This window comes from Paramormyrops kingsleyae, chromosome 3 (assembly GCF_048594095.1).
Source record: "Paramormyrops kingsleyae isolate MSU_618 chromosome 3, PKINGS_0.4, whole genome shotgun sequence".
Taxonomy (NCBI): Eukaryota; Metazoa; Chordata; class Actinopteri; order Osteoglossiformes; family Mormyridae; genus Paramormyrops; species Paramormyrops kingsleyae.
The window spans coordinates 11673295-11961652 of NC_132799.1; the positions used below are offsets into that span (position 1 = coordinate 11673295).

At 39.5% G+C, this 288358-nt stretch overlaps 7 protein-coding genes and 2 long non-coding RNA genes across 21 annotated transcripts; 6 read left to right on the forward strand and 3 right to left on the reverse strand.

The window, feature by feature from the left end:
• The first annotated feature begins 6736 nt into the window (after positions 1–6736).
• On the forward strand, positions 6737–122997 carry adgra1b (adhesion G protein-coupled receptor A1b). Of its 5 annotated transcripts, XM_023841769.2 has the most exons (20): positions 6737–7447; positions 20106–20177; positions 34304–34375; positions 37201–37272; positions 37429–37500; positions 37808–37971; positions 48503–48716; positions 53789–53953; positions 54483–54669; positions 54879–55028; positions 56171–56332; positions 57311–57529; positions 89594–89633; positions 89730–89801; positions 90646–90854; positions 104056–104183; positions 107402–107525; positions 113351–113496; positions 120153–120248; positions 120627–122997. In XM_023841769.2, the coding sequence occupies exons 1-20, from the start codon at positions 7230–7232 to the stop codon at positions 121816–121818; spliced, it is 3774 nt and encodes a 1257-aa protein (XP_023697537.1). In that variant the 5' UTR covers positions 6737–7229; the 3' UTR covers positions 121819–122997. The 5 variants fall into 5 exon arrangements, with proteins under 5 accessions (XP_023697537.1, XP_023697522.1, XP_023697527.1 ...); XM_023841754.2 differs by having other exon boundaries at positions 89594–89801; XM_023841759.2 differs by having other exon boundaries at positions 54486–54669; positions 89594–89801.
• Positions 122998–133834: 10837 nt separating this feature from the next.
• On the forward strand, positions 133835–173723 carry kndc1 (kinase non-catalytic C-lobe domain containing 1). 6 transcript variants are annotated; one of them, XM_072709608.1, is made up of 32 exons: positions 133835–133957; positions 134564–134745; positions 138682–138880; positions 141809–141867; positions 152677–152823; positions 155364–155481; positions 155665–156353; positions 156641–156755; positions 157175–157246; positions 157506–157567; positions 157682–157840; positions 158227–158304; positions 158730–158820; positions 159230–159419; positions 159794–160518; positions 160836–160974; positions 162328–162587; positions 163143–163540; positions 163765–163797; positions 164912–165005; positions 165081–165178; positions 165526–165734; positions 167264–167374; positions 167454–167595; positions 168039–168218; positions 168519–168734; positions 169111–169193; positions 169390–169543; positions 169628–169750; positions 169904–169963; positions 170729–170886; positions 172279–173723. In XM_072709608.1, exons 2-32 carry the CDS (start codon positions 134641–134643, stop codon positions 172508–172510), a joined length of 5499 nt encoding a protein of 1832 aa, XP_072565709.1. In that variant the 5' UTR covers positions 133835–133957; positions 134564–134640; the 3' UTR covers positions 172511–173723. The 6 variants fall into 6 exon arrangements, 4 of the variants coding, with proteins under 4 accessions (XP_072565709.1, XP_023696695.1, XP_072565708.1 ...); XM_072709607.1 differs by lacking the exon at positions 133835–133957 and adding an exon at positions 134018–134304; XM_072709609.1 differs by lacking the exons at positions 133835–133957; positions 163765–163797 and having other exon boundaries at positions 134175–134745.
• On the reverse strand, positions 160368–175417 carry LOC111858817 (uncharacterized). Of its 2 annotated transcripts, XR_002841692.2 has the most exons (5): positions 175291–175417; positions 172385–172460; positions 168073–168207; positions 166795–167152; positions 160368–160487 (listed from the first exon to the last, which is right to left on the reverse strand). It is a non-coding gene; the product is annotated as an uncharacterized lncRNA (long non-coding RNA). The 2 variants fall into 2 exon arrangements; XR_011989477.1 differs by lacking the exon at positions 160368–160487 and having other exon boundaries at positions 166385–167152.
• Positions 175418–180289: 4872 nt separating this feature from the next.
• LOC111859083 (uncharacterized) lies at positions 180290–184672 on the forward strand. The gene is made up of 2 exons (XR_011989478.1): positions 180290–180996; positions 182918–184672. It is a non-coding gene; the product is annotated as an uncharacterized lncRNA (long non-coding RNA).
• A 10162-nt stretch (positions 184673–194834) lies between these two features.
• LOC111859077 (uncharacterized) lies at positions 194835–197252 on the reverse strand. The gene is made up of 2 exons (XM_023841443.2): positions 196661–197252; positions 194835–196434 (listed from the first exon to the last, which is right to left on the reverse strand). The coding sequence occupies exons 1-2, from the start codon at positions 197157–197159 to the stop codon at positions 195929–195931; spliced, it is 1005 nt and encodes a 334-aa protein (XP_023697211.2). The 5' UTR covers positions 197160–197252; the 3' UTR covers positions 194835–195928.
• A 5473-nt stretch (positions 197253–202725) lies between these two features.
• On the forward strand, positions 202726–207008 carry LOC111859069 (uncharacterized). Its single transcript, XM_023841430.2, has 2 exons — positions 202726–202832; positions 204181–207008. Exon 2 carries the CDS (start codon positions 204192–204194, stop codon positions 206055–206057), a length of 1866 nt encoding a protein of 621 aa, XP_023697198.2. The 5' UTR covers positions 202726–202832; positions 204181–204191; the 3' UTR covers positions 206058–207008.
• A 2443-nt stretch (positions 207009–209451) lies between these two features.
• LOC111850326 (homeobox protein vent1-like) lies at positions 209452–220739 on the forward strand. 3 transcript variants are annotated; one of them, XM_072709610.1, is made up of 8 exons: positions 209452–209493; positions 211934–211966; positions 213997–214079; positions 214276–214429; positions 214514–214636; positions 216626–219815; positions 220013–220245; positions 220357–220739. In XM_072709610.1, the coding sequence occupies exons 6-8, from the start codon at positions 219542–219544 to the stop codon at positions 220648–220650; spliced, it is 801 nt and encodes a 266-aa protein (XP_072565711.1). In that variant the 5' UTR covers positions 209452–209493; positions 211934–211966; positions 213997–214079; positions 214276–214429; positions 214514–214636; positions 216626–219541; the 3' UTR covers positions 220651–220739. The 3 variants fall into 3 exon arrangements, with proteins under 3 accessions (XP_072565711.1, XP_072565712.1, XP_023679860.1); XM_072709611.1 differs by lacking the exons at positions 209452–209493; positions 211934–211966 and adding an exon at positions 215356–215410 and having other exon boundaries at positions 213874–214079; XM_023824092.2 differs by lacking the exons at positions 209452–209493; positions 211934–211966 and having other exon boundaries at positions 213874–214079.
• Positions 220740–223245: 2506 nt separating this feature from the next.
• Positions 223246–224522, forward strand: LOC111850327 (uncharacterized). The gene is made up of 3 exons (XM_023824094.2): positions 223246–223667; positions 223794–223993; positions 224103–224522. Exons 1-3 carry the CDS (start codon positions 223325–223327, stop codon positions 224361–224363), a joined length of 804 nt encoding a protein of 267 aa, XP_023679862.2. The 5' UTR covers positions 223246–223324; the 3' UTR covers positions 224364–224522.
• A 27811-nt stretch (positions 224523–252333) lies between these two features.
• On the reverse strand, positions 252334–273398 carry hs3st1l1 (heparan sulfate (glucosamine) 3-O-sulfotransferase 1-like1). The gene is made up of 2 exons (XM_023824223.2): positions 273150–273398; positions 252334–253787 (listed from the first exon to the last, which is right to left on the reverse strand). The coding sequence occupies exon 2, from the start codon at positions 253597–253599 to the stop codon at positions 252670–252672; it is 930 nt and encodes a 309-aa protein (XP_023679991.1). The 5' UTR covers positions 253600–253787; positions 273150–273398; the 3' UTR covers positions 252334–252669.
• Between the last annotated feature and the right edge of the window lie 14960 nt (positions 273399–288358).

A 288358-nucleotide genomic window follows, 5' to 3' on the forward strand; every position in this document is an offset into this window, starting at 1 on the left:
TGTCTGCGGTCCCCAAAGAGCTTATGAAGTAAAACGCAGTTGTCAAGATTATGACATTGATATACAAATGATATACAAGACAAATGTAACATTTTTATTCTATTATCACTATCATTATCATGTCTTTATTAGTTGTGCCTGAAGGAGGCATATAAATTTGACTGGAGTTACTGGGAGGAATTGTGTGGTTCACTGCTCTGTGCCGCTGGTGTTGATTCAGCTGGAGTCCACACAGCCCTGACAGGCAATTGACAGCCTCTGTCAGTAACTGCAGGGTTATAATCATGACTCAATAAAGCCAGGAAATCGGTTGAAACAGAAAACACACATTCTGCCTGAATGACACTGAGTGGAGCAGAGTTAGACCTTGGGAGGCTTGCCTAGAAGCTGATTTATGGTTAAGGAGTCCAGTCACTCCAGGCATTAAAGAGAAATGTGCAAATGCATTTGGAGTGTGTTAACTGGAAACAGAAGCTCCACATGCAGACATGTTGGGAGCAAGAGGGGCAGATAAAGTATTAGAACGCCGTCAAAGCGTTCACTTTCTCATTATGCCGGAGAAGCCGAGGGAGGATTGTGTGAAAAGAACCTGTTGGTTTTTTTTTTGCCCAGACTTCTGTACTAAGCCTGGCGTTTTTGCATCTGTACGAGCTGAACTCTTCCAGGTTGTTGAGGGCCGCAAGGACCTCGTTAAGGAAGAAAGTGGCGCGGTGCGAGGCTCCTTCCAGCCCTCGCACGCTACTTCAAGCCCCCTCCAGCGTGTCCCACATTTGTTGTTCACTTTGTACAGCAGGAAAAAGTACATCAGATGCAAAATATTTCTGAAGTTTCTATCATCATAAAACATTATCAAATAAAAAAAAAATTGTTTAATGGGAAAAAACAGCATTGCACAGCAATGTCCTGTAATTACAGAAAAGAGGGCTAGTAAAAACAACCATGCATAGAACCCAAAGTATATGCCCCAATCTGGAAACAAAAAAAGTACACAATGCGCTCTGTACAAAGGTTATGTGTCGGCAAGTTAGCTGTATGTGAGAAAAGCAACTGCACAATTTTATTTGAACTTTAGGTCATAAACTTGTTTGACTCTATGTGTAAAATCCAAAATAATTCCAGATGTATTTCTCAGAAATAGGAAGCGAAAAGAATGAACATTCTAAATGTTCATGTTCTCTACTTATTTACCTTGTTGTAAATATCAGATTAGCTAAGTGACATTTATGTATGAGGCTTTATTTGTGGCCTGGAATCCCAGCAGTGAGATACTATAAAAATATGCTTGATGAAAAAAGAGCATACAGTAATGCATCATTGTTCATGTCCTGGCGGTCACAGTCTGAGAGAATGCGGTGCGTGTATCCATGGCTGAAACCAGTCATGGGGGGCCTTTCTCTGGGCCCTGCCCTTTCCCAGCCCTTCTCAACAGCAGGAGCGAGTGAGAAGCTGGGGTTAGGAGGCCACAGACTGGCTGGGAGGGGGCTCAAATGACAACTCATAGGACAGATATAGGACAGCAGGAAAACGCTCTTCTGCCATGGAAAACAAACCTTCCCTTGGGCACCAGTACTCCCTTCAATTGGAAATTCTCTTGCAATCTGGATTCAGTCCATGAGACATGAATGGCCTCAATTGTGAATGATTACAATGCTGAACTTAATAACGATTGTCAAGCTAAAAATGAGATTAATTTTTGCAGGTTGAAACTGAAAAACACAAGAATCTGCACAAATCTTACATGTCAGGTTAGTAAGGAAAGAATGCTGTTATAATAGCAATAATGATACAGCTAATATAATTTCCCATAAATCCTAAATAATGCAATGAAACATAAATATTCCCCAAGATATATGAATAGAATGAATAATATGGAAAAGCAGTTTTTCAGCATAAGTCATTATGACCTAGAGCAGGGGTGCCCAACTCCAGTCCTGGGGGGCCGGAGCCCTGTGTAGCTTAGTTCTTTCCCTGTTCCACCATAAATGATTCAGCTCAAGAGCTGTGTGGTAATTAGCACAAGGAGTTGAATCAGGTGTGTTAAATGAGGGGAAACCCAAAAATGTGCAGGGCGGCTCTAGCCCTCCAGGACTGGAGTTGGGCACCCCTGGTCTAGATGTATAATGATAAATTGAATGGTGGGTTAATCTTTTTTGAAGAAACATATAAATACATATATCATATGAAAGATTTGCACTGATGGGTCTCCATTATGGGTATCTTTTAAACTCTATAAGAAGTATGTGTTGGTTAATAATTACTTCTTATGTTTAGCTGGTTTAAAATTCTAATAATGACATGGCCTTAACAGTATATAACATGGTCAGAGTTTGAAATGTCAATCAGTGGATTTCCAGATGCTGACTGATGGCAAACAAGCTTCTGTGTTTCAATATAGGGCCCTAACAGAGTGTGGATCACAAGATGACTGTTAAGGGCCAAACTGCAATCCTACTTAATGTGAACATCGCAGCATTACAGGTCTAAATGATTCCTTACTGAGCAATTACTCTTCTAACATCAGTAACTGTATGGACCATTACCAGAAAGGACTATTAGGTTTTCATTGCAATAATATTTCTGGGGATGATACAATCATCAATACAATGACTGTGTTCCTGTGTGTGACAAAGTATAACATGACAAATTTGTACCTGCTTGAATAAGTGTTAATTCCACTAATACAACTATCTTCCAGTGATTCCAGTGGCCCCCGTGGAACCTTGTATCCTCTGTCTGTCATGCTTCCCCTCTCCAGTGTCAGTCCTGGCACCCAGCTCTCCTCCTATGGACGTGTTAAACAGAAACACTCAGGCTCCTCTTGGCACTTGCCGCCTCATTCCCTCCTCTCCAGTGTTCGGCCTTATCAGTGACACTCTCAGCTCAAGCCTCTCCAGTTATTCTGAAACGTGGTATTTATGTAGCAGAGCTCCTGGTGTTACTTCATGCCAGACCCACCTGAAACCACTATGGTCAGCCTCTGGATGATGCTCTGCACACAAAAAAAGATATTTTAAAAACGGTCATGCATTTTAGTTCAGAAATCAGCTCAGCACAAATTAGAAAACAAGAACCAACCTGACCAGCAAAGGGTTCCAAAGTCAGTAACAAAATTTTTCCAAAATAGGGCCTTTACCATACAGTTATTTATTTATTTTTTGGCTATGATGGCTATTTTGTATCTAATGCAAACCCTTCCTAAGACATTATGTTCCAATAAGCTGTAGTTCAGTGGCCTTGTGGTTAAAGGGTCCACCCTGACACCAGAAAGCTGCGGGTTCAATTTCAGGCCAAGTAAAACCATAGACTTTAAAAGCAGTACCCATTTACCTCCCTTTGGCACTAACCAGCATGGATTAAGGAGATGGCATGGCAATGAACAGCTTCTTTTTTACTTCAAATTAAACCATTTCACACCACAGAAATCAGGTTTGGACTCAATGAGACACACAGTTGGTCAAAGATTCCATGTTTCTATTTTGTCTTTAAAGTCCATATTGCTGGCTTAGAGATGAAACTGTAGTCTGTAGAGCTTTAAATATTATTTATTGGAATATGTTTTATACTGTATAGTCTAGCACTGTAAGCCTGTACTGACAGCCCATTCTTTGAGATGTAGAATATAGCATAAGTAAATAAAGGAAAAATCTGTTTAAACTGTGGGAATAACAGTCTTTAATTATGCAATTTTTATGCAATAAAAAGTTTTCTGTATTTTACAGACTGTATATAGGGATGCAAATGGGAAAGGAATCAGTGGGAGAAAGAAGTATTGAGACACTAGTTACTGCTGATACATCATAATGAGGGTGCAGACCTCAGGGTGCAGACCTCAGTGGTAATTTATTTATCGGCTTTAAAAAAGGGAAAAGCTCAAAGGAACTGTTGCTCTCTGCCCTTCTGAGTGCACACATATAAATATTTTTCAGAAATAATGGTCTCCCTGCAGCTATGGTATATTAATCTGTATTATGAAAGAATTGTGCTGTTATGCACATTACAGTATATGAGCATGGGGCTGACATGCAAGTGACTGGAGAGACTTACAGAAGAGTTTGTATCATACATGCATCATACACAAAAATTTTTAGACAAATAACTGCTTTTCACAATGCATTTGTTTGTGCATAAATACAACAAACCAGTTTATTTTAAACATACATGTGTGTTTATTTCAAATGCATATTCTAGAAGTGGTATGTAAAAAAAGGGTGTTATGTAGGGCAGTTATCTGTGTAAATGGCAGTTGCAGGAGTTGCTACTAAAATTAAACCATGTTAAACATGTTTTATTGCATCTCACTATGTCTAAATGTGAAAATCTGGTTCTTTGCCACTAAAAAAATGACTAAATATGGAGTCTGCGAGAGCTCTGTTTTCCATTAGGGTGATGTAAGTAGCCAAGTCAGCCTCCACAGCCAGAATCCAAAAACATCCCTGTCTCTGGCCTAATTGAAGATTTATCGTTTCTGATGATGAAGTCAACTAACCAAGCTTATTTCTTAAGTGACTAAGGAGCTGGTTCCCAGAACGATAACCCCCTTTTTTTTAAAATAAATGTTAAGTACTGTACATCTGTGTAAACCCCCAAAAAAAAAAAGATTACATGTATGAAAACATGGGGTCTGGGTATGTTTGTTTAGCTCTTCTTAAAGAAAAATGAAAAGATGTGTTTGGCCATATGGTCCTGTGTTTGCCATGTTTGCCTGTAACAGTTACGAATGATAAACACTGCATATTTGGCAGGTCGAGAAGCAGCGTTAAATTCTCTTTTGTGCTCCAGCTCCCTTCTGAGACGGAGCAGTTAATAAGAATGGAATTCAACATGGGAAGCACGGTGAAAAGGGAGCCTGGGCCTTTTTCCAGAGCTGCCTGCTGCCATTACTTGTGCGGCTGAAGCTGCTGTTACAACCACATGGCCTGTCTTTGTCTTAAACATGCACAGAAAATATCATACATATGTACAGTACACCTGTACATACATATATGTGTCCAAGTGCTCATATTTGATTGCCTTACAAATGCTTTGAGTCATATTACAGTATCTCTCTTTTTTCTCCCAGCTGGCCGTATTTCCCCCTGATAGTATCTATCCAATTAGGCTCATCTGGTCTAAGTTCAATAAGGCAAAGTCTGCAGACGGCTGGCTTTGCTATAACGGCATAACCCCCCCTTAGTTCCCACCCCAGGTAAAGTACATTATATAAAACAAGAGCGTTAACACCTCATTTTGGAAAACCTCAACCTGAGCAGCCTCGTGTATATGGTATGTTTTATTCTCTGACTGCTTTAGATCTTTAATTGCATGCATTTTAATCCACTTTCAAACCTGGAATTTGAGGCAACAGTTTTCCCCAATGAGTCACTGTGTTGCTCCAATATAATGATGCTAATAAAATGTGCAGAAAATGACATAAAAAAGGTACGTTTCAGGAGTTATTCATTTAAAGAGTTATATGCTCTGTAATCTTTAAAATGTTTATGAATATAAAATAAATTAGAGGCTAATGGCAGGAGTACATTTATAAATCCAGGGTGACACAAAAAAGCAGGGGAAAAAAAGAAAAAATGCTGGCACCTTGCGCGGAAACATTCCGTATGCTGGTGATTAGGCCGGGAATGTCAAGAAAATTATTTGCCACTTTATAACTTTTTAGGCTAACCATGAGATCACTACAAGTTAAAGACACTTGTTTCAGAAAATTGCCAATAATAATATTTGTTTAAGCCTTGATCAAGCAGCATAATAGCTCAACAGAAGGCCAGCCTCAGTAGTGAAATCAACATCAAATTCATTTCCACATTTGACAATGGTTTCTACCAAAAAGGAACACTTCACACCAAATACAGTATTGCTGCCATGACTCTTACAGCACTTTATATAAAAAGCAATATTCTGATTCTGTGTCAGAGGTAAATGAGTTTTTATCAATATCATGCTTATTAATATGCTTTAATTAGTTTGTAATGCAATTAACAATCAATACCCATCAATAGCTAGTCTAAATCATTCTATAAATTTATCTAAAAGACCATTTGTTGTCCCATTTCGCCCAAATTTACATTTTTTCTTTTTTGCGTAATTCCATACAAAGGTTCATTTCATGTCACACATCAACGTTGTTAAAATGCTGTGTATTCCTAACATGTAAAATAATGCATGACTTCTGAGGATTTGTCTATATTCATCCCAAGAGGTTACATAAAAGACATGCAAATAGACTTATTGATATTAAGCTCGTCCATGCTCTGAGGCATTTTGTTTATTATTGATTCTTGAAAATGTCAAATCCATATAACGCTGGAATTGCCCGTACACTATTCCGTACCTTGTGCACATTATCCAGACATTTTCATATCGTTTTCAGTGTTACATAATGCAAACCTGGAAAAAAAATGTGACTTTGCCTGGAGTCTATGAGTAACAGTAGCATTCTAAACTAATTCTAAAAATCAACTGAATTTATTTCGGCGTGAATTGACCGTGGCAAACGTCAAATAATTGCTTATAGTATAAACTATACTAAGGATAGTGAATTACACATATAACTTCCCCTTACAATTTACACACCAATAGACAGATGTTTAAAAATACCACGTACGTCCGATTTGGCTCATCAGCCCAATTTTACGACAACCAATTCACAAGACACGTGGGTAGATTTAAACCAATCAAAATGAGCAGCGCGCTTGGAGGGGCGTGGCGGAGAAAGCCGCATCTGCTCGACCTGCCACTGCTTGAACTTGAGTGCGCTTTGGTACACGCGCCGTGTCACGCGTAACCTGTTGCATTCCTATCTGTACATAGTCAGCTCTTGGTTACAGATAACAGAGAAAATACACTTCTCTCCTCTGAGAAGTGCGAAGAAACAAAAACGACTGAGAGGACTCTTTGAATTAGTATATTTAGAGACACTGGAGAACAAAAGTGTTTTGCCGTTTGAAAACTATTTAAAGCATAGAGATAGCGACAGAATGCTTTGGAGAGTGTACGCGTTTGATACCTTGCGTTGATATACATATTTATTTTTGTCGTTTAATATTAAGTACATGGTGCTACTAAAAGTACGATAAGATAAAAGTCCGACGACAGAGTTAACTGGCTGGGAGGTCCCTGTCCACATCTTACTTCACCTGAGGAGAGTACCTTTGTTAACCTACGTAACATTCATGTGAGATGGTATTTTCCTGTTTTTCGTGTTGGGAAGGCATCACTTAGGCAAAAGTCGTTTCATGATGAGGCTGCCAGTTTTGCTGTGCGTGGCCGGCTTGTGGAGGATGCTTTTAGCGAACAGGAGCTGTCCGGACCTCATCATTGACAGTTGTCGCTGCACGTCGGAGAGATCTAAAGAGCTGACTTGGCAGCACGTCCGTGTCAAGGTGGCGTGCAACGGCGTGGAGCTGCTGGAGACCCTGCAGCCGAGCTTCCTTCCAAACCGGACCGTATCGCTGTGAGTAATGCGCCGTATCCGGGCTCAGTACGCAAAGTGACAGGTGGCATTTCTGGAGCTGCTGATCGCAAAATAAAAACATTATTAAAGCATGCTGAATTTATGCAGAATTTTCACTTTCCTAATTGTAAAGTCGCTGCAGAGTTAGAAGTATTTCCAGGACTAAAGAAGTGAAAAAGTGCTTTTAGTATATACTTTACGTATCAATATATTATGTTTTGGCTGTGTGTTCTTTTCAGGTTATGAACTATATTAACTTATTACATTTTCGTCCTTAATTGTGTCCCTTCGGGTAGCAGTAAAGTAAAATCTGTTCCTAGAATCTGACAAAATTTGTAATGCATATTGATGTGGAAAAACATGCTTCTTAAGACTTAATAACAATGTTGTGATGTATTCATTAGTATGACAGGGTATTCATTAATATGACAGGGTTTAGTGTGGTCTGGCATTGCACTGGTGTTATTTGTGATTCACTGCATTTTATTTAAATATGCACATTAGGGATGACATGCAATTTCTACAATATGTGTTGATATCATCTTAAAATAGTGTATACCTGCCACATTATTTCAAGAAGCTCATGCATACCTTATATGAGTGATTCTCATCCCATGGGTCACAACCCAAATTTGGGTCACAGCAAGTTCTGAAAGGGTTGTGAGGCAGGTTTGGAAATGTAAGCATTTTAGAACCAGCAAGCTCATGTGCTGATCCACGATCAGATTTCCCAGCCACAATCCTAGAATTAGCCTATATAAACAGGTTTTGGTTCTGTAGATGCTAAGTGCAAAACTAGTGAACACTCAACCAATCCAGGGATGCTTAATTTAAAATTCACTGGCACATCAAATCAGATTTGTATGATAGGCATTGATTGCCATGGCAGAGTTCACTGCGTGCTTGATCATAGTGTTAATTTAACCTTATATTTGATATACGGTAGTGACTGAGCTGGCATAGTAAAAAATTGGGTCGCGAACCACCGGCTTATATCATATATTCAGTTTTAACAGCTGCCCCTGTAGTTAGGGCTACAGGTTGTAAGCATGCACCATGGCTGCCTTGGAAACAGGTATATACTCACACGACAGCGGGGAGCAACATGACCCAGAATGCAGGCCGATTCTGGGAAACCCCGTAGTTGGAGGTGTTTATTGAGCAGTTTAGACACAAGCAGAACCGAGAACAGCAAAACAATGACAGAACTAAGGACTACACAGCTACAAGGAACTTAAATACTATCACTAATAAGCTAACAACACATAGCTGGGAGCAATAAACATGGAGGCTGGAATGAGAGATAAGGTTCACAAGTTTTGGGAGGGGCTTGTTTGAGGCCACGCCCCAGGGGAAACAGGAGGGTCGAACAGGTGAAGCGGGTAGGGACGTGACAATATACTAACAGGTATAAATTAGCGTAAATCTAGATGAACATGGACCCACATAGCCAAATTTGAACCTGCATGATATGTAGCCATATATTTTTACAAATGTGAAATATTTACACAGTCATGCAATTGTGCACTTGGACATGGTACATAAACTGCTCTATTAACAAAATATTCAGTATTCTGGGTAGCGGGGGGGGGGGGGGGGGGTGGTGTTCCTTTTCAAAATTACTCTTTTTCATATGCAATGCATATACGTTATGTAATGCATTTACTTAATCATTAATCCCTTCTTTTCCACCATAACGATAAATTTTATAACGATAAAATATATCTAAGGTAAAACACATGTTTGTGCATGATTTTTTAAATTAATTGCAGTAACAATAAGGGTAATATTTCTATATGCTTATTTGTGAAATTTGTGAAGTGATGCTGACAAAATATATCCTGAATATTTTGATATATAGAGGGGGTTTGCAGTGTCTTTATCATCTATGATATTGTAGCAACTACACTTAAACTGCAGCCTATAAAGCCACATCCTGATCCTCAGTTGCATAATAGTTTAACCACTGTTCATAGTTCAATCAGATATGTATAATATGGAATAATATGGAATAATAAAGAACTTTGAGGTTTTCTGCAAACTATTCAGTGTTAAGCTGATTTAAATGCATTATAGTAACAGGTATACAGAAATCTGTGTCAAATATGTGTGGTAAGAGTTTCAAGGTATTGCAGAATCATGACTAATGATTGTAATTATGACATATTCATAAGTAATAGAATTTTCCTGTTTTGTGTCTTCTGGTAAGATGCAAATTTTGGGTTGGCCACTCCTTTTACTCTGTGTGATGAAGTGGTTAAATTGAGCGTAAATTTATGTTAGGTTCTCAAAATTTCTGTTCATCACCTTCGGGGCTGTCAAGAAATTATTCATTTACAAAAATTATATGGTTACTTTTCAATGAAATAAAACTATGAAGTGGACTTCTTGAATGCCAGGACATTGGAAATATGCAGTCTATGCTTCCTTCAAAGGGCATGATTGACTGGATTTCAATGTTACAGAATGCTACATAGCCGATACACATTTAGATAAGTGGTGATACATACAGTAGTGAATGGGATAACAAAGCATCAAGATAACATTGTATTCAAATATGGAATTTAAATGAGCACTACTGAGGCATAGTAATATTCCTGCCTTTTTAGTGAAGTTAAACTTCCAATCCAGGTTATGATTGATGCATTTAATAAGTAGGTTCTGTGACTTCTATGTCGAATATTGCGTTTCTTTTACGGGGGCAGCACTTTAAGATTTTGTGCATCTTTTGTGGGTGTGTTATGAAATGAATTGAATTCTTTCATCTTCCTACTTCAGCCTTCAGAACTGTGAAGGAAACATGAGCTTTACCAAAAAGAATGCCCATAGAGAGACATGCCTTGCTATTAAAATGTTTGTCATATTTAAATTTATACAACTCAGATCTTGCTTAAGAATACATTGTTTTGTTTCAGACTCCAGCAGTAACTGTGTCCACAATCTCTTTCCCCGGCCATTCAAAAGTTCTGAATTTTGCTTTGTTGCTGGAAGTCTTATTTGGCAACGAGTCTTTCCTGCATTAGGAAATGTGACCTTTAGCAGCCTGAAGTGTCTTTCCTCTTCTCACTTTTGTTTTCATATGCAATGAAAATAAACTGATTAGAAGAAAGCGTATTAGTGTGTAATTATACAAAGTGTGTTTCAAGAGGATTTGCTTAACATTTCCCCTTGGACTATGTATGTGTATGTGTGTGCCTGTGTGTATTTTTGTGTGTGTGTGTGCGTGTGTGTGTTTTCTTTAATATATTCAGCTATATATTGTGTGACTTCTCTTTATGGTATTTTAGTTGGAACCAGATTTCGATTCAAATCTAGTGTAGCGTGTTTTTAATAGAGATAAAATCAGATATGTGAAGGTGAAAAACAAGTGATTTTTTGAGAATAAGGGTATAGGTTTTAGTTACAGAATATAGACTTTTCTGTCAAAAAGTACCAGGCATATTTTGTTACTTCTCTAGTAGATATCAAGGCAGCCTTTGTCAAAACTGATTTATTTTGCTTTTTCGATACATCAGCAGCCCGCTAGACAATGACCTTCCCATAGATTTTGTTTGCTTCAGTTTGCCCTGGTGCTGTCCTGGGATGCGTTTTTGGTGTTTTAGTACAGTATGCTCTCTTTTTTGCAATGAGCAGCAGCAGTGATGATTGTCCCTGACACCTGTGGTGGTCGGTGTTGAGGGGCGAATGTAATTTAGTGTGGTTGGAGGGACCCCATGGCATTGTGTCCAAGAATGAGCTGGCCTTCTGTCAGTGCAGTTTAAACGACTTAGCAGAAAAGGAACGTTCAGCTTAAATATATTTCTTGCAGCAGGAACCATGCTCTTCACATAATGGAATGTGAATACTAATGGCGGTGTTCTAGTGCAGTGCTTCTCAGGGTGTTAAAATAATTAGCAAATTACTTATATATTTTAGTGTAAAGCATATAGCATGAGGTGCAATGAATATTAATATGGTCCTAAAATTAATAAAGCAGATTTTAAAAAGATGCCAATAAAACATTGAATGCATCATGAAATAAAAAAGTGGGACTGCCATCTTTCATAGTTTGGACTTTGAACTACAGCATAATGTCATCATAAAACTAGTGTATTTTTTTTATTAAAAGCTTACCAGACAGTGGCATCCTGTCCAGGGTACCTCCGACCTTGTTTTTGTTATATTGTACTAACAGTTATGGAAGATAGATGGAAAGCTGTATTTAATCTCAGATTTATGTTTTCTCATGGTGGCTGCACTGTCACCTTACACCTCCAGGTCTAAGTATGTGTGAGTGTGGAGCTTGCATGTTCTCAGCCCGCCGCCCAGGGTTTCCTGCTGGTACTCTGGTTTCCAAAGACGTGGGGGTAGGCCAGTCTGTCTGCACGTTCTCCCTGGGTTCTGCAGGTTTCCCCCAGGCAATAAGCTTTCTTCCTGCAGTCTAAAAGCATGCAGTTAGGGAAACTCTGTATTGTCCGTAGGATATAATTGTACATGTACCCTGTGATGGAGTGCCATCCTTGCCCCAGCCTTGTTCCCTGTGCTGCATGGGATAAACTCCTGGCCCCAGGATGATCCTGACCAGGATGAGTGGCCAAATGATGGATGGATGCTCTTTCAAATTTTATAAAAGAAACTCTTGTAGCTCATAAAAATAGCACTAGTCTAAATGTTATCACACATTTTCTAATGATACTTCAGGAAATACTAGATTTTTCATTCCAAGGAACTTTACGCTCTAGTCGGTATAAATCATAACAGCTTAAATGCTGCTTTTGCATTATGTGAAATATTAATAATAATAAAAAATGTTATTGCTCTGCCTTTCTTGTCAGTGACACTGTCTCCAGTGTCTTTCACTGCTTGCTTTTCCAGTGCTGCAGCAGCACATGCATCTTTCAGAGCCATATTGATGTGACTGGTGGCTCTTCACAGTGCATTATCACACTGAAGGGCCTGCGTGGAGGAGAGGGACGGCTTACTGTGAGAAATGGACTCTTAGGTCACGAACACTGGTGCCTTTTTCGTCTGAAATAAACAAAAACAAATCAACTAAATTTGTAATTTATTAGCATGTTCAGTAAAGAGTAAGCGGCAATCAAAATGTGTTTGTTCATAAAACAATACTTATTAATCTTATGTGCATCTTAGAATTAACCCTGAAATCTTGTAAGTGATCCCTGAAAATCATGGTCAGCCTTGTTTAAACACAGAACATGTATCATTTGCCCACCATGTCTGTCAGTTTTTTTACTAATATACAAGAAAATGTTGGACTTTAAGATTTTAAAAAGGAAAAGATTATTTCAAAAGTCATCTGATCTTTCAGTTTAATCGCTTGTTAATGACTATCAACAGAATCAAATATTGACTGGATCTGTCAGACCATTGTATTGATTAATTATTTACTCCAACCTGGTAATGTAGATGTATTAATCCATTGCAGTAATAGATGTAAACATATTATTACCTCTTGGTGTCTTTTAAAAGAAATGTGTCACTTGTAGAATTTAGCTACAGTATTTTGATTTATTACATTCAGAACTAACAAGAACACATCTATGGACTGAATGCATATAAGCTAATGAAACAACATTTTTTAAAAGTCTTTAGCAGCTCTATTAGGAAACTGAATAATAAGTAAACAAGACAGAATTCCAGTCAATAACAGAATAGATAACAGCCTGTATTAATTTCTTTTTGTTTTCATATTTTGAAGTATTTTTATTGTCTCTGAAATGTTTCCAGAATCCTACAATGAAACCACCAATTAATGTATGATCAGTTGTATATCATTCTTGCCTTACAAAACCCAAGAATGCATCCGAATATGTTCCAACATCTGCCATCTAAAAATATTAAGAAAGACAAACACGATGAGAACCAAGGATCCTTTTCCGGTCTGTCGTTCCTGCCTCCCCTCCTGAACAAATACAGGGGTTATTTAAGCTGTCATAAGTCTGGTGTCGTACCAGAAGCGTTCGTGTTTTCTTTTTCTAAACCATTATAATACAGGATAATAAAAACCCGTCACATGTTTTTTTCTCCTTACGGGTATTAATGTGAATGGCAGACTTCATTTTGTGTGCTACTAAAACTCCTGGGTGCCAAAGGATATCAGCAGTTAGACTTGTATATTTTTTAATTGATCATGATCATTTTCACATAAATGACACATATGTGCTTTATGATTTTTTATCAGCTTTTGTATATATTTGGAATATATATCTTACTCTTACCCTGTTATTCCCGGTCAGATTTGAGACTCATTGCATGAGTAGCCTAGATGTGTCTTTCCAGCTTGTGTGTCTTGTCTATATAAACATACTATAGAGAGCAATACAGTACATACCATGTTGGCTTCAACTTCTTTGTGTATGAATGCTGTTTATAAAATAACTTAACTGAAGAACTCGTTAACATTTGTAAAGCGCACCATGCCGGAGAAGCCAAGTGCTTCTCCATGGCTAACTTGCACTCATGCCTTGTCCAGTCAGGTAGTGGGATATGCACAGCTGCCCACACTCATTGCTGAGGCCTAATTGAAGCCCTTCTAATACCAACCTGAACTCCAGCGTTCCCTCTGTTTTGTGTCCAAGGTCAATGTTAGTCGATATGAAATATGTTATTTTGGTTAGCTGAGCCTAGCAACCTGATATTATAGAATAACAGAGTTTGGACATGTGAAGGGAAAGTGGCTAGAAACTTTTTGGATGTTTGCAATAGTTATAATTGTAATCTTTACCCTATTTGGTCTCAGACACTGGTGTCTTTGCATATGGCTGTTGGAGTTATTTCTGTTCCTGCTATTTTATAATAATAATGTTGAAAGCGGTGATAAAAATTGCTTTTCTGAATGTGGACCTCAGAGGAAACCCAGCTGTGCTGAGAGCAAAATGAAAGAAAGAGAAGAATGAGGACAGAGTTGTTGATGTTGTCTGACATCTTGAGCTTATGTCATTTGTCTTCAGTCCATTGAGAGGGGGAGAGAGAAAAACAGTAATCATAACAGTACTGTATACCAGTAGCTGATGCTAACTAAGAAATCTAGTTGTAGTTCTGATTTAAGTTTTCATCCTGTTCCCCCAAAGTTTTCCTTCATATAATAGGTTTATTACACTGTTTTTTGAAGCTTCTGTGTATATTTGCCCATAAATGTATATACATCTACTTCTTTAATCTCACCCCTCCCACTTTGGACTAATCAGAAGAACACAATGCAGTAATATGGAACATTCGCTGGTCCCCCACGAGACGGTATTTAATTTGTTCGTTTTTACTGGGAGCCGCTTATCCTTGGAGAACATAATTGATATTGTAAATAGAAAGTTGGAAGGACAGTCTAGAATTTAGTTATGCGTTGTTTACATAATGTACAATTATGTTTGGCTTCAGACTTCCTGGAGGTTGCGCAGAAGCATGAAGTGGGCTGAAAAAACACGCCCGGGTTGTGAAGCAACTGCTTTCTGTTACATAAACAGCACGGGCACGGCTGAGTTTGTACAAACAGAGGCTGCCTTTCTTTCAGAGGTCACTTGTGCTCAGGGAGAATTAGTCCACCAAGAGAAACTTTGGGGGCTTGTGGGGGCTGGGCATCTAGACCAGATGAACCACGCTAATGCAGCACATGTAATATTCCGGTAATGTAGCAAAAATACAATCAATTTCTGTTCGAGCAGGATGATTAATATAGTAGTGGGGCACAAAAACATGTTTATACAGTCATCTGCGCCATGTAAAACTACTCTCCAGAACACACTGTAAAATATTTAAAAGGAAAACATTGGTTAAGTATTTTTGTTTGTGTGTTTTCTAATTCAGGAAATGTTGTTGTTACTAAAGTCACCCTTTTGTGGTGATGGTAGCATAGCAACAGCTGTTTTAAATGAAGGTTATGCCTTTCATAACAGATATGTTTTATCCACTACAGATTGTTACATGCAACTGATTTCTACATGCGATAGTAGCTCTCAGTAGAGTATTAGCCAAACATGCTCAGCCAAACAGTTTACACTAATGAAATAATATACTTTTTCAACTCTTCTACTGATTTTTTTTCTTGTTTGGCTCTTCGTTTCATTCATCCTTGTATAATTATAATTGATCCTTAAATATACTTTAATGGTTTTCTTTTATAGACAGTATATAGCTGAATAACACGTTTGTGTATACACCTCATTTTATATAAAGATACGTATATAAACATATGGTGTAGTTTTGTATATTTATGGTTTAATCTTTCTGCATTTTTCAACACTACTGGAATATGTTGTGCATAAAGATGTGCATTATGCAAGAACTGGCTGCTTATTACTTTCATAATGACAAATGACAGTGAAAAGTGAACAAATCAGGTCTCCTGTGTAGACCTGTCTAACACAAATCTTTGTTTCAGCCATGGAAAGTATTTGCTCCCAAGTGTTAAGTCCACTGGGTCTGACTTCATTACGGCTTTCTTTTCCCTGACACACACACATGCACGCACATTTCAATTGAACTACCTTAACTTTTTTCATGTTCACATATTTTCTGTCATAGCACCTTGGTGTATATAAAGAAGGTTTCTTACTTTTTTATACTTTTCAAGTTTGTTTCACGTATGTTTTTGAATGATGACATTAGTGGGAAACTCATGCAATTGAGTTGTTGGGGACTACAAAAACAGACCATAAGTGGGATTATGTGGAAAACATTTGTTTGGGATGGTGCCTGGCTCTCAGGGTTACGACTCGGTGCTCATGATCAGAAAGCCTGAGGATAGCCGAGTGATGTCACTGTTAGGCCCTTGAGCAAGGCCCCAAACCCCCTCTAGGGACAGACTAACTGCTTTTTCAATTGTACATCACTTTTGATAAAAGTGTCTGAAATACATACATTTAAAAGTATATGTGTATGCATTTTTTCACTCCTGTGTGTCTGTATCATGTAAAGAAATATTTAGTGGGATGGTTATAGCCCTAAGCCTGGATTCAAATTAGACCCATCACATCCAAACTGTGCCACATCCGAACTGATCCCGCTGTTGTTGTTGATGGGCTGAGCATGACAGGGCTTGAATGATGTACAGATACCTTCCCAGCCAAAGAGACATTTGACAGATGTGGCTCAGATTCAGACTTTGATGATCCATTAATAGGATGTTTGTTGTTTTAAGCAACAGTACTGTTGAGCCAGTGACATATTATTGGGGAATATTGCTTTGTCGCAATTTATTTTATTTTATTGTAACATCAACAACACTTTTAGATTTAATTCTCACTCCGGAATTTGCATGTGCTGCTTGTGTTTGTGCAGACGTCCTATCACAGTAGATAAGCTTGTGGTTTGGTGAATTGGTGCTTAGCCCTTTGGATGTGTGATATATGTGACTGACTGGCATCCTGTCTAAGGTGCCTTATGCTTCCTGTGTCTAGACTCACCTCGAACCTGTACTGGATAAGCTCTTAGGAAAGATGCATGTATAGTGAAACATACATGTTCATAAAATGGTAACGAAAAAGACAGTTTATTGTATTCCACAGCCTTTGGGGAATACATATGGTTTTAACACCAGTCCATCATTGCCTCTGTCTCCACCGCTGCTACAGACGGTTTGGTATGTGAGCCAAAAGCTTAAAAACAGTTTGCCAGATTGTTTTCAAAACCGTGCACAGGAATTACGTTGAGGATCAACCTCAAATTGAAGCAGCGCCGCATAGTGATAACAAAAAAAACTTTTGACACTTCATCCTGTTAAGATAATGACTTAACCAAAATTGAAATCTGTAATTTTCATTTTTGAATTTGGGGGTGGGGGACAAAATATTTCAAGTACTGTTCAAATATACTTTATTTGTTGTTTTTATCAAACTTTTGTTTATATTTGCGAGTGAATAGAAAGTTACCTTAAAATTTCACTGATTAAAAGAATAACAGGCTACTATGCCTTATCTGGCTTTTGCACAGCCAGCCTGTCCTGGAACTTTCGGAAGGACGTTAGCAATTTAAAAGTCCCTCGTGAGAGCCTGGCTAATGGTGGCAGAGTGGCATGAAAATCTTTAATGCCCGAGGATGTGCCAGCTTCAGGAAAGGCGACCGTAAAACTATATAAGTACTTAATGTCAAACTAAGTAAAGGGAAATCTGATATCTGGCAGTCCTTTTTATAGTAAGTGACCACAAAGTGAACCACTTGCCATTTGCTCGTTGTGACAAATGCAGCAAAGTGCTATCAAAGTGCTCACACTGGGCATAAGTCTGGCACTTCGGGGACACGTGTGTTCAGTTTCCAGGGGCCAGACTGCAGTGACATTCACTGCAAATGCAAGCAAATCAGACGTGATAACTGCACTAAAAACTGAAACAACGCAAAAAATGTGTGGATTTTGTCTGTGTAGATCTATGACCTGTTTTTGCTAATGTTGTAGGTGAAATGTGCCTACAGTATATGTATGAGGGAGAAATGGGAGTACCTGGAGGAAATCCCACAACAACATGGGGGAACATGCAAACTCCACACACATGGAACCCTGGCTGAGACTCAAACCCAGATCCCAGAGGTGTGAGGCAACAGCGCTCATGCCACCCTCATTTAAGGATATAAAACATATAAATAATATAATAAATGGCATTTTCAAACCTGGGCATTAAAATATACACAAAGCAATACAAGTAACCACCTAATTGGTGGGGAAATATTCTGTAAATTATCATAGTAGAATGTGCGATACATGAATAAGTATACTTTCAGGCCTACATGTATATCACAACAAGAACTCACAGCATTCAGGTAAAAACACATTTATTTAGTTTTACATTCCCAGGTGATCCATCCAGTTATTCTAGACATTGCACTTCACTTTCACATTTCGACCTGATCCATCCAATACTCATACAAATTGTACAAGCTGATGAGTGTGGGACTAGTATGGCTTAGATATCTGAAACAAATGACAGGGCACTTCTGGGAATACAGTACAATGCTGCTGTTTAAAAATCTAGTTTAAAAATATTTTTTTTTGCATCGAGTCAAAGCATGTGTATCTCAGTTATGCCCAGATTACACAACATAGTAGCATATGTTTCTTAATTATTGCATGGTGTTCAAAACATGACAGTTACAATGCAATATGCATTTGCTTACCATAATGCTTACATAGCCAGTGACCCTTGGGAGCTGACCAGGTGGCATTATTATAAGATGCCCGAGCTACCTCAGCTGACCTTCCTCAATCTGATGGAGGAGCAGCTTTGTTACTAGGTTGTTTCAGATCTACATACTCCTCACCTTTACCACAGTTCATGTCCATAGGTGACAATAGGGATGTAAATTGGCTGGTATGATGATTTAACTCCTGCTTCACCATTACGTACCTCCACAGTGCTTGCAAAACTGCTGTGTCTGAACTGGTCTCTAGATCAACATCATTTTCTGTCCGACCATCACTTGTGCACAAGATCTCAAGGTACTTGAACTGCATCATTAAGGGGAAACTCCCCCCCCCCCCCCCCCCACAACTGAAAGGAGCAATCCACTCCTTTCTGAGCAAGTACCAAAGATTTGGATTTGGAGCTGGAGGCGGTGATTGGCTAAAAGGCATGACATCATCTGCAGATATTGGGTATTTCTAGAATCCCCATATTGGACGATCTTTCAGCTACGGCTGCCCTTTAATATCCTGTCTATGAAAATCACAAACGGGCTTGGAGAATTGACACTCCCTGGTCCACATTTTAATGCAGTTTATATTTTATTTTATCTTCCGGCTAGTTGTTCTAAATTAGCATTTTTTTCTTGCATTTAGGTTAAACTGTAATTTTGCAAGGTTTTACAATGATGGCAGTGTGCTAACTCACCAAAGCCTTCGTTGCGTTACAGAGCACATCATAGGTTTTCTCACAACTTGAGATCAGTCCCACAAGTGAAAGTTTTGACCTTGTTAAGGAAAAAACGGCAGAGGGGGGAATCTGACCTTCAGCACCTTGGGAATAGCGCGGCAGAAGAGAGGATGTGTAGGCCTCTGCATGTAAAGCGGGTTTCCACACTCATTCACCTGCTGCAGCTGCTCTTGAGACTGTAGTCCTTCTGCAGACAGAATGATATAATGTCTCGTATGAGAGATCGATATTTCAACAAATATGAAATCCAGAAATGTCATTTTGAAAAGCATTTCAAATAATGCAGAGCTTGCCAAGAATGAATGCCTTATTAATCACTGGCAGTTTGTACCTTTTAACTCACAGTTCTGTGGTCCAGGAAAGACAGCACTTCCTTTTCAGTTAAAATAAATAAATAACTATAATAATTGGTTATTCAATCACTTATGGAATCAATGGCTGAGTTTTTCTCATTCAAAGCCTCACCCACTGTTAAGCTTCTGCCAAATATGTCCCATTTGATTGAAAGTGGAGAGTCCTGCAATATCCTGTTTAGAATCCATACATGAAATGAGTAATATTTTACTACAGTCTGAATATGGTCTTTTCCAGTACTGGTATTGGCTAGTCCAGTTTGGACTTGGTTTGTCTGGAACAGTGAAAGTCCTTAAGGGTTTCCCCTCAAGTATTTTGTTTGTGTGTGACATGTCTAAATCATGTATTAATGGGTCTTCAGACAAATAACTTTTTTCTATATTTGTGTAATCTTTAAAATGTATTTTCGCTTGTGGCTCAGTATCTTTCTCTGCTTTTTCTCTCCACAGGATCCTCAGTAATAACAAGATCTCCATATTGAAAAATGACTCTTTCTTTGGTCTTTCACATCTTGAGAGACTGTGAGTAATTGATCGTTTCTTCTTAATTGTGTTGCGCACACCGTCTACCTCTTGCATTTATCTGAAGAAAAAAAGTAATTCCATCTGTTACATATACAGCTGCAGTAATAATTACTGATCCTTCCATGGGGGTTGGTGGGAGATCAATAACATCAGATCTGATGAGCATGATGCAGTGATGGCCTGCCTTAATTCAAAAACATATTACATTTTGTCCTGCATTTAAACAAACTAGTCATGTCTTTCATTTTAGTCACATTCACTGATTCAAAGCCCTTATCGATTGATCCATCCATCCATCCATCCATCCATCCATCCATTCATCCATCCACCTTCTAACCACTTATCCTGGGCATTTTGGATCTCCTGTTAAAACTTCTCTGAAAAACCTTGTAAAAATTATTATTATGTCACATGACCGGAAGCAAAGCACTTTCCCTTTATATGGTGCAACATGTAAGACATTATAGCGTTACAAATGTTAAAATATGATAAATACATGAGTCAGTGATTCGTATTTGTGTATTAGGTCATGATGTACCATCATTTTCAGCTGTTTTCGGCTATTTTTTCTCCCCAGATTATTTTTAGGATAGCAAAGTCTTCACAGTAAATTTTATTGTACAATTTTGAGTTTTAAGATGTCTGTAAATTGTTCATAGAGCATGATTGTGTTTGAGTGCACAGCCTTGTGCCCTGTGATGGACTGGCATCCCATCTGGGGTATACAGCAGCCTTGTGCCCTGTGATGGACTGGCATCCCATCTGGGGTATACAGCAGCCTTATGCCCTGTGATGGACTGGCATTCCCTCTGGGGTATACCACAGCCTTGTGCCCTGTGATGGACTGGCATCCCATCTGGGGTATACAACAGTCTTGTGCCCTGTGATGGACTGGCATTCCCTCTTGGGTATACCACAGCCTTGTGCCCTGTGATGGACTGGCATTCCATCTGGGGTATACAACAGCCTTGTGCCCTGTGATGGACTGGCATTCCCTCTTGGGTATACCACAGCCTTGTGCCCTGTGATGGACTGGCATTCCCTCTGGGGTATACAACAGCCTTGTGCCCTGTGATGGACTGGCATTCCCTCTTGGGTATACCACAGCCTTGTGCCCTGTGATGGACTGGCATTCCCTCTGGGGTATACAACAGCCTTGTGCCCTGTGATGGATTGGCATTCCCTCTGGGGTATACAACAGCCTTGTGCCCTGTGATGGATTGGCATTCCCTCTGGGGTATACCACAGCCTTGTGCCCTGTGATGGATTGGCATTCCCTCTGGGGTATACCACAGCCTTGTGCCCTGTGATGGACTGGCATTCCCTCTGGGGTATACAACAGCCTTGTGCCCTGTGATGGATTGGCATTCCCTCTGGGGTATACCACAGCCTTGTGCCCTGTGATGGACTGGCATTCCCTCTGGGGTATACCACAGCCTTGTGCCCTGTGATGGACTGGCATCCCATCTGGGGTATACAACAGCCTTGTGCCCTGTGATGGACTGGCATTCCCTCTGGGGTATACAACAGCCTTGTGCCCTGTGATGGATTGGCATTCCCTCTGGGGTATACCACAGCCTTGTGCCCTGTGATGGATTGGCATTCCCTCTGGGGTATACCACAGCCTTGTGTCCTGTGATGGATTGGCATTCCCTCTGGGGTATACAGCAGCCTTGTGCCCTGTGATGGATTGGCATTCCCTCTGGGGTGTACCACAGCCTTGTGCCCTGTGCTGCTTCATCCCCCTACACCATCTCCCGGTGATCCTAACCAGGATATTCAGTTAGAAGAAAGATAGAAGGATGGATGACTTTTAAAGGCTACATATTCTGCCCTCCATATAGTAATGTGTGTAAAAACATATTTCATTTAAAAATGCTACTGTTATACAGTCTATGGTTTTCATTGCAAAAGATACAACTGTTGGAAACAACTACAAAGCAGACTTCAGCCTCTGCTGACATTTCAGGACCTCTGCTCGTGTACCATATGAGTACCTCGGTTAGCATATTTATGACTATATGTAAAATACTATGTTATATAAACTCTTCTGTAACAAAGGAGGCATGCTTTGGAGAAGGCTGGTGGTTTGTCTAGGCTAGTACCGACGAATGAATGTAACATGCCTATAGTTGTCATTGCCTTTTCTATCACGTATCAAGGGCTTTGTATGTCAGAATGGAAATGTGTGGAAAACCAGGTTCTTCATGGTGGTGAACGGATTCACAAGGGGGACTGAATCGGACGACTTTATTGGCACCCTTGGGATGACACAGTCAGGCGAACTGAGCAACTTACAAAATGCTGTTTGACTCTAACTTAAATGAGCCGACTTGTGAAGCCGCAGAAACACGCCAGTGCTGCCGGCCTCACTGTTTCTCTAACACCCAGCACACTTGCTTCACACATTTACTACACTTAATTAAAAATGAGTAGAAGGGCTTGACTACAAACCTCGGCCCATCCTCACACTCTCCTCATGATTCCCAGTCTCTTGTCAGTTTGTACTATTATAATTTATTCATCAACTGATAAGTATCATTTTTACCTCTTTGCTTGTGCTTTGTGCCAGCTGCTCATATGTAAAACCTGCTAGTTCTCCTATTCTACTGTTTCCCAGCTCGGGCCTTGGGGACCCATAAACAGTCCACATTTTGCTTCCTCCTAGCTCCCGGAACTGTGGATTCCTGAGGACGGGATTGGGAAACACTGGCATTTGTGGGTCATGCCAGCCCCCTTCAGAAGCACAACTGATAGAGGATGGGCTTTTAGCCACCACTTAATGACATAAACTCTATTGAGGGGTCAGGCATGAGTATGACCTCTTGCTGCATATATTATGTGTGTGATTGCACACAAACCATCTGCTCAAGCCTAATTTTTGCAGTTGCTGTTTAAGGAAAGTCTTTCTGATTACCTGAAAAAAAACTATATGAAAAATGTATGGAAAGTCAGCTGGTTATATGCCTATTATCTCAAACTTCAGATCTTGTCCCGTGGTAATGGACGTCAGTGAAACAGAGAGTCCCATCATGAATACATTTAATTTATAGATTTAGCAGATGCTTTTATCCAAAGCAGCGCACAATTCAGAAAGCAAGACCAGACATTCCCCGGGGTGATTGGGGGTTAAGGGCCTTGCCCAAGGGGCCCAAGGTAAAATCACTCTGTCAGCCACAGGATTTGAACCGGCACCCGATCACAGCCACAGCCACACACCATCAAAAACCAAAGAAAGAACTAGCTTTGAAATCTAAATTGCTTTTTTTTGTACAGTAAGAACTTTACCCAGAAGCAACTGATGAATCTGGAGTTCCTCCATGCTTCTGTTAATGTTTGTGCATGAGTATTTGTGGATAAAAAGAAAATGGTATAATCGCAGGATCACAGGGTAGTTTGTACATGAAGCAGGAATAGAGGAGAGGTTATGTAAAAAGAGTCATCTAAGCATCTCGATTATGCAACACTGAGACACACGTCAGATTAAGGAGATGATTTGTCAACTTGTCAGCCTTGAACTTCCACCTAACCTGTCCATATTTTCCATTGGTGGTTTATGTAAAAAAGTATTATTTTACTTAGTCTTGTACTCTTGTTAATAGAGTGCTAAAAGTTAGTTCCAGTTAATTTACGTCAAATTAATATTAAGCCCTTTCTGACATTTAGCATATTTTCTTAATTTTCAGTCTTAATATAGTCAAGTCAGTCTTAGCAATCTAAATATCTTCCAATCACTGATCAGCATGATAGAGGGGCTGTAGCCTATCCAAGTTAGCATAGAGCAGGAAGCTGGGTTATACTCTGGACAGAGAGCTAGTGCAATGCAAGGCACACTCAATTACCCACAAACACAAACACAGGGCTTGTAGCAATATATAAAAAATGAGTTTGGTGTTTTGTTTTTTAATAAACAGGTGTGAGAAAGTTATTGAACCCCCTAATTAACTTAACCCAAAAAAGATAATTAGGGGCAGATGTTTGAAACCTAGTTAAAAAAAAAAAGCCAACTGCTATCCAATTTTAAAGTAATTAACTTTGCCCATTACATTGGAATGAAGTTGTCACATGTTCTAGACTCACAACTTGTGATAATCAAAATAAAATCCTGAGGACTTGTGGGAAAAAGCTGTTAGTAAGAGTTAAGGGATACAAAGTCATTTGAGAAATGTAGTGGCTCCATAAATCTATAGCCAGAGCAAATGGATAAAGTTTTGGAAAGTATTTAATCTACCCATGAATGTCTGTCCAAAATATTTTCAAAACAAGGTGTGAAATTACACAGGGAACTGCAGAGAGTAGCATCCGGGAAGCTACAGTACGCTACTCTTACCTCTGCTGTTGTCAGTGTTCATGACACCACAATTATAAGAATTTCCTCCAGGACACCTGACAGAGTAGCAAAGAGCCAACGACTACTCCCACTAAGAAGAACACAAATGCCCACTGCATGTTAGCCAAAAACCAAACCACCTCTATGATCCTCTGATGATGTATGATGAGTTCTAGAACAGTGCTCTATGACCAGATAAACGAAATGTGGAACTTTTTTAGCTATCAAAGGCTTTGTTATGTCTGGCCAAGTACTACATTGCATTCCACACCAAGAAAATCATACCATCAGTCAACCCTAGTGGTACTGTCATGGGTTGAGTATGCTTTGCAACAGCAGGACCAGGACAACTTGCCATTGAAGGGACCATAAACAAAAAATTCTGTACCAATTTTACAATGGAATGTTATGCCATTTTAAGCTGAAACACTATTACTATTACTTACTCAGCAAGACAAAGATCTCAAACAACTACACCAGCCCAATTGAGGAAACAGGGAAGTTAATAGTTTGGATTTTGTGGTAAAACCTCAAATAAATAGCTCATGCTTATAAGCTTGAATGTAAACGGCTTTCATAGAAGAGTAGATCAAAATTCCCTAACATTTGGGTACAGCTCTAACTGCTAAATGTGTCATAAGCAATTACTAAATGAGACCGCACATATATAAACAGTAGCCTGCCTATGACCCCCTTTTGAATACAGAACAGCCTGAATTCTTCAAAGCAGTGATTCAAGATGCTGGCAGCTATGGAGTTTGGTCTATGACATGTTTGCCCTTCCTGTTGACTTTAACAAGTCTAGCCATTCCCCTCTGACCATTGTCAATAATAAGTTGTTTTTGCTGTCAAAATTGCCACTGTATGGATCTTTTTTGTTTATTGCACCATCGTATGTAGAAACTGTACTTTGTGAAAATCCTTCAATGGCGGCTATTTCTTAGATGTTGGATCTACTATGTCTGGCACCATGAAGTATAAATCAAGTGAGTGTGTGGGTGTACACATATTGTGTGTGTGTGTGTGTGTGTGTACAGTATATATATATACAGTACACACATACATATATGTGTGTGTGTATTCTGTATATAGAGATATATCTTTTTAAGTTTGTTAACATTTTGTGTCAGATATATACATTTTCCTGTTTTTTTTTATTCGTCCTATGTGGTGTATAGAAATATCTTCCTATTTAGTTTAACCTATATATGGAATTGGAAAGTGTTCCTTTAAAATTGTATAGTGCCATGTGTTTCATTCAATGGAATCAATTACATTTCATTTAGTATTTCCATCCATCTATCCATCCATTATCTGCCGCTTGTGCGGGGTTCGGGTCGTAGGGGTAGCAGCTTCAGGAGAGATACCCAGACCTCCCTCTCCCCAGGTACCTCTACCAGCTCCTCGGGGGGGACACCGAGGCGTTCCCAGGCCAGCTGAGAGATATAATCCCTCCAGCGAGTCCTGGGTCTGCCCCGGGGCCTCCTCCCTGTAGGACATGCACGGAAAACCTCTCCGGGTAGCCGCCCAGGAGGCATCCGCACCAGGTGTCCAAACCACCTCAACTGGCTCCTTTCGACGTGAAGAAGCAGCGGTTCTACTCTGACACCCTCACGGATATCCAAACTTCTCACCCTATCCCTAAGGGAGAGCCCAGGCACCCTGCGGAGAAACCTCATTTCGGCCACCTGTATTCGCGATCTCATTCTTTCGGTCATTACCCATAGCTCATGACCATAGGTGAGGGTAGGGACATTTGGTATTTCACAAGCAAGCAAGTTTATGACAACTTCGCAGAGGAAATATAAAAGCTAACAGGTCTGTATTGGAGAAGCCAGTGAAAGAAACTCCCCCTTGCATCTCACGGATGGCCATGAAGGACATAGTGGGGCCACTTAAATTCAGCAAGAAGTCGATCAGATGATTATTGGAAGCTGAGAGTCAATGCAAATGAATGTGCAAATATTTAATGCAAATTTTTTTATTTTTAATTTTAAAATGTTTTAATTATGAAAATGGGACATAGCATGATCTGGTGATCCAGCTTCAGTACAGGGCTTTTCCTTAAAAACAATGATTTCAGTTTTAGCAATGCATACACCTGGGAGAATTTCTGGAAGTACTGTATATCAGATCTTTACATTCCTTATGCTGTATTAACAGTGGTGTAGGAGAGGAACAGTAAGCAAAATAACGATTTGTGGAAATGATGTCTAGTACGTAGTAACCAGAGTTGCATTTGGGGTATTTTATATCAAGCATGCACTGAAGCCATACATTTTATAAATGTATTATTTTCACTCCAACAATGATGCAACATGTTTTTGATATTTTTGATAGATTTTCAGTGCAATCAGTCCATTTTAAGGATAGGCTGTTAAAATGACATATTAAACGTTTTTTCTTGAGTCTTTTTCTTTTAGTTTTTTAGAGGTTTATAATTTCTGAAAATCAGGTGGGAGTTTTATTTGGTCAGTTAGTTTAGAAAATGTACAATCATGTTTAATCAACAGCTGCTCATTTAAGTATAACGAGCATCTGTTGAAAAGCCCATTCTAATTTATCTTGCTGTGGTCCTTCAACAAAAAATAAAAGGATGCCGTCAAGTTCATGTGGATGTGTTTAATTTAAAACATGGAAGGGAATAAAAATTCTTTGCTTCTTTCATAACCATTATTGTGCCGGCAATGAGGGTATTAATCAGCAAGTCGTATTTCTTGTCAAGTGGCTGTTATTCAAGTATGACTGCTGGTTGTGGTGTACATTTTTTTCTGATGCGTAAATATTCTTGATAAAACTCCAGTGTAGTCTGTTGCCGTGATAATGGTTTTGACTTACCTCAGTTTCAGAATTGTGTTGGAAACTTTGCATCAGCAGCATAGTAGGGTTGATACTAAGGGATTGTCATCTATAGGTACATAATATCATGGAATGCCACGGTTATACTGTATTACTGCAACACTATAGTTTCATGAATTTACTGTGCCACTATTTCCATGTACAGGTAGTTCTTGGTCAGCTCAAGACCTTTCTTAGATTATCAAAAACTAAAGAACAATAAAATGATGAAAAACTGACAACAGCTGTTCCCTTGAAGTAAATTCAGTTTTTATTCCAACCACCTGACCACACTGAAAACATACTTTAAGGATCTGTTGGAAAGAGTCGTGTAAAACCATTGCTGAGTGTTTTGGGAATGTAATATCATTATTCTTCCAAGGAAACCATAATATTTCATACGAGATAGTTATTGGGTTTAACATTCTGCGATTGAGGTTTTCAGCTTGGATGACCTCTAAGTTTGGAATGTATTCATGTATGATTATATTACAATATAATGTTGAATGAGAAATAATTTTTGAATTGATATATTCACTGTGAATTTACAATAGACTGAGCCTGAAACAGTCAACCAAAACTATGGAGAATTGTACATCATAACAATTTTATGTAGTATCTCTTGGTAGTACTTGGCCAGACATAACAAAGCCTTTGATAGCTAAAAAAGTTCCACATTTCGTTTATCTGGTCATAGAGCACTGTTCTAGAACTCATCATACATCATCAGAGGATCATAGAGGTGGTTTGGTTTTTGGCTAACATGCAGTGGGCATTTGTGTTCTTCTTAGTGGGAGTAGTCGTTGGCTCTTTGCTACTCTGTCAGGTGTCCTGGAGGAAATTCTTATAATTGTGGTGTCATGAACACTGACAACAGCGGAGGTAAGAGTAGCGTACTGTATAGCTTCCCGGATGCTATCCGTTGACGGATTGATCTGTTATATGGTGTTTCTGCCATTACAAGTTCTGTGCTCATATATTTTCTTTCTAAAAGTCTTTAATCACAAAACAGTGTGGGATATTTAAAACAAAGCTAGTGTTAGCCCAGGTCATAGTGTAGTAATTTTGGATCTGGACTCATTACTCCTAAAATCATGGTTTTTCTTTTGATCACTGAAAATATGCTAAAAGAAGAAATGTAATAATCATAATGAAGTTAGCACAAACATGCTTTTTTGAGATACTACTGTTGTAGTCAGTAGTATTCATAACTGGCCGATTGCAGAAAACGCTTAATGTAATGATTACATTTGAATCATTTTGAATAATTGCTTTATTTGAATAATAAAATGACTGTATTTGACCTATAGGTTGCTGCAAATCTGTAGGCCAAGCTGGCTGCAGCTGCTGCCTTTTGGGTGGCTTTCACGCCGTCGTCACTCCCTCCAGTGACTCACAAAGCCAGTTAGTGTTCTTTTCCCTTTATCCCAGGAGAAGCATGACTCAGTCAACATTAAAATGCGGGCTCAGTTAGGGCGGCCCACACTGCCCATTTCATTTGCTCCTTCTACTGCTCCGCTTCCTCTGTCTGGAGCATCAGTGGCTTGTGGAGGCAACATGAAACGCTGAATATGAAACGTCGGTTTTAGAAAAGGCAAATGGAGCCAAAAGGTTAGATGAGTTATTTACATGTGAGCAACACCATTTAGGGGACTGGGGGGGGGGGGGGGGGCTGCTATGGCCCCCATATAATCTCTATTACCTCCACAAAGGCTAACAGTCAGCCACAGCTGGAGAGGAGCCCAGGAAAAGCACTACAGCTTTAGCGATACAACATTTTTGATACATGTCATGCGGCTTTAAGAATAGTCAAAATAAAGCAAAGATTTTTTTTTTTAACTGGGTAATTTGTTGTAACTAAGGACTTTAAAACAAATTCAATTGTCTCTGTATCTGACATGCTTTTCTTTTGACATGTTTGTGAAGTTTTTATTTTACTTATTTCTTAAACACTGCTGTACAATTTTGGGGTACTGTGCAGAAAATATATGTGAAAATATAAAAATGTTACAGCTTTGCCATAGCTCTCTCTGCTCTCAAGGAAATCAGTCCTTGTGTAGAATTTTAGCTTTCCACATTCGGCTAATCAATACCTTAAAATTATTTTACTCATAAACTTAAAAGTTAGCTGGTGGTGAAATGTAATAAATGCGTGGAAGGGCTGGCATGCCTCTGATGAGGGGTTTGAGACCTGAGGCAGTGTTCTAACCATCCAACAAGATATTAGTAACTTTTTGAAAAATGGAAGAAATTCTTGCACTGCTTTATGTTTCATTTGCCTATATTTTAACGTTAAATTGTGTTTCTAGTCGGATAAAATGCTTTATTGTGTTGATTTTGCCAGTTGGGGGGGTGGGTTGGTTTAGTTTTTTATGCATATATTGTAGTATATTTTTTTAATGTGCAAATCACTTTTTGCACTTGCTGGTTTTTTTTTTTTGCTTGTTTGTGCTTTCCATACCCCCCCCCCATCCTCTCTATCTTGTCTACCAGCTACCTAGTGAGCATCCAACCAGCAATGGAAGAAATATGACAAAAGCTCCCAAATGTCTTTATACGCATATGACTAATATTTCCACAATTTCACGTACAGGTCGGGTTCGGATTTTAGATTTGCTAGTACTACTTGGCCTGGGTCGGGTTTTGGCTCGCAGTGACTTTGCTGCAGGCCGCGGGCTCAGGCTTTCATTTCAGGCCATTACAGAATATCCCATCAGGCACCGTTGTAAAATATGTCGTGAAATGCAATGCTGTATGAGGTGCAAGTAGGGCACTTGAATTTGGTTCAGATGCGGAAGATGATGATGAGAATGATGATCATTGAGAAGATGGTGATCACTGAACGTGGGCCAGTCAAACATTACACGCTAGAAAATGACATGGGAACACCAACAGAAATATGACATTTTTGATTCATTCAGCTGTGATGGGTTGGCGCCCCATCCTGAGTTGTTCCCTTCCTTGTGCCCGTAGCCTCCGGGAGAGTCTCTGGATCCCCCCCCCCCATCCTGAATAGGACAAGCGGTTTCGGAAAATTTATGGCTGAATGTTTCATTCAGATTATTTTATACAGGTGAATGGAAATGATTAGTGTTCATGCAAAATGTCGTGGTCAGTTCAAATAATTGTGATAAGGCGATTATGTAATATGAATATTCACCTACTGCATTTAAACATTTACAGCTTTGGGGGTAGTCCTTCTTGACCTTTATTTTGTAAAAAAAAATCATACAGCAGAGAGCTTGCTGTAATTCATGGGTCTAGCCCTGGATGAGGCTATAGCTGATGATGATATATATATATATATATATATATATATATATATATATATATAGAGGAAATCAACCTGTCCATCAGAAAACCTCTCTGCAGTTCTCACCTGTGAGTTTTTTGGTATGTGATTTCATTTATTTAATTTTATTTTGCATTTGGTGCTTTAGCTGCAGGCTACACTGACTAATAGCCTTGTCTTCATTTTCAACTTTCATTCGGTATCTATTTGACTCTCTATTTGTTCTTTGCTGAATTCATGCTCTGCTATCGGATCCAGGGTCTTAGCCTTTTGGAGTAGCACCAAATTGTCTGTCTCAAGCTCTTGATGGCGGTGTGGTGTCTGAAGCTTAACTGGCTGTAGCCCCTTATTTTCATAGACAAAACACTGTCATGTGCAGACCAATGTTATACTGTTACAGCTCCCAGAACACCCCCCCCCCATTGCAAATGGATGTCAGAGTGTCTACTGATATATTCAGATTTTGTTCTGGTGGGTAGTGATTAATGGGAATCTGTGTTTCTTTTTTGTTCTCAAAAAAGCCCATTACAGTTCCCCACTGCACTTACAATTGATGTGACTGTAGCTATTTCTTTAGTTATCAACATTGATGTGCTGAAAATCACTATCCAAAAAGTTAACTCCTGTGTCAGAATGACATTACGTTTTCCCCATTAAATTTTAATGTAAACCATATGTTTTTTTTTCTTGGGCCTTCCAGCTCAAAGCAACACTGGTTTCGGAGCTGAGTGCGGCAGCCCTTGTATGGGCCTGCCCAGATCATAGCTGGCAGTGCAACTCTTTTCATCATCATCTTTTCATTACAGGCTTGTCCAACATGCTGGATCATTCACTGATTTTGAAATCTGTTTTATGGTCTTAGCGGCTTGTGAAAAGGCAAGGCACGAGGAACCAGATGGCGCATGAAAAACAAGCGGAAAAGAACCGCATCTCTCCATATTCATCCTATTCATTCCGACTAAGAAATGTTTGTTATGCTTACTTATGTCTTTCTATTAGTGATGTCGACTAAAAATGTTAAATACAGATGGAATTCAGGCAGCAGTTGTAGGAGGACATACAGGGCAGAATTACAAGTTGCCTCAGTAGCACAGAAATATTAACTGAAAACTTTTGAATTTATGTCAAGACTTTGCAGGAAGTGGGAGCAGTAGTGTAACCCTTCACATTAAGCATTTGGGATGGGGGGGGAATGCTTGTTTTTTAAACATTCATCTCCTTGAGTTTATCCAGCTGGACGTTTTCACCCTTGGCAATTATTCCCCTTTTGTACATTTTAAGTGTGTGATTGGCGGTTTTTTTCCAGTGGCCTGTTTGACCTGAGCAGCACACTGGCTGTACTTTCAGGAAACAGGGACAATTATTTATTTTACTTTGCTTCCATTCTGTCAAAACACCGTATTTTTCTTCCTGTCAGTCACTTCACAATAATACAGAGAAATCTTTATTTTAACAGGATATTGGCTAATATGTGTACTGTGTAAAATTTAATATAAGGCAATCAAATTCAAATTTGTATGATTAAATAGGCGACACATTTGTCCAGTGGATGTTATTGCTGCCTTTATACATGAAGGATCTTGTGAGCGATTTTGGCAATTCTCTTTTTCACTCACGTTTCTTTTTGTAAGCGATTGTAGAGTTTGCGGGGGAAAGGATGAGTGATAACCTATGAGACAAGTGAAACACATCAGAGACTTTCAACTGCGTAAATCTAGACTATGAGTTTAATGACTACGGCGGAGAGACATTATGAAATAAAACCCAAAGTACTGGCAGTAACCGCGTGACAGAATAAAACAACAGCTTACCTGTGTTGTGTTGGAAATATGAGCAAACTGAACTAAGGGCATGGTGAACATAGAAAGGTTACTGTGAGTTATTACCGCTGTATGTCTGATTAGCCAAGCCATATAGCTATACATCATTTGTGGATGTGTATGTCTTTGTTTGGAAAAAAGTTCATGTACATACAGTAGTCCTTATAAGGAAATCTCATTCCTCCTTCGGCTGAGGTAATGTAGTAAAAGTACATTGTAACATTGTAACTGATTTCATACAGTTGTACATGAGTTACAGACCGTTGTAAATCGGGAATCATCAGTCACTGTTTCATAATGATGTCTTTTGGAGTTGGAAAACCTTTAATAATTACTCTTTGGAGGTCATGGGTCATACACACAAAAGTTATAGTACATATTACCACCAGCAATAAAATAACTGTGGCAGAATGCCATTGTGTGAAACCATTTAAGGGAAAAAAACCTAAAATCCAGTCTTACATACACATATATGTTTAGAATGTATAATGGCTTTTCCTAATTTTGGAATAGACTGGGAATAACAGCAGATGTTAAATGTTTTCTTGCTGTGTGAAAAAAAAGTTCCCTCATATTGCATCTGTAGGCCACAGAACTGCCCAGTAATTCTGATTCCCATCGCTTGCAGCGGATGGGAGCAAGGGGAAACGGGGATACAATTTCAGGAAGTTTGCATTGGCTGGGAAGAAGAGGGAATGCTTTTGAATGAAATTCATTTTTAGTAAGTTGAAATCTGAAAGGAAGGGGGGGGGGGTGTCTGCATCAATAAGTCTGTTCATGCTCAGGCCAGCATTGAGCGGAGAACAGTATAGCATGGGGCCATATAGTCACTATGCAAAAGTGAAACATTCTGAAAACATGGCAACATGCTTATTGTTACAATGTAAATGACTTTAGACTATAGAAGTATTCTTTGTTAGGAGGATATGAAGGCTTCTAACAAAATACATTATGCTGAAAATACCAACAGCGTTGTGAAGCTGTATCTCACAAGATTCATTACCCGGAGGGAACTTGTGTGTGAATATGGTCTCGCTCAGATAAAGTCTCCAGATCAGCACCTGTGACAAGCAGTTAATAACTCTATGTCTGTAAACGATAAATTAATGTGTGACATAACTGCAATTATATATATACATATATAATTATATGTATATATATAAAAATGTTACAACAGCTGGTCTTGAATCTGGCCTGCAGCCCCTGTACTCTATGGACTTTCTGTGTTGTTGTAAGTCTGTTGGGCTGGGTGCTGAGTTAGAGAAAACACATGTGTGACATAACTGCAATATCATGACGTGTGCAAGACATTATTCAGGTTACCTGTGATTGACCTTTTGGCTTAGCAAATGTCAGGTAGACATCTGAAAAGGTCAAAAAGAACAAAAATGGTTATTATGCTATTCCATTTCTCTAAAGTAATTTATTTATTGGAAATACTGTAGTGTTGCTCAGCTTGCCTTCTTTAATAACTCGGTTATGGGTACAATTCAAATGAGTACGCACCACATTACGCCCATACCTATTATATTATTTGCTGAAGCTCTCGGGCCTACTTTTGACATTTAAATTCACTAGAAACATTCAAATGTCTTTTTAAAATAAATTGGATATATGTCTACTGTATTAGTGCAAAATGGATTACCTCATTTGCTGAGCTCATTTCATAATTGTCATAAGCTCTGATCTGATATGATCGGAGGTCATTATATTCTTTGGGGACAGTAAATTAGGTAAAGTTTTTTTTTTTACAAAGTCTTCCTTTCTTAGTGCTAATGATGCATTTCATGAAGGCATTATGACATGATATGTAACTAACTTTCTCCTTACCTTTTTATTACAGAGACTTGAAGAATAATTTAATTAGCACTATAGAGCCTGGCGCATTCCATGGACTTACTTCACTACGGCGACTGTGAGTATGAAAAGTACACAGCATGGTGGGGGGTGGGGGGGTCACTCCCTAGAGAGCCTTGGGCCTGGGGGAGGAAAGCCGGAATCATGCGTGACTGAGGCATTCGGGATTTACAGTGACCAACCCATATGTTCCCTGAAATATAATCAGTGGGAGATGGGTTTGCAAGCAGCAACAGATGCTTCCAGGTTCTTGAATTATGTTGATTGCTTCTTGGATGTAAAATGCTAATCAGGTTGACTAATTAAGGGAATCCATTGCATTCAGTCAGAAACTGGTTCCTTTAAATTTCCTTTTATTCACCTCTGTATTTATGATTCCTGTATGAATGTACTTCTGTGTTGATGTAAGCATGTCACTCTCATCTAAGGAGACCACGCATATATACTGCAAGCAAATGTTGTTTGGTTTTAATTCTGGTCAGTTGGCTACCGTCTTCTGTGAGCCTTAGTTAATTTAAAAAGAATTTTAGCTGGCGCAAAAGATGCTTGGGGCTTCAGATCACAAGATTGATGGAGACAAATTTAACATTATTGTCACCATAATATCACTTAACTTTTGCCTTAATCATTTGATCATTTTTTTTTGTTCTATTATTGCGTAAACTGCCATCACATGGCATGAGAAGTAGAACTGGCCAATCATGATTTTTTATGTGCATTTTTAAAAATTATATAAATCCCGCTAAGTGATCCAACTACAATTGAATTAATTATTTTTCAATATTGTAGTATTATTTTAGTGTATTAGTTCTTTTTATGTGCCCAGCATTAAAATTCAGAAAAAAATTTAAAGCATTTTTTCTTTATTAAATCTCAAATGATGCTGAGAGCTATTAAATTAAGAAATGGAATGAATTCGATGCAAAATTAGCAGTTTAGCACAGCAGGAAATACACATTTTGAACATTGCTCTGGAAAATTTGTTTGTAAGCTTAAGATTTAGTCATCCAGATATATTAAGCGTTTATTTATAAAGGCAGTAAAATGTTAATTACTATTATTATTGCTAAAACAGATAAATTAAATAACAGTTCATAACTTTCTCACATTATTGCATAGCATTAACCTAAGTGCATGTTGTATTGCAATGTTGATGTGTTCTGGTCAATATATTAAATGTAAAAAATTTGGTTTTTTTTCTTAAAGATACTTACTTATTTGAATTACGCAGCTGATACTAATGGCCAATTATACCATTGGCCATTAGTATGTGTGATTAGTAGACAAAATACAGAACACGCACAATATTACTGTATTTGTCAGTATTACAATTATAAGTATCGGGGCATTCATTCCCAAACCTACTGTATGTGCCATGTGTTGTCAGTTGCCTTTTAAAGTAGGTCTTTAACCAAGTTTTCATTTGTTGCATCTAGGCTTAGTCATTTAAAACATTAACTTAGTCAAGAAATCTAGTTAAATCCCTGTGAATCCAGAGAACTGCAGGATAAAGATTCTTAATCTGATTTAATTGTTATTACAGTATTGGTCTCTTAACCACCGTCGCCAATAACCTCACACCAGCCTCAAGCCTCAAGTCACATACTGTATCAGTTTTTGTTTCTGTCGTCAGACCCCTGTGTGTGTAGTATCATGCTGAATGGTGTCATCTCTGGTTTCCCTTTAGCAGAAAAGGAGATGGGACATACAGGGCATGTGGGCATTCTGACACGTGGGAAAAATCTATTACAGCATCCGCTGGCCCCTTGACAAGAAACACATAGACGGCTGGTACTATTAATATTAGTACTAAAACTGCTATTACAACACGTAGGCCGACATGCACGCACAAATGGGCATATGCTGTGGAAATGATGTCAGTGTTGCCAGACAGAGAGGAAATTTTTTCCTCACTTGAATGTCATATCCGCAGTTGACTTGCTGAATATGTGCCCGGTCTTAGAGGGGTGCCATGTTAATTGAAGTACTCCCTGACTGGTGATTATGACACGTCTTTCTTACCCCTGCACAGCTGCTCTAGAAAAGCAGGATGCTAATTAAAATCTGGCGAAGGGAGACGAGCCACATTTCTGACACAAGAAGCCTGTTAAGAGTGGAGGGAAATTAAGAGAAAGAGCCAAGTCTTACCACCTTGACCTGTCAGGATTTATGGAAATTTACTAAGTGAAAGAGGTCAAGTGCTCTTGAGTGTTGATGACTGAACCAATGTATGTGGGCTTAGCTTCCTGGCACTCTGAACTTCAGAACACTCATGCTGTTAGCTGTTGGAAGGAGGTCATGCAGAAGTGGGTATACCACTGTTTGTGGAGACTTCCTGTTAATTCACGTTTTATTGGTGCTCTCAGCAGACTTTTAAACATCCCAAACAGCATAAATAAATAAGCTAGAAAAAGTCACTGCAACTCTGACCAGGAAAAGATATTAGAAGATGGATGGATGTATGTATGTATGTATGGATAGATGGATGAAGGTATGGATGCATGGAATCATGGATGCAGAAATGGACTCAATCACTACGATCACAAAAAAGGTTAAAAAGACAACACAAAGATTAAAACACATTTAACTATTAAAATACAATGGTTAACCACTGAAATTCAAAAAGAAATTTAAAGTGATAAACATAAAGCTTAGGCAAGGAAGGTATTAAGAAAGATCCCGGGGGGAGGGGGGGGGGGAGTTCGTGTCACGGTGTTTATGTTTTCAAATTTCAATTTCTCTAAGTGTAGCGAGATACCCACATGGCATGTCCTCATACAGAAACACATCTGCCTCCCTACTTCTGTTCCTCAAAGATCTTTTGCATCAAATTAAATTCAGTCTTTTAGATGAAAAAATGTAATCAATCTTGTTTTCTTTTAGGGATCTGTCCAACAACAGAATTGGTTGCTTCTCTCCCGCAATTTTCACTGACCTTGGAAATCTTCTAAAGTTGTGAGTATATTCATATATTTTTAGAATATTAATGAGGCAAATTTTTCTGCAAGAATGTTTATAAATAGATAAGCTATTTTGTATTTTAATAGATTTCTTACTGTTCTGTAAAATATTAAAACTGTTGTTGTCCCCCCCCCCCTTTTTTTTTTTTAGAAATATTTCAGGGAATATTTTCTCCTCTCTTCCCGAGGGATTGTTTACTCACCTGATGTCTCTGAAAATATTGTAAGAATCCCGGATTCCTCTTTTTCAATTGATGAAATACACGTGTGGACATTTAGAATGATTCCATTGGCCCCTGAGTGACAGGGGCCCTAAACAACTTGGAACACAATTGGATTGGTCTGGGTTGGGATATGTTCTCATGGGGCCCAAAATCTTTAGCTGCACCCTTGCACGTGCATGGCCACTAACGGACACTGTTATTAAATAATGCATACTGTAAGTGCAGCTATGTCTTCAAACACTGACCACAGATTATTGTGCCAGATGATAGGTATTTACATGTGAAAGCTTTGATGTATCCTGACAGGCACTTCAGCTCAGAGACTCTTTTCTGTGACTGTCACCTGGGCTGGCTTCTCCTCTGGACACGGGCAAACTCAGTCCATGTAGGCAATGGCACATGCTGTATATACCCCACTCACCTCCATGGCCTGGACTTTCGCCAGCTGAAGGAGAGCCAGCTGAAATGTGGTAGGTTATTGAAACTCTCCGCTGTCTATACCGTGAGCGGTCATTTCTTTATTGCATCCACGGGTGTTTATGCACGTGTTTTTGTTTGCAGTTAAGTTTTTGTGTCGGAAATGGCAGCATTGTGATTGTGCAGTTTTGTTGTTATACCTGAATTTTTCAGGTTTTTTGGATGACAGTTTCTAAATTTAAAGGACAAAAGTCAAAGAGTGTCTGTTAAATGGTGTTATTATTTAACTGTGAAATTATTTACTAAATTAGTATTAAACTATTATTAACTAAATCAGGTGGTTAGCACTGTTGTTTCACATCTCTGGGACCAGGGTTTGGGCATCCGCCATGACTCCATGTGTGTGGAGATTGCATGTTTTCCCCATGTCATCGTGGGGTTTCCTCTTGGTACTCCAGCAGCCCAAAAACATGCTGAGGTTAATTGGAGTTTCTTGTAGGGGTGCACATGGGGGGGGGGAATGGTGTGTAAGTTGGCGCCCCATCCTGGGTTATTCCCTGCCTTACACCCGTAGACCCTTAACAGAACAAGCAGTTAGCGAAAATGGATGGATGGATGGCTTATTAACTAAATCACCTTTATGGATGAGCTACATTGGTTAAGTTCTCAATATTATGCTATGGAAAGTAGTTACTTTAATCCAGCTGTAAGTTTTTGAGAGTCTCTCAACATTCACACGTTCTGCAAGCTCTATTTTTCTATTTTCATGTTTAGTTAGGTGTTCCCAATAATATGGCCAATGATTGTGTATAAATTGCTTAACATTTTATCAAGTGTCTTTTTTTTTAGTAAATACTAATAATGTGTACCTACGATATAAACCAGATTTTACTGTATAAAACGTTGGATAACTGTATTCAAATCATATTGTTTATGGCTTATTTCTGTATTCCTTCTCATTTATGTATTCTAATCCAGTGATTCTCAACCCGTGGGTTGCAACCCATATTTGGTTTGCGGCAAGTTAGGTAAGGGTCACAAAGCAGAGTTGTAAATGTAAGCATTTTAAAAGCAGCAAGCTCCTATGCTGATCTATGATCAGATTTCCCAGCCCCAATCCTAGAATTAATCAATATAAACGGGTCTTGGGTCCGCAAATGCTTAGTGCGAACTCTAGTGAACACTCAACCAATCCAACCACAGATGCTTAATTTACAATTCACTTGCACATCCAATCAGATTTGTGCGATAGACATTGATTGGCACAAATTGTAAAGTGCACTGCGTGCTTGATCATATCGTTAATTCAAACCTATACTTGATATAGGGTTGCAACTGAGCTGACATGGTAAAAATTAAACAATAGGTTGAGAACCACTGATCCAATCAACCAATCCTGTGGCAGCACCCACATTGCATAATATCATGCCGACATAGTTAATTGTCAGATTAAACCCCAGAAACCTCACTAAGTTACTTTCACCACTAGTTGGTGTCAGATTTGTTGGTTTTTGCTGGTGGGGGTGGATTTTGTACTTCAGAAACTTCTAGGATTTTTATGTACAACAGTCTATAAAGTTTATAAACACCTTGTTGATGGCAGAGGTCAGAGGTGAATGGGCAGACTGGATTGAGCTGACAGGAAGGCTGCAGTGGCTGAAACAGCGGTGAGCAGAAAAGCATCTCTGAATTCACCTTGAGATGGATGGGCTACAAGAGCAGAAGGCCACACTGGTTTCCACCCCTGTTGGCTAAGAACAGGAAACTGAGGCTATAGTGAACACAGGCTCAATGAAACTGGACTGTTTAAGATGAAAAAAAAGTGTTGCCTTTTCTAATGATCCCTTTTTCTGCTGAGACATGCAGATGGTTGGGTCAGACTTTGGCGAAAACAGCATGAATCCATGTCCCCAACCTGTCTTGTGTCAAAAGGTCAGTTTGGTGCTGGTGGTGTAATGATGCAGAGAATGTTGTCTTCACACACATTGGGCCCCCTGAGACCTATCAAGTATCATTTACATCTGAGTATGTTACTGACCATGTCCGTGCCTTTATGGGCTCAGTTTACCACTTCCAGCACAATAATACACCATGTCGCAAGCCACAAGTAATTTCAAACTGGTTTCATAAATATGACAATGTGTTCAGTGTTCTTCATTGGCCTCCTCAGTCACTAGACCCGAGTCCAATGGAGAATCTTTGGATTGTAGTGGAAGGAGCGATTTGCAGCTTGAATGTGCAGCTGACAAGTCTGCAGCAATTACATGATGTAATCATGTCAACATGGAGCAGAATCACTGAGGAATGTTTCCAGCACCTTGTTGGGTGGATGCCAGTAAGAATTCATGCTGTTCTGAGAGCAAACCAGTGGTGTTCCAACTAAAGCGATGAAGTGAATGGTGGGTGTATTTTGCAATTAACGTATAGCCTGTATCTGGGGAAGTGTGTTTTAAAGAGACATTTTAGTTGACAATGACAATTTCAGTTTATAATGACTAGAATGGACAGGTACTTCTTTGAACATCAGAACAAGTTAACTTCATCACGTCAAACAATTGTACCGCCTTGCAGCATGTCCTTGACTACCATTCACAATATACTTTTGAAGTAACTAGCTACAGTAAATAACAGACAGTGATTCTTTTTGTTTTCAAAGGAAATTGTATAATGTTATTTTACTGTGTTTCTCTACAATTTAGATTCTGTTTATTTATAGTCTTCTGAAACAACAGATGTTAATGACATTACGCTTATGTCCTGCCAAATACTGAAACAGTGAAATGCAGGTTATTTTAATTGAACACTTGGAATGGGGAATTCCTCTTTTTTATAAGGCATTGATGAGAAACAGACGGCCCAATACACATCTTTAAGCAATTACCCTTACACTGCTCTAACATAATTTGCCCCAGGATGGCTGACATTCAGTTGGACTCCTCGGAATATTTAAATTGTTTTTTTTTCCAATATTGGCAGAAGAAGGGAAACAGCCAACCATTTCCTGCAGAAGTCAGGTGGGTGCCTCAGATTAGGAGAAATTCTGCTGAGTCCACCTGTTTTCACCTCTCTAGTTTTCTTGGGTTGCTTTATTTTTCTAAGTAGTAGAAGGTCCTCTCACAGACAGCATATAAATCACATTTTTAAAGGAGTCATACATACAGCAGCAGTCCAGCATTATATTTTCAGCATGTGAAGATGAAAGTAAAATGATGGTATCTGTTTCACTATTTTTCTATGAATTGATTCTGTAGGTCATGTAATGAGGCTTGCTTGAAGTCTCACTGTGTTGATGCTAATTTATATACAGAATGCAGAAACATACAGTTTAGGTGGTGCTAGTGTTTCTATATTGCCCAGTGTGTGTGTGTGTGTGTGTAGATTATGTTTATATTACATTGTGGGGACCAAATATTTCATTTTTCAGGTCCCCACTAAGATCTGTGAATGCAATCAAAAAACTGAAAATGCCAAAAGTCTCATATCTTGTTTGGTATCTTATGGGTAAGGTTAGGGCTGGGTAGGGGTTAAGGTCATCATGTTGGGATTAGAGTTTTCCCCATAGAAATGAATGGAGAGTCCCCACAAAGATATAATTACAAACCTGCGTGTGTGTCTGGGTGTGTCCGTGTGTGTGTCTGTGTGTCATGGGATAAATTGGCAACCTCTCCATGGTGCATCATGCTTCCCAGCCAAAAAGGTTCTCTGTGATTCAATATTGGAAAAGCAGTCTTCTGAAAATGAATGAATCGTTGTGGTGTCTAAACAATATTAATAAATAATGTTATCTTTTAAAATATTAGTCATACCAGAGTACCATCTCTGTAATGTTCCTGCAATATATTATATGAATGTCTAGTGTAAATGAGATCACGCAGTGGCTTTAATGTTGAATAATTTCCCTGGCTATTCAATGGTTCCCTCCCTGAAAGGACATGTGTCATCAGTAAAATTAGGCTCGGCATGCAGTGGCAGATGCTTAGGGTTTCCCGTGCCAGACCACAGGGCCAGTTTGGTTAATTTGCTAACTGCCGCAGTGTGAGATCGCCACGTTTTTACTGGAGCAGTGCAGCTCTCGGCGGTCTGCTGGAGGGAACTCTCCGCTCGCTTAATCTTACCCTGGCAGTGGGAGTGACATGTGAGGGGCCCGCTGAGCCAAAGTAGGCCAGGACACAGACTGTGCATCTAATTACCTGGGCGCAACCGAGAAGCACACCTGCTTCTACAGGACACAGTGGATTGAGACATGCTCAGAAGCATCGAGAAAGGCGGCTTGGTCCAGAGTGATTGCAATGTATCTGGAGTATGAGATACAAAATATGCATTAGTTCATATAGGAAAGCTATAAGACGTACAATTACATTTGATGTAGTTCTCCCTTTAAAAGTAATTAACGAAGTTGGCATGGCTGTTAACACCTCGTGTTATTCATTGTTATAAATTAGCACTTTTTGAGACACCCTGCAAGCTGATAATGCCAGTGATTATATATCAGCGCTAGCAGTATGTCAGACCCTACCTATTTCAGCACAAAGGTCTCATGATAATAAGAAACTATGGGGTAAAGCAGCTTGATACGTACATTTTGTGTACCTCAGGGCACTATCAGCTGATATTAGTAATGCAGAAGGAGGAAATTAATAAGGTTTTAATGAGTGTGTGGTACATTTTGATCGAGCTGCGGATTGAAACCACAACATGCTTGCAGGGTGGATGTTTTAACAACTATACCACTTAAGCCCTTCAGGCTGGCGAGGATCTCACTGACACCGCGGGGAAGGCTTATTGTTTTGTATTTTATGTATATATTTGAATTTCAAAGCCACCGTCACTACAAACGAAATCCCGCCGCTGTCATGCTTCTACATTGATGCTAATTATGGATTTTGTCAGTTATACTATAACTATTTTTATTGATTATATTAATATTTGAGTAGTCTATTGATTAGTATGATGACAAATCAAGTAATCATTTATAAAATATATGCAGCAATTGATGCAACATATGGCCAATTTCGGCACTCCAGTTCACTTAAGCTGAATGTTTTTTGATTGTGGGAGGATCGGGTGCAAACCCAGGCACACAAAGGGTGAACATGCAAAATGCACACGCAGGAAGCAGTGCGACCCACTGCGACCCACTGCGACACTGCGCCGCCTAACCGGCCTGCACGATGCACAATGTTAACATCAACGTTAGCAACATGCAATTGTCTTATCAGCTTGGTTAAGATAATGAGTTATGCTAAAACATTTTACTATCATACAGGAAATAAAACTTAGCAACCGCTACAATTTCAAGGTCAGTTCCTTTTCAAGATTACTTAGGATATGTTAGCAAAAACTGATGCTCCTTTTACATGAGCTCTGCATGCACTGTCTGAACCAATCATAATCATCCTGGCTTTATGGAAATATTTTGGATTCCACAGAGATGATATTGAACAAAAGCAACTTATAGAAATCCGGTTTATATTGTAGGTACACATTATTAGTATTTACTAAAAAAATTAATAAACAAATAAATAAATAAGACACGACAAAATGTTCTATTTGGGTAGTTGGGTATATTTTCAACTTATTTTTTGCTTTATAAATATCACAAGATGTATTGGAACAATTTCGAATATTGCTATATGAACTTTTCCTAATATTTGCTATCCCTACACAATACGGTCACTGCGCTTGGTGTTTCCGGGACAGTTCATGCACACCCCTCAGACGCTCCCAGGACAGTACAGCTACTCCATATCCGGCTTCTTAGGTCCAATCACCAGGTCCGGTAGCGTGCGCAGCTCCCTCCCAGAACATCAGCCCGGCCGGCATGCACTGGCTGCTGTGTGCACCGCCACTCAGTATGCCCACAGGACCACAGGACCAGGGGCAGGACCAGGGGCAGGACCTGGGGCAGGACCAGGGGCAGGACCTGGGGCAGGACCAGGGGCAGGTGGCGGTCCCAGTCACTCTGCTGTTTGGTGACAAGGATGGTGAGCTGCGTGGTGAGGGCACTGTTAACCCGCTCCACCAGCCCATCACCCTGAGGATCTTAGCGATGCCCAGCCACTTGCAGCCCTCTCCATATACCTGCAGCTCCTCCAGCGCCTGAAAGCAGCAGATGAACTCCTCCATGAGCTTTTTGGCTGTAGTCGGTGTAGTCTGGTTGGGACCTGTAAATCCTTGGGCAACTTGGTAAAGTAATCAGGAGCATGTAGCAGCATCACTGTGAGAGAAAGGGCCCAAACGTCTACCCTGACTCTCTCCATGGGTGCCCCCACATTGTACTGCTGCCTGGGCACTAGGGACTGGCAGCGTGGGCCTTTGAGGGCAGTGCACACATCACAGCAGTGCAGGAACAGTGCTGTGTCATGGCTGCAGCTGGCCCAGTACAAACGGCTCCGCAGCTTCCCCAGCATCTTAGTCGCTACTCCAAAGCACCTGGCTCCCGTCATGCACCACCATCAGAACCATGATATGGAGCCTCTGGGGCCCCAGCGGCTGCAACAGGTGGCTCTCCATCCAGGGACATCCAGGACCAGTACAGCAGACCATCATGCTCCGCGAGGATCCCCCCGCCCAGTGAGAGTATATGGCCTCGGTCCCCGGGTCGATGTGGAGACCTCTCTCCACTCCAGATGCCTCCCTGCCCGTGACCAGCACCCCTGGCTGCACTCATTGGCAAGGTGGCAGTGAAGCCAGTTATCTGTCTTGCAGGGACAGTGAAAAAGAGCATGTGCATTTCCGAGGAACCTGTACCTGTCCAGCCAGTTCTGGCCCACAAAGCTATACCCCTGCAGCACCTGCAGCCAAAGCCCCAGCTGTCCCTTGTGGTTATAGTTGCTAAAGCTGAGTGACCAGGTGAGGGATGCATGGATGGTGCCCACCTGGAAGCACTGTCCGCAGGGGGCGGGAATCAAAAATGGCAGCAGGCTTGGATGACGAATAGGAGCTTGTGGCATGTGATGCAGTAGTTCCTTTAGTGGTGGATCAGCATGTGGCTGAATTAGACTGCCACTCTCTTGCACTCAGATCCTGCCTGAGATAACATGGTGCCAAGCCCCTCGTTGCTGGGAGCACCAAGTTGGGGTTCACCAGTACTGAGGCCTCTGTGAGCACTGCCTTCAGCTGGTTGAAGGCCCAGTAGAAACAGCTTATGCTGCACTGGGGAGGTTCGTTGCATGTTGGCGGGGGGACTGGAACAGTTGGGGGTGAGGTGTCCCTGTCGCCACAGCCTGCTGCTGTGCCCATCATCTCCACATGCAACTAATTTCTATTTGGAGGGCTGCTGAGTCTGTACTGAGGTGGTGTGTGACTATGGGCACAGCTGTGTGAGCCCCCAGATGGCACAGCAGATCCATACCATGCAGGGATCACGGTTGTTGATCAGCCACACCTCTTGCTCCGTAGTTTGTTCTGCCAGCATGATGTTGAGCCTCTGCTTCCCATTCATCGCCGCACATGTGCTAATGATGGAAGTGAACCAGATTTCCGTCACTTCCCATCCCAGCTGAGCCGGCTGATTGGTGCCTTTGCGGATGAGGGTGACTATGGACCACTAAGGTTTGGCATTGGGTGCCCTCCACAAGCCAGTCCATGTAAAGGCCCAGCCAGCCCTTTTAATTAGACAGACGTGAGGGCTCTATGGTAAGAGCGAACTCTTTCCTGGCGCGCCTCACTCTGATCTTCCTCTCAGGATTCTCGGGGTTGGAGGCGAGCACAGTCTCACAGTGGGCGGTATGGTGTGGCTGGCGGACGACAGGGTGTTGCTGGTGGAGACAGGATCACTTCTGCTCTCTCTGCTTCCAACAATGCATCAGCCAGCATGGCTGGTACTCACAGCTGAAGGTGTTGCTGGAGCTGCATCGGTGTCAATGCCTTGACAACGGCATGGAGGGCCAGCTCTTCCTGCACATCATGGGGTAAACGTGGGTATCCCCACCATGCATAGCTGCAGAGATTGGCAGCAAATACCCCAGAGTCTCACTCTCCTCCTCAATCTCCACTGACCCTCCCGCTTCCTCCTCGTGGTCTCTTCTGACGGCCGCTGGTGGAAACACTACACCAGCATGGCGACCAGAGCGGCGTAGTCCCTGCTGATCCTCTGGGGTACGGCTGAGGAGGACCTGTAGTGCCTCCTTTTGCAGTGCTAGTGCCAGGGGGGTCGCGGCCTCTGCTGGTTGCCAGCAGGCGCATTTGGGGGGAGATAGGGTTCCAGAAGCCCCTCTCCGCTCTAGCAAGAAGAGTTCCACCACGATCTTTGTCCTGCTCCCTGCCGAGCTCAGATTTGATGGTGCATCTCGCCATGCTGCCAGCTTTGTTCTGCTGTCTGGAGCTGGGGTGCAGCGTACTGGCTCCGTTGGGTCTCCCCGGCACGATGCTCGGTTCCCAGGATCCCCCTCTGGTTCGCCACTGCTGTCTCCCTGCACCGTCCAAAAGCTTTGACTTGTAAAGTTTCCAGAATATGTTGTCAATATATCCCACTCCTGACACCAGTGTTGACAATTGCTCTTTTAAAAGTGATTTTTTTCTCTCTTTACTCATAGCCTCCAATGGTTAGACTAGTAGTAGCACAGACATGGAAACCACCAATTAACGTGACATTCGTGACGGCCACATTCATGTGAACGCGAACAAACCACACATATTACATGGTTAAAAATGACATGGTAATATTTACTATTTACAACATAAATATACAAATACACATATTGATTTACACTGTTTACAGATATGCACGGTGTGGTGCAAGGCATTACAATGAAGTACATAGCTGGTCCTGCGACACAGTTTACTGTTGTGCAGTGCTCTCACAGAACTGAGGTGTTTCGCAAATTTTAATCAATGCTTTTTATAATTAAGTTTAATCAAGTAATTGTGGCAGCTGTATCGTCAGTTATATCGATATTGTAATCAGTCTCTTTTCTAAGCGTTTCACTTATTAGTTTCAGTCTCCCAAAGAATATCAGGAAACTAGGTTGTTTCCCACTGAAAGCATGACATGTTACACAATTTGTGCACTATAATAAAAGCTATAGATGCTCATAAACAAGTTTGTGAAATTAGTTTTGTCTTTTACTGTAAATATGCAGTACTGAGCCAATCTGTTTGGTTTAAATTTGAAGCCTGTTGAATTCTCTTGTAGGCAATGGGAAGTATTTTCTAAATGGTTTTTTTATAAAGCTGATAATTGGACTTTAATAAAATTAGGATTTTTTAATACAGCTGTGGTAAGAACATTATGCTCACTGGGGCTGATTCACAAGCAGTGCATGGACTTTCGGTCTTATACATGGAGGCTCTAGCTAGCGGGGGTATGCAGTGAGGGGTCATGGTAGTGGGGGGGGGGGGGGTTGGGGGTCAAACAATTGCCTCACTGTACAGAGTCAGGGTGGAAACATAAATATCACCAGCTTCGGCTCATGAAACGTTTAGCAAATGTGGCGCGGTAATAAAAGGGGGGGCAGACCCCAGTGCACAGCCTGACAGCACGCGCCCTGCAGGGAGGCTGGCCTCCAGCACGTCCTCATTAACTCCTGACTTATCGCTCTTTTTAACCTCTACAGCGGCTTCAATTCCACAGACAAGGAAAACAAAGATAATAACACGGTACTCGGTCCTTTTCCTCTGTATCCTCAAAATGTGACTTTGAGGTCATACAACTCATTTTAAAAATGAATCTCCGTATCCATATTTTAGCAATTAATGGTCAGTCTTCACATTTATTTATACTTTGCTATGTATGTCATCGTTGCAATTCAGCAATTCAATTGGTGTGTGGTAGGTTATGGTGAGTAACTATTGTAGAAACTTCTGTTGAGTGATGTATGGATTGAATGGTGTCTGTCAAGACCTACTATGTATGTTGCAGTTCTTATTTTCTGCCGTTTTCATTTTTTAAATCTGACTCTGGCATCTTTCTCTGTACTTAGTTTTGAGCAGTATTGCGACCTGGAATCCAAAGATAAATTTATGTCATGTCAAAACAGGATGTGATGTTATCTCCACATCTCATGGTTCCAGAACCACATGCTAATTCAAGGTGTTCATCTCCAAGAAAATCAAAACAAGTGCATCCTTTGGATACATCTTGGTTATTTTAAACCAACTACACAATTATGATACCAAAAGAGTTGATTTGTCCCTTTCTTCGTTTTTATTTTCCTTCAGTATTCTTCCCATTTAACAAACTGGCTCAACCACATTGGTCAACTCTGTTTAGAACTATCAGTTAGGCCACCGATCTTCTGACCGAAAATTTGTATTCCAATTTTCCTTTTTTTCTTTTTTTTATGCAGCATATTTCAGTTGAAAGCAGGGCATCACCATATTTAAGATTAAGATTATAATTCTGGGGGAAAATTCTGGTGTATACAGCACCAAGGACATAATGCACAGATGAACATACATAAATTGTCAAACAAACAAGACATTTGCTGATTCCTCCTGGATGACAGCCAAATAGAAAATAATAATAATAATTGATAGGCTCTACGCCTCGCTCTTGACTCAAAGGACACCAGACAGGTCTACAACTGTTCTGCCCTTGATATTAATTGCTGTGTTGTTGACTAGGTAACCGGTGTCTTTCAGATGGACCCCTAGAGCTACCACTGTTCCAGCTCATCCCATCCCAGAGGCAGCTGGTGTTCCCAGGCGACCGGCTGCCCTTGCAGTGCACGGCCTCCTACCTGGACTCCTCGGTGACACTGCAGTGGAGCCATAATAGGCAGGTCGTGCACACGCAAGAGGAGAATGGCATTTTCATAGAGGAGAGCATCATTCATGACTGCTGCCTGATTACCAGGTGGGAACCATACCACACATGCAATCCTTCACAAAGCACACAAAAGACATAAGCTCTTTTGTAGTCGCACACATACATGCAGAAGCACCTACATTCATACAGATTCCTCATTTATGTTAGTTTGGTCCAGAGCCACACTTTTGATTACTTGTTTTTCTCATCAAAAATGAACCCAGCAATTTGGTCTCTCATACTTCTTGAAATACTTCACACACTTCTATTGGCGGACTGCCAGAGATGCAGTGACCCATTCTGGGAATTTGATGAGTGCCTCAAAAAATGGCTGAGGCTAAGTGGTCACATGGTAGCCAGAGCAGATGCTGCCATTTAATTACAACGATAATGTGAAAAGGAGACATTCTGTTGCCACTACTCGGGCTATTCTGTATATTTTTCCTTCTTTTATTTCACTCTTCTGTACCTTCTGACTTGGCCTTGGCTTCAGGTAGAAGCAAACACTAGTAATGATGGTCTGTATGACCTTTTGCTTTGAGACCTTTGTAAATATTGTCCAACTACTAACAGAAATATGTTTCCCTAAGTCAACAGTCTTGTGGGCGTTATGGGCAATTTATATAGCATGAGGTATGTCGGTTTCATCTGTTCTTCTGCTACATAAAAGGATGTGGGCCCTTCTATGGTGCTTTATGAGTGCTTACTGTTTTTTATGATGTAGACATTGGCTATTAATGATGTTTTTATCTACTGTATTGCCGAGGTGACATCACAGTGCTTTGATGAACAATATTTACAGAATTCTGACTGTCTATAATGACATGTGATTTGTCATATGAAAATAAGCCATATTTACATATAAATACCATTTCAAAAAATGGAAAAACCAAACCATAAATATATCAGTGTCTTTGCTTGTTTCTGTGTTATTAAAATGGGTATTTTGGATGTCTTTAAAGTTGGATGTTCCAGCTCTGAAGTTTAGAAATGTTTCCTTTTACAGTTCTTTCCATCCGTTAAACCTAACTTTATATCAGACTGGGTTTAGATAGTTTACGTAGGTTAGTTGTCAAGCTGCACAATGTACAGTTCACTTGCATCACATTATGGTGCAGAATTCCTGCTAGCAGGCCAACAGCACGTCCCTGTAGAGGGAGATTTAGTACTTAGTATAATTCCAGTTTTGAGTCACGCAATTAGCACCTGCTTCCGCTACATATACTAATTATGTGTGTTCTTGCAATAAAAATCATATACGGTAATGTTTATTTTGGCAGTGTTTCCTCACCCGCAGAGGGTGGCACTGTGCTCATTTACATGGAAAACAACCTAACCTATAAATCCTTCAGCCAAGAAAAACAGTTCCTTTGTATCCAGACCAACTCTGCCTTCTACCTTTTCATATCATAAGCATAGGTGTTGAAAGAATAGCAAAGGTAAAATCTTCCTCAAGTACAGCATCCTCACCATGGATTTTAAAGTAATACCAAGAATTGGGATGTTCACTTCTTTACATGCCTGCCAACATGCAGAACATTACTTGTTATGGACCATTTGCTGTCTGCCAATTTTAGAACTAACTTTTGAAGGTCTCTCCCCTGCACGGAATTTCTGTTCTTACTGGAATGTTCTAATTTGGCGTGATTGCCTTGATGCCATTTAGTAATGTCTGCTTAAGTTCTGCACCTTTCTAAATGCAGATGAGCATCAGAAACCCTGATTGACCTGTGCTTGAGGTTATACTCTTCTGAGTAGTTTGGGTTTTGGGTTTTCAAAAACAAACAAACAAAAAAATAAATGATTCTTTTTCACAATACGAAACCTTAATAAATTAACAGTATTCAGAGGGTATAACATCATGGAATTCATCCTGTTTTTTCAAGACAACAGTTAAATTCCATTTAATGGGTACTTTTAACTGTTGTACAGTGTGTCTGATGTAGGGCAATTCAAGCTAATTTAATAAAATCTGCATACTACGTTGTATAAAATATGTGACTACCTTCCTATTATGTTTTTCAACACCGTATCTTATATGGAATTAGCCCAAAAATAATTGAAGAGAAGGACTAATTATGATATGCTTTGAGGCCTCATCCCTGCTGAGTAGAGGTGCTCAGCTAAAGACACAATAAATGATGTTAAGAGAGAGTCGGAACGTGAGTCATACACCATTAATCAAATTCTTTAATGCCTGCAGCTGTCCTCTACTTCAGGTATCTTTCTTAATCCCCTCCATTTTTAATCAACCTGATCTGTTTCAGGAAAAAAAAACAACAGAATAAATTAAAAGAGAAAAGGAAAAGTTCTCCCTTCTTTATCATGCTCTCAAACACCCTCACACACACATAGACACAGCCAGCTGATTGGCTTTACCGCTTTTCTTCTTACGCCGCTCTTGGCAGACTTCAGTCACCATGGAAACGGATTTAATTGGCCTATTACTTTCTTCATCTGATCACAGTCACATGACATGGGGATGGGTTTGGAGAAGACGGGAAGAGAAATTGTGAGCTATTCCATGAACCTCACACAAAGCGTGCATCCTAATGCTCCCTCCTTGTGATAGAGCCAGCCCTAATCAATAGCCCCGTCACAGAGAAGACTGTACATAGCTTCAGACAATCCCAGAAGGTTGTCATCTGTGAAGCAGCGTGGCAACTGTGAAAGAGACATTTGGTGGTAAACAGTGGATTAAAGGAAAATGGTCACGGCTAATTGGAAAAGAGTCAACTACATCACCTGAGATACTGTCCCTAATGAAATGGCAGGCGGATTCTGGAGAGCAAAGGTTTCAGCATGAACCTAAATATGTGAGAGAATAATAGGGGTGTAGTGAGAGGAAGATATTTATACCAAATTCACTCTACAAAGCTTTCAACCTAAGGTAGTTCAAGTCCTTTTATGCAATTCTTATTATTGCTTACCATTATCTAACAGCCACAAAGTTCTGCCACCAACTGCCTGTTACCCTCTAAAGAAAGGGGCAGGTATGTACATGCATCTGTAGTTTTTATCATTCACACCCACACTCATATACACAGACATAAGGATCCTTCCATATGTGTGGGAAAACCAAATAATTGGGGAAGGGCTGGTACCATGGTTTATGTCTGGAATGTGATCTGGAAGTGCCGGGTTCTGAAGTTTACAGCCTCATAAGCAGCATTACACAAACAAATCATTAAATATCATCAGAGGACTATAAACGCCCCTAATGAGTCCATTGGGAAGAATTCCGGGCAGACGGCTTTACAATAGTTGAGTGTTTATATGAATTTAGGTCAACACTTTGTGCTTGCCTCTCTGTATTTGTCCCCCAGTGGCCTCTCACTGTTACAATGGCACTTTAACGGATGTCTTGTGCTGAGCGATAAAGTTTGTGGGATGAGGTGGGGGTATTGCTGTCCAATAAACTCCTGTTTTCTTGACATCTTGACAGCTTGTTTAATCCTATCTTGTTTGATGATTTTCTTTGGGTTGAGGGCTTACAGAGATGTCCATCTGATCCGCTGTTACTGTATGCCCAGTGCATCTTAGAATTCCTTCAAACATAGAACGTTATGAAAGCCTTTAGCTGGTCAAGGGCACATATCAGGCAGCAGAAGAGACGTTTTTCAGAGTAAAGAGATGTAGCTTTTCAACTGTTTAGTTGTCTTTCATTTGTCCGTTAGCTGTTTAGTGCATGGAGTAAAGACCAAGGAAATGTTTGATAGCAGATATCTTGATGATCACAATACTAGTGATGTGAAAGCAGAGGCTCTGCTATTATTTCACGTATACGTATATCACGTATTTCAGTGTATGAACATCACAAAGCTTGATGCCGGTTTATGCTCAAAATGTTGCTATTTCGGGCTTGTTGGAGAGTTGATATGGCATTTTGTGGTTTCATTTATTTGAGGGAAGGCCTTGAGCAGAAGCGGCTGTGTTATTTCTGGACTGTGGCTTTGTGGGAGAACTGGGAGTAGTGTGTCTGCTGAGCTCTGAACCCTGGCAAGAGATATCAGAGGATTTACCCTAAACTTAAAATGTCATAAGTGGGTCCACAACTAATTAGGAACCACTGAAATTATGAGTGTGATACAACAGAAGATGACTGATTTAAGGGTAAGTGGATTCTCGTAACTGAAAGGTTAACTGAATGTTTCAGTGTAATTAGCAACGGGACAAGTACGGCTTGTGCAGCTGTTGTTCACATTTTTTTTTTTTATTCCCCTTTTGAAATCCTGCCTGCATGTAAATGTTTTAGGCTGTAGTATATGAGAATATGATCTGCAACATATTTCCTTCCTTTCCGTCATCTCTCATTAGACGCTGCATTCTATCCCAAAGCCATTCACCTGAGTTTGTGTTGGAAAATCTCAGGGCAAAATGTCATTTAAATCAGTCGCTCACATTTCCTGTTTTCAAGCACATCCTGTGCTTTAGAAAGTGCAGGAATTTGGGAATATTTTAATAAACATTGTTGTGGTGAATACCTCAAATGCATTACTTCCTGAAAGTTAAAAGGAAATGTTAGTGTGAGGTTCTGAGCACAAGGCAGGTATGTAAATTAATGCTTTATTATTTATGAGAAATCACAAAATGTTCATATCGAGAAGAAATGGCTCAGGCACTGCGTGTTGGGAGATCTCCAAAATGTTAAAAAGTTGAAAAGGGAGTGCTTTTCATTTCTCCAAATAATGGGGGAAAGAGACGTCCTTACCATTCCTCGTTATCTGAAGTGGCAGAGCACAGAGCAATACTTTAGACATTGAAAGCCATCGTTTTGCTGGGAGAGATTTGAGTGCTATCAATTCAGTGTCACTTGTAATTTAAATGTCAAGTAAAGCTATGCAAACATGAACATTCAGGATTTGAGGAATCAAATGCGTTTGAAGCAAGCCACTGCTGCTAGCTGAAATGGGAATCTACTGAATACTCTTACAAATTATGTTTCTGTAACATCTTTATCCAGAAAAATATTACCATTGAAATTGCATAAGTGTATGTGTGTTGCTTTGCATCTTATTTGAAGTTTCTTTATTATTTCTTTAAATTAAAGGTCATTGTCGAATTCTCTCTTTGTTCTACATTCTACTCCCTAAATTATACTTTTTTTCTGCTTTAATTAGTGAGCTCATCCTTAGCAACATTGATATGGGTGCGTCGGGTGACTGGGCATGCCTGGTGACCAGTATCCGGGGAAACAGCTCTAGAAGTATGGAGATAGTGGTGCTGGAGACGTCCACGCTCTACTGCCCTGCAGAGAGGGTCACCAACAACAAGGGTCAATTCAGGTGGGAACTTGATGGAAACTGCGTCTGATTGACTCTTGGGGTTATTAGTGATGCATGTGGCAATAATTTTCATCGCCCTGGTGTGTGAGGATGCATGAGCTCATATGCTTTTCACCCAGGGTGTTTTTTTATAATGCATTGCAGAACTACTTTGTTTTCGCAGAGCAGTAATGGTGTGGAAAATGAGACCTTTTTGTTCAACAGAATTAGTGCCATTTATTACTAAGTAGCCAGTGCTGAAGCTGACAGTGGAGAATGCTGCCTAGATAGAAATGGAAGGTAGTGAAGTAGAGCAGACAGGCCTTAACGACTTCCCTCCTCGTCAGGTGCACTGCCTTCATTTCCTTTTTGAAACACTCATTCCTTCTTCCTTCTGTTTTGAAGGAACTATTTTGAACTGAGCTACGGCACTAGGTTGTGTTAATAGAAATGTTACTTATAAACATGAACAGAAAGATGAGATTAAGATATTCAAGCAGAGGAGTGTGCTGGTTTGGTCAATCAAAACATGATAACCGCTGTGTCATAGCAGGTGGCTAAAGACTTTGGCTGGAGTGTTGGCCTTTCAACCCTGCAAATCTTACAAACAAAACCCCACTTCTCGGGGGAAAAAGGCTTGGAGAAGGTGTGACCGGGCGGGCAACTGGGCAGAAGAGGACTACAGCCAGTGCCCATACACCAGTGAAGTGACTCGTGTTCTGCATGAGCTCAGCCAGGTATTCTAACCTCCTCACATCATTCCTCCCCATTGACAGGTATAGTGCTTGTTCTGCAGGGAGGATCTACATCTATAAAAATTTCCATGAAAGCTGTGGTAGAACAGAAGATTTAGCCATGAAGTTTAGAGCTTCTCAGAAACTATGTTGTTATGTTACTTTTTATTTTGCTTGCAAACTTTAAATAAGATTGCTCTGTTCCATTCTAGATGGCTGTCAACGTCACCAATGCACAGACCCTGGCTCAGCAGCTCTCAGCCTTCACCAGCAGAGCAGCGCACTTCAACGATATGATGGATGTCATCTATGTGACTCACATCCTGGAGAGACTCATACGCTACATGGATCAAATTCAAGATGTACAGCATTTTATTTTGTGTTGTAAGGTCATTGCTGCTGGCTGCACTAATGCCTGGTCTTCCTTCTTTAGTGTTGTACTACATTTGATACAGATGTGTGAAACAGGTAATGGTAACTCTTTCCCTTGGCGTCCCCTGTCTAAGTCCCCGGACGGGCGAAGGGAACCACATGGATAATGTTGTCTCCTGATTCCTCTGGTGCCCCCTAGTGAGGCCCCAGAGAAAAGCCTCCATGGGCAGCAGCTGCGATCTCGGCACTGGTGGATAGTGGACTAACTGCTTTAATTGCCAGGCTTTTGGGGCTGAGTTTTAGACCTGGCATCAGTGCAGTAACGTGGTAACATGCAATTTAAGGAGACTGTACATATTGTTAGGTGGCGTTTTTTGGTCTGGCCTCGTTTGTTCCTGAATTCATTAGACATTTTTAGACTGGAAATGCTATATTGGCAGAATGGAGGCAGAAAATGTCAAAAAATAATTTAGCCACTAGAGATATTCCTGCTTCCTGTAGGATTTTTTTTAAAAAGTCAACATATTTAAAAAGGAAAAAATAAAACAAGTTCTTATACATAATACGGCAAATCTCATTGTCCTAATAAAGAAACGCAGTACTTTTCAGTGAGATCATAAATTCTAGTTTTGCTCTTTTATGCTCAAAACTGAGTGTCATTGTCTTCTGTCCTTGTTAGTGTCATAACTGCATGAACTAAATGATGAATATCACTTTGCAAGGCACACCGCATAAAACAGGAAAAAGGGAGGTGATCTTCATAACATATGATTCATTTTGTATAAGACAGGACAAAAGAGAAGAACAGATCACACTCTTCTTTCTGTTCATTTGGTGTCTTTAGCAAACGTCTTATGCAAATTATGGTGCTCTGCTGTAGAGTTAAATAAGAAGTTTGGATCAGTGCTCGGGCTGTTATTACTGGCTATCTCATTCACATTCCTCAGAAAGAGAGCATTTTTACAGTGACATTTATGTAAATATTTTAATAATCTCCTTCAGAAAATAATTGTCTGGTCTAAAGAGCATGCCTAAATTTTGCATTTAAAAAATGATTGTCTGCTGCATTGTTTTTTTAATACGGCAGAAAAGATTCCTGACATTCCAGTCACAGACATCTTTCTTCCCTCAGCTTGCCGACTACATCGCAGACGTAGCCAGCAACATGATGCAGATTGAGGAGCATGTGCTGTGGATGGCGCAGAATGAAGCTCGGGCCTGCACCCGCATCGTGCAGTGCGTGGAGCGCATCGCTGACGTGCTCCTTTCCAGCCACACTCAGGCCGTATCAAAGGTACCGTTTCCATTTCTCTGCCTTCTCCTTCTTCATTGCTCTTTTAATCCATGCCTCATCTTCCTTGGTCCTTCTGTCGGTCGATCCCCATACATCACACTGTACTGAAAAGATAAGTAACGATTTAATTGGTAGCAGAATTAGCAGACTGTTTGTCCGTCTGCCTGTTTTGGTGGAGGTGGGGGGGTGGGGGGTGGGGGGTCTAGGCACCTGAGTGAGCCACTGGGTATGTTGTTCACCTGTTATTAGGATTTCACATTTTCACTTTTGGCGATACAACTGTGCACATTCTTGGACAAAAACATGCATTTGCTGAAATAATGGGCACCTGGAATTTTCATAGGCAGTTACATGGAAAAAATAAAAAAGAAAGTCATTACTGTAAGTATGAATCAGGGAAGATAAGGTTTAATCATCTGCCACCATCATCAGTTTAAGACAGTCATGCATTCGATAATACACTAAATCATACAGGAAAACTTGTAACTCCTTGTAATAAGATTTTGTTATTTACTGTTCAAAATGCAATATTTGTATATATGAATATTTATAAAAAGGTACACAGGTGAAAGACAAATCTGTGTTCACAGGTAACTGACTAAATACATACTTGTCTTATTTCAGTGGCATTTGTATAACTTTAATTCAAAATAAATTACTTATGCTGTTTGTTTTTATTATTACTGCATCAATACTTCATTAAAAAATCTATATGGTTATAATAACGTTATAACAAATTGGTGCACTTTTGGTTTGCTGTTTTTCTCATTTTATTAGACAATCACAATGAGGAATGTTTGCACACAGTAATTACTAACAAAACAAACTGGGTCATTTCACTTAGGGAATTTTACAAAGTCCTGACACAGTGGTTCATTGGTGGGTCAGCTATCTTATTGGATCGAAAAACAAAGCTCTACGTTTTGTTTTTTTTTTCTCTCAGTGGGTCAAGTGTTTCCTGGTGCTGTTTTCTGTCAGGCTTCTCCCAATATCGCCCTGAAGGCCTTCATGATTAAGCCATCAGACTTCGTGGGATTGTCCTGTGCAGCACTCCAGCAAGCTCCGCTGGCCCCTGACTGGGGGGGGCTGAGCCACGGAGGAGGTGACAGGCCCCCTGGAACCCCTGGGGAGTCACTGCTCAATTTCACGTGCAACAGCGTCAACCTCAGTAGCCCCCTGGACGGACTTCTCGGCAAGGTAAGGGTTAACTGGCACCAGCAACCAGAAATGCGACTACAGAAAAGAAATTGCTTCCGAACGGGCAGAAGGGCAACTGCAGTTAGCCCATGAAGGCTTCTGTTCCTTGCCTTCTCTGATTATAAACCGCTGACATAATAATAAAAAAACTCCGATGCCTATAATTTGTCATTTATGACAGGGAGACATTTTATTAACATTTTTCTCCCCCCAAAAACATTCTACTGTTCTTTATTTCCATAGACTCAGATTACAAAAAAATGTACCCCATTTATAAAGCATTCTTTGCTATCATAGATTCATGTTTTACATTTTACCCTTAAAAGTTTTCAAAGTCAATTTAAATGCAAAGCAGCTGCTGATGTAACACTGCTCCTGAAATGTGCAGTTTACTTTATGACATTGAATGATTACTAATAAGTAACACAAGAAAACCCTTATTTGTATCTCTGCTCGTTGTAGGTATGAACTGTAACCCTAGAAGTCATTTCTCTCATTTTCCCTTTCTTTTTTTCTGTAAAGCATTCCGAGGGATTTTCCAAGTAAGAAATGCCTATTTAATTATCATCATAGACTATTTTTAACAGAAAGTGGGTACTTTCCATATTATTCACTATTGTATGTCTTAATGATGTCACAGTGGTGAAAAAGCTGTGTGGGTGGTAGTGGGGGGGAGGGGGTGGGGGAATGGGGCGGGGATTGAAATAAATAACTATTTATAAGGATCTGATTGGTGCAATGACCTTGCATCCCTTCCACAATAAATCCTAAGTCCTCATGCTGCTCCTTTAGATTCCCTGAACTGAATGACAAACGAAAAGCACATTGTAATTGCATAATGAGAAAAAGTGTCCAGGTCCTCATCCCTCTGGCAGTATTGTAGCATGCTGTAACATTTACTGCCCTTACATCCCTCTGTGGACAATGTGCTGATCCTCTGCTCGGGCCGGCCAGCTGAAAGTGCTGCCGTTCGCTCTTCTGTGCTCTACTGACCCGGCTGGAGAACACAGAGGCATTAATGTGCCTGCATGCGATGACTGAAATTTGCCAGTGCACAGGACAAGCTGCAGTCCACCACTTTCTACAGCAGCGGGAGCTGTAGATCAAACAGCCAGTGCTCGTTTTACTGCACTCTAACTAGTCCTCTGTCAATGTATTCTTATTTTGGGAGTGGTGAAAATAAAACGTTATGGGTAAACATTTTGAACAGGCATTGCAATTACTGTTTATGTAGTATACTGTACTGTATATTTCCTTGTTCAAACACTTTCTGCTCCACTAATCAACTTAAATTGCCGTTCTCTTTTTTACGCCTCTGGGTTTTTGTTTTGTATATCACTATGTTAATGTATTTTTTTCTACTTTTGCTTTAGTATACAAGTGCATAATAAGAACCCCCATGTTGTTCTTGGTTTTTAGATGAAAATTTTCTGGTTGTATAAAAAGATTTTGGTTTTAGTCAGGTGGGCAATCTTGTCTAGAAAGGGTCGTTTTGTATGTAGGTTTTCGCTGCAACTCCCTAATTAGGTCACTAATTAGAGGACTGATTGGCTGAAGAGTCATCACACCTGGGTTTGAACAGCTGACCTAAAGGTTATCTGAAGACCTGCATACACACCGGCCCTTTGCAGATAAGATTGCCCACCCCTGCTATAAGAAGCGCATACTACAGGTCCTGTGATGGGCTTTTGTTGTTCTGTGAGGTATCATGTTTTACCGAATGGCTCCCAGCTTATGCATAAGTCCCCCATTTAAATATATTCTATGGTCTGTCATGCTGGCAGTACTTTTGCTGCCACATCACTACAGTTTAGAATGGACACTGTGCATTAGCCGTGAGACACAATCCGACCCTTGGGTCTGTAACAGAGGAAGTGCATTTGTGACCCAGGCGTGGTACTGTAACTGTCTTGAGTCCGAAGGAATAAAACAATTAAATATGCAAATGTTCCTCCTCACAACACTGATAATTCGTGTAGCAGACTGACCCATTTTCAAAACACTCTCTCTGATGCCTTTGTTGGTTCCTCCGCCAGACTGGGAGCTAACAGCTTCAGAAAAGCAGAGAGGCTTTCAGCCACATTTTCTTGCAAATGTTTTGCAAAAGTGGGGATGGGTGAGCAGAATGTATTTTCCCTCTAGGTAGTGGAGAAAATCAAGATGTACCGCATACGACTTTCACTTTGTAGTTTTAGCAAATGCACTCTGCTTACATCTCAAACATAAAATTACGCTTTATTATCCCTCTGCCTACTCAGTGTTACAGGTCCTGCCATCTATTCCTCCCCCCTCCATCTCTTTGGCTCTCGCTGACGCGTGCAGCCAGCCCTGCCAGGTGAAACTTAAATGGGTATATAACAGCCTGCTCAGCAGTAAGAGTCTGGCTTCAGCTGAGGATGCAGTTAAAACAACAACAAACCACCACAGACTGGAGAACGTGAGGTTATAGCCATCTGCACGCTTACAAGGAGCAGATTTAATGCTCTAAAACAGTGAGACTGAGACCATCAAGCAGATAAACTCACTTAATGTGTTTTACCCCAAGACAGTAAAAAGGTCAAACTGTTATGGTCTCCCTCTAAGTTTAAATTTAATAGGAATCCGCTGCTTCTGCTTTGTCTTACTGAGTGAATCAACCGAGGTTCACAAGCTAGGCCGTTTCATTTTCTGTACACATTGTCATTGGCGTTTTTTGCTCCTAAAATCCATGTCATCCATAACTTACCTTAATGGTACATAGTATCTGATAGGGAAAATGAATGTATTTCCCTTTGATTCATAGCCTTGCAGCATGCCGCTCTCTTTACACTCCGCAAATTAAATGGCATTAATGCTGCAGACCTCTGGTGCAGCAAAGCATTGTGGTCTTCCCACTCGCGACCTCCAGCTCAGAGTCGGCTAACAAGCTGGATGGGCGGCTCGGTTTTACACAGCCAAGAAACCCAGCTGATCTTACAGTTACATTGTCCGCAACAAAATAATGTATTTTTTACATTATTATGGAAATAACTGTGCCTATACTTAATCTCTTCTGCTGGACACACACAAGGAGAATGCAAAAGTATTGAAGCACCTCAAAATGATCAGATTTGCCTGAATTATAAATGATAAATACATATATTCTTCCTGACGGTATTTGCCAACTCATAGTCTCTCACAGTAAAGTCAAAATTGTCTGCAAATAATTCAAAAATAATCAAAAAACGAAATATGCTGCCCGCATAAATATTTGCCTCCTACACATTGGTATTTGGTAGAGATACCCATTATTGCAATAACAGCTCTATGTATTTTGGGGTAAGTAGCTACCAGCTTTCTTCCAGTGCTCAGGGGTGATTTTTGCCCATTCGTCATGGTGGACTTGCTCCTGGTCTTTCATGTTGATTGGATGTTGCTTGTTGACTGCAATTTTCAAAGAAAGCCGCAGATTCCCTATGGGGTTCAAATCTGCACTTTGACTTGGCCACTGTAAAACATGCTTTAATCGCTCCTGGGTTGCATTGACCTTGTGCTTGGGATCATTGTCATGCTGAACAGAATTTTGCTCCATCCATTCTCCTTTCAGTTTTGACAAGATGCCCAGTTCCTGAAGATGAAAAGTGCAGGATCTGGTTATGTGTCCCATTAATATATTAAACTTTTTCACTTGGTACTTCACATAGGATTTTAGCACTTTCCAACCTACCACTAGTGCCCAGTAAGCTAAACGTCTTGCACAATAGCTTTAACAAAGGCAAAGTTACTGTAGGTTGACATTATTTACAGAGGAAGCAAAGGTTTACCGCATTACTGTTGCTTCAAGGTCACACTGTCACTTGATAATTTTGCATAGTGTTAACACTGACTTTCAAATCACCAGCTTCCAAACATGTGAGATAGCATCTGAGATATGCATGTGTGACAGCTTTAACAATGTAAGGCAAACGAGAAGTGCCCTTTTGTCGTTGTGCTGCAGAGAACTGGAGAGTGTGCGTGTCTGCACATCAAGGTACCGAGAAGCTCATTTGGAAAGGCAAGTAAATCTGATATAATTCCCAGAGACCTCACTGCAGATCTCAGGACGTGTTGGAGTATCTGCTTATGCCGTGGCTCAAAGTGACAGTCTTGCGAATTGTTTTCATTTGTCCTTCCGACACAGTACTACTCTTGAGGGACACGTGTGTGTGTGTGTGTTTTTTTTAATGGGACAGGTCACGTACTGGGTTGTAGGCAGGGGAAGCTATTGTGTCCATGTTGTATCCACTCGAAGGAAGGGGCTTTATACTGTAGCCATTGAATACTCTGCTGTAGTCGAGGGAAAAGCTTGTTTCTGTCATGTTGCCAGTAGTAGGGGCGGTATCTTGTGTTATAGCAAGTATATAAGATTTCCCATGTGTTAGCCAGCAGTAGGAGCAAAGTCCTTGAGCTATATGGTGTTCTCAGCTTAGTAATGCCTTAACAGCAGGGTTAGTCTTTGGGGACTTATAGTAGGGTGTGTTTTCGTTACTCAAGGGGATTAAAGAAACCTAAGTGCAAGCTGATGTAATGTAGCCCAACACGTAGCATCATTCTAAATTATGACAGCTATAAGAAATGGGACATAACTGTCTCCCTTCAGGCTATTGCCAGAGCTGGAAGCCGTTGCTTCTGTTGCTTCTGACTGCAAAGTAAGAAAAAAGTAGTGAACACCTGAAGCCCAAAACAATTACAGTCAAACTGCTCCAGAGTGAGTCACTGACACCTTAATCCAATATTGCATGTAAGCTTTGAGCTAGAAAGGAGTATCCTGGGTATACCGAAAATCACTTCCCCAAGTTGACTTAAAATTTTAAGGGAACTTTCATGGTATTTATGGAAACTTTACTGTTGAAAAGGAATTTTAACATTCATTTGTGGGTTGTGATTCTGTTTTACATCCATTATTTACATGGAGTTCTCGCAAAGTGGATGAATGTATTTAAGATAATACAAAGAGAGTCGTTTTTAAAAATAATTTCTTTACAAGTCAGTTACCTCAAGTAGCTGTCTTTGAAGTGAGCATGACCAAATCCCTGCAGAGTCTGCCCTTTATGGAGGCGGCGGCCGTCCGCTGAATGCTAAGCACAGTGCAAAATGCGGCTCCTCTTCTGTGTTTGATAAGGATGGGGGAGTGTTTTCCAGACAGAGGGAGCCCTGGGGGAGCCTTTTCAACTTGGGGAGATTGGGGCCTTTTGCAGCCAGTCAGTCAGCTTGGCCTAAATGGGTAAGGTTTCAACCACGGTATTTCTCTATTTTTTTTTTTTGGACACTCCTGAGAGAGCCATTCTACCCTTCAAAAAAGCAAAGCCCACCACAGTGTGTGTGTGTGTGTGTGTGTGTGTGTGTGTGTGTGTGTGTGTGTGTGTTTTGATACTTCTGCATGATTGTCATTGTAACCTCAGTAAGTACAATAACTGACTGTTAAGTTTATGTCGGAACCATTTAGATTGTCGTTAATTTACTGGTGATATGATTTCACGTGGGAGTTTTCCAGATGGACAGTTATTTGATTTTACTGAAATGTATGACATCAGTCAATGAATGTGAGACAGAGAGTAATATTCTATCACGTCCTTTACAAAGTCATTTTATACATATTCCTCTGAAATGATGTCAGGTCTTGAATCACTTACTTCATGGAATCTGATTAAACAAGTTGAATAAAAAAACACTTTGATGCTCTTGGTCAGTTTTCCCAGCTGTCTGAGTGTCCCTGAGGACCATGTTGGGAGTCACTGCTCTAGGTGATACAGTGGCTCACTGGGTCGCACTGCTGCATTACACCATTGCAGCTGGGGATTGAATCTCACCTCTGCTGTGTCTCTCTGTGGAGTTTGCGTTGTCTGGTTCTCCCCCCAGGTATGCCAGTGTCCTGCTGGAGTGCAGTTAGGCTAACTGGCATTGCTGATTTGCCCACAGTTTGTGAATGTGTGAGTACGTGTTCCCTGTGATGGACTTTCACAGTCCACGATGTCTTCTGTCACATATGTAGGAAAAAGAGGGTTCTGAGCCTGCTGATCAGCAATGGTCATATGGGGACCTGCTATTGTGCCTTATCAAAAACAAAAGTACTTACCACTGTTTTGGCATCTACTTCTCTCTTCCTTTGTCCATTTCTCTTTTCACCTAATTCACCTTGGCTGTTTTGGTCTCTTTTTTTCTTTTTCCTTTGTATTGTTCTCATTTTCCTATCGTCCTTCATTCTGTCTCAGATCACTAAAAACACCTCGTCTCACCATGGCCGCCACTGTGCACTAGTTAATCTGCTCCGTCCAGTTTTATCTGCCTCCTTTTTGCTTCTGGCCTACAAATCACTGTTCCATTGACCTGCCAGGCTTCCTCCTCCAGCCCCCCTCCCCCCCCCCCCCCCCACACACACACACACACACACATAAACACAGGCGCCTGCCTGAGTCTGCCTGCCCTTCATTTTATCTCTGTCTCTCTGCATCTCTCATCCATTTCCTTCTAGCATGCTTTCTTCTCCTTATTCAAGCAGTAAGCAGGAATTGTTCCTTCGAGGCTAATTATCAGGACATGAAGATGAAGAATACCCCACTGAAGGTCATTGAAACACATATTTGCTCATGTGCAGGCCTCTGCAGACCTCATGTGGTACTGTTTTACCAGGCCTCTGCAAAACATACGTCTCATGTCATTTCCTTTTATTTCAAATCATCTCCAAAATCAATTACGCCTGTCTACAAGATGCATTTTATATTCAGTGTGATGAAAAAGGAAATGCCGTAATTATTATGCATAGTGTGCATGTGGTATGTGTAATGTGGTGTGTGTAATGTGGTGTGTGTAATGTGGTGTGTGTAATGTGGTGTGTGTAATGTGGTGTGTGTAATGTGGTGTGTGTAATGTGGTATGTGTAATGTGGTGTGTGTAATGTGGTGTGTGTAATGTGGTGTGTGTGTGTACCGTCTGTGGACTTTGTGGCTCCCCCAATAAAATTTTTTTAATTAGTCAGAAACTAATTAGTCATTAGTCAGAGAGGTATGTTACACTGTGATCTCTATAGCTACTGCTAGTATTTCTTATAGAGGTGATAATCTCAGTAACAGCATTTTACTTTTTCGAATGGCTCACTCAGAGTGGGTGATTGTTACTATTTCTCTGCTTGAAATTGTTAGTGCTGCTTGTCTCTCTCTCTCTCTCTCTGTCTCTCTCTCTCTCTGTCTGTCTCTCTCTCTCTCTCTCTCTCTCTACAGTTTTGCTAAACTTTGTCCTAGCATTCATGGAAACACAAGGCCTGTAAAGCCAAAATGTGTAACCTAAGAAATAGCAGTCATTGTAGTCATCGCGCTTTACTCAGTTTGGCTCAAAAGACACCTGATATTTCATCAGTCAAAAGACTAGAGCAAAGCTTTGATGAAATGGACCTTATTCAAAATTCAAACACAATCTGCCTTCATATCATGCAGTAAAATATAGACTTAGTACTTAAAGCTGAAAGCTTACTGAAAGTGTGTAAGTTAAGGCTCCAGCAAATATATTTGTGCTGCACACTTGAGAGGACCTGTTCCAATAAATATCAAAAGCTTTGTTGCCTGGATTGGATGAAATTGTCTAATAAATAACTGCTGTAATACTGGCCATGTGGAAGCATCATGCCAAACAGTAGCTGGCAGATGCCTAAGGATGATGGAGAGCAGGACTTTCTGCTTCTTCCAACCCTGTGATCATTTGGCTGTGCAGTAATGTCCCCTAGGAACTTTTCATGGTTTCCTCCTTGAAGACAGAAACTTCTCTTATGCTTATCTATTTATTGTACATTAGGCTTCTTCTTTAGTCAATCATTTGTGTTTTGTTCTTTGCAATAATGAATGGCTGCAGTTCTGTGTTGTGCCATAATGCTTAATGACTTTGACTTATTTACTTTTTTAATTTTACCTATTAATTGCCCAAATTTCTCTTTATCCTGATATTTCAAGTTCTCAGTGATCGTATTTTAACCCAAATAGTGGCTCAGTCTAATTAGAATCTGTTCCTTGGAGAGGAAAACACTGGAGAAATTTAATTGCTCATAAATTTTGAAACATAGGGTGTTTGCTATGCCGAGCAATTGATTTTTCGCACGCACACACACACACACACACACAAATATATATATATATATATATATATATATATATATATATATATATATATATATATATATATATATATATATATATAGATAAACCTTTAGTAATCCCACAGTTGGAAAATTAGCATTGTTAAGAGCAGCCAAGGACAGTACAGGAGGAGTAAATGTAGCATGACTATACAATCTTATTTATAATAAAAACTGCACAATAATCAAAGAATATAAAAATAAACATATGTGAATTTCATATATGTACAAAACTGGAAATCTACAGATGCCTTGAAGCAGCAGAAATCATATGATTGAAAATAAATAGCAGCAGGAATTGAATATTTGTATATGTTCTATGCTTTTTTTTTTTTTTACCAGTGCTTTGCAGTAATTATATAATTTTGGCTGTTTTGATGCTGGATCGTAATGTTAATGTTATCAGCTTGCAGACAGTCGTGTTCCCAACAGCATCCTGCAAGCTGGCGCCCAGATTGACAGCGTAAATAAAAATGCAAGCTTTATAAGCTCTTTAGAAAAATGGAGTTATTCTTAAGTGAATTGTTCCTCTGCAAGGCCGGACTGGGATTAAAGTTCTGCTCTGGACTTTGGGGTTTCCCATGCCCCCCAACTATACGTTTTGCTGACTGGGTGGGTTCTGGGGGTCACATACCATTTGGCCCTCTGGGAAAATGCCCGGTTTGCCAGATGAACAGTCCAACCCAGTTCCTGTGTTGTACAAACTTTTTATTTTCTTGTTACTATTCATTTCTTATTTGTGAGTCAGTTTGTCAGTGGAGGTATTTGTGATTAAATTTTCCCAACACGTATGTAAAGTTATATTACAATTTTCTGTTAAATGTAGCAAAGCAGTGTATTTACAATTTGCAGGCATATATTTCGTTTGGCTGCCAATTTTCCATTAAATGCTGGAGAGACACTGCAGAAATAATGTTGGTAAAACATTTTAACAGTTAATAAAATTATAAAATTGTCAGATACCATTGTCCCCTTAATTTGTTGTTCTAACTCATGTGTCTGATAAGAAATATCAGATTTGATGACAATAACCATTTGTTGAGGTGATGATGAATATAACCATTCTGTTGTTTATTATGTGCAAAAATCTGTTTATCTGGAGCAGCTGTAGGTGACAGGATTGGAGTGCCAAAAAGTATGCTGGTGAAATATTGTCTTGCAAATTACAAACTTGCATTAGTTATTTTACTGTAGTGGAAGGATTTGTCTCTTGGTTTTTTTTGTTTTTTTTTTGCAGAAGCATTTGACAGTCTTATGAAGCCAAATGTTAAAGTAAAAGTAAAATCTCATATGGATCCTTCCTCATCCTTGAGTTTCTCGTTTTCCAGTTGCAGTGGCTATTGCTTTTCAATTTTGAGGCCAAAAAATATACAACCGTTGAACTAAACAAGGTTACAAAGGGCAAAGTACTGAAGGCAGTGAAGCGTTTGAAACCATGAATGATGAATCATGCCATGCCAGGATGCATGAGTTAGCAAAGGTTTGGGTGAAGGAAAAGCCAAAAGGTAAAGGTATTTAGAGCGGCATTCAGGGAGAACAGCGCTCACACGGTTCAGGGAAAAGGCATGCTGGATTTTCCAATTTTCCAGTCAAAAAACAGTGGAACATTCAATAAACCTTGCTGTGCAGTTACCCGCCAAAAGTCTCTCTGAATAAGGAAAGGCTTTGCTCACACAGTAGCTCAGAAATGCAATTATGCTCATTGACTGTCATTTTAAGCACGAATATATATTGAGTAGATTGATTATTCATGAAGACCACTGCCCTTAAAAGGCACATGGTACGGAAGCCGTAGGTGTGGAATAAAAGGATAACACCCACAAACTAAACTTCACTGAACTGAAGGAAGCAGACATTTACACAAGCCATAATGGAAGGAATGGGCACGATGTCGTGTTCAGGCACTCAGAAGTCCAGCAAGCAGAGGTAGTAAAAGCAGCCATTCATGCATTTTTAAGAACCTGAATACCAGCGACATTGGAGATATTTTTAAACACACAATACTTAATATGTATGGTTAGAATTTTGGACAACTGCAGTCTCCTGGTCATTAGCCTATTGGTAGGCTGTCATTACTTTTTATTTATTTCTATTTCACTGTTTGTCATAGCTTAATAGTATTACAAGAATGCGCTCAATCTAAGTTTATAGTTTATGCACAAAAATGACATGTTGCTGCAATATGTGCTATTATGATGCTGCCTGTTTCAATGCATTGAATGCATGAGCCTAGAATCGCTACATACTGTAGCATTATAAAGAAGGGAAGGCAAAGAGGGCTTGGTTGATGGTTATTGCATAGTTACTAAGTATACACTCAAACATGGTCATTATTTTTAAATAGTGAGTAATTGTACTTAAAATGGAAGTGTAAGAGTACATTGAAATAATACAGTATAGTCATGACATTTAGCATTAAATGAACACAGATGTGTGTAGTTTTATATTCATTTATTTGATTGTTTGTTTTTGCATGCCATGGCAGTAGGGCTGCATGATTAATCATCTTTTAATCACAATCTTGATTCATACCCTGATCTCATTCTTACATGACACCGATGGTACCGGTGGTGATATTTGCCAAGCTTGCTGGTGCAAATTAGTGAAATGATATTACATCATTTTTATATTCTGTGGAAAACAAAAGATCAAACTGCAGGCCAGATTTAATGATGAATTATAAACATGTCGCGGGCTAGTACTTTGAGAGCTCATAAATGGTGAAAGAGCTGATGAAATCCCACATTCTATGGAAAATCGTCCAATGCAATCATCTCCATAATTATTAGTTGTGTCTTTAACTCTGGTTCTTCCAGCTTTGAATATTGATAAAGCTTAATTAAATATCGGCCAGCAACATTGGCCATGATTTTTAATTAATACAGAGGTCAACAAAGATTTAGTCACAGAACAACCAAGTTCAATGCTGATTTCAGAAATGCGATCAGAATTTTGCAATCACTCAATTTTTTATTGATGCCATTTTTAAGCTACACTGATAGTATAATTCCTTGCTAAGAATTTGTGGGGATATTAAAGTTTAATGTAGGAGAAATTATTTTATTTCTTGTGAACATTTGTGACGTTTACAGGATGCAACATGAACATGTTGAGACAGGATTCTGCTCTCTCTCTGATATGGAAATGCGATATCAAGGCAAGTGGAGTCCCAGTATGCTTGCTAGCTTCTATTGGACCATTAAAAGGGATGTTCCTGAGGTCAAGTACAGCAGAAAATCATACACTTTTAGATAAGTCATCAAGCACATACAGTATACTATAAATATATGTATATTATGAAGTTTAACTGTGTCACTCAAAATCCTTGCATGATAGGGAAATCCCAATTATATATTTGAATTTGGTGCCAAATACTTTATGATTTACCTGTTTTCATTCACGTGACAGAAAGAAAGTAAAAATTATTGACCAGTAATGTCGACCGATTCCAATATGTTAACTGATAAGTCTTACCAGGGTTGGTCCAATCTGTAGGCGATCACCCTGGGCAGTATTTTCTCAATCCAGTCCTTGGGGACCCACAGACAACCATTTTTTTGCAGCAAAAAATATGGACTGTTTGGCAGGGATTTTGGAGAAAGCAAAAATGTGGACCATCTGTTGATGGTTTGTTCCATCTTCATAAGAACAAAATGTAATGCTAGTAATAATAATAATAATAAAATAGGCAGCCATGACTGTGTATGAATGAGTGCTGTAGTGTAATGCACCCTTCTTCAGACTTTCTTCTGGCAGATCTCTCCAGACATTGTGACAACCCTGAAACTAATGTCAGCATTTAAGTATAGTCAGATTTAATTGGCTCATGAGTGATACATTGTAAATGTTTGCATTGTTACTCGTCAAGAATATGATTTTTGGTAACCAGTGCAAATACTTTGTATCAGTCAGCAAAAGTGAATTACAGTTATACAGTACAGGCGTCCCTCGCCATTTCGCACTTCAACTTTCGCGGCTCCACTCTATCGCGTTTTTTTCAAATATATTTATCATTAAAAAGTTGATGGACAGTGAAAATAATACAGCGCGTGCTCGGTTGTCTGAGTCAATTATACACCTCTGTATTACAATTAAAATTAAAATGACTGTACGTATGGACTGTAGGCCTATGTATTCGGGCACCCCCGCAAATCCTTCAACGCCAGGTGCAGCCGAATAATAAAGAAATAAAGAATCCTACTTCGCGGAAATTCATTTAACGCGGTAGAGTCTGGAACGGATTAACCGCGATAAATGAGGGACGACTATATCATTCCATCAATGGTATAATGTATAAGTTAAATGTTAATCTTAACCAAAGGTGGAAATTGTGTCTTCCTGTGTGGTTATTTCACTGTTCAATTATTAAACAGTCATTAAAATCACACACTTTCCACCAATGGATTTTTTGAAGCTATGCCCACAGTATCATTTTATACATACATCCATAAATTATCAAAGCAGTTTTCAGATTCATCATTTAGCTCTAAATTGTCTGTGTGTAAGTAGCTCAGTTTCTGTATGAATACTTGTAGATTGGTGTTTTTATTGTAAGCACAGATACCTGAACACTGTCATATAATCAGCTAGAGTTAATTTACTTTTGAATAGTGGGTAGCACTAATGTCTCTCACCTTCATGGCTGGGATTTGAAATCTTGCCTCTACTCTAGTTTGTGTTGAGATTGCATGTGCTCCACTCTCACATAGGTTTCCTCCTGCAGATCAGAGACACGCAGTTATGCTAATTGGCATCTCTAAATTGTTCATACCTGGGAGGTTTCCCAGTGGCCGGCCCTCCATTCAGAGCCCAAACTAGCACAGTGAGCCATTGGGCTAAAACTAGATGTTTTAGTGCAGAATGCACATGCAGTGTGGTACGGCCCATGCCTCTCAGTCTGTGGTATGATATCTCTGTCAGGATTTCAGCTTAATGGCTGACCCTCCCACCCAGATAACTTTATTTACAGTGGATTCTAAATGAAAAACAAATCAGCTGGTCCAAAGAACACATGTTCATTTCAGTGAATAGGAAAGATGAATTCCATGCCGTTTGCACACTTTACCGATGTGATGTGGATATAAGCAGCAATGGAAAGGGATCAGGTATCACTAGCTGGAATGTTTATGTGAGTCTTAATTTACCATATTTATTGGTTTATAAACACCTTAAATTAATCTCAGCTTCGTAACATTCATTTTGTTTAATTCTGTGTCTTATGGGATAATCTCATAGTAAAAAGCTGTGTCCCGTTTTGAACCAACATCATATCGTGTCCCCGCCCCCCGAAATTCTGTGATGGCTTGGCTTAGAGGTAGGATTCCTGGCCTCCCAGTCTGTCCCGGGGAAAGGAGATATACCTCATGGTTATAAATTATCCATTTTCCAAACATTTACCCTGGTCAGAGGTGCCTGGAATCTCACTCGGGCAGCACAGGACACAAGGCAGAGATACACCTTGGATGGCATTCCAGTTTATCGTAGGGCAAACTCATATACTGCATGCAATTTAGAGGTGCCATTTACCCTGACTGCATGTCTTTGGGATGAAACCTGTATGAATATGCTCCACAAAAACAGAGCAGTGGTGGGATTCAAACAACTGCTGCACAGTGAGCCATTGGGCTGGCCTTTTAGGCTATAATGTTTTCAGTATATGCTACGATAAGGCTTACAAATGATGGACTATTGCCAGAGTTTCTGGCTTTCTCTCTGTGCGTGTGTGTGTGTGTGTGTGTGGATTATGTTTATATTACACTGTGGGGACCAAATGTTCCCCATGATGTAATAATAACCTGTTATTTTGTTGTTGTGGGGACCATTTTTTTAGTCCCCACAAAAGATCTGTGAATGCAATCAAAAAACTAAAAATGCCAAAAGGCCTCTATTTTGTTTGGTTACAGATGGTTAAGGTTAAGGCTGGGTGGGGGTTAAGGTCATAATGTTAGGATTAGACATAGAAATGATGTATGCATAGAAATGAATGGGAAAGTCCCCACAAAGATATAATTACAAACATCTGTTTGTGTGTGTGTGTGTGTGTGTGTGTGTGGAGTTTGCATGTTTTCTATATTGTCCATAGTATACAGTTTAAGGGAAATTGGATGATTGGAAATCAGTATTTGTTTCTTTTTTAATTGTAAAAAGTAATACGGCTTCTGTTTAATAGCGCAGCGGAATTACAAGCCGTGCAAAAGGGAGCAACTGCTGCTCTGGCTGTGAATTATTTATCACCCTATAGCACGCCACATTCTGTCAATACAGCAGATTAACAAATAAACTAATTAATATGAAGCCATTCATGAGGTATGCCGCCTCAGGAGAGCTATAGCTTGGGGTCAGCAGGGACTGGGATGTGCTTGCACACTTCCTGGCTTGCAGGACTATGATCTGTGAAGAATTGCTCAACAGTAACCTTTTGTCCTTTGCTGAAGACCGACCTGAGTAAACAGACTCGCTTGTGGCTATGAGGCACGTCTCAGAGGCCTGGATTATTGGCCATTTGTTGAAGCTGAGAGAGCACCGTTTCTTTGCTTGTCTCAGTGGCTGAAAGAGCTGAAAGATAAAGAACCCATTCTTCCATAATTGTTGTGCTTGGCTGTTAACCTTCCATAAAAGGTTTATTCATTTAAGCATTGAGAGTACATTACCATTTTTGTTTTTATGACATGTTTGGAAAGCGTTGCGGATAGCAAGTCAGATTGCTCTTGAGGTTATTCTTTGAAAAAGTATGTTAATATACAGAGAAAGAAAGTTTTCCAGGTTTCTGGTTGGTTCTAAATTCCATTATACAGGATTTTTTTTGACTGATTTTTTTTCCCAGAGTATGGCGGTATGGTGCGGTTAAGCAGTAGTGTCCATTGGTGGTCCATGGCATGTGCATGTACATGGGCTGGTGTCCTGTCCATGGGTTCCTCTGTCGTTTTCACTGTGGTTCCTGGGACAGGCCCTAGGCACATTATGATCCTATACTGGATTATCAATGGCTCAGAGTATGTATTACAACCAAAAGCCTCCTGGTATCCTGAATTCATTCATTCATTGATTCATTCATTTTCTTATGTGCTTCCTTACTTACCGTGTGGTTTCCATTAAAATGATTTTGAAGCTGTAATTGGCCTGATTAATGCATAATCTTGTTCCTTGTTACAATTCAATTTGAAACAGACACAAAGGACCATAAACAGAGTAAATTAACCTTTGGATTTGCAGTTATTGTACTGTTCTGAGTGCAATATTGCATTGACATGCAGACAAAACGCTGTTACCACTGATGTGCGTAGCTGAAATGTTAGCAAATACCTCTATAAAATCTCAAGAGAAGCTGCGGCACTAAGCAATATGCAGACTCCGTCTGAAGAATATCTCACATTGATGTATTTTACTTCCTGTAATTAGTGTACCTCGTGTTCTTCACCAGGACAAGAAATTAGAGGATGGATGGATGGATGTAATGAGTGTAAATCCAGAGTAGCCTCTTACATCCCTCTTACTCATGTGCCCAAGCCACTTACCATTTGAAATCTTTCCTTAATTTGTTTTCTGCTGTTTCCCAGTCTCCTTTTACCTTTATTTCTGTATATAGTTTTTGGTATTTGTTTTTTTACCTGCTGCCGGACTTTGAAACAATAATTAAAGTATTACAGCTGTAAAAACTTCATGGCATCAATTGCTGATTTTATATCAGCTTTTTTCATTGACCGTGTCTTGTTTAGTTGCTGGGCTATCCTATCCTGCCTTTGACAGCAGTCCCCACATACGGAACAGCCGTACGCCCAACGGACTCACATACCCTAACTCTCCTGAAGGTTTCCTGGGGGGTTTCCTGGTTTTCTCTGCACTATAATTCCTATGTCTCACCTCAGCCTAACTGCCAAGCATGAGAGTGATCGCTTTGCGGAACCCTATCCTGCATCAAGTTAGATTCTTTTGGCACAGGAACAGGCCTTTACTTGACGCCCAGGGTGTGCACTACAGCTGGTAAAGGCAGTGTTTATCAGTCACACATATGGCACAATGGCCAAGTGATGATTTATAAAAAACATGCACATGAGCTGTTAGTCACAGAACAAGCTCATAATTTGGCCTTTAACATCTCCATGTTGCCAGCCTTTTGGCCTGTCTGCAGAAACCCTTTAAGTGATTAACAGATTTTTTATAGCGACATTGGTGAGACTCATTAAAGGTTTGTTGCACAAATAAAGGCCCCTATGAATCAGAGGCATAGAATAACAGAACATTTCTGAGGTGCTTACCATTCCAGTTTATTTAGCATTTAATGTTTCTTTTCATAATGTGTACAACATTATTATTAGACACAAGGTGTATATAGGGTATATATTGTGTATTAGCTAGAAACTGTGCTAAACAGTTCATCAGGTTGGAGATGCTGGACTGGGGTCTTTTATTGCAATTTGATGAAGCTCCTCTGGTAAATTTATTGTTGTAACCTATTTACATGTATATATTAGATAGCAGCATTTACCTGTGGTTTGCAGAGGGACATATGGGAACCCAGAGGAGAATTGGAGTGGAGAGTAAACTTTGGTGGATTAAAATGATGGAAGTATAAGGCAGGACAATGAAAAGTGATCTAGAGGCCTGGGGTATGGGGTGAGATTTAGAGAATAAAATAGAAAGGCAATAGGAGAGGTATTATTGAGAGACTAGAGGAGATGTCAAAGTATCCACCTTTCCATCATCGCCAAGCTGTAGGGAGAGAGTGAATTTAGAGATCAGCAGCTGGGATGTCATGGAGATAAGCTGGAATAGTGTTCAGTGCTGTGGAGAGCCAGTCTGCTCCATTTATAAAGGTAGCAATAAAAATGTTTGCAAATAACGATGCTGATGTAAATCCATTATTTCAGGAAGTGCAGTTTACATCTATGTAGACAATGGATTTCTGTCATTATCTCCTAATCTATAAAACGGCCTAGCACCAGCCAGATTCTTCTTGCTGTACCTGACCGGCTTGAGTTTATTTAATGTCCATTTAAGCCAGAAGATGGTTGCTTTTATATGATCCAGTATAGCTTAATATGTACAGTATATCCTGTTATGTCAAGCACATGTGATATTGGTTATAATGTTAAGTGCTTTAGTTTTAATATCTGCTTATATATTTTCTATACAGCACACTGGCTGATTCTGCACTCCAGCCCTCAGACTTGCACTGCACACTGGCTGATTCTGCACTCCAGCCCTCAGACGTGTACTGCACACTGGCTGATTCAGCACTCCAACCCTCAGACTTGCACTGCACACTGACTGATTCTGCACTCCAGCCCTCAAACTTGCATTGCAGACTGGCTGATTCAGCACCCAACCCTCAGACTTGCACTGCACACTGGCTGTTTCTGTACTCCAGCCCTCAGACTTGCATTGCACACTGGCTGATTCTGCATTCCAACCCTCAGACTTGCACTGCACACTGGCTGATTCTGCACTCCAGCCCTCAGACGTGCACTGCACACTGGCTGATTCAGCACTCCAACCCTCAGACTTGCACTGCACACTGACTGATTCTGCACTCCAGCCCTCAAACTTGCATTGCAGACTGGCTGATTCAGCACTCCAACCCTCAGACGTGCACTGCACACTGGCTGATTCAGCACTCCAACCCTCAGACTTGCACTGCACACTGACTGATTCTGCACTCCAGCCCTCAAACTTGCATTGCAGACTGGCTGATTCAGCACTCCAACCCTCAGACTTGCACTGCACACTGGCTGTTTCTGTACTCCAGCCCTCAGACATGCATTGCACACTGGCTGATTCTGCATTCCAACCCTCAGACTTGCACTGCACACTGGCTGATTCTGCACTCCAGCCCTCAGACGTGCACTGCACACTGGCTGATTCAGCACTCCAACCCTCAGACTTGCACTGCACACTGACTGATTCTGCACTCCAGCCCTCAAACCTGCATTGCAGACTGGCTGATTCAGCACTCCAACCCTCAGACTTGCACTGCACACTGGCTGTTTCTGCACTCCAGCCCTCAGACATGCATCGCACACTGGCTGATTCTGCATTCCAACCCTCAGACTTGCTCTCATCTGTATGTAAATGTGTGCTGCCATATTCTACCATCTGAATGAACTATTTAGTATTTTTTGTGCTCTACCTTGATTCCCGTGGGCATCAACTGGTTTCTGTTTTTAGCAACTTAGTATGTTGCATTTATGTAAATATATCCTATCCATCCATTCATCTGCCCATCCATCCATCAATCCATCTTTTAATTCAGTGCAGTGTAGCTGTGAGCCTAGAGTCTATTCCAGTAAGCAGAAGTTGCCTCATATTAAATGACATTAAGATTTGTATATGCCAAGGAATTATGTTTAATAGATGCAGAGCTGTTGAGTCTGAAAATAATTAAAACGTTATACATTTATTTCCAACAGAAGAAAAAAACACATCTGCATTAAAATATGGAAAAATATGCATATAAATATATTTGCATGTATTTTCCCAAACTGCTTTTCTTTCTAACTTTCCTCTAAGTTGGGTGATCAGTTCGGCTTGTAATAGAAATCAATGAAAAGCAGAGCTATGCTTATTAGAGCATATAAGGGTTATTCTTATTAAACATTAGCACAATCCTGAAGCATCTCATTTGTTTTACCAGCCCTAACCTGCATAGTAGGAGGTATGCATCGCATGAACTGCTTTCTCATAATTCACTTATCTATTAAAATATTCACTAGGGAAATGTCTCATCTGAGTGGATCATGATATGACAGGGCTGCAAAAGATCTACCTAATATGCTAATGACAAACCTGCTTCCCATTTTATTCAGGAACTGTGTAAACAATGTCAACCATCTTGGATTTAAGGTTCATAAGAATTTGGATCCTGCTTTTAAATCCTAAACATTGCTGAACAACAGTAAATAGGGTTTTTTTTATATATATATATATATATATATATATATATAGCTTTTTTGTATAAAGACCCTCTTGTGAATTTTTAACTACACTACTAGAACTTTCCAACCTTTTTAATTTAGGCTATTTTTACTATTATTATTATTATTATTATTATGTATCATTATGAAGCTAAAAATTTTATAAAAAGCATGGGTCCAGTGTTTGGACTTAAATGATTAGATATGCTCAGTCGGTTACTTTATAAATTGACCTTGTGTAGAACATTGGTTTAAAGATTTGCAGTGACAGTTCAAACAAGAACAGTATATTCCATTCGGGTCACAATTAAGCCAAGGGGACACTAAACAAAACATGCACAGAGGTGACAACACCTGTCATTGGAAATGTGTCCCCATGCACAGGGCTGTATGGACAGCACCTGACAGTAGGATACGGTGGTAGCCAGTTGAGTACTGTTGCTGTGTCGGCATCCTTCTGCCACTGTTGAGAGGTACTCTGGTTCAGAGTAACTGTAGATGATGGTAGCTGAAGTTTGGCCTTGGGGCATTGTGACTCCTGCAGTACTCGGGGCATTATAGGAACGTTAGTGGCGTGTAAAAATATGAAGTAGCATACCTGCAAAGTTCTGATTTTGTACTCAAAAGTTGTATATACCTTCTGGAGTCTTCAATGTTGACCACGGGGTCAAACAGAAATCTCGCCAAACCGTTTTTTTGCTCATGAATGTTCTATGAATGCATTATAAAGACATTATGAAGGTGCAGTTAATGTTTTATCTAATAATAATTTATTAAATCATTTTATTTCATCTGAATGTGTTATTTTGGCTAAATATGGGTACATTGGTAATACACTTACAGTAATCTAAATTCTATTTTAGGATTACATAACTTGCATGGTCACACTACAGTTTGGATGTGGCTTCGACCTCCGAATAAGTTGGCTCGCACTCTGCCCTGCCCCTAAGTCGAGATGGCCTGGTTTTATACATATTCTGTGGCTACAGAAACTATTTCAAATGCATTCAGCAGGATGAGCTCATGTTACAGTGTAATTAATACAGTAATTGGTATAGGATTCAATGGAGGGTGTTTCTGTTAGCTTTGTGTTTGACATATCCTTTATTTCTTAGTTCAAAATATTTCTTACTTGGTGGTCATTTTAATTAAAGTATTTAAATAATAAAAAATGTAGGTATTTGTTTAGTTTTCAATTTATAGTTTTAAATTCAGATGTATAGTCTAGAACTAAACTTGTGTTTTTCTGCATATGGATTCAGGCTTGGCTGCCCAGCTCTCGTCTCGGACTCTCTCCATTTTTCGACTTGGTCTTATGTCAGAGTTGCTCCTCTGTTGGACTTGATTTGTCTTTACTCGGACTCCACCAGGGCTACTCAGACACAACACTGGTTTATTTATTAAGAATAATGTATTGTGAATTATACAACAAGCTTTAGGGATACATTCAAAATGCAGCAATTTCCAGAGCAGAATTGTTTCTTATTACTGTGGCATTATTATGTTATTATTGTATCTTCTGCATTTTGAAACAACATAATTATCACAGCAGCTTTGGGGGCTGTACAACAAATATTCATCTCAGTAATATCAGTTTACATGCAATTCACAAATGTACGAATCTTTGGACTGTTTTCTCAGCCCCTTATGACCCTTGAAATTGAACCAGTTCTATGCAGATTGCTGAGAGTTTATTTGATTAGCATTCAACCAAGCCAGTGGGAATGCCTTTGAATATCCCTTCAATGAAACTTTCCTTAAATTTGATTTTGCTCTAGAGATTTACTATCCCTTTCCATACAATTGTCTGTAGGGGCCATAATTCAGGAGTTTGCCAACCTGTTCCTGGCAGATACCTACACAAGGCAGAGCTTATGTATTCTCTATTACTCATGAAATATTAGGTGTTCAACTACAGGCAATGACTGGGGGGTAACACATTTAATCTGCCTATCAATGACGTTTGATGTGATGTTTAAGTATAGTACCTGCTATCATGTTTTTAAAAGTATTTGGATGTTCATAATGGTTTATTATTTTAATTTGAAAGTGAAAGTTTGGAAAATTAAATAAATAATCATAGGGAGTTTCACATGAGCTTGTATAATATTGAAAGTAATCTGAATCACTTGCTATAATTGTTTTGATTGAAGCCTTGAGCTTTAGTCCGAGGTCTTTATCATTTTCAGTTTTGAAGATCATTTCTTCAAATGATTATTTTGCAACAGATATTAAAATTCATAGTTTAAATTCAAACTTCATCTGAATCATACTGCTTTTCCTATTGAGGTGGCAGCTCACCACGCAGGTTTGACCAGACCTCCTTTACCAAGGCCACAGGCTCTAGCTTGTTCTGGGGGATCTGCAGATGTTCCAAAGCCAAATGGGAGGTAAAGTCTCTCCCACAGCTTGACAATATTCCCAGAATTGGTCAGCATGTCCCCACTTCTGCTAAACCCAGCCTGTGTGGGGTTCCACCTCCCACTTGAGCAGACATCAAACAGTTTGCCAAAACATTCTTTGGCCCAATCTCTCTATGGCCTCTCTGAACTCCTCACATTCACAAGATATGGCCTGGTGGTACCGACCAACTATCTCTGGGAACCTCCAAGCAAACACTAAAAGCCTCCTTCATCAGATTGACAGCTTCCCATTCTTCTTGAATTCATCTTTATCTTCAGCTAGATGTTCTCAGCAAACCTTGACTGTTCTTCTGCGTCATCCTGGGCCATCTGGCGTCCTCTTTAAACAATGACTCCAACTCATTTGACAGTTGTTCCCCTCTCTCACTTAAGGTGTCCAAAGTACCTGCCCTCAAGTCAGCTCATTGGCCTGAGGTGCTCTGGTGCCATGTATAAGTTATGACTACATGGTATTTGTTATGGAAAATCCATGCCTTGCAGGGAAGTCCAATAACAATTCACTACTAGATTTTAGATCTGGAAGGCCATTCTTCTCAATCACAACCCTCTGGACACACTAAAGTCTAGGAAAAGCACCATGGAGTCTACAGAGGGGGACTTTTTCAAGTACCTCACCCACTTCAAGAAGGCTTTGTGGTGTGACCTGCTGTTCAGTGCATTCACACAAAAATACAGTGAAGAGTTTTTCTCTCTTGTACATTGGGAAAAAGTCCAGCTGCACAGCCTGGAATTTTGTGAGCATCCCTAGACCCACCTGAGGTCTTTCACCATGGGGAACTCCAGATTAGAAAACACTTCATCCTCGATTGAGAAGTTTGGTTCCAGAGCCTGTACTATGTGTGGAGGCAAGGCTGATTATATCTACCAAAAACCTTTCCAACTCCTACACTATCTCAAGCTCCTTTCTCATCAGAGATAACATTCCAGTGCCCTTTGCCCAAGTGTGGGTCCCTCCTGCTAATGCATGCTGCACAAAGAGCACTGCATCTCACCCGCAACCATCACATTGTAGGTGGTGAGCCCACAAGATCACTCCCTATAGCCATTTTGAACTGAATCAGGTCAGGTTACTTGGGTGGCCGTAACACCAGGCACTTGCCATCAAATGCTACCCTTCGGCCTGGCTCCAGGGGTGGGTCCCAGTAACCCTATACTCTGTTTTTATTGCTACCTTTCATGGAGGTCTTTATTGGATCATAGTTCCAAGTTTCTTCCCACTATTTGGTGGGAGGCCCTACTAGGAGATCAAGCATCATGTCATAAAAGTATGCAAACTCAGCAATGTTAGTATTAAGACCATCCGGGGGTTAAATTCAAACAACACTGAACGTTTTAACAAAAACATTTAAAGTAAAGTTTTTGGTCAGTGGTTAATGTCTGCTCATACGAATATCTAATTCAGCATAATAGCTATAATCACTTGCAAGAGGTTGATTATGTATTTATTTGGCTTTTTATCTATTTATTTATTTGTTCATTCATTCATTCATTCATCCATCCATTCATTTGTCTGTTTGTTGCTGGAAAATCAATCGTTTCCTGTCCCAGCAGTGCCATTTTCTAGGGCCTTATAATTTTGCATTTTCTTCATTTTTGAAGTTACGTATTTACTGCCCCAAAATCTTGCCAACTGCTCCTCTCTGTGTTTCTTGGCTTGTATTCACTTGGGTGAATGGCGTGAGAAGGAACGGAGTAGCTACATCACCATTTCCATTACACTTTTGTCAGATCATATCATATGAGGTCAAGGGTTTTTGTCAGCTTCTCTCCGAATGCCTTGAGGTACATTATTGCTGTGTTGAAGGCTCTTCAATGTATAGAATTTCAAGAATCTTGGTTCCATTAAGGCACCCTCATATATAACTCATATGAACACAATATTGCTTCTCTAACACTTATTTAATAAGTGTTATTTAATAGCCAATTCTGAAAAGGCCAAAATAAACCCATCCATCTATCCGTCTCCCAACCACTTATTCAGTACGGAGTTGTAGAGAGCCTGATGTCTATTTCACAAGCACAGGGAACAGGGCTGTGGAGGCCTGTCCAAGCCAGAATAATTTAATTTCCAAACAGTTCTTTTATTATTATTATTATTATTATTATTATTATTGCTGCTGTTGTTGTTTATAGGTCCATTAAGCCCCTAAAATGGCAGCACTACTGCCATTATATTCACTTAATGATGTAAAAGTGAAAATACAGGGTTTGTCTTGAAAATGTTAACTTTCATAACAGTGTTACCATGGAAACAGTATGGCCATTTGCAAATGCCTCATAAATTGTGAAATGTGAGCCAACAATGAACAGTGGTTATTTCTCTAATGAAATTCAGATTATACGTGAAAAAACAGGGGATTACCAGAGATCAAATGGGCACTTCACACTATGTTTTAAAATAATATTATTATGGTATGTAGAAATAACTATTTACAATTTTTTTTCACTTTTTCAAAAATATTACACAGTGGTGCTGTGAATGTTCATTCTTTTGCTACTTTGGTTCCAAACTACTTTGAGCTTTTCTGAATTGTAATACTTTTCTTCTTGCATTTAATGATGTCTTTAAAGTGTAGTATTTTAAGCCTGCAGTGGGCTGATTGCATGTCATTTAGAGACTGAATAGAAGAGTGGCTGTCTGTGTTCCTGAGAGTTAGAGTTGTACTATAGAGATACATCCATTTTCTGTGACTGCATGTCCGATTCTGGGTTGTGGGGAGTTCTGAGGTTCAAGGGAACAACCCAGGATGGGGCATCAACCCATTGTAGGGTACACTCACACCTATGGGCAGTTTGGTAACTCCAATTGATCTCAGCATGTTTTCAGACAGTGGGGGGGGGGGGGAAACAGAGCACCCCAGGGAGACCCCACAACAACCCATGGAGAACATGCAGACTCCATGCATATGGAGCCATGGCAAAGACTTGAACCCAAGTCCCACAAGCGTGAGGGGATATTGCTAACCACTGCACCACCATGCCGCCCTTGAGTGGCACATCATACTCTATAAATAAGATAAACAAGCACTTGAGGCCAAGTTCAGCTGCCATTACGGTTCCTTATGCTGAATCTCCAATGTTATATTTGATGGACAAAATTATTCTAGCCTAATTTTTCTGCTATTAATAAACTTCTTAGGTTGGAGGGCAATTATAATTAAATGTGCTACAATCATTAATTACAGTTGTAGTGAATGTGACCTTTATCCTCTTAAAGAACTTAGGCAGATTTCCTAAGACATGCATGAAAATGTGGTTGTGGACCGAACTAAAGCCAATAAACATGACTAAAGAAAAGATTAATTAATTAGTAATTAATTATCCCTAGTAAGTTATCATTATTAGGGAATGGCAAATATATCAAAATGACTGTTTCTGTTGCTTGAACATGCTTATTTCTTACACTGTACTTCAGGATTCAGTGTCTTAGTAGAAAATAACATCAGGCCATCTCCATCGGTACTTATTTCCAGTACTGTAGGGTGAAATGGAGGCCCAGCGAGTGACGTTGTGTACTTGCTGGTGGCTTGTTCTCCCCATATTGTGTGGCTTCCCTCCTGCAGACATGCAGTTAGGCTGACTGTAAGCTCTAAGTTGTTTTTCATGTATGGTTGTATGTGACCTGCAGTGGACAGGAAGTCACATCCAGGGTGCATCTGCCCCCCCCCCGCGACCCTGCTCAGGATATGCAGTTAGATATATATATATATATATATATATTTGTGTGTGTGTGTGTGTATAAATTATTGTTATAGCATACCCATTTCATTGCATTTCCTAACACTTCAGGACCATTTACACTTATTTTTAATTATTAAATTAAATGAAAACATGATTTACTGTTTCTCATGATACTGAAGAAACATTAATTGCAGAATATTTCTGCCTCTATTATAGCAATATATTCCCCTTGCCTGAGGTAGAGCTGCCTGGTGCCTTCAATATACATCAAATGTTACAGCAAATATATTCATCTGATGGATACTAAAGACCTTCTCTGCAACTGCATTTCATTTTGATGAATGTAATACTATGTTGCAGGAACCTCGCATTTTACAGAATGCTGAATTTGCCGCTAACACAAGTAGAGAATATTTAAATAACTAGACCCAGGGCTGACTACACAATTGAATTGAAAGGATATACTTGGGCAGCCTGATTGGAATTGCATATACGGTGACAAGGGTGGGTTAGAATTTCTCTTTCTGGCGAGATGTATTACAAACCTTTTATATCCTTAACAGCAATGCTGGAATCCTACTGAAGGTCCTCTGTGGGCACCATTTTAGTCACGTACTCTGGTTTGATATGTCAAAGAAATTTAAAAATTACACATTACCAAGAGTGGCTTTAACAATAATACTATAGGTATGATTTTATAACCTGATCTTAATTTGATTAATTTGTGGAACTTCCTCAAGGACAGGGTGATATTCTGATCATCATATTTAAGATTACTCATTTGTTCAAAAGTATAAACTGGACAAACATATTGGGACACACCTCTTAATCATCAGATTCAGGTGTTTCATTCAGACCCATTGTCAAACTCCTAGCCATGCAGTTAGGTTTACGTACATTTGTGACAGAATGGGTCATTCTGAAGAGCTCAATGAATTCAAGCGTGGTGCTGTTATAGGATGCCACCTTTGCAATAAGTCAGTTTGTGAAATTTCTTTCATGCTAGATATTCCACGGTCAACTGTAAGTTATTACTATTATTATTATTGCGAAGTGGAAGTGTTTAGGAACAACAGAAACAATTCAATTCAATTTTATTTGTATAGCATGTTTTCACAGCATTACATTGTCTGAAAGCGCTTTACAGCATCCCCACCCAAAGCCCCCAGTGAGAAAGCCGGAGGCGACAGTGGCAAGGGAAAATTCCCTAGAAGGAAGAAACCTTAGGAGGAACAAGACTCAGAGGGGGAGCCCATCCTCCTGGGTCTGGCAGGGAAAGTCAATTGATCAAGAGTGGCAGAGTGCGGTCACCAAATGCTGAAGTGCATAGTGCGTAAAAGTTGCCATGCAACGCTCTGTTGATTCAATAACTACAAAGTTGCAAACTTCCTCTGGCATTAACCCCAGTACATAAGAACATAAGAACTATACAAACGAGAGGAGGCCATTCGGCCCATCAAGCTTGCTTGGGGAGAACTTAACTATTAGCTCAGAGTTGTTAAAATCTTATCTAGCTCTAATTTAAAGGAACCCAAGGATTCAGCTTGCTGTACGTTATCAGGAAGACTATTCCATACTCTGACTCCACGCTGTGTAAAGAAGTGCTTCCTTAAATCCAGTTTGAAATGTTCTCCCGCTAATTTCCACCTAGAAAAACTGTGCACTGGGAGCTTCATGGAATGGGCTTCCATGGCTGAGCAGCTGCATGCAAGCCTCACAGCACCAAGCGCAATGTCAAGCAGCGGATGGAGTGGTGTAAAACTCGCCACCACTGGACTGATGGATGAGTCTGAGTTTGGCAGATGCCAGAAGAATATTACCTGCCTGGCTGCATTGTGTCAACTGTAAAGTTTGGTGGAGGAAGGACAACGGTATGGGGTTGTTTTTCAGGGGTTGGGCTAGGCCCCTTAGTTCCAATAAAGGCAACTCTTAATGCTTGAGCATACCAAGACATTTTGGACAATTTTATGCTTCCAACTTTGTGGGAACTGTGGCTGTGCCCCAGTGCACAAAGCAAGGATCATAAGGAAATTATTAGGTGAGTTTGGTGTGGGAGAACTTGACTGGGCCACACAGAGTCCTAACTTCAACCCCATCAAACACCTTTGGAATGAATTAGGATGGAGATTGCCAGACCGCCTCATCCAGTATCAGTGTCTGACCTCAAAATGTTCTTCTGGATGAATGGGCAAAAATTCCCACAGACACACCAAAATCTTGTGGAAAGCCTTCCCAGAAGAGTGGAAGCTGTTATAGCTGTCCATGGTGTCCATATTGTGTATGCAATGGACTGCATCAGACATACTTGGCATAAAATTATTCGATTGAGTCCAGAGGATTTTTCTTAATTCTTACCACACTTCGGAGACTATGGACAATTTAAAAATATCGAGATGAGTCAAAATACAACCAGAACCTAATCAACAGCAATGAATTTTATAGTTCAACAAAAATAAAACATGGAATAGCAAATTGTCCACAGGAACCAGAAATGATATCTTCTACTTTTCATGGTTTATTTGAGAAAGTACTACAATAAGAAAATCAATCCTTGTTGCAAAATTTCCCTTTCAACTATCTACATCTGACACCCGCTTTATTGCCGCTAACACACTTTTTGTTACTTGAACCAATAAAAGTGGAATATGGCAACTCAGACTTCATACTATAAGTATTAATGCAATTTAGCTGCCAGTTACAGTCTGCATCTTGTTTTTGGTGTTTTTTTTTTTTTTGGTGTATTCTTTATTGTAGCTGGTTTTACAATGCATTGTTATTGTTTCTGACAGCAAGTTCAAAAGAAACACAAGCTGTAGCTGAAATTTTTTTAATTCCCATCAATTACGTTTAGCAGCTAAGACACATTTCATATCTGAAACAATACAATGGCAAATCGGATGCTTTTTAAGTAGGCCTGTGTGGAACAATGAACATGACTTATTTTATTGTAACGACTAATCCTGATCAGGGTTACAGGTGAGGCTATCGCACACAGTACAAGCAATTTAGAGACTGAGCCATGTAATGGCAGCTCCATCTTAAACATTAATTTGCATTCCTCTATTATGTTGATTATATGCCCAGACAAAAAATATATATATATATATCAAATTGAAGTATAAAGTCTTACGCTGATTTTTTTTCTTCGCTTTTGAATTTAATAAAATTTGTTGTTTTAGGAAATTGTTTTGTATTTTTTTGGTAAAATATGCTTTGTAACTGTTATACAGAAACATACTGGATGCAGAGGTTGGCATGGTAACTGTATTCCACTCAATGTGTAATCAAGTAACAGAAGTGCTCAGTACCTCTAGGATTTTAATGGTAATCACAAATATTAAATGATTATTTATATATTAAAAAAGAAACTCATATTGTGCTGTGCTAACGTTTGCCTCTGTTTCTTTGTTGTAGAGATCAAAGGGTCTAATGTTGTTACTCATTTTTGTACTGAAAATTGAAAACTATTAAACTGAATGGCAATATTTCTCTTGCTTTGTGCTACCTAGCTACACCACAATATGACAAGGCACGTAAGATTTGTTTTTATATCGTGTTGAAATATGTTTAGACGTTTTTCCCATCCTTATGCACCTACATTTTGATGTTTTTACATATGTTAAGTTTTAGCGTGAGCTCCTTTTAGCTGTATGCAGGTATGGTCATGTGCGTTGTGCTTCTTGGTAGTTGTGAAGTTGACAGTTATACTTACACTACTTCAGATTAGGTGAGCGTTGTGTTTTTCTTTTTCCCCCAGAGTACCTTTCACAGTGTTCATCTTTGCAGTTTTGGGCCATAGACTGAAAGCAGAAGGTGTTGTATTTTTTACCCCTGCCTACACATGGCAACTGGAATCAAACAAAAATTCAGTGAACTATCAGAGAAGTATATGTGGACAGGATGATGATGGACTGTATATGCAGCAGACATCAATACAGGCATCTCCTCACTAGACAGAAGGGCCTGGAGTCAGATATGAATTCAGACAGCTATATATTCAGCCTGCTGTTTTCGACACAAGCAACGACTTACTGGGGTAATTCAGAAAGAAGAGGTGATTATTGTTACTAAGGCTACAGCATGCCAAACTTTCAGTGTTTTTGAAGGATGGGGCAGGAATTACCGTGACAACAACACAGATTCTGAAGCAGATGTGACATGTGGCCCAAAAAAAGTCTGGAAAATAATTACCTATATGTTGATCTGTCCTAAACAACACTTCTAGCATTTTTTGTAGTACCCATAGTGCCAATTACAATTCAGTGTGCTCTTGAATTTACATTTTTACGTTTTTTTATTTCTGTAATTTAAAGATAACTTGTGATGTGAATACATGGTGAAAAATATGAATAATTGTGTTTTTTTAATATACAGTTTCCCATATTTATTACATAGTATTTAGGAAAGGAACAACAAAAAATATGGAATTTGGTCAGTGTCCTTAATATAACATAATCAGTTAATCACTTTTACAAAAACTGTGGCATTACAGTTTTTGTAAAATTGCCAATAATTATTAATTGGACAGTACGATGGTTACTGTAAATTTGGAGTTTTTGTAGGTTGAAGAATCTTTTCATTCTTCTGGCATTGTAGAAATTTAAAACAAATCAGGAAAAATCACTTTCAGCTAAGACTTAAAGCTTTGCAAAATGATGGTGACATCACTTCTGTGGAAAAAAAAGTTTTCCAAAAAACAAGGCATGATTCCAAGTGCCTTCGAAAAGCGAGGAGTTCATTAAGATACAATAGTGGCTGACAGGGGCGTTGCTAGAGATTTTGGGCCCCATGAAAGTATATCATATTAGGCCCCCCAGTCCAAACCAATCCAGTTATTTTCCTAATTTTTTAGGGCCCCTGTCACTCAGGGGCCCTTGGAATCGTCCTAGCTTTCCTCCCCCTTACGGCGCCCCTGGTGGCTGACATGGAAAATGCAGAATACAATACCATTGTGCTGTATGCATGTTAAGAAAAGCATGCAAAGTGCATCTGAGAAATATACGAAAATTCGAGTGTATAACAAACTTTTCTGAAATTAGAAGAACATCCATCCATCCGAATTCCAATTCACCTTAGCGTTGGACAAAACGGGACAAAGGTACTCAAACCCCTGGCGTGAGGCTACAGTGCTAACCACTGCTCCACTGCGCCCCCCTCCATGCGCACAATTTATTTTACTATATTCTTTATGTATTTAACATAACGACATTATAATTATTTGAGCAATTTAAGTATATCGGGTGTTTCTTATATTAGTACGAGGAAGTCAGTGAAAGTCTTCATTTTTCCTTTTTGAAGTGCCCTTTGAATCCTCTTCCCATTTTGGCTCTGATATTGTGCTGTCACGAAAGCCAAGAGCGTCCAGTTTAATTCTCAAAGCAGAAATGTGCTATAAAGATTTTGGTACTTAGCTGTGAAAAAGAACAATGCACGTGAAAGACAGATGCTGGTAGAATTACTTCCCATTGTCACTGTGAATGATGGTTCACTCCATGGTAGTTAGCTCAAAGTTTCTCCAACAAGTTACTTGAGTTCAAGACAACAAGTGTGTTGCCTAATGAATATTTTAAGGACATTAACAAAGAAAAAAGTATGAGTATTTAATCCACAGTATAAAACCCCTTTCGGGTAGTCTCTTTAATGACATATGATCCAATTGCTTTAAATTAGTATCTGAAACGTCGTCAAGTTTATAGTTTTTAATCTCGTTTAGCAAGAAATGTATACAATTCTTCTGTGGAAAATATGCATGAAAGGGCCTTTGGTAGACTATCTCCAGGGTGTAAAAGCATACTATAACTGGTTTATCCATCTTATTCAAGTCTGTCATAATCCCACACAGAAGGCGTATTTTGCTGCTCCTTTAAACATGACGTGCATGAACTATATAGTGTACAAATAGGCTACTACATGTAAACCAGCTAACTTCCTCCACCATAAGACGTTGTTAAACAACTAATATATTAAGAGTTACAAAGCTTAACATATCCTGCGGCTTTAAAAGGCTGAATTACGACATAGGCGTGTGTATCAATAAAATATAGTTGATGTTGTAAGCCGAATATAAAAGCATATTGTATAATGCATGACTCTGATTTTCTGTAACTGGTGTTATGAAAGTAATATGGATCAGCAAACTTACGGTGGTTCTTTTTAGATATAACTTTTTGATCTTAATTGAATTTAGTCAAGGGCGTAGATGTGCATATGGACGGTAGGGACACGTCCGCACCAATATTGTGGGAGCATCGTGTGTTTCGGGGGGGGCGGGGAGTTTGGGGCTGATTTTCTCCCGACCAATGTTGAAACCAAACCTTCACCGATAAATTTAGTACATTACAGCATAGCATTGTGTACATGCATGTTACCGATGACATTACAAAACGCGACACAATTTAGCAGTTATTAAATCAATATAGCCTAATATTTCATATTCCAGTAAAATGCTTCCTGTGTTTAACCTGCCTTTAAAATGATCAGACAGACTTTGGGTTCTTTCTTAATAACTTACATAATTTAATCGTATTACTGATTTTATTTCTTTTGTAGTTCTGATGGTTTATTTGGAAATGCTTTTTTTTTCCTGGGTGGCTTTGTGGGATATGTCGGTAATGCGCGGTGGTTTATTGCGCTATACAGAAGCATAGGAGCTGGTAGGTTGTCTCTTTAAATCACCGCTGCAGTGCTGATGTGCCTTCGAGCAGAAATGGTAAGAACCATTTCAACCTCTGCAGCAGGGAGCCTGACCGAATACACCGGGGAGCGTCTCACAGAGCCGAATTAAACACCTTTCCATTGCTACTCATATACTGTTTCGGTAGCTTCTAGCGCGTGGAGAGTGAGTTAACTTTTAAATCCTTATTTTGTGTGAGTTAGCAGTTTGTACACAGTTTCTTAATCCCTCTTTCCCCCTTTTTCATTCTGTCCACAGAACACAGTGGCAGTCGTCTCTATCCAATTACCCCTGGCTGGTACTCCTAGATCCCCTGCGTTGCAATCTGTTGATAACTCGACTTGCAAGCTGCACTTTATTGTCTTTCGAAATGGGAAACTCTTTCCTTGCACAGGGAATTCATCAAATCTTGCAGATGATGGAAAACGCAGGAGTGTTTCAACACCAGTTGCTTTCACAAAATTAGGTAAGAGAAGGACCCTTTTTCCAGACTGGATAACGAGTTGCATTTAACTTGGTGAACAACATGATCTAAACATATGCCTGTAAAATGTAATAATTCTGAATGTTTTTTTTTCTTTTAGTAAAGTACTTGGAGCCACCGTTTTTGTAGGAAATGTTCTATTTTAATGTTAGTACATGTAATTTTAAACAGGAATATTGCAATTATAGTAAGGTCATGGAAATGGAATTTTATACAAGGAATTTCTACGGATCATTCTAAACGTCTAACGCATTTAAATCTATTTTTTGCCGCTGACGTGACTGTGCTTTTCTATCTTTTCGGTGTTGCTTGTTCAGTCGGGTTTTAGCGTTTACAAAGGACGTCATTGTGCTGTTAGTCGGATAAATGTGGTAGTCAAGGTTACTGTGCGTATAATATTTAGCGTTGTATACCGGTAGGTGCTAAGGTTGTATTGGAACCGTATCCCACCAAGAAAAAAACAAGGAATCACATGCCATTTGTATGACACAACTGAATGAAGTATATGGTTTAAGCCTATGCACTTACCAGCACTCTATCAATTATCATTACTTGCTATTTAACTGTAATGCCATACACAAGGATATGTGTAAACAGACAACAAACGTGTGTGATCATAGACTGCGCACAAAGGTATGTGTGTGTGTGTGTGTGTGTGTGTGTGTGTGTGTGTGTGTGTGTGTGTGTACACACTGATATACATACACACATATATACATGTATACATACATGCATACTGTACATACACGATACAGTTTAACATTGAGTATTTCGCAGGCAGGGATTTTCCACTTGGTCTCCCTGATTCCGTTTGTTCCTCCTGCAGATGGGTGCCGCCTCGGGAGCCTCTCCCAGTCCATCACCATCGCTCTGAGGCACTTCGCGCTGGGTGTAGACCCAACTGCAGCCTACTGGGATTTTGACCTTCTAGATGGACACGGGGGCTGGAGGGCAGAGGGCTGCCACATAACGGGCTCTGCTGGAAACACCACCGTCATTCATTGTACACGCAACGATAACTTCGCAGTGCTGATGGTGAGTACCTGGAGAGTCATGCCTCTGAAAGTATAGCACTTCTCTCCCTTCCTTCACGGCTGTTCTTTTTTTCATGTGGCTTATAGCCCTGGACTACACAAAGAACCCCCAGTTCCATTTGGATTTTCTTAAATGCTAATTAATTGTACATAAAGTTTACGAAAATCAGATTTTTTTTTGTAACTGAAAAACATGTGAAGGACTGCTGATCACTTGTGTCGCCTGTTGTTTTGGCTGTATGCGCTGTATCGGTGGTCTCTTAATCGGCTTCTTGCTCGTTTATTACAACGATGCTGTTTAAGCTATTGAAGTACAAGCAGTGATCGCCCATTCAGCGTCTACTTTCGAGTGCAACGTCCGTGGTATACTAATTTGCCATTATACCGCAATATGCTCAACAAGAGCGATGCCCTGTTTATTGCTTAAAGCAAGATGTGTATTTATATTGCATAGCATGGGACTGTTGTTTGCATGTTTGCTGCCGACGTGCCTTATCAAAACTGTAAGGATGAAACTAATCGAAGAAGAGCATCATTCCCTATGTTTCCATAGCAGGACTAAGCGACCAGAAATGCGCTGCATGTTATGCCAAACTGGGGGGCGTGTTCGGATTGCAAATTATTTGGCGTCGTAGTCGCATTGGTTGATTTCTTCTGTTGCACTTTTGTGGTTCTTTGAAACATTTCAGTGTTTCATTGTCAAAGTACAGTGCAATTTTAACTATCAGGATAAGGGATGTGCGAGGGAAGGACACTGATACAGGCAGCTGTTGAAGTGAGAGCAAGGCGTGCACGGAATACCGATCAGGTGCTGTCCGATGGGGCGCAGATGTCGGACAATCATAGCGTGAGACTGTAGTAATATGCATATTAAATACACAACAAAACAGCAAGTGTGGGACAGGAGGCTGATTGTCCGAAAATGAGAAAAAGTGAGGTTGCCGGATGGTGTTAGTGAATGGAAGTGACTATAGATCAGCTTAGAAGCCATACCTTTCGGGTCTTTAGTAGAGTATAGCGAATAAAATCGAGATTAATTTACGTTTATTTATGCAGTCACCACACACCCGCAGTTTCCTCTGCAGCGCCCGATACGAAGAGTCGTCATTTACTGATTTGTGACATCATATTTCCCTGGACAGTGTCTAGGAGGCCTGTGTTATTAACTCGCCATGTGTCTTCTGTACCTGTTGCGTGATGTTCTGACTGAGTTTAATCAGTTTAATTGATGTACTTCGTTGGTCATATTGTTATAATACTTTATACAATGTGATGGAAAGGTATAACTTCTTCTTCTTCTTCTTCTTCTTCTTATTATTATTATTATTATTATTATTATTATTATTATTATTAGTAGTAGTAGTAGTAGTATTACATTGTTGTAATTCACTGTAATAATTCATTTTAGGTATTACTCAAAATTTGTCTAAGAAGATACAGTTTAGATACAGAGTATTTTAAAAGTGTATGAATGAATTATAGCTCCCTTAATCTACTACTGATGTATTTTTAATTCCAGTAAGTATTAACTTTTAAACAGTACATTGGGTTATTTATTTTTTTTCTTCAGTGAACAAGATTAGGTTGTGCCTGCCTTTAGAAGGCATCATTCTGTTGTAGCATTGAGCAATTGCAGTTATATTAAATATATGGTAACAAGGAACTTTAATTCTAGCATACAGTATAGCATTGTAATATGCCTTTACTGACGGTTTCTGAAACCGAGCAATGATCCTCTCTGGATGAGAAATGTGCAGAGTATCATTTAATAATGTTACAGCTTTGAATTGAGCTAACTACAGAGCTTTGATTTGTAAGATACGGTAACATGAATGAAAAGTCTTCAAGGCATGTTGCAGCCATCCCTTGTAGTGATTAAGCCCTTGTAATGATTAAGGTTTGGTCTGCATGTGCCTTACCATGAGATGGCATCCAGCTCAGTTCAGGGATTGGGAATGCCCATGCCATGAGCCTTGTGCTGGAGAAGCGACTGCATGCGCAGGTGGTTCTGGGGGCAGAGGATCTCCAGGGCTTAGTCTGTGTATCGGAACACGATGATACTGATTTAAAAGTGATTGTAAAAAGAACAAGAACTGGCACTTTGTTAAGAACATTTGGGGCTAAAGCCCTCTAAACCTAGCCCTGGCTGGATGGATGGATGGATAATTGGTCTGCAAATAGAACTACAGACCAGTAGGCTTGTGCCGAGAGATTTGTGTGGAGTCGTTTATGGAGTATGTACATGTGGCAAGGTTTTTGAGACTGTAGCTGAGATCTGGATGAATTTCAGTGTAAGAGATGGGATTGGTAATATTTGTTGTTTCATGACGACACTGCTAAAGAGCTAGCTTTAGCTCAGAGTTAACGTAATTTCTTCTCAAACATCTCTTCATCACATTCATTTGTTTACCATGTCACTTTACTGAGCAGTGGTGAAATAACTCATATAATGAACATGTTTGCATATTGTATTTAAAAATACAATTACAGATTAAAGTACAGCTTCATATTGCCTGACATCCTAAAGGATTAATAATGGTCTTTACTTTGCGTGGCTGAACAGGTAGCTGTCTGTCTCTAGTTGGGCATCTAGTTTGGTTGACTTTTGTTGTGCCTCATAGAAACTGAGTGGGGATAATTACATTCTGTAGTTTCAGTGATTGGTTGTTCCAAATCTTTAAAAACGAATAACATGGACAAAGGTTCCCACACTTTGCATCAGGGATATGAATGTCACCCACTTTGCTAATATAAGACCTTTGCATTTCATTAAAAGTAATTGTATGAAACTCCATCCATTAGAGTTACATTGTGCTTGTCACTGTATAATTAAGGTCAATCAGACCTGAACCATCCATGAAATTATAGTCTATGTTCATCATTTTTTAAGTGTCTCACAAGTTCATATTGCTAAACTCATTAAGATAGGGTAAACTGTTTTTCTTTCATGCATCAGTGTTTTTTTATTCTCTGTGGTCATTTCTAAAGTCAAATTCTAGTGCTAGCACTTTCCTTTGGGGGAAATTTACATTTAAGCTTAAACGTCGTTTTAAATTAGCTGTGTCATATATGTAAAGGTCTGTAGTATGGCTTTGTTACTGCAGATTAAGATTTGCATGCATTTCCCTTGCAAACAGCATCATGTTAGGCATGAATACTAAATAGATTTTGTCTCAGTTCATTTTTATATCGTACATTTGAAAGCATTGATGTTATCGCTAATTATTAGTTATATATCAGTGTACAGTCGCCCCTCCGGATTCACAAATTTGAATTCACGGTTTTGGCTACGTGCAAGTTGCCCGTGGACGATTAAATGGAGCTGTGGGATGTATGCATCTCGCCTTGAGTATGTCATGCGCCTTTGTCTCCATAACCAGCCTGACGTGTCAGCTGTCTCTGTGACTGTGGAATCTTGCATTTCTCGCAGCAACTTTTCATTGCCATTAATTTGACATTTTTATTAATGGACCCAAGTATTATTCGCCAATTTTCACATTTGCGGGGATCTTCTGCCCCCTAACCCTTGCGAATGCAAAAGGGTGAATATAATGTGTCATTTTGCTACCTAGCATAACATCAGTGTTAGATTTAAACAAGTTTTTTGGTTTAATAAATTTGATTAAAAAAAGACACTGAGAACCTGCCTTATCATTGTCAGAAGGATGCATGTTGTTGTATCAGCACCATGGACAGATCCAGTAGGAAGACTCACCCATCATCATGGACCTTTCAAAATGTAGATCTCACAAAAAAAAACCCCAAAAAACATGGTGGTGGCCTTGGAGACGTCTGCTGAGCCAAATATACAGTGATTGAGTTCTCCAGCTTCCCCAGAAAAAAAAACAATTCCTGATGACAAATGCACCCATTTTTGTTACAGTGAATGAAGTCAGATCCCATCCAGTTTGTGGTAAAACCAATAAAGGATCCCAAACCTGTGAATTGGCTGCATGTTTGCTTAGATCTACATAGGAGTGAGAAGATTATATAGAACGATTTGTGTGAGGATTTTCATTTGCTGGAGAAAATTAAGCAGATTACACTTTATTATTATTATTATTATTATTATTAATAATAATAATAATAATAATAATTAGCAGGAACCTTTGTTCAAGTGAGGAATAGAGAGAAGGGTCAGATCCTTAGAGCATTTGGGTTTAAAGGCCTTCTTCAGGGGGCCAATGGTGACATCACTCTTCTAGCCACAGGATTTGAACCTTCCAGTAATGATCACAGAGTCCAAACCCAAAAAGCCGAACAACGCACCTATCATTACTGCTAAACCTAATCCTTAAGAGCTTGATTCCTCTTATTTGAATAGATTTAAAAGTGTGCTTGCATGAACAGTACTACAGCAAGAACTTTGCAAACCCTGTAACACTAAAGGACCAGAATTTTCATCAGTGTGTTTTTTTTTGTTTCACAGAGTGTGTCTACTGTTTAAGTATTTCGTCCTGTTATAAATTTTAATTTAACTGTTCCATTTGAACTATATTGAGCAAAGGACACTGTAATGAGCACTACAATACGATTGAAACTTTTCATAATGAAATTTTATGTGATTGATGTGTTCTGCCCATAAAGACTAAATAATCATATACTAGGTTGTGTTGCTCACCCCCTGACCCTGTCTAGGATAAGGAGATCATGGATGGATGGATGGATGGCTGTGTTGTTTGTGTAATTTAACTATGTTATTTTTATGATGTAATACTGATAGCATGAGTCATAATAATGATTTATTGGCTGTGCTGAAATTATTGATCATAAATGTGACTTTTTTGTAGACATAATATGTATGAGGAGTAATGTAATAATAGTCAGCACCAGCTTTTGAATTCTGAATTCCATAGATATATAAATATATACATTTATATTTCATCTTCATCCCAGATTAATTTTTGCTAGTAAGCCAGTTTCATTGTACCATTGATTGTCATGTACTGGTGTTGCATCTAATATGTACCACTGGGTTGCCATGACAATAACTCAATAAACATGTTGGGTACTACCTACTAATAATACATTTATTATTTACCAGCATTACTCTTTATTTACCTGCATCCAGCCTATTTTTACTAGCTTTGTTTTTATTAATGAACAGGGCAGTGCTCACTGTCTAGTATTACAGTTCCTCTCAGTGTTGCAGTTATTTAAATTTCAGATGTTCCAGCAGGGCTGCATGGTGGCTAAGTGGCCTCACATCTCCCTTGCGCTGGATTGATGTCTAGTTCAGGGTGTCCCTTGCTGTGGTCCCAGTGCTTTCTGGGCTGCCAGTGCCTAAAGGCTCACTGCAATCCTGTAATGCATAAGTGGCAGGAAAATTGGCTGCATGACCATCCTATGTAATGTAAAGAATACATTTAAATGAACACTGCTTTTCAGAATAATTTATTAATTGCCTGCATATACCACACTTTCAGTAAACAGAGGAATTTAAGTTATTGTTGATGCTGGATTCGCATGGTAAACACTTTGTGATATAATAAAATGGCTCTTTGTTGCAAAGTTCAAATTATGCTGCCAGAATATATTTGCATAATTACATTTTGACTGGTTCTCCTTTTATTTCCCATTTATTACATTTTTAACCGAATAATACATTATTAGACTAACTTGAATGAGACTTATTTGAACTCATTTGGATGAATTCATCTTTACATAATTATTCTGAAAGGCATGCAGTATAGCTGGATCAAGATATAATTTTATACCAGGACAGATGTTGTCAGAAAGGTAATCACCCAAAAAGTTCATAAATATCTTTTTTTGTGTTTTATGTGGGTTTCATGTTGTGATTAAGCCCTTGAACACACCTTTGAACATTTTGCATTTCCAATAACAGCAGAAGTGGTAATGTTTGGGTATTTGTTTATTACCGTGAGTTAATTGGAGTCCTTTAGGAATTAGACTCTGTGTTAAATTAGTCCTGCACATGTAAATGCCTTTTTTTCTTCTTCCTCAAACATAAATGTCTCCTTCCATTATTGTGCCACTGACAATATAAATGATTTTGTAGTGACAATAGTAAGAAACTGACAAGTTGTTTCTATTAAAGAGTCATCAGAGCACATACAGTTACTATATACTCAGGACTCAAATTGAATGGGTCAGGTTACGAATTTTTATTGCTGCCTTTACTTTTAGTGCATTTTACTAACTGGTATATTAAACATTTATTTAAAAATGAATAGGTTTTGTCTTAAGTATATGTATGAGCAAATGCCACAGTATTAAAATGAAACATTACGGAAATTCAGAATTCTGCCGTAATGTAGCATAATCATTACAGTCATTTTTTTGTGTGAATGAATCATTTGGCAAAATGATGCTGTTATGATCTATTGTATAGTTGGTTCCATTTGATACACTGCACATTCACAATCTTCCCAGTGCACGAAATTGGTTATGGTTGGTTTTGTAACTGTGGTTTTGTTTTAGTTTGGGGGAATAACACTCCTTAGGTAATTCAAAGTAATTGTGTTGTAATTGGCTGTGTATTTTGAGAGAAAAAGCGGCAGAAGCCAGAAGGTCAATGCAACTATTGTGCTTAATAATATATTATTTTTATTTTCATTGATCTCTGGGAATTTGGGACTCTCTTTCTGGTGCATGCAGTGTGCAACAGATGCATAAATTCATTTCTTGACATTTGAACTCTTGACTTTATTATAACAGCTCCTAAACATCTTTATTATCCACCTGACTGTGTGGAGCCCAGAAAATGTATTTCCCTCCTTTTTAATACAATGCTGCAATGATACTTTTGTTCGGAATTGGCATGAAGCCAAAATAATCTTTTCGTTTGTGACAGTATGATTTCTGTGGTCCTTTAGGTGCAATCTGAATGTATTTCCCAAAACGGGAATGCAGATGTTTGGTTTGTGATGACACAATGTATGTTCTTCATATTTGCCCTGCATGTATTTCCAAAGCTACTTGTGCATTGTGGGATATCTTTTAAAAAAATTAGAGTGGACAAAACAACTTGATAAGATTGTAACTGACTGCCTTTAGGTAAAGCAAGATCTGCAGCAGCAATGGCTATTAGATGATCTAATACCACCACTGGCCTCCAGATTAATAGGGTAAAAATACAGAAGTAATTTATTTATTTGGCTTTTTATTGATAGATTTTTCTCAGGTATATGTTGTGCAGTTGAGGAGACCGTGCTGGCACCCCTCGTTGATAGTTAATCTAATATCAAATTCAACTGATTTATGTAGAAAGTCAATGCCAGTGCATTTCAGAAATTGTAACAATGTTGTCCTTCCCTGTTTAAATCACATAAGTGAATCCAGAGGACATAGGCTTTATATTGTTGGAGCATATCAGTGAAAATTTTCATAATTGTTTTGTGGTTCGATTTCAAATAATGTGCGATTCCACACAATTTAACTGGTCAGACCTTATCAGAGACTCCCCTTGCTGTCAGGACTGTAAGGCAGCCTTTATAGTAGGAGATAAACAAGCCAGCTATACAAGAATGAATAGGTAGGACAATTTCGTTTATAGGGGGCAGATGGACTAAGCATCGGTGTATGCAAAATTGGAATTGAGTCTCGTAATGAAATCCCCAGCTGAAGGAGTAGAATTATCACTGTTCTGCAGAAGGTTGGACCTGGAAGCCCATCAGAGAAGAAGAGATCCAAAATCAAAAACTCAGGCATCATTTAAATACCCTGTGACATATGAAAACACATAAAAACAAACACACATACCTCGTACAAGCAGGGATACAAATGTGTCCATGGTAACATTTGTTTATATCCATTGCAAAATGTAGGCTAAAAAGAAAAGAAAAAAAACTATGTAGGCTACATTTTTAAATACCTTGTCCGTGGTATAGATTGCATTTTGACAAAAATTTCTTTCAGCATTGATCTTAGTGTTTAAGTTTAAGGGAAATGTATGACTGGAAGTTGGACATGGTCATGTTTTAGCGAGATAATGTGTTGCTTTTTTGTATTGATGGTATTATCATCTAAATGGTACATCTTCTTTTTTAATATAAAATCAATTTAATATATTTCATGCATATGTAGACCTTATATATAAGTAGCTGATAAAAATAAGCAGGAAATAAATTCTGTAAATGCTGTCTTATGCTGCAGTGTTTTTAGGTAGAGGTTTGGCTTAAGGGTACACTACCACGCCATCCTGAAGATTCAGGATGACCCAGAAAAGCATTTAAACAATGGGCCTGCCAGATATGGGCATCATTATGCTCGCGGCTCAGAAGCACATGACAGCTTTGGAGTTTGCAAAGTTCAATGACAGCGTTCCCCTTTTCAAGGCTGACTGGAGTAAGGAGAAAAGGCCTAACACATACACGCCCACAAAGCACTAAACATGCATGTAAGGAGGATGGTGACCTCATTAATCGGAATATAATACCAGCAATTCACCTTCCCTTCTCTCAGATCTCAAAGAAGGCAGAGTAATGTGGATACGAAGTGCAGTGTGCACTCAGTGTGTCTTGCGTGCGCTACAGAAAAGGCATGCCAGCCTAAAACATTACCATCTGTTTTAGGGACCACCTGAATTAAACAGAAATGCAGGGTGGTGACAGGTATGCAGGTATAGTTTTTCATGGGGAGGTATGTGTTATTTCTGGAATGATTCATTTTTTCAGTCTAAATCACTCAGTGTTCATGATGGATGAAAGTTATAATCTGACATTGATTGTAACATTTTTAGGCCAATGGCTGATGTTATTATTGGGATTGGGTGCTAGAAATCTGATTTTGTTGTCTGGGGGCACTGCAACAACAAATCCAGCTGCTTAACCTTGTCAAGGACCATGGGACATACAATTTGCTCAAAACGAACCAGTTTACAAACTGAACAGAAGACAAAGGGATTTATTTGTTTTTCCTAGGTAAAGATAACATATCAGCACTTCAGTTGAAAATTAAAATGTTTTAAGTGCTTGATGCGAGGTTTCCATTAGGGATTTAATTGGCAGGGTTATACAGAACAGTCATACTGAGTGAATGTTTGTGCAATATTTATTCTACAGAAAATTGTAAATACCAGATTTGCATATAAAATAATTGTGTTGCACTGAGGTCACTGTTAAATCGTTCCATGATCTGGCCTACTTCACTGCGTTTTCAAATAAAATAGAAGGTCAATAAAAACAGTGTGGTTTTTACTGGCTAAAGCTCTACAAGCATTTGGGGAATTTTAAGAAGTTCCTAAGCAGAAAGAGTTTGTTTCATATTGCCCATCCGTCTTCCAGCCACCCATTCAGTACAGGGTCACCAACGGCTGTCCCAGCCAGCACATGGCATAAGGCAGCGATGCAGCGGTGCAGCGGTGCAGCCACAGCCGCATTGTAGGAGCCATGGACACACGCAGCTACTGCGGGCGTGTTAAGAGTGCCACAAGGAAACACACACAAATTCCACCATACAGAACAGAAGTGGGATTCAAACCCTTGGTTCTGGAGGTACAGGGGTATATTTGTGTGAAATGTATACATTTAGCACAAATTACATTATAGTGAAAATTCCATTTACGAAAAAAAAATTCACAATATGAATAACTCCAGCATTACGCAGCTGCTCCTGTTCTATTTTGGTACATTATGTAAATCAAATTGCTAGTCTTCTAAGCTCTTTTGTGTGTTTTTGTGTATTTGGGTGTCTGCATGTGGTGGGGAAGCAGACAGGACGGTTTTTCCTTTTTGGGTAAATGGATAACAGTGTGCTGACAGTGTCTCACTGCGGAGATTGTAGAGTACAGGAGAGGCTTTAGGCAGGCCTGCCGTGCCACAGCAGCTGTGAATAAGCACTGCAGGTGCTTGTGCTTGTGTCTGTGTATGTGTATTGTGCTGTATATAACTGCTTCTATAGCAGTGGATACTAGTTCCAACCTTTTGAAGTCCAGATCGTGGATGCGTGACAGTGCTGTCATTGTGGTCAAGCAATCTTTACATCCACATCTTTGAAGTCTTGCCAGTCGCCTTTCACTTCTGGGCTTCTGCATGTATCATCATTTAGGAGTAATCTGAGCCTGTATGCAGAAGTATATTAACTTCATTTAATTACTCAGCCTCCCTGGCTTTTAGGTGAGATGTGTAGTAACAATATCAACGTGGCGTGTCCATGCTTTGTAAAACGATCTCGTCTAATTAACGTCACCTTTTTGCATCCAGAAAGGAAGGGTAGCTGGGTTGCGTTTAATTTGCAGACGAAGGGTGAAGAGGATGGATATAAAATCCCACTTTAAACATTACTGAGAGAGAACAATAAAGTACGCTGTGAGAGAATGGTCTGATGATTATTCAGGCTTTTTATGCTTTATGTACAGAGAAACTGCTGTAATGGATTCTACTGTTAGATGGGACAATGGCTGGGAGAGGAATAAGTGCCATGCTACCTATTACTGTAATAATAATAATAATAGTAATAATAATAAGTACAATATTTTGATCCAAGGCTGCAAGGCTGTGTGAAACAGCTCTAATTAAACAGGCTTGTCTCTTAAGTAACATGTACTGTCACACTTTAGACTGGTACATTTTATAGTTAGGACTTAGGAGCAATGGCTTCTTAGTTTTCTAGCTAATATACAGAATGTCTACATTAAATTGTCATCACAATATTCTACATAAATGCGACTGCATGAAAGTGCTGTAGAAGACGATTCATATATACTGTACATAATATTATGGGTGAGTATTTGCATTTTTGAAGTCAACACCTGGAAGCTCTGTATTATAAGCTTCTCCTCCTCCTGCTCCTACAACCAATACTAATATTAATCTGCACTGTTATTACGCTCCCACTGCCAATGTGACATTTGCATGTTTGCCCCATTTTACGCAGATTACGTCCAGATAGCCCTCCTGCAGTACAAAGGCACCTGTATTGCCCGTGGTGCATGACTAAAGTACAGTATGTATGCTTGCCCTGCAGTAGACTGGCATCGTTGAGCCTTTGTTGGCTGGGATACCCCCCTCTCCCCTCCCATTAACCCGGTACTGGATACATGGGATCTGTAGTCTTACATGAGAATTCTGATTTTTAAAGGTGCAGGTTAAACCTGTTGCACCAGATGTTACTTTCAGGAAGATCAGCTGACCTCTTGCGCTGTACCTGTAATCTTGACTGAAGAGCATGTGGATCATATTAACAGTATTACAAGAGCATCAAAAATTAGGCATACATTTGCCGTACAAGCAGATAGTAAATGCAGTCTGTTTAATATTGCTCCATATCAGAGACATACTGTAAATACTGATCACCGGTATTTATCGGTCTTCAACACAGGTATAGCCAGATGTGGAGATTTCAGGTCCAGAGAGTACAAATCCAGACCAAGATTTTAGAGATTTTAGAGAAGAGTACTCAACTCACAGTCACAGTCACAGAGTACTCAAGTCACAGTCACAGAGTACTCAAGTGGTTGGTTGAAACAAAATCTTGGTCTGGATTTGTACTCTCTGGGCCTGAAATCTCCAGCCCTGGGTATAGCAGCAGTCCTGTCTGAGTCATTGTTCAGCACTTACTCTAGTCTCATAATTACTCCACCCTCACCCTGTTGGGTACTATGCAGCCATTGTGTGATGCATTACAGTTACACTTCTTACTATGCAACTGGATATATCATAATTTCTGTAATGCTGCTCTGTGTTTCAGCAAAATCATTTGCCCTAATTGCTGTGTGGCATTTCATAATCGCTCCAGGGTCACTTAAAAATTGGATTAATTAGAGTCGGTGGTTAGACTGTTTACTATATGTATTTAGGTTGGGTATAGAAAATGGACAGTCCTGCATCTGCAGAATGGAAGGCCTGTGACCAGTAGAATTTCCACTTGAATTATTTTTTTTTTGGCGAGGGAGGTAGGATCATTTTTACAAATATAAATAATTTTTAGGCCTTCAGTTACTATGCCCACACATGGCTCTGTATGACCCCGGAGAGAGTCCCAGTGTATAGATGAAGGCGGACAGCTGTATGTATGGCACTCCAGTGGCTGTGCTCCGGAAGTGTGCTGGGGGAGAGACGGAGCCCAGAGCCCTGCTGCCACTGTCCTTCCTAAACGTGGAGCTTCATCATGCCAGGGACACGCCAGACAGCAGGTTTCGGCTCAGGTCTCCAAGTGCAAGAGCAGTTTAGATTCACAGTGTTACACCCTCAGGTCGTTTCCCTGATAACTAGGTCAGGGCAGGCACCAAATATAGGCAGCTTGGGGTCGATTGTTGGGGGAAACACAGTTTTTATCACAGGTTCAAAGGAGGAAGGTCTCCTGTGGATTAAACGGTCCCCATCTGTCAGTATTCTTGTATTGCATACCTGTTCAGTGCTTTGATATCTGTTTTGTAAGCGGCTCAACACGTCCATGACACCAGAAGCCTTTGTGTGTAATTGGTAGAACAGAGTAGCTGTGTTTCATTTATTTACGCACCTTTAAAGAGGATTTCCAACAAATTGCACAATCTTAGGTTGTTTAGTACAGATGGATTCAGAATCTATAGAGTCTGTTTAGTTTAGTAAAGCAAGTATTTAAAGGCCTAAGTACCTTTTCTGTTTTGGCTTCAGGTTTGGGGATCACACTTGTTACCAAGATAATTCCTAGGAAGCGTTTTGTTATCATCGTGTCTCGTGTACTTTACTGTTTTGTAGCAATAAAGACACCGTAACCTAAAAAGTGGGGTGGGTTGTACTTAAATATAACAATAGAATAATGTTGTTTTATAACATTAAACACATTTGTAAAGCATTGAGAATTAGCAATACGTGAGGCAGGAATTAATACCAATATTAGAAGAACATAGCTATTTTTTTTATATAGAAAATAAAATGCAAGGTCTCTTTTTATAGTGCAATAATGCAGTTTTATTTGGATAAACGGGACATTATCAGGTGATTAATAAGCTTGACAGTGATTTTTAGTAGCCTTCCCTTAATACGCTCACCCTTATGTGACAGTTTTTTGATACAGGATAGGCTGCTGTACTTTATTCTGATACAATAATTGCATCGTGCCCATGTGAGTGTGTGTGAGTGTGTGTGTCCTAGTGCACGTGCGTACATGTGTGTCCCACGAGGTTAGCTTTGGCTAGCATGGCTTGTCTCTCCATGTCTGCAGACAAAACCCGATGAATGCCAAATGGATTCAGCCAACGCCTGCCTGTCCCACTGCCCCATGTCTAAGGGGGCTTTCCGTCCTTCTCTCTCCCACAGGATCTGAAGAAGGTGCTGTCCTTCCCCCATTACCCTGGCGAGTTCCTGCATCCGGTTGTGTATGCCTGTACAGCTGTCATGTTGCTGTGCCTGTTTGCTTCCATCATTACCTACATCGTGCACCACAGGTAAAGCTCCAGGCGTTAATGCACTTTTCTCTGTTTATGTGTGTGTGTGTGTGTGTGTTTGTGGATTATGTTTATATTGCATTGTGGGGACCAAATGTTCCCCACAGTGCAATAAAAACCTGTTATTTTGACGTTATTTTTTTTAAGTCCCTGCAAAGATGCAGTTTTTTGACTGTGAATGCAGTCAAAAAACTAAAAATTCCAAAAGTCTCGTATTTTGTTTGGTTACTTATGGTTAAGGTTAGGGCTGGGTAGGGGTTAAGGTCATCATGTTGGGATTACAGTTTTTCCCATAGAAATGAATGGAGATGTAATTACAAACCTGTTTGTGTATGTGCGTGTGTGTGTGTGGTAAATAAAACCTGTTATTTTCACCTTGTTTTTTCAGTCGTCCCAAGGAGGAAACTCAATTATATAAAAATCTTTGCCTGCAATCAAAGGCTAGGGGTTAAGGTTGTCATCGTTAGGATTAGGGTTATGCCCATAGAGATGAATGGAGAGTCCCCACAGAGATATAGATATTGAATCTGTTTGCGTGCTTGCCTCTCTGGCTTAAGTGAGCATCTCGTTTTTTTTACACTGTTAATGTCTCTGTGGTGCACAGATGACTGAGCAGGGCCTCATTTGTTCAGTGGAGCCTTGATGGGTGATCGGTGATTGACTAGTTTTGACAATCCAAGAGCTTTGCTCTCCAAAGAGTAACGTTTTGATTGATACGTTGTTAGCAATAAAGTCTGTCCAATTACTACTTTATCTTGTCATTCATTTTTATCGATTCCTTATTAAAGTCCTCATAATATACGAGGCCAGGAATAATGTTAGGAAAAGGTGCTTTGTACGAACATAAATGATTAAAAGCTGTAACAAGTGGGTCTGAGCTAAGCAGCACGGCAGTATCCTCACTGTGCTTTGTGGATGTTTTTCTGTTGGTGCCGGTTGAGAGGAGATGTCATATGTCCCTATCTATCACATCAGAGTATACACCATGAGGCATGAAGAGAGCAAAAGTAATAAACGCTATGAGATTTTATTAAATGTTATATTTATGGTGTACTTTGGCGCCACAGGTATTGTAGAATTGACAGGAATATTAAGAGCAGGTATTGAAATTCTTTTTCAGAAGAATGGTGGTAAAAATCTATAAAGTTTCCCCCAAAATGTGTAGAGGGATGGTCAATGAACAGCTATTTTTTAAGCTATTTTGAACAGTGAATTATTCACTGTTTTGTGGCGTTTTCGAATAGTTGTATTACATCTTTGTTAAATTCGCCATTGAAATATTATGAGATATTTTGCAAAGTACTACATAAATTATGAAGGCATTATTAAACAGAAAAAACTGTTAGTGTGGAAATAAGAGGTCTTGTTGTGAGAAGTTTCTTCAACCCCATTCATTTTACAAAGCTATCATGGAAAATAAAGTGCTGTTTGAAAGTACAGAATTACCTGAAAACAAATTAAAATGAGGCGATTGATTTAAAATTTAATACATTTATAATGTTACTCCCAAAATGTCAGCTATTTTATGTATTAATAATATGTTAAGTAAACTCCAAATTTTTAAAAATGCTTTTCCAATACACATGACCTTTTCTGTTTTACTAGAGTGATTCCACTTAAGTGCCTAGCTAAAGGGTACTAAAGCAATGTCCCTCCTGGGATTTGAAACTGCAACATTCAACATTCGAGTTGGGAACCCTTGTCCAATATATTACATTCTGCTCTGCATGTATTCAGGCTGCTAGCATGAAGACATAAAAGTGCACGATTACTGTAACAACATCTAGAGTTTAAATGTCTTGGTTATTTGATCATTAGCCCTTCTGTCACAGATTCCCACAAAAGATAAATAGCCGTCACAGCAAAAGAACACATTTACATATTTAGTGGACGCTTTTGTAAAAGCAAAAGTGAGGATCAGAAGGTAGGATCAGACAGTGTCTGTTGGGAAACTGGGGTTGAGGGCCTTGTGCCAAGCGCCCAGTGGTGACATCACTTACGGATTTGATCCAGCAGCCTTCAGCTCCTGGGCATGGATTCCTAACCCACTGAGCCACACATACTCCACTCTCAGATCACACACAGGTTGAGATCAGTTGCATTTTAGCCCCATCCATTTGTTTCCCCTTTGCCTTTAAACCAGATTTGAAGCCTGAAAATTAGTTCTGTGTTTTCATTGTGTCCATTTGGGAGCTGCTGTTGGCAGTTGAGAACGGGAAACTGGAAGGAATCTGTGTCCTCCACCAATCATATGCTTCAGCCAAATAAACCGTGGCACCACACAATAACGTGTCTGTGAATATGCATGTTTTTCTTCCACCTCAATTAAATGAAAATGTTTCAGATATCGTTAGGAAGGTTAGCCAGTAGGTCCACCAGCAGGCATATTTGGTTATGCCGCATATTGTCTCTCTCATAACAGTTTCCGTCTGCCAAGGACAATTACGAAAAGGAGACCAGCGTCAATTTAGGGGTAGGACATTTTCAGGATATTAGCAGGTCGACCGTGAGTCATAGTTTCTGGGCTGGAAAGTCACCGGGGACGGTCACCCTCTGAGAGGGCAGGACTCATCTCTGGTTTGACCATGCCTGTCAGGTGCAGGTTAATGCACCTGAACCAGTCCATCCTAAACCAGCTCTCCACCCAAGCGGCTTCCAGTTGGCTGTTAGGTGATTTACAGCTTCCTTTGCCATGCTTCAACAGAGATGGAACTCTTTAGCTCCATGGCTGGGTGTCTTCAGAATGGTCTCATTTATAAAGGGACGAGAAACCCCTGTCCTTCATGAATGACTGAATATTGGGAGCACTATGGATCTTTATCTTCTCCTTTATTTACTGACTTCTTTATCCTAGGGCAACTCGCTCATACAATGATTTATGAAAATGGATGTTCTCCGGTGCAATTCAAGTTAATTACCCCATTCAACCGAACAAATGATTACCCCACCTGGGATTTAAACCCATAAACACATGGTCGCAAATTTATTTGCAAGTAATACACCTTGCCCTTTAGCTGCTAATAATTAAGTGAAACTAAGGAAGCAGTCAGTATGAAGGAATTTGTTTAAAGTTATGGCTAATTAATGTTTACCTTACTTACTGTGCCATCTGTAGTTTGTAGTAATAAAACAAACTATGGGTTTGTATATCATCTTTGTGGTCTTTCATTTGACAGATTTGCATTTATTCTGTTAATTTCTTCATTTCTTTTTGGTAGCACAATCCGCATCAGCAGGAAGGGATGGCATATGCTCCTCAACTTCAGCTTCCATACGGCACTGACCTTCGCTGTGTTCGCTGGCGGCATCAATCGAATCAAAAATCGCATCATTTGTCAAGCGGTAAGTTCACTGCCCATGATATATGTACCCGTATGTGGTATAAGAAACATTTGGTGCAAGGCTCATGCCTTTATGTACATGGTGTAAATGCTGCAGCTTTGCGCTCACATGCCAGCAGTAGGGCATCTGCAGCTCAGGGTGTGTAATCACATCAGTAGCTGCTGGTTTGAAGTAATGTCACTGAACCTAGAGGGGCTTCATCAAAGTCCCCAACATATGACGTCTTAAACACTAATGTCTGTTTCACACCATGCAGCTCCAGACGTGACAATGTGCTTAAACAAGTGAACAAATGGGATTAACCAGCTTTTTTTTAGGGGTTAGTGATACATTATAGCGGAGTATCCAGTCATGAAGGCTCCGGTTCACATCTTCTAAAATGGACAGGGGGTCTTTCAGGATACCATTGTCAATTTTGATAAGCATCTGATTTAAATCCAGCTCTTGAGTTCTGATTTTGATAGTCTTCACTGTAAGCATTTGAGCTGAACAAAATTGGCAGTGAACTGTTCCTGAAATTGAACGCATATTGCATATTACATCACTGCACAGCCTGTGACCTGTTGCATGAAAAGGATTCTCAGACTTCTTCTCTGCTCAGGTATCCCAGGTACAGCAAGGAGCGTGCTGTGATGATGATGTGCTTTTAAGGAATCCGATCTCTTGCTATGTGCTTCCACCCTGTTATGTAGCTATGACTGTACCCCAGGAGTTAGTGCCAGAGGGTATTATTAGGTATGGTAGTACTATGGCTTGGGCACACTTGCAAACAGGCAACACAGAAAAGCAAGTTCATAATGAGACACTTACTTGGAAAAAGTTCAAACAAAACACACTTCGACTGGAGAGACCAAAGAATAAGCAATGACAAAAGTTTCAAAGTATATAATCATTAAGGCTGGGAGACTCGCTTGTGTCAAACCAAGCTGGTTCAAGACTGAGAACAGATTGAAGAGCAAAGAGAGCTTCTACAGAAACACAAGATACAGATGAAATCGGTGACACGATGAGGGGCAGGAAACAGAACAGAAACAGGAGCTGGTCAGATGTGATTGTTTAGAACATTCTGGAAAGCTTGTGAACCTTCTACAGAAATCAAGGTGTTCTCACTGCAGCCCTCTGGTGGTCACCCTGAGAATTGCCTGGAGCTGTAATATTGGGTTTCTCAGAAGCTATACACCAACAAGCCATAACATTACATCCACTGGTAGGTGAAGTGGATAACACTGATTATCTCACCTGTCAAGGGTGCCATTATATATTATGCAAGTGAACAGTCAGTTCCTGAAGTTGATGTGTTGGAAGCAGGAATAATGGGCAAGTATAAGGATCAGAGTGGCTTTGACAAGGGCCAAATAGTGATGGCAAGACTGTGTCAGAGCTTCTCCAAATCAGCAGGACTAGTGGAGTGTTCCCCGTATGCAGTGGTCAGTACCTACCGAAAGTGGCCCAAGGAAGGTCAAGCGATGACCTGGTGACGGGGTCATGGGCGCCCAAGGCTCATTGATGCACGTGGGGAGCAAAGGCTAACCTGTCAGGTCCAGAAGGACAGGCGCGCTACTGTATCACAAATTGCTAAAAAAAAAGTTCATTCTGGCTATGGCAGAAGGGCGTCAGAACACACAATGCATTGCAGCTTGCTGCATATGGGGCTGCATAAGACCGGTCAGAGTGCCCATGCTGACCCCTGTTCACCGCCAAGAGCGCCTACAATGGGAATGTGAGTGTCAGAACTGGACCAATGGAGCAATGGAAGAAGGTGGCCAGGTCTGATGAGTCACATTTTCTGTTACATCATGTGGACGGCTGCCTATGTGTGCGTCATTTAGCTGGGGAAGAGATGGCACCAGGATGCTCTAATGGGAAGACAGCAAGTCGGCAGACGCAGAGTGATGCTCTGGGCGATGTTCTGCAAGGAAACCCTGGGCCTTGGCATTCATGTGGATGTTACTTCGATGCAGGCCACTTACCTAATCATTGCTGCAGACCAAGTACACCCCGTCATGGCAACGGTATTCCCTGATGGCGGTGGCCTCTTTCAGCAGGAAAATGAGTCCTGCCACACTGCAAAAATTGTTCAGTAATGGTTTGAGGAACATGAAAAAGAGTTCAAGGTGTTGACTTGGACAAAGAAGTCCAATCCATGAAGGCACCACCTCACAATTTACAGGACTTATAGGATTTGCTGCTAATTTCTTGGTGCCAGATATCACAGGACACCTTCAGAGGTCTTGTGCCGTCCATGCCTTGAGCAGTCAGAGCTGTTTTGGTGGCACAAGGGGGACCTACACAGTATTAGGCAGGTGGTTTTGATGTTATGGCTGATCAGTGTATAAGTACAGTGGTACCTCGGTTCCCGAACTCATTAGAACTCAAATTCCTTAAAAGTCGAACCAACCAGTTTGAAAAAAAATTACCTAGAACTCGATCTGAATCTCAGAAGTCAAACCATGAACGCCGACCTAAGATAACTTGTATGCGCAGGGAAATGAGTCACGCGGCACGTCTCTCAGCGGAGACAAAGGGTACCGCATTTGCTGTGATAGCATCGTGCATGTTTACACTAGCTGAATACATATATTTAGACAATAAAAATACATTTAGACAATGATAGACAATAACAATGATTATTATTATATAATAATAAAATACATTTAAAAATAAAGATTTCTTATTCATAATTTAATATTAATAATAAACCATTAATACATTTAATTATAATAATATTGTCGTACTGAGCGGAGACAAAGGCGCAGATGTCAGGGTATCGGAGAATACGGGGTTTAATTACAGGTAAGGCAGGCAAAACGCAGACGGACAATACAATGACCGGACTGGGGAAACAAACTGAAACGTGGACTAAATACAGAGGGCTAATGAAAACAACCAGAAACAGCTGATCACAAGGGGATTCCACACGGGGTTAACGAGGGGGCGTGACACATGGAAGGAGCGGACGATCAGGGCAGGACACATTGTTTTTCTTAACTTTACACATTGTTTGGATATATTTATTTTCTTACTTTACAAATTACTGTTTTGATAAATGTGCTTAGATGTGTTTAGTACAGTATATGCTCTTCTTGTTTTATCCGGTTCATTTTGTGTTTAAATGCTAGAAAAAAACATATTTAGGTGTAATTTTTTGCGGCCGTGAACCAATTAATTGGTTTTCGATTAATTCTTATGGGGAAAATTCGATCAGATCTCAAACTTTTTAGGATTCGATCCGGAGTTCTGAACGGATTAAGTTCGAGTTTTGAGGTACCACTGTATTAGAATAGTAATTGTGCTACACACAAACATATACAGGCCCAGAGCATAAAGAATTTTGACAAGGACCAGTATTCTGACATTCTAACTCATTGTCCTTTTGACAGATATATAAATAACTGCCTTTCCACACATATGCAAACATACTCGTATAACACTGGTTTACAAGGGTTTTGTTTCCTTTAGACTTTAGACTTTGTGATGATGATCAGAAATACCTTCAAAATTTTCATATCACATAAGGTTTTTCAGAAATGGTTAATTTTGTTATAATTACTGTAAAATGTTTTAAACACTGGTATTTCACATAACACTGGTCAACAAAGAAGTTTTTCACAGAACAACTAAGGGATGTCTTACGTGCTTTTTAATGCTGATTTAAGAAATGCGCTCAGAATTTTGCTCTAACCAATAGTTTGTCAACAGTGATGTCATTTTAGGCTATATTGGCAGTATATCCTTATTATGAATGTATGGGCATATTCAAGAGTAATTTAGAAAAAAATATTTTATTTCTATTTCTGAGCATTAAGGGACTTTACAGAAGGGGGTAAGTCTGTTTTGCCAGAGTTTACAGGCTGTAACACGTTTGGACATGTTGAGACAGGATCCTGTTCTCTCTCTGATATGGAAAAACGATGTCAAGGCAGATGGAGTCCCAATATGCTGCCCGACGACTTCTGGACCCTTAAAAAGGATGTTCCAGAAAAAAAAATTCACTATTACTTTTTAGATGAGTCACTGCCACCATGCACATATACTGTAAATATAGGTATAGTGTACCAAACTATATAACTCAAAATCATTACGTGGTTGGTACATTCTGATTAGATATTTGAATTCAGCACAATCAATACGGTAGGATTAACCTTTGATTTGTGTAACAAAAAGACAGCAAAAATTTGTTGGCCACTGATGAGCTTTTTTCAGTTAAAGTATTACTGGATGGTAGCAATCAAGATGAACAGTAGGAAAAGGCAACAGAAAAAGGAAAAAAATCCAGGATTTGTTTGGTCTGCATTGCTTCCTGTTGCATTCGGTACATTTGAATAACACTGACTATGGTGCATCAAATAATGATGGCATCATTTTTCAAACCTTCTTTAGGGGAATTCTACACCCCCCCCCCCCCCAAAAACACCCCCATTCTCGAATCAGGGATGCAGAGCACAGCTTCTGCAGAACTGCAGTGCACCACCTGCCAGGGAAACTTCAAGGACTTTCAGACTATCTGCGGGAAAAGGGGGCTTTCATCAAATACCTCTCCCCCCTCACGGCAACTCGCACAGCCTCGGCAGTCCTTGTGTATCACTGTGTGTATAGAAACCTCCCATCAGCTCTGAGTGTATGATAAAAACCACTATCAACCCAAATGCCAAACCTGTCCACTAACTGCAAGAAAATCTGTAACCTGGTGTCATCCTTTCACTATTGAATGACGTAAATATGGACCCTGCCTTTCTTAAGCTGCCTGCTTTGTGCCGGCATTCAATTTATACCTTACATTAAGCAGTACAAAAACATTCTCATTTCTGTCGAGCCGCTTGTTGATTCCTCCTGCTGTGGATCTCTAACCTTACTCTAATCTTATTATGCCAAAGAGTGAAATACGTATGTCATTTAAGAAATTTCTGAAGTTTGCACATGCTAGTTTACAAGACTAAGATCATAGGTACACTATATTAATCCCACAGTATAAAAAATATATTTTTAGGTTACTTGTTTATGTATATTGGGTCCAGTGTGAAACTGTCCAGTTAGATGGATGGATGGATGGATTACAGTAATATTTAAACCATTTGCAGATGCTGGAGACATGTTTTGATTTTTATGAGGTTATTTTGTTTTATCACACAATTCACCATAAAAGTTAATGTCAAAAAGACAGTTTTCATGCACCTGTGTAATGATCCAGAGCCTTCTTGTTGATTATAAACGGTAGATTTTGATTTTAACAAAAAGTTCTGTCTAAAAACCTGCCTTGTCTCTGAAACTTGTCTGTCACGGCTGCAATGTAAGAGCACAAGGTTAACAGCTGTCCTGCCCTCTTCTGACCCACACTAACCCCACTGTTCAGCACTGACCCAAATTACTGTAGCTACATCCCTATTCACTGCCTTCCTCATTCTATCCAGTAACGCTTCTCCCTGACATACAGACCTTCTCTCTGTTCATTTAAACCACTATATTGTACCTCATACTGATCCTACTATCCCAGCACTACCTCATACTGAATTAAGTGCCCTAACAATAGCATAATTAAATAAAATATTTTACAGTGTCAAGTGTCTTTTTAGGAATAGCTGATGTATTTCAATGCTCCTCCATGTACCCAGGCTTTACTATATATATATTATTTATTATTTTTTTTTTTTGACAGACTTTTGAAGCAGGAGAAATGGACAATCAGACCATGCTAGTGCTCTGACAGTTACATTGGTCCTGTCTTTGTTTTACGTGCATATACTGTACGTGTTATTGAGATACGGCGTGTTACTCTGGGTGTACACGCACCTGTAATTCACCTAAGCATGCGACTCTCCCCGGTGCAGGTCGGCATCGTGCTCCACTACTCCACACTGTCCACCATGCTGTGGCTTGGTGTCACCGCACGGAATATTTACAAACAGGTGACCAAGACGTCCCACCAGACACAGGACGGAGACCCACCCCCGAACCCCAAGCAGCCCATGCTGAGGTGAGCAAAGGTCTTCCTGAGTCGAAGTTTCTGACGAGCAGCAAATCACATGTTACTCAAGCACAGGATTGAACACGTCTGTGCAAGCTGGAGCACATGTGTGCTTATGTGCCTCTTAAGCATGTGATTAACAGTGTTAGGGCATAGCTAACTACAATTAACGACGGTACCAACTTTACTTTTAGTTTTAAAACACTGTAGCTTTTTTTTTTTTTAACAAATAACGTTGTAGCGTGGGAAAGCGCTACATTGTTAAAAAAAACTCGTTGACTTAAGACCTATGCAACTTATGACTGATCGATTTTACCACCGTTCCGCGACTGGCAGCACGGGTGCTGCCCCGCATGAATGTACAGTATGACAGCTTCCGTCCCAACTGCTGACAGCACGAGGGTCCACGCGAGACGCTCCAGGCTACTGTTCGCAGCGCTCACAGTACAGAATACATCGTATCCGTTTCTGTGTTAGCAGCTTAAATGGTGATAAAAAGGTTATAACAACAATGAACTCAGAAAATTGCGATAAAAAGGTTAAAAGCACCAAACAATTGACTTAAAGATGATATAATTTTAATATACAGTACACTATACATTTTTGTTTATGAAATTACACCAAATAAGCTTTTTTGAAACCTTATAATGATTTGACCTTACATTGTTTAAAAATATAGATTTTCATATTACTTTTAACACCATGTTTCACATGTTTTAAAATTAATTTGCTTTGTCCTACAGCACAGATATTATTACCCGATGAAATAGCTTCAGTGTAATTAGCTACTTTTTCCCTGTAGCTTGTAGTGTAGCTAACTACTATATTAAAACAGTAGCTTGGCTGTAGCTTAGCTACTTTTAATCATACTGTAAGTAGCTTGTAGCTTGAAAAGCTTCTATTTAAAAGTAGCATCCTCAACACTGGTGATTAATAAGTCTGTGAATGCGGCATTATTAAGGGTAACATTAGCTGAGTGATTTCTCCTAAGATGGAATTTATTGAGCAGCCGGGGGGATATCTGAAGTTTGCATTCAAGTACTAACCTGGGATGAAAATTTGTCTGACTACCCAAACCACTTTCCCCGATATATAATTACCATTTTCCTTACCTTGCTGAATCAAACCTGATGAGGTATGCAGTGTTTATCGATTCACTATACAGTACACTATGTATGCATGTAAATTTTAGCAATGCAAAGATTCAGCTATGATAATGATATCCTCTACCTGGCTGTGCTGTTTTCTAATTTAAAAAACCGACGATTGTTCAGTGGGGATCTTTTACCGAACTGTAGTGAAATGGGAATGACGTTCTTGAATTCGAGAGCTATTTCAGCACTGCGGCAGAATATTTCATAGCTTTTTTTGCCATAGACTTGCAAACCTTATTAAGGAATAAATGTTATTAGATACGTAATGCTGACAAATTTCATGGATCTTGCATGATGATTAATTTAATCCAGTTATTAGGATAACTGTTAAGGCTTTAATTGCATTTCCTGGAAACATCTATTTGACTGCTGTCTTAACATGTTTAATATTTAAAAGGAATTTGGAAGCAGATTTTTAGTATGTTCTCTGTTTGCAGATTAAGTACATTTTGATCATCCACCTAAAGAAAATTATATCGGTGCCACATGTTTCTTTTTCTCTTATGGAGGATTGTTTAATCTTCCACATGATTGAAAAACCGTGAATGTTCCTCCCTGATTTGAATAGGAATTCAATTAAGTTTCTTATTTATCATTTCAGCTGCATCAGATTATAGCTGTGAGTTCACTTTTGAGAATTCCACAATGGTTTAATCAGCCATATTAAGCATGGGAGATATACATATGGTGGTGCAGTGGTTAGCGCTGTTGCCTCACACCTCTGGGACCAGGGTTCTAGTCTCTGCCTGGGTTCCATGTGTGTGGAGTTTGCATGTTCTCCCCGTGTCGTCGTGGGGCTTGTTCCGGGTACTCCGGTTTCCCCCCACAGTCCAAAGACATGCTGAGGATAATTGGAGTTACTAAATTGCCCATAGGTGTGAATGGTATGTGAGTGTGCCCTGCGATGGGCTGGCCCCCCACCCTGGGTTGTTCCCTGCCTTGTGCCCATCGCTTCCAGGATAGGCTCCAGACCCCCTGTGACCTCAAAGGATAAGCAGTTTGGAAAATGGATGGATAGTGAGAGCACTGCCTCATACAGATGACTGCGGGTTCAAATACCAGCTTTACTCTGTACAGTATGTGGAGTCTGTATGTTCTCCACTATTTGTGTTGGTTTCTTTTTGTTGTCCAAAGACATAGGTAGGGGCACTGGTGTCCGGATTTTCATTAAGAATTGTGTGAAGGGGTGCAGTAAAGCTGTGTGCTGTAGAGTACAGGGAGCTGGGAAGGTGCAAAAATGTGGAGTGTATTGGGGTCCCTGAGGGCCGGTTTCAGAAAACACTGCCCTAGAGAGCAACAGTGATATTCCAGTGGAAATAGCTAGTAGTGCATGTATTTGCTCATTAATCACTCCTTCCTACTGTTCAACTTGTACGTGCGTACAGTGATTTATTGATAATGTGTTATTATTGTCCTCATCCTGAACATGAAGGTCATCAATCTAATATGATGTGATGCTTCAGTGTATAATGCATTTATTCTTGGTCTTCCATCCATTGACTAATCAGACCTTTATTCTAGATCTAATTTCTTTTTGTGTGGATTTGATGCATTAGAATATATTACGAGGCTTTTTTTTTGCACGAGTGTCTCAAAGTGTTATTGTACTAATTGGGGTGTTTTGCTGTATTACAGAACAGGTCAGAGTGTAATCAAGGCATAGTACAAGATCAATACGATGGTTCATAAAATCCTGTGGTCCTGTGTGGTTGTTTTAAAGTGCTTTATGAATAAAGTTGGTATGGTATGGTATAAAGTCAGATTGTCACAGCATGGCCAGGCAGGCACAGGTGAAGGGAAAACAGGATGTATATGTACAAATGGTTTCTTGGGCAATACAAGTACAAGTACAGCTGAGGGACCCACAGACATGACAGCAGCGACTCGCACAGAGACTGGCGCAGTGACACGTGACAAATGCACAACCTGGCAACCCCGGCCTAAGACCTTACATACAAAGGGGAAGACACAGGTGCAACACATCAGGGCAACCAGGGCAACATAACTGACAACTACCAGACGCGCTAAGGTACAACCTAGGTAAACGTGACACAATTAGTGCTGGTGTGTCTGGGGGCTTTGTAGATTGTGCCAGCAATGCAAAGGTGTGGCAATATTGGTGCAGTAGTATGATAAGTTTAAAATACAATATTTAAGCAAGATGGAAAGGAAAGTTGGTCTTTTTGAGTCATAGAAACCTGTTCCTAAACCAAGGGACTTAAACTCTGAGGTACTGTACTTTCAGAGAGAAGCTATTGTTTTTCTGCTTATTTATTTAATATAAAACCTAATATAAAAGTCTATAACTGATGCTGATATTCAATATATTTGAACATGTGTCTTTTTCTGTACACATTTGTCTGCATTCCTCCTCTCAGTGGCAAAATTTGACAAAAAAATACCCTCACACTAAAGATTAATATTTTATGTACTGAACTTTTTTTACACATTATGTTCTGAAAAAGACTCTCAGCATGTCTGTTTGAAGACTGTTCAACTGACCTGTACAAAATCTGGGATTTAAGAAGAAAGTCCTTATACTAAAAGTCAACATGTGGAGCTCTATAGCAATACTAACATTAAAGCTATAATGTTTCAGTTGAAAGAACTCTTGCAGTGTTTCACCTAATGTACTAGCATTAAAGAATTAATTTGATTCAAGGAGCCATATCCTTCACTATATTGGATTTCTTCTGTTTTTGAATTTTCAGGTTTATTCAAAAACACTTTCAGTGTGAAATCGTACGGCTGCACAATCAGATTTCAGCATTTACACTTTTCGGAAGCATTTCCCTTTCGCAATTTTTCCTATTAGGTTTACTTCATTGTACCTTTTATTTAAGTATGACTTTTCTTTGTTTATTGTATGTGATGTGCTAATCTGAGAAGATCATTGCTAGACTCCACAATTTTCCTCGCTAGAGGAAGGTACTGTGCAGGTGCTTTTTGGTTTATTGCCAATTCAAGTAATTTGATTTTCGAAAGCCATTTGTGGAAGCTTGTCAAAAACTGCGTGGCGAGCACATCGCTAACGCTACAAAACCACAGTGTGAGGCACATTTAATTTCTTAATGTCTACGCCTGTCAGTGGCTTTCTTTTTTTTTTTTACATACTGAGTGACTCAGCATCATTTTCCTCCATTTAACTGTTGATGGTGGCGGTGATTCTTCCCCTCACATGTGACACAGCAAGTGCCCGAAGGAGCGATGGCTTACAGGCATATTCTGGTCTACCCTGTGGGGTCCTCTGCAGGGAAGTGCCACAGGCCCATCTCATTATCTGCACACTACACTTTTTAAAATGAGATAACGCGGCTCCTGACAGAGCACTGATATGCCGTGATAGACTCTAATGCTTGTGGCTGAGGGACCCTGGCCAGGGCTTAGCTGTTAGTGGCAAATCAATTTCAGTCGCTGTGTGACGCACCCTCATTGGCCACCTCAGCCAGCCTCGCCCCTGGCACTGCTACAAGAGTGCTTGTTCGATGACGGCCCATAGTTCTGAAGACTCTGAAGACCTTCAGTTTATGCAGCGGTGTTACTCAGAGTTAAACTATTCGAGATGAATGGCACGGTGTTCTGTCAAATTTTTTTTTAAAGCTTTGCTGGAGGCTTTCAGATCGGTTATATTAGTACACTATATTAGACAAGCTAATGGTTTTATAAAGTGTTCATGATATGTTTCTGCATTAGAATGTACTTATTAGTCTGCGATTTTGCTTCTATTATTTACAGACATGCAGGCAGGACTTGAGTCTCATAGTTGAGGCAATAAAGAAAGGAGGATTTTTAATTGATCTTCCCAACGGACTTTATTTAATGCTGTTAACTAGTTCCTTTTGGTGTAATAGTGGCTGAACTCACAAATTGAAAGAAATAAAGGTTTGCCATTCTGTAGTTATTTGTTCCTTTTTGGCCATTGGAATTTTTTGTATTCAGTCAGCATTTTTTCTTACTCAGTAGCTTTTTATTTTGCAGGAGGGAAAAAACAATTTAGTCGCTATTCATGGAGCATCTGTGCTGTTTATGAATAATTTTTTGATTTTTTTTTTAACTCTTTTGAAATGTCATAGACATAAACAGCTTAAAAAGGCATCTGATTAAGAGATCATATGGAAAATCATCAAGGGTTTATCCTGAGCCACATAATCAGTAAAGGTCAGGTGATCACTTGAGGTCTTTCAATAATCTAAAGTCAAAAGTAGGGGAAAAAAAAAGATCTTTTTCTAAGGCTCAGCGAAGACCTATTTTTTATATCCGTCTGTGAGATTCTGAAGGATTTCTTGCAAAAAATTGGCAAATATGAGACAAAAGCAGAATGTCTCTGGGGGTGCGTGTAGTAATTTTGTTTTCCTGGAGATGCTGAAAAGAAATGCCAGAGATGAGGCTACGGCTCTTTATTTTGGTCTGAGTTGACCTTTCCATTTTCCTCCCCACATTCAAATGTTTGTGTTTTTTATACGTTTGTGCAACTACATTTGCTTGTAGTTAATCCTGTATGCAGTGAATAATAGGAAAATTAAATTAGTAAGGTTGGTATACGCAGCCAAACGCCAGCGATTTCTTTAACTGAATATAGTGAGGGTAAGATGCTATATGATTGACCACTGACAGTGTGATCACTCCGCTTGGATTTGGCACACTAGCAGAAGCCTTCTTTTGGGATGAGCGGGTGCCAGCTCAGTTAATGTTATTGTCCGAATTTAAAAGCAACCTAATTTTACTGTTCTTTGTTTCAGAAGTTCTGTTTAATACTTTGTGAATTTTAATGTTGAAGAAAGATATTGTGTAAGACATCATACACTGCTATTGAAACCTGAGTTATTGTAGTTATCCTAAGTTATCCTAAGGTCTTATTTATGGCTTTCCTGCTGACACGAGAGGAGAATCTCCCCACAAGCGACAAGATTGTTAATAGCTGTTTTCCCACCCAGAAGAACATCTTAATAGTAATTGAATTTTGCAACATGGAGTGAGAGATGTGCCAATGCAGCTTTCACAGGGCATGCTGGGAAATGCCAACAATGCCGCTGCTCAGCTGATTGAAACACTTGTCTGTAAAGAGCGATTCACCCAGGGGTTGTTTGTATGATGTTTCTTGTGGTGATATGGGGGTTACTTATCCTAAATGGCGGTCAAAGATGGCAGATGGCACACATCCAGCGAGATGTTTCTGTGAACAGCGGCAATCCAGAGTACACACACAAACTGAGGCACAGATAGACACAGGCAAATTATCAAATTAACTTATTTCAACTAAACAAGCTCACATGCACAACAAACTGGTTTAATGTACTGTCACTGGTAGCAGTTACTCGATTATGTAGTTATGGGATTGTGAACTAGGGTTTTGTATAAGAAAAAGGCCATTCTGTCCTAACATCGTGCAGCATTGATAGCCAATAAGATCTAATCCCTATTAAGTCCCCATCTTGATATTAATTACATGTACGAACCACTTAATTCCCAACCACTGTCTCTTTGTCTATCCCTTCTTTCTCCTTCCTGTAGATTTTATTTAGTCAGTGGGGGAGTACCCTTCATCATCTGCGGAATCACAGCGGCCACAAATATCGACAACTATGACAGCGGAGAGGAAGCGCCTTAGTAAGTCTTTGCTCAGACACATAATTCAAGGTCATTTCGTTATCATTCACAATAAATACCACACTTTAACTCATCTTTTTGACTCTCAAGTAACATTTGCAGTCTCTGTGTGAAAATTGGCGTGTTTTGAGTAGCAGTCACATTTAGTAGCAGATGGGACTTCTGTGTACTGTTGCTCCAGTTTCTTATTTAGTCGTCCAATGTATGATATTTGTAACATTCTTTGATTGTTTAAAAACATTACTGCCAGTATTCGTATAGTTATTTTTAAAACGTAATGCCAAAAATGCTGAGTGTTTCCACAATTTTGGCTGCTAGTATACATGTGTGGACCTCAGCATATGACTGGGACTGACTGGAGCGCCTTACTCTGCACAGCTGCTGGATGGTGTGGGAACCCAGCCTGGGAGCTTTCTACGGACCCGTGGCCTTCATTGTTCTGGTGACCTGCGTCTACTTCCTGTGCACCTTCCTTCAGCTAAAACGGCACCCGGAGCGCAAGTATGAACTGAGGGTCATGACAGTGGAGCAGCAGCGGCTGGCCACGGCTGAGGTGGGTCACTGCCACGGCGGGGAGCCGGGGGCCACGTGCCCCGCAGGCCACCACCACACCTGCCCCAACGCCTCCATGCTGGCCAATGAGCACTCTTTCAAGGCCCAGCTGCGGGCCGCTGCGTTTACGCTCTTCCTCTTCCTCGCCACTTGGACCTTTGGCGCGTTGGCGGTCTCCCAGGGCTATATCCTGGACTTAGTATTCAGCTGCCTGTATGGGGCCTTCTCCGTCACCTTGGGGCTCTTCGTGCTCATCCACCACTGTGCCAAGCGTGATGACGTGTGGCACTGCTGGTGCTCCTGCTGCCCATCCAGACGAAACGCCAACACCTGCGGAAGTCTGGGCCGCGGCCGGCCCAAGGTCAACATCAATGGGGACACCCAGGCTCACTGCCACCTAGACCCTCCCTGCCTGGGTCACGTCCACGGCCACGCGGCCTCCTCACACTGCAAACTCACCAACCTACAGAGCCCCGTGGCTTGTCTGTCGCCGGCAGCGCCCTGCTGCTCCGTCCTGCACAGCCAGCAGCTCCTGGAGGACGAGCCGCACGTCCACCTGCATCGCTGCCTAAGGGGCAGGACTAAGCCGCGGCACTTCTCCCGCCACCGGGGTGGCGCTGGCGAGCGCGAGTACGCCTACCACATCTCATCCAGCGTGGACGGCGGCAGCGTACACAGCTCACACTCGGACAGCCCCCGCAGCAGCCATGAGCGCCCCCGCTGCCACACCTGCCACCGGCACATGTGCTGTGCCAAGGCGGACCTCTTCCCCACCTTGTGCCAGCCAGAGGGCGGCGATGCCGGGACCCCAGGGATTTACGCCTGCGGCAAGATGGCCGACGACGACCTCGTGCACCAAGCCCATATGGAGATGCACTCGCGCAGACAATCATACCCACAGAACCCACCCAATCAGAACGGGATTCTCAAAAGCAGCTTGCATGAGGGCTTCCTGTACTCCTCTGACAGTACAGGTAATATACGCACTGGGCCTTGGAAAAATGAAACTACCGTGTAGTTGACGGACTATCAGTCCCTGGGTCCTTTAGGACAAAATTGCATTATAATGCTTTTCCTTTTTATATTACATTTCTCTCTGTTGAAATATTTTTTACTTCACAGGTATTTCCATGTCTCTTCGTTTCAAAATATTTGAGAAAGGTCGGGGGGGGGGGGGGGGGGGTGTCGTTTTTCTGTAAAAATTGATTAATGAGTGAAAGAAAACACGAAGGAGCCAAAATCTTTTCTTTAAAGTATTTTTATAACTGTTAAGGAGCAAGCGTGCGTTGTGTTACGTGTGTTGTGCGTGTGCCGATGCATGAAAGTGGATGCATTCGTGGCCGTGTGTGTAAATTATTCCGCATAGAAGAAGCTATTTAGAGTTTTCATTTTCTCCTGAGAGTATATTGAGTGGGCCTCGGTTGGCGTCAGTTTCCAACTGAAACTGCAGCACTCGGAGAAAACATCGGGATCCGTATATGACAAACACACCAGCAAATTAGCAACGTATGTATTTCACTATTCAAACGAGCATACAATATACTGTGAACAGTAACTAGATATGTCTTAGTAATTATATCAAATGAATCTGCTTCCATGGAAGTGTTATGGTGGCCAATAAGATGTGCAAAACTAAACAGAGAAGCTGCCTGTTTAAAAAGCTGCCACACTGCTTTTTCTATTACAGGTTAATATCGAATTATCCTGTCAATAAGATGTCTTCATATCCTTTCATCAGAGAGACACGTGTTTATCAGAATCACCTTAAAGCCTGGTGTTTGAATGATGGTCGTCTGCATGGCAAATGTCCTTCCACGGCACCTCACGGCAGTCAGGTCCTGCATCTTGCATGAACTGCAGCGTTGGGAGGTGGGGGGGGGGGGAGGGGGAGGGGGACACACACGCTGGCGGAGAATATCAAGTAGCACCCTAACTCCCTTCCACGACTGAGTGACACGACACCACTGTGTAAACAATTCCAACGAGCGGCAGAGGAGCTCTGCAGGAAGCCAGGGCACCCTCCGCTGTCTGTTTATTTTTCTATACCAGCGCATGCAGTGCTTGTTGTCTGTGAATCTGTGCAGTGTGCCTCGCAGTTGCGGCCAGTTAAACACAAGCGCCACGCTAGTTGCGTCAGTTACGTCTTTGGAGCAAAGCGAATTTTCAAAAAAAAAAAAAAAAAAAAAAAAACAATAAAGATGCCTAAACTCATTTCACTCAAAACCACATTCGGTTTGATTTTTATTTAATTTATTATTTCTTGCCATTGCAGTATTTTTGAAGCCTTATTTATGAAACGTTTTAGGCAGAAAGATACGTGCAGGAGCTAGCTTCTTCCCCACCGGGCATTTTCCCTTGGAATTTCTTTAACATCACAGCGACGTCACCGGAAAGCCAGAACATAAAAGTGTGCGATGAGAGGTGACAGAGTGACACAAAGGGAAAGGGAAAGATTACAGTCTGCTGTTGGGTATGTGCTCGCACTGAGGGTAATTGTTTTCCAATGAATGACAGAGAGAGACCACAAAAACCAATTTCTTACATACGACGATTCTTGTATAAACAAAGGATGGAATTGCACTCAAAACCTGAGGAATCTTGACTGCTTAGAGAATTTTGCAGTAGAGTCACATTAGGATTATGGATATAACTTGGTAACAAACATTTAGTCAGGGATTTATACTATACTGCATGGAAATGGGATGCAGAGAATACAGAAAGGAGCATCAACTCTCGCATAAAATCGGGACATGCATGATATTCCAACTCTACATTCTTTAACACGTGTATATAGAATCAGTTCTAATAATTTTATTTTGTATAACAGTGACCAAGATATTTAAGAAAAATTATATATCTAGATTAAAAATAACAAATTAAATAGGCCTGAAACCTACAAATATTACTGCTCAGTATCTGAGTTGAAATGTGTTTCCGTTCTCGTTCTGCCATTTCTTCCTTGCTCTAGGTATGTGAACGTGCCATAAATTGTGAGAAGTCTGGTCATTTCTGGTAGCGAAGGCATCACAGAGGATGTTGCCACATAAGAAAAAAGAACAAAACAGCTTGCTTAAGAGATACCCTTGCAAGAGTCGTTTGCTTTCTTCTATTGTACATTTGACTCTGTCCTTGAAGAAAAATGAGAATTCCGTATTTGTCTGTTTCAGTGTTTGGTACCATTCCACATGTCATCAGTGCAGTTACCGCTGATTTCAGACTGCTGAATTAGCTTGTCAAATCTCTGTCAGCCTATGTCAGTGGTACTTTATCTGAACCCAAAGCCAGTTTTCACCTTTTCTACATCACCACAGATTCCAATAAATGTATTTTTTCACCATAAGAATGATTTGGGCTATTTGTTTGGTTGTGTGTATGTTTGTGTGACTTTATAAAATGTTCTGAAGTCGGCAGGCAAGACTGCAATAATGCATGTTGCCAGATTGCGTACTTTATTCATCTCTGCTTCCTGCTCTACTCTGCCTTTCACTTAATGCTTTTTTATTCTCTAATTTGTGATTATTCTATAAGCAGAAAAAAATAGATTTCGGGTTTTATTTTAAAAGAAATTAAAAGAGTGGTTTAAGCTTAGCATTGTGACCTTGTGTCTGGAGAAACTTGATGTGTGTGTAATTGACTTTTATTTGATTAGGGCAGTACAATGTACCGTGAACGTGAATTATCACAGAATGGGCAGGCTGCTGGTGTGTTACCAAAATGCAGTGGCAAAATGTTTGGATAGTATTTCCTCATGCTGCTCCCAGAGTGTTTCTGGTAGAATTATTCCCAAGGTGACCAATTACCAAGCTGATCTAATGGGAACCACACATACCATGTTGACAGCTCTCAGTTTTTAGTTAAACCGCACTATCACTGTTTCATGAAAAGAAGAACCAAGGCACCTGTGGTTTTTACAGTACAATTTTGGCTCCAGGACTTGTTTCACTCTGCTGTAGCAATTGCCAGGATCTGATTCAGCAACTCATCTTAGGTCAGTGAAATCAGTCCTTCGATTTGTAAAGAGTGGCATTAGAACATGATAAAAAGGGTCAGTCACTTCGCGATGGACTTCAAAGAATCTGAGATTCTTCTAGAAGAAAGCCTCGGGGCAGTTGTCTGATAAAGCATAGACTAAGGACAGAAGGTAAGACCATGGATTGTTTGAATGGGATGATAATAATACCACATTGATTTCATTATTTTTATAATGATTTGTGTTATTGCAAAATTATGAATAAGTGAGTTTCCATCTCCGGTATGAATGATATTGTAACAATATGTGAAATATGGTGCCCCCATCAAACATGGATGCCAAAAGTGAAAAGCAGGCATCTGTCCTTGTCACATAATAGGGTCAGCATCGCAGGGGGGCCTTTCAAATGAGCCATAATGGCCCCCAAACGCCACCCACCAAGGACACAATCTTTTGTTTTATTTTGATTTTATTTTTTTAATAAAGTCATTCATCCTAAAACAAATAAGCCTGGTCTCTCCCAGGGGTGTTCCAGCTCCCCTGCATGCCAGCACCGTCACGTGATTCTGAATGGCACATGCTGACCGGTGGCACAAGGAGAGAGGAAGGGGAGTGTTTAGGAGTCCAGAGGTATCTTCACAAATAGTGTGACAAATACACAAACCCAGAAACACAACGCTTTCATGATGATTATTACCAGCCACCCTAAATGACAGCCAGAAAATGTAGGTACGTTTTATTACTGAATAACGCAACAGTAAAAAATGTTAGAGTGAAGTAAAAAAGAGGATCACTCCAGGGCTTTTAAGGAAGTTACATAGCCTGTGCCATACTCTGTCTTATCAGTCTACTGTGCAATTTTTCATCATATTGATTTGAAGGACAATGGATTGGCAGCCTTGTGCAACTGGGGAGTGGGGGAGGGGGGCAACGACTGGGTTACCCATAAAACAATTTGTGTGTGTGTGTGTTTTTTGTGTTTTTTTATTATTATTATTTTATTGTTATTTACTGGGCAACAAAAGCAACAAATGAGCATCTGTTTAAATGTCCTTTCGGTAGCATGATTGCCAATCATTCAAGCAGCACTTGATTCAGTTGTATTAAGCGTTAGCCACCTTTCTCCACCTTAGTCCAGCAATTTAATTAGTTGATTAGTTGCCTATGAGAAAAAGAATGCTCTCTGAAGCTCTCATCTGTAATGGACTAGAAATACCTTCAAACGAATTATGGTGGCTAATACTGTACATTATATTGCATTATGAAGGTATCTATAGTGCGTTATAGATGAGAGCTTCATAGAGCTTTCATAATGCATAATACACATGGCTATAATGTGTTATTCCTGTCTATCAATATTTTTAGGCATGCTTATAATACTTCATGAATGCATTCTCAAGCATTATGAAGGTATCCACAATGCATTATGATGACTGCTTTATGTAAAGTGTTACTGCCATTTTCACCAAATATACACATATAGAGATATCCTTCACTTAACATCGGAATTTATTTATATTTCAAGGTTGATGCTATGTGAGTAGTATGGAAAAAAGAGAAGATCGCCATAAAGGAGGCAATGAAAAGCTGCTGTCCTTGCCAGCGTAATGGAGAGACCGCTGGGATCAGAGCTATCGTTGACTGTGGATTCAGTTTTAGATGCCCCATGTTTAAATTCACATTAAAATTCTGGATCCTTCTTTACATTGCTCATTCTGATGGGAAAGGTCAAGGAATTTGTCAAGGAGCAATAATAATAATACGTAAATCAATAAAGAATTTAAGTAGTGCACAAAGGAGGTGCACTAAACCTGAAAAATGAAGTGTATGTCAGATTTCAAACAGAAGAGGTCACTCAACAGATACCACATTTATAAATTAACCCAAGAATAGCAGCACATAGCTAGAACCTAGTCGGTAGCAAATTGCTAATACAGAAATTAGTAGACAATATGGATGGCAAAAACCAAAAATAAATGCACTCGTCCTAACTTCAGCAAGCATAATGATGGAAGACAACCACAGCAGGAAGCAAATTAATGAAATGCTCCATCTGGACAAGCAGTTCAATGCAAGACACTGCCATCTGGTGGTGTCATTGAATAAATGCAATTCTATGCCCAGCAATTCCCAGCTTGAATGCAGAGGTTTAATGTTCTTCAAGATAAACATTATGAGGTGAGGCATCCAGATTGCAGGGTTAGTCATCTAATATTGGCTCTTTAAATCACTCATTGGGTCTCCCTTGAATTTTACATTTCAGTTTTAATTCAAATATTACCTCTGCAGTAAAATTGTGGTCTTAGGAAAACTGAGTGTTGTCAACCATGCAGATTTTCCTACTGCCCTAGAGCTTATAAATGACCTTGCTCTCGCTCTGAAGGCACTTTATGGAATGCTGTTTATTTGAACGATCCTCCAGAAAGAACTCTCCTTACTAAGCTGTTTTGCTTTACTTATTATGTTACTCTGTCTTAAATGTGGTTTGGAGGCCTCACTGGCTGCTCAGGCATTCTGGCTGCATGTTTAGCCTGCATGCTTGATTAGGATTCTCCTCTGACACAAGTAGTCTTCTGAAGATAAACCAGCACGTAGCATTGCAGAAGCCTGCTAATGTATTGATGCTGCTGTATATGGCCAGCCATTTTCATTTAAGTCCCATAATGAACACTGCACTCAGTCAAAATTCAGTACTTAATTTCATAAGTGAAATTAAATGTTAGAACCACTTAGCATAGAGAAATACGTATGTGGCATTTCCCTTAAAGTATGGATCTTAGGAGATGGATTATGTAGGTAGACTAAAAAGCTTGCAACAGCAGCATTTTTAATAAATGGTGACACTATGGCTCAGTGGGTAAAGATGATTGCTATTTGAAGCTTTCCTGGTGCTCATACTGGTTTCTTCTCGGTATTCTGGCTACCCTCAGTCTGTGTCTCAGGTGAAATGAGTTTTAACTGTGTTTGGTGTGCAAATGTGAGCGATCGACTGACATAGTGTCAAGGGCCACGATGGATTTTCGGTTCAAAGACTGCTCTGACGTAATAATGCTTAACCAATGAGTACAGGAACTGAGTCATTGTCTGGGTGACAGGGGTGCACAGAAATTGGTTTTACAGCTTAAAATAATATTGAAGGAATATCCCAGCTCCTAGTATACGGTCTACACCTCACAGTAGGGACATGTAGGGGATGTGTAAATGCTTTAAACCACTGTGGGTGTGCTGTATTGGGTCAGGATGCTGTAGTTGTGTTTGGAAGGTTGCTGGTTTAAATCCCAGGGTCAGCAATGTGATTTCACCAGTGGGCCCCTGAGCGAGGCCCTTAGCTTCCAGCTTCACATGGCAACAAAAAAACCTTTTAATGTGATACAGAATAGGGCTGCGCAATCAATGTTTAGAAACCTCTTCCTTAAAATAATATTTAAGTTTGTACTGCTACATAATTAAGCCTCAAAACACTCCGTAAGTCCAAATAAACTGTATTTGTGAAACTGCAGGTGCTCTGATTCAGACACTGAGAAGTGGACAAAGAGAGTGTCATCTGAGCGAGTGTGTTCATCTGCATCAATGGACACATGCACTCACTCTTCCAGCACTTTCCCTGACAGCAGTGCTGATGAATCAAAATAACTACATTAGTGACTACACTAATGGAGCGACGGTTTCTACTGGGACGAGGAGTTCAATATTACTCTAAAACCATAATTACCAACTGAGCCCTTAAACTTCTGTGTCGTTGCTTTCAAAGGTCATTTGAGTCTCTATTTACATAAATCCCTTAAGAGAAGCAGTACTGGAGGTTTAAGAGTTGTCATTTCATTAATGCCTGGTTTACACCTGAAACAAAAGGTGTGATGACTTATTTTCCAAATAATTGCTGAGTGCTGGGATTAAATGCACACCAGTACACCTTCCAGGCCTCAAGGGCTGTATTGGGTCACCCTCGATCCAGATCATTATCCCTATAGACAGTCTCATTATACTGGGCAAGTGTTCTCGCTTACCCACCTACTTGCATTACATTTTATTTAGCAGATACTGATATCCAAACCGATGTACATTTTTTTTTTTGGAAAGCCGGGTCAGACAGTCCCTGGAGGAACTGGAGGTAAAGGGCAGGGGAGATGCTAGGATTTGACCCTAAGGGGGGCTGCCGCTTTCAGTTTGATGATAAAATTTGCCAGGGAGGTTAGAAAAATAATACACTAGAAATAGGGCACAGAAGCCTCCATAAGTGGGGTCTGGATTTGCTTGTGATCGAAGGTCTATCTCAAGGGCCCAATAGTGAAATCACTGCCGACCCTGAGACCTGAACCAGTGACCTGCTGCTCACAGGCACACTGCCCACTGCTAAATTTCACTTATAAGTGGTGTGGTATTTCAGTATAAGTGCAGTCGACCCTCCATATCCACGGATTCCACATCCGCAGATTCAACCAACCACCGAACAAAAAAAACAAAAAAAGTCACAAAGACTTGACTTTGACAGACACCGAGCACTATGTTAAATCCACGTGAATGATGTGATGTGTACTCATAGCCTGCCATTAAACAAAAGCAGTCTAAGTTTTGAAAGAAAAAAAGTCATGTTGTTGCTGACATGTACTATGTAATTAGTATACAATACAACAACTATTGATATAGCATTTACATCATATTGGGTATTATAAGTCATTCAGAGATGATTTAAAGTATAAGGGAGGATGTGCGTAGGTTATATGCAAACACTTTGCCAATTTAATATAAGGTGCTTGAGCTTTTGGTATCCGCACGAGGTCCTGAAACCAATCCCCACGACAACTGTATATAAAACTGTCATTTGGGGTCTGAGGAGCAAGCAAATATGGTTTCTTTGTGAGGCTTGATGGAAGGCAAACTTTGCTGAACCTCCCAAAAAGGGTCCAAGTACAACAATGTACTTCCGAAGCAGCTGTTCTCTTTACAGAACCAAAGAGAAGCCAAGGCTGTTACCATGGGAGCTGGGAGACTTCTGGTGAGATTAAGAGTGTGAAATCATGTAAAGATGTGAGAATGCATTTCTGTCACGATTCCTCCTACACTAGCAACAGTACACGGCTCTAGTGCAAAGTAAAGCATTTTTACACTCTCCTGCATACATTCACACATTAAATGACTGTCACGGTACATACAAATTTGGCAGATTCTAGTTTCATCTATAAAGATATGTGTAACAGTCTTGCTAGAAAGACACTGACTGAAGGTAGGTAGGACAAGGGTGGCCTTTTTTTACTTTTAACTTTATCTTACAAAAAGCTTTTTACTTAGTTATTCAGTGGTGTAATGACTATCTGTGCTGTGTGTTTCAGAACATGCCAGATCTGTAAAAAAAAAACGCAGGATGTCAAGAGCAAGTCAGAGTATCAGGAAACACAAAATAGAATCGCACAGTGATTAATGCATACTTTTTGGTGTGATGCAGCAGACATAAAATTCTAGAGCGGACACCAGGGAACTCATAGACAAACAAGGGCTGTATGAGTCATCCAGGCTTTGGAAAAGCGGGTTTGGATCAGTGACATGAAAATCCAGAGAGTAGGGCTGTCTCTGGTCCACCCGCTCCCTCATACTCTGGGAACGTTCTCACCTCTGAGCTGTGATTGCAGCACATCTGGTTCCTGTCACCCTAGATGTTGATTGTTTTCAGGCTGTCTGGCTTCAGTGCTGTACAGTACAATCCTCCAGATGACCTTATTGAACTATTGATTGTAAATCAGCTTCACCTCTAATCACTTCCTATGACGTCTGCACAGGTACATCCATGTCTGTATCTCTGTCTGTGTGCACATTTGTGCATTTTAATGTACACTGCTGTTTTTAAAATATTTCCTTTGGTACATGGGGCATAACATCCTGTCATTTCCCACAGAATAGCCCAGAATAACCCCTTGTAGATCTAAACTGGAAGGAAGAAGCAAATGAAGAGGTGCATAACATTAACTCAAGCCGTCTGAGGGAGGCCAATTCTCTGTCGATAAAGACTGCAGGGTGGCTATTAGTAATCCTCAGCCTCCTTCCTTCTGCAAAATTTTTCTGCAAGAATGCAGAAAAAACACTAATTCAGTACATCTCAGCAGTAACAGAAATCATTCTGATAGTCTGTTAATTAATCGGTTTCTGTTTCATCATTGTGTCGTCCAGAAACCCCGCCCCTTCTTACATAACCCTCCATGCTGAGCATTAAAACCAATTCTAGAGAAGGCCTGACTATATTCTGTATCACATTAATCCCTTCAATGATGTAACGGTGTCCAATATATCATGGCTAATCTTATCTGTTGCTCTAATAGATGGCATTCATTGTGTAAGATGCAATGAATCAGCAATGAAAGGGATTTTTATAATAAAGGGTGAATGCAATGTTATACTTAAAATTTGTTTTTGCCAGCAACACCAGTGTGCATATGCTTTGCTACATAAACCTTGGATAATCGTATATGATGTTATAAGTATTATTTTGGTGATTTTTATTTCTGACTCCCAATTAAATGTGAAATGATGTCAACATAATTTCAAATGCAAGAATAGATCTATGATGATAGGTTATTTATCTCAGGGACAAAACTGATGTAAAAGTAAAATTAAATCAGTATAAAATGTGCTTCATTTCTTTGGTGTTTCAGTGAGACAAAACTGAAATGAAGATACTGATTACATTACTAGTAATAATAACACCCACAGAAATGATCTGTTATGTGTATCTCAGATGTTATTCCTGTTGGGAGCACAATTAAGGGTGCATTGTGCCATTAGTCATTTCTGCAACAGTAGTTTTCAGCTGACATCAGATAACACTAGTAGCATATATACTTTTCTGCATGAATGACTCCATACTCTTCCTTTCTGAATGTGTAACAGGGAGCATAGGACAGCAAGTGACCTAGTAGCTAAGAAGATGGGTCATAATTTAATGGTTATTGGTTCTTAAAAGGTCCTTGCTCTAGTAGCCTTGAGCAAGTTATTTAACCTGAATTGCACCTGTAAAATATTACATCCATCCATCTATCACCCATCTATCCATTTTACAACTGCTTATTCTGCTCAGGGTCATGGGGAGGAGGGGGGGCTGGAGCATACCCAGGGGGCACAAAGCTAGGAACACTCTGAATTGGATGCTGCTACCTGTACATTTTTCAGTTATATAAATGGGGGGGATGCCCAATTGCTATTCCAGAGCTAAAATTTAAAAAGGACATCTCATTTATTTAGGCCTAACACAAGACCGCATGCCAAATAATCAGAACACTAGACATATCTATCCTTTGACTGTACATACTGCTCACCGACATTCTCACAGAATGCCACCACACCTTTGTCACTTTCTTCTTATACCACACTGGACTCGATCACTGTAAGACTATGTAATGAACACTGTATAAATATAACTGCTTTATATGCTGGAGTAATTACTGGCTAAGCATATGGCTGTCTTCCAGTCTAGAGCATCATGTTCCCTGTGAAGCTGTGAAACACCCGTACAGTTTAAACAAGTTAAAGTACAAAATGCCCTTCTGTCAAAGTTAGCTCCAAATCCCCTAATGAAAAATGTACCATACATTATTTAACTTGCTGAACTATATACTGTATCATCTGAAATGTAATAACTGAACAATAAACAGGTGGTATTGTATACATTCAAAGACTTCCTATACCTTAAGTGAAAAAAAAAACCTTGACTGGTATAGTATTTTCTGATGGCACTGATTTTCATCATGTAAATCCATGAATTAATTAAACTCAATGGGTGTAAGAAGTCCAGCAATTTTACTATATCCCAGAGCTACTCAGAGCATGGCTAAGTACTTTAAATAAATGATCAGACAGATTCAGCAGAAAGATCTATTAAATCAAAACTACTTCTAATGTATTATTTAACTGTGTAGAAATTATCAGTAACTAATAAAAGTACTTTCAACACTGCTGCATGTTCTTGTTAATTTTCCCAGTTAGAATAGAATTTTAAGTTAAATTGAATTAAATGGTACTCAGAGTTTCAATAAAATTGAATTGAGTGTTAAGTCACCTTTAACATAGTTCCTGAATATATTGTGACACTCCTGGTTTGCCGTGAATCTGGTAATTCTGCACCTTTAACAGATTCCTCATGCCTTGTTCCATATAGCCTGTTTCCCTGGTCATAAACTGAGCCTCGCTGGCCTGTTAACATGAAATCAAAGTCAAATCTATGACCCAGTTCAAAAATAATTTTAGAACAGCTTTAATATATTTATGTATTGTGCATGAGAAACAAATCTTAGTGCATTGAAGAAAATCAGCTGGCAAAAAAATGAAAAGAGAAAGAAAAATGCATTAATTGAGTAAAACAAAATAATTAGTTATTGTTGCCAGACACACACAATATGGAAACATGTTCAGTTCACTTATGGGTTTCATGTCCACCGCGGATATTTTTTATATAAAATACTGCTTATGACTACATAGCATGCATATCATTAGATCTGATACAGCCCCGAGTATTTTAAGCCTAGCCCTGAGTACTTTACCACCGATGTCAATCTACCTTAAAAAAAAAAATAAAAAAAAAAGTCAAAGCCCAGGTTAACTATAGACTTACTGATTTTTTTTACAATAGGTAGAATGCTCTCCAGATACATAGAATAAACTAACTATAACTTATATAATGTGAAATGGATTTAACAAGTGCTGCAACGGGTTGGCATCCCATCCTGGGTTGTTCCCTGAGTGCCAAGCCCTAATTATAGATCATTTATACAAAATGGTGCATGAAACAGGAAAAAGAGGGAAAGAAAGAATGCCAGAAGACAGCGGAAGAGAGGAATTAGTTGATTGATAAACTTTTGCATCACCTGTTAAAATATCATACAGTAATGGTATATATTACATAATTACATAATTCAATTTACTAAACGGTTTGTATCATTTTTGTCAGAAGGATAAAGGAACGCTCACGATTCTTCCTAAATTTTGACAGCGCAGCTTTGTCAGTCTTCAAAATTCACTGCAGAGGTAAAGTGATTGCACGGCCACGACAGTGTTAATCTTCAGCAAAAAAAAAAGAAAAAAAAAAGACGGACTACAAGCTGATGGCATGTACAGTGTGTCAGATCTTGGGTAATACATTTTGTATCGTGGATAACGGCTCGCATAGCTGTACACAACGACACATTCATCCTCGTCACCAGAGGTAGGCGCTATTTTCGGCCACAATGGAAAAAGAGAAACATTTTATATTTGCCAACAGGCAGGATTGTGCTATATTTCTGCATCTCTCTATGCAACATGAGCGAAGGGGTCTTCGTTGGACTGCTAAAAAATGCGCTAGTGATTTTAAAACCAAGGACAAATCTTAGCCTTCTCTCTCGTGAAGAAACAGAGAACAAATGATAGTTGTTTTGTTGTCTAAGTTTGTCGGCTGTGGGGAGGAGTTGCTAACTGCAGTTATGTATCACGACTCCGCTGTCTCTGTGGAGGCGCGGCCAGTGTTGCCATGACAACATACAGTTAGCAAACTCTCCGTCTGTCTTATAAAAGGTACGTTACACTGATGGCAGTTTGTTTCATATCGTTCAGTTCCGCATTATGAATTCGAATATAACGTTTATTTTGTATGTGAGAAGTACTGCAGGGCTACTAGTTAATGTCACATAATTAAGCGAAGAAGTAGAGAGAATGTTCTGAGAAAAAGTGCTCAGTATCGGGTGTCGGTTTTCGGTTCGTCGTCTGAGCCACATTTCTAGCGTCGCTCGGGAAAAACGACAAGAGGGCGAAAGTGTCTCCTTCGTTTGCGCAGAGACGGCGACGCTGCGCCATGGCACCGTTATCGTGATGTTGCTGATGGCGAGGAAATAGTGCGTGAATGTGGATGCCATGGGTACTTTTGAAACTGCTGTGGCTGCGTATTATGAAGACGATGAAGAGGAGGAAGAGCGGTGTTTTGAATTTGAACCTCTTCCCACGCTCTTAGAAGACGAGGTAAGAGCCGTACGAGATTATAGACAAACGTCTATAATCATGTAAATAATTATTCATGTAAATAAGGTTAAATAATAATAATCGTATCCGTTTTGTTGTACTATCACAAACTTTGTATCTTAAATTGTCGTTTTAAAATATAGCTGACCAATTTTTCTGTGCAGTTCATGAACTTACATAATAACTTCTACAATACATTCATCTATACTAAGCGAGGTACACAGTAACACGTTCGTTTTGTGGCAACTGGGAAAGTTGTGCTGTAATTAAATGTGCATGTTGATGGGTGTGTGTGTATAATGATGAGTGGGTGGGGGCTTATGTGAGAGTGCCCTCTGTTGACTCCATTGTGTTTGATTGTAGGACATATGTTCTTGTTTATTGGGTCATGGAATGTTCAGAAAATCAACCAAAGCTGACCATAGATATGCCTGCTGGGAATTATTTTTGGCATGATTGCTTAGAGATATTTTTTTTTTTTTTACTTTTCTTCCTCTGTCGTTTGTTTAAATGTACCACCAGCTGTAATGTAATGTAAGTGTTCATTCTAAGCAAATTTATGGGCAACAAACACTTAAATCACTGGGGGGCAACAACGGTAGAACTTAGGAGGTAAACTGTCGGGTTTCCCACTGTGATACCATTTAAACCCCACTTAAATATAAAATGCAGCACAATATACATAGGTTCAAAAGACATGTTACATTGTATTAAAAGGAAATACATGTATTAAAGGAATAAATGATAGCACATATCCTGAGAGTTTACTCTTAATTGTATAAACAGATATGTTAGAATGCCAGCAGGCTCTCTCCTGGTATATGACACTTGTCAAAACTTTTGTTCAAGTTATTAACTGGTATATTACCTTCTGTGTGTGTTGTAAGTTGTTTTCTGTGAATACTGTTGTCTTCAAAATGCAGCAGGAGTGTCAATTTTCTTTTCTTTTCTTTTTTTTATACCTACATTCACATGACAGTAACAAGTCGCCCACTTACTCATTTGCTCTCTTACTTTCCCTCTTAATCTTTCGCCAAAATCTTCACTCCTACTCATATCGTTCTCTTTTCACCCATTTACACTTTACCTTGTCCACACTTTCATGTAGTGAATCACTGGTTCAGTGGCTCTCACTGTCTCTGCTTAGGTATTTTTTTTTCTTGGAGAAATTGCACTTATTAGGGGCCATGGAAGCAAAAGCAATGTTATATAGGCCAACATTTTCTTTCAGAGAGAGAGAGGCTCCCTCTTTTTTGTTTTTGGCTCTCAGGGGAATATGTCAGTCTATTTGTGGATCAGCACAGCTGCTTTAAGTAAGTATGCTTGATCTGGAGATTGGACTGAATAAGTGCAATGCTGCTTTGTGTGCCCTAGGACTGCGGCCTGTGTTGGGTGCAAAAGCAAAGCCCACAAACAGGAAGTGACAGGCGGATTGCAAGTGTTCTGGACAAGTGTGACTGGCCTTTTCTGTTCAGGGAACAGTGTGCCTCTGTTTAGACACACCCACTGACCAAGAGACCAGCAGCACTTTCAAACAAGGCACAATTGACTCGTGTGGGGGTCATGAAGAGCATCCATGGCCAGACTAAAGTCTCTGAGGGATCTGTGATGCCTTGGAGTAAACCGAACCAAACTTTATGGGTGTGTTATGGATAGGTCACAGTTTAACCCAAGTCAGTTGCGATTGTGATATGCAAAATGTCTTTGCATGATTTTTGAGTCATCAATCAGTACTTATTCATGCACAGGAAAAGACCAGACAATCAATGGACTGATGAGGAGATAGATAAAGTTAGCTGCAGAGGGTGTTGAAATGCAAAGTAAAAGGGATAGATAAGTATACAAGAGAAAATGGGGTTTAAATGTGTGTCAGAGGAGCTAGTGGAGCAAACAAAGGAACAAAAGTTCCCGATGAAATATGCACTGCAGTTGTACATCATGTCATAAATTACGGTCTTTCAACGAGAGAGGCTCGACATCAGTTCAAACAACTTTGTAGGTCAAGTGTGGCCTCAGTAAAAACTAAATGTAAAAACGAACAGGTAATGCATGGTCATGGAATAGCTTCCCTTACTATATTTAAAGCTGTAGTGGGTTTATAGTATTGAAAAATGAGTTCACTCTGGAGCAGAGAACAAATATTTACAGCTGAGTAGAAGGCAGCCATTGTGGATGTGAACTAGCTAACAGTGCAGCATGTTTGACAGAATTTGAAAAGGCATATGAAAGAATGTAGTGTGTGTTTTGGAACAATAAGCTGATTTCCAAACATAAAAACAAATGAATGGTTGCAACACAAAGGTTTGCATGCAGGGGCACCTTAGCATTTCATTGCAACCCATTGTGACAGTTACCATTTTATATGTCATTTTTCGCCATCGCCATTTGTAAATGTTGCAAATATAGTTATCATTGAGTTTTCAAGTTTGATCATTTGATCATTTTTCTCAGTGAAAGTTCAGTGATTTATAGTAGACTAGCTTTGTAATAAGTTCGCTAATTAAGCTGCCTGAATGTTGAAAGTGGTCAACTCTTGAGAAGGAACAATGCTGGTAAGGGAGGGTAATAGATAATTTCTTACAAAAAGAAAGGAGAGGAGAATTTACATGTAAGCAGCTGAGTAAAACAAGAAAAAAAGACAATTTTTTTGGTTATACTGCCACCTGTTGCACATGCTTTCCTGATTTAAAAAAAATCACCATCTGCCACGTCTTCACGTCTGTCTCCAAGTTATCACTGAAATGCATGAAAGATGTAAAGAAAATGTTACAGTTGTGTTAACTGTTTTGTGGCTGAAGTACTTACATTTGTCAGTTCATTTATTTACTTGGAGGTGGACACTTGTTGTGGGAAAAGCTGGCATTTGGAATCAAATTCCTGTCTGTTGACTATGTCAGAACAAAGGAGTAACTATGATTCTCTATGCCATCAAATGCCAGCAGTTGAGATGCTAAGCTGCAAGACTTGGTGCTGTATGTATTTAAATATTGAATACAAAGACCCTCACTTAGACTGACTATTCAAAAATGAGCTCAGCTTCATTTTTGCCATATCCATAATCAAGCATTTTATTTATTTATTTATTTATTTATTTTCTAATGGCTGCCATGTGGAGGCATTCATGCAGCATATAAGGGTGCTCTAAACCAGTGTTTCCCCATCAAGTTCTCGGGGACTCACAGCCGGCCCACGTTTTTATTTCCTTCAAGCTCCCTCCCTCCCTACCAGGAGCTGGGAGGGAACAAAAACTTGGACTGTCTGTGGGTCCTCAAGAACTGGATTGGGAAACACTACTCTAAACCAGTCTGACTGCATGAGGAATATGCTGTTCCTTCACGTATCTTTGGTCACCTAACAGAAGTGATTATGTAAAAATTAAATGCTTTTTATTTTTTTAAATGTATGAGAAGTCGGTTTCCATCGGAATACACAATGACCAGTTGGTCTTGCTTCATATGAGCAGGCTTCCTTTTAAGAACATGCTGCTTTTATTTATTCCTTAGGTTGACACTATTATCTGAAACCACTTTGAAACAGTTGGGTTGTACATTTAAAGGTCTGATATTCACTGTAGCAGTTTAGGTTGAGTGTGTAGCTGAGGGGTTCATTCAGACACATGTTGGATCATCGATCACCTCACCACACTCTGTCCCAGATAAGCCCCTACGCAGTACAGATTCATTTACATTGCCCGTGGGAAGTTAATGTACGTACTGCATGGCAAACCTGAAAAACCATTACGTTATTCTGGGATAGATGAGGCATAATGCTGTGTGTGTGTATGTGTGTGTGTGTACTACAATATGTTTTTCTGCACAACAGGTACCTATGAGTGTTGGGTTTTAAATGCAATGACATTGTGTGTTTTAATGCAGTACATAATGCAGATACAATGTATTCAGGCATGATAATTTGTGTGTATATGTGTGTTGACAGGAGAATGTCTCTCTCGCGGACATCCTTTCTCTGCGGGACAGCTGCCTGTCGGAACAGGAAGTGTGGGCAGTGTGCTTGGAGTGTGTCCTCTCCTTGCGTAGCATTGCCCATTCACCACTCTTCCACACCCTCTGTATCACCCCAGACACTCTGGCCTTCAATGCCCACGGCAACGTCTGCTTCATGGAACATCTTAGCGGTGAGTTCTCTGTCTCGGTCTCTCTTTCAAGCAATGTTCTCCTTTCTCTGTTCTCACTCTCACCTTGCTGTTGATTTGTCAGTGACATACAATCCTCTTCCCTGTGTCTATATTGCATTGATCAATGTACCGTCATTCTCTCTTCTCTCTGACTCATGAAGGAGCCCTATTCTCCCACTCGACCCTTTGGTGAATCACCCCTGAATTTACTCCCAGTGCATTACTGTGCTTCTTTACCAGCCAGAAACCATTCTCTTGCCCCCACCCCACTTCTTCATCAACAAGTCAACATTTCTTCTTGTAAATGCTGTTACACTTTTGGTGCATCATGCAAGGGTCATAGATTTCTTACTTATATACTATGAATCCTGTAATTTTCAATGTGGTTTTAAGTTTATTCCTCAACAACAGAAACCGGAGTGTCATATTGGCTCAGTAAAATTTTATCAAGTCCTCGTTCATTGGTCAGAATGAGTAAATACATGAAGTTTAGATAAGTTTAGGAGGCCGTTTCAAACTGGTAGCCCTTCGTATGGCTCAGTACCCGTGAAGTAGCTCTGTTTCAAAAAGGTTGGTGACCCCTGCTCTAAAGAATATTGCTATTTGATAATCTGTAAGTGTTAAGATATTATATTTGTAATAAAGATAAAAGAAGATAGTATTCATTTGCCTTTTGTTTATGAGCATTGTGTATTTGTTAATGGCACATCTGTATAATCTTATAGTAAAAGAGGTTTTAATACATATAAATGCCATCACCGTATCTCGTTCAGCCTCATTAGATCGAAAACCCTAACTAAGTTTATACATGCAATCAGCTGGACACCCTGTGTTTTGTTCTTTTCACTGTTTTCTTATGAAAAGGCCATGTACCCATTAAAAATTCATCACCACAGAGGCATATTAATGAGTAATTTGCTGAAGTGAGTAGTTGATTTAATGAGACAAAACAAGCAAATCATCACAACACAGAACATTGTCTTCCTTTTAATTCTGTGTAATTGCTGCTTTTTAGCTACCTCTCAACTTTTACAACCTGTTAGTTGTTATTGTAATATCCAGCTATTGTCATGAAATTGCTAGATGAATGCTGTCTCAGAAAACCATGTCTTTCTGCTCTTACTGTAGACTTCAACGTCTCTGCTAATGACACTTTTATTCTTGCCCATAATAACCTTCAGAAGATTTGCCAGCCTGAACAGAGAGGACACAATAAATCCCGCACAGACAGACCAGACTATAGCCTGACCTGTTTTATTTAGAAAATATTTTGTTAACAGTGCATCAAGAAGGAGGGATGGCCTAAATAAAAACCAGCACTGCAGCATGAGATTTTATTTTTTGTAGTTCTCTGGAACTGTAGTTTTATGAAGGGTTAATTATACAATCAGATTAGGTGCCTTTATTTGTCTTAGGTTTTTTAATCTTATCTTGATTGTTCTAGAAAGAAGTAATATGATGTACCTAGACTGGCCTGTATTTCACTTTGGGGGGGGGGGGTTCAAATTTGTTATTTTATTAGCAGTTCATGTTGTATATGTATATCTGCGTATTTGATGATCTGACTGAAAATTCCATTGCAGTCAACACAGGGAAACATAGGATAACAATATAGGATATAGGTTAACAAAATAACAAGATAACAAAGCAGGTCAATAACAAATAACATGGGAAAATATTGAAAAAATAAATAAATGTGCAACCAACAACAACAACAACAATAATAATAATAATAATAGGAAATCCACAGCACTGTGTAAAAGCAGAAAGTTGTTTGTCAGGGTAATAAGATAAGAAAAAAATATTGTTTAACATTATAGTGTAATCCTAATAAACAGTAACTCAATTAACAAGAATTTATGTTCTTCAAAAAGTTACTGGAATCTCATTGGATGGCTTGATGAATACCGCTTCTATTCCCAAACCTCTCCTCAGGGGCACCCCAGCTATTCTATGTCAAGTCAACAAGTACATGGGTATATTGCACAGGTCCTGCAAATAGTAGGGTAACTTTCAGAGAGGTTTTGAAATTGCTAATCTAATACACTTTGTCAGACATAATCTTACATCAACATAAAGCACCTGCACAGCACTACGTATTTCTAGTAAACTGCATAAATATAAATACATAATAATTTGTTCTACCGCATCCAACCTGTTATAAAATAACATATTTACTCCATGACAGACCATTGTAGAAATAAGCATCACTTTTTTTCAGAAGAGCCCTGACATGTGGCTCTGCCGTGTTACATCTCAGCCTGATGCTCTGCAGTGGACACCTTGTGTAACAGTATTTGAAATTTCCAGATAATGGAACTGTCCATGAAACATTAAAAAGACAGACTCTTTGAAGTCAGTTGCAGCCATTTAGCAGGCATTCACCAAGTAGTAAAGGTTTCTTACGGAACTTTGAAACCATTTATTTTCATTCAGCTATTTCTTTCTTTTAATGTGTCTTGGCTGTATTGGCTATACATATCCCAGGGTATTTTTAGGTCAGGTCAGTGAGTAGAGGATAGCTCTGAAAGTGGCTGTATTGAACTTTCCAGAAAGTGTATTCAGTTGTAGTCATGTCTTCTGAATTTTTATAGCATATAGGCATTTTGACCTGTACTAATTAAATGTAAATAAATTTTAAATTATTTTTAAAAAGTAAAAAACAGATGATGACTTAACTGAGCTGTACTATATGTAAAATTAACCTGAATGGATGATTACTTATAAGGAAAGCATCAGTTTTGATATTGCTACTGTTTTGTCAAATTCCCAACTGAATTATCATTAAAATAATTTTTTAAATTGTACTTAAGTTTTAACTGCATTCACATTCTTAGTGTCTGGGTTTGAAAATATATGATTCTGGCTGTGTTTTATTAGGTCTATTTATTTGCATTAAGCTAATGTTCTGACTGTTCCGTTTTATAGATGATCCTGAGGGCTCATTCACACCGCCAGAGTTTGATAGGACTGGTAACACCTTTGAGGTAAGTTATCAAGGATAATAGCGCCGAACAACGTGAAACAGCATATCTAGTATTGTCATGACATATATCTTAGGACAAAACATTAATACCTTTCTGCCTAGTTACCATATTAAAGCAATTCTGAATTAATAACTTTAACCACCAGTTCACACAATCAAAAGTCTTTGCTGGATTTTCTAAATGTATGCATTTGTAATCAGCCTTGATTAATCAACGCTACAGTAAGATTGAGATTACATCATGGCCTAAAAAGAACTAAGGAAAGACATTAAGTGTAAATTACAAATTCCTTTTTAAATGTATTTATTGGAAAATTGCTGTTCTGATTCCTCCCATAGACACAGAAAATGTTATGTCTGAACTCAGCTTGAAGCAATTGATTACTGTAAAATTGCTCAAACGTTTCAGGCCATTGCAAAGCAGGATTTGTCAGAATATGTGTGACATCTCAAATTATTGACTTTTTGTATTATGAACATACCGCCTACCACATCTAATTAGTCTGCATTTCATTTCGCAGAAATCAATAACAAATGAACTTCATTTCAAAATGTGGTGAAAAATCCATAGTCTAAATCCTCTTTAGGGCAGCACAGTGACAGAGTCAGTAAGATGAGCTTCTGAAGGAAGGATTTCCTTCTGTATCCCTTTTCTCTGTTTACCAGTTTTGCCAGACGTATAGCATGATGGATTAAAAGATTGATTTCCTAGTTTCTACAAATAATACACAGTTTACTACAAACAGCATTCAGAGTTAAAGTTCTGTTTTTGTACCAGTGAACTATTGTGTTTGTGCATTTGCTGTTGTTTTTTTCTGGTTCTAAAAGCAACAAATTAAACTCCATATATGTTCCTGTTTCTTCTGGGACAAATTTTTGTAGTTCTTCTGGAAGACTTGGCCATGAGAGCCAGTTTCCAACCACATAGAAAAATAGATGACATATTAAGTTGAAATTATGAGACACCACGTCATAATTGTGAGATACCAAGTTGAAATGATTAGACAACCTAAACCAATCACATTCCTTCTTAAACACAGCTCACATCATGATAAAGTAAGTTTTCCAAATATCTTATGTAATATCTTTTAACAAAAGCAATCCAGGTGGTTTTTAATCAGACTTGTCCAGTAAACAGGCAGCCATGCACAGTCATTTTTGCAGTACAAGCCCTTTCACTATCTGTGCTAAATCTTATTAGCAGCTGTATTGAGAGACGACTCTTGCACACCTCTTGGTTTCTCGATTTCTGTACGGACAAATTTTAAGTAATATTTGAATGTTTTCATGTGCTTTTCATGCTTATTTGCAGTCACTAGTGCCCCAAGTATCCATTCATGGCTCAGATTGTAGAATAAATGGTCTATACATGTATGTCTATAAATGTTTATTATTTTTTACACTGCAATTATTAATGTGCAATGGAGTACATAAATAAAAGGTCTAATAACTCTAAAACTAAAATAGACAGACACATCTAGCAAAGTGTGCTTTGAGCGGTGGACTATGCACACCCCTTGATTTTCAGATTATGTAATTCCATACATATTTTTATGAATATTTATATTTTGTCCATTCACTGTGCAATGGGGAGAATAAATGGACTAATAAGTCCAACACTAAATGAGGCAAGCATCTAGCACAGCATGCTTTGCACAGTTCACTCTGGGGGACAGTACACACCCTTTAACCCTTTTGATTTTTAGATTTTCATTTTTGTAACACTCAGTATTAATTAATATATACAATAATGTCTGGGTTATCAAGCATGGAAAACCTGAAAATCCATCTACATTGCTTACTAGGCCTCATGACACCGAAGATACAACATTCCCAGCTCCATCTCAGTTCCCCTGAAATTATTGGGTCACTTGTACATGGAGTCATACTGTATCTACTTTTGAGTTTGGTAGCAATACCAGTTAATAACAACACATTACACAGTATTTGGCGCATGCAAACATTGTAGCAATAAGTCCACAGATAGCGGTTGGACAGTACTGTGTGTATGACTGATTTAATGAGACAAAAATAATACATGTGCCAGTTAACAGTATATAACTACGGCTTTCCCTTCCATTGATGAAGGGTGCAACCATCCTGAATTCTGAGATCGGGGTTGCAGATGGTGTGTTCATTTGAAGGTGGAATTTCCGAATCCCTAGTCAAAAAGTTCAACTGGAACACCCCCTGAAGTTGAAAATTCCAACTCAGAATGTCGGAGCAAACTCTACGACCTCAGAATTCAAGATGGTTATCATAAAGGTTATCATAAAACATAACATTCTGCTAAAATATTTTTGAAAAGAAAATCTACTTTAAAATAGTGGTTTATAATCATATCAAACGATTTACAACCTTTTGAATGCACACCTACAGTACTTACTCTGAACAACACTTTGTGTATTAAACATTTATTTTTTAATTTTTTTGTAGTATTTACCATCCATAGCTGTATGTCTCAGTTTGTTCAAAGTAGGTTAAGAAAAAGTAACAAACTTTGTGTCCTACATTTCTCTTCATTAAAGCAATATTTTCTGGGTTATCAAAAGTGTGGGAGCTGAGAAGGGGTGATAATTGTGCAACACTGTCTCTCATATTAATGAAAAAATCTGTAGGTGCCATTTAATTTTTGGATCAGGACTCCCACTGTAAATTGTGAAATTGTTTTATTAATGGTGGAAGTGAATTGCGGTGGTTTGTACACTGAAAAATGTTGTAGACATTCTTATTTGTTTATCTTTTCAAAGGGATTCATCAACTGCAGTAGTGTAACACATCACATCAAAAATAGTTATTTTGGTTAGCAATTTTCTGTTTAGCTGCTTAAATAAAAGGGAGATTCATTATTAATATGTATGTTACATACATGCTACCTAGTGCAAAATATGACATATGAAAGTGGCTGTAATAAACTTCAAGAAACTAGGCATACATGACTTAGAAAATACTACCCAGAATGAGATAATAATAGATCTTTATAACTTTATCACTGATTCGGCTTATAGCAATGGAGAATCTTGAAGCAGAACCTTGTGATCTTTGTGTTTTCATATTTATTGTCTTCGGTGTTTTGTATCACAATCAGAATACTGAGAACATGTGGGTATTAACACTCTCCTGAATACTTTATGAAGGCATTGCTATCCTGTCTCCATTGATTATTGTTATCATGGTGACTTGAATGAAATAACACCAACTGCTAGAAGAAACAGATAGATAGAAGAATAATTATTCATTTGTTAGATGGTACCTAGAATGGATTGCATGTCAGAGCTGATGAATTTAGGTCTCATGGTTGAAAGGGATCACTGCTTCTCCATTGACTTGTCCTGGTATTGGTTTATTGACTACTTAATGGCTTGATAAATAGCATTTATTCTGAAAGGTGTTATAATGACTTTGAGCAAGAATTCACCTAAACCTACAAAGCATATATATGTCAGTAGCCATAGTATTACTCCTGTAAAGCATATTTGTATTATTCATTATTAAATGGAATTTAATGTTTTATATGTATAAAATAATACACAAGTTATTCTATAATACAGTTCATGTTTTCTGTGTGTGCAGTTGTAACTACCGTTACCTAACAACTTCTGGATTGTGTGTTCAATTCCTGACTTTATATCAGTAAAATCGGCCTGTATTGAAGTTCCACAATTTTATTGGTATTGGCTGAAATAGCACCGATAAAGAACCATTAATATCTCTTTAAACATTTATGATGAGGAAAAGAAGCTCTCACCAGAGAAGATGTTGAGAAGTAGTGTTGGATGACATGACCTCAAAACACGATTAATTGATTTTACCTCAATTACTATAAATGAACAATTATTTCTTGTTTTGTTTTTTTTTTGCCCTCATATTTCGTTGACAAGGTTTGTACCGTAAATATGCTCAACTATTAAAGCGTATTTTTTCTAATGAAAGTATATCTTTATGATTTTAAAATAACTGAAGAAAACACGCAGATGAATTATATAAGAACATAAGAACATAAGAAATTTACAAACGAGAGGAGGCCATTCGGCCCATCAAGCTCATTTGGGGAGAACTTAGCTAATAGCTCAGAGTTGTTAAAATCTTATCTAGCTCTGATTTAAAGGAACCCATGGTTTTAGCTTCCACTACAATAGCAGGAAGACTATTCCATACTCTGACTACACGCTGTGTAAAGAAGTGCTTCCTCAAATTTGTTTTAAAATGTTCTCCCGCTAATTTCCACTTATGGCCACGAGTTCTAGTATTTAGACTAATATTGAAATAGTCATTTGGCTGAACAGCATCCAGACCCGTTAGAATCTTATAGACCTGAATCATATCCCCCTTTAGTCTCCTTTGCTCAAGGCTGAACAGATTCAGTTCCGTTAACCTCTCCTCGTAAGACATTCCTCTAAGACCAGGAATTATTCTCGTAGCTCTTCGTTGCACCTTTTCTAAGGCAGCAATGTCCTTCTTGAGGTATGGTGACCAAACCTGCACACAGTATTCTAGGTGGGGTCTTACCAAGGAATTATATAAGTGTAACATCACCTCCCTTGACTTAAACTCCACACATCTAGAGATACTGTATAACCCAACATTCTGTTCGCCTTTTTTATTGCTTCCCCACATTGGCGAGAGTGGGACATGGAAGCATCAACATACATACCGAGATCTTTCTCGTAATCAGCTACCTTTATTTCAGTGGAACCCATAAAATAACTGTACTGTATATTTCTGCTCCCTGCATGGATTACCTTACATTTATCTGTGTTAAATTTCATCTGCCAGGTATCAGCCCATTCGCATTCAATATATTGAATATTTTGAACAACTAAAATCAAAACACAAATTGCGTAAAATCAAAATGTCTTATAAAAATATTTTAGTTTTAATGTAAAAAGCAAGTTCCCTAAAAAGTAGAAAATAAATCGTTTGTGTTTCTTGCGAACTCTTTATAGTAATCACCTCACTGGGTGAAATTGATCACTATAAGTGGATGATCATTATAACCAATTTTTCTTTTTCTTTATGTCTCCGGCAGATGTCAATTTTAAAAATGGTAATTTGTATATTTACTACCTGAATATAAGATAATAAAACAGACAGCATCGCTATTCACTGAATTTTATTGACTCTTTCAATATACAGGATAGCTGATTCAAACGCTTTTCAAATTACAGTACTGCACAAATTAAATAACTGAACTGTGTATAATTCAAATATGCTATAATACAGTACGGTACTGTACATAAAATATACCTTATTGTAGTTTGACTACTGCATCTCCTTGGCACATTTTTGGCAGTTTATCATAAACTTTGATAAGTCTATATTCGTGATTGAGAGAAAATGGACTTCCTTTTTTCCATCTTATTTTCTGTGCATGCAACATTAGCTTCAAGTAGCTAGTTAGAAGCAGATGAGTTACCGCAAGGCAAATTAGGCAAGTAAAAAAAAAAAGAATTATTGTAATAAAAATTTTTTTCATATGTTGTTATGTATAAAAAGACCCTAAATGAATTCTGCAAGCTGACTGCTTGATTACTTTAAGCAAATCATTTAAACCGTATTTTAACAGGAATAATTCTGTCCGAAGTTGTTTGATCCATAGATCAAAATTGTTGATCACTATAACCGTAATCATTATAAGCGATTTCCACTGTGTTTCAAATATTACTAGTGTTGAAACCAACTGGTGGTATTACCTTTGGTAGATGAAACTGTTTTTCCGCAGTGTTTACATCTGATTTGTTTTTGTTTGGTGTTGTCTTCACTAAAGCCACAATTTGCCCACACAACAGACACGGCATTTTTCTTTGGTACAAGTTGCTCAGTCGGCTCGGTGTTTGAGCTCTCCTCCATGCTGCTTCACAGACTGTCACAGACTGGACGGGGTGGAGTCACATGACAACACATGCAATACAATATTTTAAGTGGACAGTACATGAACACACACTAGGGAAAGTATGAACAGTATCAAATAAAAAAAAAAAAAAAAAGTAGTAACTGACATGGGGAAGATTACGTCGATTAGAGGTTCTGATTAATTTTCGATTAATTGCCCAGCCCTACTGAGAAGCTGCACTGCCTGCATTGTGTCTTACCAACTCCTAACCCTGGATTATTATGAATGCTGCAGTTCAGTCTAGGCTTTGGAAGTGACACAATGTGTGTGTAATTCATGTTTAGCAAAGACCAAGGGAAATTCTTTCTGCTGTAAAGTTTATTTACAGTCGTTATACATCACAGAACCAGTGTCGGATGTGGTTTTTGCTGAAACAACAAGCAAAAGCCCACATCTTTCTAAAGATGCAAACTCTATAACTTTCCTATTCAGAATAAAATGTGTGTGTGTGTGTGTCAGGGGGATACAGTACCCATAACCCACTACATTCAGCAGGGGAGAAGCCACATACACAATACTGTGACAAGGCTAGGCATACTCACTGTAAGCCTACACAAAGTAATACATTATATTAAATATTAGTTTGTGATAAACTAATAATGGAAATATGACCTTTCTGCTTTATGTTTGAGCCTGGAAATTGTTATCTCACTCAATAAAGCACTGTATAACTAAAACTATTGGTCACTGTTTAATTTTTGACCATTTAAAATTATGAGCCAATATTACTTAATGGAATTTTTGCTCCTTAATTTGCTGCCAGTTTCATTTCATTTGGGGCCTTTTGCTGACCCATTACTTTGTGTGGCTATGGAGGATCCCTGTTCTCCCTGTCTTTTACCATGTACTTCTGTAGTCTATGAAGCAGTCTGCCCTGCACTGGAACGGAATTCTACCTGCTTCATTTTCTGAGATTGGCTGTAGGCTCATCTTGATCCTGTACTGAATAAGCAGTTTAGGAAAATGAATGGATATTTGCAGGAGCTGCTCTTGCAAAGCTGACGCCTGTGGTAATGTCCTTCTATAGGGATAGATATACCAGGCTAATTGAATTGTATTTAAATCAGCTGATTGAACCTATGTAATATTGAACCTCCTTTGCTGTGTAGATTGTGTAGGAAACAATGAAGTGCCATAAAGTGCTTCCTGAACAAACATAACTTATATATACATATATATTGTGTGTGTGTGTGTGTGTGTATATATATATATATATATATATATATATATACACACACACAAAATGCAATTTTGGTATGGCCATTAACTCAGTATTTGCTGATATACTGTTTTGTTTTGTGCCCTTTAATAAGTTGATTTTCTCTATTCTGCCATCTCTTGGCTCATCTTACTTTAGATTCTGTCATTCTCATAATTTACCAGCACATAAAGTTCATAAGGTTGCAAAATAACATAAATAAGGATTATTTTTATTTTATAAAAAATTGGAAGGAAATCTATTAAACATAACTTTAATATACTTGATGTTTATTTTATTAAAGTATTTTTATAATAAAATGTATTATAAAATAAACTTTCCCCTTTATTTCATCATTTTGAATTTGATATCATTCTCTGACGTCCACCACATGCATATTCAGCATGTATTTCTGCCTAGAGATGGGTGCAGTCCTTGATGCACTTTGTGAATATTATAGTTAGGAATGGTTACAATCTCACTAATGAGGTGATTTTGCATTGGCTACCCAAGATATCTTAAAAAGCTATCCTATCAGCTGCAGAATTGTGATACTTTTTACATAATCAGTATACAGTCTGAACACTTAACTGCTTTTAACACATTTTTCTCTATTTTATCTGTGTTTTAGGCCACAGGGCATTGAAGTAATGTATATGAAATACTGCAACGACACAGCAAAGTATTCAACATAAAATTTTCTCTGACCTTAAAATAGACCCCTTTTGCTTCGATGACAGCATTGCAGACTCTTGGCATTCTTTCAGCCAGCTTCCAGATGTAGCCACCTGGAATGCTTCTCCAACAGTCCTGCAGGAGTTTCCTCAAGTTCTGGGCACAAGTTGGCTACTTTGCTCTTACTATTCAATCCAACTCATCCCAAACCAGCTCTATAGAAAAACAAATGACTTTCAGTAGGTCTGTCTAGACTTCTGAGTAATACTGTATGTTTGGTAAATTATATGAAAAGATTAACTTGATCTTTGGTTTTGGCCTTGAACTCAGCATAAAAGTCAGCATTCTGTTTTCTGAACCACTTAGGGAGTTTTTAATGCTCTCTTTCATTTGTTAGGCAATTATAAGTTTTTTCCATTAAGTGAGGGATCATTTCTGGTTCAGAGCAATAAATAAACTGCAGAACTGTTGCAGAACAAAGTAGTGATAAATGTCAGGGGAAGCAATCAATTACTGTTTACATTATAAAGGTTGAGGCATGCAGATTATTCTTAAGACTTAAGGTTATTCCTTCCATATGTTCCATCATGCAGCAGTGATGTGGGATACTGTTGATTTCATATTGACCAAACATGCTATGGTTGAGTTCAACTATGGAATAAAGTTAAATATACTTTCCCGTTTAAGCTTCTGACTTCTTGTGTATTTTTCATTGTAAAAGCCGAGATGTTCAAGGAGATTTTGAAGCTTGTTCAATTAATGCTGCCATACATCGTTGTTGAAAAGCCCAGCTAGCTTGCCAAATAGAACATTTTGTTTAGAATGCATTGTAATGAAATTACATGCAGTGAGTGCATTTTTGGGATCTCATTATTATGTAGAGTATCAGAATATTCTTGGCATAGGTGGTTCAGTGTTGGAAAAGGTCTGTGCCATGTTTCATTGCCATAAAACGCCCTGGCATGTTTGTAGTCATTGGCAGAGTTGGGAGGATAGGAAACACAGATCGACGGGTGATACAGTCATGGTTTTATTGTTCCTTGGCACAGGACATCTTTACCGAACTCAGTAAATCCAAGCATGGACCAGTTCCACTGACTTTCTTGACACAACATTTAAACATTACAATAAATACAAAGAAATACATTCACTTTAGCTGGGAGAAAACACTGAACTTTTGTTCTGGGCATCTTACGAAATATTTTAAGGAAATAAGCTTTTCTAAATGTGGCCATAACCCTCCAAACATCCCCCATCACATCTCCAAACCTTATTATAGTGTCCTGCAAGTGAAATTCAAAAATAATAATAATAAAACAAGTGCCCCAGTTATGTGAACTATATATTAAAATAATTTGCAGGTAAACAGTCATCTGCATTTAAATGTATTCTTTGTCAAATTATTATTATCCATCTATCTATCTTCAAACAGCTTATTCAGTACAGGGTCACAGTGGACCTGGAGCCTATCCCGGGAACCTGAACCTTGCTAAAAAACACTGTTCTAAAGCAGCATCTTGCACACATCTCACCAGAGACATTTTTATTGGGTACTGGCTCCCCAGCAGCTTGCTGCCCCAGTTTGGTGCATGTGCTGTTCAAAATAGTGTAGCATAATGTTACAGGTTATTTTTTGAGCGGTGCTCATTTTTTCTTCTTGTATATTGTCATATGGTTCCTTGAAGATGCAGTACTCCTTGAGTATATGAAACCATAATCGTAGAATTAATACTGAAGCTGTGAAAAGTTGCTGCTCTGTTACAGAAACCTTGAAGAAGTGTAGTGCTTTGAATGAGCTAGTCTATATACTGTTTTGGTTCTGTATCACTAACAGATACCCTTCAGGAGGGTTTTGTCCTCGTACTTGCTCTCAGTATTCTAGATGGTGGCTCAGTGGATAGCTTTCAGGCCTCAGGGATTTGGTTCCCATCCCGTGTTTCTGTGTTTTGAGGTTCCTTTGATGTGTGTTTAGGCTTCCTCCTGGTTTCCTTCCACAGTCTGTTGTTGTGTCTAAATGGTGTTTTGTATGTGAGTATGTGTCCTGCCTTCCTATAATATGCGTCCGGCTCACTGTGACCTTGTAATAGGTAAGCGGCTATGGAAGAAGAAGAGATGGATTCTAGCTATGTATGAACTCAGTACCAAGAACGTCACCTGTTAGGCATAGGGCTAGGTTTAAAAAAAAAAAACAATTTTACAGTGTATGACCTTTTCCAAAGGATGTGTGCAGCTTTAACCCCGTTAGCCTCACGCACCTAGCATCATGCAACACCATCTGGTAGATAAAAATGTACAAAAATATGGCAGAAGTTACTCCACTGAAGGTACTGTCAAGCCTAAAGGCCGATGTCTGGAGGTTTGTCAGATGTCAGAAATATGAAGACAGTAATTGAATTGGACAAAAGCAAAGTTGTGTCTGTAAGATGTGCAAAATGGAGGTGAAATATTGTGGAAGCATGACAAATCCTATAATACCATTAAGAAGATATCATCCAGATGCACAATCTGCAAAAAAAATCTGATCCGAAATTTTTTGGTCAGATTAAATAAAATGTTCATTAATGCAACTGCTTTGAGGTCAATTCTTAATGCACATATTTAATATTGTTAACAATGCACCAGGTTATATGGTTCCCTGTACAATTTACAGCACTAGTTCTCTGAGAATATCTTTCCTATCCAAGCAAATTTGGAAATTTGAAATATCTCTAATCAATTCAATATTGAATCAAATCGAATCAGAAATCGAATCAGTTCCGGACCTTGTGAATTGGAATTGAATTGATTCAGGATATCAGTGGTGATATCCAGCTCTAGTTAGCCAATGCATCAGTGTATGCAGCAAAACACTGGAGTAAGTGTCAATTTATGATAAGGCTCTCAGTTTCAGATCATAATATGTTTAGGCTGTATTGTGCTGAGAACATTGAGTATTCTTTGGTGATCAGCATAGACCTTGATGCTGGATGTCATATGATGGTCAGCTAAATGTACTGGGGTCCTTCAAATAAGACAGCTTCGGCTGTGTCTTTGGCTTTCTCCAGGGACACGTGTTCTCCCTGGGGACCACTCTGGCAGTCTCCCTTGATTTTGTCATTGAGCCAGAATTACAACCGGAGCTTGGCCCAGAGGTTAAAAGGCTACTGGATCGGATGCAGCAGGAGAGACCAGAAGATAGACCAAGCATTCAGGTGAGGAGCTCACCACCATAGACTGCATTAAGTAGTGTTTGCCAAGGGCTGTTGCAAATACTGATATTTCAAGAGTAGTGTAGCAGATGGCCAGTGTTGCATTATATTTTAATAAAGACATTTAAGAAATTAGAGTAACTGTACAATTATGGAAATTCACTAATTTATTAGACATACTATGCCTTCTTATTTTCACTATAATCAACAGGGGTGAGTTTCCCGAAGCCTTCTTAATGCTATGTCATTTATAAGTTCTATCTTTTAATATAGAAGTTACGAACGAAAGGCTTCAGGAAACTCACCCCAGGTCTATAACAAAGTATTAAGAACATTTGAGTTATTCTTAACTAGAGCTGTCACAATTATTCGATTAAAGTGCAGTACTTGATTATTAAAAAGCATCGATTAAAATTTTCCTTCTCGATTACTCGGCGATATGGCGGATGGTAGACCGCACATGCAGAATGAGGGTCAAAATGAAGAGGGAAAACATCACTTGTGTGGAAGCACTTAATATTAAAAGGGAATGAGAATGCAGTTGTCCGTCAGTATTGCAAAGCAGAACTTGAATTTCACCACGGCACGACTGTAAAGCAAATATATCTTATAGACATTGAGGTTTGACGGACTCAATAATGCGAGGTTAGCCATACTGTAGATATGTCCCATTTAGCCTCTTGAAGTAGCCTAGCCTGTCTTTGTCATAACTTGCACTTAATTAATTTTGTTTATTGTGATTCCTGCATATCGAAATACAGATGCTCCTCTACTTACGAACTTTCAGACATACAAACAAAGTGGACTGTAAGTCCAAATTGTGTTCGTTGGGCTCCCGTTTCCTGTCTGCAACGTTTTTTTTTCTGCGCACCAGTTCTGCCTAGTCCAATTTCTGGCTGCTACTCCCACCATGCAGCAGCATAGCATGTGTACTCCCAGCATATCATAGTTATCTGTACTTGCGTACAGCAGTTCGGAACGTAACTCGTTCGTAAGTAGAGGAGTGTCTATATTCGCTACTAAAACGAAGGTTACCCCATCGCTTAGCCATATTGTTTTACATAATACAGTACATAATAAGCAATTATTAACTATTTTTGTTAACGTATTGTGTGTTTTGCGTAGACCTAAACAAGACTAGAAAAAGATAACGTTACGATATTTAGGAGTTGGAAATTATCTACCTTTCAAGTCTGTCAAATGGTGTTCCCAAGAGTTGTGCCAACAGACGCAAAGCAGTGCCGACAAATCACTTGCTTTTGCTCATTGTCACAATAAAATACATAATATGTTTTCATGACCAGTTCCTCTTCACTCATTTTTGCTTAATTTCTCACAAACACACCACACAGTCTATGAATCAGTCCAACAGAAAGGACAAAAATTATATGGTTGTTTCGGAGATCGCAGGCAGTGCTCATGCAAAAGCAGCGATGGCAAACTTTAGACTGATGTTTTCATGCTTATACTAGATAAAGCCGAAAAGGAACCATCATTAAAATTGCAAACCTTGCTAAGTTTGGTTTCCTGTAAAGTAAAGTCTTTTAGCGGAATTAATTAATGGTTTGAATCCTGCAGACTATCGCAGTCCTTGCAATATGACTATTGCATGTGCATGAAATGCCATGTTGATATGAACATCACACATCATGCCAGCCTAGTGGCATACTGGGTAGTGCTGTTGCCACACACCACCGCTTTGTGTGTGGGGGTGCCTCTTCGGCACATCCGCCGATGTCCTTATACTGTCAAAAACAAAGTGAAGTGAATTGGAGTGCCTAAATTGACCGTACGACCGAGCTAGTGTGCACCCTGCAATGTGTGGTTGGTTCCTTTCTTGCACCAATTGTAATGTACATATTATTATATTATATTATATTATATTATATAAACAATTACTCAATGAATCGGTAGATTATTCTGTAGATTATTCAATTATTAACATAATCAATTGTGACAGCCATATTACTAAAATGTTCAAATAAATATACAAGTGAATTGGCAAAATAAATAATAATAGGGAGACAGCCTGGTTTCTTAACCATTTTTAGTGGCTACTCTTACTCGCCCTAGCTCCAATACTCACTCCATCTGTAGCTTTGTGAGTGTGAACTTAACTGTTTTACAAGTTTGTTTATCAAGCTAGAATGACAAGTTAGAACAGCAGATGCAATTACAGCAGTAGTGAATCTCTTACTTGCCCCATACAACATTAATATTTACCTAATATAAACCATGTAAATATCCCTTAAATATAATGTAAGGCTGAAAACTAGAAGTACTTTGTATAATGTTGATCGTTTCGTGATGTAATCATTATTACAATATTATACAACTGTTTTTTTCATTATCTCAGGTATCGAACTTGTCTTTATTATAAACCAAATCAATTATAAGACAATTGTGACATGCAAGTGTATATTTCCAACATAAACAAGAAGTTAATTATTAATGTAAGATGTATAGAAAAGTCATTCAATGTGGTTGCCTTTGCCTTTTTTTAGTGACACTATAAATTGAAATCCAGTGCAATCTTTCCACAGAACATCGTCACGCTGGCAAAGGTAAAGCTAAGGAATGTGTCCTCTTTGAGCATCTGTCGGAAGTTGTCTGCCATTGGCCGACGTGTCCTGTCAATCGAATCTGTAGGAACATTTCAAGGTATGTCTGTTCTTTTCTCATTTGTTAAAAAAAAACACCAGTAAAAGATGTTACAGAAGTGATGTTATGACTATGATAGTAAAAAAATCTAAAAACCCATATTGAAGTGACAGTTGAGTTTTTATTTGTTGTGTAAAGTCATAACCTGTTGAAAAACCAAAACAACATAATGTTAATTTGCAGATGGCTTGGAAACATCTTGTGGAATTCATGAACAACAACTGAAAGCCAAGAGGCAGTTTCACGAACAGAATCCGGTTAGTGGTTTGTCCAGCATAGAGGACCTCAGTCCTGATCTGAGCAACACTGAGCACATCGTCCGATCACAGAGAGAGGAGCATATGTTTGACTTGCGCTTGGACAGCAGGTCTCAGAACAGTTCCCCTGTTAGGAGGCGCATACAGGAACAGGGTGGGAGGACCAGAGGAGTGCTCAACCGCTCCAGTTCCGTCCCTGATTCCAACAATCCGCCGCCAATCCAGCCTCAACTGGTTGACCTGAATGCAACTGTAACTGACCTTACGGAAATAGGCTCAGAGGAATTTCCTGTCAATGTGATCATCAAGAGTATGATGGCTCGCAAGAGCAGACACAGCCATCTTTCGGACCGTGAAGAACATGATTGTTCAGCGAAAGATGGGTGTGGTGAGACCGGGGGGTTGCTGGGATTTTCGCCTGATAAGAACCACAACATTCCCCAATCATTCCCTGGCTGTGCACAGGACCCAGAAAGTGCCCTCTTGAACAGAATTTTCAACGGGAATGCCCCTACTGACTCTGTGTATAATGAGACCTCAGTAAAGAGCATACTCTATACCAGCAATCACATGACCAAAAGCATGCTGTGCCTCAATGAAGAAACTCAGGATGAAGTAAGTATCCAAGTAAAATATTAATTATTTATCATCAGCAGTAATGTAGTGATATAATTATTAGTATTATATTACTGTTGTATTATACTGATATAGTAATACATTTTTATTTTTTTGTGATTAGGCTAATATAGTTAAAATAACTCCACATCAACAGGATGTTTTGTTTGAAAGCTGAGATTCAGACTATGCTTTTCTGAAAAGAATTTCTCGGTCAGCGGTGGTGGATCTGGAGTGAATTACGAGTTGTATGTTTTTATGTGTGCCTGTGTGTGGGTGTCTTCCAGTGGATCTCCCTGAAGGAGCTGCTCTCTCATAGCTATCAGCCTTTGTCAGTGAACGAGCTCTGGGGCCTGTGTTACATATGTCTGTCTACACTGCAGACTTACATTGACTACCCAGGTGGGGTCTTTCTCCTGGCTCACAAGAAAGCTATCTAAACACTCCCCAATACCAGCCATGCTTCTTTTGTTTATTTAACAGCATTAGAAAATGCAAGCACAAAAACTTTGTGCGTAATATACTGTTGCCATTACATGTTAGCTAAGTAAACATGTTCTTTCTTCTTTATTTTTGTCTTTAATGAATATTATGACTAATAGCTGTAGAAATGTGATTTTAGGTGCCATGAAAGTCCTGGCATCAAAGTAGTATGGTTATTGTTCAGACAGCTTAGATGTTCTTATCACAACATATGAAGGTTCACACCCCACAGGGGGCTTTCTGGTTAAATAAGAGATGATACCTTAAATGTGTAATTTGTAAATAATTCTTTGTATTCTGGATGCAAATATGTGCTATTTTTTGTTCTGTGTGCACAGCCTATTTATGCCTGGAATCTGTTTACATCAGCTGTGAAGGGGAGATGCTGTTTCTGAAAACTAAAAACACAGGTGCAATTGCTGTCTCCAGGCTTCAGTCATTATTGTGTAACATTTCTGCTGTAGCATTTATTGTGTAAGAGAGCTGGGATGCGCCTCAGTACAGTAATTTGCAGTTGTCTCCCAAAAAAAACCTTGTTTAGTTATGTAAGAATATGTTATTTATTTCACATAACTTTTAGATGCTTATTACTTTTTTGGTGAGGGTTTTCTTGAGAAGCGTGACATTATGGTTTTTAGAGCCCCATCTGTCTTTCATTTGCCTGTTTAGGATCCTGTGATGCCTTTTATCTGGCACCAGAATTCCAAGAACATGGAATTGTTACAGAAAAGGTTAATCCTGCATGTGTTATAGTTTATTTTCCTTAGTCTTTATATTACATTGTATTACCAATATATGGCTTGGTGAATATATGGCTTTGGTGAATATTTTTTGTTTTTGAACAGGCCTGCGTTTACGGGGTTGCAGCTATCCTTTGGTCCACGGCCAAGTTCAACTTATCACCCAACCAAAAATTAGCAATGCCAAGAAAACTGAAAAGACTGCTACTGGAAATGGCAAAGAGAACTCCTATTGAGAGGCCGTCAATCGTGGCAGCAAAAAAGGTATGAGTTATTGACCCCAGAATTATTCATTCCTGAAGGCAGAATCAGCATACATGTTTAGTCATTCGTAAGTAGTCAGTATGTCATTATAATCCTCTTTGAAAATTTATGAAAATGAAAGTCATTGAAAGGATAGTGTGTAAATCAGTTTGTAAATCGTCCTCCCGTTAATGTTTTTTAATGAAACTTAATCAGTTATGTGTGAATGATGTGCTTTATTTTCTTCACAAAAGTGAAGAGATTATATGTGTCTCACTATTAACCATTTTGATTTCTTTTGTCTTATACTGTCATGGCTCTGTTTGCATTACCCATGAATCGCAGCCTGTGTGCTCAGGTACTTCATAGAGCTGTTCTGATTACCTACATGCCTCGCTCCTTTACAGAGCTGTCGGGATTACCTGCTACGCCAGCGTACCACTCCTGAGGAAGTTTGGGCAAAGTTAATCAACAGGCTTTGCAAGGTTGGCTTTGTGTATTATTTTCTGCCATTTAGCCTATAATCCATTTGAGCAGCACATTTCAGCTATTCAGGCTCACTTGTATGCCAGAATATCTGGATTAAATTAAGACAAGTATATCAGACTGCAATGTACAGTTGAAATAGTTGAGAATATTTGTCGTTGAAGGAAGGAAAGACCATATTGAAACACTTTTACAATGGGAAACATTATTGAAATTTGTGTTAAAGCCAGTTTCGTGTAGGATTTCATTTTTATCTGCCAATTTGCCTTAAATAATTTTGTCTCTGGAGTAACTGGAGAAAAGACCAGCTGTTCTCCCTGTATAGTGATGCACTGCCCTCTTTTGTCTGATCAGGGAAATGTTTCTAAAATAAGGAAATAATGTATAGACTGAATGATGTTCTTCTTGTATTTTGCAATCACAGTCAGACCACTGGAATAAGAATATAGGTTCTCCAAGGATTTTGGACACTAAGAAAAGGTCTGATATAAAAGTGTCTTCAAACAGCAAGATGGGTATGTTTCTTTGATTAAAATTTCACCAGTGGCCTGTACTACAAAGCGGGGTTACTGGCTTATCGGGATAACTTGTAAGATTTAAGGTACCACAATTTAAATGGACTTCATATTCTTTCACTTACATTTTGCCCAGACTACCTTAAATCCGACATATAAGCCAGTAACCCCGCTTCGCAGTACAGGCCCTAGGTCAGTGTACCCTTCTGGTATGACTGCATTACTTTAAGAAGACTAATTTAAGAATTCATGAGTAAGTTTACACAGTGAATTGTGTTTTTAGATGTAATTTGCAGGTGTATATGCTCACTTTAAGTTGATAAATGGGGCTGATGATTCATAATAATTGATTTTGCTGCACGAATGGTGTCATTGTATTTTTGGTTGTTATTTACATGTGACTACGCAGGGTTTGCACCTATGACTGGAAGGGACAAGCTGTCTCCTGTCCAGGGACCTATTCCAAAGCAATACTGTGCCACCACAGCCTCCTCTCTCCCCGATGCCTTCACATCTTCTGCCACGCATTTCAAACCCATTGTACTTGCCCAAGATGGAACTACTACAAGGGAGACCCTGACCCAGCAAGGAACTGGGGGGTAAACATTTCTCAATATCAGTATTAATCGGAGAATGCTTAGAGCTATGATGTTAACTCATCCAACATCGGTAGTAAATTGAGACATTGAGGATAAGAAAATTCAGAAAACGTATACAATCAAAACTAGAATATTTTTTAGACATGAATAGATAGAGATTCATAAAGAGATGTGCAAAGAGATTAACAATGTACTTAAGCATACAAATATTTTCAAACAGTATAGAACATTAAATTAGGCTCATTGATAGGTACTGGTGTAAACTGAATTCAAATTTTAACTTGTGATGTAAACTAAAAATCTAGACATTTCAACACTTTGCAGTCTTCATTTGCAATCTGCACTTGCAATTTATCAATCTGCATTTTTTACAGGAAAAGTGAGAATGGCAGTAACAATCATCTGAAAGCCAAACCCGAACACAAAGACAATGCACTTATGGAGTATGTGCCACGGGTTCCAAAGGAAGATGCCATTTATCTTGGCTCCCAGGAGAGTGTTTGTTTACCAGAATCATCCACTTCCTCCAGTGGAAAGATGTTAGTCAACAGCCCATCACTGACAACAGCACAACATACTGAATGCGAGGGTCAGACTCTTCCTCATCACTGCAGCAGTACATCTGCTTTCTCCACCAATCAGGTCACTGGCAGCATGTACAACAGCTACCTCCTGAGGCAAGACCCCAAAACGGGGCTGCTGACATTGTTCCCTGTGCACATTGCTGCCCCAGAGCCCATTCCTGGCCTGAACATCAACATCCCCCCACTATCAGCCGTAGCTAGTGAGCTCGTCTTGAGCTCTGTGGATCAGGGGGCCCCTAAGACATCAGCAGGAAGCTGGAGATCACCTGCTGCACAGAATGCTGAAGCATCTCTCACGCCGCTGGCTTCACCACAGATGGACAGGGTCCCGAAGCACAAGGACTCTGGCGGAGAAGGTGGCAGAGAACAGTCCCTAAGAAGTTTGGCTCAGTCTCCTGCAGAACAGCCTCTTTCAACCCAGGTCCATCCCTCTCTACAGGCGGTCATGAACCTCATTAGAGCAGAGTTTGGCTTCGACAGCTATCTGGAAAATGGAGCAGAGGACCTCAAAATGGGTTAATGTCATGTCATCTGGAAAGTTTTTGTATTCTTCTAACATTATGAAGTCATAAATACCAGAACGATTGTATCACCCTTCTGTAGTTATTTCTTGTAGATAAAGTACAGTCAGAATGGGGCTAGTAAGAGGTTGTTAATCAAGCTTATTTTCTTTGCATTTGGATGCTAATATTTCCATCCTGTGTTTAGTTTTCATAACCTGGAAGGATAAAAATGATCTCAGTGTAATTCCAGTTACAAAAAATAGAGTCCCAAATTTGTTTGAACTGTATTTTTTCAGTGATTTAATTTGCTTTTTTTTGTCTATTACAAGGGGAGTATATATTCTCTCTAAGAGACCTCCAGTATGATACGTTTTGCAGTGCTGTTTCTGAAAAATTCTTGGATTTCTGCTGGAATGAGAAATTACTAGAAGCACTTTACAACGTGGTGAACAGAAAGCAGACCTCTTTGTACGTATGCATTTTGTCCAGGATATATTAATTCAGCAACAGTGTTGCCCCTTCAAGAATTTTCTTCAATTTTATATGCATTGGCATTGTTTTGTTATAAACATTATATAGTGGATTACCTTGGAATTTACATAGGTTTAGCCAAAAATGTATTTTACCCTTTTCTTAACCTCCTTTGCCAATGCGGTTGAATGGTTTTAGAGCTGCATATGTGCTACAGTGGTGGTCAGTGGTGGCTTGATAGTTAGGGTAGCGCACTTGTAATTGAAAGATTGCAGGTTCGAATCCCCCACCAGCAAGTCACCACTGAGGTACCCTGAGCAAGGTACCGTCCCCAAGCACTGCTCCCCGGGCGCTGAATTAGCTGCCTCCTGCTATGTCACGAAAGTCACATATGGGTCAAATGCAGAGGTCACATTTCGTTGTTGCGCACTGTGTGCTGTGGTGTGTTGACAATGACCACTGATCACTAAATTCTAAAATTCTACATTGACTAATTAATTCATTGAACTCAGTAAAAACCAGGACCTTGGGCCAAGGACAAAAGACAGTTGTGAGTTTGTCAAGGTAACCATAGTTTTGCTTCTGATTGTAGGTCAGATTGGGTACAGAAAAATATATCCTTAAATGACTGCAAGCAAAAGTCACTACCTAAAAGAACAACATTCTAGCCTCATAAGTGTTCACTGCGAAGATAAAATGTAAATAGTATTTTAATTATACAAATAATAATACATTTTGATGTGTGTTTGACAATGTCAGTGATATGTCAATTACGACTTATTTTAAAGCTTATCCCAGTTCAGGATGTTTATTCCGAGATTTATTCAGCTGTCACCAAAGTTTATGACAAGTCAATGATTGTTTTTGCTAGGTTGTTGGAGGGGGGTGGGGGGTGGGATGGTTGTCTATGTGTCATAAAAATCAACCAAATCAGATTACTGACAGATTTCACCAAAAGGTTATTTTTATTTTTAACAGCAGGAATCCTACCTTTTTATACTGAATTAAACATATCTGTAATGTGGCCTGCATGCTACAGTATAGGGAGATTTATTTTATTAAAAATTGCTGTAGATTCATCTTCCATTTAGGATTTTGATAACAAAATACAGTCATGGGAAGTGTCAAAATGTTTGAAAGAAAAAAAAAACGATTAATAATTATTGCAATAATAACGAATAAGCAGTAATTATTATTTTAAGATTTCTTAGCTTTATATTTCTGTTTTTTCACCACATATTCTTTTGTTTCAGGCTTATATTTGTGCAAGAACGTTTTGCGGCAACACATTTCTGAAATACAGTGAATTTTATGTGACTGAATGAACTGTTTTTCTATGGTGCTACACAGGTCTGCTTGGAGCTCTACAATCCGACCTGTCTCTAATGTTCAGCCTTCATCAAAGGTAGCAGAAAGGGCAGCTACCTCACCCCAGGGTGGAGAGCATAGCACTGCAGTGCAAGCATGGGAGCCGAATCACGTGAGCTCAGACAGAGACAACCATGCAAACACAGGAAAGATTCTCAGAAGGTCGCTCAGTGCACCTGAGCCCCAATCTTCCTGTGCAACTGTAGAAAAACCAGAGGAACTTCATCAAGATGTCAACATAGGTTAGAGATTTCTGTCCTTATGCCTCTGGCAGCAGAAATACAGTTTAGTTTTCCTTTTAAATATACATTTAAAGGCTGTTTCCAGACTCCTTTCAATCTGAGAATTTGATATTTTCACTGAATAGCTACAGAATATCAGTGACCTGTAACAGATTTTTTTTTTTCATTTTTGGTCTGATAATTCTAAAGGTCTGTTGTACACCCTTGCTTTAAATTACAAAATAATGCATGAATATTACATTTGGTGTATTGTTTATTAGTTATGTCTAAATGTTTTTTTGTTGTAATATTTGTTCGATATCTAAATCAATATTATATACATGTGCTATGTATAAGAGGCCAAATTTAAATGGTGACGGACCTAGTTATGACAGGCACTGTGCATTGAGGACAGTCAGAAGCAAACTGAGGTCATGATGCTTCCCTCAGCAGGAGATAGTTGCCATAGAAACAGACAGCAGAGACAGAAAAGTTCCTGTCCTGCTTTGCACACACATAGAACTATTGAAGGCCAGCAGCGAGTTTTTATATCTGAAATTGTTTTTCTTCATTCAGCTATAGGCAATACTTCTCTATCTGCTCCTGTGGAAGGAATGAAAGGTGGAGAAGTGGCCACAGGAGACGCAGACTTCAATGAAAATTCTGTGGGTGTCGCTGATGAAATTCCCCCCAACACTGAGCCCTCATGGTGGATGGGAGGGGCAGAGGGAGACCTTGGGAGGGGCTGTCATGACCAGCGGAGTCTGGACTTCTCAGAGGACATGGAGGATATGGAGTCCCTGACATGGGATGGGTGCCCTCTGTCTGCTGTTGGGGAGCTTGATGGACACGGCTGCAGTCCTGGCTGGGCTTTAGCTTTCTATGGGGGCGACTACTTCAGACAGGATGTGCTAAATTATGTGAAGAAGCTCGGCCAACACAGCGAGGAACCGTGTATAGAGACCAAACAACAGGTGGGTCTTTGGTGCAAGTATATTTTGTATCAAACAAATATATAAATGATATGGAAGTTATTACTCTGCTCTTTGAATCACATACTTTTTGGGTGAAATACTGTTAGTTGACATGTAGTGAAATGGTTCTGTTATTATTATTATTTGATTTCATATTTTATGGCTGTTGGCTTTTTTCCTAATCCTAATTTTCAAAATTCATTTTATGCTAACTAAATTGAAAGGACCAGTCTTTCTTAGAACAAGATTTTAAACAGGTACGTTTAAGTAAAAATATTCACGTTTTTACTTATAAACTGGTTCAGTCATCTACAATATGCTTACATCAATTAAATGTCCTGTCTGCTTATACTTTTTTGTTAAATTTCAGATGATCAAATAAAAACTCCATTTGGCATCAGTTTTGTTGTAGTGATGAAAGTTAACGTTTATGTGTAAGATCTGGATTTCAGGTTATATTATCGATATTAGCAGTATTACTATACTATATACATATTTCATGAAACTTTTTCCTCCCAAAAATCTATTATTTTTTAGAACTATTTAGTAGAGCAGTAGTTACGGGCAATATGGTGGTTAGCACTGATATTGCTTCTCACCTGGTTTTGGGGGTTTGAATCCCACCTCTTATCTGTGTGTGACCTGAATGATTCTATTCTCATATCCATCTCTATTGCGTATCCATATTCCGTAGCTGCTTATGCTGTACATGATAACAGGGAGCACATTCTCCTGAGGTTTGCTGAGGTTACCCCACTTTCCTCATGCTGTCCACAGACATCCAGTTAGACTAATTGGTATCCCATCCTCACCCTGCCTTCTGCCCTGTACTGCCTGTAAAAGGGCCCCTGCAACCCTGTCTCCTATATGCAGTTGGAGGATGGATGGATGGATGGATGGGTCTATATAAAGAATAAGCAGAATAATTGCAAAAGAATGACTGGAAACTATGCCCTGCATTCACATATTTTTAAGTAGAAAACAGGTTTGACTATTTTCTAATAAAGCTGCTAAATAAAAAGACACAATTTGTTCATTATCTCTCAGTTGAATATTAATTACACCCTTTTCTTTGTGATCGTTTTGATGATGTTGAAGTTTGCCTTTGCCTCCGTCACTTACATGGTCAGACCAGGCTTCCTTTAGCTATTGCCTAGCTTTACTTCAAATGAGGTATTGATTTCTGTAACCATGGTGATGGACGCAATGGCTGAAATGCCACAGTAATGAATAGCTCTGGTTACAACTGTTACCATACCATTTCATTTACTTGTAACGTTTCATTTTCCTTTTTGCATTTTTTTTGCTTACTAAGATTGCATTGTAAGCAAGTATTTTAAAGATTTGAAATATGCGTATTATTGTATACAGGAACTTCATCAGCAGCTTATGATAGAGACGAGGAATCTGAAAAAGACGAGAAATTTCTACCAAAAGCTGATGCATCAAGAGAGGAAAAATAAAGGTAAATGAACTGACTGGAAAGGAAAATGGCATGCATTGAGCAGGCAATGTTCTCAACTATGTTTTCTTCACAAAGGTTCAGATGCCAAAACCATGCTGTCTAAACTCCAAGGTCAGCTTGAGGAGATGCAATCCAAAGTAGAGTTTTTGGACTCTGTGAAGAAATACCTTGAGGTGAGGGGTGACCAAATGTATCTCCCATTAGAAAGATAATTGATTGAATAATTAATTTCATTAATTAAATGCATGCATTGTTCCATCCATCTATTCATCCATTTTTAAATGTCTTTCTATTTGCTACTGTGATACCTAAATTTCCTGGGGATTAATAAAGTATCTGTCTGTCTGCCTGTCTGTCTGTCTGCAAGTACCGTATGTCTGTCTATCTGCCTCTCTGTCTGGAATTGTATACTTTGGGTTAATGAGCTAATTAAGATGTGATTTGTGCTTCACCCAGCTGAGAAGGTATTATATAACTATGCTAAACTAATATTAAGCTAATTCATTTTGGAACTTCACAGGTTTTGTGTATGGACAACTGGGGTGTGGAGACCCCCCTCTTGCCCTCACTGGCGGCCCATGAAGATGCCCCCCTAGTGCTGATGCCCTCTGAAGGCCCCTCTGTACTTTGCCTGCAGTCAGCAGTGGGTCGAGGAAGAAGCACCCAGACTGGAATTAGCCCTCTGCTGGCTGGAACCCCCCTGGGCCTCATGTCGTATCTGTACAGCAGGTAAGTGTGTGTTTCGAGGGGGTCTTTCCGTGTGCTTCTGTTTGAATTTAACTGCATACATTGTTAATTCAGAATGTACAGTAAGCCAGCTGTCTCAATTCAAAAGTTAAATTTATCATAGATTGTTATCATCTAACACTGAATTTTAATATGGGATAAGTAGAATTATATGGCGGCACAGTGGTTCTATGAGTAGCACTGTAGCCTCACACTTCCAAGGTTGTAGGTTTGAATCCTTAATCCTTACCCAAAACATGTGGTTAACTGAACTGGTGTCTCTAAATTTCCCTTAGTGTGTGTGTGTGTGTGTGTCCTGTGATGGCCCTGAACATCCTGGGTGAAAGTTTGACAATTCCCAGAAACAAATCAAATGGTTTTGTGATGAAGTCATCAAAAGGGATCTATATTCTAACTGGTTGTTAAATGAGCTAAATGAAGGCAAATTGTGTTTCAAATGGTTTTTCATTTTGAGAGTTTTGCAGAAAGAAATTCACTTGTACACTGGAATATAGTCATACTTTGTCTGCCTGAATTACTTGTAGAGTGCCTAGTGATGTTACAAATGAGACATCTAAATTTTATATAAAAATTATTTTAACTGTCAAAGCTGCATCTCTCCTACTAATAAAATGCTTTTTTTTTGGATCAGATTTATTTTGTGCCAACTTTTTATTAGGCTCTGGGAATCACTATACAGCTGATAAAACCTCAATCCATCCGCTGAAATATTCCCTTATTTCTCTCTGAGGATCAATATTGTACCATCATATCTACTAATCTCATTTCATCTCACAAGCATCCATTACTAACAAAAGATGAATCAAAAGCAAAATACATCCATTTAGAAGTTTAAGCAGCAGATATGACCACATACAAAGGCAACAAATTAATTTGCGAGACACAAAGGGTGCAGAGGGAGTTTTTATAAGACAAAGGTGAAAATTAATATATATACTTTGACAAGAGTCAAATCATTATTGTTAGATAACTTGGTCAAAGCATCTCCAAAACGGCAAGGTTTGTGGGGTGCTCATGGTCACGGTTCATGGTGAATACGCACTTGGAGTAGCCCTTGGAGAGAAGAACCACGATGCACTGACGGTGCTGGGCATGCATTGCTCTGTGTGTCATGACACATTACTCCTGCGACCAAGACAACAAAAAAATTACGAGAAAAAAATAGTAACGAGAAACAACTTTTGGTATATATATATATATATATATAAAGCATGGCCTTTGTGAAGTTCTTTAGGATGGAGATAATGACTAAGAATCTGCATGGAGTAGCTGCATGACTAATTGCCTTCCCTGGTAAGAGAGGCCCTTGTGCTTATCTTCTACTGCCCAACTTATTCGAACAGCAAAAATACATCTTGGGACCAAAAGGCACCACACATCCTTCCCACATTTCTTCTCACCTGCACACAAAAAAATATTGTTTATTTTCGTATTCAGATGACATGAATTTTAGCTATGAAATGCTAGTTAACAAATATCAGCATCATAAATTTTATCATTGTCTCTCATAGAAATGCATACCTTGAAGGCTACGTCCAACAGTTCCTGTATACCTATCGTTACTTCTGCACCCCAAAAGAATTTCTACAGTTTCTGATGAATAAACTGAGAAGTACAGCTGGGTAAGATTAAGTATGATAAACATTTATTTTGATATTTTGGTGTTATGGACTGCACTTTTGATTGTGAGTTTTCACCCAGCCAGGAAGCCTCCACTGTTCAAATGAAGGTATACCACCGGAGTCTGGACCTACTGCACAGCTGGTTGGAAAACTGCCGACAGCTGGACTTTCCCCCAAAGTCTAGCCTTATGCAGACTTTAGAGGACTTTCTCACTAGGGAGGTGGGTGTAAATACTGTGGACTATGCAACACAAAACATTAAATAAATCACTTTAATGTAGCGGAAGATTGTGTTTATTATTATTATTATTATTATTATTATTACTATTGTTGTTGGTGTTATTATTATTATTATTTCTATTATTATTATTGTTGCTGTTGTTTTTAATTGTTGTTATTATTATTATATTATAAATGCCTTAATATGCTTATGACTAAAAATTATTTTTGCATAGATTCAACATAATACTCCGAATTACTGGCATACGTCTTTATTTTTGCACAAAAGGCTCTAGATCTTTCATTGAAATGTGCAAATATTTCTTTTTTAGTTTTAATAGTCCACAGACAATGATAAATGCCACTAGCATTTATGATGGTTTGCAAGTGTATTTTGCAGTTATCAGCATATAGAAAACGATCACAGCCCAATACTGTTATTCAGGTGATTCCAGTTGACAGTGAGGCAGAGAGCTTACTGGCAGTGCTTCAGAGCTCCCCCAAGAGGAGGAATGGCCGTGCCTTTTCATCTCAGTGCTGTAATCACACCAGACTTCAAGAGGAAGATGACGCCCACTCAGTCCGCACTCTTTGCAAACAGTTATCAGAGGATTCTGGGAAAAGAGTACGCATTTCACTCTTTACGTTCCTTTTTTTAGTTTTAGGTTGTTCTACACATATACTCCTGCATTCCACTTGGAGAATGAGCATAAACTCAGTGTAACATCCAAAACAATTACATCCTAGTGCATCTAGTACCATTATTGATATTGAAACATACAAATTATATGTGTGTGTGTGTGTGTGTGTGTGTGTGTATATATATATATATATATATATACACACACACACACACATATATATATATATATAAGTTCAACAGATGTGCTTGGTATACATATGTTATATGTGCATTTCTGTGAAGAGTTTTCAGTGGAGGATCAGCAGAGTGGTGGAACCCCAAGCCATCCCACCAAGAGAAAAGGCCTATTGTATTGCAGCAGCCTTGCCTCGTCCCTGCTACAGTTCCCTTGTGGATAATCTGTCCAGCTCCTGCCTGAAGACTGAAGAGCGGCACCCCTTCTTTCAGAATGAGCACAGTACCCAGTGCTGTGCTCAACAGCTCACTCTGCTCCAACAGGTTTAGTATACTTACTTTAGAGAGTGCTAACTTGTCATAGTTACTGTACTGTACTATATATATGCTTACTATAGTATGTATTTTATACTATACTGCCACAGCAGATACTATGTGTACACTGCTTCAAGAGAGAACATATATACCTTCTGCACCATCACGCATTTTAAATATGCAGCCCACTCCATGTCACCTAAGCGTGTTCTAGAAAATTCTTCTTCAGTTTTTATCACTAGAAAGTATTTGTATTCTCTAATACTGAACCTTAATTTAACAGCAAGGTTACACCATTTGTTTTCGATACATAGACCACAATCGTGTCAACAGCATTAGCATGATTGTCTTTAGGTTGTTGTTGTGATTTGGATTTGCCTTGCAGGAAATATTTCAAGGTTGTCATCCTGTTCACTTCCTCAACTCCAGAGCACAGGGGGTCAGGGACAAAGCCATATGTATCACAAAGTGAGTACATGATCTGAACCAAATGACATGCATTTGCATGTAGACTTGGACTTTCTCCTGTGAAACAGTGTCAGAATGCATTAAAAACTCCTCTTCTGTATAACTTGACTGAAATTCATTATGTTGCATATATATAACATTCTTCGAGCACTATAAAAATGTTGCATGAGTGTTAGTTGCCATTGTGTTTCAATAGACCACTGTCACCTGACTCACCGCCAGTAGAGGGCAGCAGCCTCTTTGTTCAAGAAGCAACAGTGCAAGATAAACCCTTGATTCAGCTGCTGAAGCACGATGAGAACGTCAGTAACTGGGTGTCAGCTGAAATTGTCATCTGTGACTCCATTAAGGTACAGCTACTGTATCATGGAGGCAAATCATTGTTGGGAACCGTTTAGATTGTATAAAGACTGTGTTTTGTTTATATGTTCTAGGCACAAGCTGGTTTGCTTTCAAAATTTCTTATGATGGCCAAGTATTGTTACGAATCAAGAAATTTTGCCACAGCCATACAGATTCTTGGAGGACTAGAGAATGTCATTGTGAGACAACTACCAGTAAGTCCACTTAAATGTAATCTTCAGAAAACATGTGTCCTTTGTACTAGTACAAATGTCTAATAAGCAGGGGTGTACAGGGGGGCGCACTGGCCCCAGCTGACCCAAAGTGACCCTCTCACCCAATCACTTACCGATTATTTTTCCTACCAGGCATGGAAACATCTCTCTGCTAAAGTATGTGAGGTCCTGGAGGAGCTGAAAGCAGTGCAGGTACAGTGCAGCTCGTCTAGTGGTTCTTAGGCAGCTGTCAAAAGGACTGTGATGTGCAAATTTGGAACTTTATTTTTGTTTTCAAGCAAAATACAGAAAAAAATTCGAGAATTTCTAACGGCTGTTTAATTTCCTGTTGCCTACATCCTTGGCAGAACCTGAACATTCCTTGCAATCATTTTATTATCATCTACAGATTTTCCATAACACAACTTATAATTAATTCATAGGAAACAAAAAACAGTCACAAAAGCCATCCATCAGTTTAAGTATCCTTATACTGACATGTAATTTAACCTGTGTTATTAAATAGGCTTCCAATTCAAATGAAAATAGTATTCTTTGGTAATGCAAGTGTTTTTTTCTAAATGTTGAGCATCTTGTGATGTATAACTTCAGATTTTTTTTTAAATCACCAATCATTACCAATTACCAATTATGAAGTACATATTACGTAATGATATACATTAGTAAACATTTACATACACCATCTTAATGCTTCTTTGAATCTAAAGTTGCATGAAGGGATATTCATTTGTGTTACTTAAAATGTGTTACAAAAATCCTGATTGATGTGAAGTAGTATACAGATAATTTATATAGCATAATTTCATGTTAAAGCACTATTTACCTATTTAAAGGTTGTCTTTAGTTTTGTGTATATGTGCGTAGATTTTATACCTTTTAGGAAATATTTATACATAGAGCGTTTTATGTATCAAGCTGATTAAAACAAACTATATTTTATCACAAATACTTCTGCAGGTTTTCCTAAAGAGTGATAACCTGTGTCTTATGGAGGGGGAGCAGTTCAAGAGGCAACCCACCCTCCCAGCAGCTCTGATACTGGCCATGCATGTCCAGCAGCTGGAGATTGGGGCTTTCACACTCGCCAGTGGAGCCTACAAGTGGCCAAAGCTAAGGTAGATCTCAGTGCAAAGTATCTCAGCCCTTCTACTATGCATATTATAAGCTCTGTAAACATATAAATAAAGGTGTGAAGTTTTTGTAACATTATTCACTAGGAGAAACTTGATCTTTTAAGGGGAATAATCAATCAGTCCCTTAAATTTGAACATCTACGGCTATACTCATTTCGGTTTCTTGATTATAAATGTTCCATTAATGTTTAAATACATGTTCCAACTGGTAATTCAATAAATGGTTTAGATTCCACACAATATAAATGATACATGTACAGCTGTCTAAATAAACGGGAATTCCGTACTTCAGGAGATGTTACATCTGGTAAATGTACGTTTGACTAACAGTCTGCATTTCAAAAAACATTGCTGTTATAAGTATCCTTTTCATCAAAGCACTGTAAAAGAACAGAATACAATGGAGATATGAATATATTTGCAGTTTCGATACATGGGTATATTTGCAAGTGATTTTACAGAGTTTGAGGTTATATATTGTCAGAATTGAAAAGCAGCTGAAGAACATAAGCTGAATTTCCTGCAGCCGCCACAACTCCCAAACCATACAAGACCATACAAGAAGTGCACTGCTGAATGTAGATAAGACAGGCTTTTATCTCTCATTTTAGTAATGCATTGATAATAGATAATGGTGGAATAGAAAATTGATTGTTATTTTTAATGGAGTATTCTTATGATTTATTTTGATATCACGTTATGTACAAGTAGCATAAACGTGCATTTAATGAACAGTAACCATTACTTAACAGTGTATTCATCATACATTGCATTGTGATTTAGGCTTTGCTATATTGTCCTGTAAGCAGCCGCTAATCTCCTAAATTATCTTCCTGATTAAGAAAGTTTGTCTGTCTGTCTGTCTATCAGTCATACTACCATACTAAGGCCATTTGTTAATAACAGAGACTGGTTATTGTCTTGGTAGGTGACCTAAACAAGCATATCACTAGTATCACTAGCTTGAAAAAATATGAATATAATAGGAATATTCTGGCATCTTGTACCCATGCTTCAGCCCCCACCTCCCTAGTTTTCAGTTTTCCTCCAGGGTATTTCAGAAGTTTTCTTTCATTATATGTGTTCTGTAATCACTAGAATCTTCTGTGAGTAATTGTTCTGTGAGTAAAGGTTGTTACCATGCCCTAGTAATAATACAGTCATTTAGGAAAAGTAGTGCTGGAGTATTTATGTGCAGTATTACCCACAATGTAGCAGAGGTGGTAGGATTTTCATCTGAATTGAATTTATGAGTATATTCTGTAAATAATTTCCAAAATGAAATAATATTTCTAATTTCCAAAAATTGATTTTTAATGAAAATGGTGGCAAAATGTGCATTGGGTGACATATCCTTTTCTGTATTTGTTGAAGGAACATAGCAAAGGTTGTGAGCCAGATCCATGCCTTCCAGGAGAACAAGTTCACGTATGTCCCTGACCGAGAGCTGCAGACCTACCTGCGGCAGCGCATCGCCTACCTGAGTGACTGTGACATTGCGCTTCTGGCTGCCGAGAATGACACCAACTTCCAGCAAATCCTTGCCGAACGTCACTCTAAGAGGATACAAGACACGCTGCGTAAAGTGAAGGCCACTTTTCAGTGACATTTCCTCAAAGGCACCACATACCATGTCTTATTCTGGCTGCAGGTATACATGGCGAATGCAGTGGCTAATATAGACATATTTCCTTAAGTTCATGTTAAGAAATGTACCATATTGTAAAACACTGGAAAACTGTATTGAGATCCATAGTTTACACCAAAGGTTGCCAGCCTAGAGGAATTCCAGGTGTTGGAGGAAAGGGACATTTAATAGTATGCGTTTAGCATGTTTATATATGTTATAAAAGACCAGGAATTGTTAGGAAACCACAACCACATGCCGAGTTTATTCATTTCAGTAATTTTGGATTCGTATATCAATATTATGCATAACAGTGCTAAAAGAAAATGACTCCCTGATTTTTACTGGACACTTCTGTCACCTTTAACATAACCTTGATGAAATCTGAATGCCAGATAGTGCTGAAAAAGAAATCAGATCAAAATGAATTATAACACATTAGTTAGTGTGTAGATATGATTATATTTCCAAATTAAGCATCCATGGTCTCAACCAAAAAAATAATAAGAAGAAGAATAAAAAGAGGAAATAAATTCCATTTCGTAATTCTTTATGGTAAGGTTTAAAAAGGCTTACATTTCTGTACAATGTAAAAGTTCTGTTTTTGTCACTAAAAAAACTAAAATATCTGGTATTAACTTATACCATATGTATTTGATTTATAATTGAACTAATGTTCCTATCTATTGCAACTATATCTGTCTTAAAAGTGTAATTCAGTTTGAAGGAAACAGAATGTAATTTTAAGTGCTTAATTTTCTATTTGTAGGAAAAGGTTTAGCCGAATTGTTTGTTTTGGATTTAGTTTGTTTTTGGAAGATTTAAACCACGTTATTAAGCTTTTTATTAAGATGTCTATTTTACGTCTTCATTAGCATCTCTTCATTATTCCATCGGTTGGTTTATAGGTTATTTTGGTTAAATGTAACAAATGTAACATAACATAAATGTTATAGGAATTTCTTATTGAAAAAAAATCAGTACAGTACATTCTTTATACATACTAGTACTGTACCATAATTGTTTTAATCTTTACGTATAATGTCCGTTTTTAAGACTATGTATAATTCTTCTACTGGGCCTGCAAATGGTACTTTGATGTTTCATTTTCTCACGACTTCAAAAACAACTGGACGGCATTGGAGGTTACTACTTGTAATCATAATATAAATTTTGTGGGAGTTTGGCTGCATTACTCGTTATTGTTTATTTAACTTTTTATAGTTGTATCCCAATATGATTAGAAGACACGGGCTTGTTTTTTCGCGGGTTCGTATGGAACACATGCTTTTTTGTTCGGTTGCTTAGGTCATTGCCAAAGAATTGCAAAGCTTCGCAGCGACAGTCTATGAAAAAGCTTATGCAGCATCGTCGCGAGGCAATAAGCGTCCCTGGAAGAGGCGCCTTCCAAAGCGCAAACAAGGCAAAAAACTCAAGACTTTTAAATCAATATGTCATTGATAAAAGAAATATTCAACAACCATTATACTGTATGTATTGTTTAGCTTAAACGACCTTTTATTGCCATTCTTGGTTGCTGGCCGAAACAGTGTTACAGACAGGTATTTAAGGTCCACAATAATAAAGTTTCCCTTTCGCAAAGTTACCAAAATCTACTTATTTTGTGAGAAATTAAGATTAATCTAAACTGCACAGTTAAAAAAACGATTGCATTACACTAAATGTAATTGTGCAGCTACTGTAATGCCTTTGATCTCTGTAATATGTACATAATTAGCCGGGCCTGGAATCTTGCGTCCTATCCCTGCTTCCCCGGTCCGTGCCTCGGCAATACGTAACAGGAACGCTAATGGTTACATAAATATTAGAAAGTAGTTAATTTACTACTTTGTAATAGTAAGTACACGTCAACGTAAATTCAACGCACACAAATTATACATTTCTTGAAAGGTGCTAATGTTTACGTACATAGAAAATGCGTCCCGGGTTTCCCTCTCGAGACGCATTTGCTATAAACACTGAAATGGTTCTTTTACTAATTTTACCTTATTGTGAATGCAAAAGAAAACGGCAGCCAATGTTAGGGGTAACATTAGTATACTGTACTGTAAATGTGCTAGTGTGACAAATATCTGTTAGGCGATACTGTACTCTATTTTACATGAAACTTTTGTTTTTTTTAAAGTATAATGTATATGTGGTGGCTTGATGGTTAGGGTAGTGCACTTGTAATTGAAAGATTGCAGGTTCGAATCCCCCACCAGCAAGTCACCACTGAGGTACCCTGAGCAAGGTACCGTCCCCAAGCACTGCTCCCCGGGCACTGAATTAGCTGCCCCCTGCTATGTCACGAAAGTCACATATGGGTCAAATGCAGAGGTCACATTTCGTTGTTGCGCACTGTGTGCTGTGGTGTGTTGACACTGATCACTAAATTCTAATTCTAATATTAATTAAGCTAACTTTTAAATTAAATTAAAGTGTTTTGGGAGCATATTTAGGGTTTAAACTACAGAAATAAGGACATATTACCATTTTTAGTGACTCTACCAATCCTCCTCACTCGCGACAGGTTCTGGAACGAAGCCTGGCGAATGTCCGAGGTCTGACTGTATTTTTACACCCGTTTATTACACCCGTACAACTACAACCCACACACCAGCACTGCTCACCGTACTCATCGCCCCGTTACTCCTCATACACACGGTGGGCGCACGCACACATACACTACGTACAACAATAAACATTAATATACATGACATAACACACAGCACATTTACAACGACACAAGCGATTACCGCGAACTATTTACAAAGCTGGCCTCGGTCCAACCTGCCCCGCTGCCCGCCGGTACCTCCACGCTACAAGAGCATCTGGCTGCAGATCTCCACCAGGAGGAGCTCCCACTACAGGGACGGAAACACGTGACTCCACAAGTGAGTCCGGACATGACGTTATGCAAACTTTTTGGGTTATAACGCAAAGGTTTTGGGTTATATCGCAGAGGTTTTGGGTTATAATAAAAAATATATATATATAAAAAAAAAAAAATTATATATAAAAAAGTTTTTTTTTTCTTCTGCCATTTTTTTTTTCATCCTTTGTCCCCTTAAGGGCTCCGTACCTTAGGGGCTCCGTAGGAATCTAACACGACAGCTGGGAGTAATAAATTAGGGGGCAGGGACAGGAGGTGAGACAAACAGACTCCAGGCACGTTAGGGCTCTTTAGGGCCATGGCTGGGAGGAGATCCAGGGCCAATGCTGACAGGAGGGGCAGGGCGTGATGCTTATATGAACTGTAGGTATTTTTTAATATGGCAGTCCCTGGAGCAATTGTAGTTATTGGCCAAATGGTGAGATCACTCTACTGATCATGGGATTTGAGACAGCAACATTATGATTCCTAACCCACAAAGCTGCCCCACCCTGCCCAACATTTTTTTTAATTCTTTTTTGGTCAGTGCATAAGCCATATCCCTGCTGAAACTAAACAGCATAGACCAGCATGATTTGGTACTGGTGTAGCTGGTGGACCACCATAGCTGTGCTGGTCTACCTGCACATGAAGCTGCTCCACCAGCAATATTTTACTAATGATGCTGGTCCACCAGCACCAAAACACAACATATGCTGGTGTAACCAGCACGCTTTATACTGGTCATGCTGGTAACCTGCTATGCTGGCCTATGATGTTTTTTTTTCAACAGGGATATGTTATATTAAGATTTTGATGTCTTATATGTTACATTGGCCGGCATCCCCTGGATTTCCCGAAAATATCACAAAAACGAAACAATAATCATGATTTACAGTTTTCCTGTTTGGTTTTAAAACAGAAATACAAAACATGAAGCCTATTTTTTCTTTTTCTGATTTTCCTTTTCCAGTTCTGATTTTGAAACAGAAAAAACAGAAAACGCCGCTGTTTTTTGTTTTTTTCCGATTTGGTTTCATTCACACAGACAACTGTGAATATTACAAAGCCTGGAGAGAGCAGACACAGTCTGCTCCTGTCTGCTACTGTAGGTGCATTGCATCGGACCATCAAAGCACCAGCAGAAGCGGAGGCTCCGGCTACTGGCAATTGTTTGGAAAGAACTCAGAATCAAGAGAAGTAAAGTAAGAATTGTCATAAAGTCAAAATTCCGAGAAATGAAGTAAGAATTGTGGGAAATCAAGTCGCAAATTCCTGAAATAAATCTGAAATAGCTAGAAATATAGACTGAATACTGAGAAATAAAGTCGAACTTCCCTATATGTATTACAAAGAAATTTAGCATTACAGTGAACCCCCGCCTATCGCGGAAGATGCGTTCCAGACGCATCAACGATAGGTGAAAATCCGCAATATAAAAAGACCATATAAATATATTTTTTTAAATAGTTTAAGCCTTAAAGTACCCATCCCACACGCTTTAAACAACATGTAAACTTATTAAAACAACATACTGTACACAGATTTTCTTTGGTGTTTGGGCTGTGGGAAAGTGCTGTTTTATTCTGATTTCAAGATAAATAAAATAAAAACTTCATGTATTAAGTTGTGTGATGTTTTAGTGTTTATAGTAATAATGACCATGAATCAAATATTGATACATAAGTATATGACTTCATAGTTAAATTAAGCCTTTCAGAGAATTAACAGGAAATGAACCAGTGGGCAACAATATCAAGATGGCCTTCTTGTTATTTATGGCAAATGAATCACACGTTCTGCACACACAAACACACATATATACAAATATGCATAGTCCCCGTATTCATATCTTTACAGGGACTCTCCGTTCATTTCTATGGGCATAACCCAAATCCCAACTATGGCAACTTTAACTCCTACCCAGCCCTAACCTTAACCATAAACACCCAAACAAAATATAAGAATTTTAGCATTTTTTGTTTTTGAATCCATTATAGATTTTTATAAAACTGAGGTTATCCTTGTGGGGATCACAAAAAGTCCCCACAAGGTAAAAAGCTACAGTAAATCTGGTCCCCATAATGTAATATTTACAAAATGTACACAGACACAATGTATAAATATAATACCAAGCAGATTGCAATGTCCAGGAGATTGAAAGTCAGTAAGATACACAATATGGGTTGAGTGTCTTTCAAGTATCAACTAAAACTAATATGAGTGAAATCAAGATTGTCATTACAAGCAGTTATCGTGTGGAGCGAGACGGACGACGCGGGAGCAGACGGGAAGAGCAAACAAAAGGAACTTTATTAAACTAAAAAGGGTAAAATAGCAAACCAACAGAATCACAAGGGATCCAAAGGGGTAAAACAGAGAGGCAGTGATGGGTCATATAATAGTGTAGAGGCTGGAGGAATAGGGGTGTCTAGATGAAGTCCCTGAGGACTAGCGGCAGCCACCGGCACCCCCTGTCCAGCCCGTGGAAGCTGGTCATTACCAGCATAGACTAAAGTAAGACTAAGGAACTGATAGCGGACTGCAGGAAGCAGAAAGGAGCACACATCCCCATCACCATCAATGGCACTGCTGTGGAGAGGGCGAGCAGCTTCCGTTTCCTCGGGGGGCACTTGGCAGAGGACCTCACACGGACAGAACAGTAAAGAAGGCGCATCAGTGTCTCTTCTTTCTCAGGAGACTGAAGAGGTTTGGAATGAGCCCCCGCATCCTCACTGGATGCCGCACCGCCTGGTACGGCAACAGCACCGCCTACAACCGCAAAGCTCTGCAGAGAGTGGTGCGGCGTTCTGAGAGGATTATAGGTGAGCTTCCCCCCATCCAGGACACCTACATCAAGAGGTACCTGAGGAAAGCGGGGAAGGTCAGCAAAGACCCCAGTCACCCCAGCCAGGCAGACAGTGCAGCATCCAGTCCCGGACCAGCAGACTGAGGGACAGTTTCTTCCATCAGGTCATCAGACTGCTGAACTCTGACCATTAACCATGGGCACAGACACTCAGCCATTTACCACACATTGCACATGGTGCTCTTCTGCACATTATTTAACTGTACATTTTTGTTGCACCTGTATTATACTTGTATACTGGTGACAAGTGAAGTTACAATAAAAGTGATTTGATTTGACTGGCAGATCTGTATTACCCTATTGTATACATCAGAGTTCTCAGCCAGATAAGCAGGAGAAAAAATATTTCTGAATTTTGATTCTCTTTGTCCACGTGAACAGCTCTCAACATGACTGACATGAGCGGTCAGCTGAAGCAAAATTAAACACATACATTGGCTGCCCTTTCTGCCTTTCTCTTTATTTCCACCAGGGGATAGGTTACACCAAGAATCCTGATTTGTGTTTCTTTGGTTCGTGTTATGAGGCTGTAATTCAGCAGCAACTACACACCTTGGATCTGTGCCTTTATTTAGCCAGTCTTGCTCTTCACCAGGTCTGACAACAGCACAGCGGGGGGGGGGGGGGGGGGGGGGAGTAGTCAGCTATTAGCCCCAGATTCCCATTAGCCCCTTGCTTTCCTGTTCCTACCCCCTGGAAAACCTCATGCATAGACCCTGTATGGGAGAACACAGGGGAAGCCTTCTAATTACATGGGTAGTACATGCAAACTCCATGCACCTGGAACCCTGGTGGAGACCTGAGCCCCAGTCCCAGGGTTGGCAGGCAAGTGTGCTGACCACTGCACCATCATGCCGCCCCACTCAGTAATATATAATGAAGCTAAACCATGTTTTATGTACCTGTAATTGTAATAATTGCTGAACTGACATCTAAAGCCTCAACAGAATTCACTCGCAGAAACTGAGCACTACACCAGGACTGGTTTCTGCAAGAAAGGCAAATGGAAGCCCTTCTTGCTAAATACTTGCATCAAATTATGCCAGAGGCTCCACAAATATGAAATCAGTATGTTGTTTGGAATGAGAGTGAAGCGTTACGCTTTGTGCAAATCAAACACACCCCATTGTTCATTGCCTGAGGGAGAGCATACTAACCTTCAACAGGCAGGAACTCAGGGTTGTTCACCAACATTCTTGGGCAAGCTGAAGCAAAGCAGCACTTTGGACCCAGGGAAAAGTCCCAAAGGGTCATGCAGATGTGTGTGGTACATTGTGATTCAAAAATTTGCCCTATGATAGCTGAGGCTAATTGGGGTTACTAAAATTGCCCATAGGTGTGCATGTGTAAGTGAATGGTGTGTGAGTGCCCTGCGATGGGCTGGCCCCCCATCCTGGGTTGTTCCCCGCCTCGTGCCCATAGCTTCTGGGATAGGCTCCGGACTCCCCGCAACCCAGAAGGATAAGCGGTTTGGAAAATGGATGGATGGATGGATGCCCTATGAAAGTATGATGCAAGAAAAACATTTCAAACCTGTAGAATAAAATGTGATCATTTTCTGTAGGATGAAAACCTGCCGAGCAGCAATGCAAGGATGACAGATGCACAGAGGAACGGTTTATTCATGTAACAAATATCAACAGTATAGACGGTACTCTGCCTGAGTCGTAAAGAAAAAGGAAAATCGCTTATGCTTAGGGGGAGTTTATGAAGAAGATGCAGGCAATTTGGGGGAGATTCTGTTAGAATCAGCCTTTGTCCTGTAACTGTTCATGAGGAGGCAAGTATGAACTGATCTAGGTATCTGTGACAAACATGTGCTGACACTCCTGTTTAAATGGGTTGTAACTCCTTCCTACCTGCCCCTTATCCCACCTCCTTATCCACCCATCCATCTATCTTTCTGCTGCCCTTCCTGGTCATTGCCGCGGGGATAAGGTGAACTTCATTGGACCTGGGGATAAATTCTGGGGCACACAGCAGCAAGCTATGTAAAGTCCAAACAAAGAAACTGTCAAGACGGGCAAAAGTGTTTGTGGTGGAGATGCTGATTTAAACCCGGAGACGATCTCAGTAGGGTGCCAATTACCCTAACCCTAACCCTAACCTTAACCCCACCCAGGTGGATTCGTTAGCCAGTAGTTTATTATCCCAAATGAAGCAATACAGATTACAAACCTACAGACTGCAGACACTTCCAATCGGCACTCTACAAGTGAAGAACGAACAAGTGCCAAAACCAACTGAAATTATCAACCAGGGGGGTTAAGTTCACTTCCCACGTGACATATCAAGAAATCTCACAATCCCGCATACAGAGATGCAAATATAAATCAAAGAAAGGAACCCAGGAGAGCTGGCAATTTTAACAGAAACATACTGTGCAAAACAAGACAAAGCGCAAAGACAAAAGGGAGGATAAATTCTAACAGGCTGCCATATTTTGAGACAAAAATGCTTACCTAAATACATGGAAAATGTGACTTGCATATAAAACAAGAACATTAACATGAAAGTCATCTTTTACGTATGTGGATGTTCATCAGAGTGTGTTAAGCAGCAAGCTGCACAGGCATGGTGGGCGTGTGAACACGTGCGGGGAAATCGGGGGCAGGTGGGTGAAGGCACCAAATAAAAGCTGATCACAACAGCAGCTACTTAACGATCAGAAAATCAGGCAAGAAGCAAGCATCTGCAAGTATATGATCTACTTCCTGTCAGGTATTTGACTCTTTACTATATCTTTCTGCATTTCTGATATATAAACTCTTCAGATTTAAGATTCACACACACAATTACATTAGTGACTCACCAAGCTGATGCTGTCACAAATATAATATAGAAAATAATGTATAAAGATGGTAAAATAATATACGAGAGAGATAAACTACATGCAGAATAAGCAAACAAAAAAAATATAAAAGAAGTTGATTATGGTTACAGTTGTTTTCCTGTGATATACTTGGCTTTCTTGATGATTCGCTGTGGATCTCCATGGTTACCCTTTGTGCAGCTAACGTATCAAGCTGTGATGTACTTCGTCAAAAGGCTCTCTGTAGCAGGGTGGATTTTTGGGGTAGGACTTGTTATATATTTTTTTACACATCTCTTTAGCAGACCTATAGAAACTGACCAGATGATTCTGGAGTAGGTTTGTTGCTCTAAGGAGCCTCAAATAGTTGTAGTACAACTGTTAAAAAGTTGAGTTAAAGATGAAGTACAAAGATACATACCTTGACAAAATAAACATTGAAATGAAATTTTAAAAGGCAGCTTATTGGCAGTTAATGTTTAGTATTTACCTGGAAAACAAATGATAAAAACATAACATTTACAGGAGGTTTGCACAGAATGCTATGGATCAGGGGTCACCAACCTTTTTGAAACTGAGCTACTTCACGGGTACTGAGCCATTCGAAGGGCTACCAGTTTGAAACGCCCTCCTCAACTTATCTAAACTTCATGTATGATAAACATGTTTTAAATGCTTTTTTCAGATATTGCCATTTTCAAATCTATATAAATGCAAATCTGATTAAAGAAGAATAGCAACAGGATAAAATTAAATTTTAGATGCTGCGCACTGGTGAGTTGTGCTATTTTTATAACAGGTCCGTGGGGGCATCCTGGTGCCTGCGGGCACCATGTTGGTGACCCCTGCTATAGATAATTTTTATCCATACTGTATGTACAGAAATTAGGAACTGTTTATAAGTGTATAAATTTAAGTTGTAACTTTTGAATTCTCTTCCAAATTCTTGATCTGTTTCTTTGAAAAGCATTGTTAGGACTGGCGGGCGGGCGAGTAGGGAAGCAGGCGAGATAAGCCAGATGACCGGGTAAACAGGGTTTAATCAGACTTGGAAGGCAGACACTCACGAAACGCATAACAATACAATGACGGATCTGGGGAAGACTGACTCAGACGAGGACTAAATACAAAAGACGAGCTAGACATAACAGGACACAGGTGATCACAATCAGGGCTGAACACGAGGTAACGAGGTGGGCGTGGCACACATCAGGAGCGGACGGAGCAGGGTGTGACAAGCATCGTATTGTATATTTATGTACTATATATATATATCTCCAGCTTTATGTGGTTCAGTAATAAAGTCGCTTCACCTTTAATTAGTATTTGTCCTATGAGAGGGTGAATATGTCCTATTTATATTTGTAAATACATATAATGTGTTTATGGGTAAAAAGGCCAGTATGGAGGAGAAACAAGTAATTAATTCAAAAACAACAACCACATATAGTCCTTCAATTAGGAAGGAAACGTAACTACATCAAATAAAGATCTTTTTTCAAATCTGATGTGTGTCACACATCAGATTTGAACAATGCTAGAATTTTGATCTAAAATCCATAAAATAGATAATGAAGTCTCATTAACAATTATTATAAAATGCAATTAACTAAGCACAAATTATTCACATTTTTATCAGTTTATGTGATTAATCACAATTAAGGCAACTGACAGACCTAGTTTTAATATAAAAATTAGTTTAAATATCAGCCAGCAATATCGGTCAATGTGGACACATCAGACTAATACTGATAACTGGATTTTTAATGAATATTGGCTGACACCGATATGTATCATGCATCTCTAGAACCCGTCTCTGTTTCCTTTCAGGAAAGAAGACAATGGCAGACATAGTGAAAGCTACACAATCAATTTCCAGGGCTGGGGATTTCAGCGATGACACCAAAATAATAATGCAGCCATATGCTAACTGGGAGGAGTACTTGGTACCTGCCCCAGTCTCCGTAGCCATTCTGGGGGAGCTGATATTTATCTCTTCCAATGTAGATTTCTCCATTGGCCAAAAGCCTCCACAAGGTGGCTTTAAGTACATCAAGTACCCAGATTCATTCCGTGCCTGTCTTATGCAAGTTGCTAATTCCGGATGGGCGGCATTCAATGAGGCTCACAAAAACATGGACCAGATTCGTCTCCACACTGCCAATGTGCCAACTTACATCAAGACTTCGGTCAATGTTTTAGTGCAAGACAATGATGAGCTGGTCCAAACCGTCCTCCCTGACCAACTGGAGAACATAGCTACTATATCAAATGATTGTGCAAGATTGGCTGAGCAAACTGAGGGAAAGTTCTCCTTTGTTATTTATCTGATCCAAGAACTTTTAGAAGCTTGTGTAGGTGCAAAGAAGGTATATGGTGATGAGCTGGAGAATGTCAAGCGCAAAATTGAGGAGACAAAAATGATGAAGGAGTATTCAGAGCAAGCCAATGAAAGGGCACAGAAAATTCAGAAAAATATTTGAATTTATTGTCTTTCTAAGGAGGCAGATCTGAACTGATGAAGTTGAAAGGAAATAAAACATGGCCCAAAATGAACATGTGTTCCAAACAGGTGTTCCAATCACATAGCCTCAGTTGTATAAAATCAAGCACCTAGGCATGCAGACTGCTTCTACAAACATTTGCGAAAGAATGGGTCGCTCTCTGGAGCCAAGTGAAGTCAAGCGTGGTACCGCGATAGGATGCCTCATGTGCAATAAGTCCATTTGTGAAATTTCCTCACTACTAGTTCAGCCCCATTGCAGTTAAAGTCTCGAGATGCTTATAACAAATTCATACATTTCTTGACAACTTACTAGTAGATGTTCAACACAGAAAACAGTATGCTGAAAAGAGGCCTGCCTGGTTTTTACTGTTGTGCCCCAGGCCTGCTGAAACAGCCCAGGGGCCCCCTGACCAAGCTCATGTGCCTCTGCTTGCAGTTCAGACTTGCCTTCTCAGATAACAATTTCCTGGAAACCTTTTTTTTCTACTTTGTTGACAACCTGTTTGGCTTTTTTCTGCCAAAATGGCATTATGCTGTATCAGATCATTATTTTGATAATGAGTTACATCAGTTCAGACTCGCCTGGCACTTATTTGTTAGAATCGAGTTATATTCTTTTTCACAATACAAATGACTAATAAAGATTTTCATTTCCAATTAAGCATTTGAATCGAAGGATTTAAGAATTTCATGTACTAGAATTAATATGTATGTGTGTGTGTGTCCATGTGTGTCTATATATACTATATATATAAAGTAAAAACTAAAATATGAACATGAAAGCTTATAAGATCATATATAAGAGATGATTTTGGTTAAATATTAGTTTGTTGATTTTATGAGCATTGGAAAAGATTGTATGAGTAAACAGAAATACAGTTTAAGTATGAATGTTATGTTTAAAACTTCAGATGACTCTGCCTGCAACTCTGCAGGTGGAATTTTATACCATTAAAATCACTGGTGTAATAAAAGTAGATAAATGGTTGCAACTGCTCAGCAATCAATTTTGCTTTATGTATTTAGATAACTGAATATTCTTGGCAATAAAATCATGAAATAAATCTGGATCAAAATGTTCTGCTGAAACATAATTTGCCACATTTATACCCATGACTATGTATGAATTACATTTTGGAAATAATTGCTCATGATTCAAATTTTTTTTCCATGAAATTTATAATAGGGATTCCATCAAACATTTTCACTATAACATCACTTTATCACGACTATTTCCAAGGTGATAATATCAAACGGTCCAGGCCATTTTATGGCAACTGAAACTTGTTTGAACTGATTTCACTTCAGTAATGTCAGAAAAAAAGAAAGCTGTCCTTCCAACTGCAGCAGAGGCCAGAAAGTTCTGGAGATCATGTGCTTGATTATGCCTTTATTGTAATTGCACAAGGTACAACAAATGTCTGAAATCTGTCCATAATTTCTCTGTTCATTACTGTGCCAAATACCTTTGGAAACAGCCTGTAGGTGTGATGATGAATTTGTTGCCTTCCTGAGGAGAACTGGATGAGTTATTTATAACAGAAATGTGCTGACACTTCAAAAGAAGTTTGTTTCTTTCCAGTAAATACCCACCTAGAAGTTTAGCTTTGAACACTGCCTATTTATGAAACATGCATTATTATACAAAAATTATATTTTACTGTACCTGAAAGCTTGTACCTGTAACCTGACTTGTGGATCAATGACTTGAAAGTTCTGGATCTCTGCTTAACAACAACCATGTTATTGATCTGGAATAGTTGACATAATATTACACATCTCTTTTGCAATGAAAGCAATCTAGAAATTTTCGAAGCAATCCTGCACTTATTTTACTGAACCTAGCATGATGTACAGTACTTCAGTCCTTAAACTGCGCACATTGCACCAGGTCAGGTCAGGTTGGGGAGCATGTGCTGATACAGCAAGTTTCCGCACCTACCACAGGGTGAAACTCCTTGGGATCCCGACTGGCGACCCACCAGGCAGACACACGGTCCAGTCCTACCCTCCGGAAATGGACATCCATCTGCCGCAGCCAGGTGTTAGGTGGGCGTCCCCTCGGCCTGGTCCAGCCACTTGGGTCCTCAGCAATGAGGATCTTGCAAGCCGGATCACCCTCAGGGAAACCAAGAAGTCATTAAATGCCTGGATCTTGGTCTTTGTCCAGGACACCCGCAATCCCAGACACTCAGACTCCTCATTCAGTCTCTCAGGAGCCCCGATCAGAGCCTCCATTGACTCTGCTAAGATGAGGGCATCGTCAGCAAAGTCGAGATCAGTAGATCTTTCTTCACCACCAGATGCCCCACAACTGCTGGACCCCACGACCCTGCCCAACACCCAGTCCATACAAGCATTGAACAGAGTAGGAGCAAAAACACACCCCTGGCGAACCCCAGAATCAACTGGAAAGAACACAGAGGTTCTCCATCCACTCTGCACAGCACTCACATTACCAGTGCACAGGCTGGCCATGACGTCCAGCAACTTCGGGGGGGATCCCGCGCAGTCTCAGGATGACCCACAGGGCAACTCAATCAACTGAGTCAAACGCTTTACGAAAATCGACAAAGGCGGCAAAGAACCTCTGCGGACATTCGCACACATAAATTATGTGAGGGGGAAGTTGGCACGGGGCATGGCGATCCTGGGGAAAGCAAGGCATATTGTCAGCCAAAAAGCACGTTATACATTATACTGCTCTTTATTACAACCATATCTCAGTTATTGTGTAGCGGTCTGGGGAAATACATATAAAAGTAGAATAAGTACAATAACCATAATGCAGAAAAGGGCCATTAGAATGATAAACAATGTAGGATATAGGGACCACACTAATGAACTCCTTATAAAAATGAAAATAATGAAATCCCCAGACTTGGTTGAATTTAAAACAGCGCAAATAATTTATAAAGTAAGAAATAACTTACTTCCAAAAGGAATACAGAAATTATTTACAGAGAGAGAAGGGGAATATAGTTTAAGAGGAAGTCTGAATTTAAAAAGGCAAAGTGTTAGAACAACGTTAAAAAGTATGTGTATCTGAAGAGCTGGGGTGAAATTACGGAAAAGTCTAACAGAAGCATTAAAAAAAGGTAAAAATATAACTCAGTTTAAAATGAACTATAAAAAACAAATTTTAAATAAATATAAGGATCTGAAACATGGATTAAACCAGGGAGGTAATTGATGAAGGAATAGAGCTGTCATTTTATTTTATTTATTTGTTTTGTTTCGTTATTAGAAATTTGTGATTTGACCTTTTTGGTAGAATAGTTGGTTTTGTTGCAAGGTCTATTTATTTAGCTGTTGTTGTAATTTGAAGGAGGTTAATTTTGAAGTAAAATGGTATGAATGGGGTAGGACCAAATAAGTTTATACTTCTACCTACTCCTTTTCAGGCAAGGTGTAATGTTATGACGGAGAATGTGGAAATGTTTTTTTTTAATTATTTGTTGTTTGTTTGAAATAAATAAAGATTGATTGATTGATTGATTGACATTTCTTGACACGTGAACTTACTAGTAGATGTTCAATACATAGCATGTCCTTAAGTCCCTAAACTGCACACATTGTGTGGTAGAAAATTATAAATCCCCTCTAAGAAATAAAACTCCGAACCTCTCAGTTGGTGAGTAAAGTTATCTCCTTTATTCGAGCAATCCAGCAAAGTGCTCCTGTCACACTCCGGCACCAGGTACCCCGAGCACCTGGAGCATCCAGTTGATAAACCATAAATCTCAGTTCCAAATAAGGACTTCTAAGTCCTGATTGCTCACAAAACATCTACAAACCAAGCTCAAATGTATAACAAACACAATTCTCTCGCTCTGTTGGTTCACCTTGGCAGCAAGGTAAAATCCACCCATTTTGCTCAATTTACCAGAATATGCTAGGCTCCTACTTGAGATATGAATATAGATATTGATTATATTGACATTGACTTACTGTAAATATTTGGTTGTCCTTTGATTAATGATCAACGTATTGTCATTGAACCATGTTAAATACATGGTTAACATATGATTAACATGATTAATGTAAAAGTTACTTATACATTTGTACTACCACATAACATATTGCGTATGGCCTACTGCGACTACTTTATAACCACTGGTCTTTGTGCACCAGTTGGGGCAGCATCGAATCTCTTTCTGCAGGTGGTTTCTCGCCCCCTTACTCCGCTGTCCATCTCTCCAAGGTCTGATCCCTCTTCAGGGTCTGTGGAACCAACCGCAGGCAGCTATCATAAAGCGAGGACACAGTATTCAAAACAATCTCTTCTCACCTAAGGCCTAAGACAGACCCAATATACCTCCCCTCCCAGGCCTACCTATGTCCAATTTCCTTTCCACAATTGCATTATGGACTTTAATCAACTGAATTCTTTCAGTCACTTTTAAGTCAGATGAAGTTGTACTTTGTAACCTATCATGACTTTTTAAAATTTATTTAATGATTTTTTTTGTTTAACAAGCTGTAGTTGTTCTTTTGCAACCCCCCGGACATCATTAATCTTTTGAAATCATGCTAATTTTGGTGGTTTGATCATGCATTAAACCAGTGAACTCAATAACTCAAAACTGAACTTAAACATTGTGCAAGTAAAAATGGCCATACACTAGTAAACATGCCAGCACCCATCATACTGAACCTCAGAAGTCTGCGTTTGTTTTTGCATTCTTATGAAATATCTGAAGATTTGCTTCAGGCAACTTGCAAAAGCCTGCAAGCCTTTGACGCATATGAAAACCTATGATTGAATCTTGGTAAATTATTTGGCTTGTGGGGCAAGTTTGAACTGGTGTCACCCAGCATAAAATGAATGTGCTGAGACTGCAGATTGTGATTAATGACTGTTTAAACCATTCCTTACCCAAAAATGAAAATATACTGTATACGTCGGAGTGGATCATACAAGCAATATTGGAACCGGCAAGAAAAAAAAACGCTTACATTGACATTCATGCGGTCACGTCGATGCATTGGATCATTTGCCGTTGAATCGATACATTGATACAAATCGATGCATTGTTACACCCCAACTTACAGCATTCATTGTTTCTGGGTAGGAATCTACCAGCATACCACATCTTGACTTGGCAATTTTTGCCCATTTTTGAAGGACAGGATTCGTGCATAGGAGGAGTGAATTAGTACTTTGCTGGAGATTAAACAGATCAAGAGATTTATAGATACAGGTCAATCGGAGCACATATCCAGATTCGATCTGGCAGTTGTTCCTCCTACCACGACTGCCTCCAGTCCGGCTCTGGCACCAGCAGCCAGCACCTGGGTCACGGTCAGACATGGTCCTAGGAACCCTAAGCTGAGAGCTCCTGCACACCAGTCAGCTGTTGCGCTTAGCAACAGATTCTCTGCTCCCGGCAGTCTGCCGAAGCAGAAAAGGTGCTTGTGATTGAAAACTGTTAGAAACGTTAGAGTTTGCAGGAGTAGAACCAAACCAGATCTGACCTAGTTTAGGGAGTGTCCTGTCAGATGATACTACAGTTGTGACCCGCTGGGCCGGCTTCTTTGAGCAGTTGTTTAAAGGTGACCGTCCAGCTAGGATGTTGGACATCTCTGATGGTTCTTGAGGCTGATCCTCCAATCAGCTGGGAACCACCCAATCTCACTGAGATTGCACGGGTGGTGAATCACATGGTGGTAGGGAAGGCCGCAGGGATCTGTGGTATCTGGGGTGGACTTCTCCAGGCTGGTGGTAAGGCTGTCCTCCTGGCATTACAGGCAATCTTTGCTTCCATTTGGGAGTCAGGCTTCATCCTGACTGAATGGAAAATGGGACTTGTAGTCCCTATCTGGAAAGGGAATAGTGATCGCCTGGATTGCGGGAACTACTTTGCCAATGATACTGTGATCTTAGCTGAGCCAATGGAGGCTCTGATTGAGCGAGGAGTCTGAGTGTCTGGGATTGCGGGTGTCCAGATAAAGACCAAGATCCAGACATTTAATAACTTTTTAGGCACAGCCATCAGTAGTGTGTCTTTCTGCGGGGAGAATGTTGACCTTGGCAGCAACATTCATGTCTCTGGTGACTCCTCCTATGAAGTCAGCAGATAGACTGAGAGAGCATGGGGGGGTCATAAGGTCGCCAGAAAGGGGTGTGTGGCTCCCGATATCTTTGCAAGAGGATGAAGGTCCAGGTCTTTATAGTCCTGGTGCTTCCTGTCTTGCTGTATGGCTGTGAGACATTGACGCTATCCAGTGAGCTGAGATGAAGACTGGACTCCTTCGGTACTATGATGCTTTGGAGAATCCTTGGGTACCGCTGGTTTGACTTTATGTCGAATGAGCAGTTGCTAGAGGAGTCCTGAATGAGTAACATTACCTGTATTGTGAGAGAGTGTCAGTTACTGCACTACATCTATGTGATGCATGTCCCTGAGGACTCAAGCGACTGGACCAGGCCAAGGGGATGCCCACGTAACACCTGGCTGCGGCAGACAGATGGCCATTTGCGGAGTGTGAGACTGCGCCGGGTATCTGCCTGGGGGTCGCCAACCAGGATCCTGAGGAGTTTCGCTCTGTGGTGGGTGCGGCAAAGCATTGCTTCAGTGCATGCTGCCCAACCTGAAATCGCATTTAAAATCACTGCTTTAAGTACTATCCTTATGGATAAACAGTGCTGCTTCTCGATCTAGCAACCTAGCTCTAACTAGTTAAGGGAAAAATGCCTTTTTATTAAACCCTTAAAAGTACTTAACAACCATCAAATCACACATAATGGAGAATCGCAGGGAGGTCAGGCACCAGACAGCAAGGTGTGGAAAGGAAATTAGACATTGGTAGGCCCAGGAGGGGAGGCATAGGGGGTCTGTTATGTCTTAGGCCATAGCTGCCTGCGGTTGATTCCGCAGACCCTGAAGAGAGATCAGACCTTGGACAGATGAACAGCAGAACGGGGGGGGGGGGGGGGGGACTGAGCTCTGTAACCATACTGCACTGGAAAGTGTCTCCTCCCAGAACTGCTACATATTCTACAAAACACATAATGCTAGTGTAATGTTCTCTTTTAATAATCCTGCATATACACATTTAACCTCAAAGATTAAAATTAGTGACTGTTATATATTTACACATTAAATGGAGATCATCTATAAACAGATTTTGTTTGGTGTTTGGGCTGTGGGAAAGTGCACTCGTGATTTTATTCTGATTTCGAGATAAAAAATAAGTGCATGAATCAAATTGCGTGATGTTTTTAGTGTTTATAGTGATAATGAACATCAATCAAATGTTAATACATTAGGGTTATTCTCATACAAATAATAGATATTTGTATGAGAATAGTCCCCATAAAGATATGAATACATGGACTGTGTATATGTGTGTGTGCAGAAGTCCCCACGTGTGACTCATTTGCCTTAAATATGAAGTCCATTTTGATATTTAATTGTTGCGTACTGATACATTTCCTGTTATACACTCAGAAAGACTTTTAACTAGTTTAACTATGAAGTCATATACTTTATGACACATGCGTCCACATTCTCCTTTAATGAAATGCAATTGAACGTAGGTTCAAATAATTAATATTTGTATTTATTAATTTACATCACCATGTTCTATGTTTCTGTGGCCGGAAACACATTTTACACAGGCTAGCAATTTTACGTGCAATAAACATACATCTGATTAATGTTCCTGTGGATTGAAATCTTGTAACTATGGTTGTCGATAGATCAGGTATAATTTAAGCCAAGCCCCGAGTATTTTCGATGCTAATCTTTAACTTTTCCATTCAAAAGAGGGAAAAAAAAAGTCAAGCCCCAGATACACTTTACCTAGCCCCTAATCTTTTGGTGGATTCCATTTGCCCTTGGAACTCGGATTCCAAGTTGGATTCCAAGTTTTGAAGCCTGAAGTGATAACATGTGCACTCCCTTTTCTCGGAGATCCAAGATATATTTTGGAGCAGCACAGAGGATCCCAAGTTCAGAATCCAAGGTGGCTGCGCCCTTTATCAACAGAAGTGATAGTTTTATACTGATTAAACGCTACTTCTCATTTGTGGCTCACACTATACCATCCAATACCATCCAACTTATCTGTGGACATGTTGCTATGGAGTTTTATACATAAAGCACCGCGCGTAATGTGTTATCAACTGATATTGCTAACAATGGCTAACAATTACCTCTCCTGGAGCCGACTAGATATAGTTGGGCTCACCTCGTCGCACGGCTTTGGCTCTAGAACCAGTCTTCTTGCTGTCCCGTTGGACCCTCTTCCACTCTGGAGTTGCTCGCGGGGAGAGGCGCCGAGCAGGGGTGGGCATACTTATTGCCCCCTGGCTGGGCGCCTATACATTGGGGTTTACCGTAGTGGGCAAGAAGGTAGCCTCCCTTCACCTTCGGGTGGGGGGACGGGTCCTGACTGTTGTTTGCGCTTATGCGCCAAACGGCAGTTCAGAACACCCACCCTTTCCGGAACGGCTCCCCCGATCTGAACCTGAGCGGTACTTTGTTGTTGGACTTCTGTGCTCGTCACAGATTGTCCATAATGAACACCATGTTCAGGCATAAGGGTGTCCATATGTACACTTAGCACCAGGACACCCTAGGCCGCAGTTCGATGATCGACTTTGTAGTCGTGTCGTCGGATTTGCAGCCACATGTGTTCAGGTGGAGCTGTCAACTGATCACTACCTGGTGGTGGGTTGGCTCCGTTGGTGGGGGAGGAAGCCAGTCAGGCCTGGCAGACCCAAGAGTATAGTGAGGGTCTGCTGGGAACGTCTGGCGGAATCTCCTGTCAGGAGGAGTTTCAACTCCTACCTCCGGCACAATTTCTCCCGTGTCCCGGGGGAGGCGGGGGACATTGAGTCCGAATGGGCCATGTTCCGCTCCTCTATTGTGGAGGCGGCTGACCAGAGCTGTGGCCGTAAGGTGGTCGGTGCAAGATCAACACTGTTTATGGTGGGGATGGGGTGCTGCTGACCTCAACTCGGGACGTTTTGGGTCGGTGGAAGGAGTACTTCAAAGACCTCCTCAATCCCACCGACATGCCTTCCAACATGGAAGCAGAGTATGAGGACTTGGGTGTGGACTCCCCTATCTCTGGGGCAGAGGTCGCTGAGGTGGTTAAAAAGCTCCTCAGTGGCCGGGCCCTGGGGGTGGATGAGATCCACCCAGAGTTCCTTAAGGCTCTGGATGCTGTGGGGCTGTCCTGGTTGACACGCATCTGCAGCATCGCATGGACATTGGGGGCAGTGCCTCTGGACTGGCAGACCAGGGTGGCGGTCCCCCTCTTTAAGAAGGGGGACCGGAGGGTGTGCTCCAACTATAGGGGGATCACACTCCTCAGCCTCCCTGGTAAGCTCTAGTCGGGGCTTCTGGAGAGGAGGGTCCGCCGGATTGTCGAACCTCGGATTCAGGAGGAGCAGTGTGGTTTTTGCCCTGGCCGTGGAACAGTGGACCAGCTCTATACTCTCCGCAGGGTTTTGGAGAGTTCATGGGAGTTTGCCCAACCACAATTTCTAGGTGCAGCCAGGGCGTTGAGGGTGTCCGGTTTGGTGACCTCAGGATTAGGTCTCTGCTTTTTGCAGATGATGTGGTTCTGTTAGCCTCATCAGACCGTGACCTTCGGCTCTCACTTGGACAGTTCGCAGCGAGTGTGAAGCGGCTGGGATGAGAATCAGCACCTCCAAATCTGAGACCATGGTCGTCAGCCAGAAAAGGGTAGAATGCTCTCTTCGGGTCAGGGATGGGGTCCTCCCCCAAGTGGAGGAGTTTAAGTATCTCGGGGTCTTGTTCACGTGTGAGGGGATGATGGAGCGGGAGATCGACAGGCGGATTGGTGCGGCCTCCACAGTGATGCGGGCACTGCATCGGTCTGTCATGGTGAAGAAAGAGCTGAGCCAAAAGGCAAAGTTCTCGATTTACGTTCCTACCCTCACCTAAGGTCACGAGCTGTGGGTAGTGACCGAAAGAACGAGATCGTGAGTGCAAGAGGCCGAAATGAGTTTCCTCCGCAGGATGGCTGGGCTCTCCCTTAGAGATAGGGTGAGGAGCTCAGTCATTCGGGAGGGACTCGGAGTAGAGCCGCTGCTCCTCCGCATTGAGAGGAGCCAGATGAGGTGGCTCGGGCATCTGATTAGGATGCCTCTTGGACGCCTCCTTGGTGAGGTGTTCCGGGCATGTCCCACTGGGAGGAGGCCCCGGGGAAGACCCAGGACACACTGGAGGGACTATGTCTCTCGGCTGGCCTGGGAACGCCTTGGGATTCCCCCAGAGGAGCTGGAAGAAGTGGCCAGGGAGAGGGAAGTCTGGGTTTCCCTGCTGAGACTGCTGCCCCCATTACCCAACCTGGATGGATATACTGTATATATACATAAGTGTGTGTGTGTGTGTATGTGTGTGTGTATGTATATATATATGTATGGAATGTAGATGAATGTTGTGCACAAAAGGCAGTTATGTACGGTATTGAGAAAAAGTGCCAGTGAAGTGTCTATGAAGTATTAGTGGTCAGTGTTCAGCAGTCTGATGGCCTGATGGAAAAAGCTGTCCATCAGCCTGCTGGTTCGGGACCAGATACTGCAATAGCTCCTGCATGATGGAAGTAGTTTAAACAGTTTGTGACTGGGGTGATTGGAGTCCTCCCCGCTTTCCTCAGACACCGGATCCTATAGATGTCCTGGAGGGAGGGAAGCTCACCTCCAATTATCCTTTCAGAACACTGGAACTCGTCGGTCGCCTGCGCCTTGGCCGGCTGTGGCTACGCCTTTGCCTGCCACAGCTTCTGTCCCCTTCACCTTCCTCCTCGCCTCCTCTGGCTGTCCTTCCAACTCCCTCCTCACCCCCTTTGGCATTTCCTCCGGCTCCTGCCTCGCGGTCGCCGAGGGTCCCTCCTGCTCCGGCCTCGCAGTCGCCTGTTGCCCCTGCAGCTCCCAATTTCTGCCTGCCGGGGTTCCTTCCGGCTCCATGTTTTCCCCCGCCCTTTGCTTTCTTGCCACCTGTGTTTGTTCCCCATCCCTCTGTGCCTTTATTCCCTCCTGTTGGGATACTCTGCATTGTGTTTTGACATATTGGTGATGTCACATGGCATGGTGAGGGAGGGGCAGGCCCAGGTGAGGCACAGCAGCAGCATCTGCGTGCCAGTCTGACTTCAGCTTTTCTGACCCGGTGGGGAGTGCAGTATGATGGGGGAGGTGGGGGATGGTGAATACAGTCTGGATGTGAATACGGCTTAAACAACAAAATAAAACTAAAGACTTGCTTGTATGTCTAAATCATAAAAAACTTTATTTTTACTTAAAGAAAAAACAGCAAAGAAAAAAGCAAACAAACCTTGCACTGTATTACAGATCCTTCCTTACTTTCCCATAAACATAGGAAGGAGGTTCTTCTCCCTTCATAAACACAGAGAGCTTGCATTTGTGTGAAACACTTTACAATAGTCACAAATGACACTTTTCAATGCTGGAACCATAAAACATGGGTAAACAGAACAAAATTATAGCATGTAATATTTAACCAATTACTACCTTAGTTAAAGTTATCTGCTCTGAAAGAACTTGTACTAATGAACATTACCATAGCGGACAGTACGACTTAAAATACAGCTTTGGAAAAAATTAAGAGACTACTCCATATTTTTTAAGAATCTGCATTTTTAAATCCGGGTTTAATCGTGGTTCTGCTGGCAGAGGCTACAAAATATCTAGGACAGCAGTAGACATGAACAATGTGAAGCAGGAGACACTGGGATGTGACGTCCCATAAAGCAAGGAAGAAGCCCTTCATTCATGAGAAACAGAGAAGAACCAGGCTGCAGTTTGCAAAAAAAAATATATATATTATTTAGACCACACCCATAAATTGGGAAATAAATTAAACAAAAAAATGTGCTGTGGTCTCTTAATTTTTTTCAGAGCAGTATTTTTACTCATCTTAATTGAAACTATTTTTTAAAAATCATCCAGTTTTTTTGGACTATTTGATTTGCCCACTAGATGTCACTTGTGTTGAATCTAGCCTAATAGTAATATACAGTATTTGTGTGATTGTGTGTGTGTGTATGTGTGTGTGTGTGTGTAATATATAATTCTTATACAATTATATTGATTATTTACATGTGTTTTGGACTATGTATTGGCATTTAATTCAAGATATATAATAAATGTAAAAAACGTTTTGTTTTGTTATATGTGATGCTCTGTAAAAAAAAATAGTTCTCAAACTATTTTCTTCTGGTGAGGAGAAATTAAAATCTGTTGCTGGATATGGTAACATACAAACAGTAATATTGCATTTCATATAAAACATAAATTCTGACTTTTATGGCTTTCATTTAATTTATTTTCATTTCACCTACCAGTAATCATTCCCTTCGGCACACAAAGCTTTCATTTTTGTCACATTCTCTACAAAAGCACTTTGTATTGGTTTTAAAGTTGTTTCGATGGACTGGAGTTGGCCCTTCTTCTCTGACATTTGGAGAACACATTTAAAAATTTCCTCTAATACTGTCATGAGGGGCTCAAACAAAATAAACTTCCTGGTCTGTGCCTCGCCTACTTTAGCTATCCCAGCTATATCAGTCAAAACCCTGACTGCGTTCCTGAATTTCTCTTGGATATCGGCTATAACAAAGCGCTGCTGTGTGATGTCTTCTATGGTTCTTTGTAATGACTCCAAACAGGTGTTAACTTCAGAAATCTCCTGTGTCTTCTGGTTGACCTTAGTCTGACAGTCAGAAACACCTTGAGAACTACTTGCCACTTGACGCTCCCAGTTGTAAACTTCATTTTGAGCCTGATTTTTAGCATCATTTGCGTTGTTCAGATCTGTCTGGTAGACCCCAACCAGGGTAGCACCTGTAAAACAAGAGTTAAAAATCAAACAGAAGACAATGTAATTGCCATGCATGGACAAAAGCTTTGAGATCACTTTGTTTCTGGCTTGAGTAATACTTTGAATAACATTTTTTTTCCTTAAAATATACCTGACCAATTTTAAACTTGCTATAAAATATGGTATGCATGCATGATAGTAAACATGATATTAGTATGAAAAAGCAAAGTCTGCAAATGTTTCACTTACCAATTATGGTTCCAACGCATGGAATAAACATCAGACCGATTCCAGTGTTCCTCACAGCTTCATCGTTCTCCATTCTTCTACGCATCTCATCAACTTTTGCCTTTGTTGCTTGTAAGTATGTATTTGCATTTTCTAACGATTTCTGATGCTCCTGTAGTATGTTTTTCTGACTTGCAAGCTGGTCTTGTAGGTTTTTGTATTCAGTTTTCTTGTCATCCTGTTGTCGTTGCAGTTTTCCTTTCTGTTGGGTTAATTCCTCAGACTCTTTATCTATACTGGCTAAAATACCAGAAGCTCTTTGCTCTGCTTGCACAAAGTTATCCTTCCCTTTAACAATTAAAGAACGAAGCTCATCGTATTTGTTCTCCGTTTTGCCTTCATTAGTAAATACAACGACTGAAAGATTATTAAAGCAAAGGATGCCCTCTTTCAGCAGCGGTATTACGGTCACCACGAACATCTCCTCTTTGTTGGAAAGGCTGACTTCCTGACCAGACATTTTTTTCCCACTCTGATCTCTTTGTAAAACTTTTGCTTGTATATGTTGCTGTGATCCTCAGCCTTTACAACTGCGTGACTTTGCAGTGAGCTGCAGTAGTTCACATGACTTCAAAAGGGCGTGAAGGGCCATGAGTCACGCCCACTTTGATGGTGCTGCTGTACATTAAGCAATGAGCAGTGTAGGCTTAATGGGAAAGAAAAACAAAGAAAAAAATGAAAGACACTGTACAATTTACATACTCTTGAAAGAAATATACCTGTTTCAGTTAGTATTACTTTTAAACTAGAGGGGGTTAGTTTAGGACGTATTTACTCGGGTGTTGCACAGAGGTGGATGCAAGGCAGGAGAAAGTCTGAAAATAGCAAAGACAACATAAGAGATTTTTAACTGACTCAAAATAGGAACATATGTTTTTTAAAAAAGAAAAAAATAGAATATGGAAAATGAGAAGAGCATGAAAAAGACGAGCAAATATGTTTTTTTATATTTAAACCTGAATTTCATACTTATTTTTGGCTTACTTTTAGTTTTGGAATGATTGTTTAGCAGAGAGAATAATCTGCGGTGATTTTGGTGTTCCTGAAATGCATTTCATAATTATAATTTATGTGATTCACAATACCTCTGAAATTTATACAGCTAAAACTAAGTTACCATCATTTGGTTGGTGAGCGATCAAACCTGTGTGACAGCTACAGTAACACCTCAGAATTAAATGAAACCATAATTAAATTCACACAAACCAATGTAAATTATGGATTATACCGACATATAAGATGTTTTGATGGTATTTCTCCAGAAGGTCCCAACAATCAGTATTAATGTAGCTGATCAAGCTTTTCTTTTCAAACCAGACAAAGAATGACTTGGTACTGTATGTCCAGGTAAATGTCAAATTTTTTTGGGACAGAAATGATTCAAAGATTTTTTATCATTTTTTAATGAAATGTTTATAGTGAATTTCAATGGCCTGACCTGAGAAAATGTACATCAGAAACAGGTAGATATATTTCATAATGAGCAATTCATGCTCCCTTCAGTACTCAGAGTTGAATACCAGGCTTTTTCACATGACATTAATCAGGATTTTCAGCATTTATCAGAATTCGTATGTGACTTAACGTGAAAAAAAATGGAAAAGGAATCAATGTATAAAAAGGATAATAGAGTGAAATAAGAACAGCATTTCTTTTAACTTCAGCACGTGGTTGCTTGGGTAAAAAAAATAGGCTAATTATCAATCCATCCATTATCTCCTGATGATCTGGGGTCAGGTCACATGGGCAGCAGTCTTAGCAGGGATGCCCAGACCTCCCTCTCACCAGCCACCTTCTCCAGCTCCTCCGGGGGATTCCAAGGCCAGCCCAAGGATTCAATCTCTCCAGCATCTCCTGGGTCTGCCCCCGGGCCTCCTCCTGCTTAGACATGCCCGAAACACCTCCCCAGGGAGCAGTCCAAAAGGCATCCTAGATAGATGCCCAAACCACCTCAACTGGCTCCTTTCGATGCGGAGAAGCAGTGACTGAGCTCTTCACCTTATCTCTATGGCTGAGCACAGCCACCCTGCTGAGGAAACTCATTTCTGCTGCTTGTATCCACAATCTCATTCTTTCGGTCACTACCCAGGGCTTGTGACCACAGGTGAGTTTCGGAACATAGATCAACTGCTAAATTGATAGCTTTGTCTTCCAGCTCAACTCCATCTTTACAATGACAGACCGTTACAACGTCCACCACATTACATGCAGCACCAGTCTGAATGTCGCCCTCCTGCTCCCTCCTGCAATGAACTTCAAAGCAATATTGCCCTTAATTACCTGTGTCATGTCCTTAATGTGTCAGTAACTGCATGTTGCACCATGGACATTACGCACGTCTAAATTCTGTCAGTCTTCTATTAAGTCCTTGCAGTGATAATTTCAAGGTTTTAAAAGTTGTGTTTACTACCGTTAATTTTACATTAATCTGACAGTGTTCCAGAAAAACAGAACTGCATAAAAGGATTAACACAAAACAAGTCACGGATTCATGCCAAATACCTTTAGAAATGGCCTGTAGCTATAAGGTTGTAATTTAATTTGCTTTCCTGAGGCGGCAGGTCTGAAATGAACTTCTGAAATTTATACAGCTAAAACTAAGTTACCATCATTTGGTTGGTAAGCGATCATACCTGTGTGACAGCTAAGGTAACACCTCTGAATCAAATGAAACCATAATTAAATTCACACAAACCAATGTATATAATGGATTATACTGACATATAAGATGTTTTGATGGTATTTCTCCAGAAGGTCCCAACAATCAGTATTAATGTAGCTGATCAAGCTTTTCTCTAGAAATGGTATGTTTCTGGTTCTTTTTAGAATAAATGTGAAATGTTTACACAATGTCTACACATATGTTACACACATTCCCATAATCCTTTCTAGAATAAGCAGTTGAGGATGGGTGCAAATACAAACTACATTTACTGAAAATGCTAAAACCTGTTTGAGATGCAACCTGTTTACACAGAAATCTGTTTGCAGTATCAGCACATTTTACCATAGTTAGTTAGATCAGTTCAGACTTGTCTCCTCAGAAGCAGAAGTGGCTTGTTATGCTTGCATTTCTGTGTTTTTTTTCCTCCATGAACTTGTGATTCATATTTAGTTTACATGCCAGCTTAAAAGTGAATTCACTAAGAATATTGAACATAAATCCCAAACCAGACAAAGGATGACTGTCCAGGTAAATGTCAATTTTTTGGGACAGAAATGATTCAAAGAGTTTTTATTCTGGACTGCTTATACCCAGAATTAAATGACACTGTATTCAGCACAAACACAATAATTAAGATTTAAAGCCAGAGCTTGGCTTTAGTAAAACTGTTTTTCTCAGTGCTGGAGTGCAGACAGTATAGGATAAAATAATTTAGTGAAGGCTCAGTAAACATTTATGTATTTATCTCTCAAGCTTCACTAATGTTTCTCAAAAACTTAATCCTTCCAATTACAACAGACCATAATGTTTAGGATGTTTTCTGATTAACAATAAGCATATGTTATACATCTAGAACGCAAAATGCAAAGCTCTTTAGGAATGAACTTAAATGCAAGTGTGCACTTACTTAACTGAATCTAGACTGCATGATCTTAAGATTAGCAAGTCGCAAAAATTGCGATTTAGGATATACATGATACACCACGTCGGACCTAGGGTTTAAAACTGCTGTGAGAATAGTTCTACAAATTCATGCCGTACTCCCTGTGTGACAGTCATTCTCACCAATCACAAGCGCCGTGCTTCTCGCGTGCCAGTCATGCTCACCAATCAGGCGTATAGGCCCACAAACAGCAAACACGTGAAACCCAAGTAATATGTTACATTTGCGGTGCGGAAAAATACTGATTCCGCTACTGAGCTATACACTGACCTAAAGGATTTTTAGGAACACCTGTTCAATTTCTCATTTATGCAATTATGTAATCAACCAATCACATGGCAGTTGCTTCAATGCATTTAGGGGTGTGGTCCTGGTCAAGACAATCTCCTGAATTCCAAACTGAATGTCAGAATGGGAAAGAAAGGTGATTTAAGCAATTTTGAGCGTGGCATGGTTGTTGGTGCCAGACGGGCCGGTCTGAGTATTTCACAATCTGCTCAGTTACTGGGATTGTCACGCACAACCATTTCTAGGATTTACAAAGAATGGTGTGCAAAGGGAAAAACATCCAGTATGCGGCAGTCCTGTGGGCGAAAATGCCTGGTTGATGCTAGAGGTCAGAGGAGAATGGGCCGACTGATTCAAGCTGATAGAAGAGCAACTTTGACTGAAATAACCACTCGTTACAACCGAGGTATGCAGCAAAGCATTTGTGAAGCCACAACACGCACAACCTTGAGGCGGATGGGCTACAACAGCAGAAGACCCCACCGGGTACCACTCATCTCCACTACAAATAGGAAAAAGACGCTGCAATTTCCACGAGCTCACCAAAATTGGACAGTTGAAGACTGGAAAAATGTTGCCTGTTCTGATGAGTCTCGATTTCTGTTGAGACATTCAAATGGTAGAGCCAGAATTTGGCGTATCATACCTTTGGTTTTTGTTAATAGGCAATATCATTAGTATACCGCTAACCCATCAAAACAACAATGAGACAGTCAGTAATTCTCACAGCAGCGGAGTCGGTGACCTCCAAAAAAGTTTCCGCTTTTTAACAACTGTATAAGGTTATTTTCTATACAAATCAATTCAGGTGAAACAAAAAATGTACGTGTTCATGCATGGTTGCAAACTCTTTCAGACTCTCACGAAAGAAATCTTACGGCAAATCTATATTCCATTCTGAACTTAAAATTAGCTGCATCAAGAACGATACGGCAGTTTGCAAACCCTACAGACTATTTACAAGATAATAACACTTACATACATGTAAATGTGTGTGCAGAACAGAAAACAGAAAATCTCACTCCATGCAGCTGACCAAAGTTGCCAACCTTGCATTTTATTTTAAACGCTTTACTTCGCTCAACACAACTCGCCACCCGCAGCGTCTAGTGAAGCGAGGGTCAAAGACCCCTGTTTCCTACTGTCCTTAGAGACATTATTAACCTTCCTGTGGTGTTAGGGTCGGCACCGATCGACCGTTTTTAAGTTTAAAATGCATAAAAGCAGCACATAGATTTGTGTATACTCTTAAAACAAAAGGTTCCATATTGAACCTTTAAGTATACCTATTTAGAGGGTTACGCCCATGCCGCTTGCTAACCTTGCTTTCTTTCCGTTGCTCATTACGCTAGTTCACGTGATCACGTAAATGTAGGAGCTCCTTCCGCTGAACAGTAGGAGGCACTGTTACCAGAAAAACGCCAAATTAATAATTTTACAAATAATATTGCAAATAATGATACGCTGGCAACAAAATGAAACAAAACATATTCGTTGGATAAAATACAAATAAATATTAAATAAATGCATAAGCAACCAATATTCTGGCGACAGCTACACCCAGATGATGAGACCCAGTCAAGACAAATTCTTGCCCTGTATAGAACTGATTTGGTGAGCAATTCCAGCTACAACAGGGGTGTCAAACTCATTTTAGGGTGAGGGCCGGATGAGAAGAAAATGTGACCATGTGCGGGCCGAATTTATTATTATTTTTTTTTAATCATAGTGCATCAAATTACAACAAATACACTATATTCTGTAAAACTGCATTTAACAAGTCCTCAGAAACTGTTCATTAACACTCTTATTCCTTTTTAATACTACTACTACTAATAATAATGATAATAAAAAAGATTTGATATTTAATACTATTGTTCAAATCATCCCGCGGGCCGTATTGGACACCATAGTGGGCCGTATTCGGCCCGCGGGCTGTATGTTTGACACCCCTGAGCTACAACGTTGAACAGATCTCTCAACAAGTATTTCATAATTCCTAATGCTTTTTACTTCAGCCTTTTGGGACAACGACAGGACTTTTAAGCGAGGCACAGTGGGTGTGTTAAGCAGCAAGATGCACAGGCGTGGTGGGCGTGTGCGCACATGCGCGGGGAAACGGGGGCAGGGTGCTGAAGGCAGAGAATAAAAGCTGCTGACAAAAGCGCCTCCTTAGCGATCAGAAAATCAGGCAAGAAGCAAGTATCTGCAAGTATATAATCTACTCTACATATCAGGTATTTGACTCTCTACAATATCTTTCTGCATGCGTGATTAAAAAACATCTTAGAGTAAAAAATGAAATATGACAAAAATAATGAATACTGTAGCTCTCTTATTGTTTATATATATATGAAGTTTGTGACATGATATATTCATGTGGCATTTGTATTTTAAAATATCTTAAAACTATAAAATCTTCCTCGATTTGGGATATAAATATATAGCTCTAGAAAAAAAAATGATGGCTGTGTGCCTGTGTAGAATCTAGAGTTTTTTTTTTTGTAAACTCCAGTCTGGAGTCTCCAGTCTCTGTTTCTCATTGATAAACAGTTCATGAGGTGCTGCTGGATTAGTTGATTGTCATCTCTGGCTTTAGAATGTCGCTTCTGCCCCCTATTTGTCTAGTCTTTGGTTGTTCCCAGTGTCTCGAGCTTCACCTTGTTCTTGTGTACTGCCGTCTTAGAAATTTTGAACCAGGACGCAACCTGCTGCTCAGCGTAGCCTTCTGCCAGCAGAACCACGATTAAACCAGGATTTAACAATATGCAGTTTCTTAAAAAATATGGGGTGGTCTCTTAATTCTTTCCAGAGCTGTATATGCATTTACATAAATGTATTTTACATTTGTATTTTAATGTTCCTAAACAGGTGTTCTTGTTTAATTATTAAGTTTGATCCATTTTTAATCTTTTTAGCAGTAGAAAATTAATAGAGGTATTGGAGTGGGGGGTACCCCAGCCATGTGCCTTTATTCCTTTGGTTAAAAGATGGATAAATGGATGGTATGTACCAAAAAGACACATCAGTGACAAAATTTAACACCGCTGTTTAAACCATCCAGACTTATCCAGTGTTGCTCCAGGGCGCCATCTTCTGAGCAGGCAGTGGTACAGCACCCCTCCCCACCCACGCATCCCTGACCTAGTTCTCCACATAGGCTTAAATCAAGAGTGATCGACACAGCCCACCCTAGCAAGGGAATTATTCCAAAAAAGGGCGGGCAGCTGGGTTTAGTTACCTGGCTTCCATGAAGGCACAGAGATGGTGATCACCACCTACACAAACAAAAAACATCACCCAGACTTCAACGTGCTGTGGATGTATAATTAACAATAAAACTTGCTGCTGTAAACTGAACTATTTTCGGTCAAACTGTTTTCAGTGACACGCAATGTTGTTGTGGTATAAAAACATTTAGTCCTTCCACTGGTCTTTTAGCAGCTTTTATAGCAAAGCGGCATGAGGATTAATATACAGTAACTGAAATATACTCTGAAAATATCATGAGCTAAAACATTTAATACTTAGAATGCCATCTCTGAATTCTGAGGTTTTTCAGAACACTTTTGTTTTCTTTTTTAGGAAAGACGAGAATGGCAGCCGGGGGGGTTGGAGATGACACCGAAATGGCTATGCAGCCATATGCTAACTGGGAGGAGTACCTGATGAATGTTCCACTCGCTGTAGCCATTCTGGGTGAGCTGGTCTCTATCTCCTCTACTGTAGATTTCTCCATTAGCCCTCCAGAAGGAGGCTTTAAGTACATCAAGTACCCAGACTCATTCCGTGCCTGTCTTATGCAAGTGGCTAATTCTGGATGGACAGCATTCAATGAGGCTCACAAAAGCATGGAGCAGATCCGTCTTCAAGCTGTCAAAGTGCCAGTTTACATAGAGAAGACAATCAGTGAGATCAGTGATGAGTTGGTCCAAAATCCTCCTGCTGACCAAAAGGAGAATGCAGCTACTATATCAGAAGACTGCACAAAGCTGGCTAAGCTTACTGAACAAAACATTACCTATGTCAAAAACCTGATTGAAGAACTGCTACAAGAAAGCATCCGTGAAAAGGGGGAACATGCACCACAAATGATCCAGTATAGCTTGGCAGATTCGGTACAGGAAGCAGTTTCAAACTTCATAAAAAATAAATTGGGCAAGATTCTATTTGAGGACATGGATAAATGGATAAGCGACGCAGAAAGCACTATACAGAGAGCAGCAGAATTACACCAAGAAAAACCAGTAATGCTTTTTATGTCTGCTTGTCCTAATGCAGAAAATGAAAGTGAGGATTTTTCTTCTGTGTGTAATGTGTATTCCAAAGCAAGGCCGCTTGTGCGTTTGACCGAGACAATGAGCAACTTTGTTGATGGAAACCAAGTTAAATGGTTTGATATCACTGATCAAACGGAAGGGAAAGCAAAGGCGTCATACCTGGTGGAACAATTTGAGCAGATTAAAACATCCGTGGAGAGTGAAAAAGACTGTAATGAAAAAAGCACTCTAATCGACATATGCAAGGAAGCTATGGACCTGTGCTCTGAGCTCACCAGGATTGGAGGTGACCTGAGAGGGACGTGTGAAGACAGCAAGACAGAAGAAATCGTGGCAAGAATACAAACACTGTTGGCAAGAGGTCAGAAGTTTGATCTTGATAGACAAACACTGCAAGAAAGTATTAACCTTGCACCGCAACTTCTACGGCATGCTGAATACGGCGGGAAGGTAACTGCAGGTAAAATGCTCAAGGAGAATATCCGTCTTCGCATAGAGCAGAGTCGAGTCCAGCTGGAGAAGGTGAGACAGCTGCAACAGCAGAGTTTGGAAAAGCTGGAGAAAAACCAGAAGGAGCTGTCAGAGATCTTAGCTACAACAAGTCTTGATGTGAAAGACACTGATTTCAACACAATGGTTTGCATCCTTACCAAGTGTCAAGATGTCATGGGAACAGTGAAACAGGCATGGGAGAAGATGGTGCATTCAACTGAGGTCATGTCAAAGAACATCCAGTCTTGTCTTTATGTTTTCCCCCAAGAACTTACAAAAAATATACCAAACACTAGAAAAATGCTTATAAAAGATGCAATCTACCAGCAAGCCTTCTATGCATCCAATGTAGCCAGCTTGATTAGCACAATTTCTGGGACCTACGTTGAAGTTTCTGAGAAGCACCTGATGGACACAATCAGCAGCCTGGGCAAACTCATGGCTCTGGATCCCGCCAGCCCAGATTTTTTGAATGAGCGCCAAAAAATTCGAAGTGCCTGTGAAATCACTCTGTCTTCCATAACAGATGTTGTGAAGATGAAAAACGAGGAATCTCATCAAATGGCAGAAGTCAAACTGAATCTAATTGAAAGTGAAATTAAGTCCCTTTCAACTCCAAAATCTGAGGAAGATATCAAAGAGATCAAAGCAATTATAGAGGCTGTATTCATGCCAGAAGCTAATAAATAAGTGCTTCTCTTGAAGAGGCTTAAGACAGTATCTACCAAAGCTTAGTTGAATGTGAAAATAACACGACATGTAAAATACCGATAAATATTAAATACAGATCATTCAGATATACATGCAAACTATCGCCATCCATCTTCCAACCAGTTATCCTGCTAATGATTTAAAGATAAACCTTTCATATGATGTATGAAAATGAATATGTATTATTGATCAGAAAGTACCACATTACTTGGATTATCTTGCATTATCAGAAAGTACCACATTACTTGGATTATCTTGATCACATTTCATTATACAGCTATTACATTAACTTTGTAAAGCAATTAATTCATATAAGTAAAATAACCTTTTAGGGCAAACTCTTTAACTCTTAAAAGAGTCGACCAAACTAAACACATGAGTTACAAGGTTTAACACGTGGAGAAAATCTTTTTCTAGTTAAAGTGGCAGGTTTGAAGAGACCCTGAGTCTGTGACACCAAGCAAGTTCAACACAGCTTCTGAGGTCCAGGGGTGGAGATCCACTAGCAGGAGAGACCTGGAGCCAGAGGCCTGACCTCACCATCAAAGGTCAAGGAAGAAGAAGAAGATGACAAACCAGGGATCTCCTCAAAGATCACGTCCATCTCACTGCTCTGGGTCGTGTTTGTATGCATGTTTGCCCACTTTGCCAGGTTAGAGCTCTGCAGAGATACAGAGCTGCGAGTCAAACAGAGCAGCAGGACTAAGGGAGCAGGACTAGGTGGGAGATTAATGAGGATGCAGCTTTGCTGACTAACCGTACTGCACTGGGGGGTGTGTCTCCTCCCAGAACTGCATAATGCTACATATTCTGTAAAACACATACCAGCAATCAGACTGGAGCTTTAATTCAGACCTGTTTATATACTTCTTTATGCTGCATAAAATTCTTTTGGAAAATCTGTTTATTAAAAGCAGGTAATATGATCAATCCATTTTCTGTGACTGCTTACTCTGTTCAGGGTCACGGGGGGTTGGGGGTCCGGAGCCTATTAGGAAACTACGGGTGCAGAGCAGATCGATATTATCTGAGAAAAATAAATAAATTTCAGTTTGCAGTCATCCGCACATTTCAGTCAGGAATAACCGGTTCATTTCAGACCTGCCTCCACAGGAAGGCAAATTAAATAGCAACCTTATAGCTACAGGCCATTTCTAAAGGTATTTGGCATGAATCCGTGACTTGTTTTGTGTTAATCCTTCTATGCAGTTCTATTTTTCTGGAATACTGTGAGATTAATGTAAAATAAACACAACTTTGAAAACCTTGAAATTATCACTGCCAGGACTTTATAGAAGACTGACAGAATGTAAACGTGTGTCATGTCCATGGTGCAACGTGCAGTTACTGACACATTAAGGACATGACACAGGTAAATAAAGGCAATATTGCTTTGAAGTTCACTGCTAAAGAGGTTTGTAGGATTGTATCTCGTATCACGTATTATAGATGTGGCACATGCTTACGGTTAAGCATAAGATATCCAGAACTTTTGGGCCTCAGCTGAAAAGATTAAGTTTTTAACAAACAGTGCAGTTAAAACTAGCTTCAACAATCCCTTGAAACAGACCATGTCGATGCAGACTTATTCATGGTGTTATTGTACAGAATATCTACTGATACAAACAAATCTATTTATAAACAAAAAGTATACATTACAATATTAAACTGCTATAATTGCGCCAGTGATTGTAAAACAAAAATAAACCTTGACCTACGAGCAGGAAAATCTGTTTTCCTTCTTAACGATGCTCAAGACTGAAGATTTTGATTTTTCATCTGCATGAATATGGTTGTACCCCAGCAGTAAAATGAAACTGCTGCCACTCCAGACTGCATAATGAACAAGGTAGAAGGACAACCAAATGAAATAACATAAGTACTACATAAGTACTAATATGGAAATACATAAAAGTAAAGATTTACATAATTAACCTTTGTTCATTGGTTAAAGAAGAAGGGAGCAGGAGGGCGACATTCAGACTGGTGCTGCATCGGCAGTAATGTGGACGTTGTAACGGTCTGTCATTGTAAAGATGGAGTTGAGCTGGAAGACAAAGCTATCAATTTAGCAGTTGATCTATGTTCCGAAACTCACCTGTGGTCACAAGCCCTGGGTAGTGACCGAAAGAATGAGATTGTGGATACAAGCAGCAGAAATGAGTTTCCTCAGCAGGGTGGCTGTGCTCAGCCATAGAGATAAGGTGAAGAGCTCAGTCACTGCTTCTCCGCATCGAAAGGAGCCAGTTGAGGTGGTTTGGGCATCTATCTAAGATGCCTTTTGGACTGCTCCCTGGGGAGGTGTTTCGGGCATGTCTAAGCAGGAGGAGGCCCGGGGGCAGACCCAGGAGATGCTGGAGAGATTGAATCCTTGGGCTGGCCTCGGAATCCCCCGGAGGAGCTGGAGAAGGTGGCTGGTGAGAGAGAGGTCTGGGCATCCCTGCTAAGACTGCTGCCCATGTGACCTGACCCCAGATCATCAGGAGATAATGGATTGATGGATAATTAGCCTATTTTTTTTACCCATGCAACCACGTGCTGAAGTTAAAAGAAATGCTGTTCTTATTTCACTCTATTATCCTTTTAAATTTTATACATTGATTCCTTTTCCATTTTTTTTCACGTTAAGTCACATACGAATTCTGATAAATGCTGTAAATCCTGATTAATGTCATGTGAAAAAGCCTGGAATTCAACTCTGAGTACTGAAGGGAGCATGAATTGCTCATTATGAAATATATCTTCCTGTTTCTGATGTACATTTTCTCAGGTCAGGCCATTGAAATTCACTATAAACATTTCATTAAAAAATGATAAAAAATCTTTGAATCATTTCTGTCCCAAAAAAAATTGACATTTACCTGGACATACCAAGTCATTCTTTGTCTGGTTTGAAAAGAAAAGCTTGATCAGCTACATTAATACTGATTGTTGGGACCTTCTGGAGAAATACCATCAAAACATCTTATATGTCAGTATAATCCATAATATACATTGGTTTGTGTGAATTTAATTATGGTTTCATTTAATTCTGAGGTGTTACTGTAGCTGTCATACAGGTATGATCACTTACCAACCAAATGATGGTAACTTAGTTTTAGCTGTATAAATTTCAGAGGTATTGTGAATCACATGAATTATAATTATGAAATGCATTTCAGGAACACCAAAATCACCCAAGATTATTCTCTCTGCTAAACAATCATTCCAAAACTAAAAGTAAGCCAAAAATAAGTATGAAATTATGAAATTCAGGTTTAAATTCCCTAATTTCAATTTTTTTCTTTTTTAAAAAAGAATATGTTCCTATTTTGAGTCAGTTAAAAATCTCTTTTATGTTTTATATTATCAGACTTTCTCCTGCCTTGCATCCCACCAGCCTGCAGCAGTAAAACTTGTGGTGGCAAACATATCGGTAAGTTTTGCCCATTTTGCTGCGTCCACTTGAAGGCTTTTTAACCTTTTTTCTCTGAGCTTTTCTGCGCCCTCCTTGCGCTTTTTTGGTTTAAGAACATAAGAACATAAGAAATTTACAAACGAGAGGAAGCCATTCGGCCCATCAAGCTCGTTTGGGGAGAACTTAGCTAATAGCTCAGAGTTGTTAAAATCTTATCTTGCTCTGATTTAAAGGAACCCATGGTTTTAGCTTCCACTACAATAGCAGGAAGACTATTCCATACTCTGACTACACGCTGTGTAAAGAAGTGCTTCCTCAAATTTGTTTTAAAATGTTCTCCCGCTAATTTCCACTTATGGCCACGAGTTCTAGTATTTAGACTAATATTGAAATAGTCATTTGGCTGAACAGCATCCAGACCCGTTAGAATCTTATAGACCTGAATCATATCCCCCCTTAGTCTCCTTTGCTCAAGGCTGAACAGATTCAGTTCCGTTAACCTCTCCTCGTAAGACATTCCTCTAAGACCAGGAATCATTCTCGTAGCTCTTCGTTGCACCTTTTCTAAGGCAGCAATGTCCTTCTTGAGGTATGGTGACCAAACCTGCACACAGTATTCTAGGTGGGGTCTTACCAAGGAATTATATAAGTGTAACATCACCTCCCTTGACTTAAACTCCACACATCTAGAGATATAACCCAACATTCTGTTCGCCTTTTTTATTGCTTCTCCACATTGGCGAGAGTGGGACATGGAAGCATCAACATACATACCGAGATCTTTCTCGTAATCAGCTACCTTTATTTTAGTGGAACCCATAAAATATCTGTACTGTATATTTCTGCTCCCTGCATGGATTACCTTACATTTATCTGTGTTAAATTTCATCTGCCAGGTATCAGCCCATTCGCTAATTAAATCCAGATACCGTTGAAGCCTCTCTGCTGCTAGATTAGTATCTGCTACCCCGCCCACCTTAGTGTCGTCTGCAAATTTAACCAGTTTACTGTATGTATTCGTGTCAATATCATTAATGTAAATTAGGAACAATAGTGGTCCTAAAATTTAACCCTGCGGTGACATAGTGCCTCTAATAACTACTCGCTGCTTCCTATCAGTTAGCCAGTTTTTGATCCAAGCTGCCACAGTTCCTAAAATTCCTGCAGCTTTAAGCTTTAACAAGAGCCGTTTGTGGGGGACAACATCAAAGGCTTTCTGCAAATCTAAGTAAATCACATCATAGGCCTTTTTGTGATCAATTTCACTTGTAGCTTCCTCAAAGAACTCAAGCAGATTCGTTAAGCAGGATCTACCTCTCCTAAATCCATGTTGGCTATCCTTTATAATGTTATTTGCATCTAGGTAATCTACCATTTTCACTTGAATTATAGCTTCCATTATTTTTCCAGTAATGCTAGTTAAACTGATTGGCCTATAGTTTGCTGGATTACTTCTATCCCCTTTTTTGAATATGGGTGTTATATTAGCATGCTTCCAATCTGATAGTACCACACCCGCAGATAACGATTTCTGGAATATTAAAGTCAAAGGTTGGCTAATAATATCCCTCATCTCTTTCAAGACTAAAGGTAAGATGCCATCAGGCCCCTGCGATTTATTTATTTTGAGTTTAGCTAGGCTTAGTATCACATCAACCTCAGTTATACATATATTGGTCATAGATGATGCTGTATTCGTATTAATTGGTGGTAAGTTACTTGTGTTCTCTATTGTGAACACCCTTGAAAAATAATCATTAAACTCGTTTACCATATCAATTTCGTTATCAATTATAAGGCCCTTACTATCCTGCAAATTAGTGATTTCAGCTTTTAGTGCTCTCTTGGAGTTAAAATATTGGAAGAAACCTTTACTGTCATGCTTAGCCTCCAATGCAATTTTTCTTTCTACATCCCTCTTTGATAGCCTAATGTAATTTTTTAACTCTGCCTGTAGACTTAGATACTCCTGCTTGATTTTGAAATCATTAGTTATTTTCCAGTTGTGGAACAGAGCCCTTTTCCTCCTGACTTTATTCTTAATTTCCTTAGTAAACCACCTTGGTTGTCGTTTCCTAAATTTAGTTTTGCTGGAAACAGGTATGAAGTCCTCTTGCACTTGCAACAATGTGCTTTTGAAAAATTCCCATGCCTCTTCAACTGTTTTGCTATTTAACTCTGTCCAGTTTACAGTTTCTAATTTCCGTCTCATACCATTAAAGTCAGCCTTCCTAACATTGTATACTTTTAATTTAGACTTTGCTCTTCGGACACTAAAATTAACCTCGAATGTTATGATCACTACCGTACAATGGGTCTAAAACCTCTAATTTTCCAATCCTATCCTGGTTATTACAAAAAACGAGATCAAGAAGGGCTTCTCCCCTGGTAGGAGTATTAACAAACTGAGTAAAAAAACAATCCTGTACTAATTCCACCATCTCAAGTTCATTTACAGAAGAGCCAGAGACTGTGTCCCACTGTATCCCAGGTAAATTAAAATCACCCATAACCACCACATCATTTTTATTACTCATAATCCTGATATCATCATATAATATTCTGCTTTCCTCTACAGCTACATTAGGTGCCCTATAACAAACCCCGACAATAAGGCCATTTGAATCTTTAGCATCGAGTTTGATCCATACAGCTTCTGAATTTTTATTTTTATCAGTGAGATCCCTTGCCTGCAAGTTTTCTTTTACGTATACTGCAACACCACCTCCCTTCTTGCCTATCCGGTCTCTACGGAACAACGTATAACCATCCATATTATATTCATCACCATCATTGTCACTCATCCATGTTTCAGTTATTCCTATAATGTCGTAATTTTCTGAAGAAATTAAAGCCTCTAAGTCATTAATTTTGTTTCTAATACTCCTAGCATTGAAATACAGACCACTAATGGTAGGCCTTTTACAGTGTCTACTTTTAATATTTATTTGGGCTTTCCGTCTCTCCCCACATAAATTCTTAAGTGACCTCCCTGCCCCCCCAGTCCCTAGTTTAAACATTCCTCAACTATTCTGCACATACGCCTCCCCAATACACTGGTTCCCCTATGGTTCAGATGCAACCCGTCCGGCTTGAACAGGTCCCACCTGTTCCAGAAGGTCATCCAGTGCCCCATAAACCTGAACCCCTCTTTCCTACACCACCATTTTAGCCACGCATTTAATCCCTTTATCTCAGCTAATTTTGCCTGACTTGCACGTGGCACGGGAAGTATTCCAGAGAATACCACCGTGGATGTTCTGCTTCTAAGCTTATCCGCAACTTCTATAAATTTATCTTGCAGAACAGCCCTTCTGCCCTTTCCTATGTCATTGGTGCCAACATGCACCACGACCACTGGATCCACCCCGGCTGGGGCCAAAAGCCTGTCCACTCGATCTGGAAGGTCCCCTACCTGGGCACCAGGCAGGCAAGACACCGTACGGGACCCTCTATCACGGGTGCACACATAACTATCTACACCTCTTATAATTGAATCACCTACTACCACAACCTCCCTCCTACTGGGGCTAGGTGGCTCCTTGGTGCCCAAGGGCTCACCTGCCTCCCCAGTCTCTTCCGGCTCTAAAGCCGGAAGCACCTGAAAGCGGTTAGAAACCATTACTTCAGGTGATGCCGCCTCTGTGAACTGTGTACGCCCTTTTCTACATCTACGGCCTACGTTCACCCAGCTCTCTCGACCTACCTGTTCATCATTCTCCCCCCTCCCCGCTTGTGATGTACACATAGTCTCCCTAGAAGGCGTATTAACTCTCTCCTTTAACTCATTGCTATGCTGGATGAGAGCCAGTCGCTCCTCTAGGTCACGAACCTATAGCCACTCCTCTCCAACTCCGGTCAGGTCAAACGGAAAAATTTGATAACCTTTGTTAAAAAGGGGAGGGACGGGGGGGAGACCGAGGAGGGCTGAGAGATTTCATTGGATTAGCCCAATGTCCTTCAAGAAAATCAACCAATGGGACGTCGCGGTCGATAAAAATTATTTATAATATACATTTTTGGGTAAATTACGACAGCCCGGGGCCGGCCCAAAAATGTGCGTCGGTTTTTTTCCATTTTGAGTGCCCATTGAAACATTAACCTAATTTACTTAACCCACATATGATACCTTACTGCAATCCTTAAGATGTTTACTTATCACATCAAAAGAAAAAAAATGTAATTTCTTGCCTATGGGGGCTGTGATACAGGTCTATACACTCCTTGTACCCGTAAGGTAAAGTGGGACGCATTTCAGGTAATGTGGGACAGGCGGTTTGGTAATGTGGGACAGGCGTTTATTTAATACATCCATCCATCCATCCATCCATTGTCTGAAGCGTGTTCTAGAAAATCCTTCTTCAGTTTTTATCACTAGAAAGTATTTGTATTCTCTAATACTGAACCTTAATTTAACAGCAAGGTTACACCATTTGTTTTCGATACATAGACCACAATCGTGTCAACAGCATTAGCATGATTGTCTTTAGGTTGTTGTTGTGATTTGGATTTGCCTTGCAGGAAATATTTCAAGGTTGTCATCCTGTTCACTTCCTCAACTCCAGAGCACAGGGGGTCAGGGACAAAGCCATATGTATCACAAAGTGAGTACATGATCTGAACCAAATGACATGCATTTGCATGTAGACTTGGACTTTCTCCTGTGAAACAGTGTCAGAATGCATTAAAAACTCCTCTTCTGTATAACTTGACTGAAATTCATTATGTTGCATATATATAACATTCTTCGAGCACTATAAAAATGTTGCATGAGTGTTAGTTGCCATTGTGTTTCAGTAGACCACTGTCACCTGACTCACCGCCAGTAGAGGGCAGCAGCCTCTTTGTTCAAGAAGCAACAGTGCAAGATAAACCCTTGATTCAGCTGCTGAAGCACGAAGAGAACGTCAGCAACTGGGTGTCAGCTGAAATTGTCATCTGTGACTCCATTAAGGTACAGCTACTGTGTCATGGAGGCAAATCATTGTTGGGAACCGTTTAGATTGTATAAAGACTGTGTTTTGTTTATATGTTCTAGGCACAAGCTGGTTTGCTTTCAAAATTTCTTATGATGGCCAAGTATTGTTACGAATCAAGAAATTTTGTCACAGCCATACAGATTCTTGGAGGACTAGAGAATGTCATTGTGAGACAATTACCAGTAAGTCCACTTAAATGTAATCTTCGAAAACATGCGTCCTTTGTACTAGTACAAATGTCTAATAAGCAGGGGTGTACAGGGGGGCGCACTGGCCCCAGCTGACCCAAAGTGATGCCACAACTCCCAAACCATACAAGACCATACAAGAAGTGCACTGCTGAATGTAGATAAGACAGGCTTTTATCTCTCATTTTAGTAATGCATTGATAATAGATAATGGTGGAATAGAAAATTGAGTGTTATTTTTAATGGAGTATTCTTATGATTGATTTTGCTATCATGTTATGTACAAGTAGCATAAACGTGCATTTAATGAACAATAACCATTACTTAACAGTGTATTCATCATACATTGCATTGTGATTTAGGCTTTGCTATATTGTCCTGTAAGCAACTGCTTATCTCCTAAATTATCTTCCTGATTAAGAAAGTTTGTCTATCTATCTATCTATCTATCTATCTATCTATCTATCTATCTATCTATCTATCTATCTATCTATCTATCTATCTATCTATCTATCTGTCTGTCTGTCTGTCTGTCTGTCTGTCTGTCTGTCAGTCAATCATACTACTACCACAAAGGCCATTTGTTAATAACAGAGACTGGTTATTGTCATGGTGTCACTAGCTTGAAAAAAATATGAATATAATAGGAATATTCTGGCATCTTGTATCCATGCTTCAGCCCCCACATCCCTAGTTTTCAGTATTTCTTCCAGGGTATTTCAGAAGTTTTCTTTCATTATACGTGTTCTGGAATCACTACAATCTTCTGTGAGTAATTTTTCTGTGAGTAAAGGTTGTTACCATGTCCTAGTAATAATACAGTCATTTAGGAAAAGTAGTGCTGGAATATTTATGTGCAGTATTACCCACAATGTAGCAGAGTTGGTAGGATTTTCATCTGAATTGAATTCATGACCTCAGTTCTCAAACTCATTAGAACTGGAATTTCTTAAAAGTCGAACCAACCAGTTCAAAACAAAATTACCTAGAGCTCGATCTGAATCTCAGAAGTCAAACCGTGAACGCCGACCTAAGATAACTTGTATGCACGAGGAAATGAGTCACGCTGCACGTCTCTCAGCGGAAAGAAAGGGTAACGCTTCAGTCTAAGCCTGGCAATCGCTGTGATAGCATCATGCATGTTTACACTAGCTGAATACATATATTTAGACAGTAAAAATACATTTAGACAGTGATAGACAGTAACAGTAATTATCATTATATAATAAAATACATTTTAAAATAAAGATGTCTTATTCATTATTTTAATATTAATAATAAGCCATTAATACATTTAATTATAATAATATTGTCGTGCCCAGCGGGGACTGAAAGGAGACAAAGGCGCAGACGTCAGGGTATCGGGGAATACGGGGTTTAATTACAGGTAAGGCAGGCAAAACGCAGATGGACAATACAATGACCGGACTGGGGAAACAAACTGAAACATGGACTAAATATAGAGGACTATTGAAAACAACCAGAAACAGCTGATCACACGGGGATTCCACACATCGTTAACGAGGGGGCGTGGTACACGGAAGGAGCGGACGATCGGGGCAGGACACATTTTTTTTAACTTTACACATTGTTTGGATACATTTATTTTCTTACTTTACAAATTACTGGTTTGATAAATGTGCTTAGATGTGTTTAGTACAGTATATGATCTTCTTGTTTTATCCGGTTCATTTTGTGTTTAAATGCTAAAAAAACATATTTAGGTGTAATTTTTTGGGGCCGGGAACCAATTAATTGGTTTTCCATTATTTCTTATGGGGAAAATTCGATCAGAACTAGAACTTTTTAGGGTTCAATCCGGAGTTCTGAACGGATTAAGTTCGAGTTCTGAGGTACCACTGTATTCTGTAAATAATTTCCAAAATGAATTAATATTTCTAATTTCCAAAAAATTGATTTTTAATGAAAAAGGGGGGAAAATTGTGCCTTGGATGACATATCCTTTTCTGTATTTGTTGAAAGAACATAGCAAAGGTTGTGAGCCAGATCCATGCCTTCCAGGAGAACAAGTTCACGTATATATGTCCCTGACCGAGAGCTGCAGACCTACCTGCGGCAGCATATCGCCTACCTGAGTGACTGTGACATTGTGCTTCTGGCTGCCGAGAATGACACCAACTTCCAGCAAATCCTTGCCGAACGTCACTCTAAGAGGATACAAGACACGCTGCGTAAAGTGAAGGCCACTTTTCAGTGACATTTCCTCAAAGGCACCACATACCATGTCTTATTCTGGCTGCAGGTATACATGGCGAATGCAGTGGCTAATATAGACATATTTCCTTAAGTTCATGTTAAGAAATGTACCATATTGTAAAACACTGGAAAACTGTATTGAGATCCATAGTTTACACCAAAGGTTGCCAGCCTAGAGGAATTCCAGGTGTTGGGGGAAGGGGACATTTAATAGTATGCGTTTAGCATGTTTATATATGTTATAAAAGACCAGGAATTGTTAGGAAACCACAACCACATGCCGCGTTTATTCATTTCAGTAATTTTGGATTCGTATATCAATATTATGCATAACAGTGCTAAAAGAAAATGACTCCCTGATTTTTACTGGACACTTCTGTCACCTTTAACATAACCTTGATGAAATCTGAATGCAAGATAGTGCTGAAAAAGAATTCAGATCAAAATGAATTATAACACATTAGTTAGTGTGTAGATATGATTATATTTCCAAATTAAGCATCCATGGTCTCAACCAAAAAAATAATAAGAAGAATAAAATGAGGAAATAAATTCCGTTTCGTTATTCTTTATGGTAAGGTTTAAAAAGGCTTACATTTCTGTACAATGTAAAAGTTCTGTTCTTATCATTAAAAATTACTAAAATATATGGTATTAACTTATACCATATGTATTTGATTTATTATTGAACTAATGTTCCTATCATAACTATATATCTGTCTTAAAACTGTAATTCAGTTTGAAGGAAACAGAATGTAATTTTATGTGCTTTCTATTTAAAAAGAAAGTTTAGCCGAATTGTTTGTTTTGGATTTAGTTTGTTTTTGGATGATTGAAACCACGTTATTAAGCTTTTTATTAAGATGTCTATTTTACGTCTTCATTAGCATCTCTTCATTATCCCATCGGTTGGTTTATTGGTTATTTTGGTTAAATGTAACAAATGTAACATAAGATACATGTTATATGAATTTCCTATTGGAAAAAAGCAGTACAGTACTTTATACATACTTGTACTGTACCATAATTGATTTAATCTTTACGTATAATGTCCGTTTTTAAGACATATAATTCTTCTACTGGGCCTGCAAATGGTACTTTGATGTTTCATTTTCCCACGACAGACTTCAAAAACAACTGGACGGCATTGGAGGTTACTACTTGTAATCATAATATAAATTTTGTGGGAGTTTGGCTGCATTACTCGTTATTGTTTATTTAACTTTTTATAGTTGTATCCCAATATGATTAGAAGACACGGGCTTGTTTTTGCGCGGGTTCGTATGGAACACATGCTTTTTTTGTTCGGTTGCTTAGGTCATTGCCAAAGAATTGCAAAGCTTCGCAGCGACAGTCTATGAAAAAGCTTATGCAGCATCGTCGCGAGGCAATAAGCGTCCCTGGAAGAGGCGCCTTCCAAAGCCTCCTGCCAGCGCCCCCAGCGTCCCTATTGTTTTCCGGTGGGAGAATAGGATCGTCTTCAAATCTTCAAAGTGGAGTAGATAAAGGACATAATTGAAAGGCAAAAAACTCAAGACTTTTAAATCAATATGTCATTGATAAAAAGAAATATTCAACAACCATTACATGTATTGTTTAGCTTAAACGATCTTTTATTGGCATTCTTGGTTGCTGGCCGAAAGTGTTACAGACTGAGGTATTTATGGTCCACAATAATAAAGTTTCCCTTTCGCAAAATCTACTTATTTTGTGAGAAAATAAGATTAATCTAAAATGCACAGTTAAAAAAACGATTGCATTGCATTCCCTGACCAATTTCAATTATCTAGTTTTATTATTTCTCGTTATTTTTGTTTTATGCTTAGCGTACTCATTTCTGAAGTTCATTCATAAAACTGAAGTTAAATGCAGCACAGCTATTCTCTTCACAACATATTTTGCCTGAAGTTAACATATGGCGGAAACACTAAATGTAATTGTTTTGCTACTGTAATGCCTTTGATCTCTGTAATACCTAAATAAGCCGGGCCTGGACAGACGTCTGCTGCCGGCCGGCAAGGCGGCGTCAGCGCTCCGCGTATACATGTTAACAGCCCGCGATGTTGAACCTGTTGGAAGTGCGACTGCGCCGCTTTTAGGTTAAGAGGGATCTGTTATAGCAAATATAATGCGTATAGTTGCTAATTAATCCAAACAGTTCCAATACGTTGAAATATCTGTTAGGCGTATTATAAGGCTAAAGTTGTTCGAATTCCGGCCTTTTATTGAATTTTATCGACCTACTATTCATGTATCATTAGCCCTATACGGTAGGCCTAATTGGTGTTGGACTATTGGGCTGTAGTGAATCGTAGGGTGGCTGCAGGTACTGCAGTCTGGATACATTCAAATCAGCCATACATGTATTTTTTAAATATAAATGCAGAAAATCTTATGTGATTTTGATTTCCAGACGATGGCAGGTTAATGTACGAGCTCAAATGGTTATCATAGACTTGGTGGCGCCAAGAATTTACACCTTTTCGGGATATGTGGAAACTTCAACAACAACTATCCTATTAGCTGCCATCATTGAGACGATCGGGCGCTAACGTCTCTTTGCATATGATAATATCATGGGGTTTGTTACAGTATAAAAGTGGTCTTGTGTCTTATTGCCAGAGACCATTTGACTCTTTGTGGAATATATGAGTTCTTGGCAATTTGACCCAAAGTGGAAATATGGTTAAAGATTTCTCCATTGCATGGCTGGCCCGGAGCCATTACGACCCTTCGCATGCAGTGGAATCGCTAGATGCAGGAAATGTACCACAGCATTTCAAACGTCGTCTTGCGTGTGTGGTTCAGCCTCGATCCCCGACATCCTACGACAGAATGTATCTTAAACCTAAACACAACAGCAAGAAGCACACGATGCCAGAAACTACCAAGAATATCAACAACCAAGAAGACAATCCATCCGCTGCATCATCCATTCGCTGCTCTTCCGAAAACTGTAAGCTATAAAAGTTTAATCTTCAATTTAACATACATCATTACTTTAGTATTTGGTTTTTGTTTAAGATGACATTTTAAAAACGTAACTATTGTTACGACCCCTGTATATTCATACCAGTATCACATTCGTTTAATCTCTACGAATAATCCCGCACAACTGTATAGAATATAATTATTTATAACTGTTCATTTCAGTTTCTGAGCAGAGTGGCTACTCATCGGGCTACGAGAGCGAAGTCGCGTTTTCAGAAAATGCTACCAGCAAGGAGGACAGAGAGGGAAAGGTGGATGCGGCTCAGCGAAGGGTGCGAACAAAGTTCACATCGGAGCAGATCTTCAGGCTACAGAAGACTTTCGGCAAACACAAATACCTGGATGCAGCAGAAAGGATGAAATTAGCTGCGAAGCTCAACCTTTCTGAGACCCAGGTAAGCATGCCGCTGTCATAATTCGTTTAATATCCAGCCAAATACAATGGCCAAATTTCACGCCTTTTGAATGCAGCCTTGCTAATAATTCTTCATGTGCTTTTTTTCCAGGTGAGAACTTGGTTTCAGAACCGGAGGATGAAACTGAAGCGCGACGTGCACGACTTAGGCGCGGAATATTTAGCCCCCAGTTTTTGTGCAGCATTATTAAATCCGCCCCATGTCGTTCAGCACCGAAATGCTGGACAGCATCTCCTACTGAACCCTTCAGCATACGGTTTTCAAGGTCCCGGGATGCCACAAGTTCTCATGAATCACGTGGTTAACAGGCAGTCAGCATATATACCCCACGATGCTGCCTTCCAGTTATTTATGAAAGATGTGTACCCCGACCATGCAGTGTAGAAAACAGCACTGGGAAATAAGGAGAAAAAAAAAGTTCATTCTTAAGTATTTCGTCGTGTAAAATGTGTAATTTCATGTAAAATAATGTAAATGGGAAATCGATATATTTAACACAATAAATTCTGTTTACTTCTGAACTCGCTTCATTTGAGTGTATACCGTTTTTGCCAAGAAAATACAACACTAGTAATTAACTTGCCGGGATCTTGATTTCAGATCTAATTGATTTCTTTAAAAATATTCTGAGTTTGTTTAGGATTTATTGTTAGCTAGACCTGGAATACGCTAAGTAATTGGTAAATATATACATTTAGACAGGTAGGCCTATACAACACATTAAAAAGCAATACAGTCCTATTGGCAGGCATAAAGCATATATTCACTATAAAGTAAATATATATTTACTATAAAGTCCCTGCGTTACCGATTAGCGTCAGTTCTATTTCATCTAGCCCTGTGGTCTTTAAACTAATTTACAGCGATAGCTGAGCCGCTTCTATAAAGGAAAATATGGAGAGGTGCGTGATTATATCAAAATATCAAGTAAATGGTGTCCACTGGGGGGCTGGCTACGGCGACGCAGCTTGTTGACTAGACTGATTACGTTTCCTTTGACGTCCACCCTGCAGTACTCCTCTTTAGATACGTGACAATAGTTGTAGTGGCCCATGTACGCGGGTACATAAATGTATAAAATTCCTATATGTGTGTGTGTGTGTATAAACCCACTATAGTTATGTATTGATACATCAATGTGTGTTATTTGACTACGAGCAACGTATGGTATTGGCCTACTCCATGGGTGTTACTGTGAGCTATTTGCAGTTAATCGAATCTTTGCATAAACACGATTAAACTGCGACGTGTTGCCTACTTAGGAAATCGACACCAAAAAATATAAATATTGGGCTTAACCAGTATCACATTTATTTAGGCCTATACTACTTATAACCAGGCTTAAGACATTCCATGAATCACTTAAGAATTTATTTGTTTACAAAATACCCTCGAGAATTTGTTCCTTTTTAAGATATAAATAAGCCAAAAATAGCAAATGAAGTAGTCGTCTACGTTAACGAGACATGTGTGTTAGATAGCACCATGGCTCCTTCAGGGGATTACTTGTCTAAGTACGGAAGGGTCCCTTGCTGTGCTTTCATATGCGCGTCAAATAATTCTGTTTGTTTTCATTGTGGTACTTCAAACGCTGGCTAACGACGAGATCATGGTCAACAATTAGTACTAATTACTCCTTCTACTGATGCATTTACACTTACCACACAGGCCGCCGACGCTGGCTCCACGAAGTCTGCTCCCTGTTTACGGACTAACGACCCCATATGGACGTGAAGTTCATTCAGGATGGTCAGGAATTGACATTATTCCACACTAACGTTTGTCTCCAACCTGGTAAATGTCTATAGATTCATGTTTATTTTAACCGATTATTGTAGGCTACTAAACGATTTTACAATTATTTGTTTGCATTGTAATGAATTGAATCAATAAAATAAAATTCTGGGCTGTTCTCTGCCGTTGTTCAGTCTCGTTTTCTAAATGTTAATATAATATTGCGATGAATGAAGAAATGTGACAACTCCTATAGGCAACTCTTTTTGTCTTTACGTGCGTATTATTTTATATTCTAATAGCTTGGAACTATGCAGGTTAGATAGTAGGCCTATGTGAATTGCCCGTTGTCCTCTTTACGAATTCTGTTGTTAACGTTTTGATCATTGCTGGGATTTCTTCGCAAGCCTGTATTTAATTTGATTATGATTTACTGGACATTGTAAGTAACATTCTGCATTCATTGAGTTCAGTGTTATCTGGGAATCTGCAGTGGGCGCCGAGGTTGCAGCGATCTTCAGAGCTGGCGCCGGTGGTCTGTCAGTCTCGATTCACTGTCAACAAAGATCAAACATCAATCCTTCACTTTCACACTGATGTTCGCTCAAGTCGATCACCTCCATTTTGACAAAAAAGACAATAGATCAACAACTGCATTCATCACGAGTAAATCAGCTCAAGGCTGGCAGCGGCGAGACAGTCGGTGCTTATGCAGGCACCGGGACACAATCAGCAGTATTACAAGTCTTCGCAGGAGATTTGCAAAAGCAAGGATTTGTGTAACAGCATCACACAATACATATGCACGGGCACACATACAGAACATTGTTATAAGTTAGGAGTTCAATACTTGCAGATATTATGCCATCATTTTTTAACTAACAAAAGTTAGTTTTTAATATGTAATTTAATATGTATAGTTTTTTTGGATAACAGGCCTAAGTTACTGCAGTCAAATTATAATAATTTAAAAAGCTACATTATGATATTATGTATCTATTTTCTAAGTCGATTTCCTAGGAAAGATTCATAAAGTTTTATCAATCTAGGTCTATTATGAGCCACACAAACATGGCCTGAACCAAGGTCACTTTTTTTTACTTGAATATCAAGAATTAGCATGATTAACGTTTAATTGCTAATGTCATAGACGCGAAGAGGAGAAGGGAGGCGGGAATGGTCCAGGCGGCGGTATTCTCGGAGACATCGTGGCGCCTGGATTTAACAGGTTTACTGAATGTGCTAAAACTACAGTTGCAACATCTATTAACTTCAATTAATAGAGCCATTAAACACTTATCGTTCCCCTGCGATCGCTTTACATATGCAAATAGCGTCGGGAGAATGGTTATATAGGGAGAGGTCAGATCCCACAGGTCGCATAACACCTCCAGCAAGCTCCTGCACGGACCGCAAACTTCCAGGAAACATGGCAAAAGTCTTCTCTGTGGAATGGATGTCTCAGAGTATTTACAGTGCTGCAGCTGAGACGGACCGAGAAAAAGCGCAAGATGCTGGTCCTGCATTTTTAAAGCCTCATTTGCCTCGGGAAGCTGAAGCATCGTCCTACGTGGAAATTTCAGCTGAGCCGAAAATCTCACTTTCTGCAGAAAAAGAATCCGACTGTAATAGAGCTTCTCAAACTTACAATCCGTCTTCTCCATCAAGTAAGTATCAGTTCACGATGCCTGTGTATGTCGAGACTATTAATCCATTGCTGTTTCCTATATTTTTGTAGCTTGAATGCCTGGATACAATTTGCAGTATACTTATTGTGCCCTTTCAATTTTCAGACAGTTCTGGTTATACCACGGGCTCCGAAAGTGAGGTGGGAGAGGATAGTGAAGGAGAGACTGGCCTACAGCGCAGGCTGAGAACAAAGTTCACCTCCGACCAACTGTACAAACTGGAAAAAATGTTCAATAAACACAAATATCTTGGAGCCACGCAAAGAAGAAATTTGGCGGAAAAGTTGCATCTTACTGAAACTCAGGTAAGAGACTTTTATACTCTGGTAACACTGTGGTAACTAAATGACTGGACGAGTCGTGACGAAATGTGTAACGAGGCAATATGCAATAACATGCTCTATATTTTTGCAGGTGAAAACGTGGTTTCAGAACAGGAGGATGAAACTGAAAAGAGAAGTACAGGACTTGCGCGCAGAGTATTTCTGCCCCACGATTCCCCCCGTGATGTTCACGCCTGTTGTATCATTTCAACAACACGGCTACGCTGGACAGCAGCCCCAGCTGCCTGCAGCCTCTCACGCCCTGTACTCCCCACTCGTGAAGCAGCTCTCGATGCAACAGATGATCCCTCAACAAATCCATCCGCTGATGCTTGCTCCACAGTATTACTGAGAATGGAAATGCAGTACAAAGTACTCAAACTGGACTTTCGGGGATTTGTGCAATGATCTACTGATTATGGCATTAAATACTTACGGCAGTTAGGTATAAATGCCATTAATGTGGTACTTACAACGTGTTTTACTGTCCAATGATGATGTATATAAAAGCACTGACAATTTCTTTTTTTTTGCTTAAATTAACTTTAATTAATATCTGTTTATAGTAAGATATAAAATAATTTATGTATGTACATCTTTTGTTTTATTACGACGTACTGTATACAAATAAAACGTGTGAGTGAATTTACATTGTGTCTATCTATTTATTTATATTTATCTATGAGTCTTTTATTTTGCTCGAGCATAAACACAGCCTATTGTGTATTATTAAGCACCGTGGGCAGTGTCATAATTCGAAATCATCAAGCAGAATTTTAAAACAGCTTTATTATGGGAAGCTGGTGTATCGTTCTTTAAAAAAAAGGTGTAACTATAAACGTTGATCTCACGTAGACGGTAATACCTTAAACTGTAAATTACCAAGCACTAAATCGGTACTGACAACTTTTCTTCTTGCTTTTTGGGTTTACGTATCTCTGTTTATAGACTTGCCTTCAGATCTACAGTTAGAGATAGAACGCAAGATACAACAGCCGGCGGAGCCCTCGCGTAACACCCCCTCTTGTCGCTCATTTGCATGTGAAAAATTGCATCAAAGGAGAGATAACTACAAGACCATTAAAATCCATTGAGCTTTATTATGCAACAGTTGTATGAGTCCTCACATGCTGAAGAAGCACTGGCGCCGCAATGTCTGCATGAAGCAGTTTGCTTGTTCCCCCCGCGAGCCATTCTTACTTGACAAATGCAAATACAAACCAGCATCAAAATATAAGGCTGCCTATGTAATAGGCTACGGCAGGGCTGCCAGTTTTCACGCATCTGGCGTGACACTCAGGCTTTCAGACTCTCACGCTCACTTAAGAAGGAGTCTATATTATTCTATTATAAACCTAAAATTAGCTATATCATTGGGGTAGTTTGCAAACCCTACTAACTCTTTACAAGGTAATCAAACTGTTACAGCCATGTAAATTTGTGTGCATGTCTGCTGAGCTGTCGCGAAAATCTCATTCCTGCCAGCTGATCAAAGTTGGCAACTCTGCTATGATGCATTATTTCTCTCATCAAATTTTAGCATAATACATATTTCCATTATAACCACAAAATACTGGTTATTAATATTAGTAGCTACTAGCATAGTAATTTCTGTGAAAAAGAGCTGGTTCAGTTTTCACCAAATACCACGGTTGAGTGAGGACAAAGTTTGCGCTGTATGTAATTTTTTAATCTTTTTTTTTCCAACATGAAATGTGTATTTTAACCAGGCTGATTAAGAGTTACGTGTCATAGAAGTTAAAGTTATGTGAAGGTCGGTGTGGAGTAATGTGTGACAGCATCAAAGAAGATGCCACAGCATTTTAAAGCTTAAAACAGCGGGACTTCTGGAGCAGGAAACGAGCTAAACAGCCGCTGAAGACCTGGGGAGGAGACGGGGCGGGGGCGGGCTGAAGGGGCTGGGAACATCGGGGAATAGGAAACAGCCGATCGGTACTTTTAAAACATGCATGCCATGGAATACCACAATTCCATTATTATTTATAGATGTAATCGTTCATAAGAAATTCTATATCTACAGTACAAATTAGGGTATAGGCCTAGATATGGCTTATTTTGTAAATGCGGCTCCACAACACGTTTATGCCATAACGTCTCCATAGGGTGCTGCAAACTTGTAAACGTTTAACAGGAATTAATTTTAGGCCTATGCATTTTTTTCTAGGCTATGTTTACCTTTTAAAGTTGGCGATTCTTTACATATAATCTATGTTTCCACTATATGCATCATCATACATATAAACGTGGACTCGCTCTTTAATTTTAATTCAATATAATTAATATGCGAAAAGTGATTAAATCTGACGTATAGTCAATATACATTTTTACTGGAAGCGAGGGCCTCCAGGAAGAACTGAACTTTGATCTCGAGTAACACCTAAGGAGATTCAGACGACAGTCAGAGGACCCAAGCTGTGCGTAAATAGCGCTCCTCGGGGTATCTCTGTAGGCATGTTTTTCTTAGGAAACGCCAGTTGAATTTGTTCCTTAGATTTGGCTATGGACGGTAGGGACATATTATAATATTAATATTATGAAATATTATGGGAGTACCGTGTTTGTTTGGGAATATTTGATCCCTACCAGTGTTGAAACCAAACGTACCCCCCTCCCTTACGTCGAAAACTCCACATGAAATTAAATGTATTTAAAACAACTATACTAGGTTATTATTAAATGAGATGTATGCCAGATCAAATTAGTTAAGCTTTTTTCCCCCCGATTTCAGATATAGTTCAAATTTTAGGTGATACCCGAATAAAACATATTACTATGACTGTTTCGGAGTCTGCATGAATGGGTGTGATCATACAGAATTCACCGGGGTGGGGGTGAGCGGTAAAATGAAGGTAAATTGTAATGATGGTTAGGAAAATATGTTGAGTAGCCCCTAGTCAAGGAAGGTGTGAATAGCTTAGCTTCGTTGCACTTGTATATGGGTGGGTAGATTCAGACTGAGCGGAGCCAGAGAAAGATCAGTTTCAAAGGTGCGAAAAGCCAGTGGTAGCCAACAGCCACCCCAACAGAAGGCTTTTATGGGTTTATATTCTTTATTAACGTCTTGTTAACTTTGATGATGAGGGCACAAGAAATCTGGGAACAAGAGCAGGGAGTGTTTGGTGTTATAACTTGTGTCAGTGTACAGTTTCAGCTTCATGGAAATCTGTTGGAATGTTTCATTTCACGTTTAACTCCTAACTGACTTAGTGTAAGAAAAAAAGGTGTTTTTGTAATCCTTACGCCTGTGAGTATTTAATAAATGTATAAATATTTTGTCGTACTTTTTATTACATTTATTTTGACATTTAACATTTTGTCATCTGGTTTAATTGTGTTTATTATAATTTACTGAAATGTGAAAAGGCACTCATGTAAAGTCTCAAGGAAGTAAAAATTATAATTAGTAATCATTAATATAATTGCGAAATAGATATTATGGGCTTTACAAAACAATTATAGCACAGTGGTTTCAAAATTAATTGAAAGCAAACAAAAAGCACTGTAAAATGTACAGAAAATATCTTTATTTGCTCTTTACTGTAGGGACACACAGACTGGTTTATTGCGGGTCAGATTCTAAACATGCAAAATATAAGCAATGCTTCAATATATTTCACAAACATATTTATCTCAAGATCTGAAAGACATCAGGTAGCACTGAACATAGTAATTAAGTTACTTAATACATTATTTGAAATAATTAAAATCAAACACTCGTTTGAACCTGGAAACTATAATTCCATAGATTGATATAGAATACCTTTATTGTCATTGTACATTGAATCATTGAATAATACATGGTGCAATGGAAATTCAGGTGCCTCTCCTGGAACAGTTGCTACTAAAACACAAAATAATAATATGTTGTATAAAAATATATAATATGTTGTATAGAATATATTACACAGAATAGTTAAATAATTACATAAATAGAGTATATGTACCTGGTGCAGTGATTTGCACATTAATGACATTATTGCACATGACAGGTAATATTTCACATTGCACATAGTACAGCACATGATGGTTAATATTGCACATTTTACATAGATAAAGTACCACCATGTTTAAAGTTATTTGTACCTTTCACTGTAACACATTTTACAATTATAATTAGAACATTAGACAGGTTTAAGAAGGACGGAAACAAGCATGTAAAAGACTTAACACAGAACTTGGAGCTCTAAGGAGGAGGGAGGGGGGGCAGCTTTGATCTTGAGGTGAAGGGATGGACAACTGCACCGGAGACGTCCGCAGCTGAGGGGGTTTGGTGGATTACCTCTGCAGCCCCATTTTCCCATGCCCTATGCCTCTTTAAAGCTAGTTCTCAAAGAGGTATATGCATAGGAAAAAGGAACAGCGAGCACAGAGAGATTCCAAGCAACATCATCACGGACCTTAAAAATCATATTATCCTGCCATGTGATACAGCGCTACATTTTAGAGAAATGCGTCGAAAATATATAAGCCTCCATCTCATTAGGCGCAAAACATTCCTGGCATTGAATGAAGCGTGCCCTGTGAAAATATAATTATGCATAAATAACAACATGCATCATGCAATTGTACAGCGAAAGTACAGTTAAGCATATTGTAAGTTGAATATTTAGAACATCATTGATTGTGTATTGAAATTACTTTTCCACTTAAAAATAGACAAAAAAGATTTGGCTTACCTAGTGACCACCAGCATGATCTTCTCACGGCACACGCTTCCTTCTACAGCATTTTATTTCCATCCGGAGACCTTGAAGATGTGAGAGGAAGACAGAGTAGCAGTTCCACAGGCCCCTGTTGGAACAGGCCCTGCCCACACCTGCAGATGCCAGCACAAGTATACAAGTAACCCCCCCCCCCCAAAAAAAAAAAAAACTTCAGATGAACTGGCAGAGGTTTGATTCAGCAGCTGTTGTGGCAATAATCGTGTGCTAGTATAAACTATCAGCTGTTTGGCCCCTGAACGTCACCAGTGTGGGGAGTGAGTGAAATTCAGGACTCTTCGTTCCCGATGGTTGAGGTCTGTTTATCTTCCAGGGCCTCTCTCCCAGGAGATAGACCCCTGCTTACTGAGGGCTCAAGGTCCCCCACAAGGCTTCCATGGGGCGATGGATGTTAGCATAGTGGTCATCCACATCAAGGACAAGACAGAGCAGCATGCTGTCCAAAGGGAGTGGTATTATTTAACCGTTTACTTGTCCATTACCCTGCCTTCAACACCAACATAGCCTTTTAGTAGAAACCAAACTATGAAATGCAAAAGAAAATAAACAAGTAACTGAACTGTATACATGTAGGAACCCACAGTGGTTCTCCTTTGTTAAGAAAGCTTTGTTAAGAACTAAAAACGTTTAAAACTCCAATTCAGGCAGCCACCCAAAGTCAGTAATAGGAAAAGTACTGAACTGCTGGTTTTCTTCACACTCTTACAGAATGAAGAATCTTTGCAGACTAGAGACCTGCCAAGTGACCTTTTCTTGCAGAACAGGAACAGTACATACTACAAAGTCCACGTTGCGGAGACCCAGCACTCCTCTACGGCAGGAACACTTTCTGATTACTGTTGGATCTATAGCGTGAAGTTCAGATTTACCTGAAATATAAGTAGAGTAACACTAGATGGCAGCACCGCCAAAGAGTATAGGTATAACCTGCTGTTATTTGATCTGGCAGTTGCACATGGTCGCTAAGATTCTTCACCGCAGTTTTGGCTGTTTTTATTGTAAAGGATAGTTTCAGCAAAGCAGTGCTGGCAGTTTCGCAGTGTCCCAGTATGGAGAGAAAGGCCTCCACGCATTTTCAGCTCTTTCTCTCACATGTCTTTTGACTAATATAGGATATCGCCAGTGACTGCGACGTGTCATAGTGCTATAATCAAGCCCTCGGGTTAAATTAGCGTATATACAGATGTGGCTGCATTTGTCTGTAAAAGGAACAAGGTGTTTATGCTTTTCAGAAAGGCAAGGAGACAGGCAAGGTCTACCTATGTTAGATTCACAATTAATGCAATAATATTAACCAAACAGAAAGATGCACATTTACATACATCCTGGTTTTTAAGAGATAACAATATTTAGTAAATCTTATAAATCTCATATCTAAAAGATGAATTATCTACAGCTCAGTAGATAGAGTAAATGCAAAACTACTCTATGATGACCTACCTTGCACATAACTCATATTATTACTCACATAACTCATACTCACATAAATTATACTATACTATAATAGAATAATAGCAAAAAAGATCTGTGGAAAATATGCTTATAGATATCAAACATCTACAGCTCTCTGGGACAGATCTGGTCACTACTTTAAAAAAAGAAACACTCAGTCCAAACGAAATATTTGGGTAAAATATTTTAGTTACAGTCATGCCACACAATGGAAGAATATGACAAATAATGGTTTGGTCAAGTGTTCAACAGTTTATGTACAGACAATGTGACAGATAATGGGAACTAAAAAATCCGCCTTATGCCAATCATTCAAGTTACGATCAGGTATTTTTTCAAAGCTGTACTTTTTAATATTTTTATAACAATGCATCCTTTTGTTGTACAAAGATAGAGAAAAATAAAATGCATCTGGGTAATAAGTGAAAATACACTCAGAAAAAAACACTAACGTGAGAAAATGTGCATTTAAACAGCATGACAATAAAAAGTAACAAGAATTTCTTCTGTTCTCCAAAAAGTAACTGATATCCAGGCCTGAACTGGCCATCTGGCATTCCTGGTGGGCCAGTGGGCTTGGGAGCTGACTGGCAAAATTTATTGGGGGTATGTGTCCTGGGCCAGTCTGGGCAGAAGTCCAGGGCTGGCTTTTAATCCCAGTCCAGCTCTGCTGATATTTTGTTGGATGGCTAGAAGAATACCTCTTTGCTTCCCAAACTTCCCCTCATGGGCACCCAGCCATTCTCACTCTTTGTTAAATTTCACCACCAGCTCACTTAATTAATTAACTTAATGTGGTACTGATCAGCCAAAGAACGTGTATTAGTGGTTAACCTCAACAAACATGGGGACATATCTCAAGCTGCCGGAACAAATTCCTTGTGTGCCCCAGCACACTTAGCGAATAAAGGCTGATTCTGATTCTGATATCAGTAAGAGGACTGGTACTTCATTGATCCTCAAAGTGAAATTAGGATGTTGTTGTTATAGCAGATATTAGACTGAAAGCAAAAACAGAGACATAGGAAGAGGGGCAGAATAAGTAAGAGTGTAAGTAAAGGTACAATAAACCAAATAATAAGTTCCAATTTGAATAAATGAAAGTACAGATTATAGAAACAGATGTGCAAAAGTATGAGAATGTGGAATATGCAAAAGTTGGATGTTAAGTACAAATAGAGAAGAGGTTTTGAACAGGCTAAGCTGATACACTTTTACAGACATAAAATCGTAGTTTTACTCCAACATTAACAATTTAAACATATTTTTCTTTGCACCTTAAGCTTTTTGCAAAGTACTGCAATTGTCCAAGTTCCCCCCCCCCCCCCAGATTTAATAGGAACAACAGAAACACGTAAAGGAGAAATACATTTTTCACATTTCTTGCATTACAAAGATGCAAATCTGGAATGGTGAATCTGATCGCTCCAGCTCATTATAAAATACTATAAAATAAATGCTCTTGAAATAACTGTGACAATTGTTATATTTAACATTATTTTTTTCATATGTATATACATATATGTATGCCTACTCCCAATTTTTTCCACATTTTTATATATTACTTTAATGTTTGCTTTGTACATTTAGGTCAGAAATCCACAGAGGATTGCACAGAACAGAAATATCTACAATGTAAAAGAATCTCCCCATTGTATCTCCTTCATGCACAATGTCTAACAATTTGTAATAGCATTGTGTGTTATGTCTTTCGCACAAGGATATTACTGATATTATTGTGTTCACAAAACAAGTTGGAGGTTAAATAACACTAACAGCCAGCATGCAGAGGAGGTCTAACTTCATTGAAGGCCTAGATTTCACCAAGAAATATAGGTGCAGAGCTTTACAATGTGTACCTTTGCAAGTTTATATAGTCACCATTTCAACAGAAAGTGACTCACTTTTCCCATATCTTATAAAACATCACCAGTCATCTTAACATATGTAAATCACTTGTCACATTGGACTAGCACAATTAAATTTAATTTAATTTGACTTTTTGTTTCAGTTGCAACAAATAGTGCATTCATACTTCTATTGCCCTCACGCCCATATGTGTTTCTATGTCATGGAGAGGAAAGCCCACGATGACTTGGGGAGAACATGCAAACCCCCCCGACACACAGCCAGAGGTGTGCGGTGTCTGCATTGGCTGCAGCATCGCCATGCCGCCCTAATTCAAAACAAAATTATCAATATCATATCAAAACAAAAAATAACATGGTAACACTCTGTACTGGTAACTCCTCCAGGGACTGAGCTTCAGCTCCAGCTGTGTGCAGTTTGCAGGTTCTCCTTCTTTTAAAGTGGGCTTTCACTGGGTACACTGGTTTTCTTTCACACATTAGTCATGAAATTTAAATTGCTCTTCATCAGGGAACTTGGGTTTGTGTGCCATGTGAAGCGCCGGTATCTTGACTTTGAATTTTCGTGGGGACCCTCAGCCTTAATGCTTGAGCACGAACCCTGCTGTAGCCGACCCCAAGAGCAAGATGTTTCGTTTTTGTTGTGGGTTTTTCATTGACCCGACACTAAAGCAATTGTCGTTTGTTTCTCCCCATAGTTAAATCCATCTTCATTTCCATACCCCTAACCAAGTCCCCTTGCCTTCCTATTTTTCTCATGTTACATGATTCTGTACACCGTCCTGCCTGGAGCTGAATCAAACTAAATCAATGGTTATTGAAAATTATTAGATAGAATTGTAGTGGGGGGGGGGGGGGGACACCTTCAGACAAGACACACTTCCTGTATTTCTCTTACCCCAGTTACACCAATTTGTGTTTGAAGAGAAATGAAACTTATGTGGACAACCTGAGCTTATCCGACAAACCAATGAGATTAAGCCAGAAATAAATGCATAAATAGTATCTATGATCTTAAGCAAGACAAGGATCATTCTAATAACGTAAAAATGTCAAGAATGTCAAATATTGGTCATGATTAACACAGAGCAAGATCTATATAGACTAGAACAACACGAAAGGGAAGTACAGCATCGGAGATGCTTAGGGAAAAGCCTGGCATACAGTCATAAGGCTGGGAGCAACACAAATAAATACAACATAGCAAATTGGAGCTAATGCAGCAACGACCACAACAGGAACAGAATGGAGAACAGAGTTAGGGCAGGAACTTAAATACACATGATAATGAGTAACAGGAGACAGGTGTGGGCACAATGGGAGCTAGGAGCTGGTGAGGGTGATTTTCCAGACACTAAGGACTTCTGACACAGGGAGAAACTGGAAACACATGTGAAGCAGAAACATAACTGAACTAGACACGGGCACGAATCACCAGGGGCAGAGATACAAAAAGCAGGGACCAAAACAAAAACCTAATTAACATGTGGAAAAACCAGAACTAATTACAAATGTGATGAAGATGGTGAGGCAGGCCTCTATCCAGCCTCAAACCCATGATGCTAAGGATGCATCCTTCTTATTAACCATATGCTCAGCCTATCAATCCAAATGGTGGCCCAGAGAGTAGGGGAACATACTAAGGACATGGGATGGCTAGTGACACCTGCTGGCCAAACAAGGAACTGACATGGGACTGGGACTGATCCTGACAGCGACAGACATTCTGCACCAGTACACTCACCACACAGGGGAGTAGAAGGCAGTGGTTTTCAGCTGGTTTAGCCTCATGATCCACAACAAAACCCAACAAAATTATTGACATAGGGGGGGTTAAATTAAGGATAATAAATTGCGGGGTTCATTTTTTTTCCGTTTGGTTTACCCATTTTTAAAATATCCTTTTGGTGAATCCTAAAGACACACTTGAAACTCAGCAGGATAAGCTTCTGTAGCTGTGATCGGAAGGTCACTGGTTTCAGCTTGGCTTTGGCAGAATAGTCGCATGTCTCTGGGTCCGGGAGCAAGGCCCTAAACCTCCAGCTCCCTGGGCACTGCTACAGGTGGCTGCCTTTTGCTGCTAAGCTCACTCTCACCTGCATGTGGGGCAATGGTGGTGCAGGAGGTAGTGCTGCTGTTTGGCAACCGGAGGGTTGCAGGTTTGAGTCCTGGGTCCTCCAGACCCCATCCTTAAGCAAACCACTGAACCCCAAATTGCTCACGGTGAGCTGGTTGGCACCTTGCATGGCAGCTTCTGCCATTGGTGTATGAATAGGTGAATGTGAGGCATAACTGTAAAGTGCTTTGAGTGCTTGAAACAGTAGCAAAAATGCACTATATAAATGTGATCCATTTACCATATGTGTCCCTATCTCATGGAGAGTAAGATGTGGTAGGCAAGAAAATAATTTCCCAACAGGGATCAATAAAGTTTTGTTAAAAGTTTATTACTCAGAATATATCAAACAAGAAGTCAGTTATTTGTGGATACTGATAGATTACCCTTTAAAATGTTAATAAGAAGCATTGCCATCAATGTTAAACATTCTCAAACTTAACACTGTTAATAAAAAACCCTCTGAAAAAGCAGGCACACAAAGGAATTTTTTCAGTCACTATATTTTTTAAACAGTAGATCCCAGACTTCAGGCCCTTATGCTGAACTTTGTGTTGTTGTCCGACACGTGGAAACAAAACTCTAGAAAATTGTGCACAGATAGAGCATACAGAAAAACAGTTACGGCATCTGGCACCATTGTTGGTACGTTTTTGATGCCATTGTGCAACATTTGTGTCAAAATCAGGTAATCCACCAAAACACCACTATGTTTGCTAGACCTCTCTATCTTTGTGTATTCTAGTTCGTGTATGTTAAGGTCTCCTCTCTGTTTTTCACATTGTATGGCTTTGCTGAACTGCACGGGGCCTGGATCAAATGGCAGGAGATATAGGTCCTAATGCTGCAGCATGTAGGCGGTGACAGAATGAGGCCAGTATGAGCCCGATTTAGGAGCAGACATTAAGCAGGGGCTCTCCATTGAAATGATAGATCTGTTTTAATTGAGGCTTTGCACGGCCCTGCGCTGAATTAATTTTTCAGCCCATATGTTTCACATTAGTGTCATAATAAATGGAATCACCGCACCTAACAGCAAGATACTGCTTAGGATAACTGATGGCAGAAAATGAAGCAATTATTTGTGGAAACTGTCCTCATTTGTATGTGAGGAGGGGTCATTTTTTAAGATCCAGGAATTAGGGGTGAATTAACTCATCTGGGGTCTCTAGGATGACATCAGCATGGACACTCAGGTGTTGCCGATTTAGCGATCAGTTCCATTTTTCTGTTCAAATCGGGGCGTGACCTTAACGTTTACTGGAGCCCTGGTCTATAGCCTCAGGTCGCCTGTGCATTAATCTGCCCCGCCTGAAATATATTCTTGTATAGTGCACAGAAGCTCTGTTCCACAGTCTGCTCTGAGAGCTGGCTTTTCTGGTATGTTGCTCTATTTGCTGTGGCCTTGGGGAGGGGGGGTCACAGGAGGAACGCTCGGGGTCATCTGGAGCCCCGCCGAACATTACCCGAGAACCACTGTTCTCATAACAGCGCTGATAGGTTGTGGCGGTATCGGCAGAATGTGACAGCCAGGGTGGGAGGATGTTATGTGTCACCTTGCCCGCAACATCAGCTCTGCTCTCAAGGCTGCAGGGCTGGTTTGTTTCCTCTCACATGCCGGCCCTCCCTCTTCCAAGGTTGATATCAAATGCAATACTTGATTCAAGGTTTTTTTTTTTTTTTTTTTTAAAAAAAGCATGCTTTTAGTTTATTTTCTTTTAAAGGGCATGTGTGAGAGATTTTGGTTCTTAAAGGTCTTTTTTCCATCTTGCATATTCTCAGCTTCAATATATTTCACTTTTTCCTTCAGTGCTGTGACATTTGCATTGTTAAAAACAGTTATTGTTTCTCCCTCTCTTCCGTTATGCCCATTCAATCAAAATTTAATTCAGCCTCTGTAGGTTCAGCACAGCTGCACCTGCACACATTGTGCACTGAATAAACATTCCGGTAGTTGCCATTGATGTGGTGGCTTGTCCTATCCCTCCACAGCCATTTATTGGAACTAACATCTACTATCTTCTACACAATCAATACTACTCTCTCTATTACTGTCCCAAAAAAGTCACCCACGCTAGTCCACTTTCCACTGTCTTCCAGGATTAGTGCATAAACTTGCTGAGTTTCTATACTTTGGGGCCACAAATGGCTGTATCCAGTGCTTTAGCCTCTAATGGCTTCTGGCTTAGATAGAAGAGTGTACACCAGTGACATCATATAGCATTAAAAACAGCGCATGTATGTCATAATGTTTTATCACTATAACTAAAGATCATACCCCATTGAGCAAATTAAAAAAAGAAGTTTGAGTAACATAAGGAAATTTGTTTCTATCACTGCTTTTTGACCGTGAGAGATCCTTCCATCAATCCATCCATCCATCCATCCAGCCTTCTCCTTAACCACTTCTTCAGTACAGGGTTATGGTGAACCAGAAGCCTCTCCCAGGAAACAGAGCACAAGGTATGAGAGATCCTGGATGGGGGGCAACACCTGTGCAACACAGGGAGAACGTGCAAGCACAAGAGAGAGGGGATGGAGCCCCCCCCCCCAATACCCCAAGGGCGGGAGAGTACAGTGATAAACACGGAGCCTATTTGCTACTCTGATCTTTATTTTATTTATTATTAATCATCCTGGGTTATTCCCTGCTTTGCGCCCATAGCTTCCAGGATAGACTCCAGACCCCTTCAACCCTGCAAGAACAAGCAAGTTTAGGAAATGGATGGATGAATGGATGCAATTTTTTTAAAGACTCCAATCCACCTGAACCACATGTTTTTGGACAATAGAAGGACACTTACATGAACAAGCAAATTCCACACACACAGAACCGTCGGAATCAAATTTACACACGTGGAGGTATGGTATTACTCCATGATGATGATGATGATGATGATGATTATGTGATGGTGTTGATGTGATGATGAATCAATATCAAATTCCAGAAACCAATTTCATGCCTTTGTAACCTTCATAATAGGGTAGTTCGTAGTAAAATGAACTTAAAAATATCCACAATAAAAACATGAAAGTCTAAGTGAATGGCGTGTGAGTGTGCCCTGTGATGGGTTGGTGCCCCATCATTCTGGGTTGTTCCCTGCCTTGCGCCCATAGGCTCTGGACCCCCCCACGACCCTTAAAAGGATAAGCGATTAAAGGGCTATTATTATTTTATTATTATTATTTATGAACAACATAATGTGTTCACATATATAGAATTAATGTAGAATATGGAATAAGAAGCCCCGGCTAGGATCATCAATGCCAATCCCCATACCCTCTGCTCTTTCCTACTTATCTTGTTATAATGGTACATAGTATCATAAATCCTTTTCACTAAAACATTTACTTGTTTTCAGTACAGATCAGCCTTGTATTTGTATTATTTATCTATTTAGGTTTGATTTTTTTTCTACGATTCTGTTTTGTCTTCTCGACTTGCTGTTCCTGGCAAATAAATAATGTTGACATAGCTAAGCTTCTGTAAGCCCCCCCCCCCCCCCCCCTTCACTATTTTGTCTCTTAGGTAGAGCAGACATGTTACATTCTTATTTTTCTAACAATAATCCCTCAAATGTTGGCTGGGGGATTCTACTCTAGGTTTATGAGGTTTCTTGCTGACCTGAGATCAGAAGAACAATACAAAACTCCCCATGGACATGCTGAAAGGACATGTGCCTCCCCCCACTTGATAAACAGACTTATATCTGAATGGAAGGCCAGCCTGACTACCGAGCAGAGATAATTTAGGGTATCTGACCTTCCTCTCCTGGGAACAGTGAGTGAAGAAAAGACAGATAATGTAGAAAAAGAGGAGGTCGGGTGAGGGTACAGCACATGTTCTTCATAAATAAAGTAGTTTTAAATTTCCTTAGTTCTGAGGCATATAAATGATTGTCATACATTATTACAAATTATTCACATTTGCATAGCTTTTAGTCAAGTAGCACTTGCACTTGTAACTGGGCATTCACTGGAAGGTCAGGCTGGCTGTACTTATGCCTAACTGATTACTTGACATCCGTATGTTTCTAATTTGTCTTCTGTTTTGGCTTTCCATTGTGGAAAATTCCTTGAAGGCTCCTTTTCAGTCACAGTGACACAGGGGAATCGGCAATGGAAACACAATTAGCTATTCATCCATGTAGGGCTGTCGCATTATCAAGTTTTCACTACACGATTAGAGTGGCCAAAAGAATTCACGATGATAATATCTATTGAAAATTTGAACATAATAATTGCATTAATGCTACCAATCAAATGAATCTTTAAATTTGTTTATTGTCTGTTTGTCTCATTTTTGGAAAATGAAATACTCACAAAACAGGAGAGTCTGTAACTATAACTGTATAAAAGAATAAGAAAAGAACAATTACACGACTTAATGGATGGTGAAGAGCATTTTGGTTGTAAAATGACGGGATATTTTTATAGCATGTTTTGCTTATCTGACTTTTGATGGGTGAAACTGCACTGCAGGCTCACAGAAAAATCCATTTTTTGCTCCATCGCAGGGCTCACATCATTCACACCTATGGACAATTTGGCAACTCCAGCTCACCTTAGCATGTTTCTGAATAAGGGGAAACCAGAGAACCCGCAGGAATCCCCGCCGCGACATGGGGAGAACATGCAAACACACACTGAGCCATGGCACAGGCTCGAACCCTGGACCCAGAGGTGTGAAGTGACTGAGCTAAAATCATTTTCAGGAGACTTACATGCCAATTGCCAATCTATAGCTGCCAAAAGCAGGCTAGTGGGTGCATCCACTCCCCGGCCCTGAGAGTCCTGTCTGAGTATCATCAGGAAAAGCTTCTCTGCTTTTGTGAAGACATGCATTGCTTAACCTGCATAACCCCAATGTGGTGCTGTCATCGTGCACATCAGTCATTTTGAACAGGTCCCAGTTTTGACCCATGCTTGCCTCTTTTAGCCAGAACTCTTTCCAGAGAGATCCGATAGCATAGATTGCTAGTCCTAGTAACAATAAGAAACCCAAATCACCATTTAGACATTTCCTCATTCTTCTCATTGCTCATGATAAAAAGCGAAGAGAATCCTTAGGAACTCAGATGAGTCACTCTGTGTTTTTAAAATGTGAGGTGGTATTTTATGGGCTATCAAACCTTGCCTAAAGACGTTTTTCTCAATGTCACGAAAAGGCCCGTTGTGAGACTAGTCTAAATCTTCATACATTACGTAAGAACCAATGCATGTGTCCTATTCCAAAGTTGTAAAATATTTCCTGAAATCTTACTTCCAGTCATCCGTTTACTTGCTGACATTTTGGAACAGTATTTCACTTAAAATTGAGATAATGCAAAATTGCATCCGGCACCATTACGGAACTGCAAAGGTGTTTTTGGTCCAAGTGCAGGGAATAAACATTTTTTCCTGAACTGTTTCTTATATTTTCTGATGTACTGGGAATTCTCCCGCTTCATTTCTTAAAGAGACATAAATGCAGTTGCTTGACTAAGAGAACAACTTAGCAAAGGGACAAAGAGGAATCCTGCTACAGAGTTATTTTTGTCTTGCTTTGTAAGAAATATATTTGTTTTTCGTTTGAAGCTTTAATGAGTAAGTCTTAGTAGTAGCACATTGTGGCAAATCAACATTCTGACTAATGAGAATTCCATATCACGCGGATCCCCAAAAGTATGTGTTCTTGCTTCTGTTGTTACATTTCTTGGGTCCAGCTGATATCATTACAGATGATACAAAATACAATCATGTGAAAATGTGGGAAATCACTGTAAACATCCTCATATCCTCTTTCTAAATCATTATGGATTTGGCTGATCCTTTGCAGTAAAAGACTTCCGGACTATGTAACTGTAAAATTATAAGTCTCTTAAGAGTCTAAATATTCTGCACCACTGGCAAATCCTTAGTCAGAAGCAGCAGGTAACTCATAGAGCCTTATGGTTTTTGCTTTCCAGATGAAACAGTTCCTTCCACAATAGAAGAATTCCACTTTTGTCTGTACTTTCGGCCCTGAGGTTTTTATTCTGTGCTGTATTAATCTTGAACTGTAATCTTGTTCCATATCTGATTTCCCACTGATTATATTGAATAGAAGATTGCATACAGGCCCAAGATTCATTGACTATAAATTAATGAACCACCTCTGTAATGCGTTACAGCATTTAATTACTGACATTAATTTACAGTGACACCAAATGGATCTTTCATAGCAGGAAAAAGTCACTGTATTGTGTTATAATACCACTGCAGTTGTGTATGCTGGTACTGTATTTTAAACCCACATACTATTTAAATGAAACATGCTTTTACTGTATGTATGATGGTAAATTTATATATGTGAGGTCTCCATTCTTAACAGGAATCTTCTCTAGGGTTTTATCACCTTGGCCTGCCAGCGTTTTGCACCTTGATTGGATAAAAAATGTTTGAGAATACATGAATCGATGATGGACAGAATTGATCAAAATATAATCTGGAAAGGTAAATAATTCACAGTGACATTTTTCTGTTTACCTTATTTATTTATTCTATTTATTTAGGATTCATTTTTTTGCCCATAGTTGAATCTCAGTTTCTACTCCACTCTCTGCTTAGTCAAGACATCTCCAGACTGGGATCTCCTTTAAATTCCCCTCAAAATTTATATTTCTCATTGTATCCAGAGTTTATTCTCACCTACTTCTTAAATTCGTCTGTGTGTTTCTGGCTTTAGAAATAAGGGGCATATGGACTGTGGAATATGACACCATGAGTGTGACGGCTTATGGAAAACTTGCAGTTTCTAATGATTGCCACTAGAGGGTGCTTTTAACTCACTAAAAAAACGTTATTGCTAAGAAGCACTATAATGAATGCAGGGTCACCCTTACGTTTAGTATGATTTCTTTATATAATTAAAACAGAACACTGGGTGTATTAATTTTAATGATATGATCACTTCAAAAAAAAAAATGTACACAAGGATCCAAGGAAACAAAGTTGAAACACCATAGCATTAAAACCACTGACAGGTGAATTAAATAACATAGATTATCTTGATGCAATGGCACCTGTCAACAGTGTTATTATATATTAGACAATCAACAGTCAGTTCTTGAAGACGATGTGTTGGAAGCAGGAAAAATGGGCGAGCATACGCATCTGAGTGACTTTGACAAGGGCCAAATTGCGATGGCTAGACGACTGGGTCAAAGCTTCTCCAAAGCCAAAAGAGGTCCAAGGAAGGCCAAACGGTGAACCGGTGATGGGGTTACGGACACCCAAGACTCACTGATGCCCATGGAGAGTGGAGACTAGTCTATTTGGTCCAATCCCACAGGAGAGCTACTGTAATACAAATTGCTGAAAAAGTGAATGATGGCTGTGATAGAAAGGTATCAGTTTGCTGAATAATGGTTTGCGTAGCAGCAGACTGGTCAGATTGCCCATACTGACCCCCATCCACCGCTGAAAGGCCCTACAATGGGTTATGAGCATGAGAACTGGACCATGGAGCAATGGAAGAAGGTGGCCTGGTCTGATGAGTCACATTTTCTGATACATCATGTGGACACACCAAATGTGGTCTATATGTGTTGTTTTCCTGGGAAAGTGGTGGCGTCAGAATGCATTATGGGAAGAAGGCAAGCCAGCGGAGGCAGTGTGATGCTCTGGGCAATGTTCTGCTGGAAAACCTTTGGTTCTGGCATTGGGTCCTACCTAAACAATGTTGCAGACCAAGTACAGCCCTTCATGGTTGCAGTATTTCCCAATGGCATTAGCCTCATTTGCCAGGATAATGCACCCTGCCACACTACAAAAATTCTTCAGCAATGGTATGAGAAGCATCAAAAACTGTTCAAGGTGTTGACTTAGCCTCCAAATTCCTGAGATCTCAATCCGGTTGTGCATCTATGGGATGTGCTGGACAAGCAAGTACAGTGCATGGCGGCCCCACCGTGCCACTGAGGGGACTTAAAAGATTTACTGCTAATGTCTTGGTGCCAGACACCACAGTGCACTGTCAGAGGTCTTGTGGAGTCCATGCCTTGATGGGTCAAACTTCTTTTGGCAGCACAAGGGGGACCGACACAATATTAGGCAGGTGGTTTTAATGTTATGGCTGATTGGTGCATGTGGTTCAAACCTTGAAATCTTGGATTTGACAGATTGATCTTCAATTTGAAATGTACTTTTTTTGCATATCCACTGTATTACTTACCTAAAAGGATTTATGCAGTTAAGAATCATTATCCTTGTTGCTCTCTGTTTTTGCTGACATATGAAATATGACAAAGAAGCCAAAATCCATGCAGGATTATGAAGAGCAAAATTAAAATGTGCATTTTGAAAATGTCTGTTTACACAGGTTCCAGATCAGCTGCATGTCATAACTACACAAATACTAACACAATTAAAACATATGCTTAATGAAGCCATATACACAACTGCGTACTTTGAAATAGTTTTGAAACATTTGGATATATGTATTTAGGAGAAAGTGTATCAACAGTCACATCTGGAAATGAATAAATCACTGGTGGTGGAGGGGGTCAAATCTCTGACCTCTTTATTTCTACCACACCAAAATAAATAAGGACTCAATGTCAGGCCATATATATTAATAATAGCCTGAACAACAAATTCATTGGTCCATTATGTTCCGTGGCTTTGTTGAGTTGACAGGCCATAGGAGTTGGAATTAGGCCAAGGTAACTTGCACCTGCACATATGTGACTGAGGTCATTTCTGCATTTCACATCCTGACAATATGGAATGAGGAATGCGCACTGTCCATCCGTCCTGGGAAAGACAGTGAGGTGACCCTAAGTTGATATACGTATATATATGTGTCTGTATATGTTTCCCTTTCCATCGCTAGTATACATACTTAATATCGTCTGTGATCCGGTGTCCATTTGATATTTGTGCACATTTTCCTGTGTGCTTATGCTAAAGCACCTGGCCCCGTTGGTCCCTGCAGCTTTCGTTAAGACCAACTCCACTCCCATCCCAAGTCCTCCTTGATGGAACTTCATTCCATCTCCAAGTTTCTTCCTCCAATACTGCATCACGTTATTCTGTTTGATGTTCCATGTGGGCGAAGGGTACCGGAGAACTACTGGATGCATTCAGGAATGTGTTTTTAATACTGATTTTAGTTTTTGAAACTGAAATATCATTTAATAGCCTCCTTTTACAATTGTTCTCCTTTTTTATAAAAGAAAAAACAATTAATGGTTTGCAGCCTGTTAAGCCTGATAAGTTGGGAAATTAAACAATAACTGTAAGGCTTTATTAGTTTTGGGGAGGATTTTCACTTAGACTTTAACTCAGATGAAATATATTTTAAAATCAACTTTGAAAAAAATAATAATTTTAGCAAGAAAAGAGGACCAAGCTGAGAAGTACTTATTTTTTTGCAACTGCATGTCTGCATGTATACGTACAAATATTTATTTCAATCTTTATTTTATTTTTGTACATACATACTATAATTTGATAGAAAGGATCATTCTGTGATATTTCATGCATTTTGCCAGTATGCTACACAGGATGGTAAAACGCAGCAGGTTTTACTGAACATATCCAAGATGCTGATTACAATCTCATACTAAAAGCCCTTTTCTGAATCAGGGGGATTATGAGAAGAAAACCGAATGGAATCTGATTGCTGTCTACGCCACTAATTCTACACAGAAAAATATGTAACACTGATATACAGTATGTAATGGCAGTATAATAGTAATACCATATAACTGTAAGTTGGAATCACAGTCAAAAAACTATTACTTATGTAAAGCTCTGTGTGTGGGCTATACACTGACCTGAAGTAAACTTTTTCTGTTTGCTAATTATATGCATCCAAACTGACATACTTAACTGACTACATAACAGGAACAGCCTTTCAGAGTTACAGAGATGCTCTGTCATGAAGAAAAGTTGCAACATCACATATAATTATCCCAACCATTATGTTCACACGGAGGTGCTGGAGCGTTGAAAAAAAAAAACTGTGGTCAATGGAAAGGAGCCAGTTCTCCTTTTTAAAATCACCCCTGTGCAAAGATGAACCCAGTTAATTACAATTTCTTTTGGTACTTTACATAAGGGAAAGCCTAATGGAGTTTTTATTCTGTATAATTATGGCTAACAAACAGACATATAAATAACACTTCATTCACTAAAAGTATCAGTTTAGCTATTTATGACTGGAAAACTCTGAAAAACAAAAAAGAACATGCAACGCCCCATAAATGGAACATATGCTACAGTATACATTGTTTTTCTCTCCATACTCACGAGTCACATTCATAAATTACAATAGGCACCTTGCTATTTTTCACTAGAGTCAAATCTGTAAAATGTGATTCATTCCAATGTTAGCTGATATAGAACTGATTGGCAACTGATGCTGTAGATAGAAAGGTTTTACTTATAACATGACAGAAAATGTGTCTTTATTTACGTTCGCTGTAATGCTCAATTTGCTGTAATTAACTGTAGATCTCGTCAACCTTTATATGTAGCGCAAGCTAGACAAACAGCTTACTGAACTTAAAGAAAGTTTTGTTTTGTGACCATGAATTACATATGAGTACAAGCAGTTCCCAATGAGTCAGACTGCTATGTCTAGCCTTTTGTAAAAGGTCCTTTTTGGGTGTATGGAGGTTTAAACAAATCAACGATTACTGCCTTATCCCAGCCTATACGTTGTAATTAAGTCGTCACATCTCTGAAGGTAAATATATGCTTCTTCACAATAGGGCTTTAACAAGGAGTGATTAATCACTGAATTGTCCTCACTGTATTTCCTTCTTTAGTACAGGCAATTAAACACTCCCTTGCTGTTTCTCACAGTAAGACGTGCATTGTCTCCATGTAACTGTCATGTCAGCGTCTATTTCAGTATCACCTAATTGTGCAGGTGACCATAGCCTTGCACATGAGGGCAGCAAGGTACAAAGTGAGTTTAGACAGCGGGAAAAGACAAATAACCCGACCCATAGAAACACATTTGATTTTTTCTTGTCAGCTGTGTGTGACACAACCTGACACTGTCTACCATTTTTGAAATGTTGACTTATTTTATAGCTGTTGCTTTGCACTTGTCAGGAAGTTAGGAGCGACAAACATGACTAAGCCAACCAAGTGTGCCTTTGCTCAGCTGGAAAGGCTTATTTACCTAATGTGTCATACTTTAGGAAATACAGGTTGAAGACCTTCTAAATACTTGAAGCCACTTATAAATGAATTAGTGAATTAGTTGGAAACCTGAATATTTGACCCAACAAAGATGATCATCTCAAGTTTTACAGCTCAGGCTGTTTAAGGATGATCTAGACGAAGCCACGACTGGTACCAGACATCTTATAGTAGGATAGCAGGGTACATCATTATTATAACCAGATGGGACCATGTGAAGTATGTCAGCAGACTACGGCATAGGTGTATTCTGGAAGAGGTGCTCATATGCCTGAGAAATGATTGTATTGTACGTCGCATTTTGTGATTCACAGTGGGATAAATATTTATTGCCTGAGCAGAGTATGTACAATCCCTTTCCTTTGACACCTGACAAGTAGCATTGGGGACAGTTAAAATAGAAAATAGCTATTGTGACCCCCCCCCCCCCCCCCCCCCAATAAATAAATAAATAAAAGATTCATTGTGTATTAGACATCTTGTGACAAACAAGTTTGATAACATAAAGTTTTGCATTTGCTTCAAGGCTAGGGGTAAAAAGTTCACCGGAAAGGATTTGAATCATATTTATTATTCAGCGCTGACATTCAAATGACTGAACTTGTTACTTAAGTGAAGTTACCACTACACCTAGGACAAGAACCTGCTGGATGGAGGGTAAGAAGTATGCAGTAGATGTGAATCAGATCTAATAATTATCATCATTGTTCTAAGAGTCACAGGGTGCTTTTTATCACAAAGAAATCCCTGTTTGACTAGAATGAAGGCCAACAATGCACGAAAGCAATTTTATATTTGTCCAAAACAGGTAAAGAGAGAGACTTCATGTTTACATGTTCTCTCTTTCTTCCATTTTCCCCAAAAATACACTTTGTAATATTTTTCCCTTGTGCACTAGCGCCATATTAGTCTGGGGAAAGTCAGGATTTTTTTGTTTTCTATTGCTGCTCCGGGGTTTTTTGCATTTTTTAAGAATAATCATTTTGGGTTTTGCAGCTGTATCAATACAGTGGAGGGCGGTGATCGGTAGTTTCTTTAACTTAGAAGGAAATTTCAGTCTCCATATGGGCAGAACGGGAATGAAAATGGGCGGGTGAATGCATGCCGTGGGTCTGGGAGTGGTGGGCTTCAAGGCCGGGCTGGAGATGTCTCCATCATTCTGCAGGCACACAGAGAACGGCATTCTGACAGCCCTTTATAACAATGGCCGGCATGCAGTCTTTTCTCTTCCCAAACTGTGCCTGAGACAGCTGCTCTCAGGCTTCCTTTTATGCAGCAGTTCAGCTTCTGCGCTTCTCTGTCACAGATGTACATATGAATAACAACAGATTTATGGGTGTGCTACAGGCATGTAGCTTAGGCTGACTGTTGACAGAAGCCTATGGAAAGATTATATGTCAGAGATGGAAGCAGGCCTATAGTACTGGTTTGTCCAAAAGAACAATCGTGACCATCACAATGTTTACAACCTGGACACACACTTCATAACAAATTGATAGCATGTGGTCAAGTGTTCTGACTGCAGCTGTCAAGTGATATTCCAGAAAATCTGACAATTAGCTCCTCCACTTCTCATACAACTTGAATACCGGTTCCTGCTAGTGCAAGAGGGCTTGAGTGTACAGGTGTGGATATGTGCCAAAATTTTTAGTTTCTACATATTTTATGCATGTGCTTGTCTAGCTCTAGACATATTTGTATTACAATAGTGTTATCTCCAGGAAATTTTATACGCTATTACATATTTACTCTCTTGTACTACAATATTCCCAGACACCATTGTCCCTCACCTTTGTCAAGTAAATGGTCTCTGTGGTGGTTTGGTGTCTTTCATACTCATCCAGAATACATTGACTGTATTATTATATGTAATATAATATGTGTGTGTCTGCTCATTTTATATTGGAGCATCTTGGACAAAATAGTCTACACTTTCTGCCCTGAATTTTGTTTTTCTTTTGTTTATTATCCTTGTTAGGAGACAGTAGGTGGATCAATATGGTTGTGGGTTTTGCTCAAACTATGGTTGCTCATTTTATGTTTTCTTTAAACTGGCTGTTGAGCGAAAAAATGAAAATGAGGGAGATGAGCCCTTGTTATTCTGTGACACCCATTTCAAGAGACCTCTGAACAGTCGTATCATGTTGCGGAATAATTGCAGAATAATCAGAGCTCTGTCAGTACCAAAGATACTCCCCATGGGAGAGAGCTTAAAATGCTGTAACCCCTTGTTCATACACAATGAGTGCAGGCAGAGTTATCTAAATAGTGGTTTATGCTTCCCAGAATTATACAGCTTGTTTAACTGTTTCACCTCCAATTCTGATGCCGTTTAATGCTTCTCTGACTTTGCCCCATCTTAGTTACTGGGCACAAGTTACATTCTACCCCATTGGCAGGATATCCAATTTAGCTGGGAAAAAAAGCTCCAAAGGGTGTTTTATATGGGGTATATCTCTGAGTTCCGGATCAGTGGACCTTGTGACATCTTTCCCTATCGACATCATCCCCATCTCCTTTGCTCTGACTACATTCACCCCTCTATCTTCAGGCCAGAGCTAAAACAGCTTGCATGGGTTTCTCTGCATAATTCACACAGTCTCAAGGCTTTAAACAGGGACCAGGTTAGACCAGGGGTAGGCGATTTTATCCAGAAAGGTCCGTTGGGTATGCAGGTTTTCGCTGCATCACCTTAATTAGATTATTAATGAGAAGTCTAATTGGCTGAAGAGTCCTCACACCTGGGTTTGAACAGCTGACCTAAAGGTTACCCCAAAAACCTGCATATACACCGGCCCTTTGCGGATAAGATTGCCCACCCCTGGGTTAGTCTCGCTCCTAGAAGCACCGCATTTCAATTCTTATAAGCACTCTTACTTTCTCTTGCAAACATACACACGTTTAATACTGTATTTTTTGCTATTTTAACCCTTTATGCTTGTCATCACTTGTTTGAAGACCCATCCCTTGGAAATACAGTATGTCTACTTCCCAGTACTATTCTTGGTGAGGGTCGAGGCGGCACCATGCGGGAAGGCCAGACCAAACCTTTTACTCCATGGCCACAGACTCAGGCTCCTTCTGCGGGATCCCCAGATGTATCCCCAGGACCTTCACTCATTAGGATATTTTCAGACCAGATCCACTGGGAGCTGAGCACATGACATTCTAGTAAGATGCCCGAAATGCCCCAAATGACTCCTCTTGATAAGATCGAGCAGAGGCTCTATTTTAGTGTCCCCCTGGATCCTCAATCACCTCACCCTGTGACAGAGGGCAAATCGGGCAACCCTGCAGAGTAGCTCTTTCTTTTGGTTACTACCCAAAGCTCACGGCTGTAGTTGAAGAGAGAGATGTATAATAAGCAGCCAACTCAGTGCCTCAACTGATGACTTAAATTCTGCTTCACCACAGACCTCCCCAATGTTTGCAAAACTGCAGTCATGGAACTAATCTAGTGGTCAAACCCATGTTCCCTCTTGTTAGTCGCTGACAAGATCCTGAGGTACTTTAACCACAAAAAAACAATGCTTCATTGTTTTTACATTTACAATAAAGATCCATTCTATTCTATTCTAGTCTAGTCTAGCCCTGTTATTCCAGGCTTTCAGATAGGCTACTCAGAAGACACAAACTGTGATCCTTTTATATTTGGGATAGACCCTTCAATCCCCCTTTTTAAAGACAGTAACAACCACCCCTGTTTGCCAGTCCAGGTACTTTACTTCCATGCAACACGGAAGAGGCGTATTAACCATGTCACCCCAACAACATCCAGTGCTCTCAACATCTCTGGGTGGATTTCATCTATGGAGCTAACTTAGCAACTTCAGCTGCTGTAATAGATTCCACCAGAAGTTTCTAACACTGGCTCCTGGTGAGAGAGTATACCCATCAGAGCGAGGCTATTCAAATCATGGTCCTTAAGGTCGGAGCCCTGCTGATTTTCCAGCCTTCCTTTACCTGTGAGCCAGGTGTGACGCCTCTGTGGCCAATCAGATTCAGTGATTATTAAACTAACTGCCTGGGAGGACTGAAAACAAGGCCTGGATTTGGAATCGATTTGGCCCTGCATTAGGGTTCGGGATGTCCTCATGGAGTTCTTTCCACCGTTCAACAATATCTTCCTTCTTCAGGTAAGACTTCTTCCAGGTCTTAGCTCGCCTTCTTGAATCACCAAATAGTTTGCAGAATCATTTCAGGGCTACCTGACAGCCTTTCTCCATGACTTTTCCCAAACGCGTATTTCCACCTCCCTGACTACCTTCACCGCAGCCTTTGTTTCAGCTGTCTCAGGAGACCACCAAGCAAGTAATTGCCTTGAAAGCTTTCTTCCTCAGCCTGACAGCTTTCCTCACCGCAGGTTTCTGGCAAATTTGAGCTGGATTTGGGGTTTTGAATTGATGCAGCCATATCATGGATTCTTGGACTGGATTTAATTCAAATCAGCTTTTAAGTTACAAACCAAAAACGTATGTGGGCTAACTGAGGTAAGTATCAAGTGCATCCCTCTGGGGACTGGCGCAGGTAGGTGTGCTACTCAGCTATGCAAAGCAATAAACATGTCTGGGGTGAAAATGCCTGTAAGTTAAGAAAAAAATGTATTAGCAGAAATGTCTGTATTTATAACATGGGACATTTTATGTCACTGAATAGGAGAACCACACTGGCTATGAGCATGGAGAAGGAAATCGTGAAGGAGCTTGCTCTAGTGTGTAGGACATTACTCTGACATGTCAGCAGACTCACAGTGTGACACCCCGCTGTTTATAGAGTGAAATTAGACACAGAATGATGCATGCCTGCACAGCAGGTAGCCCTTTTGCACTGGTGTGGAACAGGACAAGGAGATCTGCGAGAGAACCATGCAGAGAGATGGCGAAGAAGATCTCCAGAACACAGAAACAATGGGATATAGGCATGGAATGATTATTACATTCTCAACAAAGCGCGCACTGCTGCCTTCCACACCACAACCCTCACTCACTAATTACCATTCAGCTGGTCAGTGCTGCCTGCTGTTCTAGAATGCGTAGCGATTGGTTAAATGAGCAACAAAATATTACTGCCACTCTTCAGAAGCATATAAGTTTCTCTGAGAAAAAAAGAAGGGCTGCGGGCAGAGTCGCTATCTATTTTGGAAGGGAGAGTCTACAAATCTACAGACTTCAACCAACAGAAGAGTAAATAAATGAGGGCGAGGTCTGGAATACAGATGTAGTGTCTGTAGGTGATTGCAGGAAATTGATGCCCCTATGTTGCGACTAATTATTATTATTGTTATTCCACATTCCTGCCATATATTATCGGAGCTGCTGTTAGGGCGGAGCAACCACTGCACTGCACTGGGCCCTGCCACAGTCTCTGCCCCCCCCCCCCCCCCCAAAAGGGGAACTTGCCTAGATAATGATCATTCAGTTTGTTTTATGCAGCCACATTTCATCTGAATACATCATCTTAGCTAAATATTAGGGCTGTAACGTTACATGTATTCATCATGTACAGTCCAGCACATCATTTTCCGTTTGGGCTGCATAATGTAACAAATGAATACATTTATTGACACGGGCGGAACCTAAATTCACAAGTAGTTCAACATTATGCTAATTGTGGGTGTGTGTCAGTTATGGCTAAAGGTGCTTAGTCAACGGCGTTTTGGGTACATTTCGGTTTCACCAGCACTGGAAAGAGTAGTTGATAAGACCAAGACTGTCTGTCGGCTCTCTTATACCAAACTTGGATATTTTGCCAAAAACACATGCAAGCATGCTAACTCGTTTGAAACTAGATCATCACAAGGCAGACTCAGATGCATTGCAACTGTTATTAATCGTGTTTGTGTTTGCAATTTCAAATTTCAAAACAAGTACTGTTTTCCCTGTTAAACCCCTACTAAATGTACACTGGAAATATACTTAAGCTAAATTATATCTCGACCCTGTGATCACATAGCCAGGTCTAATGTTACATGCATGGCTATGCTACCGTTTGGCGCTAGCTAGTCAGGAAAGTCCAGGAAGGTCACACTGTAGACTGTCAGGTATTACTCTTCATTATAGTTGCAGCTGTATCATAATGACCAAGCAGTAGCAGGCACAATGGTCTCCATTACCTGGCTTATGTTGGCCTAAGAGGGGCCCCAAATAATTTTATCTGTATAACTGAGACTGGGTATTATTTTCAAAAGTAGAACCTTTTGGTCCGAAAATACAATGTCTACAATTTAAATAAATCATAATAACAAGAAAAGTAAAATCAGACTTGACATTTTGGTGTGCTAAGGAGTCAGTCAAAATGATATTCTCATAAAGACTATGCTAAATTTAGAGCCCTTCTGGAAACGCACCTACTGGAATTAATTCCAGTGCTGATTCTGGTTCAATTTTTGAAATGTTCATGCTTGTCATCAGTGTCGATATACTGCCGAGGACATTAATATGTTACAGCCAGCAGAAATGTATAATGAGCACACATTTAAAAACCACACTGAAGAAAAGCTTGGAATGGAAAACTATCTTTTGTAAACAAGTCCAAAGAGATAAATTGAATGTTTTTTAATATACTGGCATGTGTTTTCTATTCTGAATCCATGTATGAATTTATGGGAATATAAAATGCTACAAAGATGAGTAATATTTTTTATGAGTTTCAGGAGTAAATTTTGGCCTGGGTCTGAGGTCTGGTAATGCTGTGAGAATGATTCACACAGAAAGTTGAGGCGTCCTATTAAATATTATTTTGCTGACTTGTTATTTGATTTAATTTTCTGGAGGCACTAATTTCAGAGTCCAAACCTATTAGTCAGCCCTGTTATACTAAAATGCTGCTTTAGGGCAAACATTTCCCGCATTAATATTGCTTGCTACTGCTGTGATTCAAAGGCTTATCTTAATGTGTTCCACGCGTCCTCATTTAATGTGATTTAAAATAAGTGGCAAAAATGCAGAGATAAAATACAAGCCCAAATTTACATTTAAAGCAGAACCATTTATTAAATACAAGAATATCAAACAAAGGAAAAAGTTCATTAATTACACAAAATTGTTTGCAGTTATCTGAATTCACATACAGTACAGGGATTACTACTGAAGCTCCCTCAGTTAATTCCTATATAAAACTGTTTTGTAGACACAAGCAATTTAAAGGCATTTTTCACAGGAGAATCAGAAGGGATTAAGTGCTTTCACCTCCTGCAACTCCTTGGACTCCATCCACCACCCCACTACTGGACTGACCGTCCATGTTACCCTCAAAGCAGGGCTGTGACAACTGGGAAGATAGAAATAGGCTGAGAGGCCTATCCTAGTGCCAGCTGAAGGAACGCTTGATCATCCTGTAGAAATTGTGGTTGTGCTCCGTAAAGTAAGAACGCAGCTGTTGAAGCACTGTACTGTTCACTGCAGGGTGTGGCCGCCCTTTGGACTCATGGAGACAACGCTCGCGTCCATCGCTACGGATGCAGTAGAACCCCTTGGTCTGGTTAAAGTAGAAGTTGGATGATACTATTCTAGGTGGAAGGCTGAGGAAGCGCTCCACCTTCTGCAGCTCAGGCAATGGATCTTGGATGAGTGTGTCCCCATCTACGATGTGGATCTGTTCCAGGGGGAAGTGGCACAGCCAGTTGTGCATGTGCACGTCGTACAGACTACGCTGGATGGCTTTATAGCGGGTATTGAGGGCCCCGTTGCGCACTAGGATGTTCTCAATGGCCTGTACAGGCTTGTGATTCTCCAAGCGGTTGTAGTAAACCTGGGTGTAATCAGAAATGACACGCTCGATTGGGTCCCGGAGTATGAGCAGCAGTTTTATGGAGCTATTCATGGCACGAATGCGCTCTGGGGCTAGGGCGGATGTGAAATAGCCCGGGGTCTTCTCCACTGTGATCTGGTGTGGCTGTGAAAGAGGCATTAGCCCCTGGTACCACTCTAGGCCTTTGACATAGTTCTGGTCCCAGTCAAAAAAGTGCACCTCAGTGGTGGCAACAGCGACTTGGGGATGGATGTCCAGCATCTCTAGCAAGGCTCGTGTGCCACCTTTGCGGACCCCGATTATGATGCTTTGTGGCAAGCGTTGGGTTGTCCCCAGGGAACCAGTTTGGGTTTCATTGATCACATCTCTGGTCCGCAGGTCCAAATGCTCCCCTGGGGCTTTCGTTCCTTCAGGGAGGCACTCTAGGGGCACTGAGTGCATCTGCAGAACCAGGAGAATCACAGATACCAGCAGGCAAGCCATGGAGAAGGACTGAAAGGGGATTAAAGGCAAGACAAATTCAAGAGCTGATTGGCTGGAGCTTAGAATGTAAACTGGGGCACCAGAGCAGAATCTTCGAGATCAGACCCAATGAGAAGGAAGAAAGCACCCGACATCTTCTGTGGCAATCGTGGGGGAGGAGGAAAAACGGCGGCGGGGCCAAGGAACATCTGCATGAAGACAAAAGAAGAGAAATGAGCCAGCTCTTTTACATATTCTGTTCTGTACCATATGACACCCCATTTTAATGTCCTCTTTCCTCTACAGCATTAGTGGAACAGACACAGAAACGATAATAAGCGGATGCTAGCTAAGCCAGAGAAACTCTGACTGCATCATTACATTGAACGCCGATTCACTGCCACTACTAAAGTCTTGGACACAATTAAATTGTCACAGTACCAATATTAGATTTGTTAGTAATAGTACTTAATAGCAATATAACAATGTAGCACCAAAAGGAAGACAAAGAATGAAATTAGTCATTTAAAGGATCTAGACTGATAAAACCTTTTACAGAATTTGTGGCTTGACTAAACCACGAGGAACGATTACACTTAAATATACAGCAGGCTTTTCTCCTCATACAAAAAAACATAGAGATCTTTTTTGTGGTTTGCATGAAAGACGGAACAAGTGAAAGTGAAATATTAGGGTATATTCCCTACTGCTAGTCTCCAGACCCCCTGTGACCTGGTCCAGGATTTAACTAGCTGCCAATACATGCATTTAAATAGACAGTCATTGGGCTATACTGCTATGAGAAACCGGATTGTTCTCCTACTTCTGCAGCGAGATGTCACACGGGGAATATAAACTTATGCCTCTGCCAGTAAGTCTTTTTTTGGTGATGGGGGGGATGAGATTCTTGGGCCCAATCAACCAGCCTCAGCTGGGCACACAGGGGTGTGAATTGCACATTTAAAATAACCAAACATTCTCTATTCAGCTGAACTTCATTCTGCAAAACAGCTTAACTGCATCCGTGCCTCGGGCAGAAGCAAAGAGCAATATTACACTGATTCTCTGCATGATGCTTACAAGGACTGTGCATTTCCCTTTCAGTAAAAGTGTTGAATCGGGATGAAAAGCATGCACAATCATCAGCAAAGCCTTCAAGGCAACCTTCAAGCATTCAGCCATTCTCCTTTAACAAGTAAAAACAAAACTTTGCAGTGTTATTCAAGATTAAAAATTGTTTGTGAAAAAAATTAATTGATGCTGCTTTCTGGATGGGCAGAAATTAGTTTGATTTGACAAGCATGAAACGGGTCCTTGGTTATTGTGTATTCAAAGGTGATTGACTCTGTATCGCATGTTCGATAATGTAATTTTTTATTATATGATGAATATTATATGGTGCCGGACTCCTGTCCCTGCCATGTGCAGTGTTTCCCCGACTGTGAGGTTTCTTCTGGGAATCCTGGTTTTCTTCTGCTGTCCATACCTGTGTTATGCAGGTATGCAAATTTGAATGTATAAATTGCCCACAGTGTGTGATTGTGCGCCTGCCTAGTGTTGTGCTGAAATCCCATACAGGGTGCACACTGCCTGGCACCTGCTCTAGTCTCCCATGACCCAGGATAAAAGGATCCATGTAACATAGGAATTAAATGATGGAATGACTGAGTTTATTATACTGTGATACTGTGATTGTCTTTGCCAGGCTGGGATTGTGGAACCGCTACCAAAGACAGCCATTTCGGCTCTAGCAAAGTGAATAACAGACCAGGGGAATACTATAGGTCTCTATTATTCAAATCACGGTCCTCGAGGTCCAAGCACTGCTGGTTTTCCAGCCTTCCTTTACCTGTGAGCCAGGTGTGAAGCCTCTGACCAATCAGAATCAGTAATTATTAAACTAACTACCTGGGAGAACTGAAAACAAGGCCTGGATTTGGAATCGAGGTCCAGATTTGAAGAACCCTGCTATAGGCTATAGAGTGGTGGATAGTTCAGGTCCAGAAAATAATCCAGACCAAGGTTTTGTTTCAACCAACCAGTTGAGTACTCACTGTCACTCATTATATTGAACTGGTTGGTTGAGACAAAATCTTGGTCTGGATTTTTATTTTCTGGATCTGAACTATCCACCTCTGAGCCTAGATGTAGTTTCCAGTCTCTCACATTCTCTAAGAGAAAACAGAGAATGTTTATATTGGTAATACTGCTGCTGTGTAGAGGGACTTCACCCCTGCTCTGCCCCAGGAACATCGATGCCCTGCCTTATCTCACAAATTATGATAAATAGAAAAATATTTCTCTCAGTTCTCAGTTGTTGGAAATTATCCCTTAAAACCTGATACCGCAAGTTAAGCTCATTCATACAATATTCAGCAGAATTAAGGCAATAATGACACTATTTATGTATCCAGGCATAGCCAAACTTGCATATATCATACTGGATAGTTGTGTGTTTCTTTGTTCAACGGCCAACATTTTGAATGAGCCGCAAGAATCTATCGAATTGCAAGCTGTGGAATTTCCCACAGGGATTACCTTATTAATTGGTTACATTGTTAATATCAGCATTAAATAACTAAGCAAAGCAGTCATATTAATTAAAGCTGCACTTTTGCAATACAGGTCCTGGATTCACTTTGCAGTGAACTATTTATTTTGTAACATTTTGAATCTCACTATGCCCTTAAGATGACATACAACATCTTCTAAAATAGTATTAATATCCTGTTTTTCATGTACAGTTGTTATAAAGACCTGTATCAGCTTGAAACATCTTTTTCAATTGAAAAACCAAAACCGATATTATTTATTTCCGATTCTGTTCAGTGGTTCCTCAGGTTTATCTTTGTTACTTCCACAGTGACTTTTCCGTCAAGCTTCATTGGAAATCATGTAGACTAGATGGACCTTTTCCATAGCGATAATCTATATTCACTCTCATTATCCATGAGGTTGAGCAAGCAGCAGGTAATAGTCTTGTTGCAAACATGACACCATTTAATTCTAGTGAAAACAGAATAACAGAACATAACAGAATTTAACCGATGATCCCGGTACTGGATAAGCAGTTGGAAGATGGACAGCGAGATGGACAATAAATGCTAGCAGACTTTTCATTTATAATTCTAATTTGTGTTTTCTTGCAGCCATTTCGTACTATTTTGTGTATGAATGTATATATTGTATGCGGACAGTATTTGCAGAAGTACAGAAACATACATACACATTTACATAATACACATTTACATTTCTTTGACAGTGATTTCATTTAATTTCATTTGGAAATGTGATAGAATGTTATAGAAGTGGAAGTGCTTGGGTTAACTTGTGCACATCACAGCTATTTGCACAAAACAGAACTTGCAACCCTATAGCCCAGCAAAAGCTGCTGCAGCATATTATGGGCTGGCAGAGCAGATGTGTGAGAGATCATGTGGGTACTGAAGCCTCTGGAGTCACCACAGGTCTTTATGCTGTGAAAAAGAACGACTGAAATGAACAATGCAGCTCAGTTATGAGTTCTGCAAACTGCGTTCAATTGTATCACATTCTCGCTTTTCCTTTCCTTCACTCTAACCATGTTCGTCCCCATTCTTTCTTTGCTTTTTAATCTATATTTATTGTATGTCCGTGTGTCTCTTGCCATTGCTCCCTTTCCAGCCGTCCATCTGTCTTCCAAATGCATATCAAGTGCAGGGCTGCAAAGGCCCTTGAGTCTTTTCTATCCCTGGCAGCACAGGACACAAAGTTTTTCTGTAAGATAAATATAATCCAATCATTTCCATGTTATTCCACACACACACACACACACACACACACACACACACAGATACAAGTTCTGCTTAGTATGCTGCGGTTTATATATCCTTCACAACCCATATCTAATTTCTTTAAACCATGAAGAAAGACACAATCCCAGCTTTAAGGGCAAGAGGTGATTTACATTATACACAAAAGGTCATTTGTTCAAACATTAAGGTATAAGGTATTGCTACACACATTTATAAGACACAAACTTTATTCGGATATATTCAAACATAATATATTCATGAATGTGGCATATTACTCTCAGACTCCAGTAAAGAAAATGACCCCAGAGAGTGTCATTGTATGGATTTATTGGTGGCTGGAAGAATGATAATCTGGGGCATATTGGGTAGAGAAATGTAGAATTTTACAGAAGGCATGAAAATAAAACTGGCAGTAAAATGCTAAAGTTATAGTTAAATGGCTACAAAAAAAAAAAAAATCCTGATTAGCCTCAATATTTTTCTCTTCCTTTGCTAAGCAATAGGGCCGGTCTACAAAAAATATAATTAAAACTGGAGTAGGAAATGGGAATAATGAAGGGGAAAAAAAACACTTTAGGCTAATTTAAAATAGACCGTTCATACTGCTGAGCTGTTCAAGGAGATTGGACTGATTTGACCGCACAAAACCTGGGAGGATTCCTTAGCCATGAAACAGATTAGAGGGTACAGCGGCCCCTTCCAGAGAGATGTGGTCCACATCTACAGGTCACTCTGGGCATGTTTTCTGTGTGTCTCTTTGGGAAGTGAAGTGTGCATTTTAGATGGCAATTCTGGGCCCAAAAGATCCTTTGACCTTATGGCGTGTCATTCACGAAAATTCAGCAAAAAATAATAATCCATTTGAATAAATCCTGTCATGATTTTTCATAATGCAGTAAGATGACATCAAACAGGAATTTTGCATATTAAGATTTCCATTCTATTTACATATGCAATAATTACTTTGAACAATATTTATTTTTTAATTTTAAAAAGGAAATTTAAATAATCTTTTAATTACGCAGTTGATGAATTCTTAAACGTATAATTTAGAATGCCTTACATGTTTAGCAGTTGTTTTTGTCTGGGGCAGGTATGGTTAAGGGCGTGTTGCTTAAGGGCCCAGTGGGGAAATTGCTTTGCAATCCATGGCATTCGAACCAGCGGCCTTCCAATCACAGTCACAGATTCCTAACCCGCGGAGCCACACTCCACACACACCATGCAAAAAATGGAAAAGGTGTCTAAATGATTATTTTTAGGATGAATGAGTAATACAATGACCGAATTCACACCCGCGTGTCACCTGAAACATTTATTTTTGCCATCTCTTTTATGAATGCAGACTAATCTGCCATTAACCAGACTGGATGTGAAATGTACACTTAATGCTTATGACAAGGGTCTGTGAGGTAGCTTCCCCTAAAATTTGAAATTAGTCTAGGATTAATTACTTTATGTTTTCTTAATATAATGAGATGCTGGACTTATGGATTTGTGCAAAAACATGTGTCTCCTTGCTCACACGAGGGCACGTTGCAAACATTGTTTAAAAATCCTGGGGCAATCAATGTTCAATAATATGTTTTAAACCCTTAGCATGGTAGCACAATCCATAATTTATGCTCGGTATAAAGAGTTTGACTTCCCTGGTAAATATAACAGATGCTGAACGTACAATGCTGGCCAATGCATGTGCCAGTTAGAGGGCATAACCACTGGAAGGAACAGAAGCTGGACAGGCAGGAGTGTAGGAGGACTTTGGAAGACTAAACAGAGTTCAACCTGCAGTCAGGAGCTCCAAACAATCACAGCTGCTCTGAAAAACTCGAAAGATGTCTCAGTCTGCAGAACAGGGATCCAGATGCACTTGGCCTATTAATTTACTCTTAGTCAAGTAAAGTCAAATGCTTTATTATCATACAATCCATATGCAGGCCTATTGAGGCACAAAATAACTAAATAACCGAATAAGACGGTGTGGCATATAGAGAGCAAGTCACTGGGGGAAGGTTTTTTAAAACTTAAAGCACAGGACACTGCAAAGCAGGTGTGCCAGACTAGGGGCACTGCAGGGAAATGGATAACCCTGTAGATTCAGGGGCCCGACACGTCACAGGGGCCCTTGGATACATAAAATAGTATGTAAAATTTGTCAGCGGCCCAAAGTGACATTTTGTCAGGATCCCCATAATTTTTAGGGACACTGGACAAAAGGAAACTCTGAATGCAATGCAAGGAGAAATATGAGGGGAAAAAATATATGCTTCTCCAGAAGCTGCATCACAGAGAGCATGATCTCTGTTGTGATAATGTGATTATGCAAAAAAAAAAAAATGAAAAGCTACAGCACTGCAAGATTTCCAAAAATAGTGCCAAAGGTCAACTGTAGACAGAAGCCAGGAGGATCTCAAGGTTAAAATAAAGGGAGGAACATAAACACATTATTATTGATTGGGTGCAAACAACCAAAAAGAACATTATATAACACTGACTTCAGTAGTTTTGTGCAACTGCACACATAATAATTTTTAGCACTAAAATCATTAAGCAGTATTACCGTTTTATGTTGCTTTTATGTGTATTGCTTGTTGAAAAATAAAATGAATATGAAAAAATAATGAAGGGCATATGTAAGGTTTGATTTAAATGAAAAAAACTAAAATCATTTTGACAACTTTACTTCTGAAGTCAATGTTTTTGAATGTGTGGAATGTTTTTGAGTGTGTGGAATGTTTTTGAGTTTGTGGAATGTTTTTGAATGTGTGTTTTTGCATTTTCCCCCAGTGTCTAATACTTTCACATGCCAATAAAGATGTATTCCAGCATGCCCTTTAATTTCACTCTAAAGTGGTTACAAGTGAATAAGATTTCGATCTTTATGGTCTTCAGACAAGCAAAGTAACATCCAACTGAATCTTTCCGGGTATAAAACGACAATTTATTAAGATCTAAACGTCAAGAGATTACTACAGAAAATAAATCTAAAACCTTGCTTATTAAATTGCTCAAAAATGGTTTAATATTACCTCCATAAAAAGCAAATACATCTGTCATTAAGAAAAATACAGATTTTAGGGGGGAGTTTTCTAGTTTGTCAATACTTTCAGATTTTAACTTGCACACTAAATACAATCCTGTTACAATGATATGCAGAAAAAGGTATTACTAGACAAACTCATTTCAAGTTCCAAAAGTGTCCTGCTGTTTTTCCCTTAAGAAAAGTGCTTAACCTAAATTCCCGCAGTAAAATGTTCAGCTGTATATAAATGAGAACCAAAATGAAGTCACTTCTAATCTATTCTGGTATTTGTCTTCCGTTTATACCACTAGCCACCATGTATGCTGACTCCATGCAATAGCAGTAACTAAGCCAGTGCTTTCATAAAAGGTAAATATAAAGTGACCTGCCACTTCATTAGAAACACCTGCGCACCTGCTTATTCATGCAAATATCTAATCAGCCAATCACGTGGCAGCAGCACAATGTATAAAATCATGCAGATAGGTGGTCAGGAGTTTTAGGTAATGGTCAGATCAAACATTAAAATGGGAAAAAATGTGGCCTAAGTGACTTTGACTGTGGTGTGGTTGCTGGTGTCAGACGGGGTGGTTTGAGTATTTCAGAAACTGCTGATCTCCAGGGATTTTCATGCACAGCATGTACGAAGTATGGAGCGAAAAAACTAAAACCATCCAGTGAGCGGCGGTTCCGTGGGCGGAATTCACAGCGAGAATGTGCAGCCGACACATCTGCAGCAATTATGTGATGCAACCATGTCAACATGGACCAGCATTGTTAAGTTCATGGCACAAAGAATCCAGGCTGTTCTGAGAGAGAAGGGGATCCTACCTGGTATTAGTCCACTGTTCGTAATGAAGTGGCTAGTAAGTGTATATTTAGACAATATTATACACTACAATTACAGTCCAGAAGTACCATCTGTGAATGATACATAGATATAAAGCTTTAGAGTAGGGTACCAGATCAAAACTTTGAATATTTGACATAAGAAACCGCATAGGCATATGTGGGGATTTCAGCTGCTGTGTCACATGAAGTCCATGAGTGAGAGATAAAGAGCAGAATGCTAATGAATAAAGTTTTCTATATATTTGTATGAGAGCAAAATGTGTTTTCATGTACTTACAGGTGAATTAGACTCAAGGGCAAAAGCAAAAAGGAGCCAGTATTTTGTTTGTGTTTTATGGTTTTGACTCTGTTATGGGACATGCCCATTAAAAAAGTGATGCTTTACATAAACTGCACATTCATAATGCATTCATATAACATTCAGTGCACCTTCATAATGCATTAATAGAACATTTATAAGCAGAATGAAAGTATACCTTAACATCCAAACATACTTTAACAGCTTAAATATACAGTAATAACAAACATTACACAATTATAATGTTTGTTGTCATCATATAATGTTTGCAATTAATGTATATTTAAACTGTTAAGGTATGTTAGGATGTTAAGGTATACTTACATGCTTCTTATGAATGTTCTATGTTCAATGTTCTATGACTGCATTATAAAAGCATTATGAAGGTGCAGTTAATGTAAAGCGTTACCAAATGTTATTCTCTGGCATTGTTAATTTTGTCACAATTCGAACAGTTGACACACTTAAATCTCTTCATTCTAATTGCTGCTCCCTTAATACTTCTCAAGCCCCAATTGAAACATATAACGGTTTGGCATTAAATGCGAAGCACTATCAGCGATTCTACCTCAATGACTTTTTCCTCTTGGCCAATTGTGCTGAAGCTGACTCAGGTACAGGAGCTGCAAGGTTACAGCCGGTGGCAGCTGCTGGACCCCAGCCTGAGCCTCGAGGCACTAATACAAATGAGCTGGCAACTGACACAGCTCTCCCTGCTGAGGTAGTGGGGAGAGGGATGGTACCTGACCTCTGACATTGCCGCCAGCTTTGGACTTGCCTCTTCCTTGCCCAGCTTAATATATTTATCCAGCAGACTGACCCCAATGACATCGCAGATGTGTTCATTGACCAGCCTGACTGAGGGCTTATGGCTTGCAGCTGGCTACTATGCAGTAGGAACTCCATCCATTGGTTGATCTCAATGGCGAAGCAGAGCAACAAGCCTGCTGGATACTGGTTGGCCAGTGACACTCTTCCAAAACATTGCCCTTGAGCGTGTGAGACTGAAACAATTCGGACTCCATAGCTATGAAGCAGAGCAGCTCGCTGGCCTTCATCCAGCAGATGCGTAACGTCCAGCAGCACCTGGCAGGATTCAGCAATGCAGCACTGATGATAAAGCTGATTATTATAGAGCAGCTTTTCACACACTATTAAATAAAAACCACCCAATAGGCGCAGAACATCTAGCCAGGAAACCAAAGCTGCTATAGAGATGACCAGTTGCTAATTTATCGATTACTGATGAGAGAGGGGAGGGAAATGAAATATCAGGACCATTTCAATGTCCCAGGTACTGTAAACAATGTCCAATGCCCTAATTTCAAATTGGCAAAGCCAGTCATAGATCATTGTACTATCCTACCCACAACCATAAAGATTACATGAGGAATCAAGGATAAGTTGGGTCAGATATACTGACAGCTGGTCATTTCTACCACGACTAGTGTTTTGCTGAAGTCAATATTTTTCCCGGTCAGTGAATGTCAAATGTATTATATGATATGTACTCGATTCCCAAAAGTCAAATTAGCACTGATTTGGAAATACAATGCATACAGTGATACATAATACATTGAAGATACAGGGAAGAAAGGTACAGTGCTCATGCTAATTCCTGAAAAACAGTTATATAAATAATGTGTTAACAGGGTTTAGTAGCACAAAGAAAACTGTGCCAGCGAATGATTCTCAGAATAGACCAGCATTTCAATATCTGGTTTCTTCTGGAGCTCTGGCAGATGAGTCTGTTAATGGCACTGAAGACTGTTATACATTCCTGAACTACTGAGAAGCCTGGTGTGACTTCCTGATTCACGCCAGGATTGAGAAAGTGCTTCTCTTCATGCTAGAGATACTTTTAGCAGCCACATGATGAAAAACCATCCAGAGGATGCAGTGTGAAGAAAACAATGAAGCAACTCAATAGACAGTGTCAGTCACCTGTCTGCATCTGCATCAAAAAAAATTCTACTGAAAAATACTACTAAAAAATACTCAGATATTCTTATGGTCATAATCATGAGCTGCATACTCAGATATTTTTTTGTTCAAGTGTCCAGGACAAGGTCAGAGTTTTGAAAATCTGTTTTGGGCATATAATAAAAAATGACCATCAAACCGATTTAACTTTGTTCCTTATGTCCTTGACCTGATGCTTGTAATCTCAGAGGAATTACTTTTGCCAGCTGGACAAGAGCTAGTGGAATGAGCTATACCCACTCGCAACGCAAAGTTGCTAATCTAATTTGTAATTTATCATTCGTAAATATTGCACGTAACAAAAATGTGAAGGAAAAATGCACCATCAGCAAATGTGCTTTTGCATGAAGGTTTCCCACTGTTCTGCTTCTGAAGGACAGGATTCACCTGGAAGTCCTGGCAGCGTATTCCTGTAACTGTTTCATTGAGTTATTCTTATTTCTGCATCTCTCCTGCCAAAATGACCACATACAGCTTCCTTTCCAGCTGGTTTAGACTCCCACAGATGCCTCCACTGTTCACAGAGAAACCATAACTGCTAATATTCCTACACAACTAGCTTATTAAGGCACCATTATTACATATAAAATGTGTGAGATATCAATCACAAAGATGACTCTATTCTTTTTAATATCCTTTTACTTTCTGAATCAGGGCAACTTAAGGAGGCCTACCTTTTCTAAATCCAGAATACAGAAAGCTGAAAACGTTTCTAAAAAGTTTTCTATTATGCATGGAAATCCATCCATCCTTTGATCCATCCATTCATCCTTTCGTTTTCTGTAACTGCCTGTCCTATGCAGTGTCACAGGGGTCTGGAGACTATCCTGCAGGGGTCTGCAGGACAGGACGCCAACTCATCTCAGATGCAGAGAAATGTCTGCCTTCTATATAGTAACACCTTACTCACCTAAGTGCCTGACATGAGTAATCTTTGATGCCGTAAGCACCACACTTTACACTTCACAGATGTCTTTCACAGTTAGTCATAGCAGAACTACGTACCATGAAAGAGCTCCGCTTAGTAACCTCCCCTTTCACACTCCAAAAATGAAATACTGTAACAATTTTAAAATATACTTAACTGTTTATTTCACTGTTCAGCCAAATGGCTATTTCAATATTAGTTTAAATACTAGAACTCGTGGAAATTAGCGGGAGAACATTTTAAAACAAATTTGAGGAAGCACTTCTTTACACAGCGTGTAGTTAGAGTATGGAATAGTCTTCCTGCTAGTGTAGCGGAAGCTAAAACCCTGGGTTCCTTTAAATCAGAGCTAGATAAGATTTTAACAACTCTGAGCTATTAGTTAAGTTCTCCCAAAACGAGCTTGATGGGCCAAATGGCCCCCTCTCGTTTGTAAATTTCTTATGTTCTTAATAATTAATACATCGTCGTTTTAGGCTCCAGTGACCCTCCCATTCATTTCAATTGATTACATCCTAGCAAGTACTACCACCCCAAACAGAGAATTCTCTCGCTGCAAAGCTTTCAGGTTCTTTATGTTAAGAATTTTAAATATGGGCTATGTCCAATCACTACTATAATAATGCAAACAGACCTTGCCTAGGTTTACTGTCTTAGTGTCTTTATTCAACAGTGTGTTAGTATGTATACAAAATGTAAGGACACCCAAATGTAGACGTCTATAAAATAATTAAGCACAGGTTGGAAGCAGATTTGCTCCAGAAGCTGAATCCTGTTAGGCTCCTTTCATCTTTCTTTTTTAATCAACATTCTCTAACCTCAAATAAGTCAACTAATACATAAATCCCCACCAGCAGATTCAGAACAATATTAAGATTCAACAATTTCTGCTAAAATAATCTCACACAAAATAAGAACAGAACTGTTTCACAGCACCACCTGCCATTATCTTTGGCTTCCTCCCACCCCCACATGTGTGCACAGACACCCGTCTCATTTCCATTAGCAGATTTTGGTACAATTATCACTTGAAGGGCTGCACCACAGGATCAGAAGAACAGCATCTCCGCAACATCCACAACATGCCATGATTTGCCACAGCAGCACTTTTAAGACACCCTTATCTACGCATCATCCCTTTTCCATTTCAGCCTCAAATTTTTCTAACGTAAATTCATGAATAAGTGATAAGAGTGTGTACTGGCTTCTATTTCGCTATAAATTTGTAGGAAATGCATATGGGAGATAAGACGCTGTTGCAAACACCAGCTTAATAATGTTTATCTCCTCTTTTTCGAAGATGTAATGAGAGACTTTTTCTCATAAACATTTAGTCTGAAATTCAGACTTTGCTGAATAATAGCGCACAGCTGAGACCTGGGAATTTCTGAAGGATCACCTACAGCCAGCCTGTCAGTCCATGGTAATGGAAAAGGGCTTAAGTTTCTCTGTGCAGAGTACTGAGGCAGGTTTTTTTTTCCATATCTGAATCTGTAGTGTAGTGTTACATGTGCGTGCATGTTGCGGTTCTCGAGTTAATGTGCAGGGTTTTTCTGATATATAGCTTTGCTAAACACGTTTACAGGAAAATCTGGGCTCAACTCCTGCTCCGAATGCGTGGAAAATGCATGCTCTGCACGCGTTTGTCCTGGCGTTCTCCAGGTGTGTTGGTTTTACTCCTAAAGCATGTGGTTAGCTGAAGCGTGTTTGTGAATTGGTCATGGAGCATGAGCGTGTATGAACGGCAGCCCTTCTCACCTGCCTCATGCCTGGTGCTACCTGGGATAAGCTCCAGGCTCACCATGAGACTGCTAGATAAGCAGTAATGAATAACGAAGCCAAACTTAGTTACAATATAAGCTCATAGCAAGAAATATATAACTACCAGCATGTTCTGTATTTTAAGTGGGAAGATTGGTTCTGGTTTATATATTTTACACACACACACGCACACACACAGTCGTGTAATCATATCTTTTTTGGAGACCGCTCATTCATTTCTATGGGGAAAACTCTAATCCCTACATGACAACCTTAACTCCTACCTAGTCCTAACCTTATCTATAAGTAACCAAAAAAAATTGGAGACTTTTGATGTTTTTTGATTGCATTTTTGACCTGAAAAATATGTCAAAATGACAGGTTTTTATCATATTGTGGGGGACATTTGGTTTTTATTTATATATATATATATATATAACTGTATGTATGTGTGTGTGTGTGTTATTCTTTTGAACTGGTGCGCTTGTTTGTTTGACCTTAGGTTTGAGTGAGCGATTTGTTATTTGTGTTTTGTATTTTGCATTTTCCTGTTCTCCTTTGGTTCTGCACTATACAATAAGTGTCTCTTTTTTGCATTGTTTCCTCATGTTTGAGTGAGTTATGTTTTTGGGAATTGTGTGCTTCCTTTTGTTTATGTTGTGTAAGTTACTTAGTTCACCTGTCTTGTTGCTCAGTGGTTTCATGTTTTTGGCACTACCTCTCCATGAAGTCTCCAAGAAGTGGTTATGATATTCAATAATACTTATAAAGAACTGTATGTGTATTTGTGCTAAATCCAGGTTGTTTGTTTAATATCATTTTTTATGTTCGTAACTTAGGAGTTCAGGATGTACAAAATCTAGATGTATGAATAAAAACATTTGTATAAGAAAACATGAATGTTTCATGCATAATGAAAAATGTCTGTCTACGGTGAATATCTCCTTGGCCTTTGCATGTTTTTTGAGGCTCTGAAATTTCTAGGCTTACTGACAAAGACCCTGTGGGTCATTATCAAATATAGGGGGTAATGCTACAGAATTGTGAGAAATTTCACAAAATCGACTTAGCAAAATCAAGTTCCTATGAGCTGCTCTCTGAATCAGTCCAGAAAATCAAGCATCACTAAAGACTGCAATTTGTTTTGGTCGTCTAAGTGAAAGGAGTGCAACTTTAAAGTCAAGCTACTGTTGAAGTCAACCACTCTTGCTTTTACAAACTACAGTCTTATGTTTGAGTAATAGGAAGAGTGTGAAGTAGAATTACAAATGGGACAAAATATGTATTGCTGAGTAGTGTGAGATATATGAAACACATCAGCCCTTAAAGTTCCTTATATAGTTCACAGATGCATTTATGAGAAAAAAAAAATAGTGAACAAAATCATACATGACATCTACGAAAGTGGCTACAATCTTCATTTAAAAAGCATATTCTCAATATTCATTTCCATATCAAATATTGTGTGATGAACTTTATATATTTATACCACTGACAAGATCTTTTCAACTCTTTTCTGGTCAGGTCGAAAAAAGAAACATGTATCATTCAAACTGTATTTACATTGTCTGTTATTGGAATGTGTCTTTCATTGACTAATAGTGTTGCAGATTGTCTTGTCTGGTGGGTGGTCTGTTACCATAGCTTAATTAAATATCATTTCTAAAACAGTATTAATCAACAAGCTTCAGGGAAAGGTTTTAGATGAAAATTGAAAATAAACTTTGAACGATAAATGTCACCTTAGTATTGTTTGATTTTAATGTCACAGCAGTCATATTAAAAGGTAAAGTGCTGAAAATGTTCCACTGATAAAACAGTCAAGGCTAGTCATCTGCTCAACAGGTCAGCATCCTGCTTTTGTATGCCTTCAGGAAAGAAGAGGGAAAAGTTTCGTACTGGAGAAAATCAATTCTATCTCAATTTTCAATTTGCCTAATGCCAGAATGATGTGACACGTTCGGCACTGGATTCTTGTTAACACAGCATAAGCCAAGTTAACAATTAGCTGATGTAAAATTTTCTATTGTTATACTCAAAGCAGATTATATTTAATTTACACATGAACCATGACTTTATTAATATTTAACCAAGATTAGTTGTAAATGAATGATTACTCTTCCTAATTATGTATGCTCACTGGAAATGACTCTGGCATTTAACTCAGTGGCTCACCAGAGCCAAAATAAGCAAAAGTTATTGTCCTAGGATGATTGAGGTCTGGGAATAAACAAACAAGCTTTATCAATAAATGCACATTACTGATAAAATGTTTTGAGAATGGAGATAAACTTTTAATAATAAAGTTACTGTGCATTTGCATTTGCATACTCCCTTTGCCTTTGCCGTTAAATAAGTGGTTTCTATTGAGAGAAATAGGGCAGCAAAATCTGAACTGGCTTTAGACCAAAAAGGACACCGGCTTCCTGACCATGTTAGTCCCTGTGCTGCCTTGAAGAGGCTCCCTGTGACTTAGTGCTGGATGGAAGTAGTTCTTAAAAGGCCAGTCATCAGACAAAGAAAGAAAATGCAATGAAAGCTCACCAGAAAGGACTTCTGCAGTGAGCATTGGGGGGCAAAATGATTCCTCTTTCGAAAGTTTCGCTTGACTAGAAAATCAAGAGGGAATCTACATTTAGTTTATCAGTCTATAAGTTAATATATTGTTACTTAATTCTTTTGGGATAATAGCTTATCTCATTGTTTCTTTGCAATTGGGACTACAGTTGATGTACCATTTATAATGAATAAATTTAAGATGGTTCTTCCTCCAAGGAATCCATAGAAACTGGAATTAGAAATCAGAAAATAGATGATGATACATTCAGTTTTACTCTTTAATACAGGGAACGTGATTTAAAGTGAACAAAGAGGAATGCAGGCTGTGCATGTTGACGTCACGTCACAAGGTGTACCCCACAGTAAGTCACCTATGTGTCAATGTAAATGAGGCCTAAAGAGTAAGGCAACATTATGCAGTGTTATTGCTTACTGAAAGTCTGACTTGACTTGCATTGAACCCAATGTGAATGCTCCTGCATTCCACAAAGGACATTCACAAAATATTAAAGAGCAAAGGTGAGAAAACAGACACGTCATGAAATTTATATGAATGAAATACTATTTCTATTATGCATTTGGTGTAAATACTATATATGTTTTTTTTATGAGAAATTTCAATTTGGTATCCAAAGCAGTTGATATTTCAGGTCAGACTTTTTGTAGCATATATTACTGGATGCAAACAGGTACATGTGAAGGATTCTTAAATGGAGGCCAGTAAAAAAGAAACAAGGGAACATTAAATAAACATGACAAAACTCCCAAGACAAAGATCAAATGGATGCTTGAGAGAACTTTATTGCACAGCTTTAGGCAGCCAGACCAAACCACTGAGTATCACAAAGTGGAAGTCAGGCTGAGAAAAATGTCCCCATATTGTCAAAATAACAGGCTTTTATCACATTGTGCGGACACTTAGTTTCTGGTTCATAAATACATTAAGTAAGAGTGTACTGCTATATTATTGGTGTCCCATCAAGTAAAGTGTTACCATGTTTTGTTACACATTTAAAACATCAAATAATCTGGTTATCAATGGATAAATCCATATAAAATCAGATTTTAACTATTTTGCCACAATGTGGTAAATACGTGTATTACACACTAAAATATAAGTACATAAAAACAATAACATATTTTCACACTTGGAGCATAAATAATGGAATCATACACAAACATGCAAATATACCAGCCTAGTTATGTCCCACACAGAACCTGACAGTAACTCATTTATTATGTATGAGCATTTGATAGGAAGATGGGAGTCATGGTAGCTGAACATTATGCTGAATTCAGAAATGAATCTAAAGGCCATAAAGAAGGGCATAATATCAGGGCAGGTAGCCCAGAAATGTTATCAGCCGTCAACCACAATAAATAAAATCCTATAAGACCGATTATGTTACCTATGGTTTTGTTGCTGTTGTTGGTGATATATGACATTGCACAAAAAAGCCAGCTTTCATTGGGCACTTGGACATTCTCTCAGAGAGAATTCAGGAGAAAGACTGTAAAGAAGTCCTTAGCGAACTTGTACCTCCCATCCAGAATAATATATGTCTTTCACAATGTTGTGACAACATCATAGCTGAGTTTTAAGCTATACGTCTTCTCTGAGAACCCCTAATCTTGACAGGTCCGGTGAGATTCCCTGTGCTGTTAAAACTCTCTTTGCTTTAAACAAGCAAAATGTCAGCAGTTTTTCCTGAAATTACCTGGCACGGTTTTGTGGAAAATGAACAGAAAAACCAAGGCTGCATTTTCTTTCATTTAGTTCGAAAACATTTTAAAATGAATTTTGGGATACTGTGATCAGTTATGCCCAGCTGAGCTGAAAGAAACACTGCAGTTTTTATTTCAAACTTAATTTGATGTAACAATTTTAAAACATCTTATGAGTGTCTGTCCACCCATCCGTTACTTTCCGAAGTGCCGATGATGGTCATAGCCGCTGCTATGACTAGGTCCAATAAAATTGTATAATATCCCCCCCACAGAAACAGCTCCACATGAACACTGTAGTTCCTGTTTTTACATGGCTCCACATTCTTCAAATTGGCATAAATAACGGTGGGGGCTCCTTGTTTCTGTTTTCTTTCCACTTGTGTTGCCTGCTCTTTCAATTGCTCGTTTTTCTTCCCCTCCTTGCAATGGCAAATGGCCAAAAGCAGGAATTTTAATAGCATTGTGTGTCATCAAGTATTTTTGTTTGAAATGGTGTGCTTTTGTACAGAAAGGAAACTAATGTTCCTACTCAAACAGTTCCCAATGACCAGATGACATGCAATGCACGAGCATAAAAAACACTGAAAAAGTAAAGTAACAGTGATTTGCATTGATTGCATTGATATTGGGCTTTTGTGATCAGATTTGATATATATACAGGCTAAAAAGGGATTTATAGCTCTGTATGTTTTCCCCAAAGAACATTTTTGAGAACATTTTTCTTCCTGATAAAAAGAAGAGATCACATCTATAAAATGTAACTTCCATTACTTTCTATTTTATAACAATACTGTACTAGCATTTTCATGAAAAATTAATGATTCATCTTGTTCTATTATTTTATGTGAAAAGTACACTGTGAAAAGTGTAATATATCTGCAATGATAAACGAGAGAAATGCCCATGTCTTTCTACAAAATTCAGTGAACTTCCAGGGAAAAACCTCGTTAAAAGTTCTTACCAAACCTCCCACACCAATCAAATACCAAAATCATGTATGGAAAGCTACCAAGAACACATTAAAAGAATGGATGGATGGATGAATGGATGAAAGTAACGTGTGTGCAAGGTGCATAAAAATACATTTTATCCACAAGAAATTTTACTGGCTGCCTGTCCATTTTTCCATGTTTTTAAGTGATAGCACCGGTTTCATCTCCTGACAAACTTCAAGCCATTCACTGTCATCAGTGAAGGATGAAAATAATGAGCTGGAATCCATCCCCCTCCTGATCTTCACCTCCAAACATCTCCTCACTTCAGCGTCCACTGGACGTCTCAGACACCCCGTGCTGAAAACCAGCTTTTCATACATGCATGTTTGCTGGGTTGATTGTGCTATCTAAGTATATCGAAGTCACTCATTTGAAACAGAATAACTAGCTCAGTTTCAGGCACTTCTTGTGTCAAATCCTTGCTAACTGAACGATATCTGAGAGCTGTGAAAAGTTATGATTTAAACTGAAACCAAAATACTGACCTTTCCCACCAATGAATGCCAGCACATTCAAGAAAACATATGACATATAGCTCAAGAAATATAGTTATAATGTGGGCTGAATCCTGAGTCTTTATTCTGAATAATATATGTATAGGGATCATCTGTTACCAGAGGTCAAAATAATGAAAATTAACAGTAACAAATCAACAGATGAAGAATTTATTGGAGCAATTCATTCAAATTATGTTGTCCACTTCTTTATCATGTTACACTTATGATATACATATTTTGCACTTGGCATTCAATATTGAATCGACTGTATGTATAATTGTTAGTTAGGCCTATAAAAGGATGACTTATCTTATTAGTATTAATCCGATAATTATTTCCTTACATTTGTGGACAGAACAATAGCTGATTGATATTCAGCTACCAGTAGGCATACAAAGACTTTATTAGAAGTAGCTCAGCACTCTGCATCAATCGATTCAGTATTGTATATCGATATTAGTAACATTTCCGTTACAGAGAATGCGCACATAAGCAGATTGATTCTGGGGGGTCTGAGCGCTGTTTTTACTGACCTATGGCTGCTCGGGGCGGCAACGTTTCTGTGGGCTGCCGACCGTCGCAATTTCAAACTAGGCACCTTAAACTAAGGCACTTTAAACCGGATGACAATTCACGATTGCCCAGTGTTTGATTTCTTCATTTAAAGAACTACATTTGCTTTCTTAACGCCCTCAAAAATGTAGTAGACCAATTAAATGCCATGCAGTTTCAGTTCTGAAAACGCTCTTAAAAGTTTAGTCTTCGTTTCGACGTGTAATAGATTCGGTAGAACGTGTCAACCAAACAAAGAGAAATAAGCCACGGAGAGTTTTCGTCTTTTTAGAAAACACTCGGAATCAAACAGATTTATACTAAATCATTTGTAATAGATTACAACCATTCATCTGAAAGAAATAAAATTATTCCGCTTCCAGGAGCATCCTTATTATGTTCCGATATGCAAACCTAGTAGATGACAAACAGATCACCGTAATGATTCAGCCTGTTATGAATTTAACCAAAACTGCAGTTATCTTTAGTACACTGGAATTAACATCTTTAAAACTGTAGTACCTGTAAACATTGAATGTTAAAGTTTCCTACCTGACTTAAAAAAGGAAATGTAATCGAACATAATAATGGCAGATAGTTACCTTTCGAGAAGTCAACGTCAAGGCTGGAATCCGCAAAAGTCATTGTTCTGAATTTAGTGGCGTTGCAGAAGAACTGAAACCCAGCCGACTTGAGAAGATCGGGTCGCTGTTCATCCAGCTGCCGTGTCTGCCATAGAAACACATCAGCGGCATCAGTTGCACTGATTACATATTCATTTCGGGTCTGACAGGGGAAACATTTTTTTCCAAGAGCGCCAAGGCTGCTCCTACTCCTCGCTGTGTTGAGGACTGTGCCAGTTCAGTTAAGGAAAGCAAGATCTGATTTGTGCCGACTGAAGGCGGAGTCACGTCAGATGACTAATTAATATTAATTTGCATAAATATAATGTTTGTTTCCCAATTTAGGGACCTTTAGATAATCATCTGACCGTCCAGCAGTACTCATCCAGATTACCGAAGAACATCAGTGCATATTTTCACCATGTCGTAACTGTCAAAGAACAATGTCATATATCAGTTGTTAAGTTTCTCATCAGTCTGTATAATCTGCCAGTAGCAAATTGCATTGTTTACATTAAATTACAAACGTGCATGTAAGAAATTCGCTATTTATTTAAAACTGGTCAAAATGTTTGTAGTATGCTTGGATTAGATCAATTTAACGCTGAAAATCTGTACGGTATTTAATTAATTCAGTTCAAAAGAATCAAAATGATGTCAGGTTCGGTTCGATTGTGTACCCTGCCGAAAGAAATCTATCTGCTCTGTCGCGCTATTCAGTCTTGCTTATCTTGATTGAACTGACATATAATTTCCATTTATATCTCGGCGTCTGCTTTTGTCTGTTTTGATGTAGTTCTTTGAACAAATCATGTCGATAGGGTTTAGCAGTATACAGTATAAGCTTAAGTCAGACTAGACCTCCGCTTTCATTTCTATTCTCCCATCAAACAACAACAACAATAATAATAATAATAAATTAAATTAAATTAAATAATATATTACTCAGCAATATGACTTATTTTTGCAATTATCATGTATAATGCGGACGGGGGGCGGCAGGATGCCCATGAAGACCCCTAAATGGATGGAGAACTACAGTAGAGCACAGTTAGTTTTGGAATATAATCTTTAAGCACAATGAATTGTTTTACGTAAAAAAATAGCTGTATATATATGACTGTTAAATGTGAATACACGTACAGTTAAATATATTAAACAGTAGGTATGTTACAAATGTTCACTTGCTGCTGTTCTCAACTGCCCATATCTGATTTTGTATTTCATTCCAAGGGCGAACCATATGTCATTTGTTTGGGAAGATTAACTAGAAAGAAAAACAAATGCAATTAGCATAAAGTTAACAGATACTGTAAGTGAGCATTTTTCTTCAAAACACAAGCAAGCTTAATAACACCCACATAATGACACTCATGAGGTAAAGCACATTATTCATGAAACTGTCAAGTTCTTTGAGTTTAGCGAAAATTGACATTTGACACAGTAAAACAATTGCTAATAAAAACAAACCCATAAATTGTCAAAATGAAGAAGAAAAGACAAAATGCAAGTCACAAAAGTTCAACTTGTGTTCCAGGTTATTTTCTATATTCTCAAAATGTTAGTGCCATCTATTTTACCCAGAGTACTTTCAATATCCTGCAGTAAGAGGTAAACTTGGCTAACAGTGCAGAGAGTAACCCTAACCACCATAAAGTATTACTATAATACACATTCAAGAGAGTATTCTTTTAAACACTCCCCAGTGTCAATGCAGATAGATAGATAGATAGATAGATAGATAGATAGATAGATAGATAGATATATAGATAGGACTAGCAAGACAGACAGCAGGAGACCTGTGGTTACTTCTGGAGTCTGTTGAGACAAGAATAACTGACTGAGAGTAGGGATGGCACAGAACCAGAGTTAGCTGGAAGACACTTGTTGCAAAAGAGAAAGCCAAGTTATTGATCAGGTATTGCAATATGATAGGCTGTGCTGATGCAGAAGACATCTGTATGCATAAGGAACATATGAGCTTAAGATGACAGTAGCAGCAGTGGTATTTAGCTACAGGGAATAGATTGTACGGTGGGTGGGTTTGGGACAACCTATGAAGGACGAAGTACGAGGAGGTCAGGAGGTGCAGCTGAGACAAGACAGGTGCACTGGGGGATGTTGAGGTCACATGATAATTAAGGGATAGGGTAACTAAAGGGGTAACCAAGACAACTATGTAATATTGACATACCTCTTGAAATATTAACCAATCATTATTAATGAGCTTTTTGATGGGTGAATTGTATTAGACAATCATTGTTAATGAGGTTTTTGATAGGCCAATTGTTTTTCAGAGAAGTAACCAATCATAGTATGGATATGCTTTTAAGGAAGTTTGAAAAAAGGTAAATAAACTGTTGCATTTCATTTGTTGAGTGTGTCACCACCTTGACTCACGACTCACAACAGGACACCTATCCAGACGCAGTACATATCACTGCTAGTGACTTTAACCATGCAGATTCAAAAGCAGTACTCCCTAAATTTCATCAACACACCAATTGTGCTCTCAAGGGGAAAAATACACTAGATAAAGTTTACTCAAGCATAAAGAACTGATTCAGGTCAACACCACTACCACACTTATCCATACTCCTAGCCCCAGCAAACACTCCCCTGAGGAGAAAAGTTCAAACCACCGCAAAGACTGTTAGGACATAGCCTGAAGGAGCTTCCTCGCAACGGCAGGATTGCTTTGAAAGGACAAATTGGAACATTTTTGAAAATCATGACTTGGAGCAGTTCACATCAGCTGTACTCTATAGCTGCTACATAGAGAATTGTGTTAACAATGTGACCGATTAGATTGTAGAGGAGGCGGGTCTAAGCAAACAGGACCAAGGACTAGGACATCTGATTGATTGGTCTGACATCTGACCAAGATCTGATTGGTTATCTTTCTGAACCAATCATGTTTCATTCTGCCCTCAGAACATTTTTGTGTAAGTGAAACTCCCACATGTGTTAGGGATCATATTTGCACTTGGGTATTTATTGACTATCATTTCATAACCAAACATATAGCACAGTAATTTTTCATCCTATGTCCCTGAAAATAAATTCCTGTCTTCTGCTATTACTTGCACCTTTTTTATTTACAACATTCTTTTATTATATGCTTGGCTTTGGTGTCAATCATTTGCATTGGAAGTGTGAGATTTTGTCTGAAATGTTAAACATATTCTCCAGTGTTTCACAATTTACAATAGCTATTGTTTCTAAAAGCATTTCAATCTTCTATTCATTGAGTGTCAGCTTTTCATTCATGCTTTTTCCTGTCATGAAATGTTTAAATGCTATTTAATTTTAAAATTAAGTAGATTAATTAAAAAAAAAATGAAAATAATTAACAAAATAATTATAATTTGCAAAATAGTGGTACTCTGCTAGTAGTGGTACTGTATTGAAGATAATTCCCAAGAGGGATTCAGCTATTCTGGTACCAGTATTATATTGTACAGAGATATTTGTGTCTTATAGCTAAAGGTAAAAAGCAATGCAAAAAAAATATATAAAAATGGTCTGTGTGCCCTTTGCATTTCCATCTAGTCAAGCAGCAGCTTTGAAAAACGTACACTAAGAAGTTCAAAGACAATGCTGCTCTTCACTGAGGATCACTTGTTTATTTACCCCAGGGAAGTTATTTCAAATGGATGTAACTGAATATGCTTTATTTTTCTGTTGTGATAATCATGAATAATTCATATGTTGTTGTTTTTTGTTTTTGTCAAAAAATATTGAAACTTAAAATATTGCACAAATAAATTAATTATTGTTTTATATTTTAATATAAAACTAATGCGATGGATTTTGGGGTGTGTCTTGCATTCTGTGCTTATGGTGCCCAATTAAGGCTCTGGCTAGTTTTTTTTTTTTTTTTCCAAAAAAATTAATTGTATTTCACATTCAGTTGGAAAAATCTTGGCCTTTGTTAATATCACGCAGAGCTGAAGTTTCTCTGAGTCTGTCTGTGGAGTCACTGCCTCAGTCTTAGATGAAATCTAAGTCATTTAAGAACAGTAGATGTCTCTGAAAACACCTTGTGTTTATACATACAGCATTAAAGCCAGTGTCCGTGAACAGGACTGAATAAAGCTTAAATTGTAAAGAAATTAAAAGTAAGTTCTTGGCAAAGTAGGCAAAATGTTCTTAGGGAAAGGGAACTTGTAATTATCTTGTATTTAGGGTTTATCTGGATGGTTATATATCTGCCATTATGTGCTGGAGGCCTAGGAGAATTTTAACAATCAGCAGTATTAAAGTTAAGCTTTATTAAAACCTTATGCCACTTTATTGCGGTTTTTATATCATTTTATATCTTCTGTACTACTGCCCATGGCTCAATCTACAACCTGGGTAGGCTGCTAGAAGATACTGCAGGCTTCACATGCCACATCAAAGCTAAAGTATTTTTTTATTTTCAGCTTCTGATATATGATGCATGGAGTCATGCACTGTCAACTATCATTGTCGTTGGTCATAACGCAAACAAGAAAGTAATAAACAGAATGTGAGTACTGAGACATAGTCAATGTAAACATGATATCATAAGATATAATGTACATTAAGACAGACAAAGCAATCAGTCAAGTTAAAAATCGGTGGGCAGCATGCTGGTGCAGTGGATAGCACTGTTGCCTCACACCTCCGGGACCAGTGTTCACTGGGATTCCTTGTGCATGGAGTTTGCCTGTTCTCACTGCCTTCTTTTGGGGGTTTCCTCCTGCTGCTCCGGTTTCCCCCTACAGCAGGGGTGTCCAATCTTATCCGTAAAGGGCCGGTGTATATGCTGGTTTTTGGGATAACCTGTAGGTCAGCAGTTCAAACCCAGGTGTGAGGACTTTTCAGCCAATCAGTCCTCTAATTAGTAATCTAATTAGGGAGTTGCAGCGAAAACCCGCATACACACCGGCCCTTTGCGGATAAGATTGGACACCCCTGCCCTACAGTCTAAAAACAGGTTAATTGGAGTTACCAAATTACCCCTATATATGTGTGTGTGTGTGTGTGTGTGAGTGAGTGAATGGTGTGTGAGTGTGCCCTGCAATGGGTTGGTGCCCTATCCTGGTTTGTTCCCATAGGCTCTGGACGTCCCGTGACCCTGAATAGGACAAGTGGTTTCAGAAAATAGATGGATGGATGGATGGATGGATGAAAAATTTGTGTGGAAAGATTGTGCAAACTGATATGGAGGGAAAATGTGCAATAAATAAATATAGATTCAGAGTAATAAGTCCTTTTAACAGACCCAGCCTTCGAATGGGATGGGCGAGACTTCAGCAGTCAACTAGTCTGAGGATGGCTGACTGACTGGGGACTAATGGTCTGATGGTCATTCCATCTTAATGTTCTCATGTCATACCTTGCCTCTCTTCACTGGCTTCTTATTGGGGTTTGCATCAACTTCAAGTGCTTGGTGCTGGCTTTCAGATCCATCAACGGGCAGGCAACCATCTCCATCAAGGGGCTCCTTAAGACACATGTTCCATCTCACCCTCTTCGGTCAGCACACCATTGCCCCTGGGGGCTTCTACCACCATGTGAGAAGTGTCATTCCATGTGGATCTCATGTCTGGTTCCCCAATGATGGAATGAACAGCTTAACCACGGCCGGTCACCAGACTCCCTCTCTACCTTTGAGAAACGGCTGAAGACCAGTGTGTTCCAGGGATTTCTCTTCTAACCTGATGCCTCTGTCCTTTTCCTGAAAGTCCTGATGTTGCACTTCTGGTCCTTGAATAGTCGCTTGCTTCAGTACTGCTTACACTTATTCCTGATGATGCCTCTTTGCATGAATGTCTGCAATATCCTATTTGCCTCACTTGTATGTCACTTTGGACAAAAGTGCCTGCTAAAAATGTAAAAAGCAAATGTAATTAACAAAAAAAAATGCCACTGACCACCAAGAAACAAAAGCCACTAAAGCCAGATGGCCAATGAAATGCATCCCTCACTCATATTGTGTGCAAGACTTAAATTGTGGTGTGTGTGTGTGTGTGTGTGTGTGATGTTGTTGCATATTTCTGCATTGTTGTGGTGTTAACAAACAATGAGTGGACCTGGCTGTATAAATATCTTTCATGCATTGTGAGGATTAATATCTTAGAAAGAAAGAGAACATGCTATTGCTTTTTGGCATATGTCACGGTTCAGGGATATGTGAGCCCTCACATTGAAAGACACAGAGACTATGCAGAGGGGACATTTATATTTCAATAGCCTGCTGCAGTGAGGAAACGTCCAAAAAGGACAGGATCTTAATAAAATGCATGTGGTTTATAAGGGCAAAGTTGTCATACTGTGTGTTCTTCTCTTACTATCAAGCCTGTGACTCATGTAAGAGTCAGTTAATAGATAATGGTCTACTGTAAACCAATTCAAATTCCTAGAAAGATACACTGCCGTGAGTCACACCAATGTTATATACTGCCCTATATCACAAAGAAGAACCCATTAAAATATGTTTGTCTAACAGCTATATTTAAAAACTAATCAAAGGAACTGTAGGTCCTTATTGAGCATGTATGAATGATAAAAGGCTAATTTACTTTGCACTGAAGGTTTTGCACTGAAGATTTTGAATCATAATTAATCACTCGAAAGAATACATGTAGATATATGCATTTTTATGATATCAAAGGCCACAAGCCAAGAAAATAACATTTTTAAAAACAGAACTTGTAAAAAAAAATGGTCAAACTGGGAAAAATGAAACAGATAATAGTGTATTGACCTGAGAAATTAATATTTTTATAATGGAAACCTTCGAAGAACATTTAATTGATCTTAGTACCTCTTTACCTTGGCAGTGAAAGATTGTACTGTACCTAAAAGGTTCATTTCACCTCAGATAAAAAGCATGCTGTAATTAAACAAAACTGCGTGGATTGGACACAATGTTTATTTTGTTTCATTTGGTGTTGATAGCGTGGATCGACAAAACAAGATACCGGACAGTAACTCAACAGGCCATGAATCTGCATTTTATGCAACACAGATTAAAATTAATAGACCAAGAGTGACTGATGGTTCAATATGGTCATATGTCAAGCAAGATTTCCTGGTGACCATAATAATTGCCCCCATGTTAAATAATTTTGCTTTTAAGTAATATGTATTTGTACCTTAAAGAGTGTAATAATATAGAAAAATATATTTTTAAAGAAGTTATTTTTTGCATATGATAAATTTATTAAGACATCTAAAATGTTTGTCATCTCAGCATATCAGAGTGAATATTGATAATAGCTAAATATAACATTTTATGATGGTGATTTCTGTAAGAACCTTTCTCTTGTTTCTTTTTCTGGTTCCACAAAGGTAATCGTGGCACCGACCTGTCCTGAGACTGTGAAGACTTAAGCTAATGAATTTTTCATCAGGCTGGAAACATCAGATGGAGTTTCATAATACCTTAAGGGATATACCAGAATATATTAATAGTCAAAATGCAATATAAAAAAACCCAAGAAGGATTTGACTGGTAAGCAGCTTCTACTCCAGGGTAAGTTAATACCTACGATAAGGAAAAAGAAACCGCAATTGACACATTCATAAATGCCTGTGAGTATTACCACAAATATCATGAATGATTATAATAAATTATAGACCCATAGCTGCTATTACAATGATCTATTTTATGTTTTATTCAGGGTCGGTCAGGCCGATAACTTGTAAGGGGACGCTGGCATATCAGCAAATTTTACTTTGTCTCAGATGGGGGACAGTGGCGGTGATGCTCGCTTAGGGCGCCACAAATGCTGAGGAATGGTATGTTTGAAATTGTGTGTCATTCTACCAAATTTAATGCACCATCTTGAAAATGTTGGCTCTTGACAACAGACTTGGTGTTTGGAGAAGTTTGTGCGGCACGCTCCCCTTCTCCTATGAGGGGCCATGCTATCACAGCTTTGCTCCTGGGATTGTGTATTATTATTATAGAAAGAAATCGGCAATAGGTGGCAAAACGGCTTCTTATTAAGAGTCTGAAAAACTGAGCATTTTTTGACAAGGGTACCAGCAATCGGCTTTGTTATTGTACAGATATTTTGTCTCTTATTGAATCTTTACTTCTCTCATAGTATCCTTCTTTCAACAATGTTACTATTACATTTCAAGACACTTAAAGCTGTTATTTATACTTTATTCTGTGTGTAAAATAGTGCCAACCATTAATACGTCAGCTACTAGACCTCGCTGCTAACTATGATTAAATCAAAGTTTTGCTTCTAATAGGAACAAGTGTCTTTATTCAAATTCATTCAAATGCATAGCATGTAATAAGAGCAGGTAATCGATGTAAATACACTAACACATTTTCTTGATATGGGCTATAACTGAGGTTCAGGGCTCAGGATAATTGTGTTGGCGTGTGTGTGGAAAAACCTTGATCTTTCGGTCTGCAAACCTGCAGGGTGCAGAGATTGGAGAATGAAGCGGTGCTTTTTTATTGGCACCCTCGGGATGAGACAGGCAGGTGAACCAAGCAACATACACAACAATTGTTTGACTCTCCAACTTAAACAAGCCAGACTTAACCCCAGGAGACCCAGACCACTGCCTCGTTCTCTAACACACACAGTGAACCTGCTTTATATTGTCAAATTGTGAGTTACAGATGAGCACAGAGGCTTTTCCCTTATCCCTCTCCTGAAAAATCTACCTCCTGTTCCTCTTATCACGATGTCCCTTTGCAATCGTAATTGTGAGAAGGGGAATTAACATTTTCGGACCTACAGTTCCTTTGATGAGTTTTTAAATATAGCTGCAATAGACTACTATTTCCTTGAAAAGTAGTATGCTTATATTATGATATTTTTCCATAACTTACCTTCAACACAAACGGAGACAGAGGCACTAAGGATTTGATGAACTTGTGAATTTCCTTGTACTTTAAACTATAAGATACAAGACCAGTGACTATTGTAGTGCCCGGTGTTCAGCACTGAAAGCATGCTTCCCAGCCAATCAGCCACATTCAGCCATATAAAATAGACTTCTTGCATTACATTGCCTGCAAAGACCATAAAACTACTAAAATGACACTATGACTATGAATACATCCACATACTTCTCCCATATAACTTAAAGAAAGGAGAGCCCTGGATTTCTCTTTCACAACCATGCAGAATTAATTGACAATCTCACAGCAAATAATAAACAACTAAGTATAATATAAAAATTATGAATCTGCTTATCTTTGATTCTGAAATTCCAAAAAATCAGACAGAATGTCCGAGGTGCTTCGCCAGGTTTAACATCAAAAAATATCTCTTTACTGCTACTCAGCACTTGTTATATTAAATGACCAGGCTACACTTGCTTTGTTTATTTCCTTATTGGATTTCACAGCTCTAAAGCTACCTAAGGAGTTTCTGCTGTAATTTGAAAAAGCCATGTGAGATATTATAAGCATATCACTGCCCTCTGAAAGTATTGTGCAATTATCTTGTGTTCTCTTTCTGAGCATTTCTGTTTACACTGCAGATTGCATGTTCTTGAATAAATCATATTCATCACAGTAGAGAAGCACTTTGTTGTTTCGATCTATCAGGTACAGCAAAATTTGAATTTGAATGTTATGCACCTCATCTGTTAGTGGTTTTAATGTTATGGTTGATCGGTGTCCATCATAGTTTTGGAGCTGGCTGTTTCAGCTTTGCCTCATTGTACCTCTATGCTCTGCTTGGCGTATTTGTGTATCCCTGCATTGTTGTGGCTCTTCTGTACTGCACCTGTTAACACTGCGGCTGTACAGCAAACCATTTATCAGCACAAGATGCGTGTACTTTTTTCTGCTTTCCTTTCTGCCTCCCACTCAGGCCCATCTGGCCCTGAGCTAACAGATCATCAACATTACCCATGCAGCCAGTCAGCAACATTGACAGAGGAGTCGCATCCTGAAAGGTCTTCCTTTATTAAGGCATTTTATGAAACATTTTAAGAAATGCACCAAACCGAATAAAACAAGATTGAGTGATTAAAAATTATTTGCAATTTATTTAAAAACCTGATTAAAATGTTAAATGTCATTTTATAAAATGAAACTCAGGTTATTTAACCTTCCATGCCTTTACTATTGCATATATATATATATATATATATATATATATATATATATATATATATATATATATATATATATATTAGACTTGTAGTCAAGACCGCCTAAACCAAGACCAAGACACTACCAAGACCAGAGGGTATCGAGACCAAGACCAAGACCAAGACCAAGACAGACCGAGTCAAGACCAAGACAAAGTACTGTAGAGACGAGACCAAGACCGAGACCGAGGCTCCCTTAACTTTTGTGTGCTGTTGAGGACTGACATGACGGGTACTGACTGGTCCCAAAGTCATCTGACAAAACAGCTAACACCTCCAACAATTGTCTAAAGGATGGGAAATATGTAACTGATTTCAATTATACTTAATTTGTAGATAAAATTGTAACATCAAATTGAAGATACACAATTATAAACTTGAAATTGCATCATGTTCCATTGTAGTAGTACTAGCCAAATGACACTATGATATAAACTTCCCTGAAATGGATTAGGCCTGTTAAGTCAACACAATGTGATATGCAGATGTTATTTAAAGGTTAATGGTCACATTTATTTAGTCAAACAGGGAGGAGAGAGAAAACAGTTCACATTTTAAAGCAGTGATTGATTGCACTTCAGGAAAATTAAAGACTGCAACATCTTATATCCTAGCCGTGCACGGTGGGGTCTCATTAGAATACCTCCTCTACTAAAAACTCTCTCAACTGGGGCAGAAGATGCAGGGGTATATTCTTTAGACTTAAACCCACTGATTCCTTTATTTTTAAGCCTATTTTTGTGTGGAATGCCATTGCCAAACGTGTCCGTTGTTGCCTATATGTTGCTTAAAAATAAATATTATCTGAGTGGCAATGTTGCCGTTGCTCATATTTCTTTATGATATAATGCTTCGGTTTTGTTGATAACATTTGTTAGGCATGCAGATTATTTGTCAAATTGAAGCGAGACTGGAGCGATTTGACTTGAGCGGGAGGAAATTTTGGGGGAGCGAGGAGCGGTGTTGAGCGGAGCGGCGTAGTGCGAATTAGAGCACAGGAGCGGCGAGGCCAGCAGCCTCGTGAGCGAGGAGCGGAAATTCTCACCGCTCCACTCCGCTCACATGCTCTGCTGTACATTAACTTTACATATTGCATTAAGCCTCCTCATGTCAGCCAGCTATCAGACATAGCTGTATTGACAAGAAGTGAAAGAGAAAAAACTACTCAATAAAGTCTGAAGTTACACTCTCAGTGAATTCGCCAAAATATCTAAAGTTAGTGAAAACTGTTCATGTTTAAGTAGCCGATTGTCACTACATGATAGAGCTAGATAGCCTACCTGTCCTTAGCATGTAGTTACACTCTTCACCAAAGTCTGCAGAGAAGCTTGCAAAAAAAATCTGTCCCTAAATAATTTATACGGCGCGTGTGAGAAGAACTCATGATAAATAACAATAATACATATACGTGATCTGATCATCTGAGGTTGGAAAGGTACGTAAAAAAGTTTGAAGATGGGTAGATGGCTACTGGCTAGCTTACCTTTCAGGGTGTTTACGCTCCAAGTGCCTGGTGAAGGTTGAGGTAGTCCCGGCTGTCTAGGTCAATGAAACTCTGCAAAATCTGCATTTTGCCGAATGCTTTTTTTTTTTTACCTGTGCTGCAAAAAAACTCTCTGTGTTCTATGAACGCAAACTTTATGACAGAAGAATTCGCTGACATTTTTCTGTACTTTAACTGATGAGGTTTACTACTCACTGTGATGCTGCATCTAACATTTAACTATCGCTACAATTATTTTGCGCGTATAACGCGTATTTTGATTGGATGACCGCCAATGTCTGAATCATAACAAAATGCATGTATGTTATCGATTGGTTGCATTTGAAGGGCGCTAAAGGCGAAATAATAATAATGTTGCACTATCGATTGTCACGTTGCGTGTCGATCTGAGACAAGACAAGACAGCGAGACCAAGACAAGACCGAGGGATCCGAGACCAAGACAAGACCAAGACAATAGACCGTCGAGACTGTGACAAGACCAAGACAGCGTAAAAGTGGTCTCGAGACCAAGACCGGTCTCGAGACATACAACTCTAATATATATATATATATATACACACACACACACACATAGTGGTACCTCAGTCCTCGAACTCATTAGAACTCGAATTTCTTAAAAGTCAAACCAACCAGTTCGAAAAAAAATTACCAAGAGCTCAATCTGAATCTCAGAAGTCAAACCGTGAACGCCGACCTAAGATAACTTGTACTAGCGGGGAAATGAGTCATGCGGTACGTCTCTCAGCTGAAACAAATGGTAACGCTTCATTCTCAGCCTCGCGTTCGCTGTGATAGCATCGTGCATGTTTACACTAGCTGAATACATATATTTAGACAGTAAAAACACTTAGACAATGATAAACAGTAACAGTAATTATCATTATAAACAATACATTTAAAATAAAGATTTCTTATTAATTATTTTAATATTAATAATAAACCATTAATACATTTAATTATAATAATATTGTCGTGCGGAGCTGGGACGGAACAGAGACAAAGGCGCAGACGTCAGGGTATCGGGGAATATGGGGCTTAATTACAGAAAAGGCAGGCAAAACGCAGACGGACAATACAATGACTGCATGGGGAAACAAACTGAAACACGGACTAAATACAGAGGACTAATGACAACAACCAGAAACAGCTGATCACACGGGGATTCCACACGGGGTTAACGAGGGGGCGTGACACATGGAAAAAGCAGACGATTGGGGCAGGACACATTGTTTTTTTTAACTTTACACATTGCTTGGATACATTTATTTTCTTACTTTACAGATTATTGTTTTGATAAATATGCTTGGATGTGTTTAGTACAATTTATGCTGTTCTTGTTTTATCTGGTTCATTTTGTGTTTAAATGCTAAAAAAAACATATGTAATTTTTTGGGGCCGGTGTTCTGTCGAGTTGAGCTACTTTGTCGAGTTAGGCTAATCGATAGCCTTAATCCTAACTCTTGCCCTAATCCTAACCCTAACCCCCCAAAAACCCTTACCCCAAACCTAACCCAAACCCCTAAAACCTAACCCTAACCCCCAAACGGTGGAACTGCACATGCGCAAAAAGGCTCGATAGTACGTCTCGATAGGTAGCTCAACTCGTCAGTACACCGGGAACCAATTAATTGGTTTTCCATTATTTCTTATGGGGAAAATTCGATCACAACTCGAACTTTTTAGGATTCGATATGAACTGATTAAATTCGAGTTCTGAGGTACCACTGTGTATATATTCTGTATATATATATATATATATATATATATATATATGCGCGTGCGTGTGCGAGTGGGTATACCTTACCTTATGGGGACACAATGTCCCCACAATGTGATGAATACTCAATTTCATAAAAATCAGTGACTGCAATGGAAAAACTAAAAATGCAAAAATTCTTGTATTTTGCTTGGTTACTTATGGTTATGGTTAGGGCTGGGAAGGGGTTAAGGTTGTCATAGTTAGCGTTAGCATTTTTCCCATAGAAATGAATGAGCGGTCCCCTTAAAGATATGTTTACCCGACGTGTGTGTGTGTGTGTGTGTGTGTGTGTGTGTTTTCCAGGATGTCCCCTGCCATGCATGATGTGCTTCTTGCATTAGGCAGCAGGTTCACCATCGCCACCATTTCCTGGATAATTGGTTGTTTAAGACGGATGGCTAGATAAATATGCTAAGGAATAATTAAAGAAATTGATTAAATAAAGCAGGAAATCAAAGTTAAATGGCGTTCATGCATGTAAGTACTATACAGCAGATGTTCTAACATTCTGCTTGTTCAGTCTAAACATATTACCTAAAATACTCTCTGATTTGTACCACAATGACACAGTTACATCCCTGAATGACAGTCCCTTTTCATTCAAGTATCCCTGATGAGGCTTTCAGTGTTGTGCGTTTCTAATGAGGAGCAATCGTCCAAGTAATTGCAAGCTCTCACTATGAATTCAGACCAGATGCATGCTCGAATCATATTGCACCTTTGTTGCCAAGAGCTGCAGTTCCTCCAAATATAATCATGCTATATTCACAGTAACAATTTTCTGGGAGAAAATGTATTGAGGAATAATGTTTGGTAAAACTGTTCGAATATCTTTTACATGCATGTAACTATTTGATTTTTTTTAGGAACTTTTGTTATGAAAGACATTTGAGATATTTGCACTCAAGTAAACACCAATGGTATAAATATCTTATTTGGGAATTATTTTTAATGAGTAGATGTAACATGCTAGATTGATTGTTTCCATATCACAGTCTTACTCGGATATTCTCTGCTTCAGGCCTCAAAGTAGGTGGACTTCTATTCCAACAAATGTGCTCTAGAGACTAATTAGATAATTGCACTACAAAAATATCATAAAACTGCTTGGAACTGCATTTCTCAACAGCACAGGAAGAGAACAGATCAGAAAACATTCTCACATTTGGAGTGAAACAATATCAAACTTAAAGAGTATAATTCATTCCTTGATGAGGATTGGCACAGAATCCTGAATACTGTTGGGTTTGTATATAAAAGCACAAGCCTCCATAAATAAGCACAGGCCTCTTTATTTGACCAAAATATTAAGTTTATTAGGTTACATTAAAATATTTGCCATGACAATGTCACATTATGGAAGAACGACTTGAGTATATTGTTAAAAGTATCACCTAGACACATAGAGTGTCATTTGCTGACCAGACAGAATTAATTACAAACATATCAGATAAAAAGGTCACTGATGGTCATTCATCAAAGTGAGAATACAGAGTATAGACCAGTTGCCTGTTTTATGAAGCAGTAATTAATGCTTAACTGGATAACTTGACATATTTAAGGTTGTCTGGCTAAATTAACTATCTTCGTTCACTTACATTTAGCTCAGACTACCTTAAATGTGACAAGTTACCCAGCTAAGCAAGAAATCCTAGAAGTCCCTGTGGCATATCCTTGATGACTAACTCAGAGTTTTAGTCACACTCATGTCTGCCCATGCCTTTTCAAAATACACTGATCCTGATGAACCTTTTCACTGCTGATGTCCCTAGTATCAGAAGAGCTCTTCCTGGCCATAGACTAGCCTACATCATTC

What these genes read in the sequence shown, in the direction of transcription:
- LOC111859077 (XM_023841443.2), bottom strand. Translation starts at nt 197,159, where the DNA reads ATGTCTGGTCAGGAAGTCAGCCTTTCCAACAAAGAGGAGATGTTCGTG. An exon ending in ATGCGTTGGAACCATAATTG is followed by an intron (nt 196,435 to 196,660) that starts GTAAGTGAAACA and finishes CTTGTTTTACAG; the next exon opens with GTGCTACCCTGGTTGGGGTC.
- LOC111850327 (XM_023824094.2), top strand. Translation starts at nt 223,325, where the DNA reads ATGCAAATAGCGTCGGGAGAATGGTTATATAGGGAGAGGTCAGATCCC. An exon ending in CAATCCGTCTTCTCCATCAA is followed by an intron (nt 223,668 to 223,793) that starts GTAAGTATCAGT and finishes TTCAATTTTCAG; the next exon opens with ACAGTTCTGGTTATACCACG. An exon ending in TGCATCTTACTGAAACTCAG is followed by an intron (nt 223,994 to 224,102) that starts GTAAGAGACTTT and finishes ATATTTTTGCAG; the next exon opens with GTGAAAACGTGGTTTCAGAA.
- LOC111850326 (XM_072709610.1), top strand. Translation starts at nt 219,542, where the DNA reads ATGGTTAAAGATTTCTCCATTGCATGGCTGGCCCGGAGCCATTACGAC. An exon ending in TCGCTGCTCTTCCGAAAACT is followed by an intron (nt 219,816 to 220,012) that starts GTAAGCTATAAA and finishes TGTTCATTTCAG; the next exon opens with TTTCTGAGCAGAGTGGCTAC. An exon ending in TCAACCTTTCTGAGACCCAG is followed by an intron (nt 220,246 to 220,356) that starts GTAAGCATGCCG and finishes CTTTTTTTCCAG; the next exon opens with GTGAGAACTTGGTTTCAGAA.
- hs3st1l1 (XM_023824223.2), bottom strand. Translation starts at nt 253,599, where the DNA reads ATGGCTTGCCTGCTGGTATCTGTGATTCTCCTGGTTCTGCAGATGCAC.
- adgra1b (XM_023841754.2), top strand. Translation starts at nt 7,230, where the DNA reads ATGATGAGGCTGCCAGTTTTGCTGTGCGTGGCCGGCTTGTGGAGGATG. An exon ending in AACAACAAGGGTCAATTCAG is followed by an intron (nt 53,954 to 54,482) that starts GTGGGAACTTGA and finishes GCTGTGTCATAG; the next exon opens with CAGGTGGCTAAAGACTTTGG. An exon ending in ACACTCAGGCCGTATCAAAG is followed by an intron (nt 56,333 to 57,310) that starts GTACCGTTTCCA and finishes GTTTTCTGTCAG; the next exon opens with GCTTCTCCCAATATCGCCCT.
- kndc1 (XM_072709608.1), top strand. Translation starts at nt 134,641, where the DNA reads ATGGGTACTTTTGAAACTGCTGTGGCTGCGTATTATGAAGACGATGAA. An exon ending in AAACTGAGAAGTACAGCTGG is followed by an intron (nt 167,375 to 167,453) that starts GTAAGATTAAGT and finishes GTTTTCACCCAG; the next exon opens with CCAGGAAGCCTCCACTGTTC. An exon ending in AGGAGCTGAAAGCAGTGCAG is followed by an intron (nt 169,964 to 170,728) that starts GTACAGTGCAGC and finishes ATACTTCTGCAG; the next exon opens with GTTTTCCTAAAGAGTGATAA.
- LOC111859069 (XM_023841430.2), top strand. Translation starts at nt 204,192, where the DNA reads ATGGCAGCCGGGGGGGTTGGAGATGACACCGAAATGGCTATGCAGCCA.